The sequence below is a fragment of the Bicyclus anynana genome, chromosome 24 (genome assembly GCF_947172395.1).
Source record: "Bicyclus anynana chromosome 24, ilBicAnyn1.1, whole genome shotgun sequence".
NCBI lineage: Eukaryota > Metazoa > Arthropoda > Insecta > Lepidoptera > Nymphalidae > Bicyclus > Bicyclus anynana.
Genome location: NC_069106.1, coordinates 5,777,711 through 6,011,212, shown reverse-complemented (window position 1 = coordinate 6,011,212; position 233,502 = coordinate 5,777,711). Strand labels below are relative to the sequence as shown.

Here is a 233,502-nt window from a genome sequence, read left to right as displayed (position 1 = left end):
CGGGCGCCCTCTAGTTTGTGTATAATCTACTATTACATCTTATAGTATTAAACAAAGCCTACTCGTAGTTACTTACTACACTACTACTTACCTATTACTATAGGTAACTTATGTACCATTAATTAATTACAAAGACCTTGACCTCTTTTTTTGAAGCCGGTTAAATACTTTAAACCGACTTCAAAAAGTCGTCATCTTCACATAAAGTCAGTAGAGCTATGAATGAAAGATGAATAAAAATAAAATGAATATATATATAAAAATAAAAATTAGAATGATGAATACACGTAACATTGACTTTTTTTTTATTCTTTACAAGTTAGCCCTTGACTACAATATCACCTGATGGTAAGTGATGATGCAAATTAAGATGAAATCGGGCTAACTTGTTTGGAGGAGGATGAAATCCACACCCCTTTCGGTTTCACACAACGTCGTACCGGAACGCTAAATCGCTTGGCGGTACGTCTTTGTCGGTAGGGTGGTAACTAGCCACGGCCAAAGCCTCCCACCAGCCAGACCTGGACCAATTAAGAAGACCTCAATCGGTCCAGCCGGGGATCGAACCCAGGACCTCCGTCGCCACGGAGGCCGGCTGAATCGACAATGTTTAATTACAAACAATACTCGTAGATTACAAATAAAGTGTGCATAAATGTATGAATTTGTCCCATTTTCATGGAAAATTGGAAAATAATAAATTTGTATCATATTACGAATATATCCGGTAAAGCCTTTTATAATTTATGATTGGCTCACGCTTTTGAATGACAGCAGTTTGGTTGTGACCAAATTTAATTAAGCCATTAAACCACAAGCGTTTAAGTTTGTAATTACTGGTTAAAACTGCCTAGTGGGAATGGTATTCCGTAGATTCATTGTGTTCACATCTATACTAATATTATAAAGAGGAAAACTTTGTTTGTATGTTTGTTTGTTTGTAATGAATAGGCTCAAAAACTACTGGACCGATTTTAAAAATTCTTGCACCATTCGAAAGCTACATTATCATATCACAAGTAACATAGGCTAAATTATTATTTTGGAAAAAATAGGGTTCCGTAAGATATTTGGGTTTTTCGGACACAAGGTGTAAAAAATCAACCAGAAAAGTAGGGTAGGGGTAGGTAGGAGTAAGGCTGGGGTAGGGGTAGGCTAGGGGTAGGCTAGGGATAGGGTAGGGGTTGGATAGGGGTAGTTGAAAGTTTACATCGAGTTTCACGCGGACGAAGTCGCGGGCGTTGGCTAGTATTTTATATTCTAGTTTGATGCACTCAAGAATCTATGTCTAGGGGTCTGTCCGTATTAAAAGACTAACATATTAAGACCATATTAACAGAGAATGGTAGATTCGTAGATTCATTATGTTCACATTTTTTATATTCTAGTTTTTGATTTGGGCACTCAAGAAAATTAAGAAATGTATGCGAATGATTTTATTACTTTTTTTCTTTTAAAGGAATAAGCTCGCGCTTAACCACGATCTGATGGTAAGTGTAGATGTGGCCTAAGGTGATACGCGCTTGCCTAGAGAATGCCTATTCACTCTCATTATAAAGATTACCTAGCCTAAGATAGCTAGGTTGTAAGAATTAGGAAATACTGACTTCGGCAGAGAGTTCCATATCCTAGCCATGCGTATAAGAAACGAAGAGGCAAATTGCTTCGTACGTTCTAGGCTTTCGAAGCGACAGCGTTTGTAGAAAGAGAAACAATGTGCCACATGGCTACCAGCACAGGAACCAAGAAAAGGACACGTGTAATATAATGATAGTTATTCCGGGGTAGCTCAATCACAAACAACCTTACGACTATTAAATATAAAACATATTTTGGCTGGTGGGAGGCTTTGGCCGTGGCTAGTTACCGCCCTACCGACAAAGATGTACCGCCAAGCGATTTAGCGTTCCGGTACGACGTCGTGTAGAAACCGAAACGGGTGTGGATTTCATCCTCCTCCTAACAAGTTAGCCCGATTCCATTTTAGATTGCATCATCACTTACCATCAGATGAGATTGTAGTCAAGGGCTAACTTGTAAATAATAAAAAAAAACAAATATAAATGGATTTCCTAACTAAAAATAAATAATGTAACTCAATTAAAACATCTTCAGAACTCTGTAACACGGTCGTTTCAAACAAGCAATCGTCCCATTTAAATCGAGTGCAAATATAAACTTCGCTATTTATTAACCGTAATAGTTATTTACCTAGTGTTATTGATTCTATACTGCTGTACTGTATTAGAGCTTGCGTACACTGTTTGTAAATTCAATAGGGTAGTTAAAACATATCAAAGGAGATGGTCCAAAATAGTATGGAGCCCAGGATCAGTCATTGTACCCTAACGGAAATAAAAGAAGATAATATTTTTTTAAACTATTTTTGATTACGAATTTACTTTAATTCTTTCGAAATAATATTAATTGTCTCCCAAGAAATGCAACATTAATAAGGATAATAATGGCGGATAAATGACGTTTTCAATGCAGTAATCGATTTGACGTTTGCTGTCAATTGTCAAGTCATAGTTGCTCTATGGGCGCCATCTTGATATAACTCAAAAACTTGGGTTTTTATTTTATTTATTTATTTTTATTTAGTTAGATTTATTCACTTTAATAAATTTTAATAAAATCCTTGTATTTTTAAATTTTAATGATACAGGAGTGGACCTGAAATGGACCATCTCCTTCAGCCAAACCCGATTTAAACATACAAACACAAACTTTCGCCTTCGTAATAAATGTTCCTTTAGTAACGCATGTAGGCAATAAAGATAAGTTCACTTGCTAGTAATGTATTGTCGTTTATCTGATGCATCCCTTTTTTATTTTACGAAACAAAGGAGAATGGGGAGGTTACATGTATTTTGGGACTAGTAGATAGAAGTAGCATACATAATGGAAACCCATTAATAGTTGTCAATCGTGATTAAACTAAGAAAAAAGCAAATGGTAATCAATCTTGAAAACCAGGGAGAAAAAAAAAAACCTTAAAATTAAAAGGTACCCTATCCAGGCATACGAATAAATGTGAATTTTGTACTGGAAAACGCCACCGGTGACATACAACTGCGTGATTGCTCTATAAATACGACAAGGGGTTTCGGTTTCAGGCAACAAATAGAACAATTTTACTATGCTAAGTATAGAAGTAATCTTGATTCCCGTTCTGTAAAATCTCAATATTTTTTTTACAAGCATCTTATAAAATAATAGTTTTAGTTAATACAAATGTATGAGTGTACGACTTTTCTGAGTGTGACTCCCACTTTCGCCATCCTCCTTTATTTAAATAACCAACGGATGCCTGCGACTTCGTCCTCATGAAATTTAGTTTTTCCACCAGAACCATTATTTTTTGCGGAATAAAAAGTAGCCTAAATATTGTTCAATAACTTTATCTATCTTCTAATTGAAAGCCTATTAAAATCGCTATATTTACTGTAGTGGACCTTAAACAGGTTGATGATGATGAAGGAATGAGAATCCCTGTTGTAAACTAAAAACTTGAGAGGTGACAAGGGACACCCAGATAGAACGAAGTTCGCTATAGTATCGCTATCGCTATCTCTATAAATATCGCTATAGTATCGTTATTGCTATAGATATCGTTATCGCTATCGCTATACCCTCTTTCTTACGCAGTCAGGTAAAAAGTGTCGTTACAACTTTTTGGTCTTAATATTTTACCAGACCCCTTTCAAAACGCGCGATAAGGAATTTCGTTTCAAAAATCTTGCTCCGCCAAACTCAAATCACAGAACATTAGTATGCGTAGGACTTTACCAAGTATGCGGTGTCCGCGTCGCTTTCAAACATTTTATATAAGAGTCGAGATTTACATTACAAAGATTAGTTTTCTGCACCGTTACATTTGTATCTTTATTTTTCGAGATCGAGCTCCTGTCGTTTTATCGGTTGGCTTGTTTTGTTTTATTATAAGGCGACCCTAAGCCCTCATTCGCACGAGAGTTTTTTTTAACGGACGTTAAACAAGCGTAATTATTTTTTAAATATTATTAGGAATTAAACTCTGTAGTATGGTAGGGGGTAATCTCTACCAAACTGATTTTGAAAATTCATACCTTACTAGAAAGTCACGTTATTTGCGAATTTTATACGCTATATTTTATCTTTCTATAGTCACTAAGAAAATAAGTAGAGGTAGTTGTCTCGCCTGGGAAATTAGGTACTACGACGGCCTTGCAATTTTTTGACCCCGTTTTTTTGCCAAACTCTGCCACCGTAATAAAAGCTAAAGAATACGTGATGATAGCCCAGTAGATATGACCTCTGCTTTCAATTCAGAGGGTAAAGGTACGAATCCGGTCTAGAGAATTCACCTCCAAGTTTTAAGTTATGTGCATTTTATAAAATTAAATATCATGTTTCAAACGGTGAAGGAAAAACATCGTGAGGAAATCTGCACACCTGAGAATTTTCTTAATTCTCTATGTGTGTGAAATCTGCCTGAGCTTGGTGGACTAACAACTTTCATTCTGAGAGGAGACTCGTGCTCAATAGTGAGTTGAGTATAAAATAGAATATAATATATTTTTATTTGTTCACACACAAGTAATAAAAGAAACAAACAGAATATACATAAATATGTATGGTCGTGGCCAAAAAGGTATCCACCTCAGCACGATGGCACAACGAGCTGTGGCGCTGGTTTCCAGAACCCTGGTGTGTTCATGGACTTGTCTACGACCATGGCAATTTTAAAACAATATGGGTTGTAAATGAATGAATGAACAAAAGCTAAAACTAAACAATATTTTTTTCTGAATCAACGTCATTCACAAAGACCTTAATTGCCGTATAACTTTTTTTTTTAAAAAGTTCGCTAGACCTCTCGTTGACCCGTCCGCCCCTTCAGCTATCACTAATCCATTACCCATACCCACTCCACTCGTGTCACGTTACCTAACGTTCGCCATGTTATTGATGGCTAGCTTATTAGTTCTATGTACCTACACCATTGTATGACATGGATGATTTGTGTACAGGAATATATTCAAAGAGCAACTAAGCTATTACTCGTATCGTCATCAACCCATATTCAGCTCACTGCTGAGCTCGAGTCTCCTCTCAGAATGAGAGGGGTTAGGCCAATAGTCCACCACGCTGGCCCAATGCGGATTGGCAGACTTCACACACGCATAGAATTAAGATAATTCTGTGGTATGCAGGTTTCCTCACGATGTTTTCCTTCACCGATTGAGACACGTGATATTTAATTTCTTAAAATGCACACAACTGAAAAGTTGGAGGTGCATGCCCCGGACCGGATTCGAACCCACACCCTCCGGAATCGGAGGCAGAGGTCATATGCACTGGGCTATCACTGCGCTAAGCTATTACTATTGAGTAGCAAATACCATTAGCAACCCATCTTCTTCTTCTTCTTCTTTTCTTCCTGGGCCTTATCCGCACTTGGCCACTAAGGTTTGGCCGTTGTACGTAGGTCCCTTCGGTGCTGGTCCCCGCCGGAGTCACTCCAGCCAACCGAGCTCGCTCCAGAAGCTTAGCAGGCCGCCCAGGTCGCCGAACGCCTCATGGAGTGTTGCTGGGGATCCAATGTGTGCTGCGCGTTGTTCAGATACACCTCTGCATCTAAGCATAACATGTATCGGGGTTTCCTCTTCCTCCATGCATGCTCTGCAAAGAGGGCTGTCGGTTATACCTAGAACCGAAAGGTGTTTGTTTAGTGAACAGTGTCCTGTCATTAGTTCAGTAACAGTTTTAAGTTTGCTACGGTTTAGTTTAAGTAGTTTTGTGGTCAAACGTGAGTCGAGTCTTGGAAGAACCTGTTTTGTGTGTTTGCATTCATTAGTGTCTGCCCATGACTGATCGTGTGACATTCGTGTCTCCTTGCGGAGCCATGTTTTGTACTCACTGTAGGGTATTGGTACCATTGGAAGTGGTCCAGCAACCTTCAGTGTTGTGCCTTTGCGTGCCAGTTCGTCTGCCCTGTCATTACCTGTGTTGCCGTTGTGACCCTTCACCCATTTTAGTGTAACGTTGTTTGTTTTTGTTAAGTTGGTTAGTGCTAAATGACAGTCTGAGATAAGTTTTGAAGAGGTCGTGTGCTTTTTTAGAGCTTTTAGTACTGCCTGACTGTCACTGCAAATGTTAATGTTAAAGTTTGTTACCTTTCTTGCGTTCATTGCTATGGCCGCAATTGTGATTCCAACGCACTCCGCCTGGAAAACGGAGTTGTTCTTACCCAATGCTTGTGTGATGTTTATGTTGAATTCTGGGCAGTAGACTCCAGTACCTGTTCCTAAATTTGTTTTTGATCCATCTGTGTACACTTCTACTGTGTTCACATTCGGTCTTGTTTCCGCGTCATCTATGATGATTTTGTATTTCTTGTCCATCAGGTGTTGTTTTCCCGTTTTGTCGCATAACCACTCTAATTGTGGATGGTTTGCCTTTTCTTTCGTTAATAGGCTTGCGTGGCCTGTGTTTGTGTCTTTCCATTGCCCACTAGATTTTAGCCTGAGGGCTGTCAATACTGCTTTCTCTTTGATGCGGAGGTGAAGGGGTGGTATTCCCAGTATTACCTCTAATGCGGTTGTGGGTGTTGTACTCATGCTGCCTGTTATTGCTAGACATGCTTGCCTCTGGAACTTTTGTAGTTCTTGCTGACTTGTTATTAGGAGTGTCCTAGGCCACCAGATTACGCAGGCATAGGTCATGGAGCTTCTTACAACTGTTTCGTAGAGCCATTTCACTATGTGAGGTTTAAGGCCCCAGGTCTTCCCTATCATGCGTTTGCATTGGGTCAGGATTGTAGTTGATCTTTGAATCTTTGTTTCTATGTGTTTTTTCCAGTTCAGTTTTTGATCCATTATTACCCCTAAATATTTTACCTCAGTGGATAGATTTAGGGTTGTATTGAATAGTTTTGGTAGTCTATTGAGGTCGGGCTTCCTCTTGTTTGTGAAAAGTATCAGTTCCGTTTTCTTAGGGTTTACAGATAGCTCGTTGTCTGTGCACCATTTTTCTATTAGTTTGAGTGCATTTTGCATTATGTTGCACAGTGTGTTTTCATGTTTTCCGCTGATAAGGATTGTTATATCATCAGCGTATCCTATCGTGGTGTACCCTTTGGCGTTTAATTTCCTTATCAGGTCGTCCACCACCATGTTCCACAGGAGCGGCGATAAGACGCCACCTTGGGGGCAGCCTTTGGCCACTAGGCCGTGTGTTTTGCCGTTTATGTCTATTTGTATAATTCTTTGTTTTAGGAGTGCGTTTATCCATCTCCTCAGAGTCAGAGGTACTTTGTATCTTTCCAAGGATTGGTCTATGCTCGTAAAAGTTGTTCTGTCGAAGGCGCCTTCTATGTCAATGAAGGTCGCCAGTGTCGCCACCCTGTTTTCTAGGTTATGTTCGATTTTGCTCACTACAGCATGTAGTGCTGTTTCCGTCGATTTTCCTGTGCTGTAGGCATGTTGGTTATTGTGAAGGGGCGTTGAGCTTAGCACCCCATCGCGTAAGTATCTGTCTCCCAGCCTTTCTAGGGTTTTCAGTAGAAACGATGTTAGGCTGATTGGTCTGAAGGATCTTGGGTTTGTGTAGTCAGTCTTACCTGGTTTAGGTAGGAAAATTACTTTAACCGTTCTCCATGTTTGTGGGATGTATCTGTATGCTAGGCATGCTTTAAATAGTGCCGCTAGCAGTGGTATGAGGTGTTTTGACCCCCACTGTATGAGCGCAGGGAAGATTTCGTCCGTTCCTGGCGATTTAAAGGGGTGGAAGGAGTTAATTGCCCATTTTAACCTGTCGTTTGTGACAACGTTGTTAGCTAGGTCCCAGTCGTCATCTGTTGGTGGTGCTTGGTTTTCATCATTCCATGTTGGACTACTTATTATACTGCAGCCCGGGAAGTGTGAATCAATCAAGGTTCTACTTATTTCTTGATCTGTGTTTGTATATGTACCATCTGCTCTCTTTAGTGAGCCTAGTGTAAGTGAGTGGTCTTTTATTAAGATTTTCCTCATTTTATTTGTGTTGTCATAGGATTCGATGTTTGTGCAGAATTTCCGCCACGCTTTTGTGTCTTTCTGCCTTACGATGTGTTTGTATTCATTCTGGTTGTCTTTGAAAGAGTCCCAGTCTGTGGGTTTCCTAGTGTTTTTGGCTTTGTTGTATAATTTCCTCAAATGTTTCCTTCTGTTTTCCAGCTCTGGGCCCCACCAGCTGTGTAGTGGGGTTTGTTTCGTTGAGTGTATCTTCAGAGGGCACGCCTCTTCGAAACTGCTTCTCATTTGTTTCGTTACTTTGTCAACTAGGTTGTTTATTTCATTTGTACTGTTTAATTTTGCCAATGTCACGTTGGCTTGTGTGCCAGTTAAAAGGCGTTTGTAGGTATGTATGTTTGTCTTCCTTGGGTTTCTCCATGGGGTGTCTTGTTTTTTGTTAAGGTTTATTTCAAAGCTTATTCTGCGGTGGTCGCAGAGTGATAGCTCTTTACATACGTGCCAATTGTTTACTCTGTCTTCAATGTTGTTTGATGCAAGGGTGATATCCACAATTGTTTGGTATCTGCTTGAGACGAAGGTTGGTTCCTTGCCCCTGTTTAGAATGTTAAGATTAGTGGTTAATAGATATGAGATTAACTGCTCACCTCTCTTGTTGTTGTCTTCACTGCCCCATAGGGAGTGATGCGCGTTTGTATCCACAGCTATTATGAGGTCAATGTTGCTCTCTACACAGTATTTGATGAGGTCCACGACCTGCTGTGGTGGTAGTTGTTCTTCTATTGGTAGGTATAGCGATGCCAGGACAAGCGGCCTGGCTGACGCCTGCGATGGTTGAGGCGTTCCATTTTGTATTCTTACTGTTGTTAGGTCTCTGTAACAGTATTGTGTTAGTAATGTCGCCGCAATGCAGCGAGGTATATATATGCATGTTCTAGGCTTTTCGCTTTGGCTGTTATAGAATAACTTACCGCTGCAGTTGCTGAGTCCGCATACAGTGTTTCTCCGGATCCACGGCTCTTGGATCAGGGCTATGGTGTCAGCGTTGACCTCCAGCTGTCGCCGTAGAGCCGCTACAGCCAGGTGTTTGTGCTGGAGGTTGGCCTGCAGCACTTGTATGGTACTGAAAATGAGATCAGTTATGGTGGGCCCCAGGGGCCCACTCTTGTAAAAGGATGTTTAAATGGCTCGTCAAGCTGTCCGAGTCATCGGAATGCACCTCCTCCGACCCTCGGCAGCCTTCCCATGGTGTCCCATCCGAGGGGGGTGGTGCACTAGGTCCGGGTGCCGCGAGGTCGGGTTCCGTGTCCGTCCCTTGGCAGGTCCTGGCCGGGGCACACCTGTGGTTTGGCTCGTCCCCGGACGTGGGGCGACAGCCTCCGCGGGTGGGCAGCCACCGGATGTCGGCTGCTGCCCAGTCCCGCTTAGACTGTAAGGGCCCCCCGTTCGGTTATTTCCGGCCACCTGGGTGTCCCTGCCTGGACCTGTCAAAGGCCTATCCGACGCCTCCCCTACTGCTAATTCTGTTTGTCCGTCTGTCCGCTTTGTTTTTCTCTTCTTGTTTTTATTTTTCCGCCTTTTGTGCCTGGGCACCACTTGGGTCCAGGCGGAGTCAGGGATAGAAGACGGGAGAGCGACAGCCAGTGAGGAGGTGTTTATGGTCGTGTCCAATTTGTCGGTCGGGGTCTGTCGTGTGGGCTTAACTTGTGGGGTCCATTGTTCGGGTGTTTTGGTGGGTTCATTGAAAGCTTGTCCGTCGGTCCGTTGGGCATTGCAGGGTTGTTGGGCGTGCAGAGCACGAGGCGGTACCTTGCCCCCCCCAGAGTACGTGGGGCAGACCGCAGCCGCACTTCCAGCCGAGGCCGGTTGTGACGGCGCGGTGAGGGACTCCCCGTTTCCGGGACCCTCCTGGGTAGGTTTATAAACATTGGGTGCCGTCTCCATTGTGGTTTTTTAGGGTGAGTAGATTGTGTAGTATATTGTGTGTAGCAGTGTGTGAGTTATAGCGAATGTGTTATGATGGGGACGTAATAGATGGAAAGGATAGAGGTTATTTTTTTCGGCTTAGGTTTTTAGTAGGATCATGGGATTGGGTTATGGGCACCTTGCCAGAGTTGGGGGTGTTCTCTGGCCCGACCGTTACGGATCAGTCTTTTAGAGGCGATTTAGACCTCACGGCCACTGGTTGCCGCTTCATTGGCTCGAGAGCCAATGGTGTGTCAGGTTATTTACCGCCGCCTGAGGATCGGCGTTGACCTTTTACAGCAGGTGGGTCTTCTCCTGCTAACCCTTCTCCTTTTGCATCCGGGCTTGGGACCGGCATGGGCGGAGTTAGTTAGTAGCAACCCATATTCGGCTTACTACTGAGCACGAGTCTTCTCTCAAAATGAGTGACCTTAGTCCACCACGCTGAACCAATGCGAAAAAAATGAGAAAATTCTCAGGTATGAAAGTTTCCTTACGATGTTTTCCTTCACCGTTTGAGACAAGTAATATTTAATTTCTTAATGCCCCGGACCGGATTCGAACCTACGCCTTCCGTATCGAAGGCAGAGGTCGTATCCACTGGCCTATCACGTCTCGTCTCGTATTATAATTCAAACAAGTTACTATTCAATGTCAAATAAGGAAACAGTAATTGTAATTTAAAATTAAATCAAAATTAATTTATTTCAATTAGGCACTTTCAAAACGTCACGTAATAATATTATTAGATAATGGTGATGATAATAAGTTGAAAACTTAAAATTAAAGATACGAGTGCGAAGAGCCGATGGACGTTGGGGTCCCAAAGTGCTGGAATGGCGACCCCGCACTAGTAAGCGCAGTGTTGGCCGACCCCCCACCAGGTGGACTGACGACATCAAGCGAGTCGCAGGGATTCGCTGGATGCAGGCGGCTCAGTATCGTGATGTTTGGAAGTCCCTACAAAAGGCCTATGTCCTGCAGTGGACGTCCACTGGCTGATATGATGATGATGATGATGAAAGATACGAGGGTTCCGAACGTGCCTTGGTCGGAGTAAAGCCCACAACAAACTCGACCAGGATTTTCCTTTTTCTAATTTATCGCTATTTAACAATATGTACACTTGAATAGTAAATAGTAAGACTTGAAGTATTATCGAATCAAAATCGAATCGAATCAATCATCGACATAGCTTAACGTGTCGCGAAGTTGAAGTGGCAATGGGCGGGGCACATTAAATAACACGTGTGTTCCACGGTGAAGGAAAATATCGTGAGGAAACCTGCATACCAGAGAGTTTTCTTAATTCTCTGCGTGTGTGAAGATGGTGGACTATTGGCATAACCATCTCATTCTGAGTGGAGACTCGAGCTCAGCAGTGAGCCAAATATGGGGTTAATGATATGACAAAAAATTTGCTAGTAGCTGTAAGTTATTACGGCTAAAAACAAGAAGATTTTAAAACTAACCATATGGCTCGACGAGTCTTTTCCAAGTCCAAAAAGTCCTAGAAGTCCAAAAGACTATGTCTTTCATCAATAAAAAAATTAAGCTTTAAAATTTGTCCCATAACAAGCTTAGTCTAGCTAAAAATTAAAACAAGTCTTTCCCAGTTTAAGTCTTTCATCACTATTCTGTAGTGAGTAAATACAAATTACAGGCTCCGATTATAGGATACTGGCTAAACAGTGCCGCACAAACGGTGCGATAAACACAATTAGTTAATTAGACGGAAGGACAGATCGCCTGCCATCGCTGCTGGGATGTCGAGTAATCACGACCGGTATAGTCTAGGAGTCAGTGACCAAAAGTATTTAAGGAAATTTTTTCTTCTTCTTTGTCGTTACACTCTTGACAGAGTGGTCGTGGTCGTCATTTGGGTGAAGTGGCAAGCCTCACTATCCGTCGCCATTCCTCCCGTAGTGTGGCTCTCCTAGAACATTCGTGAATCGATCCAAATTTTTTATGTTCTTATAAATTTCTTGTAAATAAAATGTAAAAAAAAAATTGGTCGACTCTCACCAACCCTTTTGTTTAGTATTTGAAGCATTAGCGATCGTAGAAATAGAATCGAAATGCCACTTGGCTAGAGGGGCAGGTGGACTGACGATATCAATCGAAGCGCAAGGATTCGCTGGCAGGCGGCTAAGGATCGTGACTTTAGGAAGTCCCTACAAAAGGCCTGCAGTGGACGTCCATCGGCTAATAAGATGATGATGAGATATTAAATTTAAATTTATTTAGTTCATTAAGGAATTTTATATTTAATTTCTCGTGATAGATATATCACAGAGATGTAAGAAGAAGAGTTTGGTAGAATCTTTACAAATAGTCAACTGACGTGTCAAAAATGCTTGTAAACTGAGTCTACTTGAAATAAATTAATTTTAAATTTTGAATTTTTGTAAAATGCATTGACACATAATCAAAAGCTGTGAATAAATAATAATCATAATATAATTAACTAAAATAGGTCAAATATTTTGATTCGCACCTGCCTGAATGAGTTCATTTTATTAGGCAATATTAGGCTAGTACATTTAATCGCCTAATATCTATACTAATATTATAAAGCTGAAGAGTTTCTCCGTTTGTTTGTTTGATTGAACGCGCTAATCTCAGGAACTACTGGTCCGATTTGAAAAATTCTTTCAGTGTTAGATAGCCCATTTATCGAGGAACGCTATAGGCTATATATTATATATCCTACGAGAACGGGAACCACGCGGGTAAAACCGTGCAGTGTCAGCTAGTTGCCTAATAAAATGAACTAAATAGAACAAATATATTTTTTTACTGTTTAAACTTTCTAAATATAGAATTTTTTTCGTTTAACGCTATTTACGAGTATTACCTATAGCTTGACAAGTTCGTTTATGTCACTCCCATAATATGCGGGCGACGGGGGGAAAGACTGCGCGGGTGTGAAATCGTGCGTGCGGAAAAGTGAGGTCCATCAGTCGTGGGTTTTTCATTCATCGCTACACGCCCCCGGCATGCGCGGTCCATCGCGAGTGTTACGAACGAATTTGCCAAGCTATATGCATTCCATTATTTTTATCGTTGATTACAAAAATATTTTTAATGTTCTGCTAAAATTCTTATGTAACACTGCAACGTGATCTACGGCTTATTACTCATAAAATGGAAAAAATTATTACATAACTGAAATTGTAAAAAATCAAATTAAATTACGATTGTGCTCGTGACTAAGTTTTTATTAATTTGCTTTTATTTTTATAACAAGTAAGCACTTTACTGCATTTTCATTGATATCACACTTCACACTAATATTATAAAGGCGAAAGTAAGTAAGTAAGTAAGTAAAGAAAGTAAGTTTGTTCCTCTTTTAGGAAATAGATTTTACTCTGGATTAACATAGACTACTTTTCATCCCGGAAAAATCCATGGTTCCCGCGGGATTTGTGAAACACTGAATTACACGCGGATGAAGTCGCGGGCGTCCGCTAGTTCATAATATATCAATAAAATTGTTTGTCTGTGATTTCATAATGACTGGATTTTTTCAAGTGCCTAAAGATTTTATTTACTTGACACTAAAACATTATCAAGCTCTTTTTTTTGTCTGTCTGTCTTTCTGTTTGTCAGGGCTAATTTCTGGATCGGCTGCACCGATTTTATTAGGACTTACACAGGATTATAGATGAGGTTATTAAACAACATATAGGCTACATTTTATCCCGAAAAAATATACGGTTCCCGCGGGAACAGACATACAGATTTTACGAAGTCACGAGTGCAGTACTCGTAGTAGTAGCTTTTTGTGGCAAAGTTAGTCCGTGGATGTACTACCGCCATACTAAATATGACGCCAAACAGCATTGCTGTGATGCTTGAATATCCTGAGACGTGTTGTTCTGTTGGAGGCGATCGCATTCTTCTCGACATAACTTTTCTTATACCGACAATAAATAATTATTAAAGTAATCAATGGCACGGGGAAAAAATCGATACTGCTAAACTATTTTGGTACCCACACCTAATAGCTTTTCCGACTAATTGGAAGGAAACGGAGATAATGGTCATATTAAAAACATTTTCAAAATTCATTTATTTGCTGATTACATCAAAATAGAATCAATGCATTCTACCATACGATTTAAATTAAATTAAAATAAAGTTAGTAGATTAAAGACATAAGTCGATTTTACTAATGTCTCTTGGACTACAGCCGCCGGCTACTCCTGTGCTATTAACCCAGATAAGCCTGAAACTATTTCTGTCTTAGAAAGTTGTGATTTTTATATATATTCTTAATTATTGCCTCAGTATTTCAGGAAAAATAATAAAAAAAATTAGTGTTCCTCGGAAAAGCGGGAAAATGACATCCCATATATGGGTCGGTCGGCAAAACATATACTATTTACTATTAAATGTTGAACAACGTATAGAGGCATAAATAAAATACTTTTTATTGCATACAAGTATTATTTATTATTGTTTTAGTAAAATTTAAGTTTTTGCGACAATTTTATACTGAATGGTAACTAAGAAAACACTCTTTAGGATGCAAACGTATATCATTTCACGCAAATATAATTGCAGTTTCTTTTACATACTTTGCATTTCAGAATCTTGCATAGCTTATTAGGTGACCGATGTTATCATGTCGTACATTTACAAGGTGACCTTTAGGTGCAGGACAAGGTCCACGTTTTTCACACCTTCTGTATGTTTCCAATAAGGCTCTTGTAACAGATCTGCGAAAACCCAGGTGATCAAGTTCTCCACCATCAACACGAAACATTTGCCAAGAATTATGCAGCGCCATATCAATACTATGACAAAATAAAGGGAAATACCATTTTTTACCCCTGATGCTGGTTCTGTATAGGCCTATATTCTGGTCGAAGCGATCCATAAACCCTCCCATATTATCGTTGTATATTTTAACAATATGTGGCTGTCAACATATACATATTTTTTCAAATGTTGAGAGAAATGTCTTGTTTTTAGTAAAGGCTCAACATATTCCACATTTGACTCAACGGTAACAACACTGTTATCGTTCCATTTGCAAACAATTAGTATCTGTTCTTCTAAACTTGCCTTGTAAGCAAAACTTCAACGGTCAGTTTTTTTGAATGTCTGGTTGGATGGCAAGGGGCAATTGGAGAAGCATACAAATTGGTATATTCCACAATCATATTTATAACTTCGTCATTGAATAATTGGTCAAAATAGTTTATCGGAGAACGTAAAATATTTCTGGGGCCTTCTAAGGGCTGGAAACTAGGAAAATCATTTGGTCTGTCAATGCGAGATCTTTTTTATAAACTAGCCAACGAAATCTCCTCTTCACTCTCCGATTCAGAATCAGTCTGATTGGCATAAATAGCTTCAGCAGGTGCACGTAAACTTGAACCAGGCAGGTTATGTATAACAATATTATCCTCTTCTCCTGAATCTTCATCAGTATTAGCGTTATCTGGTGGTTCAAATGTTATGCATTCTGGGACCGGGCTATCATCATTCTTTAACTCGTTCAAAATTTCATGTACTGATAAAAGTTTTGATCTAAAACAGGAAAAAATAAAATATTCAGTCAAAACTTTCAATGTATTATGGTTGTGCCGACAGACCCATACATGGGTTCATAAAATTTGTGGCCATATAAAAGTGACAAAAAGTTAGGTTTTTATTATTTTATTTTCAACATAAATACTCAAATGTTACTTAGTTTCTATTTTTACTTCTATATTTTTAAAATTATAACAATTAGTATATTATAAACTTACCTTTTTGAGGACATATTTTACAATATCCAATAAAAATATATTCAATCACGTGAAACACTAAGAAAATAATTAATTCACTGCGTCAGTTGTAACTACAATTAACAGGTATCTTCTAAAGGTTCTAAAAAAATGTGTAACTTGGTTTAAATAAATCAAATAATGAGGGTAGATTGTTTTATTCTTACGAACCCATGTATGGGTTGGTAGGTTTATCTGGGTTAAAGTGCACGAATTGGACCTATCGAGAGGCGGCCATGTCGAACACTGAGCTGAATGAATACTGTAACTATTTCACGTTAATTACTATTATACTTGTACATATAGGTAATACGATTAATACCATAGATTTAAGAGTCGGTACATATTACCTAGATCTAAGATTTATAGACAAAATAAATAAATAAATAAATAAATATAAATGTAAAATCATCAATCACACACACACACCCGCAAATGCACACACACACACAAATGCACACACACGCCCACATAAACACACACAATAACACCAACGTACAAGGGCATATTTTATGACAATATTTATAGGATTGGAAATTAATATTTTTCTATTGTATTTATGTTTCATGATTTCCTTTTTTGTGTTTTGCCAAATAAAAATCTTTCTTTCTTTCTTTCTTATAATTTTTCGTCTAATTTAGGAAAGATTTTTTTTATTCATACGTGAAGAGGCGCCTAAAGAGAATAGAGTGTTGACATTATTTAACTATGGTTCCAAGGCTTTGTCGGTAACTTTCGGTCTCATAAGAAGGCATAGAGTCACACTGCGATGGAATTAGCTATGCTCGTGGTTTCTCTGGATACCCGGAGTTATCAAATTCTTTAACCCCTAGAAAGGCACGTTATTTGTAATTGTCATAGGTTATATTTTGTACCCATATTGTCACTAAACCGGGAACGCGGGTGAAACTGCGGGGTGACAACTAGTCGTTAAATAAAAAGACATCGGAGTTGTATATCGATATTCGTATTGAATTATTGCAAACTATACAGTCTGCTCCGAAAGTGTACAATTTCGTGTGTCGAAACTTGTTATTATCAGCATCAAATGCAATATATTTTGGTGCGCTGTCTCTAGTTTCCGTCGCAAGCAATTTCGCTATACTCCTAGTAGATCGAGAGCCTGCAATAGCCAGACTTACCTTATTTTAGGAAAGCTGAAAGTTTGTTAGCCCATGTTTTTACCATAGGTAAGCATGGTAGCTATGTAAAACATAATCTATGTAAGACAAAATATTAATTTGTACAAACGAAAAGGAGATTTAAACCCACGTCTTACTAGACACGGGCATAAGTTAGTTACTTCTGCATATCGTCTCCAAAGAGTAAAAAAATCTTTTGTAGGTTTGGGTGTACTCTTCTATAATAAGATCCCCAAGACTGTGATGGACCTGCCAATGCATAGCTTTAAGCAATGTACTACTCAATTGATGAGTTCCTTAATGATAAAGTTGATTGGAGGCCGTTGGATCAGCTTCCACCTTCACACAGGAAGTAAAACTATAAGAAATTGTAATGTTGTCATCAATTGTAATTATAATATTATTGTATGATTTTTTTTTAAAAGAGCAATTGTTGAGTTTCTTGCCGGTTTCTTCTCAGCAGAATCTGCCTTCCGAACCGGTGGTAGAATCTTTACAAATAGTCAACAGACGTATCAAAAGTGCTTGTATACTGAGCCTACTTGAAATAAATCAATTTTTGATTTTTTACTTGAGCCACTTATGGAGTTTAGATAGTAGTAACATTGGTACGTAGAATAGAATAGAATAAAATGATCGTTTATTTCATCATCATCATAATTATCAGCCGATTGACGCCCTAGGCCTTTTGTATAGACTTCCAAATACCACGGTCTCGGGCCGCCAGCCTCCAGCGGCTCCCTACAACCCGCTTGATGTCCTCGATCCATGGAGTGGGGGGTCGACCAACACTGGGTTTTTCAATGCGGGTTCCAGCAGCTTGGGACACCAAAATCCATCGGCATTCGGGCTATGTGACTAACAAGTTAGCCCGATTCCATCTTAGATTGCATTATCACTTACCAGGTGGTATTTTAGTCATGAGACAACTAGTAAAGAATAAAAAAAAATCGATTACTGTTACATTATTGCAGCCAAACGCTCGCTTATACATATAATATTGGACAGAAGCAGGCGTTATTTTGCGGAAGTTCGTCATGAATAGATAATAATTTATTTATTTTGCTATCTTCCGCGAAAAGCTGACGAAGTTTTGCAGTGTATATAGGACCTCTCGCGTAGTTAGATCGGGAGGACCGTCTCTACGGGGTAAGCCGGCGCGCGTGGGGAGCGTGAGGTTTTTCGTTACGGAATTTCTGGATTCGGTCCCCGCACTCAAGGCCCGCGATAGAAGCTATGCAATAGCTTAATTATATGTATATACATTATATATACATTATATATAATGTAAAAAAGTAGGTCTCGCTACTGCAGGCTTTGGTTCATGTACTAGGAATACATGGATGGAGTAGGAGCTGCGAGCGCGTTTAGTTTGCGAGGCTTTCACCTAACTTTGAACAACGGAATGAAGTTCTCAACTTCAGTTACAGGCTCGTGTTATTATTGCCAATAAATTTTTGTTAAAACTACCCGACTGCTTCATTCACTGCGTCCCAGTTTTTAGAGTGGTTTGAAGGAACAACGAAGTACTAGTATTTTAATAGAATATAATGGAAAAAAGTCTTTATTCTTGTTTTATGATTATTACTATTCTTTCTTATTATTTTACAAGGGCAGTAGAATCAAACTATTTAACAAAAAACAAAATGTAAAAGACATTAACAAATTAAAGCTTGTTTTTAGTTTTTTTTTTTTGATATTTCGACAAAAATCCGCATTGAGCAGCGTGGTGGAATATAAACCTAGATCAGAATAACATCATTCTGAGAGGAGACTCGTGCTCAAAAGTGAGTCAAATAAGGGTTGTTAATCGTACTAATATTATAAACGCGAGTATGGATGTTTGTTACTCTATAATGCCACTACTACTGAAGCGATTTGGCTGAAATTTGGAATGGAAATAGATTTTACTCTGGATTAACACAACTTTTCATCCCGGAAAAATCCGCGGGATTTGTGAAAAATGAATTCCACGCGGACGAAGTCGTCGGCGTGCGCTACTGATAAATAATTAAGCGATTGAAAATGAGATAGTAATTTTATTCTCGTATCGAGTTTTTTAGTCAGGAATATACAAACAACATACATAAATAAACATACACTCGGATTATTATTTTTATGAAAGCTTTCATACTCGTGGGAGCTCGTACGTGCAATTTGTTCTATTTATTTTAAATAAAAAAAAATAGTGGCAGCGCAAATGGATTTCGATTAAATTAAAACGTCCTGTATCAACTCATCCCACTGCAATCAAATATAAAATCATTTATATTCTGCAAATACAGAGTATCCAGAATGAGTCTTTACAAGCGACGTAAAGTCTGTGAAAAACATTAAAAAAAATACAAACGTCACGCTTGACAACCGCATATACAAACTTTTTTCATAATTTGTATTTCAAAATTTAACACTAACAATCACATAATTTAATATAATAATCAATAATTACCAATAAACACTCCATCTTATTTATTTAGTTTTTGTGAACAGTTTTAAAATATTTAAAAACTTAAGACGCCATTTTTCTTTAATATTATTGAAAATTACTGATGCGACGGTTCGTGTCATACTGACTCGAGAATGTATTACTTTTGAATTTTGTATTTGGAGCGGCTACGACACCGTCGTACGCGAACAAATCAAACAGTTTTGCTTTAGTTCTCATTTTTATTCTGTTGTTTTTCATTATTTCTTTCATACTCTAAAAACCTGTCCATACACCTCCTATTTTTCTAACAATTTATTTTCTTGTTGATTCTTCCATTGTCATTGTTTGTCCTAGATATACATACTCTATTGTAGTATAATTGCTGGATATATTTATTTTATTCTATTTTAGTCGCAGGGATTCGCTGGATACAGGCTGTTCTTTTCGTCCAAAATTCCTCAGTGCCTGAAGACGAAAGTCTTCGAACAGTGCGTGTTGCCAGTGATGACATACGGATCCGAAACTTGGTCGCTAACTATGGGCCTTATTAGAAGGCTCAAAATCACTCAGTGGGCGATGGAGCGATCTATGCTTGGAATTTCTCTGCGTGATCGAATCAAAAATGTGGAGATCCGCAGACGAACCAAAGTCACCGACATAGCTCAGCGAGTCGTGAAGCTGAAGTGGCAATGGGCAGGCCACATAGTTCGAAGAGCCGATGGACGTTGGGGTCCCAAGGTGTTGGAATGGCGACCCCGCACCGGAAAGCGCAGTGTTGGTCGACCCCCCACAAGGTGGACCGAGGACATCAAGCGGATTGCAGGAAACCGCTGGATGCTGGCGGCTCGAGATCGTTATGCTTGGAGGTCCATGCAAGAGGCCTATGTCCAGCAGTGGACGTCCATCGGCTGAAAATGATGAATGATGAGGCGGCTCAGGATCGTGATGTTTGGAAGTCCCTACAAATGCCCATGTCCTGCAGTGGACGTCCATTGGCTGATATGATGATGATGATGAATGTCTCGAGCCTTGAAATCTGCTGCCTTCCACCACAGCTTAATTGGCTACCGTATTTACCTGTGGTAGGAGTACTGACAAATTTTTAAATAATCAAAAACAAATCTATACTACTGTTTTAAAGCTGAAGATTTTGTTTGTGTGTTTGATTGAACGCGCTAATGCAGGAACTTCTGCTCCGATTTGAAAAATTCTTTCAGTGTTAGATAGCCGATTTATCGAGGAAGGCTATAGGCTATATATTATACTCGTATTCTTACGGGAACGGGAACCACACGGGTGAAACCGCGCGGCGTCAGCTAGTGAATTATATATCTGACTATCGCATATTCTTAATCCAAAAACTGAAACTGCACAAATAAAATGAATAAAAATTCAATACACACGTTTTATTATATTGAATGTTCAATAAAAGTAATTGCAAAATCATTTTTCGCCGTATGTTTGTGTCGAAAGTAATTAAGAGATTCAATAAAAGTCCTCTGATTGGATACAGTCGTATTTGCTTTCTGGCTAAAGGGATTGCTTTATGTACTTTATTCTCCTTTTTTAGGGTTCCGTACGTTAAACAGTCACTTATTTTAATGGATCGATTTATCGTCCGTTAGTATATTTGTCTGTCAAGAACGTGTGAAGGTATCAAGTTGTAATTTCATCATCATCATCATGACAGCCGATGGAAGTTCACTGCACATATGCCTTTTTTGGGGACTTCCAAACATCAGCGAATCCCTGCGACTCGCTTGATGTCGTCAGTCCACCTGGTGGGGTTCGACCATCACTGCGCTTTATAGTGCGGGGTCGCCATTCCAGCACCTTGGGACCCCAACGTCCATCGGCTCTTCGAACTATGTGCCACTTCAGGTTCGTGACACGTTGAGCTATGTCGGTTCTTTGGTTCTTCTGCGGATCACCTCATTTCTGATTCGATCACGCAGAGATACTCCTAGCACAGCTCGATCCATCGCTCGCTGTGTGAGTCTGAGCCTTCTTATGAGGCCCAAGGAAGAAAAAGACCAAAGAAGAGATGGTTGGAGTACGTCTGCCTATCAGTTAGTCAAGACTTGACATACGGTAAAGTGTGGAGGTATCAAGTTGAACTTTAAATAATGTTTTTTATTTTATTGAATAAAAGTTATGAAGAAAGAAGACAAATCATAGGGTATGCAGTACTTTAATGCATGTATGAAGTGCACTCCACTAGTAGGAAAGCCAATGAAGAGATGAGATGTGTGTGAAAGAAGACATATGTGTTAAAGGAGTTAGTGAGAAGTTGATATTGACATGATGCGAATGGCAAAGGATGACATATTGTGTGCGACCCCACTTAAGTGGGATAGGGACAAGATAACTTTCCCTATCATAAATCCATAGAGTAGGCAAACAAATGGATAACTTTATGCCAGAAAGCACTAACTGATAGGTATTTAAAAAATTACGAAAGGGACTCGCACATAAAAGCGTTCATGTGCGAATCGGACTCGCCCATGAAGGGTTCCGTAGCAGCAAGTAACAGAAACTTCTTGCTCATTAATTACATATACACATTATATATATACATATTACTTATTATAAAAAAAAACTACTTACAAGATCTCGTTCAAACTAATTTCCGGCGGAACTTTGCATAATAATGTAAATGTATCATATATTTATTTTATTCGTTATTATTTTTTGTAAACACATCAATTCAATTTCTAATAATGTTAGCGATAAATCACTTTTCAAAATTAAAACAAAATCACCGTTTGCTTTTCATTAAGTACACATAATCGTCGTTTAATAATTCAAATTCACAGAAAATAAACTAAATCATCGAATCCTTTCCATCCGGTCTATTTAAATGTTCAAATAAAATTCAAATATTCTTTGCTCTCAAATCTATTGGGAGCTCTTAGGGTCCTATTCCATTATTATTTTATAATTGGAAATGCCGACGTTCTTAGGTATTACAATGGTTGGATAAAATACGATTTTATTAACAAAAAATTCATTTTAGCTAGTACATATTTTTTGTTGCAAACTATTAACCCATCCCGATTTTGGGTAACTATTTAAATATATTGATATAATGTGGTTTAAACATGTACCTAATGTTTCATTTAATTTAGCAACTGCAGTGCGAATTTCACGTCCGTCCCATGTTTATCTATTTAATAATTTCTTTGATTTTTGTAGAACTAAAATCTAAAAATTTAATCACTAAAATCGTTATTAAAAATGGGGTCATTAACAACCCATAATTCCACTCAATGCACGAGTCTCCTCTCAGAAAGACAGAGGTTACGCTCCACCACGCTGGCCCAAAGTGCATCGGCAGACTTCACACATAGAGAATTAAGAAAATACTTTGATAGGCAGGTTTCCTCACGATGTCTTTTCTTCACCGTTTGAGACACGTGATATTTAATTACCTAGGGGGAGGGGTAAGATGATGAAAAATACTTTACTACCTATTGCTAATAGTGCTAATAACAACCAAACATACAAAAATAAAAATATCGTGCCTTTTAGAGAATTTTATATTTTAGTTTATTTATAAACCTCGCAAATAAAACTGACGAGAATATCTATTATTCCCTTGGGTTCCAAATAATCATTTCACATTTTTAAACAGCTTTTTAGGGTTTTCTTGATACCGAACTCTTTAAAGAATAACCCCATTTAACTAAGTAGCTATTTAAGTATATAATATACAACGGATCGCCGTCCTACTTCAAGACCCAAGAGGGACGTAAAATATCAAAACAGCACCCTTGGGAGCGACATCGCCGAGACTGTCTCGTGATTTACAAAACAAAAGAAATGGAAAACGAAGCAAAATGTCGGCTTTTAAATAAACATTTGATCGCTAATCGTGTTTTGATGGAGAAATAACAGTATGCTAGTGAGAAATAACGTTATTATGGGTTCAGTTAACCTTCAATGTTTTATTGTGTGTGTAAGTGGAATATTAAATTTTTTATACTAATCGTCGTTTTTCGTCATCAACCCATATTCGGCTCACTGCTGAGTCTCCTCTCAAAATGAGAGGGGTTAGGCCAATAATCCACCAATGCGGATTGGCAGACTTCACACACGCAGAGAATTAAGATAATTCTCTGGTATGCAGGTTTCCTCACGATGTTTTCCTTCACCGATTCAGACACGTGATATTTAATTACTTAAAATGCACACAACTGAATAGTTGGAGGTGCATGCCCCGGACCGGATTCGAACCCACACCCTCCGGAATCGGAGGAAGAGGTCATATCCACTGGGCTAACACGGCATGATATCATATTTATCATTGCATTGTCAAATATCACTAAAGATATAATGTACCCAAATATACCAAATTTGAGTATATTTTTTACTTTAGCTAAAGCCAAATATACATTATTGTAAAAATAAACAATATTACGTTAGCTTAAACGTCAATTTGGCTTTACTAGTTTAATAAAAATCGCGTTCTAAAAGCACTGTCCAATAAAACCTTCGCAAAGGCTACCAATGACCATCAATTTCGGAACGTCGGGACGTAGTAAAGCAAAAAAAAAAAATCGCGCGTTTCCTTCACCATTTCCCGCGTTTTCCCACATAGCTCCGACTTCCCAGGCCAGTCGTCTCCGCGCTGCCGCGTAGTGCGCACGTACTGCGTCGCCGTCGAAAATAATGAAGGCGTAAAAATTTGTCGCGACAGACAACTATTTTTGTCGTCCGATCCAAAGCATTCAGTGGATTATGAATTAATGGTGACAGTGGGGAATTTCGTCGAATGTTCTAGTGTTTTGTGTTAGTGCTAACCAGAGGGGATAATTTATATGTGATCGTATTTATCCTGCAGTCAAGTAAGTTTTAAAAGCATTTTATTCAGTTTCAGCTTCTAATAAATTAATTTATTGTGTGAGAATGTCTCCGAGATTGAAATATATGTGTAATTTGAAACCATTTTTTTTATAAATGTATTTTAGTTTTCAACCTGCGTAGAGAAAATGGTTGCCTACACGTACATTATTGCATTTGCATTATATATACTATTACAAGTTAAAAGATATAAATAAATTTTATTTGTAATGTAGAATTGGATACCTAATACGTCTAAATAATAAATATCATATCCATAAAAATTATAAATGAAATGTACTTACTGACAGTCTTAAGATAATTTATTTACTAAAGATTTCATTGATTTTCATTTTATTCATTATATCTAAAATTTTAATACTTGTCTTTATGTCTCTAAGTTGACGCCTTGTCTAAAAACCGTTTACTGTGATATTCTTATTACGAAAATTACGTTTTTAACACCTAAATACGAATAACAGGCCCCTAAATGTCTCCTAAATGAATATTTATTTCTTTGGTAATCATTTCATGAACCATATCACAGTTGGCAACGTCTTAGAAGACAAGAAAAGGATCCTACATTCGATTTCCAGCATGAGTGAAATTAGTATATTTATACTAACCTGGTGGTAAATTTCAGCCGTGACTAGTATATTTATTAATTTATTTAGTGCTGTCAAAAATATAACTATAGCCTTTCTTGATAAGTACTGTTTTAGAAATGAAGGTAGAAAACGCATTTCATAACTTATTTATTTTAAATTATGTATGGTTTGTTTATAAAATGTTATAATAAAATAATGTTTATTTATGGTTTAAGTATATTCATTGTATATTCATTTTACATGTACCGCAAAACGATTTTATAAAGCAGTTAGTCTCATGTTGTATCTACCGCGTAGAAGCCTGTCATGGGTATACCTATGTAGTTTTGTACCTACGTACAGTAAATAAACCACACTGATTTCAATTCCGAGCGTAATCATCTTAGTTCATCGCTACTTAACCCATAAAGGCTACAATGGTCTATCTTGTATACCATTATAACTATAATGGGTGAAAATACATCCGGTTTTAATTATTTTAATAAATTATGTAAATAAACATATTTTTATTTTTTTTATTACATGTATTATATTATTATAGTATTATATTTATTGTATTGGTTTTGGTTTTTTGATAGAATACACAAAATATCAAGGCTCGTAATATTACGTAAATATCGTAATATTACGTAATAAGTGTAATCGCAGACAAACGTTCTATTGTTATTGAAAAATATTCATTTCTTCTTAAAATCTTGCTCCTTACTCTACAATATATCCCAGTACTCGGAAATCTTAAGTAAAGCAGTAGATCAATAAAGATATTTTGTTTCTTTCTTCTTTCTAGATATATCAAAGTGTATAAGCCATATTTTTTTTTGATATTTTAAGTTGTTTCGGCAACGATGCATTAAGTAAATCTATGTATCGAGATTTGTGAAATTCTTCACTAGCAACATGTCAAGAAATGACTTAATTATTGACTTTTCAAAAGTCAATAATTCAGTGTCGATTCTCATGTTAGTCACTCTACCACCGGTTCAAAGGAATATTCTTCCCTGAAGCGTCTGCAATATACACAGCGGGTAATCTTTTAAGGATCGGTATACAAAGTCTATGGAATATAGAGGTGGTTATGGAGCAAAATATGGAGCAGGACTGGTAGCTTTTATGAATCTTTCTCATTAATCTATTCTCAGAAGCAAGAGAAAAACTAATGATAAAAAACACACATACAACCAATCGTAGAACTTTTTTGGAAGTCGGTGAATAATATGACTATTTCCATGATAATCCTACTAATATTGTAAACGCGAAAGTTTGTATGGATGTTTGAATGTATGTTTGTATATTTTGTTATTCTTTAACGCTGCTACTACTGAAATTTGGAATGGGAATAGATTTTACTCTGGATTAACAAATAGGCTACTTTTTATCCCGAAAAAATCCATGGTTTCCGAGATTTGCGAAAACTGATGATTTTGATGATATAAATGTTTGTTACTCTTTCACGCCTCGACTATTGAACAGAATTAGCTGAAATTTGGTATTGAGATATATTATAGCCTGGATTAACACATAGGCTACTTTTTATCCCGGAAAAATACATGGTTCCCGTGAGATTTGTAAAAAACTGAATTCCACGCGGACGAAGTCGCGAGCGTGCGCTAAAAATATAAATTATAACAAAAAGCGGCCTTCATAAAGATTTAAGCCTCTTGTTAAACAAAATTTGAGGGTATAAAGGTTTGCGGCTAAAAATTGTTGTGACACTTAATTTTAAAACTTTACGTTCAATGGACTTAAGAATAAAGGTCACTTTTAATGTTCAGGTACTTATTATAATACTTTTAAATTTGAAAATTTGTTTGTAAAGGTGCTAAGGGTGGTTTAATAATGTGGTTTATTAAAGTGCCACACCCTTTTCAGGTTAACGCGTATCAGGGAAAATAAAGCTCAATACTGAATAACGTATAAAATTCGGATAACTCACAGATTTTGTACTAATACTTACATGAAACCTTAAACTAAATCAAAATGAAACGGAATAAAAAAACATTTAAGAAGGTACTTATTAGAAATGTAAAACATTTTCAGTTAAAATATTTTTAAGTTAATTTAACTCAAAAATGTTTGTTTCAGGATTTTGAATCAAGATATTTGATATCTCTATCTAAAGTTGCTATATATTTTGAGCAATTTAGGAGTCTAAAACCCTAGATAATTTTGAAGATCGGTTTGAAGGCAGAAACAAAATTAATTTTAGTAACCTCTTTGGCATAGCAAACCAATCCGATATACGATGTAATTTTTCACTTTTTAGAATACTTAATGCATGTTTAAAGTCAGTTAATTTTTTTTGCTAAAAACATTTTATAGTTCATAGCAAACTAGCGGACGCCCGCGACTTCGCGGGAACCATGCATTTTTCCTAAAAGTCTATGTGTTAATCCAGGCTATAATATATCTCAATACCAAATTTCAGCTAATTCGATTTAGTAGTCGAGGCGTGAAAGTGTAACAAACATTCATTTCATCAAAATCATCAGTTTTCGCAAATCTCGGAAAACCATGGATTATTTCGGGATGTAGCCTACGTGTTGAGTAAAATCTATTTCCACTCCAAATTTCAGCCAAATCGCTTCAGTAGTAGCGGCGTTAAAGAGTAACAAATATCCAAACATCCATACAAACTTTCGCGTTTATAATATTAGTAGGAAGTTGAAAAGTTGCCTTTTAACTTGCCTTTTACGTATGCAAACTTCTGCGTAGGTTTTTTACCAATGCACACGTTATGGTAAAGGCAAACCAGGCAAACCTTTCATAATTCGTATTGTTTGCCAATGATATTGAATTTAAAATGCAAAGTTTGTTAAGGACCCTTTTTTATAGCGCCATTAAAAATAATTTCCAATCCAGTGAGTCATTAAAGCCCGCTTGAGTCTCCGTGAAACGGCGTTATTTTAGATTTTCTATCTGATTAATTCGTTCGAATTTAAACGACGTCGCCTCTAAAGCTTTGACAAAAAAAAATCAATTGAGAGGCAATTTGATTTTCTTTTCGAATGCAATTAAAATGATAAACACGCGGCGCGGTATCATGACCGTTTTGACGTTTGTAATAGTCATGTCTGTGGTTTTGTTAAAATTAAAGACTACGGTTGAAAACAATATTTTTATACATTAATTGTAATTTATTGTGCATAATGTCGTGAAAAATTGTAATTTATATAAAATATAATTTAAAGACATAATTATACCTACAACTTACCTTCAATTTTAATGGCAGCTTCCTGGTACCAGTAGGGATTCCCGATTAGTATACGGTATATATAGTATATTTGATTTAGCTCTTTTCTATCGAAAATCTTCATCAGTTTATGATGTTGGACACGATCAAACGCTTTTTCGAAGTTTACACACAGCTTAGACTTTTTTTTTATTATTTACAAGTTAGCCCTTGACTACAATCTCACCTGATGGTAAGTGTTGATGCAATCTAAGATGGAAGCGGGCTAACTTGTTAGGAGGAGGATGAAAATCCCCTTTCGGTTTCTACACGTCATCGTACCGCAACGCTAAATCGCTTGGCGGTACGTCTCTTTCAGTAGGGTGGAAACTAGCCACGGCCGAAGCTTCCCAACAGTCTAGACAGACAATTAAGATAATCTCAATCGGCCCAGCCGGGGATCGAACCCAGGACCTCCGTCTTGTAAATCCGCCACGCATACCACTGCGCCACGGAGGCCGTCAAAATTAATTATAAAAGACCAGGGCATTTTTCTACACATGACCGCCAAACTTCAGTTTGGCACCCGCCTTATGATGATGATAAATCTTTCTATAGTGTATATCTACTTATACGTGAAATTTTATATAGCAAATTCTTTTTTTTTTTCATAACTAGCAGACCTAACTTTATTAAATGCAATCGTCATGAAACCAAGCATGTATTTCGTTTCAGTATTAATTGTTCACTTTACCTATGAACAAACACAAACAAATTATATCTCTTCACTTTCCTACGGTAGGCAGAGGCTATGTGCTTCCATGTGCTACGATTCTTGCATTTTCCATTTTCATCAATCCTTCCATACAAGTTCGTCGGGTTAGTGTACTATTTACCTGACCTTTATTAAGAATGTCCTGGCTATGGTCCAGGAACGTTTGCCTTGGCCTTTTCCTTCCAATATTTGCATTCACCCTCTTCTTATAAGTGAAATATATATAGTCTCCTTTCATTCATCCTCACTACGCGCCCAAACCATGCAAACATCTCGATTTTAGTCACTACTTTTAAAAAGGAGCGTGGTAGGTTATACGCTCCATAGCCTCTAACCAATTACCTTCTAAAGGACCTGCCTCGCTAGAAGTTACCCCTCTGACAAAAGCATATGATCATGATCTAACGTGGACATACAGACTGCGTATTTTTGTTATTTACAAGTAAGGCCTTGACTACAATCTCACCTGATAGTAAGTGATGATGCAATATAAGATGGAAGCGGGCTAACTTGTTAGGAGGAGGATGAAAATTCACACCCCTTTCGGTTTCTACACGACGCCGTACCGGAACGCTTGGCGGTATGTCTTTATAGGTAGGGTGGTAACTAGCCTCTCACCAGCCAGACATTAAGAAAACCTTAATCGGCCCAGCCGGGTATCGAACCCAGAATCTCCGTTTTGTAAGTCCACTGAGCATGCCACTGCGCCACAGAGGCCGTCGAATCGTCTATAGAATCGATGTTCTATTGAGTTAAAATAACACGTGTGTGTATTACGATTTAAAAATTTTAGCTGTGTGTAGTGTAAGAACACATAATATATTTAAATATGGATGTTAAATATTTTGGATGTGTGAGTTTATCTCGTCCACTCATACAATTTCAATAGAAGGTAATTTGTCTGAGTCTAGCCCTTTTCCTTTAAGGAGGGAAACCTGGCCCTGTTGTAATTCCTTAAAAATTGCTTAATAAAAATCGTATTTTATACCACTGCAGGCCAATTCATTATCTTTGACGTATGCTAGTTGACTTAAACGCAATTGAGATTCTATGTAACAAAAAAACATACGCGTTGAATTGAGAACCTACTCCTTACTTTTACTAGTGTCTACTATTGAATATCACACAGTAGGTAAATGACAACTTGAATATATAATAATTTATTTATTTTGCTATCAACCGCGAAAAAGTCGACGAACCCATGCGACAACGTCACCCAGGTCCGACAAAATATTCTCTACGTACGTTTCATCCGAAACCTGAGCATCCTCAGGAGATGTAAGTTTTTAAGTTATGGTGATAATAAATAAATAAATAAATGTTGAAAATACTCTCTACGTACGTTTCACCCCGAAACCGGAGCATTCTCAGGAGATGTTGACTCTACAACGTGCAATTGCAAAGAACTGACGTTGTCGCATGGGTTCGTCGGCTTTTCGCGGATAAATTATATTCATGATGAACTTACGCAAAGTAACGGCTGCTTCTATCCAATATTTATATGACATCTTGATAATTGATTTTATATTTATTTAATAGGTTGAAACAAACACTAACATAGTAAATAGGCCAGATGGTCTAATAAGCTATTTAAACGGTCTTTATACCGTGTCACAGATTAGCTTAGGAATATTTTTTATATTTATTTTAATAGGTTGTGAACAAAGACTAACGTAGTAAATAGGCCAGATGGTCTAATAAGCTATTTAAATGGTCTTTATACTGTGTCACAGATTAGCTTAGGAATATTTTTTATATTTATTTTAATAGGTTGTGAACAAAGACTAACATAGTAAATAGGCCAGATGGTCTAATAAGCTATTTAAATGGTCTTTATACTGTGTCACAGATTAGCTTAGGAATATTTTTTATATTTATTTTAATAGGTTGTGAACAAAGACTAACATAGTAAATAGGCCAGATGGTCTAATAAGCTATTTAAATGGTCTTTATACTGTGTCACAGATTAGCTTAGGAATATTTTTTATATTTATTTTAATAGGTTGTGAACAAAGACTAACATAGTAAATAGGCCAGATGGTCTAATAAGCTATTTAAATGGTCTTTATACTGTGTCACAGATTAGCTTAGGAATATTTTTTATATTTATTTTAATAGGTTGTGAACAAAGACTAACATAGTAAATAGGCCAGATGGTCTAATAAGCTATTTAAATGGTCTTTATACTGTGTCACAGATTAGCTTAGGAATATTTTTTATATTTATTTTAATAGGTTGTGAACAAAGACTAACATAGTAAATAGGCCAGATGGTCTAATAAGCTATTTAAATGGTCTTTATACTGTGTCACAGATTAGCTTAGGAATATTTTTTATATTTATTTTAATAGGTTGTGAACAAAGACTAACATAGTAAATAGGCCAGATGGTCTAATAAGCTATTTAAACGGTCTTTATACCGTGTCACAGATATAGCTTAGGAATATTTTTTATATTTATTTTAATAGGTTGTGAACAAAGACTAACATAGTAAATAGGCCAGATGGTCTAATAAGCTATTTAAATGGTCTTTATACTGTGTCACAGATTAGCTTAGGAATATTTTTTATATTTATTTTAATAGGTTGTGAACAAAGACTAACATAGTAAATAGGCCAGATGGTCTAATAAGCTATTTAAACGGTCTTTATACCGTGTCACAGATATAGCTTAGGAATATTTTTTATATTTATTTTAATAGGTTGTGAACAAAGACTAACATAGTAAATAGGCCAGATGGTCTAATAAGCTATTTAAATGGTCTTTATACTGTGTCACAGATTAGCTTAGGAATATTTTTTATATTTATTTTAATAGGTTGTGAACAAAGACTAACATAGTAAATAGGCCAGATGGTCTAATAAGCTATTTAAATGGTCTTTATACTGTGTCACAGATTAGCTTAGGAATATTTTTTATATTTATTTTAATAGGTTATGAACAAAGACTAACATAGTAAATAGGCCAGATGGTCTAATAAGCTATTTAAATGGTCTTTATACTGTGTCACAGATATAGCTTAGGAATATTTTTTATATTTATTTTAATAGGTTGTGAACAAAGACTAACATAGTAAATAGGCCAGATGGTCTAATAAGCTTTTTAAATGGTCTTTATACTGTGTCACAGATATAGCTGGTGATTCTTTGACGGTACAGTCGTACTTTGAACTGCTCGTTCAAATCTAAATTGTTAATTTGGCCCCGTCAGCAAGGCACTGTTGAATGGGACAATTAAAATGTTAAAGTTGAACTCGTTTTAAATTGTCCTACTTTTTTATCTAAAAAAAAGTTAACAATGCTTAAGCAATCTTTGTGATATGTATCTAGGGATACCTCGTACATATAATGACAATACTGGACATGGAAAATGATAAGCAATACTAAAAAAACTCGAAACAAAACGCCATTTTTTATAGTTATTTTTTTTTTTTTATTGAGAAAGAATACAATAAAACTTAACGCATACCGCATTCTGATGAAACTGCCTAAATATTGTAGCGCATCGGGCATGTTTGTCGACGCCCGAATACCAGATTATTTTGCTATCGTGAGATCGCGAATTGCGTCTTTTTGGTCCCGTATCCGGAATTGTCGTAATGAAATCCTCAGTGTATGCTCCGAGTATCCTGAAAACCCTATTCTAAAATATTGGCTTACCGCGACAGGAACAAGAAATAATAAAAAAATATGTTTGCTCTCAGAAATGTCTATAGATTTATTATTTAATTGTTATATTTAATTATTATCTGTACTTATTTATGTATACTTTAAATGGGTGTATAACCTGAAGTAAAATAAATTATTATTATTATTAACTTATCCTAATAACTTTACAAATCATGCCCACGTGGAATGGTGGCAAGAATACTAGCTGCATTTCCTCTCTGAACAGCCAGGCTATTATATAGGTAATTGTATCTATATAGTTTTCGAAACTTCGTTTTCGAAGAAACTAGTGTACAATTGGCAGTCTTTCAAGAACTATCGCTTCCAGACAACCAAGAAGAGAAAAACGTAAGCACAGATTCGATATACGTACACAAAAAATAAGACAAAGTAATTTAATATAAATACATATTCCTAAATACATAAATAATATACATAATACTACATACATATAGACTATACTTAAATACATATATACATACTCACAAACATAAATGAAAACCTGCATAGCATAAAAACAAGTCGGCATTTAATGTAAGGCTAGGATTTGTGTGTGTATAAGTGTGTTTGTTTGTTACTCATGCAAGGCGCAACTACTAAATCGATTTGTCTAAAAACTGGAATGAAAACAGTGTATGCCCTAGATTAAATTAAATAGAGATACTTTTTATCCCAAAAAATCAATGGTTACCATGTATAACAGGATTTAAAGAATAGAAGAAAGAGCTAAGAGAAAAATAAAAATGTTCATAATAAACTTCCACAAAATAACGCCTGCTTGTATTTATTATTTCACTGACGCCGGACGGACATCTTTGGCGCCGGACGGAAGTACTGGACAACCATTAGGGTCATCTCTTTAGAATAATCCGTCAATAAATATGTGTAGGTATTTGCTTTATATGCATCACACTAGTTAAGTAAAATTCAGTCACATCCTATCTTTACATTTATTAGATCATCATTATAAGCCTTTATAGCTAGGCAACTATATGGCTAGGCATAGCCATATAGTTGACTAGCCGTATAGTTGTCCTTCTTGTATTAGAGCCACTGAAAGACGGGTTGGCAATCTTTGGTTTTGTACCGATCCCTTACTTTAGTTATTACGTCACTGGCTTGGCACCGCCTTCAAAGTGATAAAAAGGTAAGCTAAGCGATGTTATTTTTCGCTTTTTAGTTTATTTTGTGATTTTGGAGTCGGTTCAATTTTTTTGTTAAAAAGATTTTATTGTCTATCTATATCTATACTCTATACTTTTTTTTATTGTTTACAAGTTAACCCTTGACTACAATCACACCTAATGCTAAGTGATGATGCAGTCTAAGATGGAAGCGGGCTAACTTGTTAGGAGGAGGATGAAAATCCACACCCCTTTCGGTTTCTACACGTCATCTTACCGGAACGCTAAATCGCTTGGCGGTACGTCTTTTTCGGTAGGGTGGTAACTAGCCACGGCCGAAGCCTCCCACCAGCCAAAATAATACTTATAATAAAACTGGTCGAATACTATACACTTACTCGCAATTTGAGATTTTACTTATACCATTTGTAACAACAAATGTTACCGTAGCATATAGTACTACTAGCGGTAACTAGAATCTAAACTTATAATACGAATTATATACATTTTGTACATTCTGTACGTTGAAGATATTTTGTAATTTTTTGTCGGGGGCATTATATAATCGATACTGAAGCTAAAAATATTTTTTTTCGATTTTTTTATCTGTCTGTGTGTCTGTCCGTGTTTATTTGTTATTCGGGTATCACGCTGAAACTACTAAATAAATTCAAATGAAACTTGGCATGGTTTAAGATCATAATACTGAAAAGGTTATAGGAGACTTTTTATTGCGAAAATAAAATAAGAAGGGGGTGAAATAGGGTTTGAAAGTTTGTATGGAAAGTCAAATTAAATTTTTCAAATTTTTACAGTTACAGTTTTAAAAATTTGTTCGTAAATCATGAAAAAAATACAAAATTCAAAAATTTTTAAAACTCAAATTCTAAAGTGGTGGAGCAGGGCTTGAAAGTTTACATTGATATCCACGCGGACGAAGTCGCGGGCGTCCGCTAGTTTGTAATTAACTTCTTAACTATTGCCTGCTTGTATTCATCATTTCACTAAACATATCTTTGGCGCCGGACGGAAGTACAGAACGACCTTACGGCCATCTCTTTAGGGTAATGGACTAATAAATCACATTAAATAAGATATGAATCTGCTTTATATGCATCACACGAGTTAAGTATTATCCATTCGCATCCTATGTAAGGTTTATTACATAGTGGTTGACTATTAATTGCCTCATTATTATAACATTGGTGCTCATTGAGTTCTTGATTGAAAGTGACGTCATTTGCAACAACTCAGTAGCTCCGCTCTCATATCAACATCATCATATCAGCCGATGGACGTCCACTGCAGGACATAGGCCTTTTGTAGGGACTTCCAAACATCACGATACTGAGCCATCTGCATCCAGCGAATACCTGCGACTCGTTTGATGTCGTCAGTCCACCTGGTCAGTCGACCAACACTGCGCTTACTAGTGCGGGGTCGCCATTCCAGCACTTTGGGACCCCAACGTCCATCGGTTGTTCGAACTATGTGCCCCGCCCATTGCCACTTCAGCTTCGCAACTCGTTGAGCTATGTCGGTGACTTTGATTCTTCTGCGGATCTCCTCATCTCTGATTCGATCTCGCAGAGAAACACTTAACATAGCTTCTATCGCCCGCGCTCATATGGCTGGACTAAATTCCGAAGGTCCTAAGTTCGATTTCCGTCCGAGGACTATATTGTCTTATCCATCCCTAGTACATGATTTTCGTATAGTTAAGGGAGAAAGTTGGCTATGTTTAAAATAAAAGACTTGTATTATATTCTATGTAAAAAACGGAACCCCCAAAATCGCACACTCGCAAAATCCATTCTTAGCGAACGTCTACTACAGTTAATTTCATGTAGGATGGTGCGGGTGACAGCTCGTTTCACTCTTGAAAGAGTGCCGCGATTCACGATTATAGTACGTATTATGAACGTCATACAGGCGTCTGTCACCGTACCCATGCTATCTGGATAACACTTTAACTACAAACTACCTCCCTGCCTGCTTCTATGCAGGTGGTCGTTCAAAAAATAGAAAATAAAATCAATACAGGTACAAAAACTATAACAGAAAAATACAAAAATAAAATAAACTACAATATTTTACTTTAAAACTGTAAAACATTGCAAACTTATCAGTTCAGAAATTTACTATTTTCCCAAATTAGTTTTCCCGATGAAAACTAAGGCGTCTCGCGGAACAAAATGCTAACTTTGTACTGTACAGAAACTTTTCACCGGGAAAACTTTTCATTTGAGTAGTTACCATAATTTCAATGAATGAAAACTTCAACGAAATTGTAAACAGGTACACAAAGCGAGATAGTTTTCAATAGCGGATTGTTAGCACACCTACTTTATGATAAACACTAGCAGACGCTGCGCGGTTTTACCCGCGTGGTTCCCGTTCCCGTAAAAATACGGGGATAATATATAGCCTGTAGCCTTCCTCGATAAATGGGCTATGTAAAACTGAAATGATTTTTCAAATCGTACCAGTAGTTCCTGAGATTAGCGCGTTCAATCAAACAATCTCTTCAGCTGTATATTATATATTACAGAAATAAAGAAAAATAATCTTGAAAACTTCAATAAAAATTTCAATTTTGTAGTCCTACGGTACGTACTAAAAATATTAAAAATCGCAATTTTATCGACAGATCAAATGTAATAAAAATGTTTGCAAACAATAGTGTCGAATTCAGAGGACAGTAGGGATGGCAAAAATTTAATAGCCTACTGAGGGCAGTGAAACTAACACGACTTTTGTATATATATAATTATATATGTATATATAGATTGCATTAATGGTGATAATCTATACTCTATACTAATATATAAAGCTGAGGAGTTTGTTTGTTCGATTGAACGCGCTAATCTCAGGAACCACTAGTCCGATTTGAAAAATTCTTTCAATGTTAGATAGCGCATTTATCGACAAAGGCTATAGGTTATATATTATCCCCGTATTCTTACAGGAACGAGAACCACGCGGGTGAAACCGCGCGGCGTCAGCTATTGATAATTAAATTCCTACAATAATAGCCCACGGGAAAACTGAAATACCAAGCCGACAAAGTTACACAAAACAAAATAAAACAATAAAATAATACACCAGAATTTTACGAATTTTTTAAAAAATGTCCCGATATCTCGTGACCGCGTTCCCAAAAGACTGGCATTCCTCTTCGTTTTCGATTCATTTAACTTTTAGATTTTCTCATTTTGCACTATTAATTTCGAATGCAATTTCTCGTTCGGATTCGTATTACAGGAGATTAGCCAAGGCGCGACTTGTTTCGTAAAGAGTAGGGATTTAGAGAGGGGTAGCGATCAATTGGCGGGAACGACTTGCGTTATAAGGTGCTCGACGGCCGGTTGGTGTTCGAGGCGACCACATTTCTTGTTGTGTAATTCTTTATGTATTACTTCTTGAGTGGAAAATGGGAGTGTTGGTTATATGTAAGAGCACCCTTAACCTTACACACAACGTTCACAAGTGCAAGATTTCCTCAAGGTCATTCTCTGCCATTCTAGGGTCTTATTTTGGTTACAGTTTCATTAGTCAATTAATTTGTCCTGACAAATGTTGTGAATAACCCTTGTTCGACATTAGTTTTTTTATTATTGTAACCACTTCTGAGTCTGCTAAAAATATGTTTAATAATATTAATTAACCCACCAGAAGAAACAAACTCTGCGTAATATCCTCCCATCAAATACTCGTCGCTATGATTTCCATTAAAAGTTTTTCTTAAAGTATCATAAAAGATATAATAAAAGTTTTCCTCTTTCAGCAAGATTCCTTCACCGCAAGTGTTCCAAACTGTAATATTAATAATAATGTTATACCTTAGTAAAGCCTTGCAATATAAAGAAGATGCGCAAAATCAAAGTTTGCAAGCAGCAGATTGGATGAAAATTAACTTATACTAACTTTAATATTGGGTATTGGAATATTACTGTTGAGATATTTTTCATCTCTATTATATTATGAACCAATAACCTCAGTATGTTTACTATCTAGCAAATTTAATATTATTTTAATATAAGTAAACTTACCTTATTACATACTAATAGATTCCAATCTATAGATACTTATAGAACCTGTACCTCTAACTCCACCCAGTTATAGTTGAGAACGCTGCTCTCGAAATTGTGGACGAGTACATATACCTAGGACATATGGTTCAGTTAGGTAGGTCCAATTTTGAGAAAGAGAACCGCCGAATCCACCTCGGCTGGACAGCTTTCGGGAAACTCCGCGATACCTTTTCGTCCGAAATTCCTCAGTGCCTGAAGACAAAAGTTTTCGAACAGTGCGTGTTGCCAGTGATGACCTATGGTTTGAGACTTGGTCGCTAACTATGGGCCTCATAAGAAGGCTCAGAGTCACACAGCGGGCGATGAAACGAGCTATGCTCGGAATATTTCTGCGTGATCGAATCAGAAATTAGGAGATCTGCAGAAGAACCATCGCGAAGATGAAGTGGCAATGGGCGGGGCACATAGTTCGAAGAGCCCAAGGTGCTAGAATGGCAGCCCCACACTAAAAAACGCACTGTAGGTCGAACTCCCACCAGATGGGCTGACGATATCAAGCGACTCGCAGGGATTCGTTGGATGCAGGAGGTTCAGGATTGTGATGTTTGGAATTCCCTTCAAAAGGCCTATTCGTGCAGTGAACGTCCATCAGCTGATATGATGATGATGATGATGATGAAACTGTACATATAGGTAGCAATACATTGTATAGGCATATCGGCATATAGTACATAACGTATATATTAAGTAAAATGTAGGGCTAAACTAGTAACGTGCAACTAAAAACCAATTTATAAGTTTCAAAAACGGAACGATAACTAATATAGTTTGCGATGTTTTAAAACAGTTTTCAGTTTTGCTTAACGTTGAATGCAAATTGGAAAAGTGTCGTTCACCATTGATTTACGTAAAATGCACAACGGAGTTGAATTAGAGTTTTGCGTTATTTGAATTGTGGTTTATCCTAGTGGATTCTGAAATGGTTACTTATTGTTTTTTTAAACTATAGTGTGGTTAATAAACGGAATAATGTTAATAATAGTGCTAGAATGTTTAAGTATTAAGAGTCTTAAAACAAAGTTAGCTATCGTTTAATACTCGCCTAATGTCAGCCACTGACGATCAAGTAATCTCACATGCCTGCAACGCTAACGGCTTGAAGTCCGATTAAACTGATCGTGTATTGGTCGCAATGTGCATGACATAACATGACATGTCAACACACCCAAACCTAACGAACCCCTAACATAACCCCTATGATTCTGAGAGGAGACTCTCAACAGTGAGAAGAATATGGGTTGTTAACGATGATGAATGACGAGATGTGACGAGTGACTAGTGGGAGGCACCACCACCCTACCGGCAAAGACGTACCGCCAAGCGATTTAGCGTTCCGGTACGATGTCGTGTAGAAACCGAAATGGGTGTGGATTTTCATCCTACGCCTAACAAGTTAGCCCGCTTCCATCTTAGATTGCATCATCACCACCATCAGGTGAGATTGGGTCTCAAGTCAGATCAGTCAAGGGACTTTTAAACAAAAAAAAACAAAACGATGATTATAACATATACTAGGTCTGGTCGAATAGAGATCATTTTTTAGATCAGTTAAAAATACTGTTCTAATACGAAATGTCCTTTTCGTAGTCGGTTAAACACTCTTCATTAGTGCATAAAAATATTACACCTACATAGTTACACACCGCATGGACTTGTGTTTCCTTTGTTTATCTGTCCCACTTTGGACTATAAAATGTAAATTCCGAGGCATTCTCTGATGCTCCACTTTTTCAAATATGCTAGCATTTTTTAAAACATTGACATTGTCTTAGTTTTTTTATGCTGTAGTCTACAAGTTGCTTACACAACCAACCGAGTTACCAGCGAGAATAACTTTATACTCTTTTAGAAGCTAGTAATGTTTTAACTGTAGTTTGAAACAGAAATTTGTTGTTTCATTTACCAACATATATTCGGCTCACTGCTGAGCTTGTCTCCAGAATGAGAAGGGTTAGTCCAATAGTCCACCACGCCACCAATGTGGATTGGCGAACTTCACACACGCAGAGAATTGAGAAAAATCTCTGGTATGCAGGTTTCCTCACGATGTCTTCCTTCACCGTTTGAGACACGTGATTTTTAATTACTCTTAAAATGCACATAACTGAAAAGTTGAAGTTGCATGCCCCTGACCGGATTCAAACCCACACCCTCTGGAATCGGAGGCAGAGCTATTCACTGGACTATCACAGCCCTCGTGTTGTTTAAAGCAGAATTTCTTTGATTATTCAATGGTTAATATTGAGAATTTCTTTTTGTGTTGGATAGAGTATTGGTCAGAAAAGGCTACCTCTACATGATATAACATCCTGCTACGACCAATAACGGAGCATCAATGAAAAATTCCCTTGCAGGCGATTCTTCTACGCTCGGAAAAACTCGGAAAAACCCATCCAAAACTCAACGTGACGCCGCTGAGGTACCATTAAGAAGCTTACGGCATTTATACATTCAAAGATGTGGCAAAAACGGGAATATTTTTCTAAATTACACTAATATTATAAAAAGTTTGTGTGTAAGTGTGTAGGTATGTTTGTTCCTATATTACGCTGCGGCTACTTTGCGAAGCCATTTGGCTGAATTTGTAATGGAAATAGATTTTACTCTGGATTAACTATAGGCTACTTTTTATCCCGAAAAAATCCATGTTTTCCCGAGATTTGTGAAAACTGATGATTTTGATGATATGAATGTTTGTTACTCTTTCAAGCTTCGATTATTGAACCGAATTAGCTGAAATTTGGTATTGAGATATACTATAGCATGGATTAACACATAGGTTACTTTTTATCCCAGAAAAATCCATGGTTCCCGAGGGATTTGTGAAAAACTAAATTCTACGCGGACGAATTCCGCTAGTTTTTTTTTTTTTTTTAATTAAAACGAAAGTGTAAACAATGAAACAAATATTTTAAGTAGTTCCTATTCCCTTGTCTATCGTAATCACAGTTTTATTCGTCCAAGTTTGTGTTACAGGTCCCAACGCGACTATAGTTTTCAAGACAATTGCAGAAAAGTCTACAACTTTAGTATTGGACGAAATACTTTGTTACTAGTTTTCTTAACAAGCTCTTAGTTGTTTTATTACAAGGTGTTAATATTGAGTTGTGTTATATACAATCTGTTATATACACCGCAAAAAGTAATCCGAATTTAGCTATTCTAGATTTTGCACTATTTTTCGATTTTGGGGATAAAATATGGATGGGGTGAAACTTTGAATGAAACTTTTTCAATTTTAAACTGATCGGTCTGAGACTTTGCACGCATAAAACTACTATGACGTAGGCATCTCCTAAGAAGGGATTTTGATAATTTCCACCCCTAAGGGGAAAAAAGGGGATGAAAGTTTTAATAAATCTTCTTGGATTTTCGACTGATTGAGCTGAAATTAAAGATTGAAGCTACTATGATGAAGACGTTCGCTTAAATAGGATTTTAATAAATTCAACCCCCATGGGGATAAAATAAGCCATGATAGATCTCCTTTGTACTGCGGCTACTGAAGCGATTTTGCTGAAATTTGGAATAGAAGTACCTAGATTTTACTCTGGATTAACACATAGGCTACTTTTCATCCCGGAAAAACCCATGGTTCCCGCGGAATTTGTGAAAAACTGAATTCCACGCGGACGAAGGCGCGGGCGTCCGCTAGTTGGAATATGCAGAGTGCTCGGGAGTATTTCCCATAACTCTAGGGTTATATTCTTTAAGAAAATTAATTATACATAAGGAACATATTGTGTTCTCAAATGAATATTTTCGGAGTAAAAAATATTTCTTCTCAAATTGTGACTCTTATATCGCATCCATATAATATGATCTAGCCAAACTTATTCATTGATAAATATAATGAAGTAGCTTACTAGTGAAGTGCGGAGTACCAGATGCTATATCTCGTCGATATCGACAGTCTAAGCACTACGATTACGTATTTTAAAATGCAAAGATAGATAAAGGCGTGTGTTACATGGATAGTTGGAATTATTTCAATTACTTTATATGAAAACATAAAATCCTTTTTTTTCATGTTAAAAAAAATTAGTGCAGTTCGGCTCCTATAAGTGGACTTGTCAACACCTTGGAGTTATGGGAAATACTCACGAGCACCATGTATAAGTAACTGTGGCTATAGGGAGTTTTTTAGATTTTCCATCCAGCGATAGTAAACCAAATAAACGGCACTCGTAAAAAACTTTCACAGAAATCTTTGCCACTGTAAAAAGGCTTAAAAACTTCGCAGCCCGACCACCTCTTTCCCAGTGAACGAGTACAACCTTTTTCTATTTATGGACTTTGATATAAAAGGGGGAGTTCTAAAAGGGGACCCCTTTTCCTAATGTCAATTTGAGCAGACGGACCTAATGAAAGGGTCAGGGCGGGTATATTCAAAGGGTTGTGTTATAGTTGCGGTGAAATTATTTTGAAAATAATTCAATCCCACCCGTCGCGGGAAATAGGATAAATGCATTTTGTTTTATTTTTTTTATTCTCTACAAGTAAGCCCTTGACTACAATCTCACCTGATGGTAAATGATGATGCAATCTAAGATGAAAACGGGTTAACTTGTCGGTACTTGTGTACGTATTTGTCGGTAGGGTGGTAAATAGCCACGGCCGAAGCCTCCCACCAGCTAGACCTGGACCAATTAAGAAAATCTAGGACCTCCGTCTTCGCCACGGAGGCTGTCAAAAAGAGGATTTCGGAAGGCAGATTGATAGTAAGTTATTAAGGAAGAGCCGGCAACAAACTCGGTATTTCGTATCATCATTTATCAGTTACAATACTTAACTAAGCATCGTATCCTAATTTAAACAACAAGCCCTCATTCGCACGAGAGATTTTTTAACGGACGTTAAAAAAGCATCCATATATTGTATGAAGTGAGATGAAGGTCTATTTCCAACGCCCAAAATTGAAAATGCAACACTGTTCGAAAAAAACTCTCGTGCGAATGAGGGCTTAGGTAGAGTGACTAAGCATTTTAGGCAAGCTGTCCAGCTGTGAACTGTCAAACAAATCTACGTACTTTCACAAGTTTCTGAAAATTATTACTCTCTAGTTTCAGTATTGTAGTAAAGCAAGGGATTTATATTGTCCTGCTGTTGAATTGCAATTCGCTTCTGCTTGAAATGCTAGAAACATTTTGTATCCGTGTACCATAGAATAAGGAATTATACAGAATGAGTCTATACAAGCAGCGCGGTGAACTTAAAAATAAAACAAACTGCACGCGTCTCCTTGACATCCGCTTATACAAACTTTTTTTTTCAACTTTTCTTTTTTTTTAATTATTATTACAAGATTCAACACTAACAACAATTACGTAAATTGATATCATAATTGACTAATAATCAATAAACTACTCTATAAAAAATCATATTTTGTCAGTTTTTGTAAAACAATATTTAAAACGACATTATTTTAATTTATTAAAATGTAATATTGAAAATTACTAATGCGACGCTTCGTGACGTACTGACGAGAATGTATTAGTTTTTAAATTTGTATTTGGAATAGCCTCATCCCTGCCGTGTTCCATAAGCTCTATCTGCTTATTATGCTTTAATCTGTGCCGGGCACTGTGTCTGCTCTTAGCTCTGGGCTACATTGATGATTGGACCGGTCTTTGTGCATTGGCCTGGATTTAGCGAAATCGGATTGTCAAACACCACTAACGTGGGATAAAAATATGGTTTTTCGGGTGGATTTGAGTAAAAATAATAATAATAATAATAATAAAACTCATTTATTCAGCTTAAGACTGGACAGAAATAGTTAAAACTAAATTAACTTAAAAATTAAGATAATTATAACTAAACAAAAAACACGACTGCACTTCTGGGCAAATAGTGCCTCCCGATGTGCAGCCTCTATGTTATTCCATTCAATTTATTCTCTATACGTATAGTCTACCTAATACAGTTTATATTTAAATATATATATATTTTTATCTCAGCTGAAAAGGTCGCTGCCTCAGCATGGTGCTGCAGTGTTTGCAACTGCAACGCTGATTTTCAGGCATGAACCTTGGTGGCGTCACGACTCGACAGGGAAACAGTTATAAAAGAGAAAAATAAAATAAAAAAGCAAATAATAAAATACACAAATACAGAAATAAACCAAATGAAAGGAAAAATAAAAAACATAGTATAAGTCAAGAGTCATCCAAACTATTTATAAATTAAGAGTATATGGTAGGCATATTATTAAAATGAGACAGCTTAATACAAAATGGTGAAATAGTAGGTCGTCTAGGGTTACAAATATATATTCTTTTTTTTTTTTATTCTTCGTGCCTATTTTATCTCATAATGTAAAATATATACTTTACTAGCAGACGCCCGCCCGCTCCGCGTGAAATTCAGTTTTTCACAAATACCGCGGGAACCCTGGACTTTTCCGAGATAAAAAGTAGCCTATGTGTTAATTCAGAGTAAAATCTATTTCCATTCCAAATTTCACCCAAATGGCTTCAGTAGCTGCAGCGTAAAAGAGGGACAAACATACACACTTACACACAAACATTCGACTTTATAATATTAGTGTGATTAAGTTTGTGGTAATGTAGTGGGTAATCTTTGAATCTGCTGAACCGATTTACCCGATCTCCGTATTCTCACAGAAACGAGAACTACTCGGCTGATATCGTTAACTATATATTGATACACCGAAACTTGGCAAAGATTACTATAAAATACCCATAGGCAAGTACAGAACAGCCATACTTTTCAATATAAATGACAAGACCAATTAGGAAAATACTCCTTTATATTTAGCCATCAAATCCACTTCAATATCGTAAATATTCTAGCATACACTATTATACTTAGTATCTAGCCTACTCAACATTATTGAATCTATACTATTTTTTTTTGCGTTTGATTGAACGCGCTAATCTCAGCAACTATTTGTCCGATTTGAAAAATTCTTTCAGCGTTAGGTAGCCCATTTATCGAGGAATGCAATAGGCTATATATTATCCTCGTATTCCTACGGGAACGGGAACCACGCCGGTGAATCCGCGTGGCATCAGCTACTTTGACATAAGACAAGTCTTGACATACAGTAAACAAAGCTCCTTTTCTCTATTGATGCAGGTAGTTAAGCTGTTTTGTTCATCTGTCTGCATGTTACAATTAACCGTAAATGAAATAAAACAATGCAAAAGCTTTAGCGATTTTATGTTCTGTGATATTAAATCTATACTAATATTATAAAGCTGAAGAGTTTGTTTTTTTGTTTGCTTGAACGCGCTAATGTAAGGAATTACTGGACTGTTTTGAAAAATTATTTCCGTGTTAGATAGCCCATTTATTGAGGAAGGCTATTGGCTATATATTATCCCCGTATTCCTACGGGAACAGATAGATACCACGTGGGTGAAACCGCACGGCCCGTCAAACAAACAAACTATTTAGCTTTATAATATTGGTATAGATATTCGAAGAATAATTTGTACTGAACCCATCTGGTAAGCGAGCCCGACTCACACTTGTCCTGTTTTAATATTGCACACGATAAGAAATTCGCTGGCGGGTTACATATTTTTGTCGTGTAACAGTCGTTGAGCAAATATTGATTTGTATTTGTGCCAACCCACAGGAAAAAGCTTATTACATTACGAACTGAGGGCCTGCGTGGCCAGACATCCCTCATTTTATGAAGGCTGAAAGTTGTTCAGCCCATGCAAGTTCTAGCGGACGCCCGCGACTTCGTCTGTCCGTAGATCTCTTTAATCCAGCCTTACCGTAAAATACGTTCTTAGCGGACACCTACTAACTATAAACTGAATTGGTCATTGTTAAAAAAATGAGTTACTTTTTCAGAAGAGACAAATTTGAAGAGTTTTGAATCAATATTGTATAATATATTTGTGTTTGCCCTGTGTAGTAGTTAATATATGCAGCCAGCCATAATGTACACTTTTTTGAATTTTCATAATGTGTAAGTATGTTTTTTTTTTTAATTTCGTAATTGTGGGGTTTTGGCAATCACCGATTGAATTACCTTCCTGTCTAATTTTATCTTTGTACTTCGAGCGGTTCTCGAGATTTTATAATGAGTGACCTTTTGCAGTTACATATTAAGATAACTTTCAAAGTTCCATACTATCAACAGTTTACGTACAAAGGAAATTTTTTTGAATATTTTTCTTGTCATATTATGAGAAACCATGTCCCCAATCACTTCAATCAATCTTCGCGGAAACTCTTTGAAGAATTCCATTTATGAATTCAAAAATTCAAAATTCAATTATTTTAAGTAGGTTCAGTTTACCAGCACATATGATCACGTCACTTGAATATTTTTAGAAATTCTACCACCGGTTCGGAAGGCAGATTCTGCTGAGAAGAAACTGGCAAGAAACTCAACAGTTGCTCTTTAAAAAAAAATCATTAAAATTTTGAGCGTTCATAAAATGCAGTAAGTGTGGCTGTTGCAGTATTTCGTTCATTATTTCGTCATATTATTTCGTACATTTTGTTATAAATTCGTTGACGTTAATCTGACACTGCGATATAAGTTTTGCGTAGCTACATGATATTTTATTTTATCCACATTCTATCTATACTAATATTATAAAGCTGAAGAGTTTGTTTGATTGAACGCGCTAATCTCAGCAACTACTGGTCTGATTTAAAAGATTCTTACAGTGTTACATAGCCCATTTATCGAGGAATATATAGGCTATATATTATCTCCATATTCTTACGGGAACGGGAACCACGCGGGTTAAACCGCGTGGCGTCAGCTAGTCTTTTATAAATTCTGTAAGAACAAAATCCGATTGCGGAAACCATGCCAAAGGTTATCGAATGATAACCTAAGGCTCTGTAATAATACATTTTTCGATACGCTACTCGTAAATGTATTTATTAAAACAATGAGAATCTCCATTGATTAATCTATCGTATGTTATATTTCAGTCTTTTGATATTTATTTCTATATTATTATTTTATTTATATTGATAAGTAGCCGACGCCTGGCAGTCTTACGCGCATAGTTTCCGTTCGCGTCAGAATACGGGGATTAAATAAAGCCTATGACACTCACAAATAACGTGGCTTTCTAGTCCAATACCACAAAACCTCTTTATAAAATTAATACAGTTAAACGAGTACGAGTATATATTGCTGCGGCGATTAGGTTTTTTATGGTAAATTTTGACAAAGTAATTTATTATATGTTTTAGTATGTTATGTTTTATTAAAGTAGTAAATATTTATTACGGGCGACTTTTGTGGCGTTACCCGGGTCTCAGCTGAAAATCAGCGCCAGATATTGCATTTTTTGCAATTCATGGCATAAATGCTGCGCTGCCCATTCTGTTTGGTGTCACAGACAGTCATATTCTAAAAAAAAAGGTTGTTATGTGACAATAAATGTATTTTCTTTACATTTATTTTCTTGATACCTTTCAGTTTTTTTAAATACCTGAAAAACTAAGTTGTGATATTAAAATCATCAAAACGGCCTTCTTGCCATGTCATACATAAAATCTCTTGTGAAATTGAAAGAAAGAAAGAAAAATGTGTTTATTTCAAAATTATGCCACACATCACAATTATCTCTAGTACACCAGGACATCCACGACAATACCCTGCGATGTGTGGCATAAACCAGAAAATGGCCCCAGCTCAGCATAATGTTAAGTGACCATTTGAATTTGGACACGTAGCGCTGATTTTCAGTTGGAACCACAGATTGGGTAACGCCACGAACACAGCCAACACAACCTTATACAAAATAATTGGATACAAAACTATCATCATTATCATCATATATCAAACCATATTCGACTTATTGTTGAGCCCAAGTCTCCTATCAGAATGAGAAGGGTTAGGCTACTAGATTCGTAAAGATTGGCAGACAACATACTCGTACATACAGAATCAAGAAAATTCTCAAATATGCAGGTTTCTTCACGATGTTTTTCCTTCACCGTTCGGTTCACGTAATATTTAATTTCATAAAATGCACATAACTGAAAAGTTTGAGTTTCTGGACCGAATTCGAACCCACGCCCTCCTAGACAGAGGTCATATCCACCGAGCTATCAAGGTTCGTATACAATACGCTTCACATTATCTACGCCTCAGTACATACATTATTTACGATAAATTTCTTTACTACTAAATACAATAAATATTGATTACACATATTTAAATTTTGTAAAGCCTCAGTATTTGCAGGTATTTATTTATACAAATTGGTATTTTTCCAAACCATAGAATAGTTGTGATAATAACATTTGTTAGTTCAGCTGAAATTGTGACATACCAAAGAATATAATTACAAGGTCTAAAATATACTTACTTAAGATCATGGGACGTTTTTAACATCCTTTTTAGCCTAATTAAAAAAAAGATGGTATTCAAATTAACGCGTATTATTTATATGTTTATTTTCACGCGAAAGCAGTCAAGGGCATTCGCAAGTGTTTTTAATGTAGGGTTCCGTAGTCCAGATTACAAATTTTGCTATGTCCTACTGTTTGTCATTCTCTCCGCGGTTTAACTCAGAGCGTATTACTACTAGAAAGCTGTAATAAAGCAAGACAGGCAAGACATTACAAATATTGACTAAGTCGTAAAATAAATATTCTTAGGGTAGGTACCTCCCTTAAATGTAAGGTGGGGATGATTTTTTTTACTCCTGAGGTATCGTTGTCTTGTGGGCTACCCTACTCTACCCCTACCCTACTCTATCCTACCCCTACCCCTACCCTACCCCTTAAATTTTATAAATTTGTTCTGTCATAAGAACCGTCTCCTGACAATATCAAACACATAAAAAACAGTGAAATCGGTCCAGCCGTTCACGCGTGATGGCGTGATCATGAAATCATTTCAAATAATCATATATATAATATAATATAAATGTAGAGCCGTGATAGCCCAGTGAATATGACCTCTGCCTCCGATTTCGGAGGGTGTGGGTTCGAATCCGGTCCGGGGCATGCACCTCCAACTTTTCAGTTAAGTGCATTTTAAGAAATTAAATATTACGTGTCTTAAACGGTGAAGGAAAACATTGTGAGGAAACCTGAGAAACCAGAGAATTTTCTTAATTCTCTGCGTGTGTGAAGTCTGCTAATCTGCATTGGGCCAGCGTGGTGGATTAAACCATCTCATCCCGAGAAGAGACTCGAGCAGTGAGCCAAATATTGGTTGATACCAACAACAATATCCAAAGCAACATAGAAATCGGGTAGTCGAAACTTATCGACAGCCATTACTCGTACATTAGAGCAGGTGGGAGCTTAAAAGCTTTCAGTTTTACGGGCAGGCCTTTTAGCATATTGTAATTTTGCGAGTTCGAACTAACTCAGTCGGCCGTTTTGCGAAGTAATTAACTGTAAAATTATGTTTCGTAGACCTGCACGTCTATATCTATAATATACTTTTTAATAATATTATAAAGATATGGCAATTATTCTTTTAAAAAAAATTATAAATTATAAAAACTATACTACAGCCTTTCTTAATGAGTACAGTTTATCAAAAAACAAATTAAAAATGAGGGTATAAATCGCTAGTAATTTCATACCTAATAATAATTATAATTAACTTTTTCTTAAATTAATGAAAATAAATTTGATTAACAAGCTTAGAACAATTAGATATGGTTAATATATTTTATATAACATTTTATAAACAAACCATACATAATTTTAAATAAAAAAGTTTTGAAATTACATGCATTTTCTACCTTCATTCCTAATTTCTTTGTTAGTAAACAGTATTCACCAAGAAAGGCTGTAGGTGCATTATGTGGTGGTAAATCTCAGGATCCACTAAACCGTTTGTGAAAATTCTTTTACCAATATAAAGCCACGTGATTTGTGAATGTCTATCTAGAAAAGGAAGAAAATTAATTTATTCCAATGTAAGAGTTACAGACAGTACCCTACCCTACCCTAATCTACCCATGACATCCTGTCATGTAACCCTTAAAAGGAAAGGGTGTACAGCTCAGCATATGCCGTGCACTACATAGAAGAAATTTACTATATTACCCAATGATGTTAGAAGAAAAAAGAGGTAGATAGGTTACACAAACCTTATTCGATGTTACTGGCATACAAAAATTATTTCAACGGTGTTGTCAACGACTCAGGTTTGCTAATTAGCATAGTTTTAACGTGCCACTTGTAGTCCGCGTATAACCTATCTACCTGTTTTTCTTCTGACATCATGGATATTATCCGTATTCCCAAGGGAACGGGCACCACGCGAGCGAAACCACGAGATGTCTGTTAGTCTTTCGATAAACTAAATTAGAACATCCCTAGTAACTGTAACAGGAAACAAACTATTCTGCAGTATCGTTTAACTGTTATTGCTAACTTTACGTGCTACGAAAGCTGGCAACTAATGTGCATGCATTAGTGCATGTATTGCATTCGGAAAACTTTTTAATAATTCGTATCTAGGTAATTATAAAATATTAACCGTGTAAGGATTCTAACATAGGTAATTGACCTATGTTAGAATCCTTTCACAAGCTTTATGACCGTGAAACGTTAATACTATGGAAGTAGCTAAAGTACATAAGTCTAGCAGTGCCTGTGTCAGTCATATGACGATTTCTTTAACCGCATATGCAGCTGAACTAAGTCTGTGCGATAGATTATTTACATGCGGGCCCCACTGTAGCTTATCATCTAATGTTTCAGCAGCTAAAAATTAAATTTAAAATTTGAAAAAACACAAGTTTAAGGAACAACCCCTAAAATATGCAGCACTTTTATTCCTCATTCGCACGAGAGTTAAAAAAACGATACGTTAAAACCCAACATTGGCGCTTTTATTACCGTTATCAATTTCCAACGCCCAAAATTGAAAATGCAACACTGCTCGATAAAAAGTGTCGTGTTTTAAAAACGCTGTCGTGTGAACATTTACTTTCGAATACATTTGTTGTATTTAAACACTTTTTTTAACGTCCGTTAAAAAACTCTTGTGCGTATGAGGCCTGAATCAAGTAATGTTTACGTCGTTTTGGAAAACTGCTGAAACTCTTACACTAACTACTGAACCGATATAAAGTAACCATAGCTAAAACCTACCGCAATAAAACTGAGCTTTAAATTTAAAAAAAAAACTTCGAAATCGGTCCACCCGTTTTAGAGCTGCAATGACATAGACCATCAGGTGAGATTGTAGTCAAGGGCTAACTTGTAGAGAATAAAAAAAAATAAAAAAAGACCGATATCGATTTCAAACTTTTTGCTCCGCGGGTCATAAATGGAATCTAACTTTATTACAGCGGTTTACAATATCATTTTTCTATGACTCAAATCGCACTTAAATAAATATATATATATACTAGTCGCAAATGCGACAGGTCATGTTTTTAGGACAGCGGTCTTTTTATGGTTCTGAAAGTACGTAGTACAAAAACGGAACCCTTATAATTTCTTTGTTAGATCCAATCCTCTATTTTTGTTGAAGATTTTAAGTGAATTAAAACAGCTCGGACGCAATTCCCAAATACTTTGAGACGTTTATTTTTTCGTAACCCAATTCATTTTATACGAGTAAAATGCTTTAGACATTTTCGAAATCCAATTCATTTGTTCGCAACGAAAATTCTTTACAGTAATTCCCCTTTTATGCCATTATAATTATTATCTGACTTGTGTTGGCTCAGTGAATGGATTCATTGCTGTATTTTGTCTTCTTCTGTTAAAAGCAATCACACTAATATTATAAAGGCGAAAGTTTTTGTGTAAGTGTGTAAGAATGTTTGTTCCTCTTTTACGCTGCGGTTGCTGAAGCGATTTGGCTGAAATTCGGAATGGAAATAGATTTTACTCTGGATTAACACATATGCTACTTTTCATCCCGGAAAAATCCATGGTTCCCGCGGGATTTGTGAAAAACTGAATTCTACTCGGATGAAGTCGCGGGTCCGCTAGTATTATATAAAATTCTTATATAGACGTATTCTTTTCTTCTGCAAGTAAATAAGTAAAAAATACGTCTTTTATTCCGCATTGAATGTCCTATCGTTTATTTATTATTCCTCTATTATTACGAATTTTTACAGCTTTTAGTGTCCTTTAGTAATTACAAGATACTTTTATTGATTTCGATTGAATTTTTTCTTTTACTCATAACTTGGGATCTACTAAACCAATTTTGAAAATTCTTTTACCAATAGAACACCACGTTATTTGCGAGTGTCAGAGGCTATGTTTTACCCCCGGATTTCCACTGGAACGAGAAGTACGCAGGCGATAGGTACCGCTGGGCACACCACGTATTTATTAATTTTAATAAATAAATAAATATGCGGGGTAGTTTTCTTCCAACCGATCATCCAGCCAGGGCTACGTCCGATATTGTCTCACCAATTAAACTCCTCCAGCATGGTTCTTTTATTAACTTCTGTGTTATAATTACCGTTTAGAGATTCAAACATTGTCACATAGAGCCCATATTATATCCTTCCCATATTGTATCCTTTTAACGGAGAAGTATCATCATCATCATTACTAAAAACCCATATTCGGCTCACTGTTGACCACTAGTCTCCTCTCAAAATGGGTTTAAGCTCACCCACCACGCTCGCCCAATGCAGATTGGCAGACTTCACACACGTAGAGATTTTTTTCAAGTAAGCAGGTTTCTTCACTATTTTCCTATCTATATAACCTAAAAGTTGGTACATGTAACGGACCGGATTCGAACCTACGTCTTCCGAATCAAGCAGACGTCATATCCACTAGGCTGCGGCACTCAACAAATGTTATAATTATGATGATGACACACTCGGGCCCAAAATGAGTCGACATTCCTCATCAGATGTGGACCCTAAAGTTATCCAACATTTCTAAAGCCTGCTTCTTCCTCATTAATAAACAAAACAAATAATATTTATCTCGGAAAAACTCCATCCCTGGAGCCCCGTTCAAAACTTTTTTGATAAAGATAAAATGAAATGGAATGGCTATTTAATTATCATTTTTATTTCGTCTGCACCTAATTTTTTGTCCGTTTTTTTGTATGTATTACCCAACTGGGTGCCTTTTTATATCTTACGATTATCTAATGTTAGTTTAAGATTAATTTTGCGCTGAATAAACTTTGTTCTTTGTTTACTTTGTTTAATTGTGTACCTACAGTTTTAATTAGGTGTCTAAAAGTACAGTATTTAATGTATTTTTTTATATGTTTCTTTTTTATATTTTTGTTGTTTATTCTAAAATTTTTATATATTTGTAAGCAGCTAGGTATGTCAAGAAATTCTTATTATAAATTGTAGTAATCTAGATGTTCAAGCGAATAAATAGATAGGTAAGTTTTGTCTATTATACAAATTATGTCTAAAGTCTATATTAGTACCTATATGCAACGTAATTTAGTATAAATATCGTTAGGGTTCCATCCCCGGCTGGGCCGATTGAGATTTTCCTAATTGGTCTGGCTGGTGGGAGGCTTCGGCCGTGACTAGTTACCACCCTACCGAGAAAAACGTACTGCCAAGCGATTTAGTGTTCCAGTACGAAGTCGTGTAGAAACCGAAAAGAGGTGTGTATTTTCATCCTCCTCCTAACAAGCCCGCTTCCATCTTAGACTGCATCATCACTTACCATCAGGTGAGATTGTGGTCAAGGGCTAACTTGTAAATAATAATAAAAAAATCGTTGCTAGGTGTATAAAATTTCTACCTATGTCGCCTCGCTCGCCTCGATTTTACCAATTGTATTGATTTACTTTGTAACGGGAAGTCCAAAATACCTAGAAAAGGATACCTTTGGAGGATTTTCTCTAGGATATAACTCCAAAGGTAAAAAAGTTATAGTTAAAAAAATAAATAAACAAGTTTGCTTGTTCCAATATGTTTATTTAGAATAATTGCTGATGAAAATGATTATTAATTCTCAATTTAAATCTTACGTAACTTTACAGTATTTTCAAATGAAAATTAAAAGAATTTTGATTGAAATATCGATTAGATAAAACTGTCCAATTAAAACTGTGCAGATAAGCTGAACGTCTGTAGCGAGGATAAACACAAACATAAATAATATTATGAAAAATATAGCAATTCTAATATATTACTTTTGCAACATATAAATTCTAGTAAGAAGATACCGTATGATGTCATAATGAACATTGTTCACAATATCAACTGCATCAAAGTACGCCATTGTCCAGATACAATGTAAATTTAATACATATGACGAGGTTCGAAGAATCATGTAGCTCGCTCTGTCGTGTCTTGAGTGACTGAACAAGTCTCAGATCCGATCATCACTGGGAATAAACACTAATCAAAAACTGAGGAAATATGACGAAAAAACGGTATCAATGCATCATCATCATCATATCAGCCGATGGATGCCCACTGCAGGCCTTTTGTAGGGACTTCCAAACATCACGATACTGAGCCGCCTGCAGCCAGCAATCCCCGCGACTCGCTTGATGTCGTCAGTCCATCTGGTGGGGGCTTGAGCCACCTGCATCCAGCGAGTCTCCGCGACTCGCTTGATGTCGTCAGTCACCTGGGGGTCGACCAACACTGCGCTTTCTAGTGCGGGGTCTCCATTCCCGCACCTTTTAATGATAACCCATCATAGTATAGTGTATAGTGCTAGTCGATCGGTCGGTGCGTCGTGCAATAATTGTTGATATCGTTCCACATGACGATAATATAGTCAAAGCCGGAAAGGAAAAAGTATCAAAATGCTTGGACCTCGCTCACGAGATTACCGCCATGTGGAATGTTGAATCAACTATTATTGTTCCGATAGTTGTTTCAGTCAATGGTCTTATAGCGAAAAGCTTCGACCAACACCTTAAGAAGCTATCGCTTAAATGATGGATCAAGAGTCGGATACAGAAGTGATTCTTGAAACGGCGCGTACTGTGAGGAGGTTCCTCACTCTGGAGCCCTGACCACTGGTTGCTTGGGCACTCAAATATCCCTCACCGGGAGGGTTAATTTTTTTTGTAAGTTATTAATAGTGTTTTTTTATATTTTGTATGTATAACATTGTTAAAATTTAAAAAAAAAGGAGAAATAAATAAATGAAAGTAAATAAATCAGTGCATACTTGTAAATAATCCACTGGTCCATGAGACCGTATTCAGACGAGCACTTGGTAAAAGACGTCCTCCAAGACATTTTTTTTTAAATATACTTAAACAATACACATCACTATCTAGCCCAAAAGTAAGCATACAGAGTAGCTTGTGTTATGGGTGCTAAGATAGTTGATATTATAATATCAATATACAATTATATACTACATATATATAAATACTTATATTATGAGTAAATACACACATACACTGGAAAACACTCATGCTCATCACACAAATATTTTCCAGTTGTGGGAATCTAACCCACGGCCGTGGATGCAGAAAGCAGGGTCACTACCCACTGCGCCACGCGGCCGTCAGATTTCATCAGAGCCTGTCTCAATTAAACATCTCTGTTATTTACTAATATTAGTTACCTAATTAATGCGTATTGCTTCATTAATACGACCATAATTCATCATACGTACGTACCTTTGCTACGTACACGCGTAGTTGACAAGTTACGAGGGGTAGTTAATTAAATCCGCGTATATTAAGATTTAGCGGAACTGTTGATTTATTGCTACGACACGTTATGTGAGTAATGACTACACATTCATATGGTAGTATAACATTCAGTAGAACTTCGTATAGATATACTTTTTGAGTTTCTTAATGAATTTATCATTTTATTTTTATTAGGGGTAGGGATAGGGTAGGTATATGCTACCTTAAAGTAGACAGTCATATATAGTAGTGGTGTTAATGATGGATCATATGTTTGATGATGATGACTATGATTGTAGTCAAAGGCTAACTTGTAATGAAGAAAAATAAAATACGTCAAAGTTAAATTAAGTTAGGTTAGTAGGGAGTAGGATTGGGTAGAGGTAGGGTAGGTATAGGGTAGGGGTAGCTTGGGTAGGTATGAGTGGGTGGGTTTAACACCTACCTCTTCGCAATAGGGAAATCTCCCTCCGACAATTGCTACTTCTGTGCAAAAGAGGACACTCCGCGACATGCCATATTCGAATGCCCTGCCTGTGATAATCTGAGAGGGGCGACACATGGGGTAAATGGCCATGTAGACTCCGGTAGCCTGATTGCTGTCAAGCGAAGGCGAGTGGCAAAAATATGCACAAATGCTCAGGAAAATAATAATATTTCTTAGAAGAAAAGGAAAAAGAGGAGAAAAAGAAATGGGAAATACCCTAGAGGCAGTTAGCCCGATGTACTGCCATGCAGTTCCGTGCTAACTCTGACGATAATAATAAATGAAAAAAAAGGTATGAGTGGGCAGGGTAGGTATAGGGTAAGAGTAGAGTAGGGTAGGGTAAGTGTAGGGTGGAAGAAAAATAGGATAGGGGTAAGGAATGGGTCAAAGCCTCGTGCTAGTAAATATTATAAAGAGGTAAAATATTTGAGGAGGTAAATTTTTTGAACGATATAAAGCTACTTAATTGTGAGTGTCGTGGGCTATATCTTTTTTTTCCCGTATTCTCGCGAGACGACCTCCGTGGCGCAGTGGAATGCGCGGTGGATTTACAAGAAGGAGGTCCTGGGTTCAATCCCCTGTCCTGGGGCGATTGAGGTTTTCTTAATTGGGCCAGATCTGGCTGGTGGAAGGCTTCGGCCGTGGCTAATTACCACCGTACCGACCAATACGTACAACAACAAGTTAGCCCGCTTTCATCTTAGATTGCATCATCACTTACCATCAAAATCAAATCATTTATTTCAAGTAGGCTCAGTTTACAAGCACTTTTGACACGTCAGTTGACTATTTGTAAAGATTCTACCACCGGTTCGGAAGGCAGGTTCTGCTGAGAAGATACCGGCAAGAAACTCAACAGTTGCTCTTTTGAAAAAGTCATACAGTATTATAATTCACAATTGATAACAATTACTGTTTACATTTCTTATAGTTTTACTTCCTGTGTGAAGGTGGAAGCTGATCCAACGGCCTCCAAGCAGCTTTATCATTAAGGAACTCATCAACGTTGTAGTACCCTCGACTAAGTAAATGTTTTTTAACACATTGCTTAAAGCTATGCATTGGCAGGTCCATCACAGTCTTGGGGATCTTATTATAGAAGAGTACACCCATCAGGTGATATTGTAGTCAAGGGCTAACTTGTAGAGATTTAAATAAAAAAACCCGTGAGAATGTGAACTACGCATGTGAAACCGCAGAACCTCGACTATTTACTAAATAAACACGAACTGCAAAACGTAATTTTGAATTGTAATATGGACTAAACATAAATATTGCAAATAGGCTGCATTGCGAATCTAAATATTGTGTTCACAAACTCCAGTTCATTATATAAAGCAAAGTTTCGGTAACAGTTGTTCTACTGGTCTCCCAAAATAGTCTAAAACTGTTTCTATTTTAGCGTATAATTCATTCAGCTACCATTTTCCAATTTCGACATTTAGTAGGAAATCGTGGCTATATTACGATGATTGAACGGAATTAGATTTATCTCGTATATCTGGGATATAGTTCAAAATAACTAAATTAACTTTACCCATAATATCGGCCAGTTTCGACAGGATTGGGTTCGATTCTTGACCATTGAATTATTATTATATAATGATTTATTTATTAGACGGCCGCGTGGCGCAGTGGGTAGTGACCCTGCTTTCTGCATCCACGGCCGTGGGTTCGATTCCCACAACTGGAAAATATTTGTGTGATGAGCATGAGTGTTCTCCAGTGTCTGTGTGTATTTATACATTATATAAGTATTTATATGTAGTATATAATTGTATATTAATATTATAATATCAACTATCTTAGCACCCATAACACAAGCTACTCTGTATGCTTACTTTGGGGCTAGATAGTAATGTGTATTGTTTAAGTATATTTATATTTATTTATTTATTTATTTTGCTATCATCCGCGAAAAGTCGACGAACCCATGTGACAACGTCACCCAGACGTCCGACAAAATACTCTCTACGTACGTTTCACCCCAAAACCGGAGCATCCTCAGGAGATGTTGACTCTACAACGTGCAATTGCAAAGTCATGTCGCATGGGTTCTTCGACTTTTCGCGGATGATAGCAAAATAAATAAATCATTATATAATCATGATGAACTTCCGCAAAGTAACGCCTGCTTCTATCCAAGATTGAATTATTGTCACAACCGTTACAGTAGTGCTAACATGTGACCAGGTGCAAAGAAATAGACAAAATATCGTGCAATAGCATCCCATTTGTTTCGTCCAAACACAACTAAAGAGATAGCGGTATTCTCGGTAGCACCGGGATTGGTTGAAAGCCTCAATAGCTCATCGATTAGAGCGGTCGGACTCATCACCGATGTGGTGGTTCGATTCCCGCCCCGTTGGTCTATTGTCGTACCCACTCCTAATACCGGACTAGTTAGAGGGGAATGGAAATATTGGTATTTATAAGATATGGCAAATTATTCCCTTTTTTTAAAAAAAAAAGAAGGCCCACTTTTCAGAACAATACAGAGATAAAATATCTTGTATATTCTACTAGATTACTACATTAGAATCTTAGCCGAAACAATATTCGACAACAGAGAAAAGAAACTGATTTCATTATTTTCACACCGATCCAGCTTTCCAAATCCATAAAGGTTAGTAGATCTCCACGCGCACGACTTCATACCCGCGCAATCCTTCACTCTGCCTCGCGCGTACGACTTCACACACGCGCAGTCCTATAGCTAACGGACACCCGCGACTTCGTCCGCCCTTAGACCTCTTTAATCCGGCCCTCTTGCAAAATCCGTTCTTAGCGGACGTTTACTAATAAGCTGCCTAGTTTTTGAGATTTCGTGATGAATGACCCTACGTATTTATGTATTAAGATATATGGTAGGTAAAGTATTCATTCTAAATATCAATTTTATAAAAAATATTTTGTTACTCTTTCTTATGCCACGTTCAAATGATTTACATTAGGTTACAGTACGGAAGTAAAAGGTCGTATATGCCAAAAGTCTTCAACGCGACTTTCTTTCTTCCCTCAAATAGTATACCGTGGAGAATCGTGTGTACACAATATTCAATGGAGGTTTTGTTTTCTGTTTTCGAGTGCTTGCGTCTTTCTCTACACGGTGGCTTGATTTTGGCTCATTTGCATGACCATTGTTCACGTAGAGTGGCCATGATTTAGTAATGTATCCATTTTCAGAGGTAAAGAAATACAAGATACATACTATTTTCTCTCATTATAATAATTTCTTTATGTAATTTTGAACCCGACCTTTTTTCCATACTATGTATTGTAAAATTAGAAATCAAGAGATTTTTTTTGTTTTTTGGGTGATGATTAATTTTTGTCTAAATAAGTACTTGTAATTTTTAACAAAATTATCCACAACATCATTTTTATCATAGTTTTAAAAATAAAGCGTTAAATATCTTTGGAACTAAATAATGTGCAAATAGTTACAACAAGTATGTAAGAGATTAAAGCTAATTAAAATTTTTCAAAAATTTTTCCTTTACATTGACATCTATACTAATATTATAAAGCTAAAGAGTTTTTTTGTTTGATTGAACGCGCTAATCTTAGGAATTACTGATCCGATTTGAAAAATTCTTTTAGTGTTAGATAGCCCATTTATTGAGGAAGGCTATAGTCTATAATATATTATCCTCATATTCCTACTGGAACGGGAACCACGCGGGTAAAACCGCGCGCCGTCAGCTAGTAATTAAATATATAAGCATCTACTACATAATACAATAATTAGCACATAAAACGTTTATTGCGTAAAATTAAAATTTCCATCGGTTTCCATTTATCGACATCAAAAGTGTCATGGAATTTATATTGCGTGATTTTGTTTGAAAAATTAATTAAAATTAATTATTAATTAACAGATTGATTACTTCGTAATCGCTTTGTGACTTCCAATTAAAATTACAAAGAGAAAAAGTTAATAATAATATGGTGTTCGAACTCATTAATTGCGCCTATCTGGGCAGGTAATAATTCTTGACTCTATTCTTCTTTTATACATACAATGTAATGGCTATTGTTAAAGTATACCGCTCTCGGTGCATATGACGATATTAAGGAGTGAACCAAGAGTAATTTTAAAGCCAGTTGAAAAATGATCGGAAAAGTTTTCTCCCTCTGATCGCCAAACTTCAGTTTGAAAAATAGAAATTAAATAAATAAAAAAATAATAAAAGATCTTTATTTTTAAGTAATGCCACATATCACATTAAATCTAAATTATAACATATTACGGCTTAACTGTCCACTCAAACAGTGGAGCACTAAATAATGCCCTGTAATATGTGGCATAACCTAGAAAAAGGCCCCAACTCAGCATTTTGCCGCATACTTTCAATAAAAAAGGATGCAGCACTGATTTTCAGTTAGGACCTCAGACTAAATACATAAGGACTAGTATCGCACTCAAATTCACGAACAAAATTTTCTGCCATTTTCTAAGGAAAATGAGCTTAGATTTCATAAATATCTTATACTATATATACTATAATAACTAGCAGTTTTTGTTCGTTTTTTACACCATTTAACTACACAAAAAGGTATTTTTACGGAGGTTTTTAACCGACGGACACGATTGTAAACTATGAAACATCGATTCTATAGAGACAGTGTTTATAATCGCATAAGATCGTTGATCATATACTTTGTCAGAAAAATAATGTCTTGCGAGGCTAGTCTTTATCTAATTAGTCTGAGGTTAGGACCCAGTTCCCAGTTCAGGTGCCACCACGCACACAGTTCAACATTTTATGTAAACTATTAAAGACAATTATTAAGAACTAATTAAAACTAACTAGGTAGGTACATTGAAAAGGGTACCTGATGATGACGATGATGATGATGATGATTATAATGATGATGATACTCTGAATACCATTAAAGGGTTAATCCAATAAAGAGAACAATTAACTAGGCCATACCACACAGCTTTGTTAGCTTATATTGACGTAAATCGCCCTGTTGTTTAAGCGAATTGTATAGCAGGTAGTTCACATAATGAGCGTTTGATATGAAAGCCATTTATTCAGATTACCCACTCGTATCGGTGAACCGCTTTTGTGTAAAGTGTATTGTAATGTTGAGTTCGCAGAAAACCTTGTTGACTCTTTGACTATTATACTGTTTCGTCATTCTAATATTACAGTGTTTCCCGACTAGTTTGAGGGAAATGGGAATATTGGTCATATTTAAAAAGATATGGCAAATATTCTTTAAAAAAAAAATTCTTCGTTATTTTAACAGCTTTTTATCCTGATATTCTAGATTTGAGTCAGCTTTGAAGAGTCAATTTAGTACTACTGATGATCTGTGAAGAACGAAAGCGTTCGACATCATAAAAAAGCTGAAAGTTTGTCAGACCATTACTCCAAGTACGATACTGGAGTTTAGAGCACAATATGTAATGTATGTAATAACACTAAGTTTTATGCCATAAGATGGCTAGCAGGTATATAATATTTTTCCTAAAGCGAATACACAAAACACTTAGTTTGAAGAGCCAATAGACGTTGGGGTCCCAAAGTGCTGGAATGGCGACCCCGCACTAGAAAGCGTAGTGGTGGTCGACCCCCCACCTGGTAAATTGACAACATCAAGTGAGTCGCAGGAATTCCCTTCAGGATCGTGTGAGAAGTCCCTACAAAAGGCCTATGTCCTGCAGTGGACGTCCATCAGCTGATATGGATTTTAGGTAGATTAAATCCGATTCAAAATATCAATTTCAACCAAATACTAATTTTGAACAAATAATCTGTTAATACATTCACAATATAAAAGCAATATTAAATTGTGGAGCCATCATCAATATCTAAATTTATTATCATGAAAGTGATATTGTGGTCCATATAAAATAATTAATCGGCTTAATATATCGTTGCACCGAATATTACAATTACCAGCTTATCTCTTTCACTTCGTTTAATATAGATTTAGTTTCATTAACTAGCTCTAATAGCTCAACGGTAAGAGCGGTCGGACTCATCACCAAGAGGTGGTGGTTCGATCCCCGCCCCGTTGGTCTATTGTCGTACCCACTCCTAATACAGTCTTTTCCGACTACTTGGGGGGAAATGGGAATATTGGTCATATTTAAAAAAGAATATGGCAAATATTATTAAAAAAAAACTAAGTAGTGTATTTTTATGTTATCAGTAAAGTAGGTACCTACGTTTGTTCGTACATCACACTAATGTTATAAATATGAAAGTTTATGTGAGTGTGTTTGTGTGTGTGTGACTTTGTATTTAAATATTTTGTTCCTCAGCAGGAGGAACAACTGGAGCGATTGGTCTGATATTTGAAATGAAAAAAGATTTTACTTTGGATTAACAATTAAGCTACTTTTCATTCCGGAAAAATCAATGGTTCCCCCGGGATTTGTGACAAACTGAATTCCACGCGGACGAAGTAGTGGGCGTCAGCTAGTAATATATATAAAAGATGCTACCTGAGTATCATCATACCCCGAACTATACGTGTTTCTTTTTTAGAGTACCTATACCTATTAAGAAAGAATTTTTGGAAAAGGGTTCAGTGATTATTGGCTTTAATTTTACGAATTATTAATTAATACAATTATGACACTATGAGTACCAGTTATAGTTGAGAATACTGTACTCGAAATTGTGGACGAGTATATATACCTAGGACATAATTAGGGTCCAGTTAGGTAGGTTAAATTTTGAAAAAGAAGTGAACCGCCGAATCCAACTACGCTGAGCAGCATTCGGAAAACTTCGCGATATATTTTCGTTCGAAATTCTTCGGTTCCTGAAGACTAAAGTCTTCTAACAGTGCGTGTTGCCAGTGATGACCTATGATTCCGAGACTTGGTCGCTAACTATGGGCCTCATAAGAAGGCTCAGAGTCGCACAGCGGGCGATGGAACGAGTTATGTTCGGAGTGTGTTTGCGTGTGCATTCGGAAAACTTCGCGATATATTTTCGTTCGAAATTCTTCGGTTCCTGAAGACTAAAGTCTTCTAACAGTGCGTGTTGCCAGTGATGACCTATGATTCCGAGACTTGGTCGCTAACTATGGGCCTCATAAGAAGGCTCAGAGTCGCACAGCGGGCGATGGAACGAGTTATGTTCGGAGTGTGTTTGCGTGTGCATTCGGAAAACTTCGCGATATATTTTCGTTCGAAATTCTTCGGTTCCTGAAGACTAAAGTCTTCTAACAGTGCGTGTTGCCAGTGATGACCTATGATTCCGAGACTTGGTCGCTAACTATGGGCCTCATAAGAAGGCTCAGAGTCGCACAGCGGGCGATGGAACGAGTTATGTTCGGAGTGTGTTTGCGTGTGCATTCGGAAAACTTCGCGATATATTTTCGTTCGAAATTCTTCGGTTCCTGAAGACTAAAGTCTTCTAACAGTGCGTGTTGCCAGTGATGACCTATGATTCCGAGACTTGGTCGCTAACTATGGGCCTCATAAGAAGGCTCAGAGTCGCACAGCGGGCGATGGAACGAGTAATGTTCGGAGTGTGTTTGCGTGATCGAATCAAAAATGAGGAGATCCACGAACTCAACGAGTCGCGAAGCTAAAGTGGCAATGGGCGGGGCACATAGTTTGGAGCATAGTTTTTAGCGCATTCATTTTCATGGCGACCCCGCACTAGAAAACGCAGTGTTGGTCGACCGTCGACCCCCCACCAGGTGGACTGACGTCATATCAAGGGAGTCGCAGAGAGTCGTTGGATGCAGGCGGCTCAGGATCGTGATGTTTAGAAGTCCCTACAAAAGGCTATGTCCTGCAGAGGACGTCCATCAGCTGATATGATGAAGATGAAGATGATGATGATAAAATATAATAGAGTTTTAGACACTATAACGTCGCGTCTTGTAACGAAAATATATTTTCTCTGAGCATTGCGGTTCTTGAACCAAGGAAAAACAGTAATGGCCGACGTAGACGTTTAGGTCATAAATTATTGTATAACCGGTACGTAAAATATGTGATTTATGACGTAAACAAATCAAGTTACTACAAATTAACAATAGTAAAAACTTGTATATTTAATGGAACTTTAAAAAATTCATAATTATGCTAATAACTCATCAGTTTTTGGTGGTATTTTTTGCCCTTAAATCATAGTTTTCCTGTTAAATTCTGATGAATGCTATACCTGATTATTTGTGAATTATTTATACATTTGAGAGACTGTTTCACTGTTCCAGGAACTCCTTTGAGTATCAACGTTTTGATTACTGAGTCTAGTCAAAAGATATTTGATTTTACTGCTAACATAAATCTAAAGATCAACCCGAACTTAGGAATTCATTGAAAATTACATCGTACTCCTGAGACCAAGTATAGCTTAGGTCTTGGTAAGTATTGATCCACGGTAAAGGGTTACTCATTACCGAGAGGTCGTATATTCAATCCCCGCTCGCTAAACGGGTGTATACAAAATTTATTTTAAAGATAATGCAAAATATATTTTAGTAGATTGTTATACAAGGGGCTAAAAAGACCCATTATATACGAGGTATATTTAGGGCACGAGCCGTAAACTGAGGGTCGCTAAACTGAAACCGATATTATAATGGGTTGAGCCCCGCGTGTTACACTATACTTTTCACTTCGATTGCGAGAAAATAAAATGATACAGTACAGTATGCAATGTTCTCAACTCAATATAAATCAAATAAAAAAAATTACGCATGCCACAGATAAGAACACTGCATTTTTTTTCCTAATCAAGTGATAATCGGATACAGATTTTACATTATAATTTTCAGCGTTCTGCTGCATATAGAAAACAGACAGTTTTCATCCAGGTAAAACAACTATTCAGGTAAAATCTGTTAAATAATAAAAAAAATAATAATAATATAGGTATACGATCGAATTGAAAAACCTCCTTTTTTTGAAGTCGTTTAAAAATAGGTGAGCGATCCAGCACATAAGCTATACTAGCACCTACATTAATAAATGTTTATAATATTTTAATTGTTTAGTTTGGCTCTGAGAACAGTTTACTCAAAATCATGGTTACACCAAACAAAATGATCGCAGCTGTCGTCTGCTGTTACCATCATGTACTACTGTCGACAGTCGCTGACAACCGTGATGATGGATAGTGTGGAATAAGTCATAAGAAACTAGCGGACGCCCGCGACTTTATCCGCCCTTACACCTCCTTAATGCGGCCCTGTCACAAAATCCGTTTTTAGCGGACGTGTGCTATTAACTACCTCTCTGACAAATTTCTTCTTTGTACGTCAAGCGGTTATCAAGATTTCGTGATGAATGCTTTCGCATTTATACATTAGATATACATTTTTTAAACTTCACTGAATCAGAGTTTGGTACTCGTGTGTAAGCTAATTAAAAAAAAAACCGCTAACTGACCTACTGACTGACTGGTATGCGCGTTTCTTATAATAAGTATAATACATTTTGTTTGTCTTAGTGGTATACAAAATATGTCCGTTCATGTCTTATGCCCATTCTTTATTTTGATTATAAAACAACGTGCTTTAACATAACCGACTTCAAAAAAAGGAGGAGGTTATCAATTTGTCGCAATCTTTTTTTTTATGTATGATTACTCGAAGACGCCTGAACCGATTTGTAAAATTCTTTTTTCGTTTCAGAGAGTACTTTCCAGTTGGTCCCAAAGTAATCATTCATTTTTGGTTTAGTTAGTCAAGACAAGACTAAAATAAATGGGCCAACATAGTAGGGTGGTAAAAAGCCACAGTCGATGACTATCACTAGACTAAATCTGAACCAAATAAGAAAACATTTTTTTTTTTTTTTTTAAAAAAGAATATTTGTCATATTTTTTATAATATGACCAACAATCCCATTCCGGTCTAACAACTTCACGGGAAAGACTGCTAGGACTGGGTACGACAATTAGACGGGGCGGGGATCGAACCACCATCCCTCGGTGAAGAGTCCGACCGCTCTTACCGTTGAGCTATTGAGGCTTATTAATAAACCCGAGCTGAGAAATAACACAAACACCAGTGAGGTAATAAACCGCACTCTCTTATGGTTTGCGCCACACATTCAAGGCTACGTCCAGTGATTTTAGTAACGTTGTCTCAAGTAAAGACTTTGTTTTTGTAATTTGCTCGCGTATTGTCTACTTCGTTTAGTTTTTACTACACGGCCAATCATCATACAGGTTATGATTTATGATCATTTTTTTAAATGAATCTTCTTGATGTTTTACTTCCTCGTTGGTCTAGCGGTTGTTATTTATCATGAATACTTGAATCGGATAGAAAGATACTAAAAATTTTGAGTTTATTTAGAAATTTGTACAATAACATCTATACTAATATTATAAAGCTGAAGAGTTTGTTTGTATGCTTAAACGCGCTAATATCAGGAACTATTGTTCCGATTTGAAAAATTCTTTCAGTGTTAGATAGCCCATTTATCGAGGTAGGCTATAGGCTATATATTATCCCAGTATTCCTACGGCAACGAGAACCACGCGGGTGAAATCGCGCGGCGTCAGCTAGTTTTAAAATAGAACTACCGGATGCCAGGCTATTTCGTACGAGCAAAATTTATTTTTTAAAAATATCAATAGATACCCATAGATATTTCCGGGATAAAAAGTAGCTTTTATCATGTTCAATAATCTCTTCGATCTAATGATAGTCCAGTGAAAGACCCATTAAAATCGGTCCAGCCTTACCAGAGATTAGACCAGACAAACAAAGAGACAGAGAGACAATAATTAAAAAAGCTTGTTTGTGTTTTGGAATCGTGTAAGTAATACAAGTATTTAAGGAGACACTGTTATTTTTAAATCACAGACAGACATAAATTTTATTTATATATGTAGGTTTTTGTTACCAATTTCTCAAATTCAAGCATTTACTGAGAGTTTTCTGGCAAAAAAAAAACTAAAAAAAATCGGTTGTTTGTAAAGTAGGTTTACTGACGACAGTTTAACGTGACAACGTCATAAGAAAATACTGACGGAATGATTGCGTTTTTCAAAAAAACATGTTCGTTTTTCTAAAATACTGTTTAATAATAATCTTCATAGACCAAAATATACTTTAATTCTTGTAAAAAAAGTTGACAACCCTAGAGCGAGGGAACGACGCATGACGTCATCGTCTTTCGAGTGTGCAGCCGGCTTCATTGAATTATAAGACGTTGTCACGTCAAAAAAGTACTTCCTAGCGACGTACAATTTGAAAACACAACATTACGTCATCAACACATATTCGGCTTACTGCTCAGCTCGAGTCTCCTCTCAGAAAGAGAGGATGGCAATGCAGCTTGGCAGACTTCACACACAGAGAACTAAGATAATTCTCTGCTATGCAGGTTTCCTCACGATGTTTTTCTTCACCGATTGAGACACGTGATATTTAATTTCTTAAAATGCACACAACTAAAAAGTCGGAGGTGCATGCCCCAGACCAGGTTCGAACCCACACCCTCCGGAATCGGAGGCAGAGGTCATATCCACTGGGCTATCACGGCTCAGCACAACATTAAAACTAATGAACTACGAAATAGCATCCAAAGGCGACCTTATATAAGCAATCACAACCAGGCAACCCTGGACGAGAGGAAAAGAAATGATATCTGTTGACATTGAGTTATTGACTGCTGAACATCGGATGCCCTATAACAAATAAGTTGTAAGTAAGCTCGCGACTCAAACAGCGAGTTAATCTCGCGTCGGGCCTGTAAGTGAGTGGCACTTCGGACGAGCCGGCGAAATTGGATGACACAGAGTACTCGGTCAGTGGAATCGGATTATTGTCCAAAATCTATTACTAGGGAGTAGCTAGCTGACTTGACAGATATTGTCTCTTATACTTATAATAAAACTTATATATTATGTGTACTTATAGACTAGGTGCTTTGGGGTATTGAGTGTACATAATTCAATACCCCAAATATAACACTATGCATATCTATATCTATACTAATTTATAAAGCTGAAGAGTTTGTTTGTTTGAACGCGCTAATCTCTCCATACTGGTCCGATTTGAAATATTCTTTCAGTGTTAGATAGCCCATTTATCGAGAAAGGCTGTAGGTTGTATATTATCCCCGTACTTCTACGGGAACGAGAACCACGGGGGTGAAACCGCGCGGCGTCAGCTAGTATGGTAGTAAAATCGCTCTGTTTTTCTTTACTCTGTGATAGTGTATGACTTGAATCAACAACTCTTGACCTCCGAGTGACATGGGTCTCAAACCCGTACAATATTATTCAACTATTGATCGTATTATCATCTCAAGTTCACAATTACTTCATCGTTTCACCACTAAAGTATGCTTGTATAAATATATATTTCTTTAAGAAACAATAAGACAAGAATCGTTTTAAAACTCAGCGATCGTAATATAATTTATTATTATCGTACATTGAAAGCCGTGATAGCCCAGTGGATATGACCTCTACCTCCGATTCCGGATGGCGTAGTTTCGATCCGGTCCGGGGCATGCACCTCCAACTTTTCAGTTGTGTGAACTTTAAGAAATTAAATATCACGTGACTCAATCGGTGAAGGAGAACATCGTGAGGAAACCTGCATATCAGAGAATTTCTTAATTATCTGCGTGTGTAAAGTCTGCCAATCCGCATTGGGCCAGCGTGGTGGACTATTGGACTAACCCCTCTCATTCTGAGAGGAGACTCGAGCTCAGCAGTGAGCCGTATATGGGTTGATAACGACGATGATCTGATTATCCTATCCTACTTCCTACTAATATTATAAACGCGAAAGTTTGTATGGATGTTTGGATGTATGTTTGGATGTTTGTATGTTTGTAACTCTATAACGCCGCTACTACTAAAGCGATTTAGCTGAAATTTGGAATGTAAATAGATTTTACTCTGGATTATCATAGGCTTTTCTTTATCCCGAAAAAATCCATGGTTTCCCGAGTTTTGGGAAAACTGATGAGTTGATGATATGAATGTTTTTTACTCTTTTACGGCTCGACTACTGAACCGAATTAGCTGAAATTTGGTATTAAGATATATTATATACTGGATTAACACGTAGGCTACTTTTTATCCAGGAAAAATTCATGGTTCCCGAGGAATTTGTGAAAAACTAAATTCCACGTGGACGCCCGCGTCCGCTAGTTTTTCATATTATCATAAGAGATCACTGTCTACTAAGAGACTTATATTGTATAAAATGTGTTTAATGTGGAACAGCGTTTCTGTGACCCATTTTCCCATCTCGCGATCCTACTTCGTTTGAAATATCATTCCACAATAGCTAAGCTCGGCTGCATTCATTTGAGAACAGCAAAAAACGTTTCATAGGGCTGCCAACTTTAACGCTATCAATATACATATGAATAAAATTGAAATGTCAGTTATTGAGTTCAAAATAAAAGCTTTTTACCAAAAAAATTAAACCGAATTCAAAATCACAAAAATAAGACTGTGTCAGGCCACGGGAAAGAACTGTCCGTAAATCTTAAAACTTCATAATTTAAATAGCTTGAGTTCCGCTCACTTAGCGTTTTCGCTCTTTGAGCGTAACGGACTCAATACTAGGACGTCGTGGACTATCTTCTTACCCACTCCTAACATATTCCTTACGACTTATTGGAGGTAAACGAGAATATTGATCAATTAAAAAAAATATAATAATATGACAAATAAAAAAAAAATCTGCTAAAGAAATTTTTATAAGACTGGCAACCCTGCGACTGTATAGTGAAGTGGGTTCATAGTAAAGTTCTGATTACTCACTGAAAAGGTTTTCATAAAAAACTTACTTCGTTACAAACGTTTTACGGCCAAAATAAAATGTAAGAGAGAAACACTGTTTTCGTGTCATCATTATCAGTATTAGGGCCAGCGCACACTTGACGAAGAGCGGTGAAGTTTGTTATTGTCAAACTATGATTGTCATATATCTTCTACTTTTATGAGTTACTACAGTGCACTGGCTTCCATCATCATCATCATCATCATCATATCAGCCGATGGAGTCCACCAGCGAATCCCTGCAACTCGCTTAATGTCGTCAGTCCACCTGGGGGTCGACCAACACTGCGCTTTCTAGTGCGGGGTTGCCATTCCAGCACCTTGGGACCCAAACGTCCATCGACTCTTCAAACTATGTGCCCGCTGCGTATCTCGCTCCATCACTCGCTGAGTGACTTTGAGCCTTCTACTAAAGCCCATAGTTATCGACCAGGTCTCGGATCCGTAAGTCATCAATGGCATTTAGAGTTCGAAGACTTTTGTCTTCAAGCACTGAGGAATTTCGGAATATTTCCTTTTTTAAATTATCTAGAAAATGTTTATTTGGAGATTTGTATTTAGGTAATTTACCGATTTTCCGTCTAACAAATTTTGAATTATTCTCCTTTCGTTTCTGTATCGTACAAAAGATCATTAATATTCATAAGATAGTCTTTCGCCAATTACTTATTTTAGTTAAACACTTTCTTAGCAAACGCGTTATATTTTATATCACTTCTACACTTACAATCGGGCGATATCATGGTCAAGCGCGAGCTTATGTAAAAAAACTTAGTCGGAATTTAGTTTTTAGTCTTTTATTACAGGTTAACAGTTTTAAGTTGGTATAAATAAATGAAATAAAGCATTTACTGCAGAAGTACGTAACTAAAATAGACAGAGTATATTGGTTTTACAATATAATTAGACATATTTGAATCAAATAAACCATCATAGAGCCAATTTACTCGATATTTAATGGTAGATATTCGTGTATAGAATAAAACATGGCATTATAATGCTATGTGATATGATCAATATCCTTTGTTATCAAGTAGTACGTTGTTGTAATGAGGGTAGACAATGGAACAATGGCCACCTGTAGCCGATGGCCTCGATATAGCCTGCTACCCCAGTACTAGTGTGTACCTACCTTAAAGACACTGACAATTATAGTACAAGTAGATTCCGTATTAAGTACATCGATCTATAGAGGTTCACGAGTCGTGATAGCCCAGTGGGTATGACGTTTGCCTCCGATTCCGGAAGGGTAGGGTAGGGGTAGGGTAGGGGTAGGTTAGGGGTAGGGAAGGGTAGGGAGGAAAGAAGCGCACATTAGTCAAAGCGAAGCTTGAACGGGTCTGCTTGTGGAATTATAGGGCATGCACCTCCAACTTTTTTGTGTGCATTTTATGAAATTAAATAAAACGGTGAAGAAAAAATATCATGAGGAAACCTGCATATCAGAGAATTTTCTTAAATACGTGCGTAATTTTCTTAAATAGAATTTTCTTAAATACGTTTAATTCTGCGTGTGTGAAGTCTGCCAATCCGCATTGGGTCAGCGTGGTGGACTATTTGGCTTAACCCCTCTCATTCTGAGGGGAGACTCAAGCTCAGCAGTGAGCCGAATATGGGTTGATAATGATGATGATGATGATGATTAAGCCAGCCCACCACCAGAGGATCCTCGAGTACTTCTGTCACATTGCAAGGAGAGAAAGAGATAACTTAGAGAAACTTGTTCTTCTTCTTTTTCTTTTTTCCTGGGCCTTTTCCGCACTTGACTACTGGGGTTACCCGTTTGTACGTAGGTCCTTTTGGTACTGGTACCCGCTGGAGTCACTCCAACTAACCGAGCTCGCTCCAGAAGCTTAGCAGGCCGCCCAGGGGGAAACTTGTTTTCACTGGTAAAGTGGAAGGGAAGAGACGAAGAGAACGTAGCCTGATGCGTTGGTCAGATCAAATCAGCACACGAAAGCCGAACCGCCGTGACATCGTGCGAGAAAAGGTCGAGAAAAAGTTAGGTGATAGGGTTCACGACTCTCAGTAATGACACGACGCAGAGAGAGATGATTAAGTAGGACATCTGCGTATTTTGTCCACTACTATATTAAGAAGTCTCTAGAATTTTGAGAGTAGAATGCTGCATGAAACATAAGTGCCGAAGTTCAAGATTGATAGCTGCCCAAGCAGGCGTGTCTTCTATTCAATTAAAGTCGATGATTGTTCCCGTTTCATTGTAGTTCAGCTTGACTGTACTCGAGCAGAACTTAGTTTGCGCTCGCCATACAGTTTGTAAGGTTGCTGGTTATTGCAGCGCCGATATAAAGGGTATTGTGTGAAGTATCTATAGTACAATATGTAGTCCAAGATCCGGTATTAGAAATATATACCCTTATTTGATATTTATCATCGATAAGAAATAAATACTAGATAATATTTACAGTAACACATTGCAAATAGGTTACCTAGCTAAATTGCGACCAGGCACATTTTTCATATAAAATCAACGAAGGCAACCTTTACTTTTTCAATTAATCTGTGTACTTTCTATTAACTTCTGTACGATTTTTTAATCAACCAATGAGTGAAGCAGATTTGTTGTCTGATAGTTAAACGTGACAACGTCTTAAGAAAATACTGGTGGAATGGTTGCATTTTTCAAAAGAAAATGTTCCTTTTCTAAAATACTATTTAATAATCTTCATAGACCAGAATATACTTTATTTCTTGTAAAAAAAATTGTCAACTCTAGAGCGAGGGAACGACATACGCATAACGTCATCTTTTATCGAGTGTGCAGTCGGCTCCATCGAATTATAAGACGTTGTCGTTTCTTATTATCTATTTTATTTTCGTCAGCACTTTTCGAGTGAGGGGGGAAAAGAGATTTAATTCTCAACCATTTGATGTATATCACTCTTAACGTTTAAAAGATATTCATCACACAGTGCTGTGGGATTATAGTCTTTATATCAATGCAAGAAGGACTGACAGGGGCATACAAATTATTGTATACCAGCATTTAACATGAGTTAAATGCTGGTTCAATCAAAATCAATCAAAATAGTTTCTATAAGTAATGAAGCAATTTTCGACCGAGCAAGGGAAAAGAGATTTTGCTAAAACCATATAGCTTATTTCACTTATAACCCTTTAAAAACACCTACCATACAGTGCTGTGGCTTAATAGTTTTTATATTAACACAATAAGGACAGGTAGGAGTATACACTCCTATTTGCTAACTCATTCAAAATAGTCACCGATTTTTATATCTGTTTTGCAAAAAATAACCTGACCAACGTTTTATAAATAATGAAGCAATTTTCGAGCGAGCGGGGGAAAAGAGATTTATTTCTCACGCTACGCTAAAACCATGTGGCGTATTTCACTCATAACGCTTTAAAGACACCCATCATGCTGTGTTATGGCATAATAGTCTTTATTCCAACGCAGTAAGGACTGGCAGGAGCATACAATCTCCTCGACTGCTAGCTCAGCCGCACACAAGCATTGTGGAGCGGTACCACAATGCAATGGGGACAATCACCGCAACGTATTGTGTCGGTAAGGACATTTTGCTGACGTACGCATCAAAACTGAATTTGCTCGCTGTTTGCATAATGTTATAGACTTTTTGTGTGGGGAAGCGTTTGCATTTGAAATGTATACGTTGGCTGCTTTTTGTTGGTCTGTTTACTTTTTTGGATTCCGATTTTTGGGAAAGTTATGAGGGGTGCGTAGTCTATTAATAAATCTGATCTTTCGTAACTGAGTTCTGATAACATTTCTTATAAGATAACTTTTAATTTATATAAGTTAGCCCTTGACTACAATCTCACCTGATGGTAAGTGTTCATGCAATCTAAGAAACAAGCGGGTTAACTTGGCAAGAGCAGGATGAAAATTCACACCCCTATCGGTTTTTACACGACACCGTACCGGAACGCTAAATCGCTTGGCGGTACGTCTTTGTCGGTAGGGTGGTAACTAGCCACGGCCGAAGCCTCCCACCAGCTAGACCTGGACCAATTAAGAAAACCTCAATCGGCCCAGCCGGGGATCGAACCCAGGACCTCCGTCTTGTAAATCGCGCCACGGAGGCCGTCAAACTAATAACGCGTTGAATCTGACAAGGAAGTCATAACTAACTCAGCTGGCTCAACTATTGTATAACCGACAATGTAATCCTATGCAAATTATGATGAAACACAATACCTAGTTGGGCAAAAGTTTCCGGAACACCGGCGCAGCGATGCAAAATGCTCCCGAACTCTGTGCAAACGTATTACGAACTTTACACATTAAACGTCCGATACTCATGACAAAGGAAGTTGTTACGTATACCTATTAAACTTATTTGTTTAATGACTCTTGTGCTCAGCGGACTGCGAGAGCCTGACATACCACATTTTAAGAAGACTAAAAGATTTATCTTTAAAAAAAAAAGAACATTTGCCTTATGATACTTATAATAAAACTGTAGCAGGTCCAATTTTGTACATTGAAGATTTTTTGAAAAATTTTGTTGGGGGGGCATTAAATAATCGATACTGAAGCTAAAAATATTTTTTTATATTTTTTGTCTGTCCGTGTTTTTTTTTATATTCGGGCATCACGCGGAAACTACTGAATGAATTCAAATAAAACTTGTCACGGTATAAGACCATAATACGGAGAAGGTTACTTCTGTATAATACTTCTTATTGCAAAAATAAAAGAAGAAGGGGGTGAAATAAGGGTTGAAACTTTGTATAGAAAGTTTAGAGTTTTAAAAATTTGTTCATAAATCATAAAAAGAAAAACAAAATATAATGAGATTCAAAAATTTTTAAAATTCGACCCTAAAGAGGTGAAATAGGGCTTCAAAGTTTACATTGATTTTCACGCGAACGAAGTCGCAGGCGTCCGCTAGTGTTTTAAATATGACCAATATTCCCATTCTTCTCCATCTAGTCGGGAAAGACTGTATTACGAGTGGTTACGACAATAGACCAACAGGGCGGGAATCGAACCACCACCCCTCGGTGATGAGTCCGACCGCTTTACCGCTGAGCTGTTGAGGTTCTAAGTTTGTCAGTCTATGCTACTATGAGTAATACGGTAGACCTTATAAAGCTCGGTTCTGAAAAGTACCAGATTTCAAACTCTACCATCCAAGTATCTTACTAATATTTTAAACTCGAAAGTTTATATAGATGTTCGTTTGAATGTTTATTACTCTTTAACGCCTCGACTACTGAATTGATTTAGCTGAAATTTGGTATTAAGATATATTGTAGCCTGGATTAACACAAAGGCTACTTTTGATCCCGGAAAAATCTATTTATATTCTAGTTCCCGAGGTATTTGTGAAAAACTAAATTCCACGTTGACGAAGACGCGGGCGTCCGCTAGTATCTAAGTATATAAACTTTCGCGTCCATAATATTAATAGAATAGGATATTGTATTGTGGTGTACAAGTACATACAATTATATGAAATTGTTACACAGTATAATTAGGCTAAATTAATTATAACAGTTGACATAATAACTACTCTCAAGCCGAAACTGCTTGAGATAGGAGATATTAATTGGAGTAAAACGCAATGGACCATGCATTCCATACATACTCGATTAATTGAGTAGATCATTGCTCTATATTCGTTTAACTATGTGTTAGTACGCAACTAACACACATACACACACACAATTCAGTTTTAACCATTCGCTGCCCGCGAGTATTTTAACAAAAAGCCCGTCTGCGTTGAAGAAGCCGACAGTCAGGGAATGCGGTTTTAATCCACCGTTGTGAGCCATTTAAAATAAATCTTTATATTCCTCTATCGCGCGGAGCATGATACTGTGCTCGCCTATTGCCCTAAGTTTACTTTATATTTTTTTACATGTCACGTAACGGATACGATGAGCGACCGGTCGTCCATTTAGGAGTCAAGAGGTTAATGACAAGAGTTTTCTAATAGTTATCTGAGGGTGATTCCGTTGATTATACTCGTCGATGTAACATTCGCCTATAAAAAGTTTTATAAGAACTTAAGCTCTATGAGATTCCAAAAATAGAATGTTACTAACAACGAATTTACACGAAAATGAGCGATGTCACGTCGCTGTAATTTTACAGAATGCAGAAGCTTGAAGCACGATAGGCCTTGCCAATTTGAAAACGGCAACGCAGGACACAACCTACTTTTTCTCGAAGCGATTCGTAGTATTATTGAAACCTTTTATATTATTCGGTATGGATAGTATTAGCAACTTCAAATCTTTCGGATATGGCGTCACTAGACTACCTAAACAAGATTTCAAAAATCGTGTATAGCTTGGCAACTTCGATCGTACCACTCAATCGTCAGCGATGAATGAAAACCCCACGGTTGTTAATGTTATTAAATGGAATTACAGCCAAGTGTTGGCCTATAAAATGTAAAAAAATGTTACTTGTTAAAGTATTTCATCCTGGAAAATTTTCTGTAACAAGTACCTAATGCAAAATACATTCGCTAGAATCTCGTCCTAATGTGACCTGCCCTGCGAACGTCAATATATTTTTCATCTCACTGACTCAGAAAGGTTACTTCTGGTCACGAAAATCTGGAAGCAAAAGTTTATACTGCTTAGGGTTTTCAAAGGCAAACTATAGATGTAATTTTCCTTGTTGATGGTAAGATTGGTGGGAAGTGAGATGGTACGATTGTTTCGCCATTCAGCAAATTTACCATAACTCTTAATGTCCTCGCGACGCTCAGGATTTGTTTTTCTCAATCTTCTTTAAATTATTCGCTTAGTCGACTAGTAGTCAATACGCACTTACACAAAAAGTTTATTTTCTATCTAGCATAACAAGTGACTACTTGTTTATTACATTAACTAGATAGTCTTGTAATTTCACCGACAAAGGGTTCTAAATCAAACGAACAAGCTCAAGATTAAGAACTTCGGATACACTCGTAATTGGTCGGAAATGCACGTGAGAAATAATAATATTGAAACAAACTAAATACCAATTCCTCCTATTACAGCCAACATCTTAGCCCTTATTATTTCTAGAGAAGTGCTGAAGTTTGAAATTTGTCTCATTAGTGAATAGCCGGCTTTATTTCCCACAAGTTAGAAACAAAGCGGATATTGTAGGAGTGCACAGAGTAGTTTTGCAATAGACTCATTTTATTATTTTTATTTTTTCACTTCAGTATTATAGATAATAAATTTCGTGCTTCCGCAAACCCACGATTTTAAATTTGACTAATTTATAGGAAACCTATATTGTTGGAACTGAATTGGATTTATTTAGATGAGAAAAAAAGTCTGAATAGTAATATTTAGTATTTGACGGCCTCCGTAGCGCAGTGGAAAGCGCGGTGGATTTACAAGACGGAGGTCCTGGGTTCGATCCCCGGCTGGGCCGATTGAGGTTTTCTTAATTGGTCCAGGTCTGGCTGGTGGGAGGCTTCAGCCGTGGCTAGTTACCACCCTACCGACAAAGACGTACCGCCAAGCGATTTAGCGTGCCGGTACGATGTCGTGTAGAAACCGAAAGGGGTGTGGATTTTCATCCTCCTCTTAACAAGTTAGCCCGCTTCCAACTTAGACTGCATCGTCACTTACCATCAGGTGAGATTGCAGTCAAGGGCTAACTTGTAAAGAATAAAAAAAAGTATAGTTTATTTTGCACAAGATTAACTATTTTATGTAAGTTCAAAAAGAAAAAGAAACGTCAAATTATTACAATAATGATTATACCAAATACCAATACCAAAATGTTTTTCAGCTGCTTCTGCAACGACTTAATAACATCAGTGAGAAAAAGACAAAATTATTACGTCTACGGAATTGTTTAAAGCATGCACTCTACGTCCCTGCCGTGTGAAAGTTTGTGTCCTGTATCCAATCAAAAAACTATTTCAAAGCGACATTTCTTTTAGACCCAAAACGCAAGCAACGCAACGTAAACGCACGAAGCTATGCTTGATAAAATGCACTCATTGTTTTCGAACAATTCTTAAACTTTATCAAGCAGAAGATAATCTATGCTAATATTATAAAGCTGAAGAGTTTGTTTGTTTGATTGAACGCGCTAATCTCAGGATCTACTGGTCCGATTTGAAAAATGCTTTCAGTGTTAGATAGCCCATTTATCGAGGAAGGCTATAGACTATATATTATTCCCGTATTCCTACGGAAACGGGAACCACGTGGGTGAAACCGCGCGGCGTCAGCTAGTACCTAATAAATTACTTAAAGCATTCTGCATGTCTGTTTCCTGAGTGAAAGTGTGAGTCCTGATCCAATCAACAAACTATTTCAAAGCGACGTTAGACCAGTCCACCGAAGCGGAGTGAGCCAGCGGAGCTGAGAAACGGAGAAATATTAACCAATAGGATTGCACGAAATCTTGGCTTCTCTTCAGTGGACAGCGACTTGCGAGCTAGTTTAAAAATTCATATAAAAACGTAAGTGGAGCGGGGAGTCACGTCTGCAACTTGGCTTCGCTTTACTTTCTCATTCCGCTCCGCAGCCTCGCTCCTCTTCGGTTAAAAGACACAGTAAGCAACTCCGCTACGCATTAGTCCGTTTCTCCGTTCCACTGCCTCGCTGCATTTTAGTGGACAGCCAGCCTTACTTTGGGACCCAAAACGCAACCTTGGACGCAACGTAAACGCACGAGTAGCTGGGCTCGACAAAATGCATCCATTGTTTGCGTCCAACACTAAAACGTTCCCAAGGTCGGAGCTTTTAAATGACATTGTCTGCGATGAGCTGTATAGTTGATAATGGACGCTTTCTGAATCCGTCAGAATACTTTCGCTTCAAATTGTTACACTTCAGAAACACTAGCTTTGTGTTGTATTACACATTTCTTTTCAATATCTAGAAATGTGCGCCAAGTTTTGTATTGAGACATTCTTTCTCGGAATATTTTATACCAGCATATTCCTCGAGAACTGTAGTTATTTTTAGGTGATTATTATAAACAGTAAAACATTATAAAAATATAGTATTTTTATCCCAAAATTATAGGTGGTTTAGATTTAAGGCATGCTAATAAATGGCCCGACATGCATCATTGTCGTCGTTATCAACCCATGTTCGGGTCACTGCTGAGCTCGAGTCACCTCTCAGAATGAGAGGGGCTAGGCCAATAGTCCACCACGCTGGCCAAATGCGGATTGGCAGACATAACACACGCAGAAAGTTAAGAAAATTCTCTGGTATGCAGGTTTCCTCACGATGTTTTCCTTCACCATTAGAGACGCGTGATATTTAATTTCTTAAAATGCACACAACTGAAAAGTTGGAGATGCATGCCGGAACGGCACACACACCACACCCTCCGGAATATGAGGCCTATAGTTAGCGACCAAGTCTCGGAACCAAAGGTCATCACTGGCAACACGCACTGTTCGAAGACTTTGTCTTCAAGCACTGAGATTACTTTTAGGTACATGGATATGGTTTTGGTGTTATTTGATTTTGTCATGTCGAAACACAAACCTACCCGTCGGAAATAGCAGCTTATTGAGAATGTGATATTGCATTGTCATAACAATATTCTATTGCCGAGGCAATTATTTTTGGCACGTCACAGTGTGACGCGTCGACACTTAAATTGATGCCAAACAGTATCGTTTGACGATCTAATTCATCTCAATAGCATTATAATTAACTATTTATTACTCTTTATTAATAGCACAGCGTGGAACACAATGTTTTATACGGTTTGGTGAATAAAACCGCGTATTTCTATTGTAAACAATCCATCTGTTGGCACGATGCAATATTAAAATGTTTATATTGCATCTAGTTCGATCCCGGCTGGGCCGTTTGAGACTTTCCTAAGTGGTCCAGGTCTGGCAGGTGGGAGGCTTCGACCATGGCTTTTTTATTTATCAACTAGCGGACGCCTTCAACGTCGTCCGCGTGGAATTCAGTTTTTCACAAATCCCGCGGGAACCGTGGATTTTTCCGGAATGAAAAGTAGCGTATGTGTTAATCCAGAGTAAAATCTATTTCCATTCCAAATTTCAGCCAAATCTCTTCAGTAGCCGCAGCATAAAAGAGGAACAAACATATTTACCACACTTACACACTTTCACACTTACACACAAACTTTCGCCTTTATAATATTAGTAGGAAGTATGATTTAGCGTTCAAAATTTAACATTAAGAATTTATTATTCTTTGAATTTTAGTTTTAATTTATTTTAATTTAATTTTGAACAGGATTAAATTTATTTTAGTGGTAAAATCAATAAATAAATTAACATTTAGCGTTCTGGCACGTTTACAAATTGAAAGGGGTGTGGATTTTCATCCAACTCCTAACAATTTAGCCCGCTTCTGTCTTAGATTGCATCATCACTTACCATCAGGTGAGATTGTAGTCAAATGCTAACTTGTAAAGAATAAAAAAATAAATAAATAATTCTCAGTGGAGAAGCTAAATTCGAACCACTTTTTGCGGGTATTTTGTAGGCATTACAGTAGGATTTTAAAATACATACATTCAAATAATTATACAATAAACCAGATTACCAGATAGATAAATATAAAATATTAAAAATATGTAACATAATAAACTAATATATACTTTATTAAGCCTTGACAGTAAATATATGCATACTTTAAAAAAAGTTCCCTTTTTTCGATTTTTTTTTTAATTTAGCTTCTACACATTCGTTGCTCTATGGCTCTGAATTCATAGGAGATCTCATTTGCTCTGTCAGCAAATCTGGTTCCCGTCGCTCGAGACGATGTCCCGGTGTATTTGATTAGCGGTGCACTGATGAATTCCATTGTTATGAAACTCTATGATGAATATTTTTACTAACATTTCTCAAACAGTCTCTTTACAAGTAAAGAGATTTAAAGAGAGATAAGTTTGTCTACTTATTATCAAGTTTATTAGAGTGTAATTATGTGAATGTATGTATTTTATTTTATTAACACTACCTGCATTCTCGTGTTCTCGAATTTTCCTAAACCCAAGGTTGCATGATCGCTACGTAGCGATAAGGCCGCCTTTTGATTCCAACTTCTGTACTATAATTTTTCTGTATTTTTATTAGTTTTTCCTTATGTTATTGTGTACAAATAAAGTGTAAATAAATAAATACTTTTGGAACCGTTAGTCCTTGGATGTTGAGGTAAAACTGGCGTGTTCTCAAAAAATCAAATAATGAGGAAAATTTGCATGTCAGTAAGCCATCATTCGCACAAGACTTTTTTTAACGGAAGTTATAGTATGAAGTTAAATGAAGGTCTATTTCCACGACTTTTTAATGATGAGCTGATATCATGATGATATGTTGTTATCTTGTTCATCTGCTTTATTAGCCTTTGTAAATAAATTATTGATTGATTCAAAAAAAGTCAAAACACATCAATAACTTCATTCATAATAATTTTTCAATATCATCCAAAAACTAGAACGGCTTCATAAATTTCATTTCAATGTTAGCTGACGAGATATTGAAATATCAAAAAGTTAGTGGATCAGAAATTTTAATTCACTTTTGCGCGATATTCATCAAGGGAATCAGAGACGAATCGCCCTGACGCGGTGCCGGGTGCATTTTATTAACTTAATTTTGCTAAAGTTGCTTCCTCGAAGTTTCCCGTTATAATTCCAGTTTGAAATTAACGTAATAATATCAACGCGGAAACTTCGTGGATTCATGGATTATCATCATCATCATCATCATATCAGCCGATGGACGTCCACTGCAGGACAAAGGCCTTTTGTAGGGACTTCCAAACATCACGATACTGAGCCACCTGCATCCAGCGAATCCACAGAATCAGCAGTGGACGTCCATCGGCTGATATGATGATAATGATGATGATTACAGAAATATTATCTACCCCAAAAATATTAATTTTAGAACACATGTTCCTTAAAATGCAAGGATATCTGAAGGCGTGTGTTACATGGATAGTCGGAATTATTTAAATAACTTTGTATGAACACATTAAACTCGTCAACACCATGATGCTGTGGGAAATACTCCCGAATAACCTGTATATAAATAAAAATGAAATTTCTGTCTGTAATCAATACTAATATTATAAAGCTGAAGAGTTTGTTTGTTCGATTCAACGCGCGCGCTAATCTCAGGAACTACTGGTCCGATTTGAAAAATTCTTTCAGTGTTAGATAGCCCATTTATCGAGGAAGGCGTTAGACTATTTATTATCTCCGTATTCCTACGGGAACGAAAACCACGCAGGCGAAGCCGCGCGACGTCAGCTAGTTTTTAAAATAACTTGTAAATACGATACCAAACACAACTTTTTTCAAAAATTTTGACTGTCTGTTTTCTTAAAATGGAACTTAACTTTGGAACTGCTGGACCGATTTTTAATGGGACTTTTACTAGAAGATCAAGGAAGTTAGGAGTAAAGGATACTTTTTATCTCGGAAAAGTCCATGGATCCCGCGGGATTTGTGAAAAAAAGGTACAACGGCTTCCGCTAATTTAAAAATATTTCTCTACAACATCATCATCATCATTATCAACTCATATTCGGCTCACTGCTGAGCTCGACTCTCCTATCAGAATGAGAGGCGTTAGGCCAATAATCCACCAAGACCAATGCGGATTGGCAGACTTCACACACGCAGAGAATTTTCTTAATTCTCTGATGTGCAGGTCACCTCACAATGTTTTCCTTCACCGTTTGAGACACGTGATATTTAATTTCTTAAATGCACACAACAAAAAAGTTGGAAGTGCATTCCCTGGATCGTATTCGAACGTCGGAAAATCGGAGGCAGAGGTCATATCCTCTAGGCTATCACGGCTCATACTCTCTACTACCTAGGTTACAAAAAACTGAGCAGTGAGCAGTCATAAAACTTATTCAAAGAAATAAACTTAATGAAATCGGAAGAAAAAGAGCAATTTATTTAATCACAGTCATTCCCATTGCATTACTGGAGTGCTGTGTCAGTTAATATCTCCTTAAGTGCGCTAAAACTTTGAAACTGCAACTTGAGTCATCATAAAGGCAGAAGGACGGACATTTTAATTCATTTCAGCAATTAAAATCCCAAGTTCATTACTTGGAAGCTTGAAACTGTTACAAAAGATATTCATCAAGCCAAGATTTATATTTCTGCTGGCAGTCGGGTGGATTTTATTAGTTTAATTTTAGTGGAGACTCGAGTTTCAAGTGGATCTCGAAGTAATAAGATTAAGCTGTTTATAAAAATGAAAAATTTCTGTACAGTCACATTTTGTAAAAGTACTATATTAAATACAGTTATATATTTTATACAACTGTGTACAATATTATTAAATACAGTTTTTCAAGGTTACCTAAAGTCGTAACACGGTTTAAGTCCTAATGCATGATAGTATATTTTTAGCCTATTTTTAGGGTTCCGAACGTATTTTAGCCAATATATTATGTTGTCAATAATATTGAGCCTTGATTGCCCAGTGTTTATAACCTTTGCCTTCGATTAAGAGGGCGTAAATTCAATTCCGGTCCGGGGCATGCACTTTTTAGTAATGTGCATTTTAAGAAGTTGAATAACACGTGTCTCAAACGGCGTAGGAAAACATAGCGAGGAAACCTGCATACCAGAGAATTTTCTTAATTCTCATTGAGCCAGCGTGATGGACTATTGGCCTAACCCCTCTCATTCTGAGAGGAGACTCGAGCTCAGCAGTAAGCCTAATATGGGTTGTTATAATGATAGTCATCAATTGACATTATAGGCAGTCATCTTTTATTTTTCATCTATTTTAAATTTAATGGCTTACTATAGGTGTATTTCCTTATACCTAGGACATGGTTTAGAAAGTAGACCCACTACGCTGCCCCAGGCTGCAGGTTGTTGAATTTTAACATTTTTAACCGACTTCAAAAAAAGGAGGTTGTTTTCAATTCGACGCGTATGTATTTTTTAATGTTTGTTACCTCATAACTTCGTCATTTATTAACTAATTTAGATATTTTTTTTTTAAATGTAGGTCCCATTTCATTTTCATGAAAATCGGTTTAGTAATTTTGTGTTAAAATCAAAATAATTGAAATACGTGTTTGAAGTCGGTTTCATTTTTATGTTAAAAAGATTATTATGATTTTCAACTGAAATACGTCTTTGAAGTCGGTTCCACTTTTATGTTTAAAAGATTATTTTATGTTATGTGTGGCATAATTTCGAAGTAAACGCATTTTATTTAATATCTAGTATCTAGTCATATTAAACGCAAAATATAGCAGGACAGACGACAGCATAAGAAGATCGATCGTCCAATGCAGGAATTTCATTTACGCCCCGCTATGAGACGTCGTGTCACCCTGCAATGTACATAAATCAGGCCGATGGTGTTATCAGCGGTGGATTTCAGGGAACATTTTAGTTTAACTTTCCAAAGGACAGTATAAAAGTGAATATATATTATAACCTAACAAATGAACTAACTAAAAATGGCTATGTGGTTAGTCTGTACGCCGTAGAAGTAGGTGCGAGAGGATTACCAGCGAAATCTCTATAATTTATTAACATGAGGTTCTGACGACCTTCGTGGCGCAGTATGCGCGGTGGATTTACAAGACGGAGGTCTGGTCCCCGACTGGGCTGATTGAGGTTTTCTTAATTGGTCCAGGTCTGGCTGGTGGAAGCCTTCGGCCGTAGCTAGTTTCCATCCTACCGGCAAAGGCGTACCGCCAAGCCATTTAGCGTTCCGGTCAATGTCTATGTCAATGTCAATAACCGAAAGGGGTGTGGTTTTTCATCCTCCTCCTAACAAGTTAGCCCGCTTCCATCTTGCATCATCATTTACCATCAGGTAAAATTGTAGTCAATTGCTAACAAGTAAAGAATAAAAAAATAAAAAAAATCTTGCTCAAGGACCTTAGCTTCTCTAGAACTACAGCAAGTTCTGTATTAGAACGGGTATCCAAAGCTGCTCTAATACTTCTTACCAAAGGCTAGGCAGGGAGAACAACACGAGCGGAAGAGGGGAGTGTTAATCGATTGTCAAGGAATTCCTTAATCCTACATCAATTGGTCACAAGTCCTGGACTCTTTTGGACTGGAGATTTTTTCTCTGCCACACGATTGGCACCCGCACGGTAAATCCATGGGTTGCTAAGATATTTGTCTGACAAAAATTTAATACTTGAAGCCTCAACTCAGTGGTGAATCATCACCGCGAGGTGGTGGTTCGATCCATGCCGCCTGGAGTATTGTCGTAACCCAACACAATCTTTTCCGACTAATTGGAGGGAAACGGGGAATTTTGACCATATTTAAAAGATATGGTAAATATTATTTTTTTCTGTAGAAATGCAGGCTTGTAAATGTATTCTGAGAAGGTTACGCTAGGTTTTAGTAGGTAGGTACTAATAAAACCCAGCGCAACCCTCCGAGTCCCAAATGATGCAACATCGGAACGAATGAAACATTCCACTATGAAATAAACACACCGACGTTACATAAAACCTAAAACAACTGTAAGAACCAACCTAATCAAAAGAAAATGACCGAAATCGGGAAAGAAGAGAAAATTCTCTTAAAAAGGTGGGCGGTACCTCAAAATGTACATTTTTTATATGTACTATAAAACAAAATAGGTACACGGAGAACAAATTCAAAGTCTCTTTGACGTTATGTTTTAAATTGCACAATAAATATCTCTTAATTCATTATCTATGGACAAATTCAGTTGCTTCAGAAAATGGCGGCACATGTCAAATAGATGTGTCAACTAGTACAGTAAAAAAGCAATACATGTTTTAAACGTACGATAAAATAACGTATAACCATCACGAACGTCCTTCCACGTAACTCTACATTTTATTCGTCTCACGTGTTAACAATTAAAAACATAATTGCCCACACAGCTGTACAAATAAAAAAATATGTGCATACGATTTTGACACGTCAAACTTAGGTGATTACGTCCTAATTTCCCTTGTATATTTAGTGATTTCGTGTCAAATTTGTTTAGAAGCAACATTATCGTTAACAAAATCTTTTCTTACAACACAATAGGGTATATGCGTTGCCATTATGATCGTTAAATTATTACGTATCGTTAGTTGAACTCATGAGTGGAAAATATGAGATGAGGTCCGCGGAGTTGTGGTACTATTTATATCTAATAGGTTAATGAATGATACTCATGTTTATATTGATCTGATGAGCGGACAAGGATGATTCAGGTAGTGTATGAAATATGATATCATTTTCCTTCGTTCATTTGTTCTTGGAAATCTATACAGTACGTACTAAACCAAAGTCCTACAACATCTATATACTAACTAGCGGACGCCGGCGACTTCGCCCGCGTGGAATTCAGTTTTTCACAAAGTAGTGAAAACGGGATGAAAAGTAGCCTGTGTATTAATCCAGTGTAAAATCTATTTCCATTACAAATTTCAGCCAAATCGCTTCAGTAGCCGCAGCTTAAAAGAGGAAAACATACTTACACACTTGCACACTTTCACACTTACACACAAACTTTCGCCATTATAATATTAGCACAGAATATATTTTACTGGTGGTTTTTCGGGATAATCTCTGAATCTACTGAACCGATTTTGAAAGAAAGCCACTTTATTTGTGAGTGTCAAAGGCTATGTTTTCTCCCCGTATTCTCACGGAATCGGGAACTATGCGGGTGAAACCGCGGGGCGTCGGCTAGTATCTATATAAAAACGAAAGGTGTACTTATGTTACGTTAGACTATTTATATCTAATAGGCTTTAGTTATTACGTCACTGACTTTGCACCGCCTTTAAAATGATCAGAAGGTAGCACACACGTTGTTACTTTTCATTTTTTTTATTTTGTTTTTGTGATTTTGAAGTCGGTTTAATTTTTTGTTAATATTTCATTATACTATGGGAACTCGAGGTGTACCTCAAAATGAACAGCCACTGTGAAAAAAATACAGAAGAAAATTCATCCACATATTTGTTTCATTTTCAAGCTAAAACTTCCAAGCCGAGATATATTACATCAAAAAATTAATAATTAAAATAAACACGATAAAAAATAAATAAGCTGCTAAAATCTTTATGAAATGCCTTTCCGTACTGGACCTTAACATGAGACCAAATGACCTATTTCGTGAAAAGAAATAGACAAATGGGGCGTAACCAATAGGGTGTAATCAGATTTTTTTAATAATTGCGTTGTTATAACAGAGATAGGACTGGGACTACTCCGCCGCTATTGGTCGATATTTTGTCTATTTCTCTACAAGAGGTTGCATTCTAGGCATCCTGGACCTTAATTGTGATCCATAACCAATTTGATTAACCACAAGACCGATATTGCATACATTAATATAAATTACAATAATATTTAATACAGAAAAATGGTTCGTAGGAAATATTTATTCGAACGAGAAAATTCGCTTTTCCATTTATTATAATCCCAGCTCTATTGAGGGAAAATTCCGGTCAAGTACTTGTATTAAGTTTCGTGGTCTAAAATTCTGGTTAGTTTTGCTCGTAATTTTGCGATATTATTTTAAGTATAACCAACCACATTTTCGATAACTTTATTATTAAATACATTTTGTATTTGTAACCGACTTTTAATAAGAAGAAGGTTCTGTGTTCGGCACGTATGATTTGATCAATATCAGCATGTTTTTAATATTCAGCCAATGGTGCAAAACTAAATAACATCTACTTATCCAATAGTAAGTAATCAAATGCCCTTAATAATTTAAAAATTGAAACTATCCTGAGTGTTATTCATATTTATTTATTTATTATGAAACACGGATAAAACCATTAAAACGTCGGAGTATGCCCGAATAGTTTCGAATCCATACAGGACTCTAGTCATGAGCTGGTTCTTGCAACATGGCATGAACCCAAGTTATTAATACCGTAAATATTGGTAATGACTAAATAAGTAAAAAAATATTGTTAAACGTTAATTAAAAATTAAAAAAAAAATGTTAAATTTATTTAAAAAAATGTTTTTCACAAAAATTTAATATCGAATTCGTTTTTACGTATTTGTTACCCGGGCTACAGACCGTCAGTTTAACCTGGATAGTTTTTCTAGAATTTAATTTAATTTAAATAATAATTTAAAAAAAAGAATTTAATTGAAATTTCGATTAAATAAACTGTACAGTTAAAACTGAAAGTCTGTAGCACCTCTTGTAAATATTTTCTACATAAAAAATATATCCTGCATACATCAACATGCCAATATGTACGCTGTCAAATATTCTTATCTTGTACAATTTATGGCGCCAATACACGCCCTGTCAAATATTTGTATGCAAATTGATATCAATAAATCTTTTTTCGTCAATATTGCTGGAAGTTGATGGGATCGATTCAGAAAAATGTTGCATTGCAGCTGCTGTCAAAATATCAACTTAATTAAATACACAATAAGAATAAAATTACTTAAATAGAATTTTCTATCGTACTCACTTTATCTTTTGACGGCCTCCGTGGCGCAGTGGTATGCGCGGTGGATTTACAAGACGGAGGTCCTGGGTTCGATCCCCGGCTGGGCAGATTGAGATTTTCTTAATTTGTCCAGGTCTGGCTGGTGGGAGGCTTCGGCCGTGGCTAGTTACCACCCTAACGGCAAAGACGTACCGCCAAGCGATTTAGCGTTCCGGTACGATGCCGTGTAGAAACCGAAAGGGGTGTGGATTTTCATCCTCCTCCTAACAAGTTAGCCCGCTTCCATCTTAGACTGCATCATCACTTACCATCAGGTGAGATTGTAGTCAAGGGCTAACTTGTAAAGAATAAAAAAAAAAAAACTCACATATGTTCGTTACGTGCGTATCGTATTGTTTTCTATTTCATTTGTATAGTAATGAAGTCTATACACGACTCAAACTCACATGATTATTGTGGGAGTAGGCCCGACTACTTTCGAACTCATATGAGGCTATTAGTCATGATCTTGTTAGTGACCTTAGTGAGTTAGTGATTTTATTATAGTGTTAATGATTATATACATGATAAAAAAGCTTGGTGTTAAACTGTATTATACGACTGTGTGCTTAGTTTTAAATAAGTTTGTGAAATGGTGGTAAACAAAAAAAAAAACCTAGGCTGAGTTTGTTGTGGGCTCTTCTCGGACCAAGGCGCGTTTGGAACCCTCATAACTTCAATTTTAAGTTTACCACCATTAGATCAAATTAAACTATGACATAATCTTGACATTTCAAAAGTGCTTCTAAACTAAGCCTAATTAAAATAAATGACGAATTTGAATTTGAATTTAATTTTGACCAACTTCAAGAATTTCTCTTTAACGACGAATAATAAATATTAATTGGATTTGATATTGGATTACTAGTACATATTAATTCTAAGAGATTTGATACTCGCAGTCTGCCCACAACTCAGCACAAATTCAGTACAAGTAAACGCTCTAAAAAAAACTAAAAGTTTACCTCGATCAAGTATCAAAGGTATTCAAACTCATAACTCATTTTTACAGGTAGTTCAAAACATCATCGGCTGAAAACCCCGCGTTCCAGAGTTTATGGTGAGTTAAGAATATATTATAAACTTAACCTGATATCTATCTTTCTACTATATAAAAATAAGTCGGGTTTTCCTTCCTGACGCTATAACTCCAGAACGCACAAACCGATTTCCACGGTTTTGCATTCGTTGGAAAGGTCTCGGGCTCCGTGAGGTTTATAGCAAAGAAAATTCAGGAAAAGGTAGGTTAGGGGTAGGGTAGGGTAGGGGTAGGGTGGGATAGGGTAGGGGTAGGGTAGGGGAAGGGTAGGGGTAGAGTTGGGTAGGGGTAGTTGAAAGTTTACATCGAGTTTCACGCGGACGAAGTCGCGGGCGTCCGCTAGTTTAAATATAAAATACTACTGATATAAAAATACATGTATTAATATAAACCGACCTAATTATAATATTAAACATGATTGTTAGCTACTCACCATCCAATAACTTCACGTGCCTGCAGCCCAACTGCAGGACATCCGATAAAACTGATTATTTGTCGCGATCTGCATAATGTCATGCACATACACGATCAGTTTTATCGGCTGTCTTGCCGTTTGCGCTGCAAAATTATGAGTGTATTGGATGGTCAGTGGCTAGCTTAAGAGAACACACTAGCCTAAAAAATATAATTGTAATAAATTCTTTGAAATTCACAAAGATTTATTTGCAAAGCTGAAGTGGCGACAATGGACAGGCCCCACAGTTCGAAGAGCCGATGGACGTTGGCGTCCCAAAAGCGCAGTGTTGGTCGACCCCCTACTAGGTGGACCGAGGATATCAAGCAGGTTGTAGAGAGCAGCTGGATGCTGGCGGCTCGAGACCGTTGTGCTTGAAGGTCTATGCAAGAGGTCTATGTCCAGAATAAATATGATGTAATGCAACTGCCTCATTAGTTTAGTGATTACTTTGTTTGGCTTATATCATGAGGTCCAGGGTTTAATTCCAGGTTTTCTCCCCAAATATTCTTAGTAGGTAGCTCGGAAGTGCTCTATCCCATGCATTAGAGAGTAGGCCTAGCCATTGGTACCAGTTATTATCTTTCACTTGCGGAGGCCTGTGACTTCGTCCGCGTTCAGTGTTTCACAAATCCCGCGGGAACCATGGATTTTTCCGGTATAAAAAGTAAGCATATGTGTTAATCCAGAGTAAAATCTATATATTTCCATTACAATTGCAGACAAATCGCTTGAGTAGCCACAATGTAAAGGAGGAACAACCATACACATTTAGGTACACACAAACTTTCGCCTTTATAATATCTAAAATTGATCGTTAAATTTAGAAACTTGCAGCGGACCGAATTCGAACCCACACCCTCCGGAGTCAGAGGCAAAGGTATATCCACTAGGCTATCACAGTTCAAATATAACATGGGTATATTTACGAGTAAATCAAGAGTGAATACTGAATAGTCATCTTCATCATCAGCGAATAATTAATAAGCGTCTATTCAAGCGCGTTTTGACCATTGACTGACTTACCATCAAGCATGGTTGCAATCAAGCGGTTGTCATGATCATTCGAAAAAAAAAATTGTGAAGTAAAGTCAACATTAGTAAAAGTCAACCATTAGCCCTTCAAACCAACCCTTAAACCACAGAGCTATGGGGATCCAATTAAAAGCATAATTTAAAAGTATAATTTAAAAAAAAAAACATTACTCAAGTAAAGTCAACATTAGTAAAGGTCAACCATTAGTCCTCCAAACCAACCCTTAAACCACAGAGTATCCAATTAAAAGCATAATTGTAAAGCTGTAATGACAGGCAAATAGTATTGGTCGAATTTAATCCCAAGCATAGATTAAAGAGCTATGCATAGATGCCACCGACACAACGGCCATGTCGCATTGCAGTAGTCGAAATACCCCAGATATTAAAACAGTAAAACCTGTTTATTATTACCAAACGGAATAATTATAATGGAAGAATGAATTTTTTTGACGGGTTTAAATTTAAATAACAAGGGAAGCATTCTTTTTTGTAAATTAATTACGTAAACGGTTCAACTCAAGTGAATTTTTCGGAATATACTTTACCAGGTTCGAATCAACTGGGCTTTTTTAACCATTACCAGTTTATAATACTGATATTAAAAAATAAACACTTCAATATGTTGTCATCTAAATATAGCCGCGATAGCCCAGTGGATATAATCTCTGCCTTCGATCCAGGCGTTCGAATCTCTACTCTCTCTCTAAATCGAATCTGGTGCATGCACGTCCAACTTTTCGTTTATGTGTATTTTAAGAAATAAATATCACGTGTCTCAAAACGGTGAAGGAAACACCATTGTGTAAAAACATCATGAAGAAACATGCATTCCTGGGGAATTTTCTTAATTTTCTACGTGTGTGAAGTTTGCCAATCTGAAGGCAGACTATTTAGTCTAACCCCTCTCATTCTGAGAGGAGACTCGTGCTCAACAGTGAGCCGAATATAGGTTGTTATAACACGAATATGTGACATATTCGTATAAAATCCTTCCCTACATCTCATACAATGTATAAAACTGATATCGTTGTCTGAACGCACTCAATCGTCTTGAGAGTCACACCCAATATTGACTCGACGTTTGGAATAGTTTTCATAGCTATGAGAAGTTTTGTTCATATATCCAGGACCTTGGATACTATTTCAAAGCTTTTTACTGGTGTAATAAAACTTGTCGATATCAAATAGAAAGGAAATTGGTGAATACTAAACCTTTGTATTACCTTAAAGTTTAGAATTAGTACCTCCAGTTTTTTTTTGTCATAGATTGTCATGTCAAAAATACTAACAGACTAGGTGACACCCCACGGTTTTACCCGCGTAGTTCCCGTTCCCGTAGAAATACGGGGACAATACGTAGCCTATAGCCTTTCTCGATAAATGGGCTATCTAACACTGAAAGAATATTTCAAATCGGACCAGTAGTTCCTGAGATTAGCGCGTTCAATCAAACAAACAAACAAACAAACTCTTCAGCTTTATAATGTTAGTATAGATAATAGGAGTCTATTATAAAAAAATAAAGGATACACTATAATTTTTTTTATTATACTCCGCGCCACGAAAGAAGTCTCGCGGCTAAAATCTGAACTGAAATTGACAGCGCCATTACCAAATGACAAGCCGCATCTACGAGACTTGTTTCGTGGCGCGGAGTATATCATCATCTTTATTAGCCTATTTTAACCCCACTATAAGGCCTTTAGTAATTTTTAACGCACGTCAAAAAAGCCTACAAATGTAGTATGAAGTTAAATGAAGGTCTATTTCCAACGCCCAAAATTGAAAATGCAACACTGCTCAAAAAAGCTTCGTGTCACTGCATTTGTTGTATTTGAAAGCTTTTTTAACGTCCGTTAAAAAAACTCTCGTGCGAATCGGGACTCAGTAGAAATAGCAAAGAACGGAACCATTCAATGAAGTCGATCAATCTCAGGCACCGTGATTGTGGCAGGGCTGCCCGACGAAATGAAAAGATTGCCCGATCAACGGAAGATTTGTAATTGGCAATCTGCGTAGTGGTTCGCAACGCAGGACATGTAAAGACCGTAGTGAAACCGACGACGACAGATTGTACGAGTATTTCACCAGTACTCCGATTTGTGGTAATTGGATTCCTTTGAAAATTTCTGACTATAGATATTTTAGAACATAGTTTTGACTTTGCGATAGCGATACTTACCTCATTTTAAGAAGGCTGAAAATTTGTTAACTTTTGCTCTTCCCAGGTAAGTACGGTAGTCAGTGATGGAATCTTTGGAAGATAGCAAGTTTCAATGGTCCAGATCCACAATTGTCCTTTGCATTAAAGTTCTCTATGAAACAACACTATGAAATGAAAAGATTGCCCGATCAACGGAAGATTTGTAATTGGCAATCTGCGTAGTGGTCCGCAACGCAGGACATGTAAAAACCGTAGTACAACTGACGACGACAGATTGTACGAGTATTTCACCAGTACTCCGATTTGTAGTAATTGAATTTTGAATTGAAAATCTCTGACTATAAATACTTAAGAATATAGCAGAATTATGGCCTGCGATATCGAGATATTCCTCTTTTTTTTGCTGAAAGTTCGTTATTATTTGCTCCTACCATATAGTTAGAATAGTAGTCAATCACAGATTAGTGACTGTTTTGGCTTTGGAAGATTGCAGGTTTTAAGGGTTCAGCTCCTCGTAAGAGATTCGTGTCAACCCTTCGCTAGATACATTTAAAAATCTCTTAAAAACACCAGTGATTTTTGTGGCAGCAACCCGATGAGATGAAAAGATTGTCCAGTAGTTGCCCATTTTTCAGTAGTGTGCATCCTAAGAAATTAAATATCAAGCGTCTCAAACAGTGAAGGAAAATCATCGTGAGGAAACCTGCATACCAGAGAAATTTCTTAATTATCTGCGTGTGCGAAGTCTGCCAATCCGCATTGGGCCAGCGTGGTGGACTATTGGCCTAACTCTCAATCTGAGAGGAGACACAAGCTCAGCAATATGCTGAATATGGATTTATAATGATTAAGATATAAACTCTACCATTGAACCAACGACGAAATAGTCACTTAGCAATGTTACAGTAATTAATATTATTAGATATTATCAAAGGGGCAACCGACCAAATTTTGTCCGATTGATATTCAAATCAATAATTCCTATTACAAATTCAATTGCAACTTGGTGGGTGCTTGCGGTACGGTTCGATTACATTACGGTAATTGTTCGGAACACAATGCTGTGAACAGCTTATATTCTGCCCGTTGCATTAAACATTGTTTACACCTCTTCGGAAGTCAGAAGTGTTAGTGTATTACTTCTATAAGTAATATGAAATGATTTGAATCACAATATCATACTAATATAATAAAGGCGAAAATTTGTGTGTAAGTGTGTATGTTTGTTCCTCCTTTGTGTTGCAGCTTCGAAAGGGATTTGGCTGAAATTTGGAATGGAAATAGATTTTGCTCTGGTTACACATAAGTAACTTTTCATTCCGGAAAAATCCGTGAGAGATTTATAAGATTACCACGAGATTTGTGAAAAACTAAAATGGGCGTCCGCTTGTATCTATAATATAAAAATGAATCGCAAAATGCGTTGGTAAGCGCATAACTCAACAACGCCTGGACCCATTTGGCCAAATCTTTTTTTAAAATGTTCGTTGAAGTTCTAGGATGGATTTTACGGCGAGAAAAATTCGAATAATTGCCGGAAAAACCATAAAAATGGCCCTTTTCTTTTTCCCATACAAATTTTTTCTAACTAAAACGTAGTAATTGAGCTTTATCGTTATTGTATAAAGTTCATATTAATAATAATTAGAAAACGGGGTAGGGGCAGGGTAGGTGTGGGGTAGGGTAGGGTAGGGGTAGGGTAGGGGTAGGGTAGGGGTAGGGTAGCGTAGTTCGTAGTTGAAAGTTTACATCGAGTTTCACGCGGACGAAGTCGCGGGCGTCCGCTAGTTTTATAATACAAAATTTTGTAAAGCCCCCAAACGTTATGAAATTATGAATTACACTCTCGATCACTCTTTCAGATCGCTTTCATTTGGGACCCACTCGAGTATATTTTCATATTGCATACATTCGGTTATTCTTCCCCACTTTCACCCCCAATAACTTTTAAACGGCTCAACAGATTTTCATCAAACATGTCTAAGAACACTCTCGTATAAGTCACCTTTAATACAAAAGAAAACTAAATTCCAATCGCCTAATCCGTTCTGGAGTAATGGTGCCATAGACAGACAGACTGACTGTCAATCTTGTAAATCAAAAATCATTATTCTTAAAGTTGTATTTCCTGTGTAGAGGTGGAAGCTAATTCAATAGACTCCAAGCATTTTTATTATTAAGGAACTAGTCAATTGTGTATTAGGCAACCTTGACTAAGTAAATGGGTTCTTAACACATTGACATATTTTTATACTCTTAAATAACTCTGGCTTCGAAGTAAATTCAGAGTTATAGTGGCAGTTTTCATACTATGACAGTCGCGTAATATACTCGTAAACGTGAAATTCTAAATATTTGAAACTTTCCATACAAACTTTCAACCCCTATTTCGCCCCCTTCTTATTTTACTTTTGCAATAAAATGTATCCTATAACCTTCTCCGTATTATGATCTTAAACCTTGCCAAGTTTATTTGAATCCATTCAGTACTTTCAGCGTGATGCCCGGTCAACAAAATCACGGACAGACACAAAAATCGAAAAAAAATATTTTTGGCTTCAGTATCGATTATATAATGCCCTCCAACAAAAATTTTCTAAATATCTTCAATGTACAGAATTTGACCTGTTAAATTTTTATTATAAGTATTTTTTTTTTCTTAACAAGTTAGCCATTGACTACAAGCTCACCTGATGGTAAGTGATGATGCAGTCTAAGGTTTTGTAAATCCACCGCGCATACCACTGCGCCACGGAGGCCGTATATTTTGTATTGATTGATTGATTGATGCTTGTTATTTCTGTACATCGAGATCAACAGAATAATATGATTAAATTTACAGAATTAACGGATTTGTTTGATCTGATAAAAGTGGTTAGAGGTGAAAATTTAGTCGGAGTACACTACAATATGCATTATACGATACCCTTTAGACCGTGCATTTAATCTCTGCAAATGGATTTCCGATCCGGGGTTACGTGTTTCGCCTAATTGGATGATTCAGAAAAGTCCATAATCCGTCGATTGAAAATTTCCATATTAATATTGTAATAGTTTGTTACTCAGTTCTCGTTAGCTCCATATAAAATAGTTTGGCTGTGTTAAAAACTGTGTTGTGCAAATTTTATGTATTTTCTGCGTACATAACTGACGTATTTTGATTCCATTGAATTTTGCATGTTGCTTGCATTAAATTACATTTGACGTAGACGGCGTAGCTCTTTAACATATTCGGCTTACTATTGAGCACAAGTCTCCTCTCAGAATGAGAGTGATTTGACCAATACTCTACTACGCTGGCCCAATGCAGATTGACAACCTTCACACACGTAGAAAATTAAGAAAATTTTATGTATGCGGGTTTCATCACAATGTTTTTCCTTCACCGTTCAAGACACGTGATAATTAATTTCTTAAAATACACATAACTGAAAAGTTAGCGGTGCATGTCCTGGACAGGATTGGAACCCACGCCCTCCGAATTAAAGACGAGATCATATCCTGTGGGCTATCACAGTTCTCTAGACTGGGTTAGGTGGCGTACTTGTAATATAGACGGACAGCCCGTGAACCCCAGACCTTCGTCATTTTATAAAAGCTGCAGCAGCCAAGGAGTTTGAACCGTGCTGGCTTTGGGAGGTAGCAGGTTTAAAGATCCAGACCCTCAACCATTTAAGTAGGTATAAAGTGCAATTTTTCATATTTTCCTCGGCATAATATAAGAAATGATATTCCCATTTGCCAAACATGGCTTCATGGCAACCCTTCGCTAGAAAACCCTTGAAGTTTCAAATTAAATAGTGTTATTCGAAGAGCCGACGGACGTTGGGGTCCCAAGGTTCTGGAATTGCGACCCCACAACTGAAAGCGTAGTGTTGGTCGAACCCACACTCGGCGGACCGAGGATATCAAGTGGGTTGCAGGGAGCCACTGGATGCTGGTAGCTCGAGACCGTTGTGTTTTAAAGTCCATGCAAGTGGACGTTCATCGGCTAATAATGATGACAGTGATGATGATGCGTATAGTGCCTACCCGAGTTAATAACCTTGTGCACTATCGACCATGTGTCTCCCAAGTGTCCGCGTTACTCAACGATCGCGGTGTATTGTGTTTGTATGCGGCTCATGTATTATCTGATGACGCGGTGTTATGGTGGAGCAGAATTCACAGGTATTGTCGCTGTGAATGAGATAGGAGCTCATTGGAAGGAGATTTATTTCACGTTTATTGTATAACTTACGTTTGTGACTTCGTCTGCGTGAAAGTTTTTAGTATATACTTTTAATCCTTTGAATAACTTTAACCTTTAACAACGCTATGAAAGCTAAGCTAAGAAGTTTAGCACGCTACAATCTTTTACCGTGATAGCCCAATGGATATGATCTCAGCCTCCGATTCTTGAGGGCGTAGGTTCGAATCCTGTCCGAAGAAATTAAATATCACATAGGTATCTCAAACGGTGAAGGGAAATATCTTGAGGAAACCTGCATACCAGAGAATTTTCTTAATTCTCTGCGTGTGTGAAGTCTGCTAATCCGCATTGGGCCAGCGTGGTGGACTATTGGCCTAACCCCTCTCATTCGGAGAGGAGACTCGAGCTCAGCAGTGAGCCGAAAATGGGTTGATAAAGATTCTAATACCTAATAAATATTCAACCGATGATGTAGCAAGCGAAAAATAACATACTACTTTCTATCTACTGATCGGTTTTCTAGGCGGTGTCTTGCTAAGTAGGTTATTTTAGGTATTTTGATACTAAATCTAAAATAATTAGAATATTTGGATTTTTGAAAAAATAAAAATCCACTTAGACGAAGTTGCTGGATCCAATACGAGTATTACAAATAATATTATAAACGCGAAAGTTTGTATGGATATTTGTTACTCTTTAACTCTGCAACTACTAAACCGATTTGGATGAAATTTATTTAAGACTACTTTTTATCATAGAAAAATCAAATTACGTGTAGGTACATACTTATTTTTCGGTGGTAACACAATAAACTGCCTGAAATACCTACATAAATATTAAACTTTAAAATAATGTAACGTTAATTCGCTTTTTTCCTTTTTGCTTTTCGTTTGCCTTTGTACTATTAAAAATCCATTAAATAACTTACGTCATCAACCCATATTCGGCTCACTGCTGAGCTCGAGTCTCCTCTCAGAATGAGAGGGGTTAGGCCAATAGTCCACCACGCTGGCCCAATGCGGATTGGCAGACTTCACACACGCAGAGAATTAAGATAATTCTCTGGTATGCAGGTTTCCTCACGATGTTTTCCTTCACCGATTGAGACACGTGATATTTAATTTATTAAAATGCACACAACTGAAAAGTTGGAGGTGCATGCCCCGACCGGATTCAAACCCACACCCTCCGGAATCAGAGGCAGAGGTCATATCCACTGGGCTATCACGGCTCATTTAAAAAAATTAACGGTTAAATAACTTAACTCCAGTAAAATATCTATTCCTAGAAAAAATAATCTAAAATAGATATTCCTTTATCACATACACGACACGCATTTCTTTCCCATTGTGGATAAAAACGCCCTAGGGTACACAATTCGCAATTACAATTCAGGAAAATAATATTAAGGAAGCTCAATTGTAATAAATTATATTCTTTACAAAATGAGGAAACGCCCTGTGACAAATTGTACATTTTATTTGTAAATAACAATTTATGTAAATTAACTTGAGTAATTGTTATAAAGTTGGACAAAATGTGTTTTCATATTGTGTAAGAAACTCAAAATATTAATGAACATTGTGATTTATTGCAACATCTACACTGATATTATAAAGCTGAAGAGTTTGTTTGCTTGTTCGATTGAACGCGCTAATCTCAGGAACTACTGGTCCGATTTGAAAAATTCTTTCTATGTTAGATAGCCTATTTATCGAGGAAGGCTATAGGCTAAATATTATCCCCATATTCCGACGGGAACGGGAACCACGCGAGTGAAACCGTCGGCGTCAGCTAGTGTTTTAATATACATTAACGGGTGTTTCAAAGTCGAGGTCATGGGAAAAAGGCGGAGGTTCTCTGTATATCTGAAATCGTATAGCTAGAAATCTGCATACCTGTGGATTTTCCCCATTTTCTAAATGTGTTAAGTCTGCCATTCCTCGTTGGGTCAGCTTAGAGACTCGTGCTCAACAGCGAGCCGAATATAGGTTGTTAATGAAGATGTGTCATGTGTCAATCTGCGCGTGGAGAAATTAAACAAATGTAACAAGCCCATAAATAAATTTCAAATTAAATATCACGTGTCTCAAACGGTGAAGGAAAAACATCGTGAGGAAATCTGCATACTAGAGAATTTTCTTAATTCTCTGCGTGTGTGAAGTCTGCCAATCCGCGTTGGGCCAGTATGGTGGACTATTAGCCTAACCTCTCTCATTCTGAGAGGAGACTCGAGCTCAGCAATGAGCCAATGGGTTGATAATGATGATGATGAACAACCCCTACTTACCTACTATCTATACTTAAAATAAATCTGTAGATGGGTCAATTCTGTACATGAAATATATTTCCAAAATAACCATCAGGGGGTGACTAGTCAATACTGATGCCACAAATGCGTCGCGGGCGTCCGCTAGTAATACATAAAACCTTAGCAAAAATAATTAAATCTATACTAATATTATAAAGCTGAAGAGTTTGTTTGTTTGTTTGATTGAACGCGCTAATCTCAGGAACTACTGGTCCAATTTAAAAATAGTTTCTGTGTTAGATAGCCCATTTATTGAGGAAGGCTATAGGCTATATATTATCCCCGTATTCCGACGGGAACGGGAACCACGCGAGTGAAACCGCGCGGAGTCAGCTAGTGGTATAATAACACACAAGGGCCTTTTATTAAATTAGACCTGAAACAAAAATCTTATATACGGTGAGTATTTGCTTAGACTCAATCGTAAAGCGTAGGAGGGTGGGCTATCTCTAAGATATCTCATACATAAAGGTCTTTCCTGCGTTTGCGTTTTCAAGAGCCATGTTCCGTTTTTGTTAGGGATAAATCTAAAAGGTTTTCAATGTACATAAATCATTGGTGTAGGAAAACACGAATCAATAATAAAAGTGTTATAAGTGACGTTATATTTGATGGCCATCATCACTTACAATCAGGTGAGATTGTAGTCAAGGGCTAACTTGTAAAGAATTAAAAAAAAAAAAAAGTTAAGAAAATTATTATGTCACAGCAGATGCCACGCGGTTTTAGCCGCGTAGGTCTCGTTCCCGTAGAAATAAGGAGATAAAAAATATATGGTATGTGTCTGACATGATAAATTTCTATAGATATAAACGGACCTTTATATTGTTAAGGCGCTGTAAAAACGTACATGTGACAAACACTTATTTGTAAACTGTAAAGTTGCTTGAAAGGTTTTTATATACCTCTCTGGCGCAGTTGATACTGTTGTGTTTCTCAATAAAGAGGCCCTGGGTTCGATTCCCAGCTAGGTTCAATTTAGGATTTTATGTTGGCTGAAGTCTGGTGGTAGGTACCTATCAGCCTTGACTGCCAAAGACGTACCGCTAAGCGTTCCGGTTCGATGCCGCGTAGAAAACGTCAGAGGTATGGGTTGAATAAACAGTTTTTGTTACTTCTAAGTCCATCTTTGTATACAGCTTACCTCTTGTCCTAGAAAAAAAAATGTGATAAAAAACTATGACGTATTCGTATTACGCAATGCACTTTATTCGTTAGAGAATTAACATGGAAATTATTCAGGTGCATTTCCAGTTATCAAGATTTCCAAACGCCAAAATCCCATTTCTGAGCGATTTCCAATAAATCAAACCGAATGTAGGCCGTCCCGACGTATATCAGATGCAATAAGTCTAATTGCTACTACATCAATGCTTTTCAGTTGTGAATGACTCGACATTTTCGCATACAATATTTCAGAAATTATGTCGAGAGGCAGTGGGCAATTATGAAGGGGTGTTTGATGATAACGCTTAAGAAGAGATATTTTGGCTGGTGGGAGGCTTCGGCCGTGGCTAGTTACCACCCTACCGACAAAGACGTACCGCCATTCGGGTACGATGTCGTTTAGAAACCGAAAGGGGTGTCGATTAGATTAGTGTCATCTTAAACTGCATCATCACTTACCATCAGGTGTGATTGTAGTCAAGGCCTAACTTGTAAAGAATAAAAAAAAAAAAGATATTGTAACTTGTACAAACTTTCCATTACTATTTGGGAGAGCTTCTCGGTTAAATTACTTATTGATTGATAAGTGATTTAGTTCTTGGTTGTAACTCGAATAAAAATGAAAGATAAAGATCATAATACTAACTTATGATTACTTTCCAAACTCTCTCTCTTTCGCTCTTAACATCTACATGGTACGAGTATCATATATTCCAATGAAGCAACTCATATATTAATGATCGAACTTCACTTGGAAGTTCGTTTGATCATATATTATATTTCGTTGCATCATTATTCATATATGATACCATGTAGATGTTAAGAGCGAAAGAGAGAAACTTTGGAATTAAATTTGAGAATTTATTTTTATTATTTATTTTATTAAATTAAATTACTTATCTACCATAATACAATATTGGGATTTTATGAATATGGAACTAGCATGGAACAGTAGATTCCGCTTCGTCTAAGACTTTCCTTTTGTAAAATCGGGCAATAGAGAAGGATGATCTGGTCTAGCGGTAATCAGCAGCTGGTGACTCAAGACCGTGTTGTTAAGACGTCCTTTCAGGAGACCTAAGTCCAGCCCCCCTAGCACGATCTTTTTCTACGATCGCTAACGCTTAGAAATATGTATGGGAATGACATTTGCTATCGATAGGTCACATGATCAAAATCTGTCATTCCCATACATTTTTCTACTTTTCGAGCTTATCGATAGCGATCGTAGAAAGAGAATCGACGTGCCACTTGGCTAGAGGGCAGGAGTATTTATTAATAATGATGATGTTGTTTGATAATTGCTTGTTCAAAATTGGACTTTATTATTTGTTTAACGACAACTGACCTCTATAAAGTGACGATGCATTGTAATATTATGGTTGCAAATAATCTGAATCTTGTTATTCATTGTTTTTATAGCTCGGTTCTTATTATTTTATTATACTTATATAATAATATATAATAAGAATTGCATGGTATTTTGTGGAAAAACCTCAGATATTGGACAAAGTCGCGTTGATTTACAGCTGGTTCAAAAAACCAACGCTTTCTACTTCAGCGAGATGCTACGTCTTATTTTACATTGTACTATCAAAGCACCACTGTTTAACAACTTTTCGGCCTTTATGAACCACCCCCTACAAAATGTCCGTTCGTTCTTGGACTATAATGGTTAATCAGATTTTATCGACAAACACGTGTGTATCTGCATTGAGTTTATTGAAACGTATAAATCGGTTGTGCTGTTCTATTTAGTTCTTTGTCTGCGAAAATATGATACATTAATCAACAAAAAAATTCAACCAACTTCACAAAAATAAAATTAAAAGCGACAAATAACATCGTATGTACTACCTTCTGTACACTTTGAAAGCGGTGCAAAGCCAGAGGCGTATTAATTAAAGCCGTTTTTCAAAAAAAAACACGGGAAGGAACTGTCTGAAAATCCTAAAACTTTACGATTTAATCGGCTTCTTTCAAACAAAAAAATAATTTTGATAATTGCTTAAGAAATGACGAAGTTATGACGTAAAAAGCATTAAAAAATAAAAAACTTGCGCGTCGAATTGAGAACATATATACTAACGAATATTTTTCTATTATTTATAAATCAGCTTTTTACAAACAAAAAAATAATTTTGATAATTGCTTCAGAAATGACGAAGTTATTAGGTAACAAACATTAAAAAAAAAGCAAAAAACATTCGCGTTAAATTGAGAACATATAAATAAACGAATATTTTTCTATTGTTTTTTAAAGAAAGCAATGTGAATATCCGAACGCCCAGTATTTCTCAGTGCATGAAGACAGAGAATTAGTGTGTTGCCAGTGATGCCTTACGGATCCGATTGGTCGGTAATTATGGGCCTAAAAAACCAAATGTTAAATGTTAAATGTTTGTAATTACTTGATAATTAGTTTAAGTAAACCAAAATGTAAATGTTTGAAATATTTAGCCGAAATTATTGTTATCGCCGCGTTGCAACGACTTGCTGTACGGACAGCATCAGTGTGGTCGTGGCGTTCAAGCCGTCCACATCACTTGTTGTGTAATTCTTTATGAGTTACTTGGGATAGGCGGGGAGAGTGACTTGAGTGGTAAATGAGAGTCTTAGATATCTATCAAAGGCGCCTTAAACCCTACACACGACGTTCACAAGTGCGTGACTTCACTCAAGGTCATTCTCTGTCATTCTAGGGTCTTATTTTGGTTACAGTTTGATTTGTTAATTAAGTTGTCCTGACAAATGTGAATCATAACCTTTGTTCGACATTAGTTTTCTTATTTTTGTAATCACTTCTGTGTCTGCTAAAACTATAAATCGATAAACTAGAGAACGTAGTTTAAGGCATCGCTTTATGGAGCCCTAATTGCTCTGCACTTCAAAAAGCTAGTCGATTTACTTAACATTCACGAACGTGAACTTATAAAGCGAAAGCTTAGCGCCTCGCGTCAATACCTTTGTTCCGCAACAAACAGTTTACTAAGAGTTTAACATGATCAAATAGCCTGCTTTAGTGCTTAATACAGCACTTTATTAGATTATAAAGTGCTGTAGTACATTATTATATTACTTTTCTTTTCTTTTCATTATTATTTTGTCATTATCATCATCATTATCAGCCAAAGGACATCCACTGCTGGACATACACCTCCTGCATGGACCTCCAAGCACAACGGTCTCGAGCCGCCAGCATCCAGCGGTTTCCTGCAATCCGCTTGATGTCCTCGTTCCACCTAGTGGGGGGTCGACCAACACTGCGCTTTTCGATTCGCCATTCCAGCACCTTGGGACCTTAACGTCCATCGGGTCTTCGGACTATGTGGCCTGACCATTGCCACTTCAGCTTCGCGACTTTCTGAGCTATGTCAGTGATTTTGGTTCGTCTGTGGATCCCCTCATTTCTGATTCGATCACGCATAGAAACTCCAGGCATAGCTCGCTCCATCGCCCGCTGAGTGACTTTGAGCCTTCTAATAAGGCCCATCGTTTCTTTGTAGCACTTCATAATTTAACATTATTTTTTATATTACATTTCTTAGTAGCAATGGCTTGCGGTTGTTTAATTAGTTAATACAAAAACGATGGTTTGCAATTAATTATTATAATTAGAGTTTAGAAGCCTAATTTTTCACAGAAGTAGGTGTTTGATTAAAGGCATAAAATCTAACTATCAATAAAATAAAATAAATATAACTCAAAAAGCTTTTACTAGTAATTTATATAATAATGAAATAGCGGGCAAAATTAATTTTCCATTAACCACAAATTTAATTAGCTATTATCTGCGGATATCAGATACCTACCAGTAAATCGCTTTGCTGTAATGACATGAAAATATACACTATAACTTGAATATTGAATATAAACAGGCATTTCTTTGCAGAACTTCGTTATGAAATGTTATAATTCCCCATTCTCATTGACAGCTGACTTAAATTTCAATATATTAATATTGACAATTTTGAAAATTAATTATTGTTTTTTTTTTGGTTTGAAATTAGCTAAATTGGGGAATCACCACCCCACTCATGTGCTATTGAGAGATTTTTAATTTATACCTCTTAAAGTACAGTACATACAGTACCCTCCAGGGTAGGTACTCGACCAATAACTGTTTAAGATGATATTCTAAAGTTGATCAACAATTTTAATACCGGGAAGTTAGTTGAACAATTTACATGTGCGTGGAAGAAATGAACTTGGGAATGGGGGATTGTTGTTTGTTGACAACCAAGCATCTCAACCGTGAAAGAGGAATAAATAAGACCCTTATTTATTCCTCTTTCACGGCTAAACTCCTACAGTCAAATATACCTGTAGTGTTTGCCCACACTATCTGATTGGTTGATCACTCGGATTATCCCATCCAATTGGTTGAACACTGTATCTACTCAGTACCTCGTGGTACGTACTGCTGTGGCACAAAAGTGCAACTAATTCCCCCTCTTGTCCGAGGCTTGTATTTATACTCATCAATTGACAGTCTAGGCTGTTGACATCACCCATATTTAACTGTAGGAGTTTAGGCGTAAATCCATCAAATTTCACAGCGGAGCAGAGTTATAATTGCATATCTTATAACGCCTCCAAGAGTCTCAAACAAGGGAATAAAACACAAAACAACGACGAGTAATTAACTCAGCATTTTGATCAGCTACATAATTGTATAGAAGCTTCGGGCGTCTAAACAAGTTCGTTTACTTTATAGGGATGCGCGTGAGTGTTAGCGGAAGCGGACGCGGTTTTCAGTATAAATATTTCAGTGTGTGGGTATACCATATTTAATGAAGGCTAAAAATTCAGTCAATGGTCCTATGGTAAGTATGAAATATATGAAATACCAATTAAGAAATTTGGACTATGGTGTCTTTTGAAGTTTTTTTTTATTCTTTACAAGTTGTCCTTTTACTAAAATCTCACCTGATGGTAAGATGAACTCGGGCTAACTTGTTGGAAGTTGATGAATGTAGGATGAAAATCCACACCTGTTTCGGTTTCTACACGACATCGTACAGGAACGATAAATGTCTTAACGGTACGTCTTTGCCGGTAAAGTGGTAACTAGCCATTGCCAAATCCTCCCACCACCAGACCTGGACCAATTAAGAAAACCTCAATCGGCCCAGCCGGGGATCAAACCAAGGACCTCCGTCTTGTAAATCCACCGGGCATACCACTGCGCCACGGAGGCCGTCAAACTATGTTGCCTTTGGAAGTTTCAAGGATCCAGATCCTCAATTGTTGAAGAACAAAACCTATATTATTTTTATGGTCTGAAGGATATCATGAGGAGTCATGTCACAGCTGTACTTCTTAGTTTCCATAACGTATAGCAGTATTGTTCAAAATATCATGACAATAAGAACGTTATTTGGAGCGACCTATGCTTGGAGTTTCTCTGAATGATCGAATCAAAAATGAAAAGATCCGTAGAAGACTCAAACTGATAGTGGCAGGGCACATCGTTCGAAGAGCCGATGGACTTTTGGTCTCAAGGCCCTGCATCGAAAAACGCAGTGTTCGTCGACCACCCACTTGGTGGATCGTAGATAATAAGGGAGCCGTTGGATTCTGGCAGCTCGAGGCGTTGGTATTTAGAAGTCCATGCAAGAGGCCTATGTCTAACAGTTGATGTCCATCGGTTTTAATGAATTAATGCTGAAGAATATTATTTATTTTACTAATTAAAGGATTTCGCCTATGTCCTATAAGCACACCCTTAAAACTTTCGGCACATCGAAGCGCCGCTTAAAACCGTCGACACATAAATTTAATTAGTTATTTGATTTAGATTAGAATAATGAGACTCAATATTATCACAGCGAAAGTTTAGACGTTCACTTTGAAGCTATTAAAGCGCTTTATTCTAAACTTGGACATAAACGTCTAAGTTTAAAATAAAGCGCTTTGAAATTCTTTACTTTGTTCTATCGGTGAAACAACTTGATAAACTGTTTTATACAATTCACATTCAACATCGATTTAGCTTATATTTTTCAGATACGTTTAGTTAGAAATGCATTAATTCTAGTATGCCTTTTATTATTTTAAATAGGTACTTGAATAAAAAGGCATTGTTATGAAGGATATAAAAAAGCTTTAATAAACTATATATTATAAACAGGAAAATTTTGATTGTTTGGTTGCATTGAAGGTCTGAAACTGCTGAACCAATTTGAGAAATTCATTGTTCAATGAAAGGTTAAATTATCAACGAGCAACATATGCTATATTCCCATGGGAAGTACGCGGATGAAACAGCGGGTTTCTGCTATTTTGAAATAAATATGTAATTAACATTAGTACATTCACTAGCTTTTCTTAGACCCGTACCAAACATTTCGTCTCAATGTTTCTAATTCAAACAACTTAAAGATCCCGACCCGCACCGCCTCGCCTCGTGTGGTTAGTATTCTTCGCATAGTTTTGTATGGGCATGCGCTCAATACATCAACTCCGTACCATCACCGGATCACCTCGCGAGGTGTCCGCGCGTGGATTGCGAGTGGACCACTCGATGATAGCTCGCTGTTAGCATGCTTGCCTCGCATGAAATACTACTCGGAAATTCGTTGATCACGCGAGGTTCAGTGGTGACAACGTGGCGTCCACCCGTGATCCAGCTTACAAGTGGACGCCTATAGACGAGTCGGTGCAGATCGGGTCCCGGGTCGCTCTAATAAGCGTTAAGTGTTAGAAATACCCTTCTGATCAGATCAGAAACTCAGAGTTTCTGATCTTCATCATAATAATCTAAGTGTTAAGAATACTCTTCTGGTGACTGAGTTTTCTGCCACAGACTATCTTCATCAGAATAATCAGCCAAGCTTACTATCTTAACACCTCAAAATAAAGAGTGTATGGGGCCCATAGGGCCTAGAAAGTGTCCATAGTATGGGCACTTTCTAGGCTTTTACAAAATCTTTGGCAATACTAAATGCTGGTGGCTAGTACTTTCTCAGTCAAGCCCCATTAAAAGCTCTACCAGTAGCACAGTACAGTAGTACTAACAAAACGGGATTCCCCCTAAATTTGCTCGCACGTACCCGATTTTTCCGAATCCGAGTAAAAGGGTAAATTGAAAATAAAGATTACACGGGCTTGGAACTTGTTTCCAATCAATACTTCAAACGGTTTATAGCCTCCGGCCGGGATTTAGAGCTGCGAATAAAATGAGGATCCCGGATATGTGCTATAGAGTCTTGGCAATTTTCCCCGGCTCGAGTGTTTGATCTGCCAATAATGTATCATATATCCTATTATTTTATTTCATTTTTGTCCCCTTTTCCCCCAAAAAGAGGTGCTTTCAACTCGACGGATGAAGGAGAAATACTCGTAAATCATAGTAATCAATACATTACTATCTATATATCTATATATTTATAAATAAAATCATAGTTACTATCAGTGATTAAAAAATAACAAGCGCATTATATTTTACTAGCGAATGCCCGCGACTTCGTCCGCGTGAAATTTAGATTTTCACAAATCCCTCGGGAACCATGGATTTTTCCGAAAAGAAAAGTAGCCTATGTGTTAATCCAGAGTAAAATCTATTTCCATTCCAAATCATAGCCATCCGGTTCAGTAGTTGCGGCGATCAAGAATAACATACATTCAAACAAACATCCATACAAACCTTCGCGTTTATAATATTAGTAGAATTACGAGATACTAAAATACAAACAATTTATTCGTTTTTGCGCTGAGTAAGTATAAGTTTGGAATCCTGTTTTTTTCATCTGTGATATGATTGATTGCCTAATGTACTAACCACACACACACATATCCACTTTCCAGACATATATGTGTAAACGCCCACATAGTAAATAAAACTATACTAGGATTACAGCGTCCATGTGTTTATTTTACGTGTTTTAACAGTCAGCGCTCATATTACGTGACTACAACTACACATACACACAGTTAGAGTAATTGACGTTAAGCCAAGCGGAACTGCAGTGGTCGCAGCGACATTGTTTAGCGAGTAACGCATGCGAGCGTCGCTGCTTAAACTGTTCCACAACAATTATTATTCAAATGTTCTAACACCTTGCTTACATTGTTCCAGTAGCGATGACTTAGTAAGTGGTCACAATTAACCGTCGTCATTGAACACTGAAGTGGGTAGTCTAAACTGAAAGTTGAAATACACTGAATTTTATATGGTAAACAACTGCTGAGAGTTTATATTTAAATAGGTTGATCCTTGTCGTCGTGTAAAACAATCATATTTTGTATGAATTAAAAAAAACTCATTAAATTACGCAACGGATTTTAATGAGGTATAATTTTGAACTCATATAATTTATGACTGTTTTACATACATCATCAGTTTGGGTGTTTGTTTGGATGTTTATTGTTCTTTAATGCCACTACTACTGAAGCGATTTGGCAGAAATTTGAAATGGAAATAGATTTTACCCTGGTTTAATACATAAATATCCATGGTTCCTGCGGGAAAAACTTAATTACACGCAGATGTAGTTGCAGGCGTCTGCTAGTTTAAAATAATGTTGCTCTTAGTGACAGTTATTGTTTTTAATTCATTCACAAGTTACATACATTTATTTATACACTGTTGACTGGGACCTTACCTCATTGTATGTAGTCTAGCGAGTTATAAGTTGTGTTAGGACCCCTAACAAGACGGCAATGATGTCATCTCGTTAGGGGTCTTAATCGGAGGCTGAGGTCATATCCACTGGGTTATCACGGCTGTATCACGGCCACAGCCAGTCCACTTAAGCAAGTCAAAAACCAAAAGTAGTCTAAGCATCATCCAAACCATACTATACCAAACCAAAGCCATTTTAGAAAATTTGTAAACCTTTATTAACTTACTTACTTTAACTTTTCCTTGCAGTATTTAACCCTTAACTCAAAAGCATCAAGCGAATAAAACAATGTAAACATGCCTTAAGAGCGTATGAAATTCGGAGTTCCTTTGACATACTGCGACTGTTAGTAGCAGCTTAAGGTGGCAACTTTATATAATTGAGATACCTCCGAGGGATGTGAAGCGTTTGATACCTGCGAGTACTATGTTTCAGTTTCAAACAATGTTGTAATTAGTCGTTTCGTGTTTTGCAGTTTATTAACGGTAAGCGAGACGAACACTTGAAACGTTAGACAATGTTTAAACGTAACATGGTATTTTATTTACGACGTATATGCCAATGTAAAATACATAAATCTATAATAATATTATAAAGCTGAAGAGTTTGTTTGTTTGATTGAACGCGCTAATCTCAGGAACTACTGGTCCGATTTGAAAAATTCTTTCAGTGTTAGATAGCCCATTTATCGAGAAACTTTATAGGCTATATATTATCTCCATATTACTACGGAAACGGGAACCACGCGGGTGAAACCGCGCGGCATCAGCTAGTATAAAATATTTATGGTTGCTATCGATATAGCATACCTAATACGTCCACGATTTTATCCGCTCATAGACCTCCGTAAACGTAGGCGCCCACATATCATATCACATATTTTGACGGCCTCCGTGACGCAGTGGTATGCGCGGTGGATTTACAAAACGGAGGTCCTGGGTTCGATCCCCGGCTGGGCCGATTGAGATTTTTTTAATTGGTCCAGGTCTGGCTCGTGGGAGGCTTCGGCAGTGGCTAGTTACCATCCTACCGATAAAAACGTACCGCCAAGCGATTTAGCGTTCAGGTACGATGTCGTGTAGAAAACGAAAAGGGGTGTGGATTTTCGTCCTCCTCCTAACAAGTTACCCGCTTCCATCTTAGATTGCATCATCACTTACCATCAGGTGAGATTGTAGTCAAAGGGCTAACTTGTAAATATTAAAAAAAAATCTGTGTACTGCGTACGTTTAATGAAACTGAAAGTTGGCGGTGCTTTCCCGGACCAAATTCGAACCTACAAAGCACAGGCAGAGGTCATGCCCACTAGGCTATCACAGCTCAGCTTTAATTAAATATCATTTACAAAAATTTGCTAGCAAAGAACATACAATCTGAATAAAAAGAAATAAGAGAGAAAGAAAAATCTTTATTACAGCATTATGCCACAAAACACAATTAGCTCATATTATCTTAAAATATTATCATATACCTAATATTTTCATATTATATAATCCTAGCGGACGCCTGCGACTTCGTCCGCGTGAAACTCGATGTAAACTTTCAACCCCTACCAAACTCTACCCCTACCCTAACCCAACCCCTACCCTACTATTCCCCTACCCTACCCCTACTTTACCCCTACCCTATCCCTATTTTTTCCTGAATTTTCTTTACTATAAACCTCACGGAGCCCGAGACCTATGCAACGAATGCAAAACCGTGGAAATCGGTTCGTGCGTTCTGGAGTTATAGCGTCAGAAAGGAAAACCCGACTTATTTTTATATATAATATGTCAGGACAATATCCTGCGATGTGTGTCATAACCCAATAAAGGGCCCCAACTCAGCATAATGCTACATACTCATTAAATAAAAAGAGAATGCAGCGCTGGAATAGAAGCTTGTAAAAAGTTACTGCGATTCTACCGCGTGTAAATAAATTAAACGATATCTCAGGCAATCGCAGTAAATAGAGACACATACTTTATAGGATAAGCTGGAGCACGGAATACAGGTCAGACGCCATATTTCTCTCGAGCGTCGTACGAATGGCCTAGAAACGGTTTAAGCGTCCGGCATGCTAAAGGCTAGGTCACATTCACGATCTCTCGCAGTTGTTTTTAAACGACCTCCAAAAAGGAGGAGGTTCTATGTTCGTCTGTATGTATGTTTTTTTTTCTATGTATGTCCAGTGATAATTCCGTCACTTATGGACCGATTTTGAAAATTCTTTTTTGTTTTGAAGGGATTTGATTCCAGGGTGGTCCCATTTTATTCATGTCAGGATCTAATGATGGCATCCTGGAGAAATTGAGGGGAACTTTCGAAAATTGTAGAAACCACTAGTGCGTTTGTTAGTGTTTCCATAAGGTATTTTAAACCACTACAATTTGACGAAGGTCTAGAGTTGGTCTGATCATGGAGCCGAAACACAGACGATGGAACTCGTCAACGATTTATAGCAGTTACCTTTTGTTTGGGCTTTCCACCTAGATGGGTTGTAACTAAATTAAACGATATCTCAGGCAATCGCAGTAAATAGAGACACATACTTTATAGGATAAGCTGGAGCACGGAATACAGGTCAGACGCCATATTTCTCTCGAGCGTCGTACGAATGGCCTAGAAACGGTTTAAGCGTCCGGCATGCTAAAGGCTAGGTCACATTCACGACCTCTCGCAGTTGTTTTTAACCGACTTCCAAAAAGAAGGAGGTTCTACGTTCGGCTATATGTATGTTTTTTTTTATGTATGTCCAGTGATCATTCCGTCATTTATGGACTGATTTTGAAAATTCTTTTTTTGTTTTGAAGGATTTGATTCCAGGGGGGCCCCTTTTTCATGTCAGGATCTAATGATCGCATCCTGGAGAAATTGAGGGGAACTTTCGAAAATTGTAGAAACTGCTAGTGCGTTTGTTAGTGTTTCCATAAGGTATTTTAAACCACTACAATTTGACGAAGGTCTGGAGTTGGACTGATCATGGAGCTGAAACACAGACTATGGAACTCGTCAACGATTTACAGCAGTTACCTTTTGTTTGGGCTTGATTAATTTGTATTGATGAGAACTTTCCACCTAGATGGGTTGTAAATAAATTAAACGAAATCTCAGGCAATCGCAGTAAATAGAGACACATACTTTATAGGATAAGCTGGAGCACGAAATACAGGTCAGACGCCATATTTCTCTCGAGCGTCGTACAAATGGCCTAGAAACGGTTTAAGCGTCCGGCATGCTAAAGGCTAGGTCACATTCATGACCTCTCGCAGTTGTTTTGTACCCAAAAAGTCCTGAATTTGACTTTAGCTCAAACCAATAACCTTTATATTGGTTACAGGATCCGTGGAGCATTTTTACAATAGATGCCTAACTTTTATATTTACTAAAGTTCTTGATTCTGGTAGCTAACTGGATTACCAGGTAATGAAAATTTCTGAGCGTCAGAACGAGAATATACAGTTTTGAATTAAGTTGTATGACTATTAATTAATTAACAGTAAAAAACATTTGGTTAGTAACAACTTTTGGTAAACTCCCGAAAAAACGAGATTATTAAAAGTTGTTACTAACCAGCTGTTTTTTACTGTTAAACAGTATCTCGTTTTGACGCTCAGAAATATTCAATACCTGGTAACACTTTTCGCTACCATAATCAAGAATTTTCGTAAACATAAAAGTTGAGCGTCTCTTCAAGATGAAGCTACCTATGCAGAATTACCTTGATAGTAATCAATTGTAAAAATGCTCAACGGATCCTGTGCTATAAGGTTTCATATGGATAAGTTCTTATTACCTCGTAAATCCAGTAATTACCCAATGTAGCTTCGAACCCCAAGGCCTGGAATACCTACTGAGTTTTTTTTTTCTTAAAAATTCTTTACTCGAGTTTGGAAGTACGGTAGACGTAGTGTTGTACTCCCGTACCTCGGTGAGCACGTTCCCAGTTATTATAGTTTACATCCGTTAGTGATCCGTGAGTTAAATTGAGCCTATACATCTCAATTTAAAGCATAAAAAAAGCTTATTATAGTCCGTATATTTGTGTAGAAGCTAAGCTAATTTAGATTTAAACCATTACATTTTACAATTCCCATTTCAATTAGATAATATATAAAAGTTATTATAAATTCATATTTTTTACAGGTACGTAAAAGCAGAGGCCAGTTGCAAAAAACACATTGTTAGTAAGTTATTATTAATAAAGATAGCGCTATTTTTTTAAGGAATATTTCATTTGTCATATGTTTTTAAATATGGCCAATATTTTCATTCTCCCCTCCAACTAGTCGATAAAGACTGTGTTAGGAGTGGGTACGATAATAGACCAACGGGGCGGGGATCGAACCAACACCCCTCGGTGATAAGCCCAACCACTCTTACCGTTGAGCTATTGTGGTCGTTTTATTGGTTAAAGGTCGCCATTGACGGTTAATTATTCTCACGTTTCTGAAAAGCAAACGGCAGTACCCACGCGGCATACTATACAAGTAATGTACGCAGTGACCAACACACGATCAATTATAGTCGTGGGTGCTGCAGAAACGTGAGAATAATTGATCGTGTGTGGCTAGCATAACGTTAGTCTATTTCTCTTCACAAAATATGTCGTTTTGCCGCATGTTAGGCCGCACAGTTAGAAATTGTGATTTGATTTGAGTTGATAAAGTATACCGCTACACGATAAGTATTCGCAAGTAACTTTTTAATAAAAACCTCCCATTCATAAATATAGTAGTCCCATTCATATCCAGGTATTGTCATAAACAAACTCTTTTAAAAATATTCATGTACTAAAATGGGACGTAAACCAGTTTATATCAAAGACAATTAGAGCGATTTCAGACTAGCGTATTTTTTTGCGCGTTTCAGCATACGCGCTTATACGCGCGCTAGATTACGCGCTTCAAAAAACCGGACACGCGTAAACGGATATATTTCGGAGTGTTTGCTTGAACCGGCGGTGTCGTATCAGTATCAACGTAAACTATTAGTCCAAGATCCCAGAGCGATCTGACATAACTTATTTTCACATAGATGAAACCTTACACTCTCAGTAGCGTCTCATGTGCTATGAATACCTGCGTGCGAGTGGAGCTCGCCGTGTGACACCTAGGCAAGTCAAATCGCTCTGGACTCTTACACTATATAAACGCGTCAACGCTCGTACGAGATTGTTATTTACCTATTTTACTAAGGATACCAGCCAAAATCGAGTCTAGGGATGCTTCGACGATACATACTCTTACCAAAATTATGATGAACAGGCGCGGTTCTTGCGTAGTGAAAACTTAATTAAGGTAGTTTATTACAACAACTACAACAACTATAATGAGTTTTATCGTCCACGTTAATGTATGAGTTGACCGTGTGTCAAAAGGCGCCTATACGAGTCTACATGCGCTTCCAAAAACGAGCACATACGCGCGTATAAAACGTTAGTCTGAAACCGTTCTTACTGTCTAGAGAGAATAGTGCTTGGTGCATTTTCCACGATACAAAGCCAGATGGCGCTGACTTTAAGACAAAGGCTTTTCCCTTGCTTTTCCACTGTAATGAGAAAAAGTTTTCCTTATTTGAAACAACTTATCACTTGCGAGAACTACTTTCGGGCTTTAAAGAATACCAAGAAACGTGGAGCTATAAATGAACTCTTTGGAACTTTTGGACCTTAATATTTTTAAACGTCGCGTCTGCAGTAATATTCGACTCATATACAGGACTAGCAGACTCCGCGCGGTTTCACCCGCGTGGTTCCCGTTCCCGTAGGAATATCGAGATAATATATAGCCTATAGGCTTCCTCGATAAATGGGCTATCTAACACTGAAAGATTTTTTCAAATCGGACCAGGTTTCTGAGATTTACGCGTTCAATCAAACAAGCAAACAAACAAATAAACAAAGTCTTCAGCTTTAAAATATTAGTATAGATGCTAACTATGGGCCTTATTAGAAGGCTCAAAGTCACTCAGCGGGCGATGGAGCGAGCTATGCTTGGAGTTTCTTTACGTGATCGAATCAGAAAAGAGAAGATCTACAGACGTACCAAAGTCACTGACATAGCTCAGCGAGTCGCGAAGCTGAAGCAGGCCTCATAGTTCGAAGAGCCGAGGGACATTGGGGTCTCAAGGTGCTCGAATGGCGACTGCACTGGAAAGCGCAGTGTTGGTCGACCGACTAGGTGAACTGAAGATATCAAGCGGGTTGCAGGGAGCCGATGGATGCTGGCGGCTTGAGAGCGTTGTGCTTGGAGGTCCATGCAAGAGGCCTTTGTCCAGCTGTGTCTATCCGCTGATATTGATGATGATGGTGATACAGGGTGCTGGGGTGTATTTATCATAGCTCTGAGGTTATATTTTACCTAAAATTCATTAAAAATGTTCAAGGAAAGCCAAGTTTTACGTATTTTAAAATGCAAGGATAGATAAAGGCGCTTTTAAAGTTTTGTCACAAATATTCCTAATTTTATAACGTGCCGATATACGTAGAAGTATATGATTAAATAGGTAAGACTACAAGCATTTGTAAGGAGTTGAAGGGGAGTTTCGGGAAAGGAGGGTCAGTTGTTGTTTATGACGCGGCTTTTGGGACACGCACAAAAGAGATTCCATTGTATTCACCCAGTAGCTTTTCTTAACAGTAAAGATAGAGGTTTGTATATTTATAGGATTCCGTACCCTATAAGAAAATGATGGAACCATTATAGGGTTGCTTTATTGTCCATCTGCGTGTCTATTTGTTTGTCAACCCTTTATTTTGGAAAAATGTGGAAGTATCGAGTTAAAATTAAAAAAATACTCAGGGTAACGTTTCTTTGAAGTTTTGAAAAAATCAATCTTCTAAGTTATCCTACGTACGCTTTTAGTTAAAATAGATTTATCCGGGACCTTTGGTATGCTATTTCGATTGAGACAACTTGTCCGGTTTTTCTGTCTGGATTTTTATAACTAAAAATTGTTATTTACACGATCATCATCACTAACTCGTCGTCGTCCACTGCTGGACATAGGCCTTATGCATGGTCTTCCAAACAAAACGGTCTCGAACCGCCAGTATCCAGCGGCTCCCTGCAACCCGCTTGATGTCCTCGGTCCACCTAGTGGGGGATCGACCAACACTGCGCTTCCCGGTGCGGAGTCGCCATTCCAGCACCTTTATTTACACGATACAAAATAATTAAATGAGAGATAAAAATTTTAATAAAAAAAATTTAACCGACTTCCAACTCAAAAATTAACCTAAACTAAAAAGCGAAAAATAACATCTTACCTATGTGCTACCTTCTGATCAGTTTAAAGGCGGTGCCAAACCAGTGTCGTGTTTTAATTAAAGCCGTTTTTGAAAGAACCACACAATTTTTGTGATTTGAACGGCTTGAATCAAAACATCACTGGCTTGGCACCGCCAAAAAAAAAACATACATACAGCCGAACGTAGAACCTCCTCCTTTTTGGAAGTCGGTTAAAAACTAAATAAAACAATACGAAGTTCGGTTGAAAAGTCACGGGCATCGGCTCCTTACGCAATATAATTCGTGTAAAAAACGTAATTGGTCATAAAGTCGTAACGTTTGTGCCATATGGGAACCGCATTCAACGAGCTATAAAAATTTAGATAGTTTGTTTGAAACTGTTTTTGCCATAAACTAGACGTTTTATTGATGTGTTAAGTTCGCCTGTCGATAGAAACTGCTTCGAGCTTCGACCGGTCTTTCATGTCGGGATCATATCCCTTTTCATGATCTCTTTGTTGTTGTTATATTTAATAGATAGAATGTGTTTGCGAAATATGTTTGCCACTTGTAGGATATAAAAATAGTAGCATATAGGTATATAACGGTTGCATGATAGGGGTTTATCTATACAAATCTGGCGGGGAGCTTCGGCCATGGCTAGTTACCACCCTACCTACCTAACTATGAAACATCGATTCTATTAAAACAGTTTTTATAACCGCACTAGTGGACCCGGTCAAGCTTCGCTTTGACTTATGTGCACTTCTTCCCTATCCCTACTTTACACTACTCTACCCCTACCATACCCTACCCCTTGACTCTTAAACGTTTGTATGGGAAATAGAAAAGGGTTGTTTTTATAGTTTTCCCGACAATTATTCTAATTTTTCTCACCTTTTAAACCTTCCCTATACCTCCACGAACATTTGAAGACCAAGATAAGATAAATCCGTTCAGCCGTTCTCGAGTTTTAGCGAGACTAACGAACAGCAATTCATTTTTATATATGTAGATTAGATCGTTGATCTTATAATTTGACAGAAGGGTAACGTCCAACGAAACAGGTTCCTATATAATTCGTCTGAGATATCAGCGGATGGACGTCAACTGCAGGACTTAAAAACAGCTTTCTTAAGCACTTTAATACTCGGTTTTGAGCTACATGTATCCAACGGCTACTCTAGAATATATTATATATAAATAAAACAGCAAAAATATTCATGCTGTTAATTTTTTCCGTAGATAACGTTTTCCACTAGTAGTTATAAAATATCAAACCTTACTCGAATGTTTCTGAAATATTCAATTTTAACTGAATTTTCGTGAGTAAAACTATAACTGATATAGATAAACTGAAACTGGCCGTCTAGTTTGCTCAGTTATAATATTTTCATACAAGTTTTATTTCATCAAAGGTAATATTCAAAGTTTTATAGATAAACTAGCGGACGCCCGCGACTTCATCGGCGTAGTTCTCGTTTCCGTCTTATTACGGGGATTAAATTAAGCTCATGTTACTCGCTGATAACCTGGATTTCCATCGGTAAAAGAGTATTATAAATCCGTTTTGTGGCTTAGCCGTGAAAGCGTAACAAACAAACTCACTTATTTCGTAATATAGAATGGATATGGATTCATAGTAGTACGAGTAGATACTAGAAAGCAAGTACCTATAAAGAATACTAGCGGACCCTCTCACTCATTCTCAGACCCTACACCTCCCCACCCTACACCTGGCCTACTCTACACCTACCCTACCCTACCCCTATCTTACCACTATCCTAACTCTACTCGAGATATGCGCTTAAGAAGAATTCAAGATTCATTTTTATATCATAAATAGTCAGATTCTCAGTTTATTTTTTTTTTACTTTCCATCAAATACTTTCCATTCCATCATCATTAACAACCCATATTTGGGTTTTGACTCACTGTTGAGCACGAGTCTCCTCTCATAATGAGAGTGTTTAGGCTAATAGTCCACCACACTAGTCTAAGTCGGATTGGCAGACATCACGAACCGTTTGAAACACGTAATTTTTCCGTAAATGATTAATTAAATCCCATCATTCACTGTACATTAATTTATTTTTTAGATAAACTTTGCCACTGCTCAGTGAGGTTTAACTAATAAACATAAAACGCTCAATGCCTATACACAAATCTCTAAAGTAAACTAAATTGAAAGTTATAAATTGTGGAACTATTCTTTAACATTATTCCCAAGGGAAATAAATAGGAGTTTAGTCATCTCGATTAAGGGTTTGAATGTATCATCATCATCATCATCATCATATCAGCCGATGGACGTCCACTGCAGGACATAGGCCTTCTGTAGGGACTTCCAAACATCACGATACTGAGCCACCAGCGAATCCCTGCGACTCGCTTGATGTCGTCAGTCCACCTGGTGGGGGGTCGGCCAACACTGCGCTTAATAGTGCGGGGTCGCCATTCCAACACTTTGGGACCCCAACGTCCATCGGCTCTTCGAACTATGCGCCCCGCCCATTGTCACTTCAGCTTCGCAACTCGTTGAGCTATGTCGGTGACTTTGGTTCTTCTGCGGATCTCCTCATTTCTGATTCGATCACGCAGAGATACTCCTAACATAGCTCGTTCCATCGCCCGCTGTGTGACTGAGCCTTCTTATGAGGCCCATAGTTAGCGACCAAGTTTCGGAACCATAGGTCGTTATCAACCCATATTCGGCTCACTGCTGAGCTCGAGTCTCCTCTCAGAATGAGAGGGGTTAGGCCAATAGTCCACCACGCTGGCCCAATGCGGATTGGCAGACTTCACACACGCAGAGAATTAAGAAAATTCTCTGGTATGTAGGTTTCCTCACGATGTTTTCCTTTACCGTTGGAGACACGTGATATTTCATTTATTAAAATGCACACAACTGAAAAGTTGGAGGTGCATACCCCGGACCGGATTCGATCCCGCACCCTCCGGAATTGGAAGCAGAGGTCATATCCACTGGGCTATCACGGCTATTATATATATTAACCATAGGTCATCATGAATGTATCAATTTCAATGTAATTATTAACGAGCAGTTCAAATTTTATAGTCAATTAGAGATCACGGCTATTATATATATTAACCATAGGTCATCATGAATGTATCAACTTCAATGTAATTATTAACGAGCAGTTCAAATTTTATAGTCAATTAGAGAACATGGTCAAGCTTCGCTTTGACTTAGGTTGACTTCTTTCCTACCCCTACTCTACCCTTGCCCCACCCCTACTTTACCCTACTCAACACATTTCAGCCAATTGCAGCATTCGTAAAGTAAGGTATATCTGGCTAATGCAGGCTGTAAAGTCTGTGATGGGCCTGCCAATATAGCTTTAGGCAATGTGTTAAAAAACATTTACTAAGTCGAGGTTACTACACCATAGATAAGTTCCTCAATGATAAAGATGCTTGGAGGCCGTTGGATCAGCTTCCACCTTCACACAAGAAGTTAAACAATAAGAAATTGTAATGTTGTACATTAATGTAATCAATTGTAAATTATAATATTGCATGATTTTTTTATAAGAGCAGGTTCTGCTGAGGAGAATCCGGCAAGAAACTCTTGCCGGTTTCTTCTCAGCAGAACCTGCCTTCCGAACCGGTGGTAGAATCTTTACAAACAGTCAACTGACGTATCAAAAGTGCTTGTAAACTGAGCCTACTTGAAATGAATGAATTTTGAATTTTTATTACATCCATGTTACTTTCTAGTTGTAATAGTCTCTGAGCTAAATCGCGGACACACGGCAAAACTATAAGGGTTCCTAGTTGACTAGAAAACCCTGAAAACGGAAATTGCCTAAGGGTTAACATAACGCATTTATTTACGCATTGGGGTTCGATCTCAACGTCACAGAGAAGGCTCAGATAGATGACGAGAAACTTAATCCGCGAAAATTAAACAATTCCTCTCCTTTGTAAGCCCACAACGCTTAAGTGGCATATCATTTTTCACGCCGCGAGAAAAAATGCCGCCGCCTCGATTCGGGGTTTTATGGCGCGACGGGATTAAAGTCGACTGTCTTAGATTGCTTTCAAAGATATTACATTAAAGATATATTTTAGACACTCTGAGGGACAGTAAATGTGATTGGGCTGGGGTTACTCGATTTGTCTGGCTGACCTTTTATCAGTAGTTTGATTGTTATGAACTACTAGCTGACGCTGCGCGGTTTCACCCGCGTGGTTCCCGTTCCTGTAGGAGTACGGGGATAATATATAGCCTATAGCCTTCCTCGATAAATGGGCTATCTAACACTTAAATAATTTTTCAAATCGGACCAGTAGTTCCTGAGATTAGCGCGTTCAATCAAACAAACAAACTCTTCAGCTTTATATATTAGTATAGATATGATATACTAGCAAACGCCCCACGTTTCACCCACGTAGTTCCCGTTTCCAAGGGAGTCATAATCATCATTACAACCCATAATCGGCTCACTATTGAGCACGAGTATCCTCTCAAAATGAGAGCGGTTAGGTCAATAGTCCACCACGCTAGTCCAATGCGGATTGACAGACTTCACACACGCAGAGAATTAAGAAAATTCTCTGGTATCCAGGTTTCCTCACGATGTTTTCCTTCACCGTTTGAGTGTGTTGAAAAGTTGGAGGTGCTTTCCCCGGACTGGAATATAACTCACACCCTCCGGAATCGGAGACATCATATCCACTGGGCTATCACGACTCATGATCAATTCAGCCGTACAATACGGCTATTGGACAGGTGCATTGGCCCCACCCGCCCGACCGTCCCTGGTGGCGACCTTGTCAGTGTCTCCCGAAATAATCTGTCCCCACATATAAATCCAACATGGCGCATCGCCAAGCTAAAGTGACACATAAACATGGAACCGTTTGAGAGTAAATGCAAGGAATGTACAATACGTTTGCATGCATTAAATATGCTTACCTTGCCTTATCAGCCGACAGACGTCCACTGCTGGACATAGGCCTCTTGCATGGACCTCCAAGCACAACGGTCTCGAGCGGCCAGCATCCAGCGGCTCCCTGCAACCCGCTTGATATCCTCTCCTAGTGGGGGTCGACCAACACTGCGCTTTCCGGTGCAGGGTCGCCATTCCAGCACCTTGGGACCCCAACGTACATCGGCTCATCGAACTATGTTGCCTGCCGATTGCCACTTCAGTTTCGCGACTCGCTGAGCTATGTCAGTGACTTTGGTTCATCGGCGGATCTCCTCGTTCCTAAGTCGATCACGCAGAGAAACTCCAAGCATAGCTCGCTCCATCGCCCTCTGAGTGACTGAGTCTTCTAATAAGGCATAGTCAGCGACCAAGTAAATAATTTATATAAGTATATTTTAACAGCCCACTAGGCCAGGCCTCCCTTATATGAGGAAATTGAAGTGTAAACCCACCACGTTTCTCCAATGCAGGTTGGCGGGCAAAATTCATTTATTTCAATTAGGTTTAGTTTCCAAGCACTTTTGAAACGTCAAGTTATGTCACGATTTAATTTAATAGTGGTAAGTAAAGTCGAAAACATAAAATGAAAGTTACGAGGGTTCCAAAGGCGCCTTGCTCCGAGAAGAACCCAAACGCAGCAAAGGTTTATTTTTTTTTTGTTGACGACCATTTACAAACTTATATAGTACTCAATATATAGTATCGTGCAGTTCAACACCAAGTTTTTTTATTATTTATATAATCATTGACATTATAATAAGATTTTTCTATGAACTTGCGTTTAATAAACACTTGAACTTTTTGAGAGACATGCCAGTGGCTTCATGGGGCAGTTTATTATAAAAACCCTTAAAAGAATTACAAATTTTTTGTAGAGTGGGGTACAACAATTTTATTTTTATTTCTAACATTGACGTCATTACATACACACGTTCTTATAAAAAAATAATTTTACGTTAATGTTAAACTAATTAACGACCAGTATCATATGATCTTAATTTAATCTCCATCAAATGAGGTATGTCTAGCTAATGCAGGCTCTTTAGTTCATAACTTATTGGCTATTTAATATATAACAGCACATTTTTAGGGTTCCGTAGTCCACACGGAACATTTGTAGTTTCGCCATGTCTGTCTGTGCGTCCGTCCGTCAGTCTGTCCGCGGTTTAGCACAAAGACTATTACTATTAGAAAGCTGTAATTTGGCGTAAGTATATACATTAAAAGTGTAGACAACCTCGTAAAATAAAATCTTGAAAAATATATTGGATAGGTCTTTAAAATTATAAGGGGTTTGTTACCATTATTTTTCGAAAACGTATTTTCATACGTTTGTGAATTAAAGCTAATTTTTGCTAGTTAAAAAACGTTGTCGAAGCATGAAAATTTATTACAAATTTTCGTTGTTAATTAATAAAATTTTCAGTTTAAAAAAAGTTAATTAGATAAAGTTGTCATTAAGATAACTCCGAGTCTGTTAAAACTAGAAAGCTGAAACTCGTCATGGATATGTATATTAATTACGTCCATAAAATGGTAAAAAGATTTTTTTTTGGGGTTCCTTCCCTGAGGATGATTTTTTCTCGTCTATCCCAAAGTGTGGGGTATCGCTACCAGTATTTTTGTGCATTATAAAGGCCTAAAGTGCTAATTTAATCTACGGAATCCTACACTACGCGTGGCTCGACACGCACTTGTCAGGTTTTTATATCCATTTAGTATTTGACGCTTAGAAGCAAACATTTCGCGATATAAACTCCGTTTGTTCATTTTAACTGCTTATTTCATATTAATAAGAATAAATCGCTCAACTTTTAAAATACACTAACATAACGGTGAAGTTTAAACTTTCCTTTTCCACTCGCTTTGTTAGAGTTAGCAACTTTTGTACAGACAAACTTCGGGCCGAGCTTGGAAACTTTAAAGTTTCACGTTGAGTCTAAGACTTTTGGTATTCTTCGATGCTCTCGGCTTAAATAGCTAATATAGGCAGGTTTTGGCAATTATTGTATGACAGAAGAGATAGGAAACTCTAGACTTTTCTCTTTGTATTTTCTACTCAATCGTCCAATGTTAAACCTCTAACCTTGTGTCATAATTTATTACAAGTTCCTCGATTGCAGTTTTTGTAGAATTGAGCTCAGTTGTTTGTTAGGCAGCGTGGATCCCGTCACGCTGCCAGTAGCGTTAGCGATTTTGTGCAGTAATGTTTTGTGTTGTAATTATTGATCATAAATTGTTTGGTGTGGGCATGGAAAACATGTTGGACAAGGTTTATGCAATAAAAAGGAATAACAATCAAAGCCACTCTCGTCAAGTCATAAATACAATTAAACAGACGTCCATTGTCACTTTATTAACATCAGCGCTGTTATGTTAACATCTCGTTAACATGGAATTTTGATTGTCATTTTATTATTTCATAATATTGATTACTTCTTCTGCTTTCTACTTAACCCATGATGCACATCATAAAAGCTAACATCTATAGTCCATTTATTAATTCGGTGGAATTCTGACATTTCTATTTCCGTTTCCGGCGTTTCCATTTGTAAAACAGTTCCCATAAAAAAGATGACAAATTCAACGTGGCAATAGCGATGATGACAGTTTTTTAAATTGTATATAAATTAAGAGATTGCTAATAGTAAAGCAATTTTGTAAAAGGAACAGGGTATCTGCGATCATTACTTTCGGAGCTACAGGGATTTAAAGGGTCAGATTTGCGGCGCTGCCGCGGATCCCTGAAAAACGCCCCATACAATATGGCACGAAGTAATGACGTCGTAGGCAATGTAATGATCGTTAGATTTATATGTGCGTTCAAACAAAATTACTAATATTATTATTGTTATTTGTGCGTTTATGTTTATATTTCATATATTAAAAAATGTCACATTTAATGTAAGGAAGCTAAAACTGTAAGAATTTTCATTTAATTACGATAAAAGATTTTTAATAGATTTTGAATTTTTATAATCTAATTTATTTTGCAAATATCCATACAATCTTTGCTTTTTATGTATAAATTAGTTAACATTGACCCTATTTACCCGAATGTATCATAAAAATCAATATATTCAAACCTAGTTATCATCCCCATTCTGGATATTTGTTAATTTATTTTTCTAATAGGTTAGGTAGTTATTTATAGTTAAATATTATTGTTTTAATTAGACAAAAAAAGTTAAACTAATTAAAATATCCTTGTCCACGTTTCTATACCATTTGGCTCGGAAGCAACGCTCGCTTCCCGTTGGATGCCAGAAGCCACGCGTTCATAAGCGTTGCATTTGGTGACGTCAGAACGAGCTCCAATAGTCGTTTGGCAATGCGTGCTGCCATTTAGATACGATTATGTTATCCGAATACTCGTGCAAATGTGTATTTCGATACAATATAGTGTTACGGCTTTTGTAAGGCTACCCTCCCATTAAATGGTTTGTTATAGATAAATCACTGAAAAACCCTGGCTGAGTTTGTTGTAGGCTCTACTTGGACCATTTTGAGTTTTTGACTTTACTTAGCACCATGTATATTTATGTATATAAGCTGAGGAATGAAAAGTGCTCCTAAGCTGAGCCTTGATATAAGTGAACTGTGACTTTGACTTGAGACCTTAAAAAAAATTACTTTTTTTCTGAAACATATATTTTGAATTTAAACTTCATTTTCTGGTATCAAAGTAACCTGTTTCGTATTTCTGTAAATTAAATACTTTATTTATTAATTGCAATTTACTAAGTGCTGCTTTATCGTGCTTTGATATTTCGCTCCAATTACTGCTTACCAGTTTGAAGTTAAACTTACGCTTAAAAATGAATTACAGGACGAATATTCATCATTGTCAACCCATATTTGGCTCAATGTTGAGCACAAGACTCCTCTTGGATTAGGCCTTAGTCCACCACGCTTGCCCAATTCGGATTGCAGACTTCACACACGTAGAGAATTGAGAAAATTCTGATTTTTCCTTCACCGTTTTAGACACGTGATAATTAATTTCCTAAAATGCACCTAACTACAATGAACCTACAACCTCTGGAATCAGAGGCAGAGGTCTTACATATCCACTGGGCCATCACGGCTCTCAGCTACTACTAATAACTCAAGTTACTATGTAATCAATAAAAGAAATTAAAAACCCTAGCGTATATACAAAATGGGTAGGAATATCAGACAACCGCCTTTGTATCTTAAGCTTAGCTTAATTAGGTTGCGAAAATAACAATATTATTATCTTGTTGGCGTGTAGAAAACATCCTAATACCGCTCTACACTCTCAACGCAAACGTCGGAAAACCTTAAACTCTGAGTTTGCGCCTTATTAGTTAATGCCGTTGCTCCACATTAGTGCCGTGAATTCACGTGCGGACTCTCGCCATGAATTCACGGCCCTTCACATTCAATGTACTATGTTCAGTGTATGCTCTCTACATTCACGAGATACTCGCAACCGTGTGAAACCACCCGTGAAATGGACGTAGAATCTGCTACAGCAATGAGTTTGTTTGCTGCATTTAGATGGGCCGTGAATGTGGACGTGTATGCGTAAATACCGAGCGAAGCAAGCGCGAACCCTTTGTCGAGGGACAAAGTACTGACTCTGATCGGGGAACAGACGTGAACGTGCGTGAACCCCGCGAAAACCGTCCACGTTCGTGCCTGTTCATGAAGCTTCACGGCACTAATGTGGAGCCGGCATGATGTCTTCAAAATAATATATTCGTGAATATGTCAAGAGTCATAAAGGCAAAGTCGAAATTAATTTATTTCAAGTACCTAGGCTCAGTTAACATACACTTTTAGGATGTCATGATACGTAAATAAGGTATTTAGTGAAGTCCAAAACTCAAAGTTAATTTTTTTTATATTATTTTCATAAATGAATTCATATTTCTTAAATGCAGTCTATTCTAGTTGGTGTGATAACCAAACCAAGATTTTTGAGAGTGTGGAGGGATACATTCTCATGTGGAGTCCTCATCGTGTTCGCGCTGTGAATTCATAGCGTGAATTCGCGGTGCGAGTGTAGAGCGGTCTTTAAACAATACAACTCCATTCAGTTCTAGTGGAAAGGCGCCTTTAAATTAATAAGCTTTCTGAATACCTGTCTGATTTGTAGCAACGAAGCTCTAAATAATGATGAAGATAATATTGTTATTGTATTCATTTGTCTGTATAGATTTTAGCAGATCTTATGAAGATACGTTTGAGGGAATCTTTACACTCGTTCTACTTTTTGCTAATATTCATTCAAGGAGAAAGATCAAGAGCCTGTAATAACCAGATCTACCTACTAGTATAACAATAAGATTTATCTTGAAAATTTTACAAATAAAATATTTTATACATGGACAAATAATCTATACTAATATTATAAAGAGGTAAAGTTTGTAGGAGGTAATCTTTGGATCTGGTTAACCTATTTTGAAATAAAACCAATTGAACCAAGTGATGAGACACAAAACGAGGCAACCGCAATGGGACATGTTTGTCCTATTCAATCACGACCTGTCAGAAACGCAATCTCTGAGCGGCCGGATTTTATGCAAGACCAATTACCGTAGGATTTGTATCGCACTCAAATTCACTAACAGAATTGGCTTTCGTTTTTTGAAGGGGACGAGATAAACGCAGTCTCTGAGCGGCCGGACATTAGTAACAATCAAAGCCGCTCGTCAAATAATAAATACAAATAAACAGACGTCCATTGTCACTTTATTAACATCAGCGCTGTTATGTTAACATCTCGTTAACATGGAATTTTGATTGTCATTTTCACGCGTGTCACCGTCACGTACGCTGACATATGTCACGTTTGTGTTTAAAGTTCGGAGTTTTGTTACTAAAATGAGAATTATACGTTTAATTATCATTGTAATTAGCGGAGTGATGTTTGTTTTTTGTACAAATTGTGTTTATTTCAGTGGCGCGTTTATGTAAACTGTTTTATAAATGAGGTCCAAGATTCGATTACTTTTTACCTATTTAAACTAGTGGTGTAGTAGACTGTAATATTAAAAATGTCAAAGTGATTTCATGACTAAACTACTACACTGATATGAAAAATTCTTTGACAAATAAGCTAGATTATCAGCGAGTAACATAGGCTATATTTTATATTCGAAATTCCGAAATTAAGCCTGGTTGTCTGCCTCTTACCTTTGCAAAGTAAAATGCTTAAGCAGTTTGAATGAAATTTAGTATAGGTATAGAGATAAATTTAACCATAGAGCAGGACAGCTACTTTTTATTTCGGAAAATCTGTTGTTCCCGCGGGATAGTGTAAAAGGCATCTCAGAAATGGTAAATTAAATAAAAATCACTAAATATATCACAATCACAGATTTGACCGTTTATTCAAACAGAAAATTAAAATCGCTAATCAATTACACAATAATTCATTATGTACGTATAATACGTATATGTATTAAACTTATGCTTTAGTTGTATTAAACATTAATTAATATTCACAATAAACCAACTAAAATAATGTGAAAAATAATATCACGCATTAGTTTTCACACTCCGTTCCTCTCTGTCATTCAGAAAAAAACATGGCGACCGACTCATAGATACAACCACAGACAACATAGAAATAGTGAGCAACACGGTACTGTATGAAGGTCGTGTTACAATAGTAAAATAAAAATAAAAAAAAATAAAAAAAAAATAAAAAAGCCTTTTATTTCCAGTACATAAATACAATTTAGTATGAATTACCTACTTTCAAAAAAACAATGTTTGTATGTAACTGTTTTATGGTATTTATTTAAAAAAAAACTATATTTTACTGGAACCCCTCTCAGGTAAAGGCCTCCTCCAAAGATTTCCATTTTTCTCGGTCTTTAGCGATTTGTAGCCATTGTGAGCCTTGTAGAAATCACTGATTCTGAGTAATTTTACGCGAAGAGTATCTTGGGTGTCTGCTAGTACAAAAATAAGACGCAAAGTAAAACATTGAAAGTTATATAAAAACTTGTAAAAAGACATAACCTTTGTGGGCAATGTTAAGGGCTCAGCCAGTTGAGACTTTCTCAAAAGATGTGACGACGGAAGAACTAGACTAGCATTCAAAGATAAGGTCAAGTGCACTCCTAAATTAACGCTGGGGGCACACGATAGTGAGGAGGAACGCCAAGTCTAAAGCACCTTGCACACTAGGCGGCTACGACCACGACCAATGATCACAATGACCAGGTTAACTGAAAAACCGTATAAACATTGTACACTTGGCTGGAGACCCGGCGGCCATTAAACTTTAACGCATTAAAAAAAATTAAAAATAAGAAAGTCTATATTCTAGTGAAATTTCAACTTATTAACTTGGTAATTGTGACTGTTTGTATTTTTTTCTTTTTTACTGTATGTATAATATTTGCAAACTATTAATTTAGTTGAATATTGTAAAGAACAATAATTCTTGCAAATAAATGATTATTATTATTATTATAATCTAACATTAATTTAAAAGAAACCCCTTTTCTGACGTCCTCTTTTTCTTTTTTCGCCCCTAGGCACCCATTCCTTAACCTTTTTCGTCCATCTTTCGTTCTACAATCTACAAATATGCTTCCATTTCCACTTCAAGGGTCGGATCCTTTTTAGTATACCCGTTAGTTGTGTTGTTTCCCTTATTAATTCATTTCTTACTCGGTACCTATAATTAACATCAAATCAATAACAACCGTATTTTTGTGGTTACAGCGTCAACTGGTCAATATAGTAGGCCCATTTGTACCTGTAATCCAATTTTATTCAGTAAGCATTAAATAAATAGTGAATACGAAATCACGTGATTTGTGAATTAGTAACAAGCTAGCTAGCTAGTTGATTATTTCATATATTATGTCCACTGATATACGTCTAAGTTAGTGAATTGTCTTGCTGGCCTGCACGATTCGTTGTTGCGACCAAGCTTGACCAAGCTACGTATAGTTTGCTATATACGGTTGCGCTAGTTCTGTGGTCACGACAGGTCGTTGTTGTGGTCGCAAATCTAGTTGCAGCTCGTTGCTTTTGCGACCACGGCCAACTACTAGTGCGCTAGATCCTTAGAATGGAGTGGGAGTTCAGTTTTATTGCTTTTTTATCTGCAACATTCCATTACTTGTTGCAGTAAAATTATTTATCTATTTGCATTATAAAAAGAAGAAATCGAGTGTCTGTACGTTCAATTAAACTAACAAAAAGCGAGAAGGGGTTATAAAAAAGATTCCGTCAAATTGAGAACCTTCTCCTAAGAAGAAATCATGAACAAAACCAAAGTAATTTTATTTCTCAGTTCCTGCTTATGTCAAGAATTGTCATATAGCTTGCAAGAATAATTAAAACGAAGCAAGCAAGATATAAGTTTCATTAAAATGGCATCTAAGGAAAATATAAGTAACCATGTTGGAAAATCGCTAAAATTGAAAAAATGTACTGGCTCATCATTTTGAATAGAACACAATTGAAAGATTAGTTAGTCCGCCAATCACATGAAAAATATCACAAGCATAAAAAAATATTATATAATAAATGGGCTTATAGTTTACAAAACTGAAGTCTGTACTGTGTGTTCTTGGCCTTAATTCTGAAGCGTTCTTGACCTACCTTATCTCTGCACAAGTCTGGCACTGCTGAAGGTTACAACGTGAGGTTTTTCTAATCGGAAGCACTTTAGATGAGATGTTATTTTTTTATTTATTCATAATAGACGTGCCTACTTAATATCTGATGGAAAACTGTGATAAAATCCAGATTGGACAGTATTCGCATAACAGGCGTACTGTTCATCACAAATATAATATGTATATACATTTTATATCTGCACTAATACGAGTAAGAGTATTATAAAAAAAAATAAAATTGTTTTTTGATTTGTAGTGAACAGGCCCCGAAACTAGTCAGTTTTTTTTGAAATTATTTCACTGATGGAACGAGTAAATTGTCTACATTTTTATCGCCATAATCGAATAGCAGTCATGTAAATTGTGGCAATATTGCATCCTTCAGGATGATTTTTATCTTTACATATATGGCAATATAGAGATCCGGCATAATAAATAATAATATAAATAATTAACTTGTTCTCTAAATTAATGGAACTCACTAGGTGGACCGAAGATATAAAGCGGGTTGCAGAGAGCCGCTGGATGCTGCCGGCTCGAAACCGTTTTGTTTGGAAGTCCATGCAAGAGGCCTATGTCCAGCATTGAACGACCATCAGCTGATAATGATGATGATGATGATGATGATGATGATATCTCGTCAAGCCGCATTGAAGCAGCTTGGGTCTAAGCGTCCCCTTTCTTTAAGAAGGGAAGCCTTTCCATTAGTGGGTCGAATCTATACTAATGTTGTAAAGCTGAAGAGTTTGTCTGTTTGGTTGAACGCGCTAATCTCAGGAACTACTGGTCCGATTTGAAAAATTCTTTCAGTGTTAGATAGCCCACTCATCGAGGAAGGTTAAAGGCTATATATTTTCTCCGTATTCTTACGGGAACGGGAACCACGCGGGTGAAACCGCGCAGCGTCATCTATTAAGCTTATAATTACTATGATGACGATAGATCTTAAACCAGTATAATATTTTTATAGATCTACAGATCTATAGATCTTTATAAATAGTTCGACACGCGACAGTGTCGTTGTGTCCACCTGGACCGATTCCAAAACCAAAAATAGATTACTTGTGGCATATAAAAATTGATGTTTATGATTTATGGTACCATCTCGCTTGTTTGTATAATTTATTGTAGTTCTTTTTTATTTCTTAGCGTTAGACAGTTTTTATGACAGTGTTCATAAATCGTGCCGGCGAAATGTAATTGGGTGATATTATTAAAATTAATACGGTCGTTTTGTCTAACGATTCTCTTTTGCGTTCATCAGGTCATCACTTGAAATACGAGCAGCTGTATGTAGCATGTTAAGAAATATTTTGTTGGACGACAGTTTCTAGTGTGCCACTAACTCACTTCAAAATCACAAAAATAACTGAAAAGCGAAACTAACATCGTATGTGCTATCTTCTGAACACTTTGAAGGCGGTATCAAGCCAGTGACGTATTAATTAAAGCCGTTTCTGAAAAAAAAATTATGTTTTAATCGGCTTTAGTTAATGAATAACTGAAATACGGGCCATTTCGTTATTTTCATTTTAACACAAAATTACTGAACTGATTTTTATGACAACACTCTCCACTCTGGAAGTATACTCTTTCAAACAAAAAAAAAGATTTTTTTTATATTGGTTAAGAATTTACGATGTTATGCGCTAACAAACATAAAAAATAACATACAGATTCCTGATTCTGTAAAGTTACAGCGATGTGACATCGCTCATTTCCATGGCAACTAGTGACATTTTAACCGTTAACCGTTCTTAGTGACATTTTATTTTTGATATCTCATAGAAAAAAAGTTCAAACTCTATGGCTTAAATGCGAATATTTCTTCGACGAGTATAAGATAGTGGAAACACACCGCAAACATTCAGCTTTCCTCAAGATGCTTTTTTCTTCACCATTTGAGACACGTGATATGTAATTTCTTAAAATACACTTAACTGAAAAGTTGGAAGGTGGGCGCGATTCGAACCCACTTGACTGAAAGTGGGTTCGAGTCGAAGGCAGAGGTCATATCCACTGAGCTATCACGACTTTATCTTAATTATATAAGGTATTTCCAAATTCCTACTTCTCAGTTATTTCTTGTATCACATACCTGAGAAACTTTATGTTGCTCCCAATATCTCAAACTAATCCATCAGTGACGTAAGCGATTATTTTTAAAAACAAACATCTGTGTGTTCGTGTATTAATAACATGAAATATTCGTATAACAAAATATATGTCACGTAGGCGGACGCTATACAGTGATATACCTACAACGAAATATAGGAGGGATTTCGTAAATATAATGTGGCTGAAAATAAAAGGAAATTATTAAAAGTGTCATAGAAAATCTAATTTAGACTTGTAGTACAGTCATTGTAGGCCAAATTTAGCCCCAACCTCCTATTTCGTTGAACCTCCATAGATTTAGATGAAAATTTGGGGTTAAAAGCACTTTTGAAACGTTAAGCTATAAAGACGAGACCATGACTAAATAAATAATTATTCGTATACAAAATTAGTCGACTATAAGTAGACATCCAACTAGCTAACCAATACACAGTTTGAACAGTATATGTACCGAAAGACAATCTCTAATTTGTTTCAGTCTATTTAATTTTTATGTCCATAACAAATCAATGTTTGCCAAAACCATAACTTCAAGAACAGTCGCTTAGAAAAATATTTACCATAACGGACGTCTTTTAGCTTATAAAATTTATTTACTTTCTTACTGTGCCCTTCCACAGTCTATTTAACATGATTATTTCAACTTATCTAAAAAACAAAAATTAATTGGAAGCAACTCGTTCCATCTTAGGCCACACTTAGCTGACGCCGCGCGGTTTTACCCGCGTAGTTTCCATTCCCGTAGGAATACGGGGATAATATGTAGCATATAGCCTTCCTCGATAAATGGGCTATCTAACACTGAAAGAATTTTTTAAATCGGAGCAGTTCCTGAGATTAGCGCGTTTAATCAATCAATCAAACAAACAAACAAACAAACTCTTCAGCTTTATAATATTAGTACCTATAGATTTATACTAACCATCATGATTAATGATTTGGCCAGGAGTTTTTGAGGCAACCTAATCGCAATGTATTTTTAACGTACTTTTGATGTAAAACACTATTCATCCATGAAACAGATGGGTGAAGGTCCTTTCTAATACTGATCTTAGACTATAAGGCTTATTATATTAAATAACTAACGGAAAAAAAATCAGTAAACATGCAATCATTAAAATATTTATTTATACACTTTATTTGTTCACCACAAAACAAGGAAACAAATAAATAAGAAGTAGGATACAAAAGGCGGCCTTATCGCTTCATAGCGATCTCTTTCAAGCATCCTTAAGTTTAGGAAAAATAAATAAAATATGCAATAGCAGATTGTTATACAAGGGGCTAAAAAGACCTATTATATACGAGGTATTTTTAGGGCCCGAGACGTAAGGCGAGGACCGCTAAATAGAAATCGAGTTTATAATGGGCTAGTGCTTGGCTAGAACTCGTAACAGACAAGAATTAAAAAAAAATTACTTTAGCCCCTAGAGGCTGAAATGCTTGTTTAGCCCCGCTGCGGAGTGGTAATACGGCAGTGTTTTTGAGCAAGAGTAGTGAAAATATTATTATTCTGTCATTTTAGTGTGTAACAGTAAATTATCTCAGTGGTAATAAAAATGTAACAGTCCGTTTATTTGTGCAACCAATGGATCATTAAAGACGAAATTTCGCAGTTTGGAAGCTACATAAATAAAACTTATGATGAGATCATCCATTTTCGTGAAACGCAAACGACTAATGTAATATAGTATTCTATTTTAGGAAGACATTTTGGCTTGGAATGGAATTGTAAGACTATTGTCGTTTGTGAGTTTTAACTTATAGACCAGACGCTGTGAGGTATTGAGTGTGCATAATCCGAGGACCGCATTCTTAATTCTTGTGTTTTTTTAATAGGTGAGCAATTAGTGTGATAATGTTATAATAAATAATTGGATATTGTTTTGTGTAGACAGTTAAGACATGATATAATTTAGAATTTAATTATGTGATATTTGACATTTCTTAAAAATAAAGATCATTCTTTTTTTCTTTATATTCTTAATAAAACAAACAACCAAAGTGATTTCTAAACATTTTTCCAGTCCACATACTCGATATCAAAGGGGGTATAGAGTATAACAAAAGAATGAATCAACAAACAATATGCAGAATCGAAATCTGAATGTATTTTCTAGTTTAAAACTGTAAACAGAATGCGGTCCTCGGATTATGCACACTCAATACCTCACAGCGCCTGGTCTATTAAGGATTTTCAGGAAAACATGTTTTCATACTATTTCTAGCGGATGCCCGTGAATTCATCCACGTAAAATTCACTTTTTTCACAGCCCATTCACAGCCTCTCTATACAGACAGACATATGAGTAAAATATAGTCTATTTTTCTTCCCGAAAAATCCATGTTTCCGCGGGATTTGTGCAAAACTTAATTTTACGTGGACGAAGTCGCGGGCTTCCGCTAGTGTATTGTTGTCACTGATATAAAAGTATCGACGGAGCGCAAATACAAGTAACTTTACCAAGAAATCATCCCCCGTTGTACGCATGAGAGATTATGTATCGACATGAGTGTTACAAGGGGATGAAATTTACTCGAGGAGTGAGAAGACTACTTTTATACCAAATAATATATTGTTTGTTGTGTTGGTATATAAAGGGCGTGTGTCCATGTGGCACGTCCATTTCTACAATCGCAAACGCTCTGCAATTTAAAAAATGTAAGGCAATGACATTTGCTCTTGATAGGTCACGTAATCGTACGTACACGTACCAAGGACAGTTCTACATAGCTGAGGATAATTTTAGTGCAATCTAGCGGCAGGAAGTAATTCTTACGTAGCTTCAAAGTTTTGACCCACTAATAGGATAAGATAAAAAAAGGTAGATATAAAAAGTTTCTAAACGATGTCGCCGTTATAAAAAGCCGTTCCCGCTGCGAAAGTTTCGAAATTTGGAATATCAGAATGCGGGAATCATAATAAAAATAAACATTTATTGAGAAATCGCCCTGTGATTTATAATAGTGTCATCGTGCGCACGATCTTTTTTTTAGCCTACCCGCTATTAATGTGGCTTCTTTCATTAATGTTGCGAAGCCAGTGTGGGCGGTGGAAAACATTTTCGTAGTACATTTAGTAGTTTAATAATATTAGCATTAAACTACCTACTAGTAGGTATATACATTATAAATATACCTACTAATAATAAGCAGAAATAATCGTGAAGAGAGTACTCTCGGTAAATGAGGTCCGACCAACGATTTTGTACTGTTAGACACGTTACATGCCTACAAAATCACCGCATAAAGTGATCCGAGTTTAGCTAACTAAGCGCACACATGCACAATGTTGTGTTTACTTCATTAGCAACCCATATTCGGCTCACTGCTGAGCACGAGTCTCCTCTCAGAATGAGAGGGGTTCGGCCAATAATCCGCCACTCTGGCCCAATGCTGAAACTTTCGCAAATGCAATTGGCAGGCTTCACACACGCAGAGAATTAATAAATTCCCTGGTATGCAGGTTTCCTCACGATGGTTTCCTTCACCATTTGAGATCATGATATTTAATTTCTTAAAATGCACACAACTGAAAAGTTGGAGATGTATGCCCCGGATCGGATTCGAACCCACGCTCTCCGGAAACGGAGGCAGAGGTTATATCCACTGGGGTATCCCGGCTCTTTGCTTACTTACATTACATATTTACGTATTGCAGTTTTTACCCAACCTAAACACACAACTCGACATTGTAAACAATATTTAGGCATAATTTGTTTAAATAACTTTCGTTGTTTACTATGCGACTAAATTAAATTAAGACAATTAGCCACCTTTATTCGCCTCAGTTTTAACGCGCTAGTGACATATTTAATAGTATAAAATCTTTGGGTCTGGTACAACAAACAAATTAGAAATGAGGTAGAAAACGCATGTCATTTCAATACTTATTTAATATGGGTTGTTTTTTAAAAAATGTTATCTATACTAATATTATAAAGCTGAAGAGTTTGTTTGTTTGAACGAGCTAATCTCAGGAACTACTGGTCCGATTTGAAAAATTATTTAAGTGTTAGATAGCCCATTTATCGAGGAAGGATATATGCTATATGTTATCCCCGTATTCCTACGGGAACGGGAACCACGCGGGTGAAACCGCGCGGCGTCAGCTAGTTTGAAATATAATTACTATATTATCTTTCTGCTCTAAGCGTATTATATTATTGAAATTATTTCCATTAAGTAGATTATGGTAGATAAGGTAGGCTATAAAATAATACAATTATTTCACCTTAAAAATAGAAATCTTATAGCAATAGTTGGGTGACCCAAAACGTAAAGAATTATCGAATTCCAGTCAAAACGCCTGTTTTTTTTATTCTTTACAAATTAGCCCTTGACTACAATCTCACCTGATGGTAAGTGACGATGCAATCTAAGATGGAAGCGGGCTAACTTGTTAAGAGGAGGATGAAAATCCACACCCCTTTCGGTTTTTACACGACATCGTAACGGAACGCTAAATCGCTTGGCGGTACGTCTTTGTCGGTAGCGTGGTAACTAGACACGGCTGAAGCCTCCCACCAGCCAGACCTGGACCAATTAAGAAAACCTCAATCGGTCCAGCCGGGGATCGAACCCTGGGACCTCCGTCTTGTAAATCCACCGCGCTTACCACTGCGCCACGGAGGCCGGTGCGTTATACAAGTCAATCTAATTATATGACGCAGATCTTATTTACAGTAGCGGCTGACGCAGGGCGGCAGGTGTCAGGAAACGTCAAAGGACTGTCACAAGTGTCACTTGTGTAAATATTTGTGTTTACGGAACCCTGCGTGGGATACACGTGCGAAGCGTCCGCGTGTTAATTTGGTAAAACACAACGATTCTAAACTGTTAGATATGTCGGCCCAGCTGGTGGACCGTCAATACTCTATACATTTAGCGCTTACCCTAGTTAAATACTTTGTGCACACCACTACAATTACGCGACTGAAATCGCGGACAGAGCTAGTAATAATACTCGTATATAAGTCCATTATGAGTCGTGATAGCCCAGTGGATATGACCTCTGCCTCCGATTCCGGAGGGGGTTCGAATCCGGTACGGGGCATGCACCTCCAACTTTTCAGTTGTGTGCATTTTAAGAAATTAAATATCACGTGTCTCAAACGGTGAAGGAAAACATCATGAGGAAACCTGCATACCAGAGAATTTCTTAATTCTCTGCGTGTGTGAAGTCTGCCAATCCGCATTGGGCCAGCGTGGTGGACTATTGGCCTAACCCCTCTTATTCTGAGAGGAGACTCGAGTTCAGCAGTGAGCCGTATATGGGTTGATAACGTATAAGTCCATTATACAATAGCTTATAATACTGGGCGTTGATAGTTTCATAGTAAGACTTTACACTTCACAACAATGTATTATTGTGAAACTATTAGGGGGCCATTTATGTACGCAACACAAACAGTTGAAATGCTCTTTTGTATACCATTTGTATCACGTATGACCTAATGTTATTGTTAGTAAAGCAATATTCCGATTTAAATACCGGTCAATGAACTCTATTATAAATATTAATTTATTATAAAACATGGCTAAAACTCACGTAATGCAACGTTGGAGTATGCCCGACTAGTTTCGAAAACATACGGGGCCCGTAGTCATGAACCGTCGGAGAGTGTAACGGAACCTTCACTCCTTACCACTCAGCCCATCCCCTAACGCGCGATGCGAGCGGCAGCGCGCCGCGCCGCCGCTTCGCAGTCTGGATCGTGCCGCGTTGCAAGAACCAGCTTACGACTAAGGACCCCGTATGGGTTCGAAACTAGTCGGGCATACTCCGACGTTGCATTACGTGAGTTTTAGCCGTGTTTTATAATAAATTAATATGAATAACACTCACGATAGTTTAAATTCTATTATATATAGGTAAAGATTGTAAGTTTGCGAGGTTTTATGGAGGATCTACTGAGCTAATTTTAAAAAGTCTTTTTTCCCCACTATCAAGCCACGTTATTTGTAAATATCACAGGCCAATTTTATTGTCGTATCGCCACAGGAACGGGAACTACGTCATTTGAGAGATGATGATGACTTGAACAATACACACACATCACTACTTAACTCAAAAGTAAGCGTAAAGCCTAAGCTATGAAGATATTAGAAAGCGCTAAATAGATACCTAACTATATATAAATTCACGCAGCGTACACTTATATTTTGTTACAAATACAAACGAACGGCGGGAAAGACTGCGCGGGAGTGAAATCATGCGTACGGGGAAATGAGGTGCATCAGTGGTGGGTTTTTCATTCATCGCTACACGCCCCCCAGCCCACGCGGACGATCGGGAGTGTTACAAGTGAACTTGCCAAGCTAAAGCATAGTAGGAGCGTAGTATCAGAACAACCAGCAGCCTACATTGGGTCCCCAGCATCCATGAAGCTATCAGCGACTATGGTGCCTTGATAAGCTTCTGGAGCTCGGCTAGCTGGTGTGACTCCAGCGAAGACCAGCACCAATGGATATACGCACTAAGTTCACGACAAGACCAAGTTCAGAAAAAGTCCATAAACGTAAAAAAAAATAATTGAACGTGACAACATCGTAAGAAAATACTGATGGAATGGGTTGCATTTTTCAAAAGAAAGAGCGAAATATACTTTATTTCTTGTAAAAAAAGTTGGCAACCCTAGAGCGAGGGAACGACGTATGACGTCATCTTTTTTCGAGAGTTGGCTTCATCGAATTATAAGATGTTGTCACTTCAAAAAGTGTGAACGTGCCCAAGAACTCGTATACAAAACGCGTGGTAATGATACAATATTATCAACAACTAAGCCTTTGTAGGGTTCAAAGGATAAAGTAATAGGGTTATTTGAATAAAATCCTCGCAAAGATATAAAGCTCTGCGCACACTAAGTAGCTTTTTGTCACCCATACGCGTCACGGCCACACCATGTTGTTTACCTTTTATTATTAAAACATAATATATATTTACGTAGTCAGGTTATATACAGAGTTAGGGTAGCATACAAAATTACAGGACAACAGCAAGAAACGATAACAAGAAAAACTATCAAATAGGCGCGTTTCTGGCGAGCGGTCGGCGAGGCGCGCGATAAACTTGTCTGCTAGGCAAGGCGTTTTCGTTACGTTTCCTAGGCGTAATAATGTGTTTTGACCTTAACAGTAAAATTTTTGAAAAACCCCCGACAGGCTTGAATTAACATTAAAAATTACTTTTATAACATGATTTTTTTTAACGGAAAAATATTGTAATATGTGAGCTGGAAAGAAAATTGTTCAATTGTACTCATGACGTTTGAGACTTAAGCTTAGAGTACATCGATCTCCTATTAAAAAGTGGATGCACAATCAGTGTACCTTACACTCAATCCTTAAGGTTGAATTTATTCTGAATTTGGGATTTTATTGAATATAGGCCTTGGGTAGGAATATTTTTCATAATGTACTTAATAAAGTTTACTTTTTCCTATTTAACAGTTTGGCCGATTTTAATATTTTACAAGTTTCAACCTTAAAGTTATCTGTTATGTGCTTAATCTGTCACAGACAAACGCACTTAAAACACCCCTTTTAAATCACTCAGAGTCCCTAAGTGTGCGCTAACCCTAAAGTTGTCAAATATGCAATATACAAAAAAGTATTACAGACAAATCCAATTTGAAAACGTCGCTCGTAGAACATTTTTATTCATCGCCCGACTTTAATATCTTCCACACAGGCTCCGTATTCCAGAAATTCCGTCCGTCTGGATTCCAACAATGAATAGAACGAAAATATTGCGTCGAAATGGAAAATTCCATTCGCATATAGCTTTCTCGTAATAGCTCAGGAAGTGGGACAATTGAAACGTCTCTTTAAACCAACTTCCGTTGTTAAAGAGGAATTTGTGGAGAGATAAATTTTATCGTGAAATTAAAGAAAAAAGTTTTATGAGGTATTTTGAAACTTAAGTTATCTGTGACCAAATAAAGTTTCTTTTGTTAAATTTAACTACGCATTTTACCCATGCTGAACTTTTTCAATTATAACGGATACAAAAGGCAGTGATTCTTGAGACAGCGCGTATTGTGAGGAGGTTCCTTACTCTGGAGCCCTGACCACCGGTTGCTTGGGCAGTCAAATGTCCCGCAGAGGGAGGGTTAAATTTTTTTTATAAGTTTTTAATAGTGTTTTGTATATTATGTATGTATAACATTGTTAAAAATAAAAAAAAAATTAAAAACAAATAAATGAGATTAAATAATAATATATTACGGAAATATTATATTATAATTAATAATATACATAGTGGAATGCGCAAACACAAACCTATATTCAGTCTCTTACTATATTTACGGCCTCCGTGGCGCAGTGGTATGGGCGGTGGATTTACAAAACGGAGGTTCTGGGTTCGATCCCCGGCTGGGCAGATTGAGATTTTCTTAATTTGTCCAGGTCTGGCTGGTGGGAGGCTTCGGCTGTGGTTAGTTACCACCCGACAAGTACCGCCAAGCGATTTAGCGTTTCGGTACGATGCCATGTAGAAACCGAAAGGGGTGTGGATTTTCATCCTCCTCCTAACAAGTTAGCCCGCTTCCTTCTTATACTGCATCATCACTTACCATGAGGTGAGATTGAAGTCAAGGGCTAACTTGTAAAGAATAAAAAAAATATATATGCTCGAAAATATAGACGTAGGAAAAACAGTTTTTCCACTACACTTTTAATGAATCTACTCTCTTGTTTATTTCTTTCTTTTTTACAAAACGATAGAAGGGAAGTAAAGATGTTAGAGAAGATAAATTGAAAATAACATCAATGTCGTAGTGCTAAAAAATTTCTCTGAATTATTTCACCACGGCTATATGCCTCGAAACAAAAAATAGTAGATTGTTATACAAGGGGCTAAAAAGACCCATTATATACGAGGTATTTTTAGGGCCCGAGACTTAAGGCGAGGGCCGCCTAAAAAGAAACCGAGTTTATAATGGGTTTAGCCCCACATGTTACACTCTGCTTTTCACTACGATTGCGAGAAAATAAAATAGTTTAGTTCAATATTCAATGATTTATTTTAATTGAAAATTAAATGTACAAAGTCTACAATTTTGGATATTAAGGGGGATGCTTTTACCCGGTAACATAATTTCCGACTACTGTGAAGATGAATAATGAGTATGTGAGGTAAACGTGGGAGATAATAGTTTAAAAAACTCCTTTCGTAAGTGAATCCATTCGTTGTTGTTTTCTTCACTTATTAAACTTTTTCGTAGGTAAGTATTTAAGTAAATGCGTCTGGACTTTGATGGTAACAGATTGAAAATTTCATCCATCTCCAAATTAGGATCACCATTCTCACTAGATGAAGACAACAATAAAAATTATTGTTGAAAAATATGTAAGTTACGGTCACAAATTTACAATTATTTTCTGAACAAAATCAAGTGTGTATTATTCACGCCAATGGTTTTTTAAATTCTCGCTTTTTAATTTTATTTTTTTTACATGAGAAAAAGGCAAAGGTATCACACCGTAAAGGATGTCCCATGTCTTCAAATCTCGCTTTATTCGCAACTCAATAAAAATTAAATGAAAAAAATGAACGCATTCCACTGACAAGAACGCTTCATTTCATTTTTTATTTGGAAAAATACTATAGTGTTTTTCAGATAGCATGGGTACGGTGACAGTTCGTTTCACTTTTGAAAGTTTGCCGCGATTCACGTTATGAACGTCATAAGGCAACTGTCGCCGTACCCATGCTATCTGAAAAACACTAGTATTTTTCCAAACAAAAAAAATATGTCTTGTACAAATTCATAACATCATTGGCACTACTAAATACTTTTGTTTCAAACCCATAATTTTCGACCGTTTAAGGTTAATGATATCTGTTTTTACACGAAATGGACATAATTATCCTTAATCCGAGCATGATTATATGACATTGTCGAGAAGGTTAACCTACTTGTCACCGAGCCAAGCTCGCAATGTTTTGTAAATAATGGGAGTCATTACAATTTGCGTTATATTGCATTTTGATTACATTACATTGTGGTATTTTAGGGGATTGGATGCATTCTGTTTCATATGTCACTAGTTGGCGGCCGCGACTTCGTCCGTATCCCTGAACAGTGATTGTGATGCTGGGATTTACTAAAACGTATCATATCATACGTAGGTACCAGTGGCGAAGGTTAGAATTTTGTCGAAGGTAACACAAAGAAAACAAAATTCATACTAAGTGTTCTCATATAACCATACATATTCATTACAATAACGAATATTAGTAGTAGTAGTTCCGGAGATTAGCGTTATTTAAGAAGTACGAGAAAAACGTGATTTTTCTCGTACTTCTACTGTAGCCCCAAGGCGATTGTTTAAGTAACTATCCGAAGCACTGAAATGTAACGTTGCTTCCAAACTCCGGGTACCGAGTCTATCTATGCTTTAATTTCCCTTAAATATAAAAACCTATAACTTTTACTTTATTTGCTTAATATGGATAGCACGTCACTTTGGTGTTTGCGTTGATAAATCTTTGAAGTTTACAACATGTAGTAATATTTTTATGGCATCGACTCGAGACTTTGTAGCTAGACAACTATGTTACGTTCGGTTAAAAAGATTAGAGTCACGTTTCATCATTATGACTGACTGACTATATAGACTAAAGGCTTTTATAGGACTCAAAGTGATTACAAATATAAGAAAACTAACGTAGAACAAAGGTTATGATACACAACACTTGTCAGGACAACTTAATTAACAAATCAAAATGTAACCAAAATAAGACACTAGAATGGCAGAGAATGACCTTGAGTGGAGTCACGTACTTGTGAACGATGTGTGTAGGGTTAAAGGTACCTTTGACTGATATCAAACACTCCCCTTTTCCACTCAAGTCACTCTCCCCGCCTATCCCAAGTAACCCATAAAGAATTACACAACAAGAGATGTGGACGGCTCGAACGCCACGAGCACACTGAAGCCAACACGAACACAACACGTCATATCCGTCACAGACTACTATTTCCAACACTAAACGGCGATAACAAGGCGGATTTACATTTGTCTGACGAGTCGAGTTGTGACGCGTCAAAACAGAATCCTAATCGAAAACCGGGAAGTGAGTCAAATTATGATTTCAAGATTTTCTTACATACATAGTTACAAGTAAAGCTAATATAAAGCGTGTAAAAAGCACTCGAAAAACTACCTAATACCGTACAATCCAGTCAAAGCTAATAACTAGCTTAAAGAAAATCTGCCTTTACGCACAAGGGAGATACGAGATTTCATTACGTACTACAGAGGTTCGGGCATAAAAGATTTGGTGAATTCGTACTAGTTTTGCAAAATCCACAAAGGAAATGCAGCATAGTCTTTTATGTGGCCATTTTTCAATCCTTTAAACTTCCAGTGTCACCCGCACTATGCGGGTTTTATCAGTGTTTCGCATGTGAAAAGGAAATTATGTCAGCAAAATGTTAAAATTGTTTCTTATTCTGCCTTGGGCTAATATTTTAACTCGGCGTTGTGGTTTGCTGCAAGCTTATGCTAAATAGTGTTCACAAATAATTGAGTTTTAGAGAACATTTGTTTCATTCTTTGTCAGAGCTTTTTACCTAACTCTAACAATAGGGTAGTTGACTGATATCACATTTAATATAAACAATATTAATATCGCATAGTGCATGGAATAACTTAACTTAAAAATTATGTATTTTTTCAAATTTTCCAAACTTCGAAAACGTTTTCGTCCATTTCGTGACGTCAGAATATTGACTAATATTTTGGTTAAACGCTCCGTTCGTAAGGAATTTGTTATAGTGACGTCATGAAACAGTTGAAGTATCATCATGACCAACAAACGTTTTGACTCGTATTGTAAAAAAAAATAAAAAATAAAATTATCATGTAATCACGTTTTAAAAAATTAAAAAAATTCAATTTAGTACGATAATGTCATCTAGCCTATGTATATGGAGACTAGTAGTATTTTAAGTAGTGTGCTTGTATGTGAATGAGTTCAAAACGAGTTATTCAGCGAAAACACTTGTTATTTAACAATTTGCGACAAATTTATTCTACCCATACTTCTGGAATGCTAAAAGGTTTGCTAGTCTTTGCCGGAAGTGTGGTAACTAACCACGGACTACCTCTAGGTAGTTCGTGTAACTAAGCATGGCCAATATCAAACACAAAATGCACAAATTTCTAAGCACTTTGCATCCTAAAACTTTCTAAGTTCAAGTATTCAATGTTCCATCTATTTTAAAAAATTGCTCTGCGGAAAGTCCCTGAAAATCCAAATATAATTAAACCATTAAGGCTACAGAATCTGTTTACCAATACGTCGGGTACGAACGTCGTATTTACTCTTACAGCAAATAAATTTGATGGATTTCATCAATCATCGAAGTTGTTTGATCTTCTGGTAATCTTGTGTATTGGATCGGTTAATTGGAATCATAAGTCATGTTACATGATGTTAATTACGTCTTGTAAGGGATGAAGTTAATTAATCAAACTTGTGTTATAAATGATGTGGTGGCCACAGTTTTTTATACTCGTGAAAGCTGAAGGTTTTATCAGTTCATGTTCCTAACTGTTCGGTCTAAGTCCCAAGGTGCTGGGATGGCGACCCCGCACTAGAAAGCGCAGTGTTGGTCGACCCCCCACCAGGTGGACTGACGACATCAAACGAGTCGCAGGTATTCGCTGGATGCAGATGGCTCAGTATCGTGATGTTTGGAAGTCCCTACAAAAGGCCTATGTCCTGCAGTGGACGTCCATCGACTGACATGATGATGATGTTCCTATAGTTAGGATCGTAAGCAAACTAGCTTTATAATTGCATTACATTTCTATATTCACGCTGGCAACTCTGTTTTTAAATCATCTCTCACTTGTCATTCTGTGATTGGTTGACGCCGTTTTGTCGCAAAAATGGCGATCGATTATTCTATGTTGAGCGAATCACGAATTAATAAACAGTTTTGAAACCAACATTTTTTGAAAAGAGCTACTGTGGAGTTTCTTAGCGATTCTTCTCTGCAATGTCTGCACTTCCGAATCGAAAGTAGTATTGAACCAACAGAAAGATCATAAAAGTATTTGAAATAAAGAAGGTATTCAACCAATCAAGAAGTTATCATTACCTGAATCCTGAGTTTACACTATAATAGATAGTGTTTACACTAGATTCAACCAGCCAGGTTGATCGGCAAAGACGTATCGCCAAGCGATTTAGCGTTCCGGCAGGATGCCGTGTAAAAACCGAAAAGGGGTGTGGATAGCCCGCTTCCATCTTAGATTGCATCATCACTTACCATCAGGTGAGGTCAAGGGCTAACTTGTAAAAGAATTTTTTTTTTTTAAATCGGTTGTCTGTAAAGTCGGATTACTGACGATAGTTGAACGTGACAACGTCATAAGAAAATACTGATTAAATGGTTACATTTTTCAAAAGAAAATGTTCGTTTTTCTAAACTACTGTTTAATAATAATCTTCATAGATTAGAATATACCTACTTTATTTCCTGTAAAAAACTTGGCTACCCTAGAGCGAGGGAACGACGCATGACGTCATCTTTTTTTGAGAGTGCAGCCGGCTCCATCGAATCATAAGACGTTGTCACGTCAAAAACTTATATAAAGTTTTAGGATCTGTGCTTTAAGTTATCTAACTAATTCAAGAGACTAAGGTGATGAAAGTTGTCGGGTCAAAACAATCGTTAACCAACTGAAATCGGGTGTAGCTTACTATTAACTTAGATTATATATTATGGTCACGCGATTGTGATTGTTATGATGTCTGATCACGCACCCTGAATTAGGGGGAGGAATTTTTTTGGAAAGTTTCATTAATTAGAAAAAGTTTTCGGTTTTGATTCATTGTATTTGTATTCAATGTTTTCGTGTATGGAAAATCTTTTTTTAATTGAGCTTATAGGTTTCTGTGTAAAGCTTCGGGTACACTTACTGTATGATTTAAGGTTAACTTCTTTTGATAATAGATAAAAGTAACCGGTTTGGTTTGGTTATTTTTTTTTACTATATAAAAATAAGTCGGGTTTTCCTTCCTGACGCTATAACTCCAGAAAGCACGAACCGATTTCCACGGTTTTGCATTCGTTGGAAAGGTCTCGGGCTCCGTGAGGTTTATAGCAAAGAAAATTCAGGAAAAGGTAGGGGTAGGGTAGGGTAGGGGTAGAGTTGGGTAGGAGTAGTTGAAAGTTTACATCGAGTTCCACGCGGACGAAGTCGCGGGCGTCCGCTAGTCGCCTATAGTAATTAGAAAGATAGACGGACAAACTGCGTACAAACGGACGGACAAACGGTAGCGGCGTCGCAGGCACGTTGCAACACGGTGTGGTGTGTTCGCAGTGCGGCGCCGGAGCGGTGTCCCACATACAAATATGAATGATATGATACTACTGATTTTTTATTTAAAACAATATTTGCCATATCTTTTTTCCCTCCAATCTAATTATAAGTGAATAAAGTTTTTTTTTTGTCGCCGATAGCATATTGGTCGCTTGCGTAGGTAACTGTACTAGCCAATCAGATAAAGTTGTCAAGTTGATTAAGTCAAAGCGAAGCTAGTAAGTCAGAAGACTGTGTGAATAGTTGTTTGACAATATTACCTACAGCGGGCGGGGATCGAACCCACGACCTCCCGGTGTGAGTCTAGCCCCTTTAACACAGAGCTATAGAGGCTTAATTTTTTTTTTAAATAATTGATATAATTTGCCATTTTTTTCAAATATGATCAATATTCCCATTTCCCTTTAACTATTCGTGAAATACTGTATTAGGAGTGGGTACGCGGCGGGGATCGAACCACCATCCCTCGGTGATGAGTCTAGCTTTTTTTCCGTTGAACTATTAAGGCTCTGCTACTGTTATTTAAGCATTCCGTATTTCAATGAAAGTTTTATCGAGATGCCAGTTAGAACACTTTTATGATATTTAGATAACACTTTTATGAACTAAATTGACCATAAAAATTAGCAGAGAAACCATATCTAACTGACGAGTATAATTACCGTTTCCAGGATCCATAAAACTGTATAAATTGGACAGATTAAAAGGGATAGAAGGGTAATTGAGGCATTAAACCGTGCCAGGGGACGGGTTATATCGATTATTGTTTTACCTCGAAACATCCCTCGAGGCGACTCGGAGTTTCCTTTGCTCGGACTTATAACATTTCAGCGATATTGAATTCCATTTATCTTCTTTAAGCGCGTTTTAGACACAACTGACAGCGTAGTTTTCTACGACATACATAAACATAACATATATACAACATACATACGATAAATAAAATTGAAGTGATCTGTAATATTAAAATAACTGGATTTTTTCAAGTGTTTAAACGATATTAAAACACAATATATTTTTTATTATTGTTATCTGTCTGTTTATCCAGGTTAATCTCTAGATTTGCTGCACCAATTTTGATGAGACATTCACTGTAAGATACGGGAGTTTATTTAGCAACATACAGACTATAAAGGCGTATACTTTCCAAGTTTTTTAGCACTATAATCCACATTGGACCAACATGGTTGGTTTAATATTCAAACTACTTCATCTTCTTGTGTTCATCTAAAAAGTCTATAGAGAGGTCAATTCTGTGCATGATATATATTTCCAAAATAACTATCAGTGGGTGATTAATGATCGATACTGACGCCAAAAATGCAATCAGTAAATTTTTGTTTGTATGATAATTATAGAAACAAAAACTACTCGACGGATTTTAACGAAACTTGGTACAATTATTCTTCATATTTCTGGGAAGGTTATAGTATACTTTTCATCGGTCTAAGAGCAGACGAAGTCGCGGGCGTCCGCTAGTTATTAATATTTATAATTACAAAAAAAAATGCTCAAGTTATTCAATTCAGTTAAGGCTTGTCAGTTAAAAAAATATATTTATCTTACCGAACCCTGAAAATTCACCGAAGTAGCTGCACAGAGCTCCAATATTGGTTCCGTTTTTAAATCGTCTTCATCGAACATGGTGCGTTAAATTAAAAATGTGCTCCAGTTTAAACGTTGAAGAGATTTCTCGATAATTGAAACACGGAGCATGATAATATAAAAAGTGCAATAAAAAATTAGAAAAAAATACATTAAGACTGAGTTTCGTTTCATATTATAACTAGATTCACCTTTTACCCAATGATAATTTTATACTTTAGATCGGTTACGTCCCTACAAAATCATCGCAAAAAGTGATCCGACTAATTGGCTACAACACTGAGCACACATGCACCATTTTGCCTTTTTATATTTATGTAAATAACCCTAGATCGGTTACGTCCCTACAAAATCATCGTAAAAAGTGATCCGAATAATTGGCTACAACACTGAGCACATATGCACCATTTTGCCTTTTTATATTTATGTAAATAAACCATAATATTAATTCCTTTTCTTCTACTACAATACTATGGTGGCGGCAGATCGTTCACATTACGGGTTGACTCGTATTTATTGTTTGATTTTTCCTGTTAATTTAGTTTCCCATGTATGTTAATTTTGTTATTTTTTTACTCTGTTCTTTTTTGTTTTTTGTTTCATTATTTTATTTTACTTAGTATAAATTATATAATATGTAATCATGTTTCAAGTTAAGACACGTCCGTGAACACACAAGGTTTCACCTGAAAACCAGCGCCACATCTCGCTGTGGCATCGTGCTGAGGTGGATACCTTTTTTGTCCACGACCAGATGTCTGTATTGTATGTTCTGTTTGTTTATTTTTATTTCATTACTTGTGTGTGGACAAATAGAGATTCTATTCTATTCTATTCTATTCTAAATATAGTTTTTACACTTCCTGAAAACACAACTCGACATTGTCGACGTTATTTTTATCCTTTTATTTATACGCTGCTCTTATCAAGATTTTTTGTTTTTGGTTTTTTATTTTGTGTTTTATTATCTTCTAATTTGAACGTATTAAAAGTATTTTGATTAGATTGTAATTATAACTGACTGTGTCGTCATTCGGGTCTCAGCTGAAAATCAGCGCAGGGCATTGCTTTTTTGCTATGAACGGCTAATGCTGAGCAGTAAACTCTTTCTGTTTGGTGTCACAGATAGTCATATAATATCTAAGATAGGATGTACTGTTTGTTACACTAAAAAATGAATAAACTTATTTTCCTTCTTTCTTATATTTAGGTATTATTTGTTTAAATAACGTTCGTTGTTGACCACAAATAACATTGAGTTGTGTATAAATTGCCTCTGCCGACTGCAGTCGGCAACCGCTGTCGACTGCCGCCGTGACGTCAGCAGCTGCAGTCGATTGCCGTTGACTGTCGTCGACTGCAGTCGACTACAGTCGTCAGTAGCAGTTGCTGCTCGTGTAAATGAACCCTAACTTGTACGATCATAATGACAAATGGTTTCTACATCAACGTTAGCCCTTTGATGACAGCGGGGACAAATGTGTCCCTAGCAGGTAATTAGAAATATTTTATATTAATAATTATAATAATAATAATAATTATACCCAATTTTTTTGTTAAAAGCATCTTGAGTTTTTTTTTAAATTTTAACATTATTTTGGTAATACGATATATTGACTCCAGTAAATCTCAGGCTAAAAGTTTCAGCTATCGCCCACAGGGACAGGTTTGTCCCAAAAATTTCCAAAAAAAAAAAAATTATTTTAATATAATGCAGTATGTTTACCATATGCTTAACTATCCTACATAGCTGTTATATACCCTCCCATTACCTTGATGTCCTGAAAGAGTTAAAATTCTGAGCGAAACAATTTGTTAATTGCAAATTTAATAAAGACATTCAAATTGAATCAACACAACCAAAAACCACATTAACGTGCGATAAATATAAAAAAACGGTTGATTACACTCACCTACAAATTATTCGGGAGCTTTTAATCAGGGAATCCGATTGCGTTGTACTGGGCAGATTAAAAATTTTACTCTTTAAATTGTTTAAAGTGAAAACGTACGGGCCATAATGGAAAATTGTGAAAATGATCGCTACATTTTTCCACTGCTTTTCAATAACATATTGTTTCATAATTACCTTGGTGAGTTTAATAATATTATTAGCCACCATTTTGTCACTCTATTAAAATATAATTTTATTTTTTATAGTTAAACTAGCGGACGCCCGGGACTTCGTCCGCGTGGAATTCAGTTTTTCACAAATACCACGGAAACCATGGAGTGTTCCGGGATGAAAAGTAGCCTTTGTATTAATTCAGAGTGAAATCTATTTCCAAATGTTCACGGTTTTTCTGTAATGTATTTAGTGTCAGCATTGCACCCGTGCGAAGCCGGGGCGGGTCGCTAGTTTTACATATAAACCTTCCACTTCAATCACACTATCTATTAAAGAAAACCGCATCAAAATCCGTTGCGTAGTTTTAAAGATTTAAGCATACATAGGGCCAGAGAAAGCGACTTTGTTTTACACTTTGTAATTTTAAGTGATACTTATTACCCGTTGGGTTACTTTACGATACAGAATGGAAAGGTAGTGTATACTAGTATACTAGTACAGTATATTGGTTTTCAAAAGATAAAGCTAATATTCTTTTTTTACACTGCTCTTTAAATTAGGAAAAAGACGTAAGTACCTTACTCCAAGCGATTTAACGTTCCGTTATGGGTAAAATAAATCTCTTCGCTTCCATTTTATACTGCATCATCACTAATATCAGGTGTGATCAAGTCAAGGGCTGTATTCAAATGATATCGAGATCCTCATTCATAATCTTGTTCTTGCAAAAAGCCGGTACATGAAACGATCAAAATGGCTGACAGTATGCACAACAGCTGGTTCTCAATATTTATTAATATAAGATGAATAGGGCACTGACAAACGGATGGCGTGCTAACTCATTAATATTTTAATGGTAGGTGTCCACAAATCCTCATCGTACGTATCGGACGCATCGCATCAAACGAATTTTTAGGATTCCGTAGTCCACAAGGAACCCTTATAGTTTCGCCATGTTAATTTTACGATAGACAAAATCCGTATGTTGCGATCCATGCGACACAAATTAGTGAACGCACTTTTGTGACTTTCTATCATCATCATCATCATATCAGCCGATGGATGTCCACTGCAAGACACAGGCCTTTTGTAGGGACTTCCAAACATCACGATACCGAGCCACCTGTACCCAGTGAATCCCTGCGACTCGCTTGATCTCGTCAGTCCACCTGGTGGGGGGTCGGCCAACACTGAGCTTACTAGTGCGGGGTCGCCATTCCAGCACTTTGGGACCCCGACGTTCATCGGCTCTTCGAACTATGTGCCCCGCCTATTGCCACTTTCGACTGGCAACTCGTTGAGCTATGTCAATGACTTCGGTTCTTCGGTGGATCCCCTCATTTCTGATTCGATCACGCACTCCTAACATAGCTCGTTCCATCGCCCGCTGTGTGACTCTGAGCCTTTTTATAAGGCCCATAGTTAGCGACCAAGGTTAGCTGACTTTCTATAGGTACAAAGAATACTACAATCCGTATGAGGTGATTCATCCGATACAAACGATGGGGATATGTGGACGCCTATCATAAGCATTCAAAAATATCTTACACAGTCACCCATCTAACCCAGTAATTCCCAACTATTGAGCTATATAGTTGTCTATGGAAATACCTTACCTATATTCTAATATCCGTATTAGAAAGAACCTTCACCCATCTGTTTAATGGAGGAAAAGTATTTTATATCAAATTAAGAACATTAAAATATATATATATATATACATATATTACAGCCTTCTAGTAGTAATAATCTTTGCCCTAAGCCACGGACAGATGGACGGCCTGACATACAGATAGACGGACAAAACTTTAGGGAGTTCTTGTTGACCATGGAACCCTAAAACACATACATAATATTTCAGGAAATAGAAATAGAAAATAGTCTTGGATTCGATCCCCGGCGGGGCCGATTGAGGTTTTTCTAATCCAGGTCTGGCTGGTGGGAGGCTTCCGCTGTGGCTAGTTACCATCGTACCGCCAAGCGATTTAGCGTTCCTGTACAACGTCGTGTTAAACCGAAAGGCATGTGGATTTTAACAGTTTATCTAGCTTCTATCTTCGATTGCATCATCACTTACCATCAAGTGAGATTGTAATCAAGGGCTATTTTGTAAAGTTGTAAAAAAAATGCATAGACGTAATACGATAATTTTCCCCTTTGGATGATGGTTAAAAATCAGGTCAGGCAGGTCATTATTTGCAGCTATCTCATCAGCATCGGATGACGAAAATCAATACTTTCAACCCGGCAACATAAACCTTAATATTGACTCAGTCTTTCTAATTAATACCACAATCGCGATACCACAGCTTTGAGGTGGAATTCTTATCTTTATCTATCTTCTTGTTAATTGCTAATTTATATTAAGTATTTTTTTTTTCTTTTAAACAATTGCTGAAGAATATCATCATTATACGGTTTTGTATTATGGAGATTATGAGGTTTAATTCCAGAGTAAGGCTATAAAATCTTCAGTTTTCTTTCTTCAAAGAAAATCGTTGACATCCTGGAATTTGGAAGTTAGTGGTGTTCTACCGTGCCACACGAGCACGTCATTAACATTAACTTAATTACGATAATGATCGATAGAGTCAACCATTATTAATTTATTAATGAAGCAGCGTGATGGGTCTAAGGTAGACAATCGTACTATATTATATAGTATTGTACTTTATTTCGGGTCTGCGTACTATATACTGTCGAAGAAATATATAGTACACAAAAGTACTATATTTTCAACAACTTTACAAAATTTTACAAACATCTTTTAATTTAAACTTTATGAACATTATCATAGAATCCAAACTTATCTATCTTATCGAATTCCGAACTTAAAATTAACGATTAAAAAAATTTAAAATAAGATATCTCTTATTTTCATGAGACAAAAATTCTCGAAAAATGCAATAAGTATAAATAAATATAGTTTTAAAAAAACAAACGTGCTTTTTTGCTTATATATTTTCTTAAAAAAATACTATATTTTCTTGAGAATTTTACCTGTTGTAATAAAAGGACGCACTGTAACTGTAATGTATATTAATGAGTAAATTTTGACGGCCTCCGTGGCGCAGTGGTATGCGCGGTGGATTTACAAAACGGAGGTCCTGGGTTCAATCCCCGGCTGGGCAGATTGAGATTTTCTTAATTTGTCCAGGTCTGGCTGGTGCGAGTCTTCGGCCGTGGCTAGTTACCACCCTACCGGCAAAGACGTACCGCCAAGCAATTTAGCGTTCCGGTACGATGCCGTGTAGAAACCGAAAGGGGTGTGGATTTACATCCTCCTCCTAACAAGTTAGCCCGCTTCTATCTTAGACTGCATCATCACTTACCATCAGGTGAGATTGTAGTCAAGGGCTAACTTGTAAAGAATAAAAAAAAAAAACAAAAATGTAACACTGCAATGTAGAAAATTTCACTTAAAAACCGGCACTTAGCTTTGTGAGTCTTTACAAACTGCGTGCTGAAGCCGGTGAAACAAGAAAAAAAAAGTCACGTGTCTCCTTGACATTCGCGACAAACATTTTTGAGAGAGACGAATATCTTAGCATTTCATGGATTCACCGTGCAGGTGCCGGGTCCAAATTGTATTTCAAAATTACGTTAATTAATATAATTATCAATAATAACCAATAAAAATACTCCATCTTATTTCTTTACTTTTTGAGAACAGTTTTTAAAACATTTAAATCATAAAACGCCATTTTTCTTAAATAATATTGAAAGTTACTGATGCGACGATTCGTGTCGTACTGACTCGTGAATGTATTCGTTTTTGAATTTTGTATTTGTGACGGGTACGACACCGTCGTGTTCCGTGCTCCATCTGCCTATTATTTATTAATCTGTGGTGTATAACAAGAAAATCTTTTTTTAATAAACTGGACGTTGATATTCGTTACTTTATTATAAGTGCTTATCCGGATATAATCCATTAGCATAATATCTGCACAGAACAGAGAAAGTTCTGTATTGGGTAAACTTTTTTAATTTGGCGCTTGAAGCAATATTGGCCAAGTTTAGGTCAGGCACCCACCCAAGGCCTGCGCTTTGCGATAGTTTTTAATATCCATAACTTCATAAATATTGTGCCTTGAACTAGATACGCTAGATAACAGACTAGACATAGAAAAAGAGCCTGAAATAGCCAGACAAACCTCATTTTTTGAAGGCTGAAAATTTGTCAGCCCATGCTCATAATATCATCATATCATAGGTTAAAACGGTAGCCATTCATTGAATTTGGACCGTGGAGGTTTTAGAAGGTAGCAGGATTTTAAGAGTTCAGTTCCTCAAGAGATATCACAAAAATATAATTTATACTTTCATCAATATCAACCCATATTCGGCTCACTGCTGAGCTTGGGTCTCCTTAGGTCAATAGTCCACCACGCTAGCTTCCCACACGCAGAGAACTGAGAAAATTCTCTGGCATTCAGGTTTCAGCACGATATTTTTCCTTCACCGTTTGAGACACGTGATAGTTAATTTCTTAAAATGTACACAACTGAAAAGTTGGAGGTGCATGCCCCGGACCGGATGCAAAACCACACCCTCCGGAATCGGAGGCAGAGTTTATACTTTAACAATAACGTATTAAAGTATAAATCGTAATTTATTGATATTTTCTACAAGATTTCATGAGAACCTCGCGAAACTTAGTGACTGACTTATAATTTTATTTATTTATTTATTATTTTACATTTAAAGAAGGCTGACAAACTTTCAGCCTTCATAAAATGTATGTAGGTATATCTAGCTACTGCAGGCCTTTATTCCACAATACATAATACAAGTTGTGAATAGCAAACAACCTATAACATTTTATCGCTATTGGAATTAGTTTGTAACTGTTGCAATAGTTAAAACTGTTATAGCTGTTAATTTTGTATTGTCTTGGAAAATGTATTGTTGATGACACTCCTATGATATGCGGGCGACAGGGGGAAGGACTGCGCGGGTATGAAGCCCGCTACCCCCCTCCTGCCCGCGCGCACCATCGGGAGAGTTACGAACGAATTTGCTAGACTATCTATAGTAAAATCACGATTTAAACATATTGATCAAAAATTTACAAAAAAAAATAAAATAAAATAGGTCAAACCATTTTCAACCAAGTACCAAGAACTCCTAATTAAAATAATAGTAAAAAAAATAATTTAAGTATAAAATCTCTTTTGCTTTGATATATCGATCATCATCATCATCATTACAGAGGCCTCTTACATGGACTTCCAAAAAGCCGCATCCAGCGGCTCCATGCAAGTGCAACTCAGAGACGTAGCTACCGTATCAGCCATATTAACACGTTCGCAGCGATACGAGGTTAATTGACCTCGTAAGTCCAGTCTCTTCAAGAGTTACGAGGTCAATGGACCTCGTATCACACATAACGTTTTAGTACGAGGTCAAAAAACCTCGTAACGCACCAGAGGAAAGTACAAAAAAATCAGTGCTAATGATAATGATACTGCAGAGCCCCCTTGTGTGTAAAAGCAAACATTAGTAAATTGCAATCCACAAAATCACATAATCTGGTGCTTCCCGGAAAAAAAACCTATGCAAACTAAAGAGTTTCATTTTAGAAATGACAAAAGTCAAAAAAAGCAATCTCTATTTTTAGGTTAAGCGTGCGCCCAAAAATACGTATTCACTGTCATGTTTACCTATTTACGCAAGCATTTTTGTTTATTTTGTGAGAAATCTTTACCCTTCAAGGGCTCCCAACTAATTTACAGCACTAAGACACGCTATGCCACTCATGCAACCAGATGTCCTCAGACAATATCTATCTAAGTATACATATAATAAATCTGTAGAGAGGTCAATTCTTTACACGAAATATATTTCCAAAATAACTATTCGGGGATGATTAGTGATCGATACTGATGCCAAAAATGCAATCAGTAAAATTTTTGTCTGTCTGTCTGTATGTTTGTTATAGAAACAAAAACTACTCGACGAATTTTAACTAAAGTTAGAACAATTATTATTCATACTCCTGGGCAGGTTATAGTATACTTTTCATCACGCTACGATCAATAGAAACAGCGCAGTGAAGGACAATATTGGGAAAACGGGAGAAGTTACTCCATTTATACAGCAATACTACTGTAAGGGCTGGATTAAAAAGGTCTAAGGACGGACGAAGTCGCGGGCGTCCGCTAGTGTATTACAAAGGATAACAATATTGTAATGTAATTTTCAAATAAATCTCTTAGTATAGTATCGCATTCACAATAGTGAGTAGACTTTATAATTTTTTGTTTGCATTTGCATAATTCGTTATTCGGATGGCCCATTTTAATTTCTTTCCGCACCTGGCGCCCAAACGAGGCCTTGCCTATAAATCCATGAGATGTTATAACCTCTAGAGCAGCGTTTCTCAAACTTTCGCCCCCACGAACTTCTGTTAAAATTTCAAAGTGACAGCGAACCCCTTACTAACTATCGAAACCTCCCTCCCCCCCCCCCCTCCCCAAAAAAAAATATTTGACTGTTGAAGAAATATTAATGTTATGTTTCTTGTCGCAAATGGATTCAATGTTAGTAGTAATTTAGGACAATTTTAACCTTAATTCTTACTTGGTATCAGTTATCAAGCCACCATTAAGTAAATCTTATCGCGAACCCCCTGTCGTCGATTGGCAAACCCCTAGTGGTTCCCGTACCCCACTTTGAGAAACCTTGCTCTAGAGCTTTTAAACCTGGGGTAAATATTCCTCCGAAGTTAAAACCACTATTTTTGATTACCACGTGATATTTTTTACAATACTGTCCTACCACCAACTATCGTCATATTTGAAGTAATTTATATACTCAAACCGCCTTCATAAAACACTATGTTTGGTGTTTTATGAAGGCGCACTTCACTATATTTGGTGATTAAAACCGCATGAAAATCCTATAACATATAGGTACCATGTCGATGAAAAAAAAATCTCTCTCTCTTTTTTATTTATTTCAGCTATTTTCAGCAGCTCTGTGCTTGTAACAGACTTCTTTAAAAGCTCGATTTTGATTCACTTTAAACGGTCAGATTTACTTTAAATTGTGTTCGAAGATATATTGAAATTGAAAAAAAATTTAAAAGTATAGGGTAAGTTATCCCAAAGAGCACCCGTTTTAAATCATCGCTTATCTACAATGCAAACTATCCAATTAAATCATATCTTGGCTTTCTTTTCATTCACACTAATGTTCTTAGTGGTTAATAGTGCAGGGCATGTAGCCATGTGGTACGTCGGTTCTCTTTCTACAATCGCTTCGAAAATTAAAACATCGACAGGTCACGTGATCAAATTATCGACCGGATTCCCAATTTCTCATACATATTTTTAGTTATCAAAGCGTTAGCGTTTGTAGAAAGAAAATCACGCAACATAGTATTACTGAGACGGGCAGCGTGACGTCAGGAATGTGTATTCAGCAATGAAAATTTTCGTATAGTTCCAACAAAGTGTATTATCACCAACAAAGATCGCGCTCGACTGGCCACCAGACGACAAAATAATTACCGACTATGACTCAAACAGTTTTACAATTCAAAATGGTCAAACTACTTTTTAATTATACAGTTTTACGGCTTAGTCTAACATTATGAAATTAATATCATTATAATATTTAAAATAATTATAAAATGTAAATAGTTTACTTTAATCCGAGTTTAAATAATAAAGCTAAAGATCTGAATCTTTAGGTTTAGTCAAATCAGTATCTAATAAACGAAAAACTGTAATCATGACATTGAAGAATTATTATCAGCAAATAACAGACAATGTTTATAATAATATATAGATAGTTTAGTATATTTATAGTTTGTTAGATGGAACTCGTAGGCCCTCGTAACAATAGGTACAGGACCAGAGAGTTATCTCATTAGACGTTCTTTTGCAATTAGGTAGTCTGATAGAGCTAAACCTGACACACTGGGCGAACTGCCAAGCCATAGCGGTATTACTTTTCTTAGAAATGAACTTTACCGTCCATTCCGGTTTATTATTCCACTTGATCTATGATTAATGATCACGAACTTGTTTGCATCAGTGCTTCGTCTGATAAATATAGTATTATGTAATTTAGCCCACCAATCAGTATTTGGCAAGCGTTGGGGTTTGCAATTTCTAATTCATCAGTATATATGGGGTATCTTCATCATCAACGGATTTTTCCTAAGTAATGTCATACGCCATATCTTATTTGTGCCGCCAGGCAGCAATGCTGTGTTAGATTCTAAAGTACATGGTACTGTGTAATTACAGGCATAAAATTCAAAATTAATTTATTTCAATTAGGCTTAGTTTACAAGCACTTTTTGATAGGTCAGGATTAAGTCATAATTTAATTTAATCAAATGGTGGTAATTATACTCGAAAACTTAAAATTAAAGTTACGAGGGTTCCAAACGCGCCTTGATCCGCGAAGAGCCTACAACAATCTCAGCCAAGGTTTATTTTTTTGTATACCACTGTCTTACAAACTTATTTAAAAGTAAGCACACAGTTGTATAATACAGTTAAAGCTTTTTGCACCAAGTATATGGGTCTTAACACCTACGCCTCAGGTTAATGGGCACAGGACCTCGATTTTTTTTTTAATACAATATTTGCCATACTTCTTTTTTTAAATATGACCAATATTTCCATTCCCCTCCAACTAGTCGGGAAAGACTGTATTAGGAGTGGGTACGACAATAGACCAACGGGCGGGGATCAAACCACCGCGCCCCGGTGATGAGTCTTGCATGCTTTGCGAAAGCGTTACCTACTCTGTTCATTATCGACTAACGACTTCAGTTTCCGCTACGTAGTGCCTCGCATCCGGTTCTCATAGGAATACGGAATTAAATACTTTATTTTTCGTTTTTTTTTTATTCTTTACAAGTTAGCCCTTGACTACAATCTCACCTGATGGTAACTTATGATGCAATCTAAGATGGAAGCGGACTAACTTGTTAGGAGGAGGATGAAAATCCACACCCCTTTCGGTTTCTACACGGCATCATACCGGAACGCTAAATCGCTTGGCGGTACGTCTTTGTCGGTAGGGTGGTAACTAGCCACGGCCGAAGCCTCCCACCAGCCAGACCTGGACAAATTAAGAAAATCTCAATCTGCCCAGCCGGGGATCGAACCCAGGACCTCCGTTTTGTAATTCCACCGCGCATACTACTGCGCTACGGAGGCCGTCAAGATAGACATAGCTCATGTTTTTCGGTGATGATGTAGCATTTTTATCAAAGGTTTTCTACTATTAGCTATGTTACGTGCCCACAAAAAGTGATCCGATATTAGCTAATCCACTGAGCGCACACTAAACAATTTTATTTTTATGTACATTATATATTTATGTTTATATAGTTTTTACACTTCCTGAACACACAACTCCATATTGTAGACTATATTTAGGTATTATTTGTTTAAATAACTTTTGTTGTTTACAGTGCAAGTAAATGAAATTAAGACAATTAGCCACTTCTGTAAACCTCAGTTTCAACTCGCTAGTGGCATATCTAATAGTATAAAATCATTGATTTTATAGTCAAAGAATTAAAAAAATAACCGATGGTAGGTAAATCATTCTAGATATACTCGTAAACTAAGATGTAATGTATGAAAGTTTGCTTAGAAGATACCTATTTAAAAAAATTAGACATGTCTTGAACAAAAATAACCGTGTTTTAATTTAATTTAATTTATTTAATAAAATATAATAAGTACAATGATACAATAAAAGGTGCGGACATAAACTTGTTAAAGTTTTTCTGCGCACCCTGCGCCGTTGACGAAGTATAATTAAATCTACTAAGAACTTAAAAAAATGAAAAAAAAGAAAAAAATCTAATGATACAGTTAATACATAAAACATGAAAAACACTACGTTTAACTTAAACAATAATTAAACAAAAACAGAAAAGGTGGGTATGAAGTGAATATAGCTGACATCTGAGTGATACTTGTACATAGAGGCTGTTCATACAATTATTGGTAATACTTATGTTCGTTCGTCATCAACCCATATTCGGCTCACTGCTGAGCTCGAGTCTCCTCTCAGAATGAGAAAGGTAAGGTCCACCACGCTAGCCCAATGCGGATTGGCAGACTTCACACACGCAGAGAATTAAGATAATTCTCTGGTATGCAGGTTTCCAACCCGGCTGGTCACCGTGGAAGATTATGACCAAAACCCTCCAATGTATAAAAAACATGATTTAAAAATTGCAACATACAACGTCAGAACTCTATCTACCACGGAAAAATACTTTGAACTAGTGCACACTATCCACAACATACACTTAGACATACTTGGCCTAGCGGAAACAAGAAGAATGGGATGCAAAATAGAGGAATATACCGACTACATTCTGTGCTACGTGGGCGAAACACCGGGTCAGTACGGGGTGGGATTTCTCATCAAGAAAGAGTACAAGAATAATATCGTAAATTTTTGGGGCTTATCGGAAAGAGTTGCATTGATCCAGCTACAATTCGGTGATACTGATTTGTCAATCATTCAAGTCTACGCACCAACGTCAGACTCAGACGAAAAAGATTTAGAAAAATTCTACCAAACTTTAGAAGAAGCTCACAATTTACTAAGAAATTGCAGGAATATTATGGTAATTGGCGATTTCAATGCCAAAATAGGAAAACCAAAATGCAACGAAAGCCTTATCATGGGAAAATTTGGGTACGGAGTTAGAAATTCAAGAGGAGAAAGGCTGGTACAATATGCTCTGGAATATAAACTTTCCATCATGAATACCTACTTCAATAAGAAAAACAGCCGAAAATGGACCTGGATTTCGCCAGACGGAAAAACGAAAAATGAACTTGATTTTATCATGTGTAATAACCCTAAAAATATTACAAACACAGAGGTTTTAAACAACGTAGATTTTCCATCAGACCACCGAATAGTAAGAGCAACATTGTCTCTAAAAATCCCCAAAAAATGCAGAAGAAACTTCTCAGACTCAATATCATCGCTAAAAACAGATGTAGAAATAAAAACATACCTTCGCAAACTGGAAACCAACTTTCCGGACCCAGCTAACTTCAATGAAGACAACATACAAGAAACATATAATAAATTCGAACTTCACTTGAAAAATAGCCTAAAATCAGAAGCTGGAAACAAAAACAAAACCAACGAACATACATGCTATTTCTTCAACGAAACAACCAAAGCTTTGATTCGGCGGCGCACCGAACTTATAAATACAAAAAACAAATCATGCGAATTAAAAAAAGAATTATCAATCTTATTCAAACGAATTAGCAAGTTAATTAGAAACGATTACAAGCGGCATAGGCAAAAAATCATAGAGAATAGTATAACACAACATAGAAGCGCCAAAAAAGCTTATAAGCAATTAATTACGCACACAGACTGGATCAAGAGCCTAAAGAACGGACAAAAAGAAACTAAATCTAGAAAAGACCTAATATCCTGCGCTACAAACTTTTACAAAGAGCTTTATTCTACTGAGCTACGCGACATGACTACGTCCACAGAAAGTGATAGCTTACAGACAAACATCAGTGACACGGCAATTATTAAAGAACTAGACGTCTGGGAGCATATTAAAAAGTTGAAGCGCGAAAAGAGCCCAGGGCCAGACGGCTTAAAAAACGACGCTTTGATAGAAGGAGCAAAATTACTCACTGTACCACTAACACGCATATTTAATTTGGTTCTACGAACAGGCATTATACCAGAGCAATGGCAACAGTCAGACATAATACTGCTCTATAAAAAAGGAGATCCACTCGACATTGCAAACTATCGCCCTATTAGCCTGTTATCAAGCGTGTACAAGTTATTTACCTCTATTATACATAGCAAAATTAGCTCAATAATAGATGGTGCGCAACCGATAGAGCAAGCAGGCTTCCGCCCCGGTTTTTCGACTATGGACCACATCCATACGCTAGATCAAGTCTTAGAAAAATACTCTGAATTCAACAAAGACTTGTATATAGGTTTCATCGATTACACCAAAGCATTTGACAGTCTCTATCATAGCTCTATCTGGCAAGCTCTACACAACTGCAACTTAGACCCAATGATCATTAGAACTGTAAAAAATATATATCAAAATAGTGTGAGCAGAGTCAAGCTAGAAGTCCGAGGCGAAGAGTTTAAAATAGCCCGGGGAGTCAGGCAGGGTGACCCACTATCCCCAAAATTATTCTTAGCTGTCTTGCAGGACATATTTTCCAAATTGAACTGGATATCAGAAGGCATTCCTATCAACAACGATCGTCTTACCCATCTCAGATTTGCTGACGACATAGCAATCTTTGCTGAAACTCCAAAGAAGTTACAAAATATGATATCCCAATTAAATAAAGAGAGTAAACACGTAGGACTGCATATGAACCTTAGCAAAACAAAAGTAATGACAAATGGAAAAAAAGGAAAAATAATGCTAGATGGTGTAGAACTCGTATATGTAGAGCAATACACGTACTTAGGAAAACAAGTATCGTTTTCCAAATCTAATAATGAAGACGAAGTTCACAGAAGAGTCACATGTAGCTGGAACAAATATTGGGCCCACAAGGAAATCCTCAAGGGAAACTACGACTCAAATATGAAAAAGACTATTATGGACACCTGTATTTTACCCTGTTTGATATATGGCTCTCAAACGTGGACTTTTACAAACAAGATAAGCAACAAAATACGAACTTGCCAGAGGGCTATGGAGAGAAGCATGCTACACTTAAGGAAAATTCAAAAGACAAGAAGCCAAGAAATAAGAAAGAAGACAAAACTGACAGATGCTTTACATCAAGCTCTGAAACTAAAATGGAGCTGGGCCGGCCATGTAGCGAGGTGCTCAGACCAACGCTGGACTATTAAGACCACAAAATGGATTGGTCCACAAGGAAAAAGAAACGTGGGCAGACCACAGAAGCGGTGGGCGGACGATATTATTGCGACAGCCGGGAAAAGCTGGATGACAATAGCGCGGGAAAGAGAGAAATGGAAGAAATTGGAGGAGGCCTATACCCTACCAAGGGATTCCTATAATTAATACAATTGTAAAAATGTAACAAATTAACTACATATTACTAACATAGAATTAAGAAAATATATAATATTTTGTAATTAGGTTAAGTTTTATAGGAAATAAAAGGCTTTATTATTATTATTATTATTATTATGCAGGTTTCCTCACTATGTTTTCCTTCACCGATTGAGACACGTGATATTTAATTTCTTAAAATGCACACAACTGAAAAGTTGGAGGTGCATGCTCCGGATCGGATTCGAACTCACACCCTACAGAATCGGAGGCAGAGGTCATATCCACTGGGCATATTTATTAATGATAAATTTTAGATAATACTATTTTAATTTAATTTATATTTTACATTTTTTATACTTAGAATTGATTTTTTTTGTTCTTTTTAAAAGGAATAAATAAATCCAAATTACTATATTCTCTAACAGTGTGTACGCTATAAATCACTGGACTCAGAGGTCACAACATCCGAAACAAATGATACAATACATTAAGGTCTTTGTTTCACACATAAACACCGTTAGATTTGCGAGCGACCTACATGCGCCTCAGCCATAAATCACTTTGAATTGATTCACGCACTTCCGAAACAAATAATCGCAAAATATTAGCAATTAGATAGCCGAAATATTATGACTTACGAAAAAAGCTTTCTAAATTTTTTTCACGCCACGCACTGGCGAAAATTATCTTTTTATGCTAACCAAGTTTTTAATACTTAATCTATACTAATATTATAAAAATGAAGAGTTTGTTTGTTTGTTTGTATGATTGAACGCGCTAATCGCAGGTCCGATTTGAAAAATTCTTTCTGTGTTAGGTAGCCCATTCATCATATATTATCCCCGTATTCCTACGGAAACGGGAACCACGCTAGGGAACCCGAGCGGCGTCAGTTAGTTTATTTATAAAATTGAAAAAAAAAACAGTAAAACGATTTTTTTTTATTTGGATTAACAAACAGTACACGATAAGATAAATTTTTAACAATATCAATAACTTGGGAACTAGATCGTCAACCTGCACCGTTAACCACAGATTAAGAGTTACAATGTTAAAGATGGCGCACCATTACAGTGCTATTTAAAGATGGTGGTTAGTTTCAATCACGCAAATTGGAGAATTATGAAAAAAAATCGTTTGAAACCAATATTATAGAGCTACTAGTAAAAATTGATTTTTTGTTTGTTATTCAACACGAAAACTACTTAACTGATTTTAAAATTTCTCTTACTATTAGAAAGATTCATATTCACCGAGTTATACAGTATATATGTTATCCCTTATTCCCATGGGAACGAGAACTACGCGGGTGAAACCACAGATATAAGAGATAACTAGATTTATAAAGTGTCAATTCTTTGTATTGAACCCAGCGTACCCAGGGAGCGTGGCCTAAATGGCTGTTTAATATTTAGTGAATAGTGAAATTTATATATTATTCCTTTTGTCACAGAACAAAACATGACTGCTAGTCTCCGACTAATTACATAAAGACCTGCCTCGCAAGACATTATTTTTCTGTCAACGTATATGATCAACGATCTTATGCGATTATAAACACTGTCTCTAAAGAATCGATGTTTCATAGTTTACAATCGTGTCCGTCGGTTAAAAACCTCCATAAAAATACCTTTTTGTGTAGTTATATGGTGTAAAAAACGAACAATAACTGCTAGTTTAGTATAAAATATGTATGAAATCTAAGCTAGTTTTCCTTAGAAAATGGCAGAAAAATTTGTTCGTGAATTTGGGTACGATACTAGTCCTTATGTATTTAGTCTGAGCTGCTAGTACATGCGCGGACACGCTTGCGATGTTCCGCACACACGGGTGTACGCGGGCCACGCCCCTTTGCTACTTCTATTGCTAAAAGCGTTAGCTTTAAGCGTTGTCTGTTCGGTGGGTGAAACCATAGGATGTCGGCTAGTTCATAATAGTTGTTGATGTCAAACTTCCGGTCCGTCGGTTTTCCTCTCAAAAAACAACTTATTTTGAAATAAAAACAATAAAATTGCGGTTTTCCTACCATTCGAAACAAAACATATATTTTTTTACTGCACGCTATAAGAAACTTTCAATAGGCTCGCACTTAAAAGAGATGACAGTTCTGAGCTATAAAAACTTTTGCGTCCTCCGAACTAGAAGAGTTCTATAGATAGATGTTTATTTTTCCCGGTTTATTTTCCTGTTTATCTGATTTGGTCTTGATTAAATGGGATATGAGTTATTTATGGGCTCGTTTTATTTCTTTCTACCTACTTATTACTAAGAATAGCTAATCCCTTATCGCATTTCCTTTAAAGGAAAGGGGTCAGAGGTATAGGTAGAATAAAGTTGTACCTTTTTCAAGTAAGCCCACTTCCATCTAAGACTGCATCGTCATTTAACATCAGCCCCTAGCCAAGTGGCATGTCGATTCTCTTTCTACGATCGTTAACGCTTCGAAAACTAGAAAACTGTATGGGAATGACAGATCTTAATCACGTGACCTGTCGATAGCAAATGTCATTCCCATACATCTGGGGACACTTGACTCTAACATAAATTAGCTCTAGCTTAATATTTTACAAACGGATCCCTAAATCGAAAAATATTGAATAATTCCTGTCATATCTTTCAAACACCTATCCAACGATACCCCATACTATGAAATAAACGAGTAAAAATAAATCCACCCCCACTTGATATGTAGGGGAGGGAAATTTTGAAAAAAATATTTTTCAAGGTTTTTATTGTACGACTTTGGTTTCATATTCATGGTAATTTTAGTTTCTGCGCTAAACCGCGGACGAACGGACGTACAGATGGACATGACAAAACTATGAGGGTTCCTTGTGGACTACGGAACCCTAAAAAGACCTGGTCAGTGTCCATTCTGTGGGTCCTTAAAACTAGATGATCTTATTTCTATTTTTAAGATATAAGCAGTATTATTTTAATCAAATTATTTTAAATTTAAAACTGTGAATGGCCGAATCTCCACCTGTGTGAAAAGCCAACGAATAACTGAGTTTAAAACGTACGAGTATACAGAAAGCGGTTTCGCCAAGGAATATTGGAAAATGATTGAAAAATTATTTTCCTTCTCGCGTCACGGGATTTCCATAAATCTTCCCCTAGGCTAATGAAACAAAAATAAGGTTTGTTGATGAAAATATGCTCGTCTTGGCAAGTCTCGGATTCTTCATTATCGTAATAATTTTATTTAAGAGAAGTAGGTAGGCCTCTTTGTGACAGATTTCGTCTAGCAAGTACCTACTTCAACATTATGGTTTTCTTCATTATCAGCCTATTCTTATGGTTATAAGGTGAAATTATAGGCAAGCAATTTGACGGCCTCCGTGGCGCAGTGGTATGCGCGGTGGATTTACAAAACGGAGGTCTTGGGTTCGATCCCCGGCTGGGCAGATTGAGATTTTCTAAACTAGTCCAGGTCTGGCTGGTGGCCGTGGCTAGTTACCAACCTAGCGGCAAAGACGTACCGCCAAGCGATTTAGCGTTCCAGTACGATGCCGTGTAGAAATAAAAAGGGGTGTGGATTTTCATCCTCCTCCTAACCGCTTCATCACTTACCATCAGGTGAGATTGTAGTCAAGGGCTAACTTGTAAAGAATAAAAAGAAAAGAAAAAAACAAAAAAAAAAGCACCAGTGTTGGTCGACCACCACCAGGAAAACTGACGACATCAAGCTGTGATTCAACAGATGCAGGCGGCAAATTAATATTAGCATACCATTTATGTATATAAATTAAAAAAACTGTCACCATCCCTATTATTTGAAAATCATCATTATCATAAATAACTCACATTCGCCTCAATACTGAACACGAGTCTCCTCTCAGAGGGTTTAGGCTAACAGTTCACTACCCAATGCGGATTGGCAGACTTCACATACAAAACAAATTGGGAAAATTCTCAGGTATGCAGGTTGCTCCACGGTGTTTTTCCTTCACTGTTTAAAGCACATGATATTTAATTACTTCAAATACACATAACTGTAGCTCCGAAAGTAATGATACGCTTTTAGTTCTACAAAATTGTTTTATTATTGCCATACTCTTAATTTATATACAATTAGCTGACGCCGCGTGGTTTTACTCGCGTGATTCCCGTTCCCGTAAGAAAACGGGGATTATATATAGCCTATAGCCTTTCTCGATAAATGGGCTTTCTAACACTGAAAGAATTTTTCAAATCGGTCCAGTAGTTCCTGAGATTAGCGCGTTTAATCAAACAAACAAACAAACTCTTCAGTTTTATATATTAGTATGGTTCCCGTTCCTGTAAGAAAACGGGGATAATATATAGCCTATAGCCTTCCTCAATAAATGGGCTATCTAACACTGAAAGAATTTTTCAAATCGGACCAGTAGTTCCTGAGATTAGCGCGTTCAATCAAACAAACAAACTCTTCAGCTTTATATATAGTATAGAGTATAGATTTAAAAAACTGTCACCATCCCTATTATTTGGAAGTCCCTTTATTCGATGTCGGTTCAAATTCGAAAACATGTGAGAGGCCCGCGCAGCCGCGCGTATTGTATCAGTTTCTAGGTCAACGAGTATTCACTGGGAGGCCGCATGTTAGTATAAAAGAGGCTTTAGACTATATTTCCAACCCTTGTATACCGTTGATATAAATAAGGCGAGGTGAAGAAAATCCACCTAGCTAAGGTTACCTAGTTTTGTAGCCCAATAGGATTTTACGCTATTAAATATAACAATGAATCAGAAATTAGGAGATCCGCAGAAGAAACAATATCACCGACATAGCTCAACGAGTTGCGAAGCTGAAGTAGCAATGGGCGGGGCACATAGTACGAAGCCGATTGACGTTGGGGTCCCAAAGTGCAGGTGGACTGACGACATCAAGTAAGTCGCAGGGATTCGCTGGATGCAGGTGGCTCGGTGTCGTGATGTTTGGAAGTCCCTATAAAAGGCCTATGTCCTCAATGGACGTCCATCGGCTGATATGATGATGATGAATTATAACAAAAGCCTTAATAGCACAATCAATAGGCGCCACTTCGAACGCGGGTATAGCTTTATACCAGCGTTCGAAGCCTTGTGATTTAATTTTATGCGTGGTTGCTACCTGATAGCAATCCGTGATCCTCCTCGAGACGTGAGTGCTGCCGTTGATCAATATTGGTTCATCCGCCGCCTTCTCTAATGCATGCCCCGGCAGACATGCATCTCAAGTCCTGGTCTACACCGAATATGTCAGAGAAACCCCATGGCTGGCTAGTCAGAGCCTCGGTTGTTGATCAGCATGGCAGCAGGCAGGTCATCTTCTCCCAGATGATAAATCCGGGTGGCGGTACGGTTCTCGAAGCTTAGCCTCCTTACCCGATCAGCGCGGGCGATCTTGCATCGCGGTCATTTTCTTCCAGACCCTTTTGGTGCTGAGACCTTGTGACCTATAGGTCTTCTTGGGTGTCAGTCCAGGTGCCCCATGAGTACTGCGATTGCTCGCAGGCATCGAGTCTGGTAAGTGCGTCGTCCATAAAATTTCCTGACCATAAAATTTCGCATCGACGTCTTCGACGCCGTAGGTGCCTGCGCCTGCAGGTTCGGCCACTACGATGAGCTTGCGAGGTGGAGCACGCCTGTTAGATGGTCCCGCGCGTTGTGGTGCGATACCATGGAGGTGTGTGTATGACCTATTGTCCGCGCGTGTGTACATACGGTGTGCTAGATTCCGGACGAATTCCTCCACGGTGGGCGTCCTGGTGTCACGATGGATTATCATGGGCACCGCTTGCAGGTGAGGTTGTCTTTGAGCCCTGATGGTTGTTGGACTCTCCCCCTCCAATTCCTCCACTCCGAGCTGAGAATTGTTACTAAAAAATCAGCTTATTATTCAGGATCCAACCCAGGACCTCGTGGTTAGAAGCTACAGTTAACCATTGTACCAACGAGGCAGTTTATACATATAAATTTTCTATTCATACAAGCGATATAGATCATTTTATACCTCGCTTATTATTCCGCTCCAATATCTTCCTCTATGGTACTAGAAAAATATTATTATCTGTTTACAACGAATCTTTTATTACTCGAAGTTTTCATGACGATAACTTTGTCTGTGGCGATTGAAAATTATTATTGGTACTAGAATTTATTACGGTTACCCATAACTTACGAGTTACAAACAGGATAGGAGCAAAAAGTAACTATATAAGTTATATAAACTATTAGCAGACGCGGTTTCATTCACGTAGTTCCCGTTCTCATGGGAATACGGCAATACAATATAGCTTATGACACGCATGATTTCAAAAAAAGGAGGAGGTGCTCAATTTGACGAGTGTTTTTTTTTAATATTTTTTACCTCATAACTTCGTCATTTCTTAACCGATTTTGAAAATTTTATTTTGTTCAATAAAGTATAGTTCCAGATTATTCTCATTTAATTTTCATGAAAATCGGTTCAGTAATTCTGTGTTAAAATGAAAATAACAAAATTTCCCGTACTGTGGCACTGTCGTTCACTATACTAAGACACACTAAAAACAGAAAAATAAAATCTTTTTAACAAAAATATTAAACCGAATTCAAAATAACAAAACTAAAAAGCGAAAAATAACATCGTACGTGCTACCTTCTGATCACTTTCAAGGCGGTGCCAACAAAGTGATGCATTAACTAAATCCGATTAAATCATGAACTTTTAGGATTTAAGGACAGTTCTTTCCCGTGTTTCTTTCAGAAACGGCTTGAATTAATACGTCAGTGGCTTGGCACCGCCACTTACGGAGCGGCATACTCCAAAATGGACTCAGCTCCTTAAAATAAAGATTTAAAAAAAATTATGTAAAACTATACCTATTTATTGCTTGTCGTCATCGTCGTCATCAACCCATATTCGGCTCACTGCTGAGCTCGAGTCTCCTCTCAGAATGAGAGGGGTTAGGCCAATAGTCCACCACGCTGGCCCAATGCGGATTGGCAGACTTCACACACGCAGAGACTGAAGATAATTCTCTGGTATGCAGGTTTCCTCACGATGTTTTCCTTCACCGATTGAGACACGTGATATTTAATTTCTTAAAATGCACACAACTGAAAAGTTGGAGGTGCATGCCCGGGACCGGATTCGAACCCACACCCTCCGGAATCGGAGGCAGAGGTCATATCCACTAGGCTATCACTGCTCTTTCAATAAATGGGTACAGTTTTACATAATTGGCTGATTATGACTGTGCTGTTATAATTTACCCACGCTTTACAAAAACAACAATGTAATACAAGTTAGCAATCTAATCTATTATGGTAAAATTTAACGCGATCAAATCGTAAATACTGTAATCATACTTTTCCTGGCGTGATTCAACTCCATTACAAAGTTAACAATAACGACTGAAAATCAGAACCACGTAAGCGATTTGATATTATGAATTTGGTACATTTTAATACACATACATTTTAATATATTAGAAAGCGTAGTGTTGGGCGACCTCCCACTAGGTGGACCGAGGATATCAATCGGGTTGCAGGGAGCCGCTGGATGCTGGCGGCTCGAGATCGTTGTGCTTGGAGGTCCATGCAAGAGGCCTATGTCCAGCAGTGGACGTCTATCGGCTGAGAAGGTAAGGTAACATTTTAATTGACGTTAGAAGTGACATTACACTTCTAACGTCAATTAAAATGTTGCCTTTGCAGGTAGTTTAATAAAAATGTATGCGTTCCAATACGTCAACTGAATAAAGACAGTCTTGAGTTCAACGTCATCGTGTTTTATTCCGTATAAAACACGATTGTAGGGTAAGACTTGTTTTCTTAAAAAAATAACAACTACATACATATAAGACATTGTAATTATTATTAGCAACTGGAAATTACATTTTAAATAATTATAATAGATACTAAAAATATCCAATTTAAAATTAATTATGTGGAAGTCTCTAGGTGCTATTGGTTTTGTATATCACGGTTACATTCTGTATATAGATTAAAATGAAACACGCAAACTTAGCATGTTGCCACGGACTCCTGTTATTTTTAGTTAATACCGAATAACAATACAGGTTTTGATTGAATGTCACGTCATGTTACACGTAACTGCTTAAAAAAAAACGTTAACAAACGTTACCGTTAAAACTACATTAATTTGGAAGCCCTCACAGAAAAGCTTGCGTGTTGCTTACCGTTCACGTACGTGCGTGTGAAGTTTGCGAAAAAATCGAGAGCAAGGGGTCTTCAACAATGATTTGTGTAACTCGCACGTGCGTGTGACGAATTCACCTCTATCTTTCTTTTTCTATAGTATGTTAGACAGAGAGAGATAGAGGTAAATTCGAAACGCATTTGCGAATTATACAGAACATCGTTACAGAATACACGTGTATAAAGATATTATGCATATGTAGTAATTAAATTGATGAAAATGTCGCTTACTTGGTTATATTTTAGACCAGTCGGACACTCAAACTCGACAGGTCTTCGTTTGATTTTGTAGTTAAAACCAAAGAAATAGATATTTATTTCACGAAGCTCAAATTATAAGCGACTATAGTTAAATTCCTTGATTTTTGTTTTATGTATTTTATAATACAGACAAATAATTTGGCGTTGCCGCATATACTCCGCGCCACGAAGCAAGTCCCTAATGTCTTAATGACGCTCATTATCATATAGTAATGGTGGTATAGACGCTGACAATTTTAATTCAGGTTTTAGCGGTGGGACTTTTTCGTGACGCGGAGTCTAGAAGCCTTTTATCCCGAAAAATCTATGGTTCCCGCGAGATTTTCAAAAAACAGAATTTCACGCGAACGCAGTTGCGAGCGTCTGCTAGTAACGTTATAAAAATGTTATACACAAAAGTTTTCTTTTAAGGTAAGTATCTAAGTAATAACCTTTTAAGGGATTAATCTGGCATTAACGAAATGGCTTTAAAGCTAAAGATACATACATAGACTATCAAATTTAAAACGTTTTTGTTAGACAGGGTAAAGAACAATTCAACCCATGCTGATGGACAACACAATATAAGCCTTGTCCCTACAGTCGTGGTTCTCATATATGGTAATCGCGATCACCTCCATCCTTGACTTTCAGTTTTATTGAGTCACGTGTTTTATCTTCGGCTACCCGGAGAGCCTCGTAGAACATTGTAAGCCTTGAAGGGACTTGCCGCCTACAACCAGTGACTTCCTGCGATTTGCTTGATGTTATCAGTCCACCTGATAGACCAATACTGCGCTTTCCAACGCGTAGACGCCATACCTAGGGACGCCAAGGTCTATCGGCTCTTCGACCATATACCCCCGTACCTTGCCACTTCAAGTACACTACAGCTATGTCGGTGACTTTTTTTTTTTATATTCTTTACAAGTTAGCCCTTGACTACAATCTCACCTGATGCTAAGTGATGATGCAGTCTGAGATGGAAGCGGGCTAACTTGTTAGGAGGAGGATGAAAATCCACACCCCTTTCGGTTTCTACACAGCATCGTACCGGAACGCTAAATCGCTTGGCGGTACGTCTTTGCCGTCGTCATCAACCCATATTCGGCTCACTGCTGAGCCCGAGTCTCCTCTCAGAATGAGAAGGGTTAGGCCAATAGTCCACCACGCTGGCCCAATGCGGATTGGCAGACTTCACACACGCAGAGAATTAAGATACTTCTCTGGTATGCAGGTTTCCTCACGATGTTTTCCTTCACCGATTGAGACACGTGCTATTTAATTTCTTAAAATGCACACAACTGAAAAGTTGGAGGTGCATGGCCCGGACCGGATTCGAACCCACACCCTCCAGAATCGGAGGCAGAGGTCATATCCACTGGGCTATCTACGTCTTTGCCGGTAGGGTGGTAACTAGCCACGGCCGAAGCCTTCCACCAGCCAGACCTGGACAAATTAAGAAAATCTCAATCTGCCCAGCCGGGTATCGCACCCAGGACCTCCGTCTTGTAAATCCACCGCGCATACCACTGCGCCACGGAGGCTGTCAAAAACTTGTGACTTAAGTTCCTCTGCTGATCTCCTCATTCCTGATTCAATTACGCAGTGATACTCCGATCATAGCTCGATCTATCACCCGCTGAGTGATTTTGAACCCTGTTAAAGGTACATAGTTAGCGACCAAGTCAAATAAACTATATAATTACCAAGTGTTATATTTATATTTCCTACTCCAACTATGCGATTTTTGTTATTTTTTAGAATAATAAACTCTGGCAACATGCAGAATGTAATCTGCATATTTTTCTGAGTTCCAAACTGTAAACTGAATGCGATACTCAAATTATGTACACAGAATTCCTCACAGCGCCTGGTATATTTGCAATTTCATTCGTTGGTAATTAACGTTTCACTTCATACATATTATGTAAATATTGTGTTTGTTTTGGTACTATAAAGTAATTCGACAAATTTAAAAAATTCTTTCATCATTAGAAAACTACATCTTTATCGAGTAACACAGGCAATAGAGGTAATATTTCTATGTAAACGAGAACTACAAGGATGAAACTAACGTCTGTAGGAGTAATATAATAAAGAAAATTATCTTTGAATAAAAAACATTTTATTTACAGAATGAAACAACCAATTTCATTCGTTTGTTATTCACGTTTTATTTCATTCATGTAAGCCCGGGTAATGTTGTCCGGGTTAATGTATGTTACCCGGGCTTACATTACGCTTCAAACTTGACCAGCCTGAGTAGGTACATTTAATCCCCCTGTCTATGTTAGGGAAACAACCGCTTAATCCCCCAAAATGGGTAAATTTCAGATCCCTCAGAGAAAACGTTTTTATTATCTGGATCCTTTTATTACGAGCATCCGGTGAATGTATGGATCAGTACAAGGTCCTGACCGCGGAGTTATATTTAGTAGACGCTTTTTATTCTATTCAATAGTGTGGAATCCACCCTTCTCAATATAATATTTTCTATCCACACAAAACCGTTGTGAGGCCTTTCGTGCTGTATGGATCAGAATGTTGGGCGGTTAAAGGGACGGATAGTATAATTCATGCGAATGAAATGCGTATGTTAAGATGGATGTATGGTGTGTAGAATGGATAAACTAAGGAATGAGTAGGTATAAGAGAAAGTCTGTGAAGTGAGTGAAGAGTGAGGAGTTAAAGGTTAGCTTGGTACGTACATATGTAATACGTGTTGAAGTTACAAGTGAAATCACTAGAGGAGAAGAATGCCAAAAAGGAGATGGTAGGGGTGTGTGAAAAAGGACAGTGTGTAAAAGGAGTAGAAGATAAGTTGAAGAATGACAGAAGCGAATGGAAGAGATTGACATTTTGTTTTGCTGACCCCAATTAAGTGGGAGTAAAGGAGATGATGATGATTTCTTTTTTTTAATTTAGTAAAATAGAATCTGTGTTAGGTTAGACCTCATTTATGAATGCCAGATGGCATTGTGCCTAAGGGCCACCGGCCACAACCACAAAACGCCGCTACCGGTATACTTCCTGTAGTTTTCATACATTTTATATGGACTCGCCGCACACGGGTGACGTCGGTGGCCGCCACACGCCACAATCATCGCTGCTCGCTCCTTGTGGCCGCCACACGCCACTAGCGCGATTATGATACTGGACAACAACTCGAGGATTTATCTCCGGTGGATGACAAATTCCCCGTATCCATCACACGGAGGTCCTCGTCAAGGAAGCAAATGGCGGTCAAATAAAGATACCCAACCCAAGCCAACTTTTTAAGGGTTGTTCCATAAACTGTCTTTTTTTGCGTAGGGAGGTTTTTTTCATTTTTAATATTGAAATTGCTTATACCTAACGAAACTATTAGATATAAGCTAAACGGTTTTAAAGTTTAGTGCCTTTTATAATACTAGTTTACCAAAGCACTTTAAAGTTGAACGTAGCAGTATATTCTATAATTCGACGTTGGGGAGTTATGTACGGATAGGATTCACTTTGGATGTTTATCTTTTGAATAAGCAAATCAAAAGCTCTTTATTAAAGTCTCTCTATGTCATCCGAGTCATAATTGAGTGGTCTACCACAGAACCTTCTGTGTTATCACCCATCACACTGATCTAAAACGGATTGGTGGGCTTAGGATGGTAATGTTTCCCTCTGTAACGATAGTTTTACATATAAAATGAAAACATTAGATAAAAGTGTATAAGAGGCATTTGTAATAAAACTATTAAAATCGGATTGTAGAAGATATATTTTTTTAATTATAATAGTCACTCTTGACATTTGCCTACTTTAAAGGGGGAGGGAATGGGTCCACTTTCCATGACAGTCTGTTCCTTAATAACATCAAAAGGTAATGTAGACAATGTCTGCTGATTTTCTATAACATAAGAAATAGAAAACTAACACTATCAGGCGGAGTTTATTGTATTTATCCATACATTAGCTTACATCCACATTCTGTAATCTCGGTAAGAATTTTCATTCTTTATTCGAACTTACCCTAGAGAAAAGTTTCTATTTTGGTCTCTTTTAGTAGAAGTTACTTAATTTTATTTACTGTTTGTTTACTTGTACAGTCTTCTTCTACTAACTAATATTCTTTCTTCCTTTATTTAGGTTACCTGAAACAAAATAAATGTGCTTAGAATATTTCTTCTTAGACTAATAACCTATAGACCCGCAACACCTTACATTTTTCACTCTAAACGTAAGACACATCTGTGAGTATGTGAGCGTAAGAGACACGCAACGTACTTATCGTAGCGTAGCAATGCGTCAAGGGCTCCTATTTCGGGGCACATAAAACAGCTTACGAATCCTGCGACTACATATCTATGTGTTATAAATCTATGGGGGTTTTTAATAAATATTTTTGTGTATTTGTAGGCGACCATTTTCGTTAGTTGAAAAATAAGCATAAATGTCTTTAAATCGCCAATGCTGCACCTCATTAACTTTTATTTCATGGATACGGACGCAATTTAAAAAAGAGAGGTAAAAAAACCCAATTCGTACGCCCACATTTTTATTGTAGGTTTAAATGCACAGAGTACATAAACAGAGGGGTAAAAAAACTTTTGTCTTTTCGCAAGATAAAGTTAATTTTGTGCTGAGCGCAGAAATTAAGCATTTTTTCACGCTTTTATCTCTACAATTAAACCAGCACTCGACTAGTTAAAGTTAATGAGGCGTTGGCGATTCTTAATTTTTTTTTGTCGACATTTTTCACGTATTTGTATAGCCGTAGAGTAGTACGTACGTAGTTGTCATTTATTTTTTTTACCGATTAAAAAAAAAATTGTATATGACATTTATAGTCCAGTGGATATGACCTCTGCTTCCGATTTCGGAGGGTGTGAGTCCGAATTCCGTTCGGGGCATGCTTGTGTGTGCTTTCAGTTGTGTACATTTTATGAAATTAAATTATCACGTGTCTCAAATTGTGAAGGAAAACATTGTGAGGAAACCTGCATACCAGAGAATTATCTTAATTATCTGCGTGTGTGAAGTCTGCCAATCCGCATTGGGCCAGCGTGCTGGACTATTGGCCTTACCCCTCTCACTCTGAGAGGAGACTCGAGCTCTGCAGTGAGCCGAAAATAATATATTTCAGAACTCTTATCAACTTGTGAATATATTTCGCAAGTAAAGCATTATAATATAATCATTTCGAATATTTGAAAAGTTCTTTGTATAATCAACATTGAGAATTGATAGAAACTTGTTCTATCAATTCTCAATGTTGATTATACAAAGAACTTTTCAAATATTCGAAATGATTATATTATAATGCTTTACTTGCGAAATATATTCACAAGTTGAAAAAATCAATCGCGTAGCTACTCTGTATTTGGGTCTAATAATGATTCCCCTTTCATTGATCAAGCCCTCCCGTCCCTCGCTCTTCCCGAGTCCCTAATAAGAGCTTTCATTAGAATTTTCTTTTATTTTTCTTTCACGCGCGTGTTAACATCGAGGCTTTCAGCAATTTAGGTACTTTTACCGACCTAAAAATAGAGGCCATGGACCTTCCCTAAACAATCAATCAATAAAATTACATATACAGTAATTTATACAATTTGGACACCAATAACAGCAGGGTTATTATGTAACTCGGTGTACCATCCAAGTAATCAAGTCACTACATCGTTTTTCATCGTTTTATCGTTTTTGCAATCATCTAACTTTGTGTTTTCAACGAAATGACACAATAAACGACATTTTACGTAAAGTAACATTAGTCTAGTAGTGGTATTATCAGGTAGTTTGTTATTCACGTTTTATTTCATTCATGTAAGCCCGGGTAATGTTGTCCGGGTTAATGTATGTTACCCGGGCTTACATTACGCTTCAAACTTGACCAGCCTGAGTAGGTACATTTAATCCCCCTGTCTATGTTAGGGAAACAACCGCTTAATCCCCCAAAATGGGTAAATTTCAGATCCCTCAGAGAAAACGTTTTTATTATCTGGATCCTTTTATTACGAGCATCCGGTGAATGTATGGATCAGTACAAGGTCCTGACCGCGGAGTTATATTTAGTGGACGCTTTTTATTCTATTCAATAGTGTGGAATCCACCCTTCTCAATATAATGTTTTCTATCCACACAAAACCGTTGTGAGGCCTATCGTGCTGTATGGATCAGAATGTTGGGCGGTTAAAGGGACGGATAGTTAGTTCATGCGAATGAAATGCGTATGTTAAGATGGATGTATGGTGTGACTAGAATAGATAAAATAAGGAATGAGTTATAGAGACCTATAAGAGAAAGGCTGAAAGTGGCGCCAGTAACAGAAGAGTTGAGGAGTAAAAGATTAGCTTGGTACTTTTGGTGTTGAAGTTACAAGTAAAAAGACACTAGAGGAGAAGAATGCCAAAAAGGAGATGGTAGGGGTGTGTGAAAAAGGACAGTTTGTAAAAGGAGTAGAAGATAAGTTGAAGAATGACAGAAGCGAATGGAAAAGATTGACATATTCTGCTGACCCCAATTAAGTGGGGGTAAAGGAGATGATGATGATTTCTTTTTTTTAATTTAGTGAAATAGAACGAGAATCTGTGTTAACCAGACATACCTCATTTATGAATGCCAGATGGCATTGTGCCTAAGGGCTTCCACACACGAGCCACCGGCCACAACCACAAAACGCCGGTACCGGTATACTTCCTGTAGTTTTCATACATTTTATATGGTCTCGCCGCACACGGTTGACGTCGGTGGCCGCCACACTCTACAATCATCGCTGCTCGCTTCTTGTGGCCGCCACACGCCACTAGCGCGATTATGATACTGGACAACAACTCGAGGATTTATCTCAGGTGGGTGACAAATTCCCCGTATCCATCACCCGGAGGTCCTCGTTAAGGAAGCAAATGGCGGTCAAATAAAGGTACCCAACCCAAGCCAACTTTTTAAGAGTTGTTCCATAAACTGTCTTTTTTGCGTGGGGGGTTTTTTTTTCATTTTTAATATTGAAATTGCTTATAAATACCTAACGAAACTTTTAGATATAAGCTAAACGGTTTTAAAATTTGAGTGCCTTTTATAATACTAGTTTACCAAAGCACTTTAAAGTTGAACGTAGCAGTATATTCTATAATTCGACGTTGGGGAGTTATGTACGGATAGGATTCACTTTGGATGTTTATCTTTTGAATAAGCAAATCAAAAGCTTTTTATTAAAGTCTCTCTATGTCATCCGAATCATAATTGAGTGGTCTACCACAGGACCTTCTGTGTTATCACCCATCACGCTGATCTAAAACGGATTGGTGGGCTTAGGATGGCAATGTTTCCCTCTGCAACGATAATTTTACATATAAAATTAAAACAGGAGATAAAAGTGTATAAGAGGCATATGTAATAAAATTATTAAAATCGGATTATAGAAGATATATTTTTTAATTATGATAGTCACTCTTGACATTTGCCTTGCTTTAAAGGGGGAGGGAAAGGGTCAGTGGGAACACTTTCCATGACAGTCTGTTCCTTAAAAAAAAAAAAAAAGGTAATGCAGACAATGTCTGCTGATTTTCTATAGAACATAAGAATTAGAAAACTAACACTATCAGGCGGAATTTATTGTATTTATCCATACATTAGCTTACATTCACATTCTGTAATCACGGTAAGAATTTTCATTCCTTATTCTAACTTACCCTAGAGAAAAGTTTCTATTTTGTTCTCTTTTAGTAGAAGTTACTTAATTTTATTTACTGTTTGTTTACTTGTACAGTCTCCTTCTACTAACTAATATTCTTTCTTCCTTTATTTAGGTTACCTGAAACAAAATAAATGTGCTTAGAATATTTCTTCTTAGACTAATAACCTATAGACCCGCAGCACCTTACATTTTTCACTCTAAATGTAAGACACATCTGTGAATATGTGAGCATAAGAGACACGCAACAAGCGTACTTATCGTAGCGTAGCAATGCGTCAAGGGCTCCCATTTCGGGGCACATAAAACAGCTTACGAATCCTGCGACTACATATCTATGTGTTATAAATCTATGGGTGATTTTAATAAATAGTTTTGTGTATTTGTAGGCGACCATTTTCGTTACTTAAAAAATAAGCATAAATGCCTTTAAATCGCCAATGCTGCACCTCATTAACTTTTATTTCATGGATACGGACGCAATTTAAAAAAGAGAGGTAAAAAAACCCAATTCGTACGCCCACATTTTTATTGTAGGTATAAATGCACAGAGTACATAAACAGAGGGGTGAAAAAACTTTTGTCTTTTCGCAAGATAAAGTTAATTTTGTGCTGAGCGCAGAAATTAAGCATTTTTTCACGCTTTTATCTCTACAATTAAACCAGCACTCGACTAGTTAAAGTTAATGAGGCGTTGGCGATTCTAAATTTTTTTTTGTCGAAAATTTTCACGTATTTTTTAAGCGTAGAGTAGACGTAGTTGTCATTTCTTTTTTTAACCGATTTAAAAAAAATATACATAATATTTATGTACAGTTATAGCCCAGTGGATATGACCTCTGTCTCCGATTTCGGAGGGTGTGGGTTCGAATCCCGTCCGGGGCATGCTTTTTAGTTATGTACATTTTATGAAATTAAATATCACGTGTCTCAGTCGGTGAAGGAAAACATCGTGAGGAAACCTGCATACTAGAGAATTATCTCAATTCTCTGCGTGTGTAAAGTCTGCCAATCCGCATTGGGCCAGCGTGCTGGACTATTGGCCTTACCCCTCTCACTCTGAGAGGAGACTCGAGCTCTGCAGTGAGCCGAAAATAATATATTTCAGAACTCTTATCAATTTGTGAATATATTTCGCAAGTAAAGCATTATAATATAATCATTTCGAATATTTGAAAAGTTCTTTGTATAATCAACATTGAGAATTGATAGAAACTTGTAAATCAATCGCGTAGCTACTCTGTATTTGGGTCTAATAATGATTCCCCTTTCATTGATCAAGCCCGCTCCCCCTCGCTCTTCCCGGGTCCCTAATAAGAGCTTTCATTAGAATTTTCTTTTATTTTTCTTTCACGCGCGTGTTAACATCGAGGCTTTCAGCAATTTAGGTATTTTTACCGACCTAAAAATAGAGACCATGGACCCTTACGTTCATTGCTATTTCACTAACCAATCAATCAATAAAATTACATATACAGTAATTTATACAAATTGGACATCAATAACAGCAGGATTATTATGTAACTCGGTGTACCATCCAAGTAATCAAGTCACTACATCGTTTTTCATCGTTTTATCGTTTTTGCAATCATCTAACTCTGTGTTTTCAACGAAATGACACAATAAACGTCATTTTACGTCAAGAAACATTAGTCTAGTAGTTGTATTAGCTGGTAGTAACGTTATTTTAACGAAAAACTGATATTTACGTAATTTTGTTGAAATATTCATATTAGACAATTATTAAAACAAAAGATCATAGCCACTTGATGACAAATCACATATTCAAGGTAATTTCATAGAAATAACTATATAAGATGATCATAAAAACGAAAACACGACAAAAATCGGTGTAGTGACTCGCTGTTTGAATGGTACACTGAGATACATAATAAGGATGCAGGACGTTAATGGATACGCCTCCTGTATAGACTTCCAAACACCTTGGTCCAGCCATTAACATCCACTGGCTCTCATTAACATCTGCAGCTTGCTTGTGATCGCTGAGCTATGTCAGTGAATTAGGTTCTTCTACTGGTACCCTCAATTCTGATTCAATCACGCAGAGAAACTCTAAGCTCGCTCGCTCTATCGCCCGCTAAAGTGTAAATTGTACAGTATTCTTCAAAAGTTTATCTACTAGTGTACACATAGAAATCCGTAGGTATTTTTTATAAAACTTGTTGCCGCTTAAAACATAAGTAATTTTGTTTTGTTTCAGGTACACTACATTCTTTACTCCAGGATAAAGATTCACGCTAAGACTCGATAGGGTTGTGGATATATAATACTATACTGAAATCCCTGAAGCCCCATTCGAGAGTTCTTCAGGTTTCTATATCTATTACGAGTAGAATATCAACTTCTTTAGAATAAGAGCGGCTGATAAAATCAAACATACTACCATCATCATCATTGCAAGTATGTAAGTAGGGATTAAAATTGAAAGTTGAGGTCAACTAGCTAAAAACTACCATTCTAAGCCGGTATTAGTAATGTATTGTTGATCCATCTACAAAGAAGTGAAGTGACAATGGGCGGGGCACATAGTTCGAAGAGCCGATGGACGTTGGGGTTGAAAGAAAGCACAGTGTTGGTCGACCTCACCAAGTGGAATGACAACATCAAGCGAGTGTCGCAGGTATTCGCTGGATGCAGGCGACTCAGGATTGTGATGTTTATAAGTCCTACAAAAGGCCTATGTCCTGAAGTGGACGTCCATCGGCTGATATGATGACGATGATGATGATTAGTAACGTACTACTGCGGGATCCTACACTACCAATGGCCCCACTCACACTTGGCCGGTTTTAATATGCTCGTACCTTTACGTTCTTTAACAGAAGCTTCACTTTAATTATGCCCACGCTTGTATTGCATGACTTCGCTTAAGCAAGCTTCTCTAGATAAATTATAAAATACTTCTTTGAGTTATTTTGTTACTAAAGGATGCAAGAGCGAAGCTTTTTAGAAAACTGAGCTGTTATTCTGTACTTATTTTATAAAAAGGTACAGTTTTAAGCGTAGAGGAACCAAAGTCACTGATATAACTCAGCGAGTCGCAAAGCTGAAGTGGCAATGGGCAGGCCACATAGTTCGAAAAGCCGATGGATTTTGGCGTCCCAAGGTGCTGAAAAGACGACCCCGCACAGCGCAGTGTTGGTCGATTCCCCACTAGGTGGACCGAGGACATCAAGCGGGATGCAGGGAGTCACTGGCTGCTCGCGGCTCGAGACCGTTTTGTTTGGAAGTCCATGCAAGAGGCCTATGTCCAGCAGTGGACATCCATCGACTGTTAATGATGCGGATGATGATGATGATGATGATGATGATAATGATGATGATGATGATGATGATGATGACAGTTTTTAGTGTTATAGGGGATATATACTCTCTGGATTTACTGAACTAATTTTGAAAATTCTTTTCCACTAGAAAGCTACGGTATTTGTGAAAGTCATAGGCTGTATTTTATCCCCGCATTCTCACGGTAACAAGAACTATGCGGATAAAACCACAGGAAGTCTACTAATATAATATAAATACGAATGTTTGAGTATTTTAAAGGGTGTACTTTAATAGGTATATGGGTATTTATGTATGTAATTTACCCAACCAAAAACGTACACCATTAAAAAATACTGAGCGTAGAATGAAGTTGGATTAGTTTAGACATTTAGTTCATCGTCATCAACCCATATTCGGCTCACTGCTGGGCTCGAGTCTCCTCTCAGAATGAGAGAGGTTAGGCCAATAGTCCACAAGGCTGACCCAATGCGGATTGGCAGACTTCACACAGGCAGAGAATTAAGATAATTCTCTGGTATGCAGGTTTCCTCACGATGTTTGCTTCACCGATTGAGACACGTGATATTTGATTTCTTAAAATGCACACAACTGAAAAGTTGGTGGTGCATGCCCCGGACCGGATTCGAACCCACACCCTCCGGAATCGGAGGCAGAGGTCATATCCACTGGGCTATTTAGTTCATATAAAGCATTAATATATAGCATACTTTATAACAGTATTATTGGTCCAGTACCAGCAGGGTTGTTATGTATCTTAGTTTACCATTCAAATAATCAATCACTACCGTATTTTCGTTTTTGCAATCAAACGCAATTGGGCCGCATTGGGCCAGCGCAACACCGCATTGGGCCAGCGTGGGACCGGGACAACTTGGGAATATTGACTTACAGTAGTGAGCCGAATATGGGTTGATAATGAAACGAACGAATCAAACACAAATGAAAACACAATATTAGATCACTCATGTTAGTTGATCGTAAAAATAAACTAATCACTGCCACTTTATGTGTAATGGCGCAATCAAGGTCATTTCGGTGAAATAACTATGTTAGATGACAACAAAATTTGAAATACGTTGAAAAACGATGTAGTGATTCATTCATTGAATGATACATCGAGATAATAGGCCTGCATTATGTGTAGTGTGCAGTGAATCAAAGGCACATACCTACGTGCATTTGAATCACAAAATCCGTACGATGCACATCGATCGTAGATCGTTAGATGGGCCTCAAAGCGTCGCGGAAATGTCATTGGTTTCGCACATTGAGTACGTCATCACTCGTAACACGTTTCCCTGTATTCATGTCGTGGCTTGTGTTTTTACACTTCCAAAATGAACACGAAGGCATAATTAAGGAATTAAAATAATAAAAAAACAGTAAATATTTTTTAAGTCCACGTCCACCATGCGATTGTTACGACTGTGCGTGCACGTCTTTGGGTAATGACATAAACTTGTATGGAGTAGTATACACTAGTATGGAGGGGCCCATCTAACGATTTATATCGATGACGATGAATCCATGAATGTACGATCAGTGGACGCACTTGTACGACTTTCTGTACAAAGAATACTAAAATCCGTTTGATGCGATGCGTCCGACACGTACGATGTGGTGTGAACGCCTGCCATAAAAAACATTGTAATATTATAAAATAATATAACTTTCTTATATATATATATATAGCCAAAAATTATTATCATATTTTAAAATTTCAAAAACAAAGAAAGAACAATAAAACACTGGGATTTGTTCTTTTTTAATGTTTAAAATATAGCATGGGAGTAAAAGCTTGCCAACTCACGTATAATGTATATATTGTTTTAAATATTACATATTACACTGATCCGTTATGAAGTGTTTTTTCGGGTTAAAAAAATGTTTTAAAAACACTTTTGAATTTGTAAAACCTATACTTCAGTTGAGAACCATGGACATGCCGTTACGTGCATTATTAAAAAAATAATTATCACGTGTCTCAAACGGTGAACGAAAAACATCGTGAGAACCTGCATACCTGAGAATTATCTTAATTCTCTACGTGTGTGAAGTCTGCCAATTCGCATTGGACCAACGTGATAGACTATAAGCCTAACCCTTCTCATACTGAGAGGAGACTCGTGCTCGACGTAGCGTAGCCAGGACTTCTTGCTTCTTCTTATTCCTCTGTTGCCTGCAATCTTGCTTATCATAATTGTATAAAGCAAACGGTACCTACATATTGTAATTTGGGTCCAAAAATGCATGACATGCTTTGTCTCTATTGTCCTTGCTTGAAGACTATAGGCTATAAATTATCCCCGTTTTCCCACGGGAACGGGAACCAAGCGGGTAAAACCGCGCGGCGTCAGCTTGTTATTCATAAAAAAGAAACATTTTGAGTATACTTAAAATATTTGGGTGGTAGAATCTTTACAAATAGTCAACTGACGTGTCAAAAGTGCTTGTAAACTGAGCCTACTTGAAATAAATGATTTTTGATTTGATTTGATTTGATATTTACTTCCAGGTAGAAGTGATAGGTTCGAGGTGGAAGAGGTAAAGGTGTACTCTCAATGAGCGTTAATTCAATTTGGAGCGTTTAAAAGCCGTGTCTGGGAAGGCTTTTAGCGTTAATAGGCATTTTCTGTCCCCGAAAGCGAAGATATTTCTAATTATTTCTCCTTTAATTCCCTCGGGAGCAGAATCTGTCTTTCACAATTTGTCTTTTTCGCATTATTCATTACAGCTTTTTGAGAAAACTCGTTTTTTTAGGCCTCCAAGTGAAGGTAGGTACTTAAAGTTAGTTGGTAGTCATTATTCATCATCATTATCAACCCATATTCGATTCAGTGCTGAGCTCGAGTCTCCCATCAGAATGAGAGGGGTTAGGCCAATAGTCCAACACGCTTGCCCAATGCGGATTAGCAGACTTCACACACGCATAATTAAAAATTCTCTAGTAATGCAAGTTTCCTCACGATATTTTTCCTTCACCGTTGGAGACACGTGATATTTAATTTCTTAAAATGCACACAACTGAAAAGTTGAATCGAACCCACACCCTCCAGAATTGGAGGCAGAGGTCGTATCCACACTGGGCTATCACGGCTCTCAATTCTTTATTACTATCAATGTGATTTTTTTTTTCATTATTATGAAATTATAAACATAAATAACCTCTGGATCTATTGAACCAATTTTGAAAATTCGTTTAGCACTAGAAAGCCACGTTATCTGATGAAATATAACCTCACAACGCCCTAAAAACGGGAACCACACGGATGGAACCGCGGGGCTATTATGTAAGAAAGATAAGCCAAATTCTCAGGCCTTTGTTTCAATCTCTATTTTTGTAAAAAAAAAGTTATTGACCAGAGCGCCCGCGTGTCTTGATATTCTCTTATCTTCGCTTATTGCTCGTTTATAAAAGTTTATCTTTTGTAAGGGCTAACGATAGTCATAATAAACAGTTATATCCCAGTAGAGTTGCTTCGAGGCACGGCTAAATGAAAAAACAGAGAAAAATTCACGGAGATAACTTTATTCTTTTAAGTATGTTTGTAGAAAAAGGGATTATTTCAAGTTTGTATCGTGCCTTGGCTAGCTATATGTACAGTAATTCATTAAAGTTATATTTACAAAATAATTGTTTTTTATAGTTTTATTCTTATTAAGACTTGGTCGCTAACTATGGGCCTCATAAGAAGGCTCAGAGTCACACAGCGAGCGATGGAACGAGCTATGTTTGGAGTATCTCTACGTGATCGAATCAGAATGAGGAGATCCGCAGACGAACTAAAGTCACTGATATAGCTCAGCGAGTCGCGAAGCTGAAGAGGCAATGGGCAGGCCACATAGTTCAAAGAGCCAATGGGCGTTGGGGTCCCAAGGTGCTGGAATGGCGACCCCGCACCGGAAAGCGCAGTGTTGGTCGACCCACTAGGTGGACCGAAGACATCAAGCGGGTTGCAGGGAGCCGCTGGATGCTGGCGGCTCGAGACCGTTTTGTTAGGAAGTCCATGCAAGAGGCCTATGTCCAGCAGTGGACGTCTATCGGCTGATAATGATGATGATGATGACATTTATTAGTTCCACAAAAAATATTTGCTGTCCAGTGCAGTGTTGCGTGACTTCAATATTGGTAGGTACATTTTTGAGCTCCTGCAAATGAAAATACAAATATTGTACTGTTTGTTGGTCTGCTATATGCTGCTTTCGAGTGCTGCCTCGCTGAGAATCTCATTAGCGATTTTTGCCAATATTCCGTTGACTTCTACGAAATATGTATTTGCTTTTCATTGCGTAGTTAAAACGAGCGTACGAATAGATGTGTTATGCTAAAGGAGCAATGATGTGTGTGAACAAGCATATTCTCATAATAATGATATTAACTTTCGCATAATGCTGGCACGTAGGTGCCATTATCTCCTGTGGTCACTTGTGTAACTGACATTTCCTTCTATTAAAATGTCAATGGAATGAACCAAATAGAATAAAAGGAAGTGGTCCAGGATCATTTTTACAATTGATTAATTGACTATCAAGTTAATTTTTAGTGAATATTTTTATCTTGATGAGACGCTTAACATTTTTTATCTACGAAAATTCTTGACTCTGGTAGCTAACGGGGTAATAAAAACTTCTGAGCGTAGGAACGAGATAACGTACCACGTTTTGTAGGTCAATGTGGGTGTTAAGTTATATAACAACTCCCCTCCCCCCAACTAGTATCAACAACGAGGTCATCAAAAATTGTTACTAACCAACTGTTGTTTTTAATTATTGACAGTTACACAACTTAACAACCACATTGTCCTACAAATTGCGTGGTAAGTTATCTCGTTCCTACGCTCAGAAGTTTTTATTACATAGTAACCCTGTTAGGTACCTGAATCAAGAGTTTTCTAAGATAAAAAATCTGAGCGTCTCGAGCGAGCAAGACGAAGCTACTTACGGAAAATTAACTTGATAGCAATCAATTGTAAAAATGCTCCACGGATCCTGGACAAAGGTGATTTTGCATATGAAAGAATAAGACACCTTTATTCACCTACCATTTCTTCTCTTTTTTTACAAATCCAAGAGGTCAAGGTTCGATCTCCATCCATTGGACCTTAATTATCGCACCCGCTTAATTGAAGGACAAAGAAGACTAAATATTCTACTCATGATTAAGAGTTATCAAACTGTCATACTAATATTATAAAGGCGAAAGTGTTACATACACTTTGTGTATGTTTGTTACTACTTTTAGTTACAATTACTAAACCGATTTGGCTGAAATTTGGAATAGAGGTAGTTTATAGCCTATATTAACATATAGGCTATTAAGTACAACTCTAAGCCAACGGAAACGATTTTTTTTAAGGTGAAAACCGTTGAAATCGAAGCCGTGATAGCCCAGTAGATATGACCCCTGCCTCCGATTCCGGAGGATGTGGGTTCGAATCCGGTACGGGGCATGCACCTTTAACTTTTCAGTTGTGTGCATTTTAAGAAATTAAATATCACGTGTTTTAAACGGTGAAGGAAAACATCGTGAGGAAACCTGCATACCAGAGAATTTCCTTAGTTCTCTGCGTGTGTGGAGTCTGCCAATCCGCATTGGGCCAGCCTGGTGGACTATTGGGCTAACCCCTCTCATTCTGAGAGGAGACTCGAGTTCAGCATTGAGCCGAATATGGGTTGAAATGATGATGATGATGATTTTTAAGAGTTATCACACTGTCATACTAATATTGTAAAGGCGAAAGTGTTACATACACACATTGTGTGTGTTTGTTACTTCTTTTAATTACAATTACTAAGCTGATTTGGCTGAAATTTGGAATGGAGAAAGTTTATAACCTAGATTAACACATAGACTATTACAGGTACATACAGCTCAAAGCCAGCGGAAACGATAATTTTTCTTTCAACGTTAAAAACAAAAAATCGCGATATATTTCAGTTATAAGAAACGAAAATACAAAAGTTGCTTATTCTTTAATTTAGCTGCGAGTATATGTTGTCGCTAAGCGAACCGAAAGAAACATCGGTTTCGGATGATTTACTAATCATTGGTTTCTTTCGGTTCGTAAGTAATCGACTAATTATTTGTAACCGATTTGTTAAGCGTGAACACATATGTCCGGTCTTTTCGACCCATTTCCGTCTTTACACCACACGACGCCCGCGGGTCCTGTGGGAAAACGGAAAATATCCAACAAAAACTTTTTGTATCCGGCATCTTTACCAATGCTTTACGGCGGAAGACTGTTTGATTGAATAGAAACAGACTTTACTTTGCGGACGTATATTATGAATGATTATGAATAATTATGAATAGGGACTAATTTATTTAATTTGCTATTCTCCGCGAAAACGGACGAATACAAGCACAAAAACAGAAAATCTTGTACCCACATTTTATCTCGAAAACGAAGCATCCTTAGGAGATGGAGATATAATTTTTAAATACTTATTATATTATGATTCAATGTTAGTTTTTACACCAAGTATGTACAGCAAGAACAAATTTTAATAAGTAACGATTTTTACATAATCCACCCCTTTTCGGAACGAAAATAACAATTGTGACAAAATTTTTGAAATAAAACTAATATCTAACATTTTGGGAACCCTCAATGAATGCACATGTTTTTAAGCTAAATGCACAACTTTGCCTGGTACATTTTCTTTCACTCGGACCGTTTAAAGTACATACAAAAATTTCTTGTAACGACAAAAATTTAGGCCCATTTTCTGTAAAAAAAAAACTTGCAAAGTTGCAACGTGTTAGAAACAGCTTGAAACATGAATTGTTTCTAACACAATGCAAGTTTTGTTTTACAAAAAACAAGCCTGATTTCTAAAAAAAACTTGCTAAACTTGAAAATTAACTGTAAATCCATCACATGGTACATCTAAATTACTCTAAGAAGAAATTCAAAAATACCTACCGTATTTTTGTATTTTGTGGAAAAATCAATATTACTCAAAACCCGAAAATTTTTAGCTAATATAAGTATATTCCGTTATTTTATTTGACCTTGATGTTCGATATTATTCTGTTGTACTATTTACGGAACATCCTGTATATTTAGATTCTTCTAACTCCCACGTAAGAAAGAAACAAAAATGCGTTTATTTCGAAATTATGCCACACATCACAATATCTCCAGTACACCATGACATCCAGGACAATATCCTGCGATGTGTGGCATAACCCAGAAAAAAGGCCCCAGCTCAGCATAATGTTATGTGACCATTTGAATTTGGACACGTAGCGCTGATTTTCAATTGTACGTACTTTTCTGTGTTAATTTAATTTAGACAGTTTAAGCTCTTCGTTGTTTACCAAGCTTTGTCATGTACTCCAATTAGAACGGGAAGACAATAATACGTGCAAGTGAGACAAACGCCCGAATAATTACATAAGATAAATGTAACAATTTGTTCGCTGTTCTCGCAAGACGTGCCATTAATATCGTGCGGTCTAGTCTGACCTTTGGGAGGCGAATGAGAAATTTCCAAGGGCATCGGCACATAAGGCGTGTTTTAAAAAGCATATTTTTGGAGTTTATTGGAGTTTACTCCTTATGAATCGATTTTTCATATATAGCCCCCAGGTACGAAGTCCGATGAACGAATGACTACGTTACGTTTTTGTGCGCAACCTATTCTGCGCACCTTTCACTTATCCGGCGTAAGTATTGAGACGTAAATAGTGTATGCAACATACACCTATTTAGACAGTCGATCTGAAAGAGTAAACTTCGTGCGTCGGAGCTGACACACACATATTTTTTTTTTACATGTAAGCCCTAGATGGTAAGTGATGATGCAATCTAAGATGGAAGCGGGCTAACTTGTTAGGAGTAGGAAAACAATCCACACCCCTCTCGGTTTCTACACGACATCGTACCGGAACGCTAAGTCGCTTGGCGGTACGTCTTTACTGGTAGGGACGTACCGCCAAGCGGAGAATTTCGCAATAGAGAATTTTGAGGAGTCAATATACAAGTATTTACAGACTTACAGCTGGGTATCTTGAACTCCGAGATTCTTACCTAATTTAAGCTTAAATAACTGGACTATTAAATAAGTTAGTTTATTACTAGTGAAGTCCACTAATTCTCTGTAAATTGAGACAGAGTTTAAAAAAACAATTATATTTTTAACTATAATAATAAATACCATGTATGAAATAGTTGGTGATTAATAATGTTTTTTTTAAATACAACCGACATCAAAAAGGGATAACATTATAATATTTTCTACCTATTGATCACTTTGAAGTCGGTGTCAAGCCTGTGATCTATATTAATTAGCGTTTGTCGGCGTCGTCTCTGAATGCCTTAAATAAGTTAGTTTATTACTAGTGAAGTCCACTAATTATCTCTGTAAACAGCTTTATTCTAGATTAATAATTCTAACTCTATTGTAATACCTTTGGGTATTCCTAATGAACACAGTAAGGAGTTATGTTGAGATTAGCAGTCTAAATTGATAGTTTATTATCCATACTAATATTATAAAGAGGTAAAGTCTGCGGTATTCATCATCATTATCAACCCATATTCGGCTCACTGCTGAGCTCGAGTCTCCTCTCAGAATGAAAGCGGTTAGGTTAATAGTCTACCATGCTGGCCCAATGCGATTTGGCAGACTTCACACACGCATAGAATTAAGAAAATTCTTTAGTATACAGGTTTCCTCACGATGTTTTCCTTCACCGTTTGAGACACGTGATATTTAAATTCTTAAAATGCACACAACTGAAAAGTTGGAGGTGCCCCGGACCGGATTCGAACCCACACCCTTCGAAATCGGAAGCAGAGGTCATATCCACTGGGCTATCACGGCTCGAATACGGTATTGTAGGGGGAATTCTGTATCGTAAGCGGGAAAGTTATTTGTTAGTGTGACTTTATTTTATTTACTATATTTTGATGTATTTTCACCGAAACGGGAACTACGCGAGTGAAACCGCGGAGCGTAGGCTAGTTTAAATATGGAAGCCGTAAGTTTATAAACAGTTTATCTTAAGAGGTTCAATTACTTTTTATGTATATTGCGGGAAGCGAGCGGGTCACCTGATGTTAAGTGATTGCTTGTTTTGATTAGTTAAGTGATTGCATGTTCAGACATTCGGTAAAAGACAATTTAATATAGAATAATAGTAAGTGATAATATAGATAATACCTAGTCAATGAATCCCTCATTGATTATTATCTTATTGTCCATATCCCAATGAGGGATCCTTGTAATTTCAAACATTTTTAAACTAAAACATTTGAAAATTGTATTTTTTTTCCAACAAACTAATTAATATAAATACTACTACTACTACTAAGTATATTACTTACTAACACTAGAATTAAGAAATCAACTAAAGAAATCATTGTAAGTAACAATTAGGATAAATTAAAGGCTTTATTAAAATGTGGCTTTTTATTAGTAAAAGAATTTTCGAAATCAGTTTAGTAGATCCTGAGCTTACCCCCTTCAAACTGACGAACTTCACAGCCGGTGTCGTATTAATTTAAGCCGTTTTTATAAGAACAACATGAAAGAGCAATCTAAAAAAATTTCAATATTCATGGCTTGAATACAATTGGCATGGCTTGAATACATGGCTCTTTGCAATAAAAAAAGTAATCTTAACTTAAATTAAAAAAAACATACCGGTCAACTTGAGAACCACCTCCTTTTTGAAGTCGGTTAAAAATAGTATTCTGTGTTTGTCCCGGTTTCGCAAATACTAAATAGGTATTAGGTATACCAAAAATAGCTCCAAAATGAAAATTCCTAATGAAGTTTTCGCTCCAATAATATGTTAAATTAGAACGTATTAATTAACATAAACTACACAGCCCATCGCTCGTTTTAATAAATCGTCCCACTTACAACAGAATATTTCACAATTTAACCAATTTACATCATGTGCTATTTATAGTACGGGAGACAAAGTTGGTATTTTTGGATTTATTGAGCGCCGCAGAAAAATATAAGGGAGGACTACCTTGCTTACTACCTCTACCAAGTATGAGTTAATACTGGTACGTTTAGAGCAACTAAAAGAAAACTAACTTTTAAAATACTCAACCAGCACGTCAGATTAATAGCTAAAAAATGTGCATTTAATAAACTAGCGGACGCCCGCGAATTCGTCAGCGTAGATTTTAGTTCTTCACAAATCAAATCAAATCCCTCGGGAACCATGGATTTTTCCGGGATAAAAAGTAGCCTATGTGTTAATCCAGACTTCCTCTGCTTTAAATTTCAGGTGAGTCGGTTCAGTAGCCAAGGCGTGAAAGAGTAACAAACATTTATACCATCGAAATCATCAGGTTTTCGCAAATTTCGGGAATCCATGGATTTTTCGGGATAAAAAGTAGCCTTTATGTTAATTTGGAGTAAAATCTACTTTCATTCCAAATTTCAGCCAAATCCCTTCAGTAGTAGCGGCGTTACAGAGTAACAAACATCCAAACATACATACATCCATGCAAACTTTCGCCTATATAATATTATAGTAGGATTATAATATTAGTAGGATTTACGTATTAAACGTAACCTAACTTTACAAAATTGTACAGTAAAACCGTTATATTTCTGTTCTCGAGCCACGAGTAAAGTCATTTAATCTACCAAATCCTATAATATTCCCGCGATGCTCGAGTAAATTCACATTTTACATCACGGGCTCTTGAGAATGTAAAGTGTAATATAGCACCGAAACTGTTTACACCGGCTATGAGTTTGCTACACGTGCATATGTCGCAATGCAGACACGTCAAGAATAACGAGAAAAAGGTGATTGTGCAGCATGCGAAGCTTAACGTACTTTTAATAGTTAAGGGGGGGTTTTAATAGTTAAGGGTGGGTTTTGACTATTCGGCATTAGAATGAGAGTCTGCTATTGTGAGACCTATCTACATTGTATGAAGGCTCCAAGTTTATCAGCTCATGCCTCCTACCAGGAGTGAGTGCGATAGTCATTTTTGGAGTTTGGACTGCAGTAGCAAGCGTTAAGGGCCCAGACTCCAGACCCTAGGAGTCGTCCAGGTATCATCATTATGAACCCATATTCGGCGCACTGCTGAGCTCGAGCCTCCACCTTTTCGAAGCAGTTTTGTTCCAAATATACCTACCCATTGGGTGTTATTGTTTCGTTTACTCCTATACCGACGCAACCAGCTACTGAACCAGCCACGTTTCAGGAATCGTACAGTCTCTATTAATATTATAAAGCTGAAGAGTTTGTTTGTTTGCTTAGACGCGCTAATCTCAGGAACTACTATATCTACTCAGGTCCTATTTAGGAAAAATTCTTTCAGTTTTAAATAGCCAATTGATCGGGGAAGGCTATAGGCTACCCGTATTTCTACAGGGACCGCGCAGCGTCAGCTAGTTTAAAAATATTTAGTGTTTTACAAAGCGCCGGGTATGAGCTACCTGACCTCACTTAAGGCGGGTTAAATAGCAGTAATATATTAAAAGCATACCCAATATCAACCACCTCCTCGTTTGCCAATATTCCCATCAGACGCGTGCACTTCATATATGGATAAACGCAATGATGATTCATTGCGTACCTGTTTTAGAGGAGGAATTTTCCATTTTGTGCAATTTGTACCTATAGTGCATACCCTAGTTAAAAGCCTTGTGCACGCCACTGATTCCTATACTACGTGATGGGAGCACAACCTAGCAAATATTCAAGACGAATATACAAGTATCATGAACATCTGATCACGACGAACAAATACTCTATGTAAATATTCATCTCGAGCGAATATTCATGTCAGTCGCGCTATATAATATTCGTAGCAAGGATTACAACATAAAGTAAAATCTGTAGCAACGATCGGCTGTGTTTGCTTGTTGTACTAACTGCACGAACACTCGCTTTTTATTTTTTAAAAATTAGCGGAAAGTTCACGAAAAAAAACTAGCGGACACTCCACGTGTTCACCCACATAGTTCCCGTTTCCGTAATAATACGGGGATTAAATGTAGCTTATGATAATCGCTGATAATGTAGCTTTCCATTGGTGGAAGAATGTTTCAAATTCGTTAAGCGGTTTAATCGTGAAAGCGTAACGAACCAACTCACATATTTATTGTATTATTCAGGATGTAATGTTTCAAGCAAATAAGCTAATTCTCATACTGATTCTGACGTTATGCCTCATTCATCGGTCAGTAGTCAGTACCTTCATCATATCAGCCGATGGACGTCCACTGCAGGACATAGGCCTTTTGTAGGGGCTTCCAAACATCACGATACTGAGCCTGCATCCAGCGAGTCCCTGCGAGTCGCTTGATGTCGTCAGTCCACCTGGTCGGGAGTCGAGCAACACTGCGCTTTCTAGCACTTTAGGCTTAATAAAAATGTATGTGTTGTAGCCTCATACTAATTGCACAAGGACCTGCCTCGCTAACTATATGATCAACGATCTAATGCGATTATAAAAAATATCGGTATAGAATCGATGTTCCAATATTAGTCACACAAAAGTAAAAAGAAAAACAGTAGACAAGGAAACGCTTATCTCTTTATGAGATCTCTGTCAGTGAATTCAGTTTCGCATGTTTGCAGTGAAGTAAAATCTTTTGTGTAGTTGAATGGTGTATAAAATGGTCAATAACTTCCAGTTTAGTATAAGTTATATATAAACGTAATTATCATCATCATCATCATCATCATCATATCAGTCGATGGACGTCCACTACAGGACATAGGCCTTCTGTAGGGACTTCCAAACATCACGATACTGAGCCACCTGCATCAAACGATTCCCTGCGACTCGCCTAATGTCGTCAGTCCACCTGGTGGGGGGTCGGCCAACACTGCGCTTACTAGTGCGGGGTCGCCATTCCAGCACTTTGGGACCCCAACGTCCATCGGGTTTTCGAACTATGTGCCCCGCCCATTGCCACTTCAGCTTCGCAACTCGTTGAGCGATGTCGGTGACTTTGGTTCTTTTGCGGATCTCCTAATTGTCATAATTAATAAATAAGACATTATTCTCTAATTCTCTAATAAAGCTTTTTCTTTCTTTTCTTTCTACCTAAATAAGCTCGCTTTCCTCAAAAGATGACAATTTTGTTCGTGAATTTGGTCCTCATGTAATTAGTCCGAGGTTGTAGCATATAATTAACCCCTAAATATGTCAAACCCTCATCTATCTGTAATAAAAAACTAGTAAACATTCCACTGAAATTGGTGACATGTCGAAAATTCCTTGTACCCGAACCAATATTTCAATATGTCTGAAAATTCCATAGATAACTGTCGGAACATAGTATCATGAATGTTCGATATAACGTATTACCTGTCACATTTTTCGTTATTGGTAGCTTCAGTATACGCTTAACTCAAGAAAAGGTCGATATTTATTACAAATTGATAGATATTGCATATTTAGGTACCTAAGTTACCGAACTTTTTGTTTTGATATACGTGGAAATACGGAAAAAAATATAGCCTATGTTGGTGAAAGATTTTTTCAAATCGGTCCATTAGTATAGAGTTTATTCGTTAACGCCAACACGCCAACGCTAAGTTGTAACGCATTTATCTTTTATCTCAAAAAGTTTTTTTAACGGACGTTAAAAAGCGATCAAATGTAGTATGAAGGTCTATTTTCAACGCCCAAAATGAAAATGCAACACTGTCAAAACAAAGCATCGTGTTTTAAAAACGCTGTCGCGTGAACATATACCTGGAAATGCATTTGTTGTATTTGAACGTTTTTTTAACGTCCGTTAAAAAAGCTCTCATGCGAATGAGGGCTTAATGTCCCCAGTAACAAAATTAGTGACATTCTCATTTCCTTGCGGCAATTATATTCCTTGGAAACTTCCCGAGTGTCTTCAATCACATATTACATTTCGTTATATTTAGCTTCGAGCTGAGGCATCAAATAATTTAATTATTGTTAAATTTTCCGAGCTGACTTATAAGAGATTTGTTAAATAATATCTTGAGGCGGCCAAATTAAGTACCATAAAGACAGTAAGAACTTGAGGGCTTAAGGTTGTTGTTAATTGTTATTAAAATAGATAATTACGTTCCTTAAAGTCTTGTTATCGCTTTAATTAAATATAATCACAGTTACAATTTAATGTAAGCGTTATTAAACTTTTTGACTAGCAAACACCTCGCGGTTTCACCTACTTGGTTCCCGTTTCCGTGGGAATATGGCAATAAAATATAGCCTGTGACACTCACAGATAACGTGGCTTTCTATTGGTGAAAGAATTCATCAAATCTGAATCGGTAGTACTCGTAGATCCAGATAATTTATATAATTCTCTATTAGGTTGCTTAATAGATCGCTTTTTAGTGATGAGGCTAGCAGCTGGCTTTTAAGTATCCCTTTTTTAAATATGTTGATATAAAAATAAAATACACAACACTATTAAAAATTTATAAAAAAAATCAACCCTCCCGCTGCGGGAATTTTGAGTACCCAAGCAACCGGTGGTCAGTGAGAAATCTCCTCACAATACGCGCCGTCTCAAGAATCACTGCCTTCTGTATCCGACTCTTGATCCAACAATTATGTGAAAGCTTCTTAAGGTGTTGGTCGAAGCTTTTCGCTATAAGACCATTGACTGAAACAACTATCGGAACAATAATAGTTAATTCAACATTCCACATGGCGGTAATCTCGTGAGCAAGGTCCAAGTATTTTGATACTTTTTCCTTTCCGGCTTTAACCAGATTATCGTCCTGTTGAACAGTAATATCAACAATTATTGCACGGTGCACTGACCGATCGACTAGCACTATATCAGGTCTATTGGCAACAATATACCTGTCAGTGATAATCGTTCGATCCCAGTAGAGCAATGCACTGCTATTTTCAAGAACTGACGCTGGGTCGTACTTATAGTAAGGCATCTCGGAATCGATAAGGCCATACTGAAGAGCAAGCTGTTGGTGGATTATTTTGGCTACTTGATTATTTCTATTGTATATTATTTCTATAATAATCAAGGTGTACATTGTAAAATAAGTTAAATTTCATTCATTCATAGTATGAGACATTTCCTTGTCTATAGCTCGGGTTATTCGGGTTAAAAACAGCGTCTTTGTAACAAATTCCAGTGAAGCCAGCACACAATACGACCCAATAAACAGCTCCCCAAGCCCCAAGCTGGAATGGAGTGAACTATGCAACTTAATAACGCCGACCCATTTCAGTCCTATAGACAGAGAGCATGCAATAACCAGATCTACCTCATCTTTGGAAGGCTGAAAATTTGTCTGCCTATGGTCCTACTATAGGTAAATTCAGTAGCTAATGTATATAAGTTTGGACTGTGGTGGCTATGGAAGGTAATAGGTATCAAGAGACTACACCACACCTTCAACCGTTCAAGTATAAGGCGCATTTTTTTTATTTTTCTCAGTATGATAGGTATGAGAAATCATGCCCCAAATTGCCAATCCCTTGGCGCCAAACCTTAGCGGGAAACCTTCGAAAAGTACTGTTAAATATTTTTTATCATTTTAAGGATCTCTAGCGAAGGTCTGCCGATTGAAGGAATCATGTTATCTCTAAAATACTGAGACAATGTAGTAGTGTACACGAAAATTATCTTTTAAACATAATATAACATAATTTATACATAATATTTTTATTTCAGATAGGCTAATACATATTATTAATTAAATTAAAACTCATGTGTTCATCTTATAAATATGTTTATCTATAAGAAATACACGCCATCCAATTGTTTACCCATGGGCATTGGGCAAGGTACCTATTACGCTGGCACTATTAGGTACCTCTCTCGATGGCAAGGCTTATCCTTTAGGCCAAATAAGCGCCAGCTCTTGGGTCACCTGATGAATCGATCAATTTGTCTGACATAGAATTTTAAATAAATTTGGTATCTGATGACCATGGGACTAAAGACTCAAAAGGCAAGCGCCGCAAATATATAGTCTTGAGATATGACCAAGTATTAGCTACGCGAAAGAAATTCAGCAGCTGCGCCAGGAATTTGAGAAGTGCGCGAGAGATAAGACGCTGCAAACCTGTACGCAGGTTGCGTCCCATAGACCACGGTACTATTGTCATCCCGTCGGACCTCTTGCATCCCTAAAAAAACCGGGAGGTTCTATTTGCGCAGTTATTGAGGATCTGAATCCTATAAACCTTGTACCTTTCAAAACTATCATTGTCCAAACTCTATAATTGCTTACCGTACCTATAGTAGGGACCATAGGCTGACAAATCTTCAGCCTACCTAAACTGAGGTAGATCTGTGTATTGCAGGCTCTCTTTTCATTGAAGATGGAATTTCCTCTTATTATTCCGGCAGCGCACATTTATGAGTTATGCTCGGAAATAAGAGTGAAGGACAGACTTGCAGGCAAACAGCGCATTTACGTCCGACAGAGGAGATATAATGAGTTCATTTCATCCTTATAATATTCTATTAAGCATTCATCAGGCGCTAACGGAATCCTATGTATTCATTTTATTAGGTTATATTCTTTTAGGCATTCATTTATATTTTTTCAGATTCTGTGAAATATTTTCCTTCTATTTCCTACGTAATATCTTGAAGAATAAAGTTGTTAATTGTTACTGTAGTGTATTTTTAGGGTTTCCGATAATCCTTTTAGGATCACTTGCGTGTCCGTCTGTCCGTCTGTTAGAGTCAATAACGTTAGCGATTTTTCATTCATCGGTTCGGCTTTTCTTCATCGGTTTAACGCATTTAGATCGAACAGCATGTTAGCCACGACAGGAATTTCGCTATTTGGTTATTGCCAAAACGCGTCGTGCGCGTTTTCTTTAGAGCCATAACATGAATATTGAGCTATTTTTCTGCTCACTGAGCGTTTTCCATATTTGAGCGTAAAAGATATAAACTACACGAAAAATATAAGCCTAAATATTTTATAATGTTATATATAGATTACAATTTTATAGTTATACTTGAAGTGTTAGCGCAAATTTTACTAAGAGTAAAAACTAACGTATTAGTTGTCGATGTGACTTAACTTTTAATTGTGTGCTTGCTAGCTGTGTGTGTACTGTAGTAAGTCGAAGTTTCAAGTAAACCGAAAGTTTTGTGGCCCAGACATAAAACATACATAAACCTAACACGTCGCGGGGATGTGAAGAATGCAACTTTGTTAACTTGCTCCCAACGATCCGTTTTACTTATGTAGGTGGAATTTGCTCTTATTGTCTGAACGTTTTACGAGTTGTTCTTTGAAATTGATCAGACAGTCGATGGGAAATTATGACTGCAAATATTTGCCATATTCTCGTATCATTCTTTGACAAAGAATGGATTGATAGTAATAACAGATGTGTAAAAAAAAATGTAGAGCTTGAACTGTGGTGAGGTTTTTAAGGATGCGATCTTCAATTGTCTATGTACCAAAACGCAGTTTTGTTACATATTCTACTAATAGATTTCGTATATTCTTTGACCTCCTTAATCCGGCCCTCTCGCAAAATCCGTTCTTAACGGATACTTACTAATTATAAGCTACATCTTTGCTAAATTTTATCTTTCTACCTCAAGCAGTTTTCAAGACTAGATAAAAATATTGTTTAAAAATTTTGAGAACTTCCTTCTTTTTCTGAAGTCGGTTAAAACCGGCTTCGTATACATTACAATAATCATTATAAAAATTGTACTTTTTTAAATTTTATTACAATTAATTTTAGTCCAATAATTAAACAACAATTAAGGTCATGAAATATAATCCATCTTGGCCGTTCTGAGATAAATTCACGTAAGTAATATTTGAGTCACGATAGCCCAGTGGATATAGCCTCTGCTTTCGATTCCGGTGGGTGTGGGTTTGAATCCGGCCCGGAGCATGCTCCTCCAACTTTTCAGTTGTGTGCATTTTAAGAAATTAAATATCACGTGTTTCAAAAGGAAGAAGGAAAAACATCTTGAAGAAGCCTGCATACCAGAGAATTTTCTTCATTCTCTGCGTGAGTGAAGTCTGCCAATCCGCATTGGGCCAGCGTGGCCCAATACCTCATATTAGTATAGGCCTAACACCTCTCATTCTGAGACTCGAGCTCAGCAGTGAGCCAAATATGGGTTGATAATGATGAATGATGAATATTTGTGTTGTGGTGAATTAATGTTATATAAGAGTAAAATATTAATTACGTAAATAAAGTTGATTCCAGGAAAGCTACATGAAATGTTGTTAAAAGCCCGGCGAAACTAGCATTAAATTTCATGAATTTCAATTATTTCAATAAAATACTTTATTATTACTACAAATTTAATAGGAAACAATCCATTAAGTAGCGTCCGGCAAATATATCAGAGCTATATATTCTAGAAGCGCCGCGTTATGGCATATATACCAATGTCTTTATTTTTATAAAATCTTTGTGAAAAAATACACGTAGAAAAAATCTCTGTTATATAAAAATTAATATCCAAAGCCAAGGTATCATGTGTCTCTTGACTACGATCTCAGTCCTTCGACCCTGTCGTCTCCTCAATCTAGGATCTCTTTATTATAACACAACATTACCGACAGAGTACCGTGATAGCCCAGTGGATATGACCTCTTATTCCAGAAGGTGTAGGAATCCAGTTCAGGACAAGCACCTCCAACTTTTCAGTTGAGTGCATTTTAAGAAATTCAATATCATGTGTCTCAAACGGTGAAGGCAAAACATCGTGAGGAGATTTGCATACCAGAGAATTCTCGGATTCGAATCCACACCTTCCGGAGTCGGAGGCAGAGGTCATATCCACTGGGCTATCACAGCTCTCAATTTTATTTACAAAGGTATATCTTTGATCTTTGATACATTATAAAGTTTGTTTGTTTGATTGAACGCGCTAATCTCAAGTTTTACTGGTCCGATTTGAAAAATTCTTTCAGTGTTAGATAGCCCATTTATCGAGGAAGGCAGGCTATATATTATCCCCGTATTCCTACGGGAACGGGAACCACGCGGATGAAAAGCGTCAGCTAGTCTTTGATAAATAAATAATGTTTGTAGCAGGACGAAGTCCGTCGGGTCAGTAAATACATACTAAATTATTTCCAGTACTTTATATCCGTGCGGAACGAAGCGGCGAGTTTAAATGGGGTCTTCCTGTGAAGAGGTCTCCCGATCGTTTTGAATGAGTATTGTTTGTCCAATTTATATTTCAAGTGCCGTTTGTTTTATTTTATGGCCAGTGACACGGGCACAGAATACATAAATAAATAAAATCTTTTTAACAAAAAAATTGAACCGACTTTAGAATCACAAAAATAAACTAAATAGCGAAAAATAACATCGTATGTGCTGCCTTCTGATCACTTTGAAGGCGGTGCCAAACCCGCTTTCAATGGTATTAAAGCCGTTTCTGACCGTTTCTAAAAGGCCCAGGAAAGAAGAAGTCTTTTCTGAAAAAACCACGGGAAAGTACTGTCTTTAAATCCTAAAAGTTTATGATTTAATCGGCTTTAGGTAATGCATCACTGTGCCGTGGATGCAGAAAGCAGGGATACCTATGACCCACTGCGCCACGTGTCACAATGGTAAAAGTAGCTGGCCGTTAGAAATAAAAATGATACCTAATGATAAAAAAAAAATCACTCAAATAATATATGTGTTATTTTTAAGCCTTAAATTCTTTGAACATCATCATCATATCAGACGATGGACGTCCACTGCAGGACATAGGCCTTTTGTAGGGACCAAACATCACGATACTGAGCCCAGCATCCAGCGAAAATACTACCTACCATTTACCATTTTAACATACTACCTACCTTTTACCATTATCGTAATTTTATTTTAAAATAAAATAAAATATAATCAAATTTTAATATACCTCTATCAGTTTTAATAATTTCCTATTTCAAACATCACGATACTGAGCCCAGTATCCAGCAAACATACTACCTACCATTTACCATTCTAAAATACTACCTACCTTTTACCATTATCATAATTTTATTTTAAAATAAAATATAATCAAATTTTAATATAGTTCAGTATTAATAATTTCCTATAAATATTTTTTCGTATTCATATTAATTCCTGCTAATTTAAATGAAAGAGAAATACGTTTTAAGTTTGTAAAATCAATTCTTACATTGTGCTTACTTATGGTTTTATTAAAAAAATATATGTAAATTAATTATGTAAGGCAAAATTCGTAGAGTTTACACCAACGGTTGGTATAATAATTTTACTGAAAATTTATTCTACAGAACAAAAGAATTTCGTATTCGAGATTTCATTGAAAAGGCTTTCCGTTGTTTTATAACTGAGCTATAATAAAATATTTCATCAAGTTTTGTTTTATTATTAACACAAAATTATATACAGCTAGCTGTGTGTGTCCTGCGTTTTTACCTGCATTATTATGGGAAAATTGGTAAAAAATTGCTTGTACTTGTAAAAATCATTCAAAAAATAAATTTCACGCAAACAGTGAGTTGCTGACGTCCACTTGTCATATTCCTTCTATAATAACAACTAGCCAACGCCCCGCGGTTTCGCTCACATAGTTCCCGTTCTCATGAGAATACGGAGATACGATACAGCCTATGACACTCACAAAAAACATGGGTCTCTCTATAGTGGTAAAAGAATTTTCAAAATCGGTTTAGTAGAACCAGAGATTACCTACAATACCACAAACTTTACCTCTTTATAATATTCATCATCATCATTAACAACCCATATTCGGCTCACTGTTTAGCACGAGTCTCTTTCCAGAATGAGAGGGGTTAGGTTAGGTCCACCACGCTGGTCAAATGCGAATTGGCAGACTTCACACACGAAGAAAATTAAGAAAATTCTCAGGTTTCCTCACGATGTTCTTCCTTCACCGTTTGAGACACGTGATATTTAATTTCTTAAAATGAACGTTAGAGGTGCATGCCTCGGACCATATTCGAACCTACGCCTGATCGAAGGCGAGATCATATCCACTAGGCTATCACATCACTTTTAAAAGATTAGTATATATTAATTGATTAGTTGCTGTTCAATTTAAAAATCAGTATCGTTTTGGCCATCATTTATGTAAGTGGCATTCACATTCAACTAGTATGACAGTAATTAGCTCAATTCGTGTTCTGGTTTGACAGTTATTGACCAAATAGGTGTCAATTTTGATGTCACAAAATATAGTTAGGCGCGGCGTTATGACGTTAGTGTCATTAGAGATTTGATGGTAATTTATAGCCCGTGTTTTTGAAATATGTTCGATTGTCTCTGTCCCAGTGGATATGACCTCTGCCTCCGATTCCGGAGAGTGTGGGTTCAAATCCGGTCCGGGGCATGCTCCTCCAACTTTTCAGTTGTGTGCATTTTAAGAAATTAAATATCACGTGTCTCAAACGGTGAAGGAAAACATCGTAAGGAAACCTGCATACCAGAGAATTTTCTTAATTCTCTGCCTGTGTGAAGTCTGCCAATCCGCATTGGGCCAGCGTGGTGGACTATTGGCCTAACCCTTCTCATTCTTAGAGGAGACTCGAGCTCAGGAGTGAGACGAATATAAGTTGATAACGAGGACTCAATCTTGCCATCCTTTATATTTACCGAAGAAAAGATGGAGAAGGTTCTCAGTTTGACGAAGTCTTATCCGATTCAGATTAGTTTATAAGCACTTTCGAAACGTCAAGTATCAATATTATAAGGTTATGGTGATAATAATTAGTCTAAACTTACTAACCAAAAAATAAATAGGCCATAGAGAAATTATTTTTCGCATATATATTTATGCATAAAGATGCATATATAACACTACAAAGTACATTTTTTTTTGTTAAAATCTGTTTCATTATCACTGCAGGACATAAGGCCTTTTGTAGGGACTTCCAAACATCACGATCCTGAGCCGCCTGCATCCAGCGAATACCTGTGACTCGATTGAAGTCGTCAGTCCACCTGGCGGAGGGACGACCAATACTGCGCTTTCTAGTTCGAGGTCAAAATTCCAGTGCCTTGGAACCCCAACGTCCATCGGCTCTTGGAACTATGTGCTCGCCCATTGCCACTTCAGCTTCGCGACACTTTGAGCTATGTCGGTGACTGGTTCTTCTGCGGATTTCCTCATTTCTGATTCAATCACGCAGAGATACTCTTAACATAGCTCGTTTCATCGCCCTGTATCTAATTGTGGTGTAGAAATAAAGAGTAAACAAATAAACTACGGACTAACCAGACATACTTGTGTCATCATCATCATTATCAACCCATATTCGGCTCACTGCTGAGCTCGAGTCTCCTCTCAGAATGAGAGGGCTCAGGCCAATATTCTACCACGCTAGCCCAATGCGCATTGGCAGACTTCACACACGCAGAGAATTAAGAAAATTCTTTGGTCTGCAGATTCACCGTTTGAGACACGTGATATTTAATTTCATTTCTTAAAATGCGCACTGAAAAGTTGGAGGTGCATGACCCAGACCGGATTCGAACCTATGCCCTCCGGAATCGGAGGCAGAGGTCATATCCACTGGGCTATCACAACTATATATACGGCTGATATTTGTGTACAAGATATTTAATATTATAACTTTGTATTTTAATATTTTTGAGTTGTTTAGACCCATTACCGGACCTAAACAAACACAACGCTGCCATTTATTTTATAAAGTTATTATTCCGGATGTACAGAGAAAGGGACCTTTTTAAAATTTATTTAGCCTCATAAATTGTTTGTTATAATAATGAAACAGTTTTTTTTTTGCTAACCCTCTTGTCTTTGGCTGCAAAATGTTTTTTTAAAGGCTCATACATTTATTAACAGAGCAGTGATGGCCCAGTGGATATGACCTCTGGCTCCGATTCCGGAGGATGTGGGTTCGAATCCGGTCCGGGGCGTGCACCTCCAACTTTTCAGTTGTGTGCATTTTAAGAAATTAAATATCACGTGTCTCAAACGGTGAAGGAAAACATCGTGAGGAAACCTGCATACCAGAGAATTTTCTTAATTCTCTGCGTATGTGAAGTCTGCCAATCCGCATTGGGCCAGCGTGGTGGACTATTGGCCTAACCCTTCTCATTCTGAGAGGAGACTCGAGCTCAGCAGTGAGCCTAGTATGGGTTGATAATGATGATGATGATGACATTTATTAACATTTAAAAAAGCTTCAAACAAAAAAAAACAAATGCAATAGAAAATTATCACTACTAAGGCCTTGGGTTCCAAGCTCGGGTAAATTTTATATTGTCTAAATTACTCACAAATCTGACCTTTTAATAAACTTTGTGTCCGTTTAATTCAACCAACCAATCTCGATTTTAATTAATATTCCAATTAAATATTATTGTTAACAAATCTTATAGATGCACCGATGTTGAAGTGAATTGAATAATTTAAAAAATATTTTAATGAATAGAATCGTTTCTGATATGAAGCAAGAATATATTGGAAGACATCGATCATCCCAGAGGAACCCTATACAAATAGAAATAATAAAAATATTTCAATCTGCGGGTATTTGAGAAATATATTTCTAAACCAAATCTAAATCTTCTTTTCTTTTGTTACAGGTTAAAGAAGCTATACAGACAACAGAAGACGACGTACTCAATAAATATGAAGTTATTATAGCTAAAGATGTATGTAAGAAGAACTTTGGAAGTAGGTTCAGAGACTGTTAAAAAGAAAAAAATGAAAACCTGCCTTGCTCAGATATCGTTATATTAACTTGTGTGAGAATGATCTATGCAAAGGTATCAAGAATACGGACTGTGGTAGTTTGTGACAATGAAACTAGTGTAACGAGATTTAGGCAAGAAAGATAAAGGTATTAAACATATTGGATAATATCTTACAAAACTCTAGCCCCCATATTCATAAACATAGATTAAGAATCTTTAATTCTCGTCAAAGTAAAATGGAGCTAATCTTGAAATCTAAAATAAAGAAATCTTAATCCATGTTCATAAATAAGGCCGTAAGTATTCAACGAGTATGCTCAATAAGTATTATTTTGCATGGAATAAAGCTAGTTAAAATTGTCATACTTTAAATTGCTTACAAGCATCATCATCATCATCATCATCATCAGTATCATCATCATCATCATCATCATCATCATCATCATCATTAACAACCGATGGACATACACCGCTGGACATAGGGTCCACCACGGTCTCGAGCCGCCACCATCCAGCGGCTTCCTGCCATTTAAATCTAAAAGCTACTTATACATGTTACCGTTAAATTGTAAAATACGTTAATTATAATTTCACTCGTGATATTATAATCTACCGTCATATTATAAACTGAAAATAAGTATTACAATTAAACGTGAAGTGAAACCGTTAAATTTTTACAATTAGGTATTTTACAATCAAACGGTGACATATAAAGCAAATACTTCTACGGACGAGCTGGAAAAGAAAATTTCCGAATTAACTAGCACGTTAACAAAATAGCACGCATTTTTAAATTTGTGAAAAATTAAAATGGTTATCTAAAATTCAGACTGCCCCTTATGGATCAAGTAAATGTGACTCGGAACCTGACGAGCAATGCGACGGAGGTGGAAGGCCAAGAATGGACGCAGACATGGATGTTCAAGCTGCGGACAGCAATTCTGCTACTGATCGTGATTATGGCTGTGCTGGGGAACATGTTGGTGATAGTCAGTGTCATGAGGCACAGGTAAACATTGATCATGTATATTTATATTAATACTAGCGAACTTAGCTTAGAACTCCTTAATAAACCCCTCTTGTTAAATTCGTTCTTAGTGGACGTCTACTAACTGTAAACTATCTCCCTGCCAAATTTCTTCTCTGTACATCTAGTGGTTTTCGAGATTTCGTATTGAATGACCTTTCGCATTTATATATTAAGATTCTAATGATGAAATATATGTATATTTCTATGTAACAAACAAACCGAAACACTTCTAAACCGATTTGAATTTTAGATATTTTCCCGAAAATTGCGCAAGCTGATAAACGTAGACACAGTTAAAGTTTTTAAGAAGTGATTATAGCTATTTTTCGAAAAAAAGAATGCATTTACCAAAAACTAAAATGTTCAAAGAACATGTGTTCTAAAATTAATATTTTTGGGGTAAATAATATTTCTTTTGTAATTACCTGTATCTGTATATTAAATGTCAACATTGATAATAAAGTTCATTGAAAAATTATGTTAACTAAATATTTTCCTAATTTCGATTGAAATGTAAAACAATGGTGTTGAACTGAGAGACTAATTATTTAAGGGTAGTGCTTAAAAGGCTAATCATAGTGTAGATGCTGATCTTGCTCAATATGTCTTTATTAATTATAAACATACTGGGAAAGAAGCTTACAGGTATTGCTCAAGTCATGTGCTAGTCAATAATAATTAGACAAAAATCAGCAAGTAGAAGAGAATACATTAGATTGTATGTGTTCTCAGCAAATAAATGAATTGAATTGAATGAATTGAATTGAATTGAGAGCTTGGTTTTTAGTTAAATGCCCGTGATAAAGTCTAACAGGATCTTATCTGTTTCAGAAAACTTCGTGTCATAACAAACTACTTCGTGGTATCCTTAGCTTTTGCGGATATTCTCGTCGCCATGGTCGTCATGCCCTTTAACTTCAGCGTGCAATTCTACAACGAATGGATTTTCGGCTCCATCATCTGCGATCTCTGGAACTCTTCTGACGTATATTTCACATCCACCTCAATCCTGCATCTATGTTGTATATCCGTTGACAGATATTATGCAATTGTCAAACCTTTGAAATATCCAATCAAAATGACAAAAAAAGTAAGTTTTTCTCGCTTATGAATTTATTTTTCTTTGATTATTAAGTTGGCCTTTCTACAGAGCTAATAATTTGGATAATTAGGTATGATAATAACTCGTAAAATATTAGATATTTAAAGTTAAAATTCAACGCCTTTAAAAATAAATTCAGCCTTTACAAGAACGTCTTGATATTTAAAGTGATTTATATTAGTTTTAAAGAAATTTCTTAGTCGGACCTAGGTATCTATAAATCTCACATTTTCAACTTTTAACATTTTAGGAATACTTTAATATTTATTAATTATAACATAGATAGCAAAGTTGCGTTTTTGAAGACGTTAAAATGTTTATTTGAGTAATCGTCTCCTTATAAATAAATATTATACTAGAGTTTTGCTAAAAGGGTTACTTTAGAGAGGTTAACTTTTACAAAATTTAAGCGTTACAAAGGCGCATAAACTCCTACAAGATAAATGTTATTATAATTTAATGAGTTTTAACAGCAAAAAGCTTTTAAGGAACGTACATAATCGAATGTTTTCGCTACGGGGCCTAGTTTATCTTGTGAGAGACTCACTCGTACTGTAACTTTACAAATTATAATAACATAATCTTAAACATGGAATGGCTTATAAATTTTAATTCTCTTTTCTATTTCAGATGGCGTTTGTAATGTTAGCAGCAACATGGCTCAGTCCCATAACAATATCATATGCCCCAATTTTCATGGGCTGGTACACAACGAGTCACCATATACAAACGCGAAAATTAAATGAGTGCGAATTCATAGTTAATAAGCCATACGCTGTAATATCCAGTTCTATATCGTTTTGGATACCATGCACTATTATGATATTTACCTACTTCGCCATTTTCAAAGAGGCGAATCGCCAAGAAAAGGCGCTCCACGCGAGAGCTGGCAATGCAATGCTTATGCATCGCCACTCAAGAGACGTGGGCGATAAAAATGGACTACATATCAATGCCAATACTCCTACCAAAGATAAAAATATTTTGAAAATGAAACGCGAACACAAAGCGGCGAGAACGTTGGGGATCATAATGGGTGCATTTATCCTCTGCTGGCTTCCATTTTTTCTGTTCTACTTGTCGACGTCTTTGTGCGACACTTGTGAATACCCCGACGTAGTGAGTGTGATCATGTTTTGGACTGGTTATTTTAATTCCGCGTTAAATCCGATCATTTACGCGTATTTCAATAGAGACTTTCGCAACGCTTTCAAAAACACATTGGCGTGTGCGTTTTGTAGTTTCTGCCGCCGCGGGTCTCACGATTCGGATGCATTAGAACGATTGGATCGACGGGCTTCGGCGCAGTTGAGAGTGCCTATCCCTTCTAGAAGAGCGTCAGATCTCGCATCTCTTTGAATATCGCCACGGCGTGACGAAGTGACAGCCGTATGACAGGCCTAGTGTCTCAACGAAAATACTTTACGACGTAACTAATTCCGTAAGTGACTGATTTAAGAACAATGTAATTGTTGATGTAAATATTTTTAAATGAATCTCTCTATTTTGAAATGGTAGACATAACCTTCGAAACAGTAATTTTTAAACTTCAATTTATGAAATTATTAGTGTTCTCACAATCTAACTCAAATAACCATAGGTGTTATAATGATATTTATTTCGGTTCCTAAATGTTTTCGGTTTTTTTAATGTATGTAACTTTTATGAATAACATTTATAGATAAGATATTATTTTTAAATGTACATAGATTGGTGTGTAAATAATTAGTAATTACTTGTAGATAATACCTATTCTGAGAATGGCAGAATTTTAGGCCTAAAGCTTAAAAGTTTAACACATTTGAAAGGCCAAAGATACATTGTATATATTTAGTATAACTTGTACATGAAATTAATTTGAAATTAATTTATTGTAAAAATCTCAATGTTCATAAATGTATAGTTGTGTAATGATTACTAGGATAAGTAGACGAAAGATCAAATTTTATTTTTAAAATTAGTTTAAATGTGTACAATAAATGAGTTTTAAAACGAATTAATATAAATAATTATTTGCATGTGTTATAGAATTGTAAATGGATTAATAAAATTCTCGCTTAGACAGTAATAGTTCACAGTAAAATAGGTAATGATGTTATGTGGATGATAGATTAATTACTAATTCAAATTGACAGTATTGCAGTTAGACAAGAATATGCTTAAACTGTGTATTTAATTTTATTTTGTTAACATTATTACACGAAATAGTAATTTTGTACACAAAAAAATAAGTATAACAGAATAAGAATTATATATATAAAATTTAATTCTTAAATCTTATTAACTTGTTTGAAACTCACCAATTTAACAGAAAATTTCACTTTCCAGCTTTGTATTGAACTAATGAACAATTCCAACTTTTTGTTCAATTTAAATAATTTCAAATTCGGCATTGGTTGGACCTCTTTTCACCAACGGATAAGCGGTAAATTGTAATTTCGACGGTAAAGTTTTGTATAGCCAAAGGCGTTCAACTTGTAAATAAAGTTAGGGGTAAACTTAGAAACGTAGATAATATAAGTAGATTAAGGAAAGATAATTTATAGAATAAAGAATTTCATTTTAAACATTAATAGAGAGATAATATGATAATGATCATGGGGAGAAATAACGCTTCAATAGAAAATCGAGTTTTAAAATATTTGATGTGCTATTTATTAACTATATAAACAGACCGATTAGATTTTGGTGTGTTGATGTCGTGTTTACCAATATCTGTAGACATTTAAATACTAACCTTGACTAATTCGATGGATAATTGCGATTCACGTCGAAAAATTTTGGGCAGCATGAAATTACGATCGCTTTTTAAATGGAAATCAGTACTAAATGTGCATTAAACAACATAAAAAGACTACTTAGAATAAACAAACATAAGATCACAGAAATAAATATATATTTATATCTTTAGAAGTCTGACAACAATAAATGAATTAACTAATAAATTTGTTCATTTTTGGTATGTCCATATTTGTTCATTACGTATTGCACAATAATTTAACCAATAAATTAACACTTGATTGATCTAGCGTTTTTACGAAAAGACATTATTCTGCTTTTGTACCTTATCATAAAACCAATTATGAAAACAATTTAATTAGATAATTAAAAATCATTCAAAAAATTGAAATATTACGCAAATACGTAAACGGCAAAGCTGCTCAAAATTTAAATTGACGCTAAATTTTAGATTTAATATTTTCTTCGGTGTTCATCTTAATTCCTCATAAATAATAATATCTGTCTGTCGATGTCCATAATATAGATGTCTTTGCTTAAACTCTGCGATCTCATAAGAACTCTAGGCTGATGAAAGTTTCAGCGTTTCGGACCGATTTTTAAAATAAACTTACTGATTTAAATATTTTTTTTTATTATTATTAATATTTTTAATCTCTAGCTCTAAATGTAATAAAAGGGATTTTTTCAAATCTCTTAAAAAGATCAACATAGGATAGATCTTTAATTTAATTTGTACAAAAATGTTTTACTTAGTATCTATAGTACAGTTAATTCGTACCAAGTTATTTACGAACCATTAAGTACTATATAGACAGGCCGAATAGATTTTTAAAACAATAAGACCGGCTCTGAACATTCATGTTTTCACAATTTTCTTTGTGATTGTTCTTTTTTGTGCACTAATAAATAAATAAGTTAAGTTAGAAGCAGCAATGAACAATCGTAAAACGCTAAAACTTTCTGAAGCTTTAGTGAGATCGCCTTTTTATACTCAATGTGTCTTCCTTTTAAATAAGTATTTAGGCTCAAGTTGTAATTGTATTAGAAAAAATATAGGAAACAAAATTTAGCATTATCGAATCCTATAGCCAATTTTAATCTAAATGTATTTAGAGCCCAAATGTATGATTTTGAGGACTATAAAAGTCAGGGGCGGCGACAGAACAGTTGGCACATAGACGCATATCAATAAAATTAACATTTTTTCACTTGCAGGCTCTGCTAACCACTATTCAGTATAAAAATATTTCACTAATGAATATTTTACTTCTTCTACTAAGCTAATTTGAGATACTATATATTTATAGAATACTAAGAGGATGTTCTAGATTTAGTTTTAATGTTAGGACCAACATTTTAATAGTTATCTCACTGCTGAAAGTCAATATCATCACAATATTTAGAAACATTATTCACTAAAACAGTGCAGTGCCCAATCTCCTGCCGCCGGCCCTGGTTATATTTACAAAATAATAATTGTAATAAATCTAAATGTTAAAATTGGGCTGTAAATGTAATAAAAGTAATAATATATGGTTGTGACTTCTTTAGATATTACAGCTAACTTTAATTAACTATTATCTTGAATGTTTTATTTATTTTAATTGTGTTTCATAAATTCGAATTTGTTAACTAAAAAGAAAACACAATATAAATCATTTCATTGGAATATTTTGTTTCTTGAGTATATCAAATAGTCTGTTTTGTTTGTGAATTGTAAATTTTATTATAAGGAAGGTTGCTTAGCCCAAAATTGAAATTTCATTTATTTCTGTTGAATCCGTCCAATGTAATTTTATTTCAATCATTCACTATTTCGTAATTTTTATCAGAGCCCTCAGTGTAGGTTCTCAAGGAGAAATCTTAATATGAAAAACATGAAAAATGAAGTAGTGGCTGTATTTTAGACGTGAATACGTTTACATATATGCCTTCAAAATAGCAACGCTTTCCGCTCCGCCACGATCGAACATTCCTGTATTGAATACGATTTCTCAGTGGCTTTCCCCCATCGTACTAAGTTGCTCTGATCTGGGAGAGTCATTTGAAAGGCATTAAGATAGAATTTTAATAAGGCAGGAGACCAGTAATTTAGTAAGGCGCGCCAGTTTAGTGCAACCGGGATGCAGAACTCACCTTTGTATTTCTAAATTCATTGCGTGCACTTTGTAGCTGTCATTTTCATCTTGTTGTAAAAAGGATTTTACTATGTCTCGGTCCCCTTTATTCTTACTTGCACCCAGTCCAGCTCTATTAGTCTATGCAGCTGTGCATCTGTGCCATAAATTGTTTATGGAATCGTAGCCTTGAATTCAATTCACTGTCACACTCATCTTTTGGGATTTTTTTTGAGAGTTATATTATATTTTTAGAGTTATTAAAACAAATTCATAGACGTATTCATGTTCAAAGAGATTTGGTAACTAAACAGCTGCTAACTCGCAATTCCTAAGACCGGAAATACGAATGACGTCATTATAAAAGTTCTCACTTTTTTCTGTTTCTCCTCACTATATTGAGTCTGTCTTGTAAAAGGATTATATTTACTTGAAAGCTTAGACTTAGGGTTCAAAAAATTTATGTGTGTTTATAATGTGTAGACGTCATCTTGTGTAACTCGAGTTTGTAAATATTGATTGTGAAAATAATATTATTAATAGGTACTTACGACTTTCATAGAACTTCTCCGATTTTAAATGTAGTTAGTTCTAGTTCAAAGTCACACAGCAATATGTAATTTTAAAAGTCATTATCAGTAAGTAGATCAGTGTATAGAGTAGGTAATTAAAGTTTACTATTAAGGTTTGTTTATGGATGAACTTCAATTTGTTTTTTTGTAGATTTTGGATTTTCAAATTTTGATTTGTTTAAGTACACTATTTTGCATTGATCAATAATGACAGTTAGTGTTATCCACGCTACACAAAAGATAAATAACATCATTGTTAAACTATTTTAAAGCCTACTACAGACACATAATATAGCCTGAAAGACAGTTACAAAGCACAGGCTCTTAATATAATAGGCGTTTTGAGTGTAGAATACCTAAACTTTAGAAGAAAGTAACAGTACCTAGTTGGAAAGTTGGTTTTACACCCAGATATTAAATGAGAATCACACGTTTTTGATAATGACCAGCTGGCCTACTTCCTGTTTTGGTCTTAATTATCAACCCATCAAAATAAAAAAAAACAAATCAATTGTCAAAATGTCATCCACATACTATGATACAAATTACAAATGTCATCCGTTGCTTACTGTATTTTATTTCATATAGTATATAGATGACACCTTGTCAATTGAGTTGTCCACTTTAACAGGTTGATAATAAAGACCAAAATAGTGAATAGGTCAGCTGAGCTGACGCTTTAAATCATTATTATTAACATCTGAAGAGTGTTCATTGTTCAACATTATCACATCAACAGTAGCCGAATTCACTACTTTGGTCTTTATTATCAACTTATTGAAGTGGACAATAAAGTGTCATCTACATACTATATGATATACATCGTAAGTACCGGATGACATTTGTAATTTGTATCATAGTATGTGGATGACATTTTGTCAATTGATTTGTTTTTTATTTTGATGGGTTGATAATAAATACCAAAATAGGAAATAGGCCAGCAGGAGTACTATGTAACGATGTTTTCTATAACTCGCAAGAATTCACCTCTTTGTCTAACACGATATCATAGAAAGAGAAAAATACAGGTAAATCGAAACTTGCACTTGCGAGTTATAGCATCGTTACAGAATAGTCCCCCAGAGCAGCGCTTTAAGCCAAAGGTCTATTGGGCATTTAAAATAGGTTGATGGTGATGATGATTTTCTAACAGACAAATGCAAAATAGACGTACATACTCGTATAAAATGAAACTTATATCTGAATAATTTAGATTTTTTTTAATACACCTGGACTGTGATACTTTGTATTATTCCTTGTTAAAGTCTTTGTTATCGATGTACGCAGAACTTGAAGTAGAAGTTATAACAATCATTAGGTTACTCAACTTTTTTTAATTTTCTAACACCGTATAATATACTTAGAGACACAATATGACGCGAGTATATAAAAGTGGGCGGATAATTGTGCCACTGAGTATATATTCTTACGTACGCCCCGGTACTGGGTGTAAGTATTTCATGGCACCATTTTGTGCTTCTTATTTTGGATTAAACTTTACTTGATGCTTGATATACCTTCTACTTTTAACTTAGCAGAGTTTCAATTCTATATCGTTAAGTTATTTATTCAAAGTTTATTTATAAGCCGTTATTTATAAAAAGTTATGATGAGTGCAATTATCAATGCTATTGTGGACTGGCTGCATCGACTTGCGGTATGGACGGCTTCAGTGTGCTCGTGGCGTTCGAGCCGTCCACATCTCTTGTTAATTGGTAACTTTATGGGTTACTTAGAATAGGCGGAGAGAGTGATTTGAGTGGAAAAGGCGAGTGTTTGTTAACAGTCAAAGGCGCCTTTAATCCTACACACAACGTTCACAAGTGCGTGACTTCATTCAAGGTCATTCTCTTCCATGCTAGGGTCTTATTTTGGTTACAGTTTAATTTGATAATTAAGTTGTGAATCATAACCTTTGTTCGACATTAGTTTTCTTATTTTTGTAATCACTTCTGAGTCCGCTAAGAGGAACATATTTTGTGTTTCATTATATTTTTAAACCTTAGGGTGCCCGCAGACGGTCAACTTTATCTATAATGTTATATAAACTGACAATATTATGCAAAGAAATATGCCAGAATATGTTTGAATCTCATCTAATTTAATCCAATCCTTTACTAGTAAGTACATACATCGCTAGACAAGTGATTTTTCAGCTGCATAAAAGCTATTACCAGTCCTTTTGGCCTATTTTTGGTCCTTATTATCAGCTTATTAAAATAAACATCAAATCAATTGACAAAATGTCATCTACATACTTTATGATATCCACCAGTAGGTACCGGATGACATTTGTTAAATAGAATCTCAATTTCCTTGTCAACTAGCTTATGTCAAAGATAGTGAATACCGTTTAATCTATTGAAGCAATGGTTGAGGGCATCCCGTCTTAGGCACTAGAGACGACATAGAAAAAAATGAATCACGCCTAAGTTATTGCAAAAATCCGCGCGGTCGTATAAATATAACCGAATCTTAGGACTGCATGTGAAATCCATTTATAGCATGAAATAAAATGCTAGGTCTGGGCAGTACAACACATGCTGTACTCGCATATGACATTCTTCTACCTACGGTAGGTACGTATTAACAGTTTTAAATTGTAGTAAAATATTTATTCTTTGTAGTTAAAAATAGGGGGGACCCACAGAAAAAAAATTGCTTAGGGCAAGTTACCTAATCTGGCGCTGGCTATTACAGAACCAAGTTCTAAATCTTAATGCGTCCAAAATTACACATTGATTTTTGGGATAGCTGCAATAGTGTATACAAATCCCATTCTCTTTTATTTATATTCGTAGCGAAGTAGCGACTTTTGTATAAACATATTCAATGACACAGAAAACTAGAGCGCAGGTGCCATTTTGAAATTTATTGTCGAATATAGAAGCATGCGGGATAAAAAATATGTCAATCAAAGTTTGTAGTAATACAAGAGATGATCCTGAACTAACATTTCTGAAAATTTGTTAATAGTCCAGTAGTTTTAGGCATTTTAAACTCCTATCTGGGGAAAGCTGAAAGCTGAGCTGAATTTTTGTAACTTTATTACGGTGTTATTATGAAGATGTGAAAAATTTACATCGATATCGTGTCGGCTAAAAAAGGTCAAAAGGTCACGAAAATTAGTTTTTCGCAAACATTTCGCGACCTATTGCTCGGAGGTCAATAGAAATCATTATGAAAATTGTTTATAATAAAATTGTCTACAAAAAATGTGTTTTGCAGTTTTTTTGTAAAGTTAACGGTTTTGCGGATTAAAGCGCTGAGAAAGGTGTATTCAAAAATTCAGCTTAGTAGGAATTTTTCCCCTGATAAAACCTAATATTACTGGACTGTAAGCAGTCGATCTGACTGCTTTAAACTGTCCGTGTGAGTCCGGCTTTAAAAAGAACATTCGGCGACTTTTCATAACTTTTTAAATAAGGGCTTTTAGACTCTATCAAGATTTTTAGTGTTAATGTTTCGATACCAAAATCATAAATGTAAACTTTCGTTGTACATAGTCTTTTTAAATTATATAGAGTTATGAATATATCAATACATTATTGTACTACAATTTGTCATTAATATAGGATCATTTTAATTGTTTGAATAAAAAGTATGAAGTGGTCACATTGCGTCATTTTGAATAAATTGAATCGATTTTAATTCCGAAATACCATTGTATCAACGAATCTTTTAAAACAAGATTTTTACCCGACTGCGTCAGAAGGAGGGTAAAAAGGCGGTTTCTGCAGATGAGGACAAAAAATTTCTTACAGGCAACGAATGAAATACCAATGTTTGTCACCGCATACATAAAGAATTTAGTCAGAACTTTATACAGATACCTACTAGTTTTTCTCTTTTCAGTTCATTAAGCAGTTGTTTTTGTTTTTTTAATATTTTTTTTAAAATCTTACATAATAACAAACAAACAAATATTTACCTGAGAATCTGATACTCTTCGTCCTTTGAAACATTATCTTGTTACTATGATATTAATATTCTCAAAATATTTTCAAAATGGTTTTATTCCATTTTTTTTTTTTAATTTTTTTCAATTGTAAAATTTTTGATTTTTCCTATGGACGGCGGAAACAAATCTTAACTTTACAGTTTTTTTAAATTGTGTTAGTTACACCCGACTTTGTTTTATGCTGTAGAATTTTCCGTTAATCTTTTGTCATACCCACTCCTAATAGTCTTTCCCGACTAGTTGGAGGGGATGGTAATATTGGTCATGTGAAAAAAAAAAGATACGGCAAATATTCTTTTTAAAAAAAAAGTATTTTTGTTTAAGAATTTTAAGATTTGCGTTAAAAATAGAAATTGGCATTGTATATTAGGGGTGGAGAGAAAAGAAACTCGAGGTTCACAAACACACCACTTTAATAACACAACTCTTCGATTATAATCACAAAAACTGAGCCCGCCTCATCCATGAAGCCACGTTTTTATACCTTTCCAACGGAATAAACAACAAGAACAAAATATAGTCAAACATCAATCTTTTATCTATACGGATATTGACATAACTTCATTTATGAATTATGTCAATATACGTTTTTAAATCTATTTATTTATTTTAGTTTAGTTTCGTATATTTTAGTTTAATTTTAAGAACAAAGAATTACTCGTCATTATACGTCATGGTACCTACGTATATTGACAACACTACAGTTATAACCAAATTGTTTGTAACATATAATGTAGCATATCCGTTAACACAAATGTCTTCTTATTTAATTTTCTAACATTCGGCCTTCCTGACAATTAGTTTGTCCTCAAACTATTAGCTTTTCAACCAAATTTACACAAACAAACTATCATTTTGTGTTTTGCCTGGAACCTCTTTAGACAATAGCCACACCTATCGTGTACCCTGCCCGATAACATATTCGGTCAATAGGCACACCTATCTCGTACCCTTCCCGAAACCATCGTCGGTCAATAGGTACCCGTATCTCGTACCCTTCCCGAGACCATCGTCGGTCAATAGGTACCCGTATCTCGTACCCTTCCCGAGACCATCGTCGGTCAATAGGTACCCGTATCTCGTACCCTTCCCGAAACCATCGTCGGTCAATAGGTACCCGTATCTCGTACCCTTCCCGAAACCATCGTCGGTCAATAGGTACCCGTATCTCGTACCCTTCCCGAAACTATCGTCGGTCAATAGGCACCTCTATCTTTTACCCTGCCCGATAACATCGTCGGTCAATAGGCACCTCTATCTTTTACCCTGCCTGATAACATCTTCGGTCAATTGGCACTCACATCTCGCAATTACTCAATTCAAAATATTGAAATTATTATAATTCAATAATAAACAAACAATAAAAAAATCCAAATAATAATCCAATAATATTAGTCTCCATAATATATGATGATAATTATCCATATAATTAATTATTCACAAGAATATTTATGGCGAATAATCAATAATTTTATCTACTATTAGTTTCTAATCACTATTTTCACTAATTTACATTACAATCCAAACAATAGTACCTACTTTATTCAAACAAATCAACTATTTCTAGTTTTGTCTATTATCATGTTCAGTCAAAGAACAGACCTATTTAGCACCCTGTCCGATAACATCTTCGGTCAATAGGCACTCTTAACATCTGCAGTCAAAAAACAGACCTATCTAGCACCCTGCCCGATAACATCTTCGGTCAATAAGCACTCTTATCATCTTCAGTCAAAGAACAGACCTATCTAGTACCCTGCCCGGTAACATCTTCGGTCAATAGGCACTCGTATCTCTCAATTGTTATATTCAATTCAAAATATTTAAATTATAATCCATCACATCCACATGATAATTATCCATATACTAAAAATAATTCATCCACAACAATACTACTACTTTTAATTCATTATTTTTACTATCGCCATCATTGATAATGAGTGTACTAATATCCATGGTTTTATCTGATCAACCGTCCATAAATTACAAGACTTATCAAGCGCTGTGCTGCTTATTTGGCACCGCCTCTTATGCATATAATAAATTTATCTTTTCTGGAAGGTGTGTTTCCAAAAAGCATAAGTTGTCAATTGTAAAGCCAGTATACAAAACAGGCAATAAAAGTGACAAAAACTATCGTCGTAATTCGTCCTATAACTCTAATACCAGTTCTCTCGTTTTTTTTTTTTTTTAATATTGCACAATGAACTATTTAGTTTTATTTCACACTGAAATATACTAATAGATGATCAATTTGGCTTTAGGAAGAATTGTTGTACTACACTATAAGCTTAACAAAGTTATTACAGAGAACCTTAATGCAAAATTGTCTGTAGTATGTATCTTTCTTGATACTAGATCATTTGATCTAGTTTCTCATAAAACACTTCTAGATAATTTGAAAAGTATGGAATTAGAAGAAAATGTTTACAGTGAGTTTAGAAAGGTAATTTTCTGTTAACTAAACTCCCTGTTAGCCATAAGAATGAAATGTGTTGAAATTTTAAATTGTAATTGTCGTTGTAATACATATCGATCAAATTTTAAAATTCAAAATCCATATGGTGTCCTTTAAGGTAGCTAGGTCCTTTATTATTTATTTTGTATATAAATGACCTCCCGAATGGAATCAAGCTCAAATGCATTATGTATGCCGATGATACAACTATTGTCATTACTGGCAAGGATAGATCAAGAGTATGGATGTAACGACGCTTTATCTAAAGTTATCAAGCAGATATCGAAATTTATTTAATATATGCCATATAACCATGTATTCTCAAATTTCAAAATTCGTTATAAATGGTCTTCTTTAAATGAAGTAGAAACTACAACTTTCTTAGGGATAATAACTGACAAATATTGCAAAATCCCACACAGAACAATTATGCGCCAAGTTGGATAGGTTTGTATCTGTTCTTAGAAGATTATATCAAACCGACAGTTATAAAACAGCATTGTTGGCATATAATGGATATGTTTCTTCATTACTAAGGTATGGAATCGTCCTATGGGGAAACTTCGTACTTATAAACACTATGTCCGTTAAGCAACAGGCTTATTTGAGGACCTTATGTGGCTTGCATACGCCTGACTCATGTAGACCTTTGTTAAAAAGGTTCAAAGTTCTTCCTCTACCTTTATTAAATTTAGTAGTTAAAAAAATGTTCTAAATATTTTAAAACTTACAATGAGTTAAGTGATGCCAGGCGCAGAAGAAAAGATAAGCTAATAATGCCACCAAAAAGGCTCGATATGTTCGCTAAGAGTGTACATTGTAGTGCAATTTCAATATATAACAAACTACCAGATATCTATAAGATTGACAATATGAATAGTTTGAATATGGTTTCTAAAATGCTTATGGATACTTTTGATAATTATTCTTACATATTTAACAGTTGATATGTTCATAATTTGAACGCATTTTAACATATTATTGGTAATGAATATTTGACATTGCACTAAATTTGACTTTAATATTATTTTATTTTATTAGTCACAGTAATTTTAATTTAGATTAGTATTGGTCACAGAATCATAAAATGACAAATTGTATGAGCTATTAAGTTTTCTTTTTTTTTTCGTTTGAATAAAAATTAGGATTAGGACGACGACTATACGAAATAGTATAGACTGCATGGACGTTTTATAAAAATGGTGCACGAAATTTCTTCCCAATGCTTATTTGGGAGGAACCGTTCAATCAAAAAGAATAGGTTGTGTCACAGCGCTTCAAATTAAACAATTGCCGGGTTGTATTTTTTTTTTAAATGCCTCAATAACACGCGAAATTTTAATAAGGCAGATGGAATTACGTATCTCATTTAGTACTTGCTGTATTTTATTAATTGTTCATAAATAAATTTCTTAAAATTTCGCTATAAATATCAATTCTATTTCGCCTATTAAGGGTATTTCGGGTATTAAGAATATATTTCTATACCGAGTTTTCCTTACATTGTATTTTATTTCATAAAAAAAACATTTATATAAAACCTCGATGAAAAGGAAATAAACTTAGATGCGTTTTTGATGTGTAAAATATATATTAACAATATGGCATTACAACTTGTAAGGTCAAAATATCCAGCAGTGATTATAATAATATTTAGAATATTTAATTTCTTCGACTGTCAGTTGCTTTGATATATTTACGACATTTTGCGTATTTCGTATGGTATTTTTTGATACAAGTAGGTAATTAAATTAATGGTTTACACTTTACAAACATATTCTCATTTTACGATTACCAAATTAAATAATTACAAGAGAAAAGTGGATACGCCTTGTTCAATTAGAATGAAATGTTGCACCGAATGATGCAATAAAAACCCCATAAAAGCTCTAAAGTTTGCTCCGCACACTTTGTCAATGACACATATTTAACAACAAAAGGTATATGCTTTTTTTTTAAAACAAGGATTTTATTTTTGTAAAATATCAAAGACCGGCCCTGGTCTCATGTATCACGCCGAGACGAAATCTACCAACCTTTGGGTTAAGTCGTATATTTTCGCGTAATCTTCCGTGGGTCGAGCGACTGCCCATCGAGTCGGGTACAAAGTCTATTTAAAATTTTCATACGTCGAATCACTATTGGCAGAAAGTATCAGCGTCTTAATTATATCATATGCTATCTTTGTAAACCTACTTTCTGATGAATAAATAAATTATCATTATTATTATATTTGACCTTGGTATACTAGATGAATAAATAAATTATCATTATTATTATATTTGACCTTGGTATACTAGATAAAGATTATCATTTCTCATAATTTAGTTATTTTACCCAGCCCTTAATAAGCTGGCATTAGTTTCCTGCTTTTTTTCCTTTACTAGAACTAGTTTGCTTTTTAGTTTTTTTTTTTTTTTTACTAAATTCTCTACAGAGAGATTAGTGGGTAAAATGTTATTTGGTGAAGGCTTCAAGGAATCTTGGATGTAAAAGTTGTCCCTCTGTATTTACAAATTTAATAATTGCTGTATTTTTTTTTATTTTATTATTATGTATTTTGGTGTTAGCAAACAAATAACATCAAAAACAACCACTAAATTCTCTTTGAAGTAGTGATTATTACCAACATGAAGGAAAAACCCTCGTTTTTATTTTTTATTTTCTTTTTTTTTTTTAAATCGGTACATCTTTGCCCGGTTTATCCAAAACGATTTTATTTAAGCTATTTTAGATATTTAGATTTTATATAGCTAAAAAAATCACCATGTTTGAAAAGGTACGATTTTTCACTTATTCCCGATTATATCCATACTCAGCCATGTTTTTCAACATAATTAAATTTTTAATATCTCGTTGGATAGCTAATAAGCCACACTTGTTTTTAAACTGCTATGCAGATAAAGTTGCTAGGTATTTTTTTTAAAATAAACTTGCATTTAGTCATGGGATAAATACGTAAGTTTCATTTTTAAATCCTGTTTAAAGTAGAGTAATTAATTCGGTTATTTTTTTTTGCTGCATATAATCTAATTCAATTTGATAGCTAATGATTTCTACTATCGTCCCTTTAAGGGGTCGCTATAAGTTTCCAGTGACCCTGTATATTAGCACACTCATTTACTTTATATATATCCGCATTTCGATTTTACGACTTATTTGTTGGATCAAATTCCATTATAATATTTTGTCATAATGTAATGTAAATATTAACACTTGCCGCGTCGTTCTTCGCTATGGCTGTCTGGCTCGTAGTTGCATTTCTTTTGATTAACCGGCTGCAACTTTGGCTGGGCACCCGGCTGCGATGCTGTTTGAACACTCGGCTGTGACGCCGGCTGGGATGCCGGCTGCCCGCCCGGCTGTGATGCCAGCTGGGACGCCGGCTGAACGCCCGGCTGCGACGCCGGCTAGGCTCCTGTTGAGCTCTCGGCTGCGGCGCCAGCAGAGCGCCCGGCTGGACGGAGCTACATCCTCGCTTGCGCGTTGAGTTGTTAGTCCAACTTTGTTTGGTTTACCGAGTGCCTCAATTTTTAAAGCTAAAAATAAAAAATGTGGAGGGCAGAAAAAGTATTCATCGAATAAAGAATCATTTTAGATCATACTGTTTTGTTGATTATTGATTACGATTACAAAAATTAATTATCAAGCGTAACAGATTTAATCCAATATTATTAAGTACACATTTATAATAAGATAAGAGACACATTTATAAAAAGGTGTGGGTAAGTATAAAAACCAAATCGTTAAACTAACAACACTTTTGTTGGTAAACCACTCCTAGAAATTGTATTCTAACGTAAATAAGTCACGAATTTAAAAAAAAAAAATTAAATGAAGCCATTTCACAAATATACAAATATAAAAACCAGATGTCACCTGCGGTCAAGTTACAGCGTTCAGCGTACCCCGCTTCTGATATTAGGGGTGGAGAGAAAAGAAACTCGAGGTTCACAAACACACCACTTTAATAACACAACTCTTCGATTATAATCACAAAAACTGAGCCCGCCTCATCCATGAAGCCACGTTTTTATACCTTTCCAACGGAATAAACAACAAGAACAAAATATAGTCAAACATCAATCTTTTATCTATACGGATATTGACATAACTTCATTTATGAATTATGTCAATATACGTTTTTAAATCTATTTATTTATTTTAGTTTAGTTTCGTATATTTTAGTTTAATTTTAAGAACAAAGAATTACTCGTCATTATACGTCATGGTACCTACGTATATTGACAACACTACAGTTATAACCAAATTGTTTGTAACATATAATGTAGCATATCCGTTAACACAAATGTCTTCTTATTTAATTTTCTAACATGTATTTTTAAATTTTTTGTGCTTCAATATTTTTCAATGTCAAAAATCATAATGTTATTCATTGCAGAGGGCGTAACGTATCATAATGGCTATAAATTTTGTATGAATGCTTATTAGATGAAAAAGACCTTGTATATGGATATCATTAACATCATTTTTCCAGCCAATTGGTTTTAATTTATAAAGGCCAGAGTGTATTTCGCTCGCCAAATTATTAGTAACATCGTTTGTAGTTTAAATTATATAGAGTGGATTTTCATCCTCCCATTATTCTTAGTATATATAAACTGTCTACTAATCATTTTACAGAACAATAACTCAAAACTCGATTTATATTAATAAAACTGCATCCCCTCTTAAACCCTTTAAGGGGATTTTTGAAAAATCTTAACAATCTTTTTTGTATTTTTCTGCAGGTAGTTCACATACCAATTTTCACAAAAGTAACTTGAAAAATGAAGCACTTTCCATATAAACTTTCAACCCCTGTTTCACCCTTTCTGATTTAATCTTCGCGAAAAAAAGGATCCTATAACCTTTTCCGTATAAGTTTCACTTGAATTCATTCAGTAGTTTCAGAGTGATGCCCAGTCAACAAAAATACGGACAGACAGACAAAATTATTTTTTGCTTCAGTATCGATCATAATGCCCTCCAATTAAAATTTTCAAAATATCTTCAATGTACAGAATTTGACCCGTTACAGTTTTATTTTAGGTATTAATATTATAATTGAATTGAATTTTATTATATTATAATTGAAAATTATATATATGTAGGGTAAGGTTGCCATAAAGTCATTATGATAGTAGGTATTATTCAATATTCAAAAACTTCTTCATGGCTTTGTGCCTGGGTATAGTTTATCTATAAATGTCAACGCCAAACACCAAACGCCAAACGCCAGTGTTGAGTAGATAGAGAAGACACAAAGGAGATTGTTAGAAGTGTTAGAGCGTTATTTCCTTGGAAGCAACTTTACCCTAATATTGACAAAATTATTGATAGGGTAGTGAAATTATTATAATGTGGCCAACCTTAAGTCAGCCACTGATAATCCAATAAGCTCACATTGCTGCAGCGTTAGCGGCTTGACAACCGATAAAAATGATCGTGTGTTAGTGCATGACATCATGCCGATTGCGACCAACACACGATCAGTTTTATCGGACGTCAAGTCGATAGCGCTGCAGGCATGGGCTTATCGGATGGCTAGCATTATTTAGACACTAGCTAGATTAAATTCACTAATTTAATATTGTTTCTAAAATATTACTGTAAACAATAAAAGGGCTTTTTTATAACATTTTGGCTTAATACTTATTCATGAATGAATTCAATTATCTCCGGTAATGGTATGTTATTTATTTAATAAAATTCATGTTATTCATAGTTACGGAATGAGACCACAATAGCATGGTGAGATAAAATGTACGGGTAAACACCCAAATATGTCTGTAATCAATATGCTTTTTGCAAAATAAACAAATTGTTTCGTATATAACTACGCATTGGTTTTATTTCTCCTCTATATTTTATTTATTGATGGTATACATATCCTTTAAATCACTACATAGTTTAAAACAAAGTCGCTTTCTCTGTCCCTATATCCCTATGTCCCTATGTATGCTTAAATCTTTAAAACTGCGCAACGGATTTTGATGCGGTTTTTTTATAGTGATTGAAGAGGAAGGTTTATAAGTATAACTAGCGACCCGCCCCGGCTTCGCACGGGTGCAATGATAATAAATACACTACAGAAAAACTGTGAACGTTGTATTTAAAAAACATAGCGGCCCGCTCGGGCTTCGCACGGATAACACACTAATATTATAAAGGCGAAAGTTTGTGTGTAAGTGAGTATGTTTGTTTGTTCTTCCTTTAGCTGCGGCTACTGAAGCGATAAATATAATTGATTTTGGATTGACACATAGGCTACTTTTTATCCCGGAAAATTCCATGGTTCCCGTGGGATTTGTGAAAAACTGAATTCCACGCGGACGAAATCGCGGACGTCCGCTAGTTTTATATATGATGAGCCAACACCCAGTCGATGGAACGAGCTATGTTCGGAGTGATCGAACCAAAATGAGGAGATCCGTCCAAAGAACAAAGTCACCGACATAGATCAACGAGTCTCAAAGCTGAAGTGGCAATGAGCGGGGCATACAGTTCGAAGAGCTATGGACGTTAGGGTCTCAAGATGCAGGAATGGCGACCCCGCACTAGAAAGCGCAGTGTGACCACCAGGTGGACTGACGACAACAAGCGATTTGCAGGGATTCAGTGGATGCAGTTTCAGGATTGTGATTTTTTAAAACCATTATAGGTTTGAAAGTGCATGTCCTTCTATAGATGTCCATCGGCTGATATGATGATGATGATGATGAGCCGACACCCCGCTGTTTCACCCACGTAGCTCCCGTTCACGTGATAATACGGGGATATAATATAGCCTATGACACTCAAAAACAACGTGGTTTTGTAGTGGTAAAAGAATTTTCAAACCGGTTCAGTATATCCAGAGTCTCAGTATATCCAGAGATCACTACAACACCACAAACTTTACCTCTTTATGGTACAGAAGTAGAGATTCACCCGCGCAGTTTCCATTAATGTGGGAATATATTATTACATTCGAAAGATTCGATAAGAAATTGTAATGTTGTCATCAATTGTAAATCATAATATTGTATGTATTTTTTTAAAAGAGCAACTATTGAGTTTCTTGCCGGTTTCTTCTCAGCAGAACCTGCTTTCCGAGCCGGTGATGGAATCTTTACAAATAGTGCTTGTAAACTGAGCCTACTTGAAATTACTGAATTTTGAATTTTTGAATTTAGTAAAGTTGCACTAAAATACGCTGAATGCAACATAAGAGCTGTGATAGCCTAGTGGATATGACCTCTGCCTCCGATTCTGGAGGTTGTGGGTTCGAATCCAGTCCGGGACATGCACCTCCAACTTTTCAGTTGTGTGCATTTAAAAAACAGGGCCAGCGTGGTGCTATGGGCCTAACCCCTCTCATTCTGAGAGGAGACTCGAGCTCAGCTGTGAGCCGAATATGGGTTGATAACACTAACATAGGTAAACAATAGGGACAAGAAAAAAAGATTTTTTCACTGAATGGAATTAAAACCGGTACTGTTTGCCGCAACATTCATCACTTGTCAAAAGTGGGATAAACCTTTGGGCCTACAACCATAAATCAGAGAGGATTTGCATATGGGACTATGAAAGCGCGGGAACTGTTAGCGCGCCTTATCTTATTTTTAGGGGTCAGTTAAATGAATTTAATACATCATTATTATCATGAACCTTTGATAAAGGAAACCAAGTCTCCATACAAACTTGGGCCCAAGTGATAATGATAGTGAGCTGAATCATCATCAACATCATCATCATCATCATCATCAATTTTGGGATTAGTGAAACACTGAATTCCAGGCGGACGATAATAATAATAATAAGCCTGTTTATTTCCAATCCAAATAAAAATAACATAACGTACAAGCAGTTTTTAAACTTAAAAACTAACATAATATTCTAAACAAAAAAAAATGCATCAATATATTAATTGCTGTCGCTTTCTTCGTTACCATTGATCGGAACCCCTTCTCGGGTAAAGGCCTCCTCCAGCTTTTTCCATACCTCTCTGTCTTTAGCTTTCTTTATCCAATCATTTCCTGCTATTGTTCGTATATCATCTATCCACCTTTTTTGGGGCGCCCTCTTCTCCTTTTTCTAGTTGGTCCTTCCCATACAGTTGTCTTTAAAGTCCATCTTTTGTCCGTGTATCTTGCTATATGACCTGCCCACGTCAGGCGGACGATATTAATCCACTAAGATTCTACCTACTCGAATTCCTGAGGTTAGTCCCGCCCTCTCCGTCTTCAGCAGAGATATATTACATGAACGACCTTTGTTCAGACCCTTGTTCATTAGTATTTTCACTAACAAAACAAACGTATCAATTATCATGTAAATTCGTGTACAGAGATGTTTGTTAGACGTTTTACTAAAACATTATAATTTCGCAAAACCGATTAGTACACCCGTTGAACTTGTGAGACTTTAAACCGACTTCGAAGAAAATATTCATATTTAAAGAGACATAAAAGTATTTAGCGTATTAAGCGTTATTACTCTGAGATTCTATCAAAAACTCATCCTTTATAACTCACTAGCTGACGCCGCGTGATTTCACTCGCGTAGTTCCCGTTCTCGTAGGAATACGGGGATAATTTTTAGCCTTCCTCGATAAATGGGCTATAAATAAATAAATAAAATCTTTATTACCCAAAAATAGATACAAAAACCAAGTATTTGATTGTCTGTGGTCTCCACACTAGATTGATCTGTATCGTGGAGACCAGGTAGGATTTTCGTATGTTTTCTGTTGGACTAGGACTACATTACAAAAAAGAAAAGTAAAGTAAGACAATAATCAGAAACGTTAGATAGGTGTACATAATTATTTTAGTTTATTTCATATTTGCATTGAGTAATTCTTCGGTGTCTGTATAAGTTAAAAATTTTTTAGCCAATTTGTTATTATTAGATTTGCCTGATTTACTGAGAGGTTGCAAAGATCACAGGACCTTGCAACAAAGTTGTAGACTTTTGCCTGGACCTATTAAGAAAACCTCAATCAGCCCAGCCGGGGATCGAACCCAGGACCTCCGTCTTGTAAATCCACCGCGCATACCACTGCGCCACGGACGCCGTAAAAATCTTATAGAAACCTTATAGCAAAATTAAATGATTATAATATGTACAAACGTTAAAAAAACTTGGAAATTAAATGTATAACATGACTGGCTACTTATATACCTATTTGTTAAATGGTGATAAACTAAATCTCTCTCTTCTCAGACCAAGGCGCGTTAGGAACCCAGGTAACTTTAATTTTTAGTTTTCGTTCGAAAGCTGACGTTTCGAAAATGCTTGTAAACGAACCTTAATTGAAATTATATATTTTGATTTGATTTGACTTCATCATCATTTTTATTTTAATCACCCACTACAGAAACAAGCCTTCTTTCATTGTATTCGAAATGAATACATAATCATTCCGTACACTTTAAATAAGTCAATAGTAATAATTATTATTTTTTTCAAAAATATGATTCGACTTCCAATTATATAAAACTTCCCCTGAAATATTTAAATGTCAATTTCAAAATCGGCTAAAAATACCTATAAAAAGTGACGGTATAATTACGATTATAATATCAAAGTGTTTACAAAATATTCATAAACCAAACACATCGCATAAATTTTAACCTTGCATGTAACTGTCGCCAGAAGGATCTATTCGCACTGCTGTGCGACAAATAGTGAGTAACCGTTTATATTTGTGTTTTACAGGGTTTGCTAGAGTTGAATGGCGAAAATCATTTAACTTGAAAATAACTCCAGACAAATGCTATGAAATATTTTTTAATAATATAAATTACTTTCAAAATAATAAAGACAACCTGAAAAAATATAGAAAATCGTATTCAACGATATCTTGTCAGAATATGAAATTATTCTAGATCGTTGACATCAATACGGCCTAAATCATTATTCATTATATCGTTGCTTCCTCTGTTTCTAGTGACTACTAAAAAAAACGTTCAAATACAACAAATGCATTCCCAAGTACATGTTCACACGACAACGTTTTTAAAACACGACGCTTTCTTATCGAGCAGTGTTGCATTTTCAATTTAAGGCATTGGAAATAAACCATGAATTACGTTACCAAAAGCGTCAACACTGGGATTTAACGTACATATCGGTTTTTTAACTCTCGTGCTAACGAGGGCTAGATGTTTTTCATGTCAAGCTGTATACATCTGTAAGTGGCGGGACATATTGTCCACGATCATTGTGTACTTTAATGGAAATACTATGTGCTGTCATCAATCCATATTCGGCTCACTGCTGAGCTCGAGTCTCCTCTCAGAATGAGAGGGGTTAGGCCAGTTAGTCCACCACGCTGGCCCAATGCGGATTGGCAGACTTCACACACGCAGAGAATTAAGATAATCCTCTAGTATGCAGGTTTCCTCACGATGTTTTCCTTCACCGATTGAGACACGTGATATTTAATTTCATAAAATGCACACAACTGAAAAGTTGGAGGTGCATGCCCCGGACCGGATACGAACCCCCCTCCAGAATCGAAGGCAGAGGTCATATCCACTGGGCTATCACGGCTCTGTGTGCTGTAGGTGTATCAAATAGATTAATTAATTAATTAATTAATTGATATCCATGATTGGATGATTAGCACCCTTGAGTGGGTGCGGCTAATCCCACAGTGCGCAGAGGGAGTAGGAAGAAGTTTATTTATATGCGGCGACATTGCGCTCTATCATTGAGCGTTGGATAATTTCCAACTGAACATTTCCAGTTGCTACGTTCTAATATTAGTGTACAAGTGTTCTGTGATAAGGTGGCCTCATATCTAATGAGTGGTGGGTTCTATATTTGTTGACCTTGTGAGTCTGGGTCTGGATAGTTTAGACTACGAATCTTGCAGTACAGGGTTCGAGAGAATGCAAAAAAAATCAAAATTAATTTCATCATTATCATCATTATCAACCCATATTCGGCTTGCTCTTAGGATGAGAAGGGTTAGGCCAATAGTCCACCACGCTGGCCCAATGCGGATTGGCAGACTTCACACACGCAGAGAATTGGGGAAATTCTCTAATATGCAGGTTTTCTCACGTTTGAGACACGTGATATTTAATTTCTTAAAATGCACACATCTGAAAAGTTGGAGGTGCTTGCCCCGGACAGGATGCGAACTCACACCCTCCGGAATAGGAGACAGAGGTCATATCCACTGGGCTATCACGGCTTTCTCAAAATTAATTAATTTCAAACTAATCCGCGTCACCATGCAGTTTCACCCGTATAGTTCCCGTACCCTGAGAATTCAGGGATAAAATATAACTTATGATACTCACAAATAACGTGGCTTTCTAGTCGTAAAAAAATTTCCAAAATCGGTTCAGTAAATCCAGAAATTACCCCCTACAATTCCACAAACTACTTCTTTAATAATAATAATAATAATTTCTTTATTTTTGGCTACAAAGGCCCATTGGTTAGTTACAAACTTAAAAATTATGTTAGTAGGTACACATATTACATTTAAGATAAAAATAAAAACTATCTCACCGCACCAAAACAGAAATAAATTTCTGCAGGATCGGCGAGTCAGTCTGGCTTGCTAACATGTTCAAGATCCTATTGGGGCTCGCCCGCAGTCTTGCCAGGAGGGATGACTTTCGTTTACTAATTATTGCATAAAAATCGTCTGTCCGCTCCTGCGCAAACATACCTGACGCTGAGCAAAACCGGGGCAACCCCAACAGCATCCTGAACCCATTGTTATATTGCACCCTTAGGGTGTCCATACACTTCTGTGTGTAGTTAACCCACAGGCTCGCGGTGTAGAAGGTTTGGTAATATGCTTTAAATAGAGTAATTTTTGCTTCCTTACCACACTTCGTGAACCTGCGGGCCAACATGTTGCACCTGGCCGACAAAGCTCTCCTCTCTCTTTCTATGTCTACCTGATCCTCAAGGCTCTCCGTAACATAGTGACCTAGATATTTGAATTGGGTTACTCTTCTTAAAGAAGTCCCACTGAGAGTGATACTAGGTTCATATCGCACTTGTTTGCGGGGAGCCCTAAAGATCAAGTATTCACTCTTTGTCACATTATATATCAGGCCGTGCGCAGCTGCATAGTTTTCACAAGTTATTAGCAGCTCTCTAATTGAGCCAGCCGTGGGACCCAGCAGCACCATGTCGTCAGCATAGCTTATATTATTGACGCATATGCCATCGATCCAGCACCCGACTGGTTTTTTGCTGAGTTCCACAATCAGCTCATTTATATACAAGTTAAAAAGTTTGGGCGAGGATAACCCCCCCTGCCTCACCCCGCATTCCAACCTGTACCTGTAATTAGAGAGCTCATTTCCCCACTTAACACTATTCAGCTGGTTTGCATACCAGTATCTCATGATATTGAGCAACTCTGGCGCTAATAATTTAATCCCTTTTTCAAATCGGTTCAATAGTTTCCTCTTTATAATCTATACTTATATTATAAAGCTAAAGAGTTTGTTTAATTGAACGCGCTAATCTCGGAAACTACTGGCCCAATTTGAAAAATCCTTTTAGTGTTAGTTAGCCCATTTATCGAGGAAGGCTATAGGCTATATATTATCCCCGTATTCCTACGGAAACGGGAACCACGCGGGTGTAACCGCGCGGCGTCCACTAGTATTAGTATAACTCATGCTCCCGCGAAAAACTGTCGACTATGATTCAATATGATGTGGCAGTGCCACCAAACCCCGACTAAATCCTTTATGTACGGCTTACTCTGAAACCGGAGCATCCTCAGGATAAGTTGGTGGTTTATCACGGAAAAATGCAAATAAATCAATTATTCACGTCCAGAATAAACAAGTGTTCAACGTACCGGTAATTCCGCGCCACCTGGCGATATCGTATCACAAAAAAAGGCTTTGTGAACCTAAATCATACGCAACAAAAAAGTGTTAATAAAAGTCCATAGTAACTTATTGACGCAGTTTTTATTTTAGGTCATTCTTATTCCCACGAATCTAATCCCATCCCATCTCATCAATCTAAATCCCATCAAACTGAACATGATGGGCAAGCTCATGGGCATTCAAACAGGTCAAGTTTTCTCGCCATAATAAATGTTATAATAGGGCGGGAAAACTGGACCAGTAGCCATTCTAATTTCAAATGGACTGTTAATAATATTGATTTTTTTTATTAACACTTTATTTCACAAAAGAAAATAGTAGAAAAACATAAAATAGCAGTATGTGCAAAGACGATCTTATTGCATATCTGCCAAACAACCTTTGGATTTTGGAAAACTAAAAAACACACTTGATACCCATATCATGGGGGTGCATTTCAAATAGCCTGTCCGCCATCTTGGACGTCTGTCATATTTGATTTAGGCCACGTAACTATTTTTTTCGTATTCCTTACAGCAAACCCTTTCATTTGATATCCATATCATGGTGGTGGATTATCCTCCCCAAGATGGTGGACAGCCAATCCGCCATATTGGGGAGGTTGCCATATTGAATTTGTAATGACGTATTTTAGCTTGTCATGTATTGTCATCAGAGCGTGTGCAAAATTTCATCCTAATTGAAGACCGGGAAGTGGGTCAAATTAAGATTCCAAGATTTTTCTACATACATAGTTCCAAGTGAAGCTAATATAATAGCCTGATAATAAAAACGGAATGATTAATTGTATAAAATGAATTTGTATTCATTTATGTTCAACCCTATTAAAACGCCAGACGATATCACAAAAAAGGGGAAATTTGTGAACCTAAATCATACACAGCAAAAAAGTGTTAA

General features: G+C 36.7%; 3 protein-coding genes across 3 annotated transcripts; 2 read left to right on the top strand and 1 right to left on the bottom strand.

Moving 5' to 3' along the window:
• Positions 1–5,379: 5,379 nt before the first annotated feature.
• LOC128199461 (uncharacterized) lies at positions 5,380–9,297 on the bottom strand. Its single transcript, XM_052889067.1, has 3 exons — positions 8,969–9,297; positions 8,645–8,871; positions 5,380–5,692 (listed from the first exon to the last, which is right to left on the bottom strand). The coding sequence occupies exons 1-3, from the start codon at positions 8,989–8,991 to the stop codon at positions 5,502–5,504; spliced, it is 441 nt and encodes a 146-aa protein (XP_052745027.1). The 5' UTR covers positions 8,992–9,297; the 3' UTR covers positions 5,380–5,501.
• Positions 9,298–23,950: 14,653 nt separating this feature from the next.
• On the top strand, positions 23,951–211,277 carry LOC112051316 (octopamine receptor beta-2R-like). The gene is made up of 6 exons (XM_052888987.1): positions 23,951–24,159; positions 88,813–88,860; positions 205,647–205,903; positions 206,587–206,766; positions 207,619–207,877; positions 208,520–211,277. The coding sequence occupies exons 4-6, from the start codon at positions 206,597–206,599 to the stop codon at positions 209,246–209,248; spliced, it is 1,158 nt and encodes a 385-aa protein (XP_052744947.1). The 5' UTR covers positions 23,951–24,159; positions 88,813–88,860; positions 205,647–205,903; positions 206,587–206,596; the 3' UTR covers positions 209,249–211,277.
• LOC112051734 (LINE-1 reverse transcriptase homolog) lies at positions 159,868–162,885 on the top strand. The gene has a single exon (XM_024090513.2). It carries the CDS (start codon positions 159,909–159,911, stop codon positions 162,759–162,761), a length of 2,853 nt encoding a protein of 950 aa, XP_023946281.2. The 5' UTR covers positions 159,868–159,908; the 3' UTR covers positions 162,762–162,885.
• Positions 211,278–233,502: the final 22,225 nt, after the last annotated feature.

Excerpts from the sequence above, each read along its gene's own strand:
- LOC128199461 (XM_052889067.1), bottom strand. The coding sequence starts at position 8,991 with ATGCGGACTCAGCAACTGCAGCG. Across the intron at positions 8,872-8,968 it reads CGGACTCAGCAACTGCAGCG|AGACCTAACAACAGTAAGAA; the intron begins GTAAGTTATTCT and ends ATACTGTTACAG. Across the intron at positions 5,693-8,644 it reads TGAAGACAACAACAAGAGAG|GTATAACCGACAGCCCTCTT; the intron begins GTGAGCAGTTAA and ends TTTCGGTTCTAG.
- LOC112051734 (XM_024090513.2), top strand. The coding sequence starts at position 159,909 with ATGTATAAAAAACATGATTTAAAAATTGCAACATACAACGTCAGAACT.
- LOC112051316 (XM_052888987.1), top strand. The coding sequence starts at position 206,597 with ATGGATCAAGTAAATGTGACTCGGAACCTGACGAGCAATGCGACGGAG. Across the intron at positions 206,767-207,618 it reads GTCAGTGTCATGAGGCACAG|AAAACTTCGTGTCATAACAA; the intron begins GTAAACATTGAT and ends TATCTGTTTCAG. Across the intron at positions 207,878-208,519 it reads CAATCAAAATGACAAAAAAA|ATGGCGTTTGTAATGTTAGC; the intron begins GTAAGTTTTTCT and ends TTTCTATTTCAG.